Below are 277,444 nucleotides of genomic sequence, written 5' to 3'. Positions count from 1 at the left end.
AAGAGAAACGAGAAGAGAGACTCAGTGTTCTCTCTCTCGCTATTCTCTCTCAACAACCCCCCCTCCCCTTTTCTTCTCGTTCTCCGGTCATCGGTCACCAAATTCGACAAATAAATACTCTAAAAATATCTACTCATCGCAAGGAGTCTGATTCAAGCCTTGGTTTGCGCGATTTGAGAGAAATCTCAACTGAAACGTTTGGCACCGTTGCAACAACTTCTCCGGTGATTTCCCATCGTTTTCGATGACTTGAGGCATCGAGGTAGGTGTTGATCGACTCCTCTCTTTTCCCTCTTTCATTTGATGGCCTCCTCGTCGATTGTAATAGCCGAAATCGGAAAATCCAAAATGGGTATCACCGAACCTTTTCGGTCAATTTCTAGCCAAATAGTTCATACCCACCTTGATTTGAATACATAGTAGTGATCCTCTCATCGAAACGAATAAAATGATATATTGTGTGTTAATTTTGGTGAAGATTTGACTTTTCCGGCCACCGTGCACGGCGGCGGCGGCGGTCCGTCGACCGGCCGGCGAGACTCCGGCGAGACTTCAAGAGGCATAATGCTCTCCTCTTCGTGCGGGTCAAGGAAATAAAATCTAATTTTCAATCGGTATACTCTAAAGCTTAATTTGCAATTTCTGAATAAATCCCGAATTAATTAATTAATTAAGATGATTAAGTATTTAAATAAATTAAATTAGATATTTCATTAATATTAATTATAACTATAAGGCTAGTACTGAAATATAAATTCCTACCTAATAATAAATTTTAGGAATTTTATTTACAAATAAATAGTTATAGAACAATTAATTATAATTGACTGTGTGAATTGAATGAACGGATGAATGATGGTTATGGCGGACGGGATCAGTTAATGTGAATTGCCCGATGGATGGGCTGTGTGTTGGCATGTGGTTTATGTAAAAATTTGGATAATCCAGTTTATAGATGAAATACTGCCGAATTTTCAATAAAACACTTAATGAAGAATTAAATTAGTTATATTCTTAATAAGTAGTAACGACTAAAACTTTAGGTATTATTATTATTATTATTATTATTATTAGGAATATCATTATTATTATTATAACTAGAAATTTTATCTATTGGTTATAAATTAGGATAAATAAATAAATAAATAAATAAGAAAACACTGTATATGTACAGTGTAGTTTGACAAGTCAGTTAAGTGACTAGTAACCAAAACGAATAAATGAATGCGAAAACATTTTTCGAATTAGGATTCTTATTTAGAATTTTCTTATTATTTTAGATGCTTATAAGGTTCCGGAATATGAAGACAAAAGCTGGAAGCGTGCAGTAGTAGAGATAGTCTTATGAAGGACAATAAAGAACTGTGAGTAGTGTTAGATAACTAGTATCATCCGCCTGCATTCATGCATTCACGGCTAAATGTTATCATGCATTATTTCGTTGAATTGCCATATTATGATGCACTAATTGTTGATATTAAAAATTGTTTGATTACTTGTGCTATGAATATACTGTGCCTTGTTTGTGTAGAATTGGGATGAAGTGGACCACTATGGGTTTGTGAGGACGGTCTGTGATAGGGATCCTGAATATGATATGATATTTGACCATCGGCCGGGAAAATGGGAGATCGGTGCCCCCATGTGCACCTGATGATATGGATTATATAGGACCACAGGATGGCCTCTTGTTGTTGCGCACCTGATAATCTAGATTTGATTGTAGCCCGCAGGGTGGCCTCCTGTTGTGAGCACTTGATGATCTAGATTGGATGGAGACCACCGGGTTGCCTCCTGTTGGTATGGAAAAGAAAAGAGAGAATGGAAAAATAATGAGAGGACTGGTCAGTGAGGATTAGACCAGTTGGCCGTATGGGGGATCGGCTCCCTGGTGCACATGTATGAGAGGGCGAGCCATGTGTGAGGACGGCTCGTTGGGGTTTCAGGTGGTGCCACTGACTAATTTCCACGTGATGTGATTATATGAAGGTGATAATACTTGTGATTGTTGTTGTATTGCCATTTGTGTGACAAATTACATGATCATATAACTAAACGAGTGATCAAATTAAAATATTTTAGCATTTGTGTGATTGTGTGGGGTGAGAGGGTTATCTAACCCTATTCATTGAGTTTGACGCTCACCCCTGCCTACTTTTTTTTTTTCCAGGTAATAAAAGAAAGGAAAGCCCTATGGAGTTGAACACTTATTATAGAAGGCTGTTAGTGACAGAAATAACGATGTAAATTTTAAGGCAGAGTTCCGCAATTGTATTCCAGTTGGGTTGTAAATAAATAATAAAAGTCTATATTAAATATATGAACTGTATTTTGGATGCATGCATATAATAAGTTAATGGGCCTGAATCCATAATTATGAATAGAATGTGAGATTTAAATAAGTTAGGCTTACTACGGGCTTTGGGGGCTTTAAGCTCACCCAGGTCCTAGTGCCGGTCCGGTCCATGGAAATGTGTCGTGACAATATATATATATATATATATATATATTTATTTATTTATTATTATTATTATTATTATTATTTATTATTTTTTGCATTTCATTTCATATTTAAACATAAAATTTTTAAATTAGAAAATATCTATTATTATTAATATTTTTTATGGGCTTATGAGATAAAGACTTTGATATTTTTTAATTGATTTTCAATTTTACAATCAAACAACGAAAAATAAGTTATTAAAAAATATTTTTCGAGAAAAATATTCTCCATGAAAATATTTTTCAAGGATAATATTAGCAAGTTATTTTCCTGCAAATTATTTTACAAAAATAAACGGAGCTTAAGTACGATGGAATTTGCATTATGATATTGCAAATTAATTGCACACTTTCTTTTCTTTTTTCATAAAATATATAAATCATTATAATTTTTAATCTTTCCAAAAAAATATTATGATTTTTTTAACAATAATTTTAAATTCAAAACGGAATAATAATTAATTTTAATAAGATATGGTATAATTTTCGTTTTTCTTTCAAGTTTCTTTTTGGTTTACGAAAAATTGTTTATAGTGCCCTATTTATTGATTCAAACACATAGAATCATAAACAAAAGTTCAATTTAGTCCCCTTAAATTTTATGAAAAAAAATTCAATTGAGTCTCCATTCTTCATTTAAAATCAATTAAATTAAATTCATAAACTCAAATTTTTGGATCACTTAAACTTTGATGTGCCTAGATTTGGATGAAACTTCAATTATTAAAGTTGTTTATATCAGACCTATTTTTTTCTCCTCCTCTTGCTTCTTTGCAAAGATAAACTTGTACAATATAGTATAAAAATAAAACAAATTAAAATAAATAAATATTAGAAAATATTTTGCAATTAAATAAACTAAATCTTAATTTTTTTTGCAATTGGTTTCTTCAATTTTCTAAACTTATAGCCTATTTTTCGGTAAAGACAATATGTAGGTAGCCTAGACTTTTCTTGCAAGCAGTGGTTGCACAAAGAAAACTGTGATTCAATTGACTTACTTAAAACTCACCATATGGGTTCGCCAATTAATTAAATTAATAAAAAAATAATTTTTTATTGAATCGTGATATACCTGATATTTTCACTGGAAAAAAGGATGAAGTGAAAATAATATTTCAGAAAATCTTTAATTGATAAGAGGATTCATAAATCGAATCTAAGCAAGTTTAGATCTAATTGAGGATAATTCCTATATACTAAGAAGAATGTTTGCGGGATTGTTAGGGCCTATACCTTAATGGAAGATTACCTTTTTTTTCATTTGGTACGTGGTTGAAGAGCAATTTGGGAGAATGGGAAAATGAAGATTGATAACTATAGTCTATAAGTGGCCTATCGGCTTCATAATGAATATGGGTATACATTTTGCACTTGCAACTGAGCTATGGGATGCCTTTCAAGATCTAAAACCGGCATGAAATATAGGTCTAACGACAGGTTATCCTTCTGATAAATTCGTAAGAAGTATTAGTTATGTACTCGTGTGATACGCGGATTATGTCATTTTTTTTTAATTGCTTAGATGAAAAATTTTTCAAATAATTTTTGTGAAATGTTCATTGAGTCACCTATTATAAATGACAAATCCAAAAACATATCAAACACATAAATTATGAATATACCGGAGCAATAAAATATCTATAATATGAATATTCATATTCAATTTAAGGGAAAAAAATATGATGTCTTGAATCATAGTTAGTGAATAAATCAATATCCATACATAAGTCAAATTTATAAAAAAAAAAAAAAGAAGTGAGAAATACACACAAATTGCTAAGCATCATTCATAATTGTCAACACTCATATTATAATAGTTAAATATTAAAGAAGATTTAAAGATTCTGTAAAACCATCCACAAATAGATAAAGGAAGAGAGAAAAAATCAATTACCATATCATTAGTTTAATTTATAATAAATCCGTTTTAATTCCAATAGTGATTGTATATCAGAAAGAGGTGAAACTATGGTAAAGAGAATTTTTTTTTTTTTTTTTTTTTTTTTTTGACATTGAGAATTAATTTTCTATATTGGTGTAAAAATTATTTTGTACCATTAGATTTTAATTGTTTAATAACAATCGCTAAATCAAATTTTAAAGCAGTATCTATTTAACTACTAAATAAGTTAAATATTTATTTTCTACTTTATCATTTAAAATTATAAAGTATAGCTCGAGACCCTTTTTCTAAATCCTCATATGAAGTCGTAGTACGTTTCTCTATCTCTGAGCAGCATTAACTTTTCTCGATCTCAATATGGATGCAAAATATAAATCCATTGTCCTGTTGTCTTGAGATCTAATTGTTTGAGTAGCTGCTATTGGTGCTAAGTTATAGAAGCTGCTAATTGATCTTGTTCTTATTTTCGAAAAAGAGAAATTATTTTTTTATTAAAAAGATTCAATTTAGTTGGAAAACTAATCCCAAATCTTCCAACATAAGAACTCAACTTCTATGTAGAGAAAAACAGTATGCCAATGAGCTATAACTCTTAATTTCACTTAGGCTCCATTTATTTCCGTAAAATAATTTATAAGAAAATATTTTTCAGAATTTTCGAGCGTTCAGGAAAATAAGTCAACGGAAAATATTTTCCTGGTCAAAGGAAAATTAAATCATTTTTAAGGAAAATGACTTTATATTTTCAAAAGAGTAAAACATTTTCCGGATTTTGACAGATTTATTATAACCTCATAAATCCATATCTTGTTAATTTATTAATCATTGGTAGTCACTACTACCACTCACCGTTCACCAGCACGGGCTACCATCGACCACCACTGTCAACCGCCGGTGACTTTCATAATTTATCTTTTTTTTTACATTATTTTCATATTTAATAATAAAATTTTTAAAATACGAAATTTATATTATTAGTATTTTTACTTTCATGGTCTTATGAGTTAAAAATTTTAATATTTTGAACTAATTTTCAAATTGCAACTAAACAACGGAAAATAAATCATTTGAAAAATATTTTTCAAATATAAATTATTTTATGGAAATAAACGGAGCCTTCGTTTCATAAAAGAGAGAGAGAGAGAGATGGGATCCTAGCTACGAGTGAGTTCCTCCAATGTTAGCTATTCTAAAAGGAACAGTGAATACAAAAACATTTCAACAGATCAACAAGTAAAATGTATGTATAAACATTATATATGTGATCATACATGCATATCAAGGTAAAGGAAGCCAAAATATAAAACATAAGTTTATACCCTTTCTCTATTTTGTATGATCATTCATTAGCGATCCATTCAATATTCTGAACATCAGAATACAATAAACAAGGATTCAAGAACAAGTATTCCATCCTAGATTACATGTACAAATTCAAGAAAATGCACAAGCAAATTCACAATATTGACAATACTGTAAAAACTGTAAAAATTGGCATCAATTTATCCATTTTTTATTCTTTTTATCCAAGCAGGAAAGGCATATTTTGATAAGTGAACAACTGAAAAATCAAGTATAAAAAACTACTATTATTTAAAAAAGAAAAACTGAAACTACAATCTTAAGCAAATCAATACTAATAAATAACATAAAAAATTGTAGAAACTGCAACAAGATATTCAAAGAATAAAAAACAGCTTTGGTTCCATAAAATACAATTTTGCTCAAAAGAAACTACTAAAATTTTAATAATTTGATGATCCATCATTAAAATATAATAATCAAAATTAATAATCATATTAGGAACATATAAGAAGGCTGGCTCTGTTAATTATGATATTATATTCAAAATTAATAAAGATAATCTTGCCCAAAAAATTGGAAAATAAAAAAAAAAAGCGTCAAATGACCATTTTAACGAATATCTATCGTGCATATTATAATATACAAGTAAACCAAATAATTAAAAGGGATAATTAATACAAACAACAATTCAAGTAATTTTGAAACTCAATCCTTAATCAATTGATTCTCGATGCTTTGATATTATTGACGAAAGAACACAAAACACTACGTATATTAATTTGCTTGGGGAGTAAGATATTAACTTCACTTTTTTTAATTAAAATTGCAAAAGCTAGATGGAGTGGTTAAAGTGATGGAACAATAGAAAAAGGGAAAGAAAGGAAAGGAAATGAGTGTGAAACGCTGAAAATGCAAAAATAGATCAAAGAAGATTAAGGGTGGCCAAAATCCGGTTTTCGGAACTAGAACCGTCGGTTTCGAACCGATCAAAATCGAAATTGAAACCGAAATCGATTTAAACTGGTTCGGTTTTGGTTCCATCGGTTATGGAACCGTGAACCCGAGGTTCCAGTTTCATTTGGAACCGGCGGTTCTAATTTCAGTTGAAACTGTCCGAAACCGGTCAGAACCATCCAAAACCGGTCTGAATCATCCAGAACCGGTCAGAAAATCGGTTGGAGAACTGACCGGAACCATCAATTTTGGAACCGTTAAGGAACCGGAACCGGAACCGAAACCAGAACCATTCGATTCTAAACCGGAACCGAAAATTTTCGGTTCAGTTCCGGAACCGTGTCCATGTCTAAAGAAGATAATAATGTTAATTTAAAAAAACTAATCTAACAGTAAAGAAAATTTGTTGTTGTAAGTTATTAAAACACGTGTAAGTTATTTACTTTATCTTTATTGATACAGAAATTATATATTTTGTATAGGAGGAAGCCATAAGCCTTTTTAACAATATTATATTAAAAAAAAAAAAGTCTTTCCAACTACTCAAAGAAAGAAAAAAGAAAATTTTACAAGCCATTCATTTTTTTATTATTATAATTTTGCCTCGGGTTTAAAAAAAAATAATCATAAACATATTCATGTTCATTAATTGTATTAAGTACTCCCTCTTTTTTTTAAGCGGTCGTTTAAAGTTTTTACACACGAATTAAAGAAAACAATAAATATACTAAATTTTAATAAAAATAGAGGTCACAAGACTAAATTGTCCTTTTTGAAGAAATAGCAATTCAAATGTAATTTGAGTAAATTTAAAACAGAGTTTAAGTTTAACATGAACTATTAATATTATTAATGATAGAAGGGTAAATCAAAAAATAAAATATTTAATGGAGCATTTGAATCATAAAACATCACTTGTTTAAAAATAAAAAGGAAATCCTAAAATGACAGATATTAAAAAACATAGGGAATAATATAGTTTTATATAAAAAACAAAAATATGTTCCCTTCAATTGTCAACATATTGTACCTTATAAATGAAAAATGTCATAGTTTTTGGCATATTGAGATGTGCAACTCTTCAAATTGTGTATGTTTATTTTTTCTTTTGGGTTTATATTATAAGTGTTCTTAATCTATTGAATTAAGTCTAATCTTAATGTTTTTTTAATCACAAGAATTGAACGTTTGACCTTTTGTTTCTATTCAGACCAATCTCCATTAGTAGTATTTTTTTTCTATTTTTTTTAATTGACATATATAAAGCATTAGACTAATTCTTGCTTATAGGGGAAAATATATAATCAATTAGTATGAAATTGGGATCTATTGGTTCGTAATTAGCAGCTTGTTAAGTCTTTTCTGATTGTAATAATAATGATAATAATAAACTTCTAATAATAATTCCGACATCATTTTCTATCATTGTCATGAAAGTTTAATGAGGAAGCGTCACCAATCATTAAAAAAATCATGCACATAAAACAATATCATTTTTCCAAACCCAAAATACCCTCCAGTGCCCCCACCCACTCCAAAATATAATTAAACAAAACAAGAAAAAAATGTTCAAAAAAAAAGGATATCCCTTTTTCCAAAAGGAATATTCTGTTTGAGCAATTTTGCAATTATTCCCTATTCTTTTTCAATTTTACAATTTAACTCCCATTTAATTCCTCTATTGTGCAAAAGATATGATTTCATTATTTCTTAGAATAAATAAGGCTTGTGGACATTGGGAACAACAATATCTACAGTGGTTATTTAAAAGCATTCTTTAGCGAAATGAGATAATAGCTATTTTGAAAATAAAATACCTGATCTTTAATTCTTTATATTTATATTTTATTTAAGGTCGCAGATTTTATCATTTCATGCAATGATTATTTTATATTTAAATTCGAACTAAAATAAATAATAATTATTTCTGTGCATATAATTATTTTATTTCCTTCTTTTCTAAAAAATGAGAAATATTAACTATCAAGTACAACTTTTATGCCTAGGGAGCATTAGCGATTTAACTGAGGTCAGTGACATAATTTATATTAATATTATAGTTGGAAGAATCGGATTATAAAATATTATTTTCTTTAACTTTTTAACATTTGATAGAAAATTATTAAATTGACAATTATTTTATAAAAATTAATTAAATGTGGTTTGATTAGCCTTATCATTAATATGAAAAGTAAAAAATCTCGTATTTAAAGATTTAGTGAGTCGATGGAAGAGTCAATCTCTATTGTGCAGTCTGTTATATTATTTGGTCTATTGGACTTTTCAATGAATTAAAAATAAATAAATAAAATAGTTAACCGCTACTATTGACATTTTGACAATTTTTACCGGGCAATGTCTTAAATAAAATATTATAGGATAGACACAATAAGGCATAACTCAGTGGTAAGTACATATACGATCTGACAATAAATCTAGGATTGAATTTTATTTTATCAATACTAAAAAAAAAAGTATATGATAAGAAATGAAAAAAAAAAATTAATGGCATGGAGAAAAGTATAATTGGCAAATCAGCTAGTGTAGAAATTAAAATATGAAATAGATTTTCAACCAAATTATGAAAAAAAAATATCCAACTTAATACTTATCCATAACTAAATGATGTAAGAGAAAAGCTTGGTTGAAACTTTTTCATGAAAGAAATAAAAAGTAGCTAACCATTCAACAATTCAATTTAAGCAGCCTTAGTTTGACTATGAAAGAACGCAATAAGGCCTTGGGAAGAGGGGAGAGACAGAGGGGAGAGACAGAGGTGAGTTTTGGGAATGGGAGTGCAGTGGATAAAGAAAAGAGGTCATATGGCGAAAAGTGAAAATAGTACAAAATTGAAAATTACTTTTAAGTTCCAGTAATTAATAGTAGTAAATATTACTTTTTTTTCCACTTTTTTTTTTTTTTTTCTGATTTTGATATTCAAGGTAGAATTTTTACCATATTTTCGTATTGGGATTAAATTGCCAAAACTAATAAAATAGGGTATAATTGCAAGATTTAGAATAAAATTACTCATAATGAACATAAAAAGAAAAAAAATGTATATATTTGACTATGTACTTTTGAAATTATCTGTATGAGCTCTTAAACTTTACAAGGATCCATCATGATTTCACACTTTTATATTTTAATAATATTAACTAAGTCGCTCGTCAAAATGAAATGCGAGAATGCAATGTCATGATTTAACCCTGTAAAATTAAAGGATCACACGAAAAATTGGCTAAAGTTTTATGGTCAAATTTATATACTATGCCTGTAGACAATACATTTCTTGACTCTTATATAGAGAACTTTTCTCAGGTCGAAATGGATAAACACATAAAAACCTCAATCAAATCGATTTAATTCAATTTTTTGGTTCATTTATCTAGATTAATTGACTCAATTTGATTTATAATCTTAGGTAATTTTTTTTTATGTATATATTTTTGATGGAATATTAAATTTTTTCAAAAGCTAAATTTAACCAATCAAATTAATCAAACCAAACTTATTCAATTTATCCATAGTTTAATTTGATTCGATTTGAGAAAAATGTAACTCAATCTTTCGATTTTATTACTTGAGTGCTTGAGTTCCGTTAAGAAACCAACCGATTGTCCACTTCGATTCCTGAAGAGCCAATTAACGTTGGCAGAACAAGATCAACTTTTGAATACATGGCACCACCAAACTAGCATCTGATCTTATGGTTAACAAAAAGACAAGACAACAAAAATGAAAAATAGGAAAAGCAGCCACCAGCGTGGGTCAGAATAGGGCCCACAAGAAGAATGGGATAACCATGACCCAGAGGAGCAGCTTGTGAGTCACATCTACGGTTGATGGTTAGATTGCCTGTTTCACTATTTTCTTCACAAGCGTTGTCGATTACGAGAATAATCGAAGATAAAATGATATGATGCGAGAAATTCATCAATCTAATTTATCGTTTCCACCGGCAGGTCTTCGAATTGTCGTCCATGCCAATTAGCCTACGGGGAGTAGTTTTCATCACATGTAATTTTTCTTATAATTACATGCTAAAAATATGTTTAATATTACTGCATTATTGAAATTAAGAAAAAAAAATTGTTCTTTTTAAAGTAAAATAATCAATATATTATTTTTTATTATGGAAAAATGAGGTCCAAGTAAAACTCGAAAAATGCACTAATTTTGTAATTTATTGCATTTTATTCTTAATTTTTTTATAAATAAACTCTAAAATAATACTTAAATATTAATTATATCCCATAATTAAAATTGAAAAAAAGAAAACTATGCGATTGCAACAATTTAGAAAGTGCAAGATATTTTTGTACCTAAAATTAACTGCATATGATGCAATTACAATAATATGCATAAATAGTATTTTTACATCCTAAAAATAATTAACCAGCAAAATTCATAACTTATTACTTTTCGCTTGATGAATTCAACAGTATTGTTTTGAATTTTACGTCTTAAGTTAAAACTATCCTTATTCAGCGAAATTAGCTATTTTGATAATTGTTTTAGTAGCGTTAAATTGAATGTTATATGATTTAATTTTTTATAAAATGCTATCTAAATATGTAAAAGCTAGTTTAAATGCTATATTACCGAACATTATAAAAAATAGCTGTAACACCCGCAGCCCAATCCCGAAAGACCCGACGGTGGATGCCACATTCGGTGCCGGAGGCACCTTCCTAACCGACATATAAATCATACAACCATATTATGAATTAGAAGTGACTTAGTATTCACAAGTTTAGCAAGTAATAATATTTTGTTTTGAAAATGATTTGGGAGAGTCCTACAGAAAAACTGCAAGAGTTTTCCCTAAAAATAAAAGTTGCCAAACATATGAATACAAAGCACTCCCAAATTCAAACTCCAAACCCCATCAAACTCCAATAACAACACAATAGCACTTCTATAATTTCATAACTACATAATTCCTCAATAACATTTTAATATTCGTCACTTAAATACATTCATTATATACATATATATAATATTTTATATCCAAACATTAAATAAAATAATACCATATAAGATTCGAAAATTTTTGGGGCGTTACGATAGCGTTTAACGTTTTAATAAAGCTACTTAAAAAGTTGTTGCTGAATATAGCCTAAATGGAATCAATAATCATCGCATCACAATCATTAACTAAAGAGCCAAAATAAGATATAAGGTTTGTTCGGCAAAATTATTAATTGTTTTAACAGTGTTTAGTTGTTAGTTATTTTAGTGGTTTTTTGTGAAACGCTAAAAGTTAAACATTACATGAGTTAACTTTTCACAAAACATTACCTTAACATTTAAAAGTTAGTTTAAACGCTGTGTTACTGAATACTATGAAAAATAACAGTTGAGTTAACTTTTCACAAAATATTACCTTAACATTTAAAAGTTAGTTCAAATGCTATATTACCAAATATTATAAAAGTAGCATTTAGTATTTTGACCAAAACTATATAAAAAACTAAAAAATTATTATCGAATACAACCATATTTGGAATGTTACCATTCACGGTCTACACCAATAATATATAATCAATCTCAACCTCAAAAATGGAAATGGAAGTTAAAACCCATATATATCACGTCATCAAATAAATACATTTAAAATTGAATAAAAAAATCTATATAAAAATAAATAAAGATACATTTTTTAAGATTATGTAATCAGGATTACAAACCTTCTTTGAATAGAAGGAAAAAAAAAAAAGTTTAAAAAGCATAATTATGAAAACTTTTTAGGGTAATAATGAGAAAATAAAAAGGGAGAATTAGAACGTTAGCTGAATGTCTTAGTCATTTGAATGTATTAGATACATATAAAAAAATTTAAAAATCTATAAAAAAAATGAAAAGACATAAAGATTGACTAATTATTAAATAAATCTTACCCAATAAGAAAGTTCAAAGTGGAAATGAATGACCGCAAGTAAATGATACACCCAAATTAGTCAACTAACCGAGCCGCCTATGATGAAAACATAGCTTTGTGACAAAATTTTTTTATAACCTCGGGTTCCTTAGCGTGGCATACCAACCAAGCACCCCATGGCCCCATGATGATACCAAATTAGTGGTCACAACATGTCCCTAAACATAACTTGGAAGGAACATTATTGAATCAATGCAAATCTCCAAGATGTTTAAATTTCATTATCAAGACACATTATGAAATTGAAAATTTCTACCTCTCCTAAAATGGTAAATTGAGGTTATGATAAAATTATAATTATGAGAAGAGCAGCATATATTTGTTAGGTGTTGAGGTTGGAGTCAAGATTTATTTCAATTTATTTGGTTGATTTGATTATTTTTGATACTTCGATTAATTATGTCTGATTTTTCAATGCAATCGGCGAAGTTGATATTTTCAGAATCTATTTGGATAAATTAATTTTGATTTAGCTCATTATTTAAAAAAGATGATAAATTGATTTAATTGAGAGATAAAATTTTGTAAAAAAATCAGAAAGCAAGAGACTATAATTTTCTTCTTACATTATAATAGTTCAACTAAAAAATGCTAGCATTTGAATGTAAAATGGTTAAAAACTTTTAGCTAGACTGCTCAGCACCTAGCCAAAATGTGTTTTTCAAGTTAATTCGAGTTTTGGGTTTGGACCTATTAATGATAAAAAGTTAATACTAACAAATTATTTAACTAGCTTTCTACCTTTATATGCTTTTTATGGATATGATATTTATTCGATATAGAATTTTTAATAAGATTTTTTTGACTATTTTTAGATGGTCAATTATATCAAAATGAATTATCGATTTTGCTATTGTAGCAAAAGAGATAAAGTGGAAGAAGCTGATGATTAAATTGAATTTTGTTGGAGATAGGTGAGATAGTGGCACCGAAGGAAGGAGATAAGACAATACTTTGGTTTTCCTTCTATTCTATTAAGGACAGTTATAAAAAGGAAAAAAAGAAAAAAAAAGCTGAAAATTTCGCTTTCTATTTTTCATTCCCAAACTTGAGAGAATGAATCCTAATTTGGTGTTAATCAAATTAATCTCAATAAAGGCCAAAACGATTATTTCTTGTTGAATGTTCATGTGAATCAACGAGCTAGGCTATTGTTTCTCCATGTGAAATGATGATTTAGCAAGTAAATGGGTCTCATTTCATCTCTTTTCAGTAATTTGGCGAGCCAAATTAGTTTCCTTCGTTCAGATGCTAAAATAAAAAAAGTTGAAAAATTTACAAACTGATAATATAATTCACGGGGAAACAATTTATTTAGGAGAAATAATTCAACTTACTGAATTAATTTTATTCTGGTAAACCTTTTAATGAAATTATTTAGTTTAAATAGCATTCCATGTAATTGAATTATTAGTTTACAAATGACGTGAAAGATAGTTCATTTTAAGAATTTCTCCGTTGAATCAGGCTTTTACATAAAAAGGTTTGAACGGCTCTTCCGAACTCGTGCAAATCTAGAGGTTAGCAACTGGTCGGTTCAGTTTGAAGCGAATCAAGACAAAAAATGCAAACCGAAAATTTTTTTACGACAGGCCAAATTGAAATCGATGTTTGAACCAATTGACTCGAACTGAACTAATTGGTTCCGCCGACTTTAGTTGGTTTTTGTTCAGGATCATATGATCTTTTTCTATCAGATAGGAAGGGCTGTTGCACAGTTTGATTTAAATTAACTGATAAATTTCTATGAAATTTAAATTGAAAAATAAATTTAATTCAAACCGAATAAAATGATAAATCGAATCTCGCTTAAGTAGTTGATGAAATTAAAATAAGTTGGTTTGGTGGTTTTGCACACACCTGCGCCTATCCTAAAGTTGGTTGAATTTAACAAATTAAATAATTTGGTGAGACCAGCCAATCAATTGTCTATTGTCTCGTCTAAAAAGGATTAAACGCCATATTCCAAATTCCCTGCAAGCCAAAGGGCCAAGGCAATAACCAATCAAATTATTAAATAGCTTCAAAAGCTCTCGACTTCTCGTGATAAAATAACGAAAAATTGAAAATTATTATTATTATAATTTTAATAGTAATATTCTGACGAATTTACAAATGTCTTTAGCCCAAGGAAAGCAGGTTCCCCAGGCATTGCCACCTCCACCTTCTCTTCTTCCCTACTCCATTACAGATGTCTGGTCCTTTCACTTCACAAACAAAGCAATAACTGTCAAGAGTTCCTCAGTCTCTCTCTCTCTGTCTTTCTCTTAATCTCTAGGCCTTGCAGAGTTTTGAGAGGAAAGTGAAGAGAAGGAGATAACTGTAGACGATCAGATATGGGGAATTCTCGGCGCCAGTTGAAGGCCATGCTTCGCAAAAATTGGCTTCTCAAAATTCGTCATCCTTTTGTTACTGCTGCGGAGGTCTTTTTTCTATCCATTTATTATTATAATTTAATACAGTTATGGTGTAATTTCAAATCCTTGACCACCAAAGTTTCATTCTCTAGTTTCTTGAATTTTGGTCTCTGTTTCAGCTTTTAATTTCTCACTTGAATATTGATTTTTCATTTCTTTTGTTTAATTGGTTTGTATCTGTAGGCTTTTTGTTGATAATAAGTTTCCTTTCTTAAAGGTTCTGTTATTAGCAATGGATGAATTTGCTTTCCTTTTGCTTGTTGAATTGACTATTGAAGGATGAGCAAGAAAATAATGAAGTTTCTTTGTTTTTTTCAGATTTTGCTTCCTACGATTGTCATGTTACTGTTGATAGCTGTAAGGACACGAGTTGATACACAAATTCACCCTGCTCAACCGTAAGTCACCATTGCTCTTCACCAAGTCGAAGTCAATATTGGCTTATTAAATAGACTGATATTTGTGAAGAAATCCAAATGGTTTCATGATTGCTTCCTTGTAATTAGATGTTTATGACATTGCGGGAGGTAAATGACACTGTGGTTTTATTGGTTTATTCTCCAGGTATATACGGGAAGATATGTTTGTGGAAATAGGGAAAGGAATATCCCCGAATTTTCAACAAGTTCTAGAAGTATTGTTGGCAGAGGGAGAGGTTTTGGCTTTTGCACCAGATACAGAACAAACTAGGATGATGATCAACCTCATGTCGATGAAGTTTCCTTTAATTAAGGTACCTATTGATCATCTTTTTCTGAGATTCAAGTTTTTTATACTTTTTAATCCTGGTTTGTCTATTGTCTACATTGCTTTAACTCCTTTTGATATGAATATGTGTGTTCAATTTTATGCTTGTGATATAACTTTCTATTCTTTGTTCTCTAGTCTAGTTTTAAGCTTATAACTTCTTCTGTTGCCCATCAATTATGAGATTTGTCAAACTTAATGTAGCATGACTTAAATTAGACCCGTTTGATCTAGAAATATCTTGTACATTGATACATTATTCAGATAGGGATCTTATATGGAGAGTATTTCTTGCTCTGTTTAATATATTGATAAAAAACTAAAGTATGAGGTTGTCATTTGCAAAATTTTCGTATTTTAAGGAAAAAAAAGTATGAAAGTTGAATAGGGGATTTAAAACATTCTAAATTTCACACTGATAAATGAAGGTGATTTTGTTGATGAGTTACTTGAAAAGAAGTTGTGCATATGTGGCAATGTAGTTTTTAGCATTGTTTTATTGTGTTTGTAAATCATGTATGATCATTTCATTTTTCCGGGGAATATGCGATTTGATTGAAGATTCACTTAAAGTGATGTTAATATAATATTTGGTAATGGGTGTTACATATTGGTTTTTTCAATTTCCATTTAGGGAAGGAACAAGAAAAGGAAAATTTTATCAATTGTAAGCTTTTATATGGTCGGAGAGTTAGTATCAGATATAAGTAGTAAGGATGAGGAAGAATTAGAGCATTAAGGGGGTCTATTTGTCATGATCGTTACAGCTTTTTTCGAGAAAAACATTTGTCTACAATATTTTAATTAGGAGATTGATAATTATTTTAAGATGATTTTCAGATGTTTTAGTCATAATGACCCCAAAACTGTTAATAAGTTTACAGCTGTTTTAACATCATCTGAAATTATGCATTGTTGTTGTCATCTTTATATTAGTTAGGACAAATCCTAATTCTATACTGAAAAATATTCCTAATTAGCTTAGACTCCTAGACTGAATAGTATTCCTATTTAGCTAAATCCTAAATAAAGAAGGAAAACTTAAATTATTTCTTGATTAATTAACATTCTTTAAATAAAGAAGGAAACTAAAAGAAAACTTCTTAATTAGTCTTGGATGCTCCTGCATCACATAACCTTCGAGTCAAGTGGGTGGTGAAAGAGGGTTGAAACAAATATTTTAAACAACCCTAGTTGCTACTATACTATTGCATTATTGGTCGGCATCCATATACTTAAGGGGAGAAATGTGAAAAAATGAAAATTGTAAAAGTTACGTTTAACACTGTCGTTAACTTTTCATTCTCTTGGGTGGGGCGTGGTTGAGTGGATCATTGTATTTTCAACAGGATGCTTTCTCTCTGTGTCCTAGGCTCTAATACTTTTCTCTTTTACTTGGTGAAATTTCTGGTTGCCAAAATTCTACACTTACTTTGTCAAATGAACAATTAATAGCTAATATTATTATACATTGTTATTATTGTTGCTGTTGTTTTGCTATTATTTATTTATTTATGACCCATGAACGTCTTGGATTTGCTTTCTTCTATCAGCAAGTTTCTAGAGTCTACAAAGATGAACTTGAGTTGGAAACCTATATAAGCTCAGATCTCTATGGTGGCTGCAATAGAGTCAAGTAAGTCACATTTCTTGGTATTGAAAAGGAGAAGTTCTTTTGTTGTGTTCCTGAATGATGATGTTGATCAATTTTCAGCTAATTGAGGAATTTTGAACAGCCAACTGCAAAAAGGAACCTTGATGAAACTTTTAAGAACCTAAAAAGAACCAAGCTGCTTGTTAACTTGCGAACAACTTGACTTTGAGTTGCTAAAAGTTTGTTCATATAGTAAAAGTAAGTTTGGTAATTACTAAACTTACTTCATTACTTAACAAATTGGAAAACCCTTTCCTGATGCTTTTCTCAAATTAATTTTCCATGGTTGAGAAACATATGAGATTGATATATCGCATAATTGCGTCTAGCTTGCTTGTAGAGGATGGGAGACAAATGAACAAAAGAAGGAAAAATTAAAGATGATTCAAAAAAATTGAAGACATGAAACTAAGCACAGAAGCAAATAAATGAGACATGAAAATTCAGGCTACTGCATTTTTTCATTTTCAAAAGCAAACGTTTGTTAGTCGGAAGATAAAAGGCTACAATGCCAATCAAGGTAGGAAGTTTTGTTCTAAACTTACATAATAGGAATATGATTCTACAATGATGAGTTCTAGCAAAATCTTCCTACTCTAGAATTGCTGACATTGGACTGAGAATGTCTTTTTTGGTTTAACCTAGCAGCACGCTACTATGATTTTTGTTGCATGGTTGAGTTGAGTGTCATAATGGGCCACATGGCTGATTGAAGCATGGCCAACTGAAACCACACTCGCTCGCAGCTTTGCTATTGAAGAAGATGGCCTTATGCTGGTCAATTAAGCAGCCATTTTGGCATGCATGATCGAACACATGCCAAAATTGATGCTTTCAGCGAAATGTGATGGTACCTCATAGGACAATATCCATCTGTGGAACATCTTGAACTTAATGACGATTAAGTCATATTAAGCCATGAAGTCTATCAACCTATGAACTCAATGGTTTTATACTTTTTGCTTTAATAGCCACTACATTATTTTAGTGGTTGCTCACTTGCACTTCTCTTTTGATCAAGGTCATACTCCGCTGTGCATGCACCGTCCTTATTCTTGAGGTTGCACAGTTAATATTTAATATAAGTCATAAGTCATTGAACATTTTTAAAATAAATTCTTTGTGCATAATATTGATTATGACATGCATCAACCACAGTAACCAAAGGACCACAAAGCAACAACCACAAATTTTTAACTTGGGTTATTGTGATCCAGGAATGGTTATTTTCGGCTGTACACTCTTCATGGAAAGTCATTAGAACACTCAAATTGTTTGAATTGGAGTATTGAATATTTACTTATATGGTAATCTTCCTATTTCAGGAACCATAAGTTCAAATAAAGACGAATATTTCGTATGATACTTTGGTACTGTTGCATGGATTAGATATATGTTATGGATTGGAAATTGATGAAAATTGTCTAGCCTTACATAATTTGTTAATCTTGTGGATAGTGGCGGACCCAGCCCAAAGAGTTTGGATGCGGCCAATACCTAATTTTGCATTATGAGGGAAGCCAAACTAAAATATTTTATTTTTCCAATTCTTTACAAAACATTTAAAATATTTTTTTATTTTTTTATTTTTTTTGTAACGGCCCCCTGTTGGGCCCTATGTGCTTCTGCCCCTACTTGTGGATAACCTGTGTCCTTTGCAATAAGGAACGCCACCTAAGCTTCTGCTAGCTTCAGTTTAGCTGAAGTTTGATCTAAATGTAAACGAACCAAGCTTGAAATTTGTAACGCTTGAATTGATTTGAAAACAGTTATATCTCCTATTTGAGTTCTGAGGTCAACTGCCTCGGGAATTTGAAAAAAACTTAGTTTCTGTTTTCATATTCAAATGAAGACCATCATCTTCACCCTAGTAATTCTATTCCTGTTATTTCTTGATTCTACTTCTCTTAGCATAACCCAGAATGATTTGTGTTATGTGCAGCTTACAAGGCTGACAATTGATGCTAGATTTTGGGAGCAAAATAACAGAAATAAAGCAGTTGATGTGTGCAGAATAGTTAAGAGTTAAGACAATGTGAACAGCCTAAACTTCCTTTTGGCATCAAACCCAAGTTTCCAAAGGCATTATGCCTAAAATGGAACTGCACCACAAAACTCAAAAGAGCTAAATTGCTATAATTTCATCAACTTGGAAAACTGAATGATAAACATTACTGGAAATGTATCTAGAGACCCAAAATAATCTGAAAGGTTAAACTTGTCCTAATCCTCAAAGGATGTGGACTTCTAAGGTTAAACTAACACTACTATCCTAGGAAAGAAGGACTCCAATTAAGACTTCAATATTTTGACTGGCTTTCCAGCAAAGTAAAAATTACACCCTTGAGACTAAGTATTGAACTAACAGCTAATTTACTTTAACGGACATATAAATATGTCCTTAGAACAACTAGAAAGTATACTATAATATCTCAAATACATCCTATATATTATCTAGACCATAATTATGAGTTTCTTGAGTCTCTGAACTTATTCTTCTTAATTTTCTTGTCCATCTGCGTCTGTAGGTTATATTTATTGGTTCTGCTTCCCCCCCACATGGTTTCCCTTGTGCTGCAAAATTGATGCATGTTTTAAATGTGGTTTATCATATGTGAGCACTTTAGAACGTCGCACTGTTTCTAATAGTTTTTTTCCTGTGCATGTAATATCAGTATGCTGCACAAGGTTTTATAATTTTCTAGAATGATGTAAAACAAGCGCAGGATTTTTTGTAGAGTAATTATGCTGTTGGATGATGTAAGCCTTCATTCGTGTCTCTATCTTACAGAAGTCGCATGTAGCTGCTTACTAGAAATATGAACAACTTTTTTTTTCATTATTGGTATTAGAATCTATTGAATTTCATGAGATCTGGAAACTTTGTTTTTAGGACACAACATTGATAAACTTAATGGATCTTTGTTCTTTTTGTTTAGGAATTGTTCAAATCCAAAAATCAAAGGAGCTGTTGTATTTCATGATCAAGGACCTCAATTATTTGATTATAGCATACGTCTTAATCACACATGGGCATTCTCAGGGTTTCCTGATGTTAAAACCATCATGGACGTAAATGGCCCTTACCTAAATGACTTGGAATTGGGTGTTAGTCCTATACCAACAATGCAATACAGCTTCAGCGGATTTTTCACTGTATGATTTCCTAGTTTTTGCCACATCATTCTGTTTCTTATTTCATATTTTATTTGGCTTATGAAGCAATTTCTGCTTATATATAAGTGTGCATATGCGTTAGATGGTTGTAGTGCTCCTTGAATTCAGTTCCTCAAACTTTCAGGTTTAAATATTTTCAATTAAGACTTGCTAAATTCTTGTGCTCATCAGTTATTTTAAATTATCTGATTTGATCTCTCTATCTGTCTCTCTCTCTCTCTCTCTCTCTCTCTCTCATCTTTTGTGATTGAATTTCTGGTGGAATTTTTTGCATCAGAATCAATGGCGAGACCAAAATTTAGTTGTTGCTACTTTTAAAATGGTAGCCATGTTCTAAAAATACTTTCTTGTTGATGATGTGGCCATTAGTATTTATATTTTTAATTCAATTATCACCCCATTATGCTCAGATGGGAATTAGATTTGAGTTTACTATTGAGTTTAATGCAATATGTAATGCTTTCACTTTCTGCAGCTTCAGCAGGCAATGGATTCATTCATAATATTTTCTGCTCAGCAAACCGAGACTAAAACTGCTAGTGAATTTATAGAGCTTCCATCTTCTAATTCACCTGCTACCCCTTCATTACTCAAGCTGCCATGGAAGCAATTTAGCCCTTCAAAAATTAGAATTGCTCCCTTTCCAACACGTGAATACATTGACGATGAGTTCCAGTCCATCATTAAGAGTGTCATGGGAGTATTGTATGTATTTGTTTTTTCCCTCAAATGTTTCAGTTTTGTCTTACTGTACTTGCTGCTACATTTTTTTTCCTTGTGACAAATTCCTTTGGTTTACTTATCTCTGAGCAGGTACCTGTTGGGATTTCTCTACCCAATCTCTCGCCTTATCAGCTACTCTGTGTTCGAGAAGGTTTGGTAATGACTGATTGTTGGCATAAACCTTAATATGGAATATGTGCACCTTTCTTATATCTGCTTGCAAATTCTTTCCCCTGATCCCTTGTTTGATGTTTTAAATCGTATAATGCATTACCCTGTGCTATTTTTTCAAAGCTCTCATCTCAAGTTCTTGATATTGCAGGAACAAAAGATAAGAGAAGGTCTCTACATGATGGGCTTGAAAGATGGAATATTTCATCTCTCTTGGTTTATTGCATACGCTTTGCAGGTGAATCTTCCATTTTGTCTTTGGATTAAATAACCAATATTCCTTCCTCTCTTGTCTTGCATTTCTCAAAGCGATTTTTGGATGATGATTTAGGGACGGGTAATATTTCTATATGTGCATGATGTCCGCACACATATATATGAGCTTTTGTACTTATATGCGTGCTATGTGCATGTGTGCATGTGCATTTGCATATCTGGTGTCTGAGTTGAAAGGCTCGGTTATGCTTGGATTCCCTTATGAATAACTCTTTGAGGTGCTAATTTTCAAATCCTTGATCCAAACCCAGAAAATATAACCTGCCAAAGTGAATTTTTTTTAAAAAAAAATCCTCTTTTTAAAAATTTGAATGCAACTTTTGAATCAAATATTAACCAGTCCTCAACAAAGTTTGCAGAAAGTTAGCTTTATGCGTTGGTGGTGACAACATGTGTTTTTCATATTGGTTGAGGTAATTATGGCAAATGCTACTAGAGGCAGCGACACTGATGGAGAAATCTGTGGTACGGCTGTGCATCAGTAGTGTTGTTGTAGAGGGTAGAGGTAGATCTTCTGCTGGTGGTGTGGTGGAGGCAGTATTAGTGGTGATGGTTTATATTGTATCCTGGTCCTATTACAATCAAGCTATTATAATCAATTAATCATTTACTTATCAGGAAATATGATTTATTTGCGGTGTTTTAAACCCATTAAGGGATTTGAATGCGTATCAATCAAAATAAATTATTTGAAATAGCACAATAAACTGAATGAGGATAAGGTGACTATCAATCTATCATGTTCCTTTCCAGCTTGGTATGCTGAAGTATATTTTTATATCTGATATCTTGCGTCTAACTGGAGGTGCAGGATGCTGACAAAGAACCTTTCCTAAAGCCAATACACCATATACACCTCCTTCAAAAGGAGGGGTGAATTACTACACCCTACCTGCAGTTTGCCATTATATATTCTGGTCCACAGTGTAAATGCTTAAACAATCAGACCGAAATTGGAAATCATGAAACAGCTGGGACCAAATTGCATATTATAGCAAAATTCAGGGTAAAACCTACTGATTTTTCCCAAAAGAGACTAATCAGCGAATTGTACTACGTTTCAGCGGTTACCCTTGTTTCTTGGCTCGGTTGCCTGGAATTCAGGCCTACTTCTTTGTTTGCCATCAAAAATAGGGGATGGATTGATAGTCCATAATTAACTGTGGTCTTTTCTTTTCTTTTTCCTTTCTCTGTTTTTTGAATCAACTGTTTATAGTTTTCTGGTTGAATCTTCTGCAGTTTGCAATTTCGTCTGGGATTATTACAGCTTGCACTATGAATAACCTCTTCAAATATAGCGATAAGTCAGTGGTGTTTATGTATTTTTTCTCCTTTGGACTCAGTGCAATCACGCTATCATTTTTGATCTCTACATTCTTCACTCGAGCAAAAACAGCTGTTGCAGTTGGAACCCTTTCTTTTCTTGGGGCCTTCTTTCCCTATTATACGGTTAATGACCCAGCTACCCCAATGTAAGTGTTTCTGCTATGAACAATTTATTCTGGTAGTGTTTCTCTGCAACTGATCATATCTGGACTGTAGATGAACTTTATCTTACCATTTTGTTCACATAGGATATTGAAGGTCCTTGCTTCTTTGCTTTCACCTACGGCTTTTGCTTTGGGATCTGTCAACTTTGCTGATTATGAGCGTGCTCATGTTGGGCTTCGGTGGAGTAACATATGGCGAGTATGTGCTTCACTTGGATTTTTGATCTTCTTCTGCTTTCTCTCTCTCTCTCTCTCTCTCTCCTTGCCATTAATGCTTTTGTTTCTTGATAAAAAATCTAGTCCAACATTGTTGTAGGGATCATCTGGGGTGAATTTTTTGGTCTGTCTTTTGATGATGTGGCTTGACTTGCTTTTATACTGTGCTGTTGGTCTGTACCTTGACAAGGTATATCTCTTGAACTATTATACTCTTTTCTTTTGTGGATATTAAAATTCACTCAAGTTTCTGGTAGCTTAAATTGTTAGTGAGTTGCGTTGTTGGCTATACTATGGGAATATATTATTTCCTATTTTATTTGCTAGTTGAACAAAATTATGAGCATCTGCTCGGAGATGTCTTATATCTTCACTTGTGTGGAAAACTATTGCTATTTCCTTGATGCTGTAACTTGGAAAGGATAGTACTCTTACAAAGGCTTCTTCTTCTTCTTTTTTTACAATTTCTTAAGGCCCAAAATGACAGCTTCGCCACTAAACCCTTTTTTTTTTTTTTTTTTTTTTTTTCTGGTTAGACTCCTACATGTATCTTCTATTTAGTACGCTTTACTTTTTATTTAGTAATGCTGAAATGACAGATACTTTAAAGCTAAAATTTTTATCATTTAGAATCACTGACGTTGACAAGTGGACCGCGTCATTCTGATTTAAGCCAATACTGTATCACAGTTTCCATTTTTGTTACGGTTAATATTTCTGTTAATTAAAACCCTTAGGTTCATATTATAAATCATGGGACTAGCCTTCTTGCAATGCAATAGGAGGGTTCTTTGTATTTGATCCTGTTCTGAGCTCACAATATGAAAAGCCTTGTGGCCAAATATCCTTTCATATAGAGGTTAACGTATTCTGTCTGACTTGGAATGGACTATGGCTGCTATTCTCGTAAGTAATTGTTACAAGTGAATCAGCTTTCCTGAATTATGAGGTGTTATCTTAATATGTAGGTGTTATCATAATATGTAGTTATCTCACTTATACAAAAGATGGGAAGAATTTTCATATTCTACTTTTCCAGAAAAAGCACTCAGGATATGCCATATTTAGTCTGCCTTTTCTATGCAGTTTGTACTTTTGCAAAACTTAGTGATCTTTCTTAATATGATCAGGTCCTTCCCAGGGAAAATGGAGTTCGGCACCCTTGGAACTTTATATTCAAGAACTGCTTCTGGAGAAAGAAAGGAATTGTCAGACATCATGTTTCCAATTCGGAAGTTAAACTTAATGATAAGCTTTCTTTGGGAAATGACACTGTTGAACCTGCTATTGAGGCGATAAGCTTGGACATGAAGCAACAAGAACTTGATAACAGGTATTTGTTCTAAAATTTCTAGGTCTATCTTGCACCTTTTAATATTTTTTCTATTTAGTTTTTTTGTTTGATTTGTAGATGCATCCAGATTAGGAACCTGCATAAGGTATACGCTAGTAAAAGGGGGAGTTGTGCCGCTGTTAATTCACTGCAGCTTACCTTGTATGAAAATCAGACTCTTGCTCTTCTGGGTAAGTTCTTCACTTTACTTTATTCGACTTCATTTCTAATTCATGCTTGGTTTTCATCCTGTTATTTCTGACTAGAGTTACATGCCTTACATCAAAGATTTCCCCCCATTTGTTTCTTCTCGTAATCAGTTGCTTTCCTTTTAGTCAATAATGCATTTACTTGCAATCTGTATGTTGAATTTAAAATTTTAGAGGGATTTCTGAATCAGGTGCAGGGTTTCAAAATAATGGATGCAATGTCCTGTACGACTGGTTGGGATAATAGTGGTTTGGTGAACTGAACGTGAAACACTTTTGCTAGTGTTGGTTAACTTGCTTTACTGGTTTTGACTGTTTTGGTTGAGTTAGGTTGTCAATTTTAATTTAATGATCCAAATCTAAATTAAATTTCATTAATAAATTGAAACCACTAGTTAATGGTAACTCTTTTGGCAGAATTTTACTTCTCTTTTCTAGAGTCTTCAAAGATTGGAGTAGGGCAGAATCACAAGTTGGACCAAAATTTAGAAATTTTGTGATCATTAATCCTTTCTTTTTCTTTTAATTTGTTCTATTTTTTTTAATTAACTCTCAGTTACCTTTTATATCCTTAAACGACAAAATTAGAGATTTTGTGATCATTAACCCTTTCTTTTTCTTTTAGTTTGTTCTATTTTGTTTTTAATCAACTCTTAGTTACCTTTTATATTCTTAAACGACAAAGGAGCACATTTGTCTAAGAAACTTTTTTTTTTTGTTTTTTTTTTCATTTACATTATTTTAGAATTAAGTTTTTACATTTAACGATTTGCTTCTTTTCAAACTTTGAAATGTAGGCTTAACTGTCAAATTTTTTCCACTAAAAAAATGTCACTGTCATTAATCAATTATGTCTAGATGATAATAATTTATCTTATCTATTTAATTATATGCTAAACTATAAATTCAGGATATCTTGCCTGCTGTTAAAAGTGCAGGCATGCTGTACAATCCAATAGTGTACCACCATGGTTATTACCAGTATTTATAGCCCTGATGAGGTTTACTTGCATTTGTGAGTCTGTTGATAACCAATTCTTGATTGACAAACTTATGAATTTTAAATGTGTTTTGTCTACCTCGTATTGAGCATTCTCTCTTAATTAATAGATATTGCTCCACAGTAATAATATTAATTTAATAATATTAATAATATTCTTCTCATTCTTGTGCACGATACTTGAACAAACATTTTTCTTTTGTTAGCAGTTTTTACTTTCACCAATTGGTAATTCTTACTTAGAAATATCTGTGTAGCTTAGAGTGTTTAAGCTACTTGGCCATTTCACTAGTTAACATGAATACTGACCTTAAGTAATGTGGATGAAGTTGAGTAATTTGGAAAAGAATATATGAGGAAGCTGTGGCTTTTTCTAAATGCTTATCAGCTTATGCTCTTTTATACACACGCAGGTGCATATGTTAGGTATTGTAGCTTTCCACATGAAAACTTAAAAAAATTCTCTTCATGTCTTTTTTTGAAGGAAAATTATGTTGTTATACTGATGTAATGTTGTTGTGTTCAAGGACATAATGGGGCGGGAAAAAGCACAACTATTTCAATGCTTGTTGGTCTTATTCCTCCCACTTCAGGGGATGCTTTGGTTTTCGGAAAGAATATACTGACGGACATGGTTAGTAATTTCTTATGAAACTAGGTCCTCTTCCTTTTTAGTTTTGACCCGTTTTGCAAATGGTCCAACATCCATGTTATAAATACACTTAAGGCAGTTTCTGTCTTTCAATTGCTTTTTGCTGTTGAAGCTCCTTGATTGTTTGCATGAATTGTTTTATGGTTGTAATCCACTTTCACTTTGTTAAGGGTTCTCATTCAATATGGTTCCTTAATGTGTATTTTGATCTGTTTATTTATCATCATTGTTTACATATAATTGTTTATCATGCATTTTGCCTCTTGGACTTTGTGTACCGTCTTCTACTTATTCAAAAAATATAATTTGCTTGCTGAGGTGTTGAGGTTGTGTCAAATGGATTGTGTTTGGTTGGAAGCTCTCTTTATTTGATATGCCTTTCCCTCATCTGTGTCAGAGGTTTTATGTTTTGGAGCTTAGGATGTAAATATGTGAACTTTTAAGCATTTTTTATATTTTTTTTGACATTTTTTTTATTTTGTGGAATTTTTTTTGTTTCTAATCTCCTCATCAATTTTGTTTCTTTTTAGGATGAGATACGTAATGGACTGGGTGTATGCCCTCAACATGATATTCTTTTTCCAGAACTGACCGTAAGTACAATGCATGCCTATTTTCTAACTTGCATCTAGCCATATAGATTATGTTTATGTTCTTCAAAATGCTGAGCAGCAGTGGCTTAAAAGCTAATGGAGATGATACAAGATGAAATTTGGGATTGTCCACTTCATTGGATTAAGCTAATGCTAATGGTTTTATAACACGTTCTAATTTAGCCTGAAAACCATCCATTTATATTAGTGACTGTCTGAATCTGACATGCTTTTGAGTGAATTGTTATGGTGCTGGAGTTGTAATTACACTGGTTTTAATGTGTGTCCTTGGATTAATTTCAAATTCACTGGTTTTGAAGTTAAATGCTGTGGTATCATAAATTACATTGCAATCTAAAGGTTGAACTCAATGGAAGCAGTGCCAGTTTTTTTTGTAAGCATTTTATGCCCTTGAAGCATTGCAGGTGAAAGCTATGGTTTGTTTTGGTGTCCCCTTCAGTCCTGTGCTGGATTGTTATCATAGCAAGTATAGTATCTTCACGAGTGCTTGGTGCTTTGGCGGAGAGTTTAGTTGAGAATGTCTTTACTTGCTGATGAAAGGAAAAACTTAATTTTTGGGGAGGAGAGAGAAGAGAGGCCAGGAGGCACAGAAAGAGATGGAAAAGTTCTGGATGTCCTTGTTTGGGTGTTTATTGTTACTTGTTATATCAAATCTTCTATGATGGATTTCTGAGAACTTTATTGAATAAACTCTCCCTGAACAATCCATTTGAGTTATTATTCCTTCTAGATGAACCTCTTTGCTGCATTTACATTCTTCATTACAAAAGTTTTATTCCTTGGAATGCTAATAAATCACCAGTTTATGTTTGTTTCATAGCTTAGGGTTTCCTACATATCATATTGGTTTGTTTGTAACATATACATTGAATGTCTCTTTCCTTCTAGTGATGCTGAAAATTGAATTTCTCTGATTTCTGGTGGCATTAACCACCCGGTTAATTACTCTGTCTAGGTGAGAGAGCATTTGGAAATGTTTGCTATGCTGAAGGGTGTGAAGGAAGAAATTTTGGAGACGGTTGTAACTGATATGGTTGATGAAGTGAGTTTCTCTGCGTAATTTGATATTGCATATATTATTACATATGCTTGATTACAAAATGCTTTGGCAAATTTGGCCCAGTTGATGTAACATACAAATTGTTGGGTTTGTATAGTCTGCAAGCTTTTATCACTTAAGAATTCATTTCAAACATTGAGATTGGTAGTGTAACATATTTGGGCTTCTATTAAGTTGTATTATGTAAATGACTTTCTTTTATATGCTTTGGAATTGCTCTGTTAGTAGTAGAAAATATATCAACTTGGTCTGGAAGATTTTGGACTATTCATGGGTTATTACTTCTCTAATTTTCATGGATTTCTTCATCTATTTTCCTCTCTTTTTTTTTTTTTTTTCCCCTCCTTCCCCTTCTTTCCATTTTCTTATCTTAGTTGCACGTGGTGTACTGCGCGGATTTTTTTTTAAATTTTTTTTATGGAGATGGGGTTCTCGTGGTTGTTATATGATGGCAGTTCCTTCTGTTATGCATGTCTTTTTTCGCAAAGTGCATTAATTGGATAAATATGAAGGAGTTCATTTACATTCAGAAATGTGAATAGTGATATAAATCCCAAAGATACTGAATCCATGATTATGAGTATCGTTATTAATCAAGTCAAGTAAATAGTGCAAAAAATAAAGGTGGAGAATACAAATATAAACCCATCATCATCATAAAGAGTGTCTAGAAGGGTCAAGTCTTGTGGTTGAGTTTGAGACTTTTGGTCTCTAAATATTGTGCCCACATTTACCCTTTTACTATGTGGTTGAAGCTAAAATTTCATATAGTATGATTTTTGAAGGATATAGGTTGAAGAAAATTTGAAAGGGATGGTTAAAAGAAGTGGGAGGAGATGAGAGAAATGGTTGTTGATCCTGGCTGAATAAGTTGTTATTGTTATATAATTGCTGTTCCGGTCGTTTCAACTTACAACAACATATAATTTTTGACTATTATGTTTAGCATATAATGAGTAGCAAACTCTCCTGTTGCATGATCATCTCAATTTTATTTCTTGTTCTTTTGTGGTCAATTTACTTTAATCATCATCATCATCATCTTTTTATTCTTCTTCTAATGACGATTCTTTGACAAGTTTGATATGGCTTCCCTTTACTTCCTCTTTGTATTATTTCTTTACTCTGTTGTGTTAAGAGATTGGGATTATGTATTTTTAGGTGGGTTTGGCTGATAAAGTTAACACTGTTGTGAGTGCTCTTTCTGGTGGCATGAAGAGGAAATTGTCTCTTGGAATTGCCCTTATTGGAAACAGCAAGGTGAGACAAAATTTGAGGCATTTTATTTTCAATGAAATTTGTCTTACTTATTTCTATCTATCTATCTATCTATCTATCTATCTATCACAGGTTATAATTCTGGATGAGCCCACTAGTGGAATGGATCCATATTCAATGCGGTTGATATGGCAGCTAATCAAAAAAATAAAGAAGGGAAGAATAATATTACTGACTACCCACTCAATGGATGAAGCTGATGAACTCGGAGATCGGATAGCTATCATGGCTAATGGATCTCTGAAATGCTGTGGAAGGTTAGGTCCTTTAAACCATCATCCTAGTCTGTTATTCACCAAGAGATCTTGCTTTTGGAAGTTACCAGGAAAGGAGTCAAATATCTGGTTTGAATATATACGTTTTCCAAAAAACTAATTTTGGATATGATAGCTTAAATTTTTCATGCAGTTTCATATATTCTCCCAAATAAATGGAGCCATGATCAATCTTTTGGCAAAGAAATATATTAGAAGTTTTCCCATTTGCTTAATTGTTTTGGGATTTTAATAAATTTTTATCATTAGGTTATGGTTTGCGTATATGACATTGAACATTTCATATACAGAATTCTAATTTGAAGGGTGGATTAATATCCTTTGGAAACTGCATTACCCACTGAATAAAGCTACTTTAGCCTATTGTTTGTGACTTCATGTTTCTGCATTGAACTGTGTTTTCAAGTATAAATTCTTTGCTACATTTTTTTTTTCTTTTTAATGTTAAAATTTACGTTGTAGTACTTGATCATCACCCATTGTCTTTTATTTTCAAAGTTTAAATGGGTATTTTAATTAAGCATGTCTGTCTTATTGTCTTGTTAACAAGCATTATATTTATCATGCAAATGATTGAATGAAATACGGAAATTGAGAACTCTAACTCAGTGTAACTTTTTCTTGAAGCAATCAAATGGCTGACATACTTTCTATGCTGGAAGGGGTTAAGACATTTAATTCTTAACTATCAACCATAATCTTTTTTTTTTTTCAAAGTTTAAATCAGAACTTTAATTAAGCATGTCTGTCTTCATGTCTTGTAAACAAGCATTATATTCATCATTCAAATAATTGAATGAAACATGGAATTTGAGATATCTATCTCAGTGTTACATTTGCTTGAAGTAATTCAAATGGCTAACATACTTTCTGTGCCACAAGTGGTTTAGAGAAAATGGAGAAGAATTTTGTTTTTTCATTAAATGTTATGAGGGAATGCTTTTTCCTTATGATGCTTTTAGTAAGTTGGCACATCAAAGAGAGCTCAGATTCCAAATGAACAAGTTCACTTGAAAAAAATACATAAGGAATATTGTTCAGAGGTTCTTAGATAAAGGGGGTGAGCTTTATGAAAGCAGTGATTGGACAGTTTGAGTTCTATCTCACTTTTGCTTTATCATTGGGGATTCAAGTTTAATGGAGGAGATTGTTTACTCTTTTACTGGCTAGATTAGATGTTACTGAAGGCAGGGACCTACATAGAAGAGATTGAAGTAAATGTATCATTATATTGGTGTTTTTGGCCATGAATTGTTCAATTATTTATAGAAGATAGTCCACTGAAGAGTCAAAACTTGTCTTAGATGAGGAATGAGTGACTAAAGCACTCAGCACAAATCTATCTTTTTTAGTAGCTATTTTTTTGACATACTGCAAATGATATAGATGTGGAGTTACTTGGAATTTTCTACTTTCATTGTTTGAATCACATGTTTAAATTTGAACATGCTCATTTATCTAAAAGTACAAAATATTGTTTGTTGTATGGTCAGTCTCCTTACAAAATAATTAGCATGTCATATCATTCATAGTTGAATACTTGTTTTTAACAGCTCCCTATTCTTGAAGCATCAGTACGGGGTTGGTTATACTCTTACTTTAGTGAAGGTTAGTCCTATTTGTGATGATTTAGCCGTACATCTTCTTGTATGTTCTTCTCTTTTTTATATAACTGGGAATGACCTTGTTTTTAACATTATGTTCTTTCAGTCTGCTCCTACTGCTTCTATGGCTGCTGATATTGTTTATCGTCATATTCCATCAGCAATATGTGTGAGTGAGGTATTCATCTAAATCTTTACACTCATCAATTTGGCATCTTTGTTGCATGTGTGATCTATGTATTTTTTGTTGTCAAAGCCAATGCCAAACACATTTATTGCTACTTAGAAAAAGGGTTCCTCATTTGTATTTACTATATTTTTGAAAAATTTTATCTTTATTTGTGTACACAAGAGAATGTCATAATGCATGGTATATTGGATTCCAAACTCAATTAATAATTCTTAACATTTTTTTTTGGATACGTTGTCGCTTTATTGGATATTGACATGATATGAGCTTAATCATAGATTGTCATTTATAATTTACAATTGCACTCTTGATCTTCCTTTTTAACTTTCATATGTGATACCAGGTTGGAACAGAGATTTCTTTTAAGCTTCCTCTGGCATCCTCCTCATCCTTTGAGAGTATGTTCAGAGAGATTGAAAGTTGCATGGGACTATCAGTCTCTAACTCCGGAACAAATAATAATGGGAACAAAAACTATCTTGGAATTGAAAGCTATGGCATCTCAGTCACAACCCTGGAGGAGGTATTTTTGAGAGTTGCAGGATGTGACTATGATGAGATTGATGGTTTCAAGCAAAGGAACAATATTCTCTCACCAAATCCTGTGGTCCCTACTGCTTCTCAAAGTCATACCTCGAAAAGAGTTTTAGATTCCAAACTTATGGGAAATTATAGAAATATTATTGGTGTCGTATCTTCCATAGTGGGGAAAGCCTGTGGTTTAATGTTTGCTACAGTTTTTAGTTTCATTAAGTTCTTAGCCATGCAGTGCTGTTGCTGTGATATTGTTTCAAGGTCAACATTTTGGCAACATATTAAGGCATTATTTATAAAAAGGGCAATATCTGCTCGGAGAGACCAGAAAACCATCGTTTTCCAGCTTCTAATTCCTGTTATCTTCTTGCTTTTTGGTCTCCTTTTTCTTGAGCTTAAGCCACATCCTGATCAGCAGTCCATTACCTTGACAACTTCACATTTTAATCCTCTTTTAAATGGAGGTGGTGGTGGTGGTCCAATCCCTTTTGATCTGTCAAAGCCCATTGCAGTGGAGGTCTGTTAATTATATTTATCTTCTTATGATTTGCTTTTTTGTCATGTTCTTGCCTTTGTAGTAGTTTAATATTATTGGCTATAAACTTACATTTTGAGAGCTTCAGACCCTTAAAACTTACATGCAGGTTGCAAAATATATTGAAGGGGGTTGGGTCCAGACCTTTAAAGAGAGTGCGTATAAATTTCCTGATTCGGAGAGGGCATTAGCTGATGCTATAAAAGCAGCAGGGCCAACATTGGGACCAATTTTACTTTCAATGAGTGAATTTTTAATGTCTAGCTTCAATGAATCCTATCAATCGAGGTATGTTAACATGAATGCTGAACTATTTCATTCTCTCAAGACCTTGCTTTCTTTAAACTTCATGTGGATATTACAGCTTCATTGTTTTTGTGCTTTTCTCAATCAATGTATTAGCAATTCCAGTTCTTCTTTTGCCCCTGCTAATAAGTTATAATTAGGTGGATTCCTTTTTTAGTGTTATATATTTTACTAGAAATAGAGGGAACTAAATAGCATAGAAGGAATCAAAGGAGTAGAAAAAAGCTTGTATTTAGCATATATTTCCTCTCATGAAGCTACACATGGTTTCAAATCATTGAATGGTTGTGTCCCTAAAGCAGTTTATTGCGGACATTTTTTCTAGTACCTTTTATTTTTTATTTTTCTGGGGCATTAAATTTGTAATCGGATGTAGAAATTAAAGGAAAAAATATTATTTTTTTTATTTCTTTCAATTGTGTTATTTTTTCAACCTCTACTCCACTATATATATACAAAAAATTGTTCCAGTATAGGAAGTAATCTAAATAGGAATAAGCCTAAACTAGGAAACACAATCTTTACACTAATTAGGAATAAACTTAAACTAGGAAATACAATATTTACTTTAATCGCAAAGATTTCAACACTCCCCCTCAAGTTGGTGCATAGATATTACTCGTGCCCAACTTGCAAACTAAAGGATGAAACGACTTGCTATGCAAACCCTTTGTGAAAACATCAGCTAGTTGCTCTTTTGAAGCTATGTAGGAGACACTTATAAAACCTTTAACTATCTTCTCTTTTATAAAGTGACGATCAATCTCTATGTGCTTAGTTCGATCATGCTAGACTGGATTATTCATAATACTGATGGCTGCTTTACTATCACAAAATAAGGATATATTTATTGTTTCAACCAACTTTAACTCTTCCATTAATCTGCGCAACCATAGAAGTTCAGATTCTCTGTGCCATAGCTCTATATTCAGCTTCTGCATTGGACATTGCAACAACAGCCTACTTCTTGCTTCTCCATGTGACTAGGTTTCCTCCAATAAAAACACAATAACCTGAGGTTGATCTTCTGTCATCAAGGGAACCAGCCCAATCCGCATCTGTATAGCCTGTTATTGCTAAATGGCCATGTTTAGAAAATAAAAGTCCTCTACCTGAAGCAGATTTTAAATATCTTAGAATCCGATGCACTGCTTCTAAGTGAGACTCTCGAGGGTCATGCATGTACTGACTCACTAAACTTACAACATAGGCAATATCTGGTCTAGTATGGGCAAGGTAAATCAATCTCCCGACCAATCTCTGATGCCTGCCAACATCAACTGAACTTCCCACTCCAGCTTGAAGCTTATGATTAGCTTCAATAGGTGATTCTGCAGGTTTACATTCTATCATACCAGTTTCTTTAAGGAGATCAAGATGTACTTTGTTTGAGAAATAAAAATCCCTTTTTCTGACCTAGGAACTTCTATCCCAAGGAAATATCTTAACTTTCCCAAATCCTTAATCTCAAACTCCCTAGCTAACAAATTTCTCAAGTGAGCCATTTCTTTTTCATTATTTCCAGTCATCACTATATCATCAACATAAATAATAAGCAATGCGATCTTATCTTCATGATGTTTAATGAACAAAATATGATTAGCATCGCTCTGACTATACCCAAAAGAAAGCATAGCTTTACTAAACCTTTCGAACCGTGCTCTCGGTGATTGTTTTAGCCCATATAATGACTTCTTCAGCTGACAAACTTTTCCTCTGGTTTTGTCATCGTCAAATCCAGGAGGAATCCCCATATACACCTCTTCTTTCAAATCACCATGTAGAAAAGCATTTTTAACATCAAATTGATGTAACTCCCAGTCAAGATTGATTGCACGAGACAACAAAATTCTGATTGTGTTCATCTTGGCTATAGGGGCAAATGTTTCCTGATAATCAACTCCATAGGTCTGACTGAATACTCTGGGTACTAATCTAGCCTTGTACCTCTCAATTGAACCATCTGCCCTATGTTTAACTATGAACACCCATTTACATCCAACTGGCTTCTTTCTTGGTGGAGGAGTTACAAGATCCCATGTCTCATTTTTTGCCAAAGCTCTCATCTCCTCAACCATTGCAGCCTTCCATTTTGAGTCCTGTAATGCCTCTTGCCAATCCTGCGGTTTAGAAACAGAAGAAACATACAAAACAAAGGGTCTATAGGAAGGGAACAAAGCATTATAGGAGATAAAATGGGAGATGGAATGTTTACTGCATGTTCTAACTCCTTTTCTAAGAGCAATAGGAATATCAAGGTCATTGTCAGAAGGACTGAAATCAAGACTAGAATGTTTAGTGCATGAACTTTCTGTTGCAATTCATACCTCTGAGCTTAGTTTCTAGTTTGTGAATACGTCTGTGAAGCAGCATCCCATATCTTCTTAGCTGTATTAAGAAGCAAATATCCTCAGGAAATAGTTGGCTGCACGGAATTTATTAACCAAGTCATAATAAGAGAATTCTCGGATTTCCACTTGTTAAAGGTCGGATCTGTCGAAACTGGTTTAGTTGCTCCACCATCAAGGTATCCCTGCAAACCTCTAGCTTCAATGAATAATAAACAAGACCGAGACCAAGCCAAGTATTTAATTCCATCTAACTTCACCGGATTAATATGAAGTGAGGGGTTCCCTGAGTGAAAAACCATATCTACTTTCTTTCCGTCAACCATATCTTAAAAAAAAAAAAAATTTAAACGGCAGCAGTGGTAAAAGAAAAAAGGCAACAGTGGTAAAAGACAGCAGCAATGATGGAAAGGGAAAAAAAAAATTCCAAAAAAGGCAAAACTGGCGTTGAAGAACCAGTAGGTCTGAGTTGCCACACCAAGTTGAGGTCGCCGGAACAAGAATCGTCGACGGAGCTCGCCGGAAACAGCCGCACGCGCTGGCGCATGAAGAACAGTCAGAATCTTTTTGAGGCGCGTGTGCACACGTGCGTGGTTGGACGGCGACGTGGTTCAGACGGAGTGCCGATCGGCGGTTTTTCTTCCTTCTGAGACGGGCGGTGATGACCAACTCCCACTTCTGGTGGTGCTGTGTGTATCTTAGACCACTTTGCAAAGTGAAACCATTGCCGAAAAAATTCACAGCGATAGCTCTGATACCATGTAGAAATTAAAGGAAAACATATGTTTTTATTTCTTTCAATTATGTTATTTTTTAAACCTCTACTCCACTATATATATATATACAAAAAATTGTTCCAATATAGGAAGTAATCTAAATAGGAATAAATCTAAACTAGGAAACACAATCTTTACATTAATTAGGAATAAACCTAAAGTAGGAAACAAATATTTACTTTAATCACAAAAATTTCAACATCGGATATATTCTTTTAAATATAGTGCTTGTTGTCTTTTCAATTGCCTTCAGTACAATCACTCTTTTGATTGGGTCCACTAATGTTATGACTTAGAATATGTCAAAGAATTTGGATATCTAAAGGGAAGATTTAGATGAACTTTTATGAATTTGGATATGTAAACAAGTTAAAGATCTTACTAGATATTGATGTTATTATGAAACACTTGCATTGATGTTGTTATGAAAACGATGGATCATAGCCGCAAGGTAGGGGTGGGTATTTACCGAAAGACTAATGGTTAATGATGGCAATAATGGATTTTTTTGCTCTCTTTCTTTTGTCATTTTTTTTTTTGTTTGGACTTGTAAGAGCACAAAACAATGATAATGAAAAATGGCTCCTCATCCCTTTAATTCTCTAATTAATTTTTTTGGTTAAACAAAGAGAAAGTCAAGAATAAATATAGGGTAAAAAAAAAAAAAATAGAGATGCACTAGGAGGATTGATAATTCTTGATTGTTTTTTCTCTTTTCCCCCCAATTTCACTCAAAATTTCATTTGTACTATTCAACTTAGGTAAGCCTAAATCCCAAACTAGTTGGGAGTCGGCTATATATATTCACGTCTTTCATTCCACTCGGTTAAATGATGCATCTTTAGAAAATTCTAGTGTCATTTTTCTGCTCTTTCCCTTATCATCTTAATCCTATCCTTTGCCTTGCTGCATCTAAACTATCTTTTATGGTGCATTTCCTAAGATGCACGTTTGCGAACCATCTCAAATCTTCATTTTCTCAACTTTTTTTTAATAGGCTCTACTTCCATTTTCATATGAATGCATTCAGCCCTTATTGGTCCATCCTTATGTTCTTGCATATCTATCTAATCATTCTTATTTTGCCTCAATAATCTTGTGAATGTATTGTTTCTTCACTTCCAATGAGTGTTATTTTCCTTATTTTATATGAGAAACTTCATAAATACAAGATGTATGTATATATGCTTGTTCAAATGTTTGTTGCCCTAGATGAAACACTGATATTGATATCACTTGTTAAGGTAGTGCTAATTTCTGCATGTTGTACTTTTTCCCCAAGAGGAGCAGCTGAAACTCCATGTTGGTTGTGTTGAACTTGTTAATGCAAGATATAAGGTTTTGTTCCATTTTAATGTAAATCCTGTGCAGATATGGAGCAATTATAATGGATGATCAGAATGATGATGGAAGTTTGGGATATACAGTTCTACATAATAGCTCTTGCCAGCATGCTGCTCCTACTTATATCAACATAATGAATGCTGCAATCCTTAGGCTTGCAACTGGTGACAAAAATATGACAATTCGAACACGCAACCATCCTTTGCCAATGACAAAAAGCCAACACCTGCAACGACATGTATGTTTGCTCTTTCAAATTTTTGCAAGCATTTTATAAACTTGTTATGGTAGAAGCCATGATTGAGCCATATGGTTAGTTGTTTATTATTGATCTGAGATGCATTGCATTAAAAATGATACCCACATGATTACATAGAGTAAGAGGCCGAAGGGGGAGGACAATTAAATCATCAATGGAACAATTCTTATTGAGGATAATATTGATTTATTGCATATAATTTACATATTACATGGGAATTCATGCTTATATTAGTGTCTTATCAATGTCTCTCTCTGATACTTTCATTTGGTTAATGTGTCTTTGATACCATTTACATGATGTGGATTCATACATCTAAACAAGATTGCTTTCCGACATGCATATTTGACTGTGTGTGTGCTGCTTTACAAGTGTACGGGTGTCCTTATAGTTTGTTAAGCATGGAATTATATTCTAAATATAAGTGTGTCAATCCTGTCTTTTTATTAAATTTAAAATTATGTAGATCTTTTCTTGATCTAGCAGTGCCTCAATGCGTGCTTTTGACATTTTTGAGACAATTCATTTAGACATTCATGAACTTACAACTTGAATTATCATGTGAATTATGTAGGATTTGGATGCCTTCTCTGCTGCTGTTATTATTAATATTGCCTTCTCATTTATTCCTGCTTCATTTGCTGTCGCCATTGTTAAGGTAATATTTTCTGAATGCTACTCAAATTGTTTGCTGTAAGTAGTTTTCTTTATGGATTGATATGTATGGTATAACTCCACTTGATGGACATGTGGTAAAGTCACTATCAAGACAATAATGATAGCACAAGTATTCACATTATTTGTGTCATTTATCTCTGGCAATAAAAATAATGTCAATATGATATTTTTGTCGAGAGATCCTATAATTTGGTTCTTATATTTTTCTACTCTCTGTGCTTATTGGATTTCTTTCTTGATTCCACTGAGCAAATGAGGTTGAATACCCAGACCATTTGCATTTCCCTAGGTCACATTACACTTGTTTTCCTTTACAAAGGTCATTGTGTAATTGTGAAGGTTATTGGCCATAAATAAATCTCGGTGGAACCATGTCTCATTAGTCCTGACACAGTATTTCTTCCTTCTTGTACATTCTTCCAATGTTACCTATTTTTCCTGAATGTAGAGGGTTTTACCTTGGTTGTAGATCTCCTCATCAGGTTCCACCACATATCTGCCATGCACACAGCAGTTGAAAGTTTCTAATTTTCTCCTTTGGGTTGCCTGGCTCCAATTCGCTAACTGATGACGTCTAAAACTTTTTGTCTGACTTGTTAGACTTGGATTTCTTCATACCAATCACATTTTATTTATCTGGCATCAATATTTTCATAAGAGATCTATGACATCATTATTATTTTCATTATATTGATATTACCCATGCTATTCGATCCAGGAACGTGAAGTGAAGGCCAAGCACCAGCAGTTGATTAGTGGGGTATGGTTTGCTCTTTACCATATAGGTCAAATTAGCTTGTAAATTATTTTGCAATAACTTTGAACTTTGGAAAGTATTAACAATCTGCTATTCTCAGGTGTCTGTACTTTCATATTGGGCTTCTACATACATTTGGGACTTCATCAGCTTCTTATTTCCTTCATTTTTTGCAATAGTTCTCTTTTACATCTTCGGTATGTTCATAGTATTTTTCTGGTCTATACATTTCATATGAAATTAGATCTTATGAATTTTGCTTCAGGTAAAATTTTTGCTCCTGTTTTTTGGTTAATATAATGGATGGAACGTTTAAAGCTTGATAGTTGGTGCTTATAATGTTAGACAACAACTAGTAGTTCAAATTTTTTGGGCAACAATTTTTATGTAACATTTGATAATTTATTTTCATTTGAGGGTACTAAAAATCCCGATTCAGGTAATCATTTAATTGGTACTTCGAAGAATCAGGAATTGCCATAAATTCTTCCTCCATCCGAGCATGTGTTGGATGAATAGGCGGCTGATGTAGAGTTTCAGACAGATTTCAAGTGTCTTGAGTGTTTCAGACAAGATCTCTGTGTTTTATGTGGTCTTTTAATTTGAGTAACAAATATTTTCAGGAATACCCTCTCAAATTTAAACCTAGGTTCTGTATTTCCACAAGTTCAATTGCTTTAACCACACTGATGATTCACAAATTGGTTTATATTTTAGAGGTTTGGCATCCCAATGGGCCCTTAGGTCTTTGATTACGGCAAACACACATATGTACTGATTTCCTGATGCAGAACTATTGGGAGAGGACTATTTTTATAAGAGAATGAAAAATGAAGATTGATGGATAAAACAAAGAGCAAATTTTTCTTAGTGATTGATGGGGGAATAAACAAGGGGCTACTTATTTTGTCTACTTGGCATGCATAGAAACTAGGAAAGAAATTTAAGATAGTTGCCTCAATATATTATGTTATGTCTCTACTTTTCTTCTTCTGCTAGAAGACTCCAGTATATCGAACACTTAAAGTTTGATAGAGAAGGCCCTCCTGTGATTAGATATTTTAAACTTACATATTGAACGTTACCAAATAACACCCTTTAAGAAGCCCCTGAAGCATAAATGGCATATAGAGTTTTCTCTCATTTGAATTGGTAGCTGTAACTTGAATCCTAGCTTCCCTCTCGATCAAATAAGACAAAGCATCATAACCTTATAACTTTCAAGTTTCTTTTTCCTAGCAAATTTGAACATAATTTACTGCTGTACGAGATTTCCCTTCGCATTCAAATAACCAACTCCTGTACATTGGTAAATGGTGTTCAAGTTTAATACCATTTCTGCAGGTTCTTCTTCTTAATGATAAAGATCAACCATTCCAAAAAGGAGAAAGTCACATTTGTTCCATTAACTGCATCTAATAGTTCCTGATTTAATGCATGTTAAAATTGTGACTTACTTTTTTTAATATGATGTATACATATATATGCGCTTTAGCCTCATCACAAGTTAATTTGGGGCTGCAGGTCTGGATCAGTTTATTGGAAGAGATTGCTTCTTGCCTACACTTCTCTTGTTTTTGGAGTATGGACTAGCAATTGCATCATCAACATATTGCCTTACATTTTTGTTTTCTGATCACACTATGGCTCAGGTAGCACAATTTTCCGCTGCATTATGTTTCTCTGACTCATCAAATCATTAGAATCTGACCATATTGAATGAAACATTTTCTATATTGCAGAATGTAGTTCTGTTGGTCCACTTTTTTACCGGACTGATTCTTATGGTTTTATCATTCATCATGGGGCTTATACAGACAACAGCAAGTGCAAATAATTTTCTAAAGGTTAATTTTCTTTTTTTTGCTGTCAGATGCTTTTCTATTGAGGAAATACATTACTTTAATTCTCAATGTCATTAATTTGAAACTGATAAAATATTAGATGTGTGCATAAGCATAAAAAAAGGGATTCAAAAAAGAAAAAAGAAAAAAAGAAAGAAGACATGCTCTGGGACATGTAACTATCAAAATCTTTTGCAAGGATTCCATATTTTTTTATCTCCTTGTACGCTTGTTATTTTTCATTACCATAAAGGCCTTTCTCTAGGATAAACTTGTGAGAAGTCTTTTCCTTTATTCTTGACAATCAAATTTTGATTTCCTGATTCATTCTCTTCCAATTTGAAGTTGCTTGAGACATTGTTATCAACTGAAAAAGTTACAATGCATTACAATTTTGCAGTACATCTGAATTTTTTAAACGAGGGGGTTGTTAGAGCTTGAATTTCTAATATCCTCCATTACGAGGATTTTCATGTATGGTCATCAAAATTCATCATGAAGGTCACCATAGTCTGGTTCATATCAGCAAAGTCATTTTACTTTGATCTTCTTTAAATAAGGTCAATACTGTGGAAATTTTTCCTGAGATATAATCAAAGTTTTTGGTATGATGATTAAGAAAGACATTTCTAGAACATGTACAATTATTCCTTAGGAAAATGCTGTGTGCAGTTTCTAAAACCTATCAAACCATACTAGAATTTTCACTTGTTTGTACTGTCAAACGATAGATGAAATCCTATTAAATGAGGTAATACTGACTTCATTGGAGTATATTCTGGTTTGCCTGTTATTGTTCTTTTTCGCACACACTAGATTTATAAGAGCCATCTTTACTGGCTTTTTGTATTATTTTGCAGAATTTCTTCAGAATATCACCTGGGTTTTGCTTTGCTGATGGGCTGGCTTCCCTGGCTCTTCTGCGACAAGGGATGAAAGATAAATCTAGTGATGCAGTTTTTGATTGGAATGTTACTGGTGCCTCAATTTGTTATCTTGGCATTGAGGTTACTGTCTTTCTCCATTGCTTTTTTACTATATTAATTTTTCGTTGATAAGATTCTTTTTCTTTTGGGGTATACTGGAATAGAAGTGAGCTACATAATAGAGGGGTAGTTTTTCCCTTTCCCTTAAAACCCTCCTCTTCATGGAACCTGAGATCTTCTGATGGAAATCTTAATCTTAACCAATGGTGTTCCCTTGGTAACTATTAATAAGATTTTACTGGTGCTTAAGTATACTCTGAAAGAAAATGTTGATTTGTGTTACTTTTGCCGAATTTTTTTATTCAATATCACATAGACAATAGTTACAACTCTATTTATACCTAGGGAGTCTATGTAAATTTCTATTCTACCCTTTACACTTAACATTGGGCTCATAGAATAAAAAAACTATATACAAGACAACAGAAAAGCTCTCTGCTTTGGAAGGTTCTTGGATTTGAATTCAAGCTGTATCTTTTCATGCGGATGACCAACATTGTTAAACCTTGATCACTTACAAAAGTGATCTTTGGTGTAGTTTTTCTTTGAATCTGTCTCATTTTTAGGTGAAATGTACTTGTCCCTTGCATATTAGCATACTCAGACTGTCAATTATATATGTGAGCCATCTGTGATTTGGTTGTTTGTTAAGGATTGAGATATATAACGGGGGAAAAAGAAACAATGAAGTAATAAAGGAAACTCGAAAACGATGTGTTCATTTGAAATAGCAGTGTATATGCAGGACAGAACCATGCATGTGCTCTCTTTCCTTTTTAGGTGCACATAAAATAAAATTAATCAAACTTACACATCTTCTAAGGTGATATCGTGAGTCAGGAGCTTGCTTGAGGGATTTGTGATTTGTGGCTAAAAGCTAGAATTAAACCTTTTATTTTAATAGCCATCATTACAATTTGAACAGGAATTATCTCTAAATTGTTCCAAATTTTTTTATAGATTTATTTGCACAAATTTAAATTCGACAGGTGCTTTGTTTTATTTAGTTGTTATATCCCTACTTCTCTGTGAAAGAAACAACAGTTTTTACTGTGTGTGCATTTCATTATGCATCAAGCTTAATCTGACATTTATGCCTCTAGTATAGTTATGCTATGAATGCACAAATGTTCTGTTTCTTTCTTCACCTGCTGCCTACTCTCTTTCTAGTGGTCTGGGGTGATGGGGAGGGCTGAATTTAATGAAGACAGGAGAAGAGAGAGAGAGAGAGAGGGGGGTGGGGGGGAGGGGAAAAAGGAGGGGGTTATTGTGGTGTCTAGATGTGGGTCGTTACTGATTAGGTCTGTCTTCAATCAATATCTCACTTCTACATGAAGCTGTATTAGTGGAAGCTCTAGACCACAAGTGTGCCATTTCCATACTTTTTTAAAGAGTCAAATCAACCTGAAAGTTTTTGTGGACCGATGAAATTTCAAGAAACAAAGCTATCATATTGCTTTTACTAAGAATTAAATATTATAGAATGTATGTATCCATGACTTAAGCTTTTAAAGATTATTAAGGAACCACTCTACCTAAACACTTTATCTATTAATTTGACACTTCTTGAATAGTTTTTTATCTCTGACAGTTTCTTTTAACAAATTTAAGTTATAATTAATTTCTTACAGTTTCTCTTAATGCATGTTTAATGAAAATGGAATTCACCTGATATAATATTCTTGCTTGTGATAGAGCATTGGTTACTTTCTCCTGACAATTGGGCTGGAACTATTGCCTTTTCACAAATTTACTCCAGTTACAATCAAGCAGTACTGGAGGAGTTTTAGAAATCTCTGGCACGTTTCTTCTTCAGGCTATTCAGAGCCCCTTATTAATTCTCAATCAGAAGCTGTTTCACTTGATTTTGATGAAGATATAGATGTGCAAACAGAAAGAAAGCGGGTACTTTCAGGGTCTGTTGATAATGCCATCCTTTACTTGCGTAATCTTCAGAAGGTATTTTTTCTTCTCTGGCTTTGATGGCATTTATACTAAAGTAATGGTATACTACATCAGCATTCTCTTTTAACATTTGTCGGCCATTTTAGGTGTATCCTGGAGGAAAACATGGCAGAAAAGTTGCTGTGCGTTCGTTGACTTTCTCAGTTCAACCAGGGGAATGTTTTGGCTTTTTAGGAACTAACGGAGCTGGGAAGACAACTACTCTATCAATGTTATCTGGTATGCAATGATGTGTGACCAAGATATAATGATTGCATATATGAAGAATTCAAACTTTCCTAATTTTTGTCTGCCTTTTTAGATTGTAACACTTTGTGAAAGCATTTGTTTATTGGAAGGACCCAATTCTTTTACACTGAAAAAATTGGTGATAGTTGATTATATCACTGAAAATCATACTAGACCTATTTTTTGTTCAAAATTAGGTTGAAGAACTGTGTTTGTCCTTTTTCAATTGTTGCAGGAGAAGAATTTCCAACTGATGGAACTGCTGTTATTTTTGGCAAAGATATACGTTCAGATCCCAAGTCTGTCCGTCAGCATGTATGCTTTAAGCTCTTATATCAAACCATCTGTTTTACTATGAATTACTGAAAATCTAGCTCACTTTTGTGTTGTATCAATCACATGCAGATTGGATATTGCCCTCAGTTTGATGCTCTCTTGGAATTCTTAACTGTCAGAGAGCATCTTGAGCTTTATGCAAGAATAAAAGGAGTTGTAGATTACAGGGTGGATAATGTATGTGTAACATTTTGAAGTTCATAATTACTGTATCTTCTAGTTCGTTGATAAATTCTTTAACTTGCTGCCTGAAATTTTGGCGTTCATACTTCAACATGATGTTAAATCTGCATTGGACTTGATTCATCAAAGTTTGGCCAGCGTATTTTTTTTTGTGCTTTTGATAGTTTTGAGTGAATTGGTAATTGATGTAAACAGCACATTCGGATCAAGTTGCTGATGGCATAAACTCCATCCCCCCCCCCCCCCCCCCCCCCCCCGGGGTCTCCCTATGTCATGTGCTCCACTGCTGCTGCTATTTTTGAGTTTGTTGCATGACTGATCTCCAATGCATCTACTTTCTGAGCAGGTTGTGATGGAAAAGTTGGTGGAATTCGACTTGTTGAAGCATGCCGATAAACCATCATTTACGCTTAGTGGGGGAAACAAGCGAAAATTATCTGTTGCAATTGCAATGATCGGGGATCCTCCAATAGTAATTCTTGATGAGCCATCTACAGGTAAGCATGCTGATCCTTCTCTGAGTACCTCAGTTTCAGGGAAGAAAAAGAGAAGTAAAAGGAAAAAAGAAGGCAACATAATTGGTTCTCCTGTGGACATGCATTTTTTTTTTTTTTTAATTTCAGTATTTCCTTTCAGTTCTACATATATATATCAGAACTGTTCATCATGCTTCTAGTATTTTGTTAAATCTGTAGGTTAAGAATATAACATTGAACTTGCAGGAGAATAGGAAGTTTAATGTAGACATACAATGACATAGGATAAAACAGTGAAAAAGGATTTAGCAGTCTTAGCACATAGCCCTAAACAGGTTAGATTGGAGGAAAAGGATCTATTATAGCCAACCCTAACTACTTTGGGATCAAAGGTTAGTTGAGTTGAGCTCACTGGATTGATTATGTTGAGGCTTCTAGACCTTGTTGTGAACCTCAAGGTTCTTGTTTTCTAAATATAATAGTTACCAATTTAATATAATATTGTAGAATATGCATATAATAAAGTCATGTAAATTGGGAATTTTTTTTGAAGACTCAGAATCTAATATAAGATGGAGGGATGTGCCTTTCAGTCATAGTTTGGATTCTATGCATCTATAGCCAATGGAAAACAGAGCTGAAGCTGGAGTAACAGTTTACTTCAACTAATTATATGGTGTGATCATTGAAGATAGTACTGATTGAACTTTCTTGTAAATTGATTTGCCGTACTGTATCATTTAATACTATTTTTGTCACTTGCATTTTGAAGGATGCTTTGACTATGCTTAATCAACTTTCTATCTCCCATCTCGCTTGCATTAATTCTAGAATTTATCTTCTTATTAATCCACTGTTCATGAAAAAAAATCTTTTATGAAATGGTTTTTGAAATTATTTTTGCTCAAAAAAGCATTATATGTTGTTTGTCATTTTTTTTGCTTTTCATGATCTCAGATAACTGCTTTGCTGATTTTTCAATGATTTCAGGTATGGATCCTATTGCCAAACGGTTCATGTGGGAAGTGATATCCTGCTTGTCTACTAGACAAGGGAAGACAGCAATGATTCTTACCACCCACAGCATGAATGAAGCTCAGGCACTGTGCACCAGAATTGGAATAATGGTACCAATAAACTTGGACATCAGAAGCTTTATGCACATGAATACGACTGCTGACTTTTTTTTTTTTTTTTTTTGTCTTCTTTTCTGATCGTTTTGAAGGTTGGAGGCAGATTAAGATGCATTGGAAGTCCCCAGCATCTGAAAACACGATTTGGGAATCACCTTGAGCTAGAGGTATAAAATGACTTGTTTTCCCTTATTTTATTTAAGATTCAAGATGAGAGATATTAGAGGTTAATCATCACCAGCCACCCTTTTGTAGAGGCATGTTTACCAAAAATTTTGTGCATAATCTTATAACTAAATTTGGTATGTGGCCTCAGGTTAAACCCACTGAGGTTAGCTCCATGGCCTTGGAAAACCTTTGCCAAATTATTCAAGAGAGGCTTCTCAATGTTCCTTCACATCCAAGAAGCTTACTTGATGACCTTGAAATTTGCATCGGGGCTGTTGACTCCATCACATCAGAAAATGCATCAATGGCAGAGATCAGCCTGTCACAAGAAATGATATTATTGATTGGACGTTGGCTTGGCAATGAAGCAAGAGCAATGACACTTTTACCTTCAACACCTGTTTCTGATTGGGTTTTTGGTGAACAGTTAACAGAGCAGTTGGTTCGAGATGGTAACTATACCTACATTTGATATCATGTCTTCTTATTTATCTTCTAGTTCTTTTGTCTTCTCATCATTATTTATGTCTTTGGTATTTACTTTCTAGGTTTTCTGCATTCTTTGAAACTTTTTCATCTTTGTTTATACATTTTTGAGTGTTTGTTGCATAAGGAAACAAATTTTGTTTTTTTGTGGTCCTATTAACATGATAGCAAAATATCTTTTTTCACCCAAGCAGAATGGACTTTCATACTGTAAAATATGATTCAAGAGACGGGGAGTTTTCTCATAAACTTGGTTTCAATGATCAAGTTGTAGCTAATGTCACATTGTTCCTTTTATTCTTTTCCCAATATAGTTTCCAACATCTGAAATCTTTATTTTTACATCTATAACTGTTTAATGAAATCTAGATATGTGTGCTGTCTTTTCCGATCTTCGTATAATATACCAACATCGTAGAAAAATTTGAGTTGCGATCAACTTCAACAAATTTTTTTTTAAAAATTTCTTGTTAATCATATTTAGATATTCTTCTGTTACCCCAAAACAGATAGATTTCTTGTTGGGAATGGCATTGGGGTGAGTTCTTGTCCTTTACCTGTTCACTCCAATTAAATTTTACCCCAAAAATTTCTTGTTTTCCTTTTCTTCATTTACTTATAAAACACGATGCAAAATTAGTGGCCAAAAGAGCGAGTTATGTTTACACTATAAAATTTAATGTAATTTCAGAATCAGTTCAGTCTCATGGTGGGGACACCATATATTCATCCCGCCTTTTCCCTGGTTTATGACATTTCAGGTTTTCCTTGAACCGAAATTTGGACAACCATTCGGTATCGGCGTGCCAGATTTACAGCTGAATTTCCACATCTATGTTTTGTTCCTTTGATAAGAGATGCTTCTCGTGTTTACTTTCAACGCTTATATGTTGTTTTGCACTTGATTTCCTTTTCTTCATTTACGTATGAAACATGATGCAAAATTAGTGGCCAAAAGGGCATGATATATTTACAATATAAAATTTAATGTAATGTCAGAATCAGTTCAATCTCATGGTGGGACACCATATATTCTTCCGGCCTTCTCCCTGGTTCATAACATTTCGGGTTTTCCTTGAACCGAAGTTCTGACAGGCATTCCATATCAGCGGGCCGAGTTTACAGCTCAATTTTCATATCTATCTTTTGTTTCTTTGATAAGAGATGTTTTTTGGGTTTAGTTTCTATGCTTATATGTTATTTTGCATTTGATTCATGATGAAATTTATGCACATTTTTACTTCTTGTTTGCATTTATTTATAGGTGGGATACCATTGCCAATATTTTCTGAGTGGTGGTTAGTTAAAGAAAAGTTTTCGACTATCGATTCATTTGTGCTGTCTTCATTTCCTGGTGCTACAATTCAAGGTTGCAATGGATTGAGTGTTAAATATCAGGTAAAATCAATAATGCACAAAGTTGCACATTACTTTTGTTATATTATTTTGCATGAATTTGTCAGTTGTGTTGTTGGGAGCAGAAAAATCTCGTTGTAGTATTAGTTCATACTCCAACTTTGTATGTTCTAAGTGACAACATCCGCCTTTTTCTTTGTGGATTTTTCTTACCATCTTTCATTTCTTCATTTCCCATGGTAGAGCACTTTGAAATATTGAATGGTAAAATATATATAACCAAATCTTGAAAAAAGTTTTTCTACATAATCACTATGGCAAAATGGTTGATGAGGAGGTTCTAATATAATGGACGAATATATATGCAAGATTAAGGGATTTGGGTTAAAAACTGATGAGTGGAAAGAAACAATGAAGAAATTAATAACCTATGAAGAGTTTAATCCATACCGAAGACAGAAACCTGTATTAAACACGACCATGTTCTTCGAAGTGTACAGGGTTTATTTTCTTAGAAAGCAAAATCAAATCAGAAACCTCATGAGTTCCAAACATATAAAACACAGGATAAAGTTTTTCAAATTTTCTGATGGTATTCAGGTGTTCATTGATTTGATTAGAGCAGATTGGAAACAAAGGATTCATATAGCCGACCCTATCTAGTTTGGGACTAAGGCTTAGTTGTTGTTGTTGTTGTATTCAGGTGTTTATTTACCAAAATCCATATATTTGCATTACTTGCAATATTGGTAATTTGATAGTAGAATTCAGATTTTATGGATCTTAAATAGCTTATTAAAAAAAAATCTAGTTTATTTCACTTGGATGGAACAATGTGTAGTTTTTGTTATGCAAATGTTTGATTGATAGTTTATTTGGGGTATATTGATCAACAACTTTGTGAATGGTACCATTATTTATCATGTACGAATATGTGGGAAAATACAGCAATTTGGTGGTTTTTGATTGTCATTCAAACACTTCAAGTGTTGATCTTTAGGTGTGCCTAAGAAGCTGTTGGCATTTTGGTTATCGAACACTTCAAATGTTGACTTTTAGGTGTGCCTAACAGGCTGTTGGCGTTTGCTGTTCTATAGGCATTGATCTTGCAATATTATATGCTTTCAATTCATGCATATGTGGGCTCAGTTTCACCTATAGTTCCTCAACTATCACTTGTGCACATCTGTTCCTCGATTTTAATTTGTTACTTATCACTCAGCAAACATTATGTTAAGGATTAGTTGTAAATAGAACTCTGTTAGGAGTTAGATTCCTAATAGGTTTATAGTATCTTGTATGTGTGTATACATGTATGTCCCTATTGATGAAATACAAGCAAGAAAATATTTTTCCACAATAAATTCACACATTTATTTGTAAATTGTAATAATAATATTTTTTATCCATATATCCCTTATGACTTGGATTTGCTTGGGCATTTTTGAATTTTGTTTTAAATAAAAATATTGCTACCTAATCATATCTACTGCACTTTTTCCCTCTATCTATTCATAAATGTTTCTCTTGCCACTGCTGAAAAATTCAACTACAATTTATGGAGACAAAATCAATTTGCATCCAAAAGAAAAAAAAAAGAAAGAAAAGGTCAAAGAAAACTTCTCTCTCATGTGCACACAGAGAACTGCAAGAAAGAGGAGTTATTTGGTAGAGTTCATAGATAAACTTAGAAAATACTTTGATAATTTTTGTTAAAAAGTTAAATATAATATGACGCAGCAAGTTTATATCAGAACTTCGATAAATATTTGATTGTAGTCAGGCATGAGGGATATTAGTGTTACTCAAATTAATGTGTACTGAGTTAACGTACATAAATGATGAGATGAAGAACGGCAGGTGAAAATAAACTTGCATTCATATGGGCTATGTCCACTTCTGTATCAACTGTCAAGTCAGTCCAACAACCTGAGTGGTTGCTGATCTATATTTTTTGCAGCTGCCATACAGAGATGGAATCTCACTTGCTGATGTTTTTGGACACCTGGAGCAGAATAGGTGAAAATAAATTAGTGCTTTTCTAATTCTTGTTAATTTCTCTTTTATTTTTTTCCTAACCTGTTCTCATTATCCCTCCATTATCATACTTCAGAAATCAACTGGGTATAGCTGAATACAGTATCAGCCAGGCAACTCTGGAAACCATTTTTAATCATTTTGCTGCAAGTTCTTGAGGTAACTTCTATTTCCTGAACACTAATTCTGTATCCCTCTTTATTTTTTTTAGAGGGTTCTTACGAGACAATTTTCCCTTCCATAATTTTATTTTATTTTCTTTTTCTATGTAAGAAACAGAAAACAAACAACTTTTGGTAATTGTAAATATGAATTAGAATTGTACATAGCATATTGAAAAACTTGTACAAGTTCACCAATGTTGGAATGCTTCAGGGAATTTTTCTTTTTCCCTCACATTCACCAATGTTGGAATGCTTCAGGGAATTTTTCTTTTTCCCTCACACGTAATGAAATTGATATGATCTTTTTTGTTAATGATATATTCAATGGAATATGCAGCTCTTGTTTCGGATTGACAATCTCATTTCATTATATTGCGTGCCTTGCCATGTGATATATTAATAAACGAGAATAATAAGAATATATTAATAATTAAGAGGTATGTTAATGATGCTTGTTATCACACTCGTAAACAAATTAAGGCAGGTACAGAATAGGTTTTCACTGCAATATTGGTTCATCCACTTCTATTGAAGTCTGAACTGCAAGCATAGCCTTACATTTGCCTCATGGAACAAGATTTTTAATGGATTAGTCATTACTTGTGCAGTGCTGAGGGTGGTGGCAGTCAGGGTTGGGACAGATTTTGCGAAATCTGAACCCAGGGTCAAGGTTTGGAATGAGTTTTGCTGAATCCCAACCCGGCTGGTCAAGAAAAGAGTTACTTGTACAGTTTCGAGTAGGGCAGGTTGTGTATTTTTTTTTTATTTTTTTTTTTTTGATAGTTATATTAGTGCTGGAATTACAGCCATAGAGCAGCAATTTATACTGCATTAAAAATATCACTGTAGGATTAGGATACCATGTGTAAAAATTTGCTGAAGCATTGGATACCATAAAAGAATTAAGTCTAGAACTAAGCTTATAAGCCCGTTGGACTTTGGTCATGGTTCATATTCCATCATGATATGTTGATGAAATTGAAAATTTTAAATCGGTTTGGTTCGGTCGGTTTTTGGTTCAGATTGTGAAACATTTCCTTTTCAGCAAGGGTTGCATGGCTCATTTTTTCTTGTTTTGCTGCCTGTATGAAAATATCACCTGTTCGTCTAAATTTTCTGAAGAGTTATATATATTTTTTTAATAAACTATGGAGTCATGTTTTTGCTAGCATGAAAAGGTCTAAATGCCATTATTCATTACAAAAATATTGTTATTATTTCAATTACATATCTCTCTTCTGCATACATTCCAAGTCCATTTTTCACCTTGTCCCTTGATAGTCCTCCAAATACAGATCTTTGAAGAGGTCATGGTAGATTGCTTTTTGGTCATTCCTTTATTTGATTGCCTAAAGTCTGAGATTAGGTAGGAAAAATGGGGGAATAATGTATATGTCGTCCTATTTTTTTTAACGTTGAAGTATTGGTGTTGGTATTTCTCTTTACTATAAATTCCTTCTGCTCTATCTGTCACCGACCCTAATAATTGATGTTGAAACATTCAAGATTTTTTTTTCTATGTTTATTTTTTTAAATGCAACTCACTAATAATAATAATAATATGAAGAATTACAAATATTCGCGTAGATTAGATATAGAATTTTACTATTAGTAGTTAACATAGTTCGCTGATCTTTTAACGAAATAAACCTTTTGAATAAACGAAATTAAAAAAATATAATATTAGATCTTTTCGCTTGTTTGGAGTTGATTTTCATAAAAGATTTAATCTTCGTAGTAATAAACTAGTCCGTTAATTGATTTGATCGATAAAATAATAATTCACATATATGGATTGCTTTTTTAAAATTTTGCAATAAAGGAATAAACCGTATTAGTAGATTTAAAGTTTTCAACCAAACAATAACAAAAATAAACAAAAAAAAACGCAAAATCTATTATAAGAAAAACAGATTTGAGTTTGATTAAACTTTACAAAACTTTTTCATTTAAGATGTCTTTGTCACTTGGCATACTCTCTTTGTTCATCATTTTGTGTTATTCGTGGATAGTATCTGTTGTTTTAAGGAAATTGAGAAATATTAATTAATTTTTCAATTCACGTTTATCTATATTAAATACTTTTAAGACCTATTTTATTACGAATCAGCTGAACTAAACGCTGTAGTCCAAAAATATATTAACAAAAGGAAAAATAAATGATAATTTAATAAATTGGACTAATACATGATATTAAATTGATATGAATTTCATGTGAAATTTTTCTGCGTGCTGGAGTATTAAATTCAACACCGACATTAAAAGATAAGGACTAAAGGTTTTATAGGATAGAAAGAAAATGATAAAATATTAACTTTTTTCTACTTTCTTAGGAAAAAGTTTCTTCTAATCTAGTAGGTAATAGAACTGCTTATGTTACAGTCTAAAAGCGTTTAAACCACAACACATAAAGAAAATAAAAATATAATATTTTTATAGTTTATTATTCAGCTACATCCACTTGCATATTTACTCCACTGTCAATCAATAATATATATCAATAATTTATCAAAAAGAAATAACATATATCAATAAGTCTACAAAAATTTCCATTTCCACCATTATTCCGATTAAATATCTAAAAAAAAATCTCTCCAATAATATTTAATTTCATAGAGTTTATAAAAATACTATCCCAGTAAACTTTATCAGTATGATTAAAAGTTCGGAACCTAAAATTAAAATTATCACTGTTAAAAGAATTTTATTTTAATATAATCCTGGTTAGAACATAAAAATATGTGCGAGAATATAAAAAATTATACCATATTAGAAATAATTTTAAAAATTATCTATTTCACACAAATAAGAAAAAGGTTCTTGCTATATCAAACAAAGATTTTAATACATTTATAGTTTAAAAGAGAATTGAAATAGTAAAAATAAAAAAAGTGATGACTTGAATATGACATGCATCTTCTCCACCAGCTACTCTATTCATTTGGCTTGTATTACTCATAATTGCTGTAAACATTGATTTCATTGCCATGAAAAGAAGAATACATCTTGCAAGTTTGGGAAGTGGTGATAAAAAAATCTTCTTTTTTTTACATGATAAAAAAAAAAAAAAATTTTGGAGTTCTTAAGATCTTTTATTACATAATAAATACAAATTACTATAATTAAAGATATATTTGGCTACTGTACTGAGTCATTTCTATTACTAGATACAAATATTTGATGGCTAAACATATCTATTGGATATTATGCTTAAACTCTTTTTTATAAACTATTTTTATAAAAAAATAATTTTTTTTTTTTAAAAAAATTTATATATTCTTCACAAGATATATATAGTCTTAAACATCTCACATGATTGATGTTATTTTGGGTTTAGAATGTCTACTAAAAGTCCTAAATCATCTACTACAACATTAAATATTTTATTTTTCAAACGAAGAAAACATAAATCCATCCAATACAGACCAACGACTATATATTGATTCTGTCGGGGTGATGAAGAACACTGTTTTGTATTATTGAGTTTGTCATTTCCTTTGCTTAAATTATTTCCACGTGATTGAAGGATACTTCATCTTAGATTCAATTCCCTCACAATGGTATTCTTTTTTTTTTTCTAGGAAATTTTATATTTCTTTAAATTCCTATAAAACGGATTTGAATTATCAAAAATTGGAACACAGAATTTCCCAAAACAAGAAAAGCAAATTTTTTTACGCATTGAAAATTCTTGAAGAGACACTCACCTACTAGCCAACTAGTCTATTAGTAATAGCTAAATAAAAAATCTTTAGCACAAAACAAGTGAGAAATAAACCCTACCTTCGACATTTGTGAAATACATTTCATTTATTTTTGAAAAATAACTTATTTCTAAAAAAAAAACTATTTTATATTATTTGATTATAATGTTAACAATGAATTACAATATTAAACCTTTTAATTTATAAGGTTGATTATAAAACTTCATATTTTAAAATTTTATTATCAACTATAAATACAATATAAAAATAATAAATAATAGTGATTGATAGTGCATGGTCGTGATCAGCATTTATTAATGGTGACTACTAGCGATCGATAGATTAATAATTGTGTATATATATTTTTTATATTATTTATAAGAAATTTTTGTCAATACTTTAAAAATGTTTTTTCTCTCAATTTTTGTTTAAAATAACTTATTTTTTCTTTTAATTAGAGAGAGATTTTCTAAACGTATCAAACACAAAAGAATGCAAAAATATTTATGTGAAAAATACTTTTCAAAAAAATATTAATAATCTAAAAAATATTCGAATTATAGAATTAAATATCTGGTTGAAAATAATTATTCTTAATGTTTTCCTAATTATGGTTTATAAAAGCTTCACAAAAAAGTGATCTAAAAAATATTAATTAAAGAGAAATTAAAAACACAACTTAAACAAAATATCCAAATTCATCTGAATATATGGATCTTCCATTGTCAAATACCTGGAATTTTTCTAAATATTTAAATATATAAAAATTCCTTTCTGATAATTTCTTGACCATGCGTATCAATTAAGTAATAGTTTTTTCTTTCTTTTTTTTTAAAAAAATAAATAAAAAAAAATTGTTCAATCCTCCAATGAGACATTTCAAATCAGATATTTTTCTTTTTTAAAGTGGGAAAAAGAAGATTTGACATTTCAAATAAGATAAAAGAGAGGAATCAATATATAATCATTTTAGTAAACACGTAAGATGAGAGGTAAACATCACATGAAAATGACTCCTAATTGATAAGCAACATTCAATTTCACTTCTCCTGCACACTGGAAACCTTGTCATGAACTCAAATTTCCATAGCAAAAGAATAAATATTTGTATTCCACATTATTAAAATTAATTTCTTCTCGTTTAATCTCTCAATTCACTGAATACCGACTCTTCTTTTATCTTAATAATAACTCAATATACGTCAACCAAATATAGTTTAATTAGTCTTCTCAGTGATATAAAAAGTATAATATTTTGAGTTCGAAACCTTTCGACAGCAACAGTTCTTTCACTGATTTGGTAAATGCTATATAATTTATTTGATTTCTAAATGAATTAAAAAAAAATTGATACCCGGCATTTTATATAATGGATATTAAAAATGAGGTAACATAATTTGATACTTACTATTAAAAATAATAATTAACAGTATTTCGACGATGTTATCAAATGTTAATATATATCACTTTGATAGTGATACTGAATAATTATGATAGTGTTACTAATGATTTTTGGTCACGGAAGTTTTACGTATGTGATGATAATATTAATTATTTAATTATTTTAAGTAGTAGTAATTAAATTTTAATCTTTTAATAATCTGTATACTCAGCTAGCTGTTAAAAATGAGTATTTTTTGTTAGTGATATATATATATTTTTTACATGTAGTTTAAGAACTCTTTCAAATCCCTTAATTTAACATATTGAGAATCGTTTTACACTGCTTAGAAAAATAATTTACCGCTCTGTAAAATTGTAGAACTTTCATCTTGAAGTAGACTCCATAATAAGCACGTAAAGCAGTAATATTCTGAGGTTGAAAATATACTGTGCATGTCAATATTGATCTACGCTATTGGACGGTGGATGATAATTCATTGATTAAGCACTTCTCATAGCCAAAAATGTTAGCCGTATAAATACTAAAATCAATATTTTCTTTACCAACAGCATGTTAGTAGAGCTTCAATTTCAATTTCTCGGAAGTGCACTTGTTAGTAGAGATTTCGACAGCCTGAAGAGGTATATATATACGTATATATGATAATGAGATATCTATTTATATAACCCAAGGGGTTGTGCATAATTTTATTATCCTTTGAAGTACATAAAAATGTACAATGAAACCATTAAAACACTGTATATATATATAGGGAGCTGGCTACTTAAATTCCAAGAAGCTAGGCAATATTGTTTCCTTAATTATTAATTAATTCTACATTAATTAGCACAACTTATTTGCATGATTGAGATAGCAAAATGGTTGCACATTCTCTAATTTCTGCTCTCTTTCTTTTCCTCTCTCTTTCACCTGCAACTTCTAGTCTTACTCCAAATAACTTCGGGGACGCATCTTCTTCTTCCTCTTCTTCTTTCTCGAAACGTGTATATTTAGCCACTAAATCAAGAAGCTCCTTGCACTTCCTTTTCATGTCAGTGAGCTCCGAGCTTAAGACCTTATTTTCTTTCTTGAGACGTTTATTTTCATCGACTAGGACACCATACTCGGATGATGATGAAGTTGACGATGATCGTTGATCTTCATCGGATTCTTGCGGTGTGGTTTGAATTTGTGCATTTGGTTGTTGCTTGTTAGACCATGCTTTGCGTCGACGAATTTGACATAGTAGCTCTTTTTCGCCCTTTCGAAACATGTCATTGCAGAACTCCCACCGGCTAGTTGCAACCTTGCGAAAACCCTAAATAACCACATCATGATATATGTTGGTGTGAAACACGGCATTGCAGACTAATATATATTAGCATTAAAAGAAAAAGAATACGTATACGTAACTCCTTAGAGAAAAATAAACTAATATATATGATTCTATTAACAGTTGAACGAGCCACTGATCTATTTCAGGCTTATGAGCAATTTTATTGAAAGTCCTTCTCAAGTACTGACTCCACGACTTGATCATCATGTCAGGTTTGATCACCAAAGTCGGGTCTAGTGCTTCGATCACTAGATTAAAATTGCATTCGACAATAACTTTTTAAGTAGTCAAAAAACTAAATGTTACTTAAAAAATTATTTGATAACATAGCACTTGAATTAGTTTTAGAGATTAAGGTAGCTTTTTGTGAAAAGTTAACTCATATAATGTATAGCGTTTAAGGTTTTATAAAAAGCGACTAACAACTACCAAAATAACTAATTTTAATCAAGATACACTAAGCGATAACTTGAGCAATAAGTTAATATATACTACTATAGAAGTTATACAAATTGGGAAGTTTCTGACTTGTTATTATGTATATATATTACAAAGTCAATAAACTAGTAATAGCTTAATGAAGACCAAAGAGTAGGTTTAGATAGGACCATTTAACCTATTCCATATTTCAACAACCAAGAATCCATTCTAAATCAGAATTTTCCAACTTAGTCAACTTCACCCAAGCAAAAACCAATATCCACAGTATAGATAATTATTAGTCTAGCTACGTATATTTTTCATTTTTGCAATGTGAATTATCAGTCAATTTCTCTATTTAATCAACAATTTCTACTATTTTTTTTCCTATGCATGGAAATCAGATTTTCAAACTATATGTAACATCAAGCAAATATCAGACAGATACTTGATCATTATTTGTATATTTATTAAAATATATATTTATATATTATTTTCTGCAGAAAATTAAATAAAAAATAACAATTTAAATACGTACATAGGTATTGAGTTGCCGGACAAAGCTTGAGAAGTTGCTATGCTTAAAGAGTGTAGGTAAAAGATCACGAGCAAACTCCGCCGGCTGCCAAACGATAAACCCTGTTCCGTCGTCGTTCCATGATACGACATGGTCGGTGGCCGGATCCTCCACGAGCATGTAGGTTTTCAATAAAAACGGCGGTGGAGTTGATTTTCTTACATACTGATATTCTAAAGCCTTATTATTATTGTTGTGGTTGTTGTTATCATCAACAGGCTCCATATATGAAAATATTAAGAAGAAAATTAAAAGAAAAATAAAGATAATATAAAGAAAAAGAAAAAAAAAGAAGAAGGGAAAGAGATTAATTATAAGGAGAAGAAGAGAAGAGAAGAAGGGCAGTTAAGAACTCCCAACCCCAGCAATAGAAACCCAAGACGACTGCTCCACAGTTCATGAGAAATGCAATGGCTTTTTTTTCTCTTCTTGATTTCTTTAAAGAAGAAAGAAAGAAAGAAAGAAAGAAAGAAATGGTTGAAACGTATTTTCTAAGCCTAAACACTCTTTATATATAGTTCTCAAGAAAATTCTATTATTTTTTATCATATGTAAATATATCTATATATGTAAAGTGCCTGCAGGTCTAAAATAGTTTCTATATAACCCATTCTTTCAACCATACGATCTTGTTCTTTTATAAATCATTAATTTATTTTTATTTTGTAAATTTTGATGGCTAGGGTATTATATCAATTTGACTGGTCAATAAACAACAGTGACTATCTTTTTCTTTGCCAGCCATGTGTGTCTCATGGAATCCTTTTTTCCAAGTTTCTGATCAGATTTTCAGAAATTTTTTTTATTTAATGATTTAGTTGTCAATTTTCTTAGAATATTTTAAGTATATATTTAGTCTAAAATAAAATTTTCACAAATATATATATATATATACACACATAAACGTTCACACGTGACTGTAGTCATGAGTGATAAAGAAATGCTTTAAAATGACAAAGAAATTAAATATTTGGAGTTAGTGGTTGTGATTAATCTCATTTTTTTTAACTGATATTGATTTTTTTAATACATGTGGACATATTTTCATTTATTTAATTTATTTATGAAATTTTATTCACTACACATTTAAATAGCTAATTATTTTTTAAAATTAAAAAATTAAAGTGTATGGATTGACAATATATTGAATTATTATGATTTAATTAATAAGTAGTTGGATAAATAAAAATCGCACCTAAGCTTGAAAACACATAAAAATTATTATAATCTTATACTTGAAATATAGATTAAATAATCAATTGTTTCAAATTATTATAGCTATTTGGATTGACCCTTAAAATTTCAATTGCTGATGTAAAACAATTACTAAAAAAATACTCATCTAGATACTTAAATAATTTAAAATGTTAAAGGATTCAACTCATAAAAAAAAAAAACTGGAAACCTAATTATTAAAAAAAATATAAAATTTAGAGGGTTCCTACAATAATAAAACTATATAGGACTTATTGGAATCAAAATGGGTAATTAACAAATGAATTAATTTCAATAAAAGAAGTAGAGCACATGAAATGACCTAACAACAAACAGTGACATGATCCTGATTCTTGGGTCAAATGGTCTAGAAGCAAAGACACAGACAAGACTAATTAAATGAATATACAAGTTTCTTCTTCTTGACATGAAAAGACGATCGATCACACGAGATTGATTGTTGGATTTAACGGTTGTGATTAGGAGAGAAGAAGGGAAGGTTATAGTAGGAATATTTCATAGTAGCTAATTAATATTCTATTTTGCTACCATTAGATATTAATTTAGTTGATTTAGGTGTAATGATATTTTCCACATTCTTTATTCTTTCTATCTAACGTGACAATTCCTCTAATCCAAAAATTTTCTTTCTTTTGTTTTTTCCTTCTTCCACTAAGAATCATTGATTCTATGCTTTATAGTTTCCTTTTCTTTGTTTTTTTTTTAAAAGAAAAAAATAAAGATAAGTGACTTTTTGACTTTCATTGTATCTTTCATTTCATCTATAAAAATTTTCCACAGAAGCCTCGGTTATGTATTTGACAAAGCACTTGATGCATGCCACGTCCTTTCCTTAGACTGTGATATGGACAATAATTAGCTAATTATGCTAATTACTAAATATTATTTCATTTACTGAACTTACAGTAAAAAGTAATAAAGAAAAGAATGAATAGGTTAAAACCCTATTCATTTATAAAAGAAAATAATAGTCAATTTTTCATTTTATAAAGGAAAGTTTCATTTTTCTTGGAGATGAGTATTTTTAATTTCTTTTCTATTTTCCGCAAATTTTCTATGAAAAACAGGATGATTTTTGTAACTATAAACATAGATCATGTTTGCCAATAGTTTTTTTACGTAATTTTGACTGTTTTGATTTAGTCAAAATTCTATCTTCATCGTTTAGAGTGTTTAGTATAGGATTGTTCGGTAAAATTAGCTGTTATAGTAGTATTTATCCAACAATTCCCATAATCCTTATTTTACTCTAATTCTTTTTTTTCATTTCTCTATGAAATAGAAAATGGAAAAAAAAAAAAAAAAAAGTTTTTCTGAAAAGGTACCATCCAATTCTCTTGAGAGTCTATAAACGTGGAACCAGACGGTGGGGTGATGGGTTTTGGAAGGTTATTCATATAAGATGTAAGAAGAAGAATACAGGGCACTTGGACATGATGTTAGAAGGTTCCTATTTTGGTTGGGGAGCTGAGCTTTCTTGACTTCCTACATCCTTTCTTTCTTTCTTTCTTTCTTTATATATATATAATTTTGTCAATAGAAAAAATATACATAAAATTGAAGTTGTGTGCTATATATTATAATGTATAGTTTTGTCCCTTTCAATCCATCTTCTTCACCAACCACAGCTTTATGTTCCCACTTGCTATACTGCGGCTAGTGGGGAGCATCACAGCACGCTCCACCCACATGCATGGATAACTCAGATTACTATAATTATTGTTATTATAATAGTAAATAAATATTTATTTTTGAGGAAAAAAGAAACACCATACTAGTAGTTAAAAGATTTAAGATTTTTAATCTTAATAGGACAAAAAAGATTTGTAAACAAGAGAAAATTATTCATCGGCACATGCAAATTTAAAGTAAGAGAGTCAAAGAACAAAATTTAGATAAATAAAATTAAAAAACTAATTTTTTATTAATTTATAAAGTAAATTGTTTTTAAAAAAAAATTGAATTCATGGGGCCACTCCTGCCCTCCATAATTTTATGTATAAGTGAAGGATTAATTCATAAATATATTTAGACAAATAAATTAAACTTATCAAAATAATATAGTGAGTTTGAACGAATGAGAATCTAATCTTAAGTAGTAATTTAATGTAATCAAATGTATTTCTAGTTAATTTTTCGGTAATGTTTATTCATGTGTAAATGCTATTTCTATCTTATGATGCGAGTTAATCTTTCACTATAATTATATCCATTAAATATTTTAAACCTATATCTGTATAATTAAACCTAAGTTTGGGTCTGTTCGGTAAAATTAACTGTTTTAGTAGCTGTTAGCTATTTTAATAGAATTTAGCTGTTAGCTGTGTTTAATAACTTTTTATAAAATGTTAAAAGTTAAATGTTACATGGATTAACTTTTTATAAAATGCTATCTTAATTTCTAAAAGCTAGCTCAAACGATATACTACTAAACATTATAAAAAATATTATTGTCAAAACGGTAAAAGCTATTGCGGAACACAAGTTTAGCTGGAGTGTCTTTCACTATCATAATTTCCATAAACATGTTAGGCTATATCTATGTAATTGAACCTAAGTTTAGGTTAGATTTAGTGAGAGTGTCTTTCACTATGATGGTATCCATACTGTCTTTATTTAAGAAAGGTGGACATTAACAAAAAAGACAATATTCTCTAACAATTTGGGTTTTCTGTTTCAATTTGGCATTCTTTTTCTTTGTTGTTCATTCTTTTGAGTATTGACAACCCTTATTGTTGTTAGCTACCTTGTCGTCTCCACTTTATGGCCGCTTAGTGAATATCAGAGTCAAGTTCGAGTCGACTGTAATAAAACTTTATCATTATGCCACCATTAGCTCTGTTGATAGACTGGCTTTATGGAATACGTAGCACCACACATACAAGTCTAAAACCCTTCCCTAACCTATCTAATGTAGGATTTTGTTCCCGTGGCAAAATATTTTGGTATTTTTTTATAACTTAGTTAGCCCATTTAACTTTAACAATTAGAGTCGGTTCGGCAAAATTAACTGTTTTGATAGCTGTTAGCTATTTTAATAGCATTTAGTTATTAGCTGTTTTAGTAACTTTTCGGTTACCAAAAAAAAAAAAAAATAGCGTTTAGCGTTTTGATAAGTTAAAAGTCTTAAAGTTGGACTTAGATTAGTAAGGATATTATAAAATTATATTTATGTTATTTATTATATGTGTTAATCAATTTTCAAAGCTGGATAACCAATCTTTAATTTTTATGTTTTGGTGGTCTTTGATTGTGAAGAACAGAATGAGTTATTACGCGCAAATAATCGTCTCTATAGCAAACCAAAATTTTATTCACACAATTCTGTTGTTCTTATATGTTAGACAATTTCTGGAAGAAAATTTTTGGGTATTTGTTCTCGAATAGATCAAATTCACACACTTCAAACACTTGCTTCGATATTCAGTTCACAATCCAGTAGGGAAGAAGAGAGGAAGAACAAGTTTTACTTCTTCAGTAGAATTGTTTTGGGTTTGTTAATAATGTTTTGATGTAATTGAAATTGATGGATTTTTTAAATTTTTTTTCAGTGTATGATTTATTTAATTTCATTAGTGTAATTTGTGTATTTTATTTTTTGCAGGATCTATTAGTAACAAATAAATATTTGCACATACAATTTTTTTTTTTTTTTTTTTTTTTAAAGAAAACATACAACTTTTGTTATTTGCTCAATATCAAGGTATGAAATAGTTATAAAAACGAATTGGTTAGTGTAAAAATTGAAAAACTATGATTTTGATGTAAAAAGGATTTATAGTATTTACGAAGAAAATTATTTTTTATAAATATGTACATGAAAATTTAAAAATCTATGCATGGATTATGTATCATTAATTATAAATATATACAAGTTGTTGGCATTTTCTCTTAGAATTGTGCAAACACTGAAGCATGGCTAAAAAAAGAGAGATTAGATATGGTTTTCTTTCAATCTTTTCAGGGGAGGTTGCAGATATTCCGCCTCTTCATCTTTATTTTTGCTCTTTTTATCTTTGAAGATTGGATGAACTCCACACTTAACTATCAACTCCTCGCACTCGTAGTAGTCTTCTTCTTCTTCATTATGGTAATTCATCAAGAAATGAAATGAAGCCCGGCTCAAACTGTCTTCGGAATCCCAAGAAATTGAATTAGCCCACATAAACACAGTCTCCGATTGGATTTCTACTTCATCTGGAAAACTGAAAAAACAAAAATCATTACTCCGGCTATGTCCAGACTTGCCTGTAAGAAGGGCTTTACATCTAATATTTATGAAGTCATAAGGAGGAGGAGGTCCATTGGGTGCAACCACAGCACATAAAGAGAGACCAATCAAGTCCGGCTGCCGGCCGTCGAGCATGAAAGACAAAGACGACCCATTACTGTTCTGATACCTCATACCCTCTGCCATTTTACTCCCAGCAATATGTATCCTGGCACCTCTATAGCGAGGCTGTACAAACAAAATCAAATACAGTTATTTAACTGACATGAAAATGAAATCAGAACCATTTTTATAGAGACAGACAAGGACCTGATTGTCATTGAGTAAATGTGTTGCCAATACGTCGTCCACAATTTTACTCTGTGTTTCCTGATTTATTTTCATGCAATTACAGAAGTCTAAAATGGTACGTTTCGGTTCCTGTGCTGATAAAAATGAAGTTGATACCGATTCTAGAGACGTGCAGTTTCTTGCATATAAACATGTCAGAGCCAATGGAAGATCTGGCAAATGTTCAAGTCTCTTGCAATCTCTTAAAAAAAGCCTCTCCAAATGAGAGAGTTGTTTGATGCTTGCAGGTATGGTCTCAAAATTATTTCCACTCACATTTAAGTCGACCAATGACTTCAGGGAGCAGAGACCTTGAGGAAATTCTAGCATGTCACAACCGTTAAGATAAAGTTTCTCGAGATGAGGCAGGTCTGTCAAAGGAGGCAACTTTAAACCTTTACATCCTGAACAATCTAATGATTCCAATTGCGCCCACTGATTCATGGAGGATGGTAATTTTTTTAGCCCACTTGTATTAGCATGCAATACTTTCAAAGATTCTAAATTCCCCAAGTTCTCTGGCAGTTCAGTGAGACTCGTACAATCTGACATATTGAGCAGTATAAGAGATTTCAGTTTGCAGAAAGTGTCGGGGAGAAATGTCAATTTTGAGCGTCGAAGAATAATTATTTCAAGACATTTCAACTCGCCAATTGATGATGGCAATTGTTTTATTGTGCATCCATCTAAACTCAGTTCATTTATGTTCTGAGGAAGGCAGCTTAATAAACTATCGAGAATTTTGCATCCATCTAGAATAAGTCGACGCAACTTGCTTAGATTTTGAATAGATGAAGGAATCTCAACCAAATTTGTACAGCCATTCAACTTCAAAACCTCAAGTTTTTGGGCTCTACATAAGTCTGGAATCTTATTTAGATGCTTAGAGCGGCTAAGATCAATAGATTTCAAATTTCCAAGATTCTGTTATGGAAGGATAAAAAAGGGTTAACAATAAGTGAACATATCTAAATTTCCCATTAGATACTAAAAAGAAGCATGTTAAAACATACCTGAACTCCATTCCAAAGCTCTTTAAGTTGGCTTTCTGGCATGCGAAGTTCCATGAGCTTCTCTGCACAAAAACTTGGTGGCAAAGATTTCAAAGGGTATTTGTCCCAGCAAAGAAATCTTAACTCATTCGGAAGAAATTGGAGTCCTTTAGGAAGATATATCTTCACTTCACTAGTGAATGGATTGTGGAATTCAAGCAACCTAAGATTATACATACTCTCAAAGACTGTTGGACTTAGTTCTATGTCTCTGATTTTCGACTTGTCTAATGATATTCCTTCAACGTTTCCAGTCCCCTAAATACAAAATCCAAGGAAACAATTAATTTTAGCACTGGACACGCATTTTCTGTAAAATTCAAGTATAAAAGGCCCTTACCTTTTCTCTTGTCAATACAAGATAGACGTCCTCTGGAATCCACAATCTACTACGTTCTCCAGGTTGATGAATGCATTCCAAGCAAACAATATTTCTTCCCATTTGCTGCAGCAAATCATGCATTCCCAATTTATTATTATCAGATGAAACAGTTATGAGAGACTTATCTAAGAGACAACGTATTCCAATATCTGCAAAGAATCCACAACCATTTAATATCCTTTGAACGCGAGTTCTATCCTCTCCTTTAAAAAAGCATGCAATATCAAGAAATATGCTTTGTTCACTGCTTTCTAATCCATCATAACTAATTTTCAGAACTTCCTCAATTGTTTTGTCCGGGCTGTTTTCAAGTTTTGCCAATTCCATTTCCCACTCATTCACACTTCTGTAATATAGACTGGAGCCTAAAATTTTAATAGCTAATGGAATGCCTTGGGCATAGCTTATTGCCCTTTCTGACAGCTTCATAAATTCTTCTGGTGGAGCATCTTGTTTGAAAGCATGCAAGCTAAATAACTGAATAGCTTCGTAGTCGTCCAATCTCTCAACTTCATAAATATATTCCTCAGTATCAGCGTTTTTAAGTACTTGTTTATCTCTGCTAGTTACAATAATTCTACTTCCAGAACCATACAAATCACAGTCTCCTACTAAATCCTTTACTACCTCAGAATTATCCACATCATCAAGAACAATAAGAACTTTCTTCTTCATAAGCTTGTTCCTAATGAAATTTGAAAATATATTGGGCATCCGGACTTGGAAACTTCTTATTCCCAGTAACTTGGAAAGAATTTCAGCTTTTATATGAGCTACTGTACGTTTTTCTAGTTGTTCCCTCACATTTGGAACATAGCATTGACAATCAAACTGAGAAGAAATTCGATTAAATAGAACTTCAGCAATGGTCGTCTTACCAATGCCTCCCATTCCCCATATTCCTATAGAGCGCACACATTGTGATTGAATGGCCAATAATGATTCAACTTTCTTGATTTGTGAATTGATTCCAACTAAGACAGAACCATTGAAGAACACTTGATTAAGTTTCTTCAAAATATCATTCACGATTTCCTCAATTAGCTTGGATTCAGGCCTAGAACATACAAATACCAAAATTTAGCAACTTGATCACCCCAAGCCCAAAAAAAAAAAAAAAAAAAAAAAAAAAAAACCTTACTTGGTTATGCTTGAAGCCCATCCTTTGAGATTTGCAATCCCAATCAAAGCACCTCTCCAACTCTCCACTTTGAGCAGAGAGATTCTCAATTCTTGTGTAAGTTTATCAAATGCAACCCCAAAATTTCCCTTCAAGTGTTGAACATGAGTTGGATCTACTCGGTAAAAAACTGGTATTACAATTTGTCCTTTCGTCTCCTTACATTCAACTATCTTTAAGAGGTTATCCAGACAACAAGTAGAAGAAGCATAGTCTTCTGTGAAAATGACTAAAGAAATACTTGCTTCTTCTATTTTCGAAAACACCTCTTCTCCTCCTCCAGCAAGTTCATCATCGATGATGAAAGTCTGGATCAAGTTTCGCTGTAAAGCTTTGCAAATTTCAGTTACAAAGCTCTCGCGATTATCTGCACTTGTAAAATTAAGGAACACATCGCATTTCCTCTGAGTAATGGTGGACGAAGTAGAAGCCATGAAAAAGAAAGAAGAAGCCAAAGGCAATACTAATTAATAATTCGAGGTTGGAGGTATTTTGGTTCTTGAGCTGAGCGTGGACAAATAAAAAATGATAATTTGAGAAAGACAGGACTTAGATGCACGGCTAATAAAGTAAAAGTCAAACACAAACTTAATAGTATTTGATTATGAATGGCCTATCTATTAAAAATATATATTTGGCAGTTAGATTATGATATTTGATTATAATTTAAAGATTTTAATTTGAATGTAATGTAATATATGATTTTAATATATATATATATATATATATATATATATATATATTGCTTTTTTAAAATTATTTTTCAAGGAAATTCTTAAAAAAGAAAAATTGCTTAGGATCTGTGTCCAAACTTATGGACCAAACCAATTAAATTAAAAATTTTCTAAAAAGTGTTCCAACTGTATTATCTTTTCCTAAATATATAGTCAGAAATACTCTCATTTTAATAAAAATCATTAATTTCATTGATTTGGTTTATAAATAAGCCATGACTTGATGCAGGTAAGTTTTTCCATAATTCTTAATTGTATATTTGAATTTTTTAGTGAAAAACTTTTATGTGTAAACGTACATATACTCAAACGTAGCTGTTAAGTAGTATTGTAACATTCTACGTGGCTGGGGCGGATTTTGAATAAATGGTATTAAAGTGTATATATACAAAATTTTTATTATTTTTTATTAATTAATTAAGGAATAAAGGTCAATTTGCCCCTAAACTTTGGACAATATATAATTTAACTAAAAATTAATTTTATAGATAAATTACCCCTTAAACTTGTACTTAAAATACAAACTGCCCAATTTTTATCCTAAAAAATAAATTATTTAATATAAACGAATATGATTAAAAAAGTAATTAAATATTTGATCTAAATCAAATATAATTAAAAATAAATATTTTTCTAACCAAATATTTGAATATAATCAAATCTTTTTTAATTCTATAATTTTTGTCAAATCACATGTTTATTAAATTATTTTTAAATCAAATACTGTAAATTTTTATAATTATTATCATATTCTTAAATAATTTTAATTTTCTAATTTAAAATTTTTAAATAATTTTTTATTAGTTAAAATTATATAAAAAAATTTCTTAAAAAATTTTGGCATTTTGTTTTTCTGGTGCAAGTTCAAGCAGCTAATTGTAAAAAAATTAATTTTTGAGCTGACAATATGTTGTGTTCAAATTTAGGGGACAAATTGAACGTTAATCCATTAATTAACTGTGGTATTTACATTAATTTTAATTTTAAATTATTAAAAATTCTGAAGAACCTAAAAGAAAACTTATAAAAATACTTAATATTATAAAAAAATAATGTACGAATATAAATAATGAATAAAAATGAGTAATAATAATGTTGAAGGGATGTCGTAAAACAAATAATTCACTTCTAAAAATAGAAATAAAACGATAATTTGAGATGGATAAAAAATAAAAAAAATATATAGAACAGACAAAATAATTGATATAGTATAATATGCGGGTCATGTAATTCTCCATTTTCCTATTGTTCTATTTTTCATTATTTAGGAATTATATAACAAAAATTTTTAAATAAAATTTTATTAGAAATTTAATATGTCATTTATCGTTATAATAATAAAGTTTGAAAGGTACTTTGTTCATCTAATTATCCCTCAATTTGCACTTTCATATATATTATGTAAATAATTTAATCTAAAATCTAAATAACTTATTATTTTTAATTGATTTTTTATTTATGAATTAAGATTGATGATATTTGGAGGATAAAAACAAACTACTAAAGGTTTGATTTGGCAATAGAATATAAAGAAAATTTGAAATTTATATTAAGAAAAAATTGATATTTCATTACAATTTAGTGAAACAATTAACAAATTAATTATTTAGTTCAACCACAATAAAGTAGATAAATTATTTAGTGATTTTGAAAACAAATATCCTAACTTGAAAATTCCCTTAACAAAAAAAAAAAAGAAGCTTATGTCAAATTTTCCTACGTGGCAATCATTGAGTGGCCTCCAAAATGTCTGTTGTGGCTCAAAACGTGGTTTATCCTTTCTGCTATGTAGAGATCACCTGCTCTTAGCCTACCAAAACAACTCACGGAATTAACTATAAGAAGCATTGAAAACCGTTGATGAAATCCAACGGCTTATAATTTGCTAATACTGAACTTATTAAAGTGCTCGATAGCTTTACAAGCTCCGCAACCCCCGAGGTTATTGTCTAACTCTTGAGAAGAGAAGCGACAGAAATTGGCCGCGAAATATTCTACTCGCTCGGGTAAGTTATTGTTTTCTACTCGCTTGCACAAGAGTACATTTTCTTACTCTTTTTCCATTTTCATTTTTAGAAGTTTTTATTTATTTATTTATTTATAAATATAAATGTAACAAAAGATTGAGGATAAAGAATTAAATCAATTATTTTTTTTTAATTAGAAGGTATCGTACATTTTTTGTTCAGTATATACTGATTCTTTTAAACTATGCAGCATAAAATTTTTTTACTCTTTAAATATTTACAGATATTAAATTTATTTTCTCACGTTTATTCATATTGCTTACCACACGATCAATAAATTATTTATTGCAAAATATATTAAAAATATAATTTTTTTTATGCAAATCAAAAGAAAATCCCCTTACACCTTTTTTCTTTGTATGATTTATAATATAATATAAACATTTTTTTTATAATCAATCATATTCAAGCTATAGAGTGTAATATTTTTAGTCTTCTAATTTTTCTGAAATTGAAAGTATATTTTCATTTTTATATGGATCGAAGCCACTTATCATCCTCAACGATATACAAAACGATTTTTTAGCAAAGACTCTAAACGAAAAATAAATATATTGATGTTATTAGATTTATTAGGTTTAAGTGATGGTTTATCTAAAAATAAAAAAGAAAATGGTTTATCCTAGAATATGACTTATACTTCCGCGAGTGGGAAAATTTCCGAGAAAGAAGCGCGTGTTCCCCGTACCCTAACAATTAAAACAGAAAAATGTTTTTGTTTTTAACTGCTACACTGTACACTTCTTTAGTTCGCTTCCCTTACTATTATGCTTATATTATATTCATTGTATGGTCTCAAACCATTATGGCTACGCCTCCGAAGATAAGAATCGGAATCGGCGCAGTTCCCGCCATGACCACCGCTGCAACAACCGCCACTCTCTCTCTTCCTTCTCACTCTCTTATCTTCCTTAGAAACGGCACCGTTCGCAATCCCCGACGCTCTATTTTTGTCAACTCGCCATTTCCAACTCGATCAACTTCGCTCCGATTCAAAGCTTCCGCCGCCGCTGACTCGCCACCCACTCCAGGTCTCTCTATCACTTTTTGCTTTAATTCTAGTAATTGACTCAATGGAATTTGATTTAAGGCTTTTAATTTGGTGAGAGCTAGTTCTCTAATGGTTTCATGCTTATATGCTAGACTTTTGGGTGTGGAGTTACATGTTTGATAGATTTTATGGCGTTAATTGATGTATCTTTAAGAAATGCACATGTGTTTGATTTGTTTGGAGTAAGCTAGTTATGTAATGTGGTTATTGTTGTATATGCTATTAGATTGTGCTTTGATATGAGTTTGTTCATTGACTACATTATTGAGGTATCTAGTGTTTTTACATTGTATATGACCTTTTAGAGAATTTAAGATTAGAGGAGTCTATTGGTAAATACTCTATCTTTAGCTATCTATTGCCTTGGAAGGGAAAGGACAAGCGATTATTTAAGTATGCTATGACATATAGTGAAAATTTGAGGTTCTCACTTTGAAGTTTATGGATTTTTTCTGTTCTCGGTATATTTTTGGCTATCGAATACGCGGAATTGAAGGTGTTGGACGCTGATTGAGTATTTGTTCTTGCAGGCAAAGGTGTTGAGAATGTAGTAATTATAGGTTCAGGTCCTGCTGGATATACTGCAGCCATATATGCTGCTCGTGCCAATTTAAAGCCTTTAGTGTTCGAGGGGTATCAAATGGGTGGTGTGCCTGGTGGACAGCTCATGACTACCACTGAAGTGGAGAATTTCCCTGGGTTTCCAGATGGAATAACTGGTCCAGATTTGATGGATAGGTAACAGAAAATGCAATACTTTCTGTTATTCATTTTTTTTTTCATGATTAGTTCTTGTTCTTTTAATGAATGGTTGGTATATATGTTAGCGGAAATCACACAACACACACACGCACACAGATTAGAAAAGAAGAAGAAAAATGAACACAAAATTTTTATGTGGTTTGGCAAGTGTGCCGATGTCCACAACAGTCATCTTTTGTTTTTAAAAATTATCATCAAAAAGAGCATTACAGTCCTTTTTGACTTTTTTTTTTTACAATCAGTTGATTCAGTCCTATTTATAGACACAGGTTCAGAACCTACCAGAGATGGCAATTGTAAAAATGCCCCCAATCATGTTTGAGGGTTTAGTGGCTTGGGTCACGAAGCCCTTCCCTGTGAATGGGTCATAGTGAATAGTAATTTCTTCTCTAACAAATATGAGCCATAATTCAACAGTAAATGCATAAAAGTAGCCGTTATTTCAAGTGAAATTATATGATAGATTCTTGACTTTGTGTATTTGACTAGAATGCGACGACAAGCTGAACGCTGGGGAGCTGAACTCTTCCAAGAAGATGTGGAATTTGTTGACGTTAAAAACAGTCCTTTCACTGTGAAAAGTAGTGAACGTAAGGTGGTACATGATTCTATGGCATGCTTTTATTTATTCAAAATCTTTCCTTTTGCATTGACTCTTTGGAATCAGTTTGGAAAAGACTGCTGCTGGATTTAAAATTGATTCAGCTTGCTATTGGGTCAGAGGCCAACTGATTCCTGGAATAAGAAGATAGTTGACCATTTATCTTTTAAAAGGGTATTTGACCTATAACAAGTTACATATGTAACATTGTGCCCAGGAATGGGTCTAGTATGGGGCACTTGCTCCCACTGCCTCCATGCAATCCTTTTGAACATATTAGTAGACTTTTTTTTTTTTAAAAAAAAAAATATTATTTACATTTGCCCCTACTCAAGTATATTTGTTTGCCCCCCCTCATATTATTTTTTTAACTATGGTAACTAATTTTAGTTTTATTTTGTTATGGACGCAAGCTTCTTTATTATCTTCTTGATACATTGCTCATTTGTTGTTCTAATAGGCTGTGGATCCTTATTAATTGACAAAAAAAAAAAAAAGGAAGAATAGAAGCTAGACTGTCCTTATGATTCGAAATTTTTTGTTATGTTAACATCTCAGGTTAAGTGCCACAGCCTTATTTTTGCCACGGGAGCCACTGCAAAAAGGCTCAAGTTACCCCGTGAAGATGAATTTTGGAGTAGGGGAATTAGTGCCTGTGCAATTTGTGATGGAGCATCGCCACTGTTTAAGGGACAGGTTCTTGCCGTTGTTGGAGGTGGTGATACAGCTACAGAAGAAGCATTGTACTTAACTAAATATGCCCGTCATGTTCATTTACTTGTTCGCAAGGACCAACTTAGGGCATCTAGGGCAATGCAAGATAGGTGAGTTTTCGTGGAACCTTTCTTTTGGTTGTTGAACTTATGGGGGCATCTTTTTCTTACATTTGCCTTTACGATTGGTTGTAATGTACTTGGGCAAGAACCTAGTTACTATCTTCAGCACTTCTAATTTATTAATACAATGCTGAACATGAGATGTAGTACACTTCGCAGGATTTAATTCCATCAACATAATACTACATATCCTCATCCACTATGTTCTGTTCATTTTGGATCTTATAAATTGTAATTGTGTGAACTGTGAAAAGTTTCCTGCTACAATTTTTTCATCTGATAGAAAATGAAATTTCTCTTTAAAAGTAAATGTTTTGAAATTTGTTCTCTAAACGCTTGCAGGCATCCTCTGCCTTAACAGTCTTTTACACTTTTCAGTTCTATTGCATTACATCGATTGTGCAACTGCTGACTATTAGCTTTTGTGGTTTTCATTTTCTTTATCCTTTATCTGATTGGCTATCTTGATACCCTGAACTATATACTAATGAACAATTTGTATGTTGAGTTTTCAACTCCCTGAATGTTTGTTTAACAGGTTGATTATCGCGAATGTTTCAGAGTGTTCAACAATCCAAATGTCACCGTGCACTTCAATACAGAGACTGTGGATGTTGTTAGCAATATTAAAGGGCAGATGTCTGGCATTTTGATCAGAAAAGTTGACTCTGGGGAAGAATCTGTTCTTGAGGCAAAAGGCTTGTTCTATGGCATTGGTCATTCACCTAATAGCCAGTTATTGGAAGGCCAAGTTGAACTTGACAATGCAGGGTATGTATTAGTTAAGGATGGTTCTGCAGAAACTTCTGTTGAAGGTGTGTTTGCAGCTGGGGATGTGCAGGTAATCCTGTGAAAAGTTATTGTTGCTTCTGGTGATTGGCCTGGCTGTGCTTTCAATTGTTTTGTGATATGGAATGGAAAAACTGTGATTGGGAATGAGTAATAATTTTCATGCCCAAAGGTTAAATGGTAAGATTGGAATTAAAGAAGTTCTACTTTCAAACTTTGTGCAAACTGTGACGGGTAAATACTTTCAAACTGTTAACCAATTGGGAATAAACATTGATGTAATTATGGATGTTATGAAACAAAACCAGTTCTTTTCCTTTGAAAATTGTCTGGTGATGCAATTTTGAGATTCATGAACTACCAGTGCAAGTTTGAATGACATGCAATGGAATTGGATTCCCATGATTATATGTTGATTTTCTTATATCAAGAAAGTTGGGCACACTGATTGAGTTCTATTAACCATCTTGGTTACACTTTTCATTGTTCTTGGTGTACGTCCCTCTTTAGGTGCCTAGGTGCTTATAAAAACTTTTAATGGTATTCATGAAATGTAAATTCTCTCTCTTCATTATGAAATTCAAACAGTTATAAATTAAACACATCATCTATATATGTCAACTAAAATGGTTTCTGTGCAGTTGTAAAGATTTGCATAACCTTATGATTAGAAATTATATTTTTCTTAAAAAGTCCTGTAATTATTTTATATTCTCTGATTATGTTACTTATTCATGGATAGGACCATGAATGGAGGCAAGCCGTAACTGCTGCTGGATCTGGATGTGTTGCTGCTTTATCAGTTGAGAGATACCTTGCCAGCAATAATCTACTTGTAGAGTTCCATCAGGTAATTATATTTTTATTCATAAAGGAAAAGGGAAAAGGGCATAAAGAAAGAAAGCATCTCTTTGTACTGAAGTCTAACTTTATCAACTGTGCTTATTTCTCATATAGACCCAGGCTCCCTGTATTACATGATCTTGCTGTTCGCAAGTAGTTATTCCTCATTAAAGTTCCACTCTCTAGAATTTGTCACCCCTGAACGTTGCCTATCTTGTTGCTCTGGAGAGAATAATAGTAGCTGAATGGATAAAGTAACTGCATCTAGTATCTTTTGAAGATTATGAGCATCATCTGAAGGTTCTGTAGGTATTGCATTTAGGATTGAATTGCATCTCAAAAACCAAGAAACAGGATCTCAAGTGAGCTGGTCTTGATCTCAAACTAGAGTCCAAGAATCAGCTCAACTTCACCTTGGAATGTAAAGGACTAGTAGTAGGTGACAGCCAACACATAACTTTGTCAAATCTCATGATGTGGGTCCAAATAGAAAGAGATAGAGTTGGAGGCGTACCTCCACTGACTTTTTGGCCTTTATGTTTTTATTTTAAGTTTGAGAGACATTCTGCAAGAGAAACGACAAGAATAGGAGAAGACAAACATAATTTCTTTTATTTTTTATTAGCTTTAAAGATTTGATTATAAAATGGACTGGTGTGTTATTTTTGAAATCAATAAAAAATATTCTATCATTTTGTTTTATAAATAAATAAACCATTATATTATTTTAACAAAAAATAATTTTTAACAAAATAATTTTAAAGTTTATTTTCTTTAAATATTTAGGCCATCAAAGTTCATTTGTTAATTATTTTTTTATCAATTTGCAGAAGTTTCATTTTGTAATAAAATATTTTTTTTCCATAAGCTATTTGAATAAATTATTTTTTCACTATGCACAATTTGATATACAAGGTTATTGTAATATTTGGTTAAATTCTTAGTTTGATGTTGATTTACATCATTTGGCTAACTTTTGAAAAAGTATTCACAAAAAATGTGGCTGATTTGGTCCGACTCTGAAACTGTTATTGATTCTGTATTTTAGACCCTGGTATATTCATAAAGCAAATATTTGAACTTCTGAATTTAGTTAAAGTAATTGCTCGTTAAAAAGCCTTTGGTTAAATTTTTATTTATGATTTTGGACTAAATACATGAAAATCAAATATGTGTAATGGAAAGCTTTATGAGTTGTCTTGATATGATATTTTCTCATTCATAATTTTGTATTCTGAAATTTCATGTATAGCTTCCAACTAAATTCATTTGTTCTTCATGGTTCTTTATGACAGCCTCCAACTGAAGAGGTCAAGAAGGACCTCACTGACAGAGACGTCAAAGAGGGCTTTGACATTACACTTACAAAGCACAGGGGCCAGGTGTGTATTCACACCTAAGAAATAAGATGCCATTGCTTCTTCTTTGATGAGTATTATAGAGTATATGATTTTTCAATTTTCATGACTTGTGATTATTATTGAGTATCATTGAGCGGATATTGGAAATAAAGGATTCATATAGTCGACCCGAACTAGTTTGGGACTAAGATTTTGTTATTGTTATTGTGAGATGTGACCATTAATGTGATAAAATTCTAATGAAGTCAAGTCCTCATACATGATTCCTTTTTTTTTTCCTAGTGAGATGAATTCCTAATTCGCTCTTAGCTAGTTTATTTATTTTATTTTCTTTTTCTTTTGCAGTATGCTCTACGAAAATTGTACCATGAAAGTCCAAGGCTCATATGTGTGCTATACACGTCACCGACATGTGGACCTTGCAGGACTTTGAAGCCAATTCTTAGCAAGGTATGTTTTTCCCAATATGGCAGGAATGATTCAGATCTCAATCCCAGCATATGTTGGCTTGTTACATATATTTTCAACATGATTCGACTCGAGTTTATAATTTTATGGGGTTCTGCCAATTCTCTATATTTTGTTAAATAGTGCAATTTAAATGTTGAAGTTTTGCTAGAAGTTAAAATACATTCATGTATAACTTCCTAGTAAAATACCACTGGAGTTGTAATGGGAAACAATGTTGAAGTGCAGTTGTTCTTATGCAAAAAAAAACATGATAAAGGCGGGCAATGAATTATCTGAACAAAGTTACCAAAAGTGTGTGAAGGAAATTGGTGGAGGTTCTCATGCATATGACATATAATTCATTCATGTTTCTTGATTAAGTAAAATTTGTTATGTCTGACCTTTTCTCTTAATATTTTTCTTTGGTGTTGAATGGAAAAAATGGCAGGTGATTGATGAATTTGATCAAAATGTACATTTTGTTGAAATTGATATCGAGGAAGATCAAGAAATAGCAGAAGCGGCTGGAATTATGGGAACACCATGCGTGCAGTTCTTCAAGAACAAGGAGATGCTCTGGTTGGCTAGATTTTGTTACTTCTGTATCCCTTATTAACCTGTTCCTGCTCATATAGCTTTCACTTACATTTTCCTTTCCTGATATAAAATTTTACATGACAGGACCGTATCAGGAGTCAAAATGAAGAAAGAGTACAGAGAATTTATTGAAGCAAATAAATGAGGGTAATTCAAAATGCCATCAATTTCGTGATTCAATTTTGTTCCTTTTGCTTTTTTACTTAAATAATGCATTATAATTTTTACAATGATACCTTGTGTTGTATCACTACATTGTACATTATATACATTACATTGAGAGCTCCCAAAGCAAATTAGGGATTTCAATCTCCAGTCTTTGTATTTCCTCCAACTGTACATTAATGGCGGAGCCTCGCCTATGTAATTTTTTGCCACTTATCGTCTCAAGACATGGACTGATACATTTTGAATCCGACTTTTGAAATTACTTGTTTGGTTTAACGTCTCGAGTTTAAATCTTGCGTATGGAAATTTTTTAAACACTTGGAAGAAAGTGTTTTGTCTCTCTTTATGCGCTTGACTGGTACAAATCTGAATTAGTTAAGCCGGTAGATTTCGGATGAAGGATGATTAAAAAAAAAAAAAAAACTTTAATAACAAAAGATTTGGATTTTCGAAAGATTTAATTTGCATAATTCATTTGTTATGAATAAGGGATTAATATCGGAAATTGACATTTTTTTTACCATTCTAATTAATATCTTTTACCTCGTGGCATGGATAAATAATGACAGATGGTAAAAGAAATATATTTTCCAAGTATTAGTTACCATGTAAACACATGCAATACATGTGTACGGTGCTGGCATTATTATAGTATAAATCAGAAAAAAAAAAAAAAAACAAATTGTATGTAAATCAAACGCAGAATTGTTTTATAATTAAGATAATAATTTTACCTCTTGCTTATCTTTATTGGCCTTTAAATATGTACAGATATATTAATTAGGAATCAAATGATGTTAAATTAATTTTACTAAATTCAATATTTGTCGTAGTGCCTTTTTCTTGCTTAATTAGAATAAAATCACCAAATTTTGGTAATTTCTTCATAGTGTGAGGGGTTGGGAATAAATTGATAAAACAAGCAAAGATTAAACCTCAACAGGAATTCATAAATTGAATAGAACAATTGTGTGTTACATGCCTACAAACATATATATATATTTTTTAATTTTAATTATAGCTATCCTTAGCCTACCAGACTAGAATTAAATTCTAATCGCATCCGGTCAACTCATTAAAGAGTAAAGTGCTCCAAGCACGTATAATATTTTAGATGGTAGTACTCACTCACATTTTCCTTTACATAATAACTAAATGATAAACATATATATGTAACAATTATAATATCTTGTACAAAAAAAAAAAAAAAAAAAAACATACAAAAATATTAATTAATTAGGCAATGGTGATGCAAGACCTTCTTGAGAAGACAATGCATGCAAAGGTTGTTGCCTCCTAAAAGAGCCATGTTTGTCCCTTCTAAAAGAATTTGAAGGTGTTTTTATGCAGAGCCTTTGCAATTTCAGTACTGCTCTTTCCTTGTATTTAAGTACTAGAAAGAAGACAACTCTATGACACAACAACAAGAGCAATAGAGCAGCCAAATCCCACCACTTCGTATACTTCAAATTGACACCTAAATCTGCCTTAAGAACTTTCTCACCCTTTACCTTTGGATCTCCAGGCACTAATGGTTCGAACTCGAGTCCAATCATGTCGTTCTTTAATTGACCCTAATCACAAAATTCACTAAATTAATACACCTTCTTTGTAACTAAATGCATGTTTATTATAACATTATTATATTCAATCAAACATAATCTTATATCCTAAGTAAATTAGATTAATTGTCAATCAGATGTGATCTGATTGGTCTTCTCACTTATGTGAGGAGTGAGAAATCTTAAGTTCGAATCCTTTCGATCATAAATATTTTCACTAATTTGGTGAGTCCAAAAGAAGATCTATTCCTATTGTATATCCCGCGGTATTATTTCGGCAAATAAGGCCTCCCAATAAATAAAAAAAGTAAATTAGATTAATTTACCTGCACAGCCCATGAGGTGAAACTAATATAAGACGTTGGATATCGCCAGAAGAAGCTGGGAAGATTAGGTATTGGCCTGTAGAGTCCAGATGCCATTATTAACAACATCTGTATCAAAACAAGAAACATAATATTCCTTAATTAGAACCATCCATTGTTATATATATAGTTAAAAGAAATAGAGTAATTCCATTTTTTTTTTTTTTTTAAACTTACAATTATAGCAGAAGAAACTCCCATGCCCATCAAGAAGTTAGGCAGAAGTAAAGCAACAATCATTGTGACACATTCCATAATAGAAAGGCAACAAAAGAGATTGATACAGAAATGCCAGAGGATGGAAAATCCCATATGAAATTTCATCATGTAATGAATTATTGTTCCACTGGATAAAGCCATGATCGCCAAGAAAGGGAATGATGAAACCAAGTTTGCAAACACAAATTCACCCTCTCCATAGTGACCATTGAATCTTTCGTAGTATACTACCTGAAGGTTTAATTGGTAATCAACACTATTAAAATGGGAGTCAGTTGCAAATCTAAAAATATTTTTTTCTAAGGTTAATATATAATTTTTTGAAAAAAGAGGGATCAAAAACATAAATAAATTGAACGTTATAGAATAATTTAGACAAATCAACATATATATATATATATTAGAAAATTCTAAAAAAAAAAAAAAAGAAGTTCAATTGAACTCTCTTTTTATTAAGTGGATCCGCCAATCGACATGAGACATTACTCTGTCCCCAAAAGACTAGCTAGCCTATTAGGGTGCGCTACCTCACATTCTTCCCCACCTAATCTCGTGACATCTTCGTTGCAAGTGAAGCCCCCTGCCTATCCCAATCTTGGGTCGCTTGGTAGAATATTGTAGCCGGATTCAGGCTAGCTCTAATACCATTTTGTCACGGGGACGTTCTATCTCTAAAAAATTAATCTATTAAGGTGTGTAATCAAGGACTTAATTAGATAGAAATAAGTAGAATTGAGCGTGAAATGTATACATATATAAGAAATAAACTCTATATGAGGCAAAATTGAATATCAGAAACCATAATCCCCTTAGGCCTCAACAAAACTTTGCTTTTATGTGCAGCGCCCACACTTATAATTCCAAGACCCCACCCTTTATAATATGCATTTCAGAAATGAATATTTAAAAAAGATTTACCTTCCATTCTTCAGCAACAGAGGGTAAGCCTCCAACGCACAAGCAAAGCAATAAGCCATAAAAGAAAGCATAGCATTTAACTCTTGCTAAGATTGCTGGTGCTGATAATCCAATATCAAAGAACATAATTCCAGCTCCAAGTGAAACGAGAATGCAAAATAGTATCCTTATCCAGAAATAAGCGACATCTCTTGTCATGTTCACAAAGGAACGTTTTGTCAATATCCACAGCCTTTTCCACCAACTGCTTCTTGTCATCTTTAAATCACTTGCAAGCTCTTCCTATAATTATATATCTTAAAATGTGTTAATTAAGCCAAAGAAATTAAAGGCTATATATGGTATAATTCCAAATAAATTAAATAAACAAATAAGACTTGCATTAACAAGAGTAATCTCTCGAATCCTTTTTCTTGTATTTATTGAATATTCAGACTTCATGTACTTTTCTGTAAGCATTTCTTTGATGTCCTGTGTGCTCAAATTGATTTGAGAATTTGAAGATTGGGAGGGTTCCTGTATTGCATAACAATAATTAAACACAAATTAACAATTTTAAATGCAAAATAATTTGTTTTTTCTATCGAATATAATTTTTAAATGGGAGGATAGTCAAGAATTAATACTATATTTGCCGCGTTATAATGATATACTGTGTTATATTTAGTACATATATATGAGGTATCTTAATAGTCGAAACTCGCCACTTCTCGTTTTATGTTAATTAAATATTTTTAATAATGGTCAACAGCAGCTGAAAGAATAATGGAAAATAGACTCTATATATACATACATGGTCATTTTTTGATCGTAATCGAATCGAAACTATCTTGTCAAAATCTGAATTGATACACCGGAGAAAATGATCGGAAGGGTTTGTTCTTGTCGGACAAGGAAATCCAGCTTCAGCAAAGAACTGTATTACAACAATAATATATCAAAATCAAGATTCATTAATTTCTAACAATTTCTACTTACTATAGAATGAAACATTCTAACCTTAATGGCTGTCTTTGCCTCTCCAAAATAGATAGTTTCTCCACTTGAGAGAAGACACAAGTCGTCAAACAAGTCAAAGATATAACTACTTGGTTGGTGAATAGAACAAACAACTAATCTTCCTTCAAGAGCAATATTTCTCAGAACTTGAATGACAAAAAAAGCAGAAGCACTGTCAAGACCTGAAGTGGGTTCATCAAGAAACATGACATGAGGCTGTGTTAATATTTCAAGACTAATGCTTAATCGCCTTTTTTCGCCCCCGCTAATTCCTCTCAGAAGCCAATTTCCAATCTTATTTTCAGCACATTCTTGTAATCCCATCTTTATTATTGTGTTTTCTACTACTTCATTCATCTCATTTTTACTCATTGTTGTAGGAAGCCTTAAATGAGCTGAGTAAGTTACAGTTTCTCTTACTGTTAGACTTCCCAAGAAAAAATCTTCTTGAGTGACATAAGACTGCAAAATAAAAGAAACAAAATCCAAGACAGTGCTTCAATTTCAAATAAGTACATTAGGGTTTAAACTTATATGTAATCTTGCACTAATGATCACATTCTGGTGACTAGAGGTGTAAATGAGTTGAGCTGAGCTCAAACTTGTTAAACTCAAAGCTTGACTCGATAGAATTTAGCTCAGCTCGAAATTCGACAAACCTGAAAATTTTAGACTCGAGTTCAATTTTAAAAAATCTGAAGTTTGATCCTCGATGCTTAAATAAATTTAAAATAAATATTATATATATGTATATATAAAAGCTTGATAAGGCTCGATGAACTTTCGCGCTGAACATTTTTAGACTCGAGCTCAAATTTGAGCCGAACTCGAACAGCTCATAAGCCGGCTGTCTCATTTACATCCCTACTGGGTGACCCAACTGCAAGAAAAAGTTTGATAACTAGATTGCAAGAAATTGAAATTGTAATTTATTACGTCTATTAAGATTTATGATCATACTTACAATACTTTTGCAGCCTATGCTTCTTTGCTTTCCATTCAACAAAACATTTCCAGACATTATTACATTGGGTGATAGCCTCCCTGCCAACAAAAGAGAAAAAAGTCCAAATCTATTGTAATGTGTATCGTTTATTTATTTTCTTTTAAAAAGAAAAAGAGAAAATGCAAAGAATTAATAACTACTCTTTTTACATTTTAGAATAAGCTATATCATAATATAATTAACATTGAAGGCCATTAGAAGAATATGAATATCTAAATCTATAGATAAAGCAGACTCAGCCAACCAATCATCAGCGCAGAAATCTCACGAAAAAGTATGAAATTATAAAATTTTTTGAACAGAAATAAATTTCTGAACTATAATTGTAATATTTATTATAATTGTTTTTTTTTTCTGAACTATTTATGAAATATTCGAAAATAGAGAAATCTTTATTTATAATTGTAATTTAAATTACATTGTTATGTTATGGGTTTTTTTTTTTTTGTCGAGAGACTTCCTCATCAATGCTATGTGCTATTAATATTTCATTTTATTTGAAGTATAAGTTATTTTTTCAAGTGTGATCTGGTTAGTTTGTCACGTTTCATAAAAGATATGAGGAGAAGAAGGTTATAATTTGGTGAACGATACTTAAAGGAAGGACTATATTATTGCGTAGCTTACATGTTTTCCCGATTCATTGAACCTCCTATATATAAAAAAAATTATATAATTTAAAGAAATTCGTATTCCATAAATAGTGTAGATTTTTTTTTGATAAAATTTAAATAATATAATTTAAATATTTTCTTAATTAATGGCAAAATGCATAAAGAAGTCCCTAAATTTATAGATTTTTTTATCTATTGCGCACTCTAATTTTCATTTGTGGATTTTAAGACCTTAAATTTTGTTATTAGTAACAGAATTTTTTATTTCTAAAAAAACCCTTCAAAACTTGTACATTCCAATATTGACTGTATTAAAATTTAATAGAGGCAAGACTTTGAAATTCACATTATTGTAATTATTTTTATTATAGCTTCCCCAACTCTTTCAACAGAAATTGCCAATTACATTAAATCAATTCATTGATTTGAACTCCCATAACTTACAACCAACTCATAAATAATAAGAATGCGACTAAATTGTTCATTTTTCTTTTCCTTATATATGGGAACTTGGGTCAATGGTGACAATGACACAACATTACTATTTAGGATCTGAAATCCTTATCTATGAATTGAAAGGTTGGAATTTCAAGCACCAGTTTTTATCACTAAACAAAAAAATTAAATATTTTCCAAAGCAATCTAAAAGCTCGAAATCAAAATCATATATTGAATCAAACTAATTAATCCGAATAATCAGAACGAAAAATCCAATTAAATTTAATTTGATTCGCTTTTTCAGTTAAAATAATTATATCCTCACCCATATTTAAGTGGTAAAGTATTTATTTTAAAATGTATGAAATAAAAAAAATTTGAAGCCTAACAATTTGTTGGTACTTAAAAAATTTTTTAATAAATAAAGAAATAAAAAAACATAAATCTTGTCACATTAATGTTTAGTGTGACAAATTTATTACCTATTTTCAGCTTAGCTAATGCGTAGCTACCATTTCAAAAAGAGCTATGCCCTAATCAACTTTTGCAATACAACTAAAGGGTTTTGCTATTATTATGGCCAACATATTGTTCGTCGGATGAATGGAATATGATATATAGAATTTTTGTATACAAAATAATTTTGTAAAATATTTATCTTGTAATTATATTTCGGAAAAGAAATTTTGCTTTATCTAAAATTTAAGACAGTCTAAATTTAATTTTAGATCAAAACATATCCTAGGAGTAAGTGCATTATGACCTAACAATAGATTACGTTCGAATCCTCTTTTCCCAATACTCAAAACAAAAAAAAAAAAAGTCTAAATTGTATTTTATGAAATGAATTGAATTTATAATTTTTAATATTAATATATTAATGAAAAAAAGTCTAACATATTAACATATATTTAATATAATTTTAATTTTAAGAAATTTGTTATTATATAAATTGAATTTATACTTCACCTCTTATTTAAAAGATTTGAATTTCCATTCATACCAATACATGCTGGTATAATTTTTAAGGTCCTTTTTTGAATAATTAACTTTAATATTCAATAATTAATCATTTACTAGTTTATATTTTTTTTCCTTTAACATAAGTCAATAAAATATAATAAGAGAAATAATAAGACATCAAGCAATTGGGAACAGACATATATTCGCATTTTCTGTTAAAAAAATCAATAAAATACAAAATTCAAAATAAATTAATATTTTTATAATATATATTTTTTGCAAAATTGTATCTAATAATTTTATAAAAATACACATAGTCTTAATTAGATAAGAATTAAACCAAAAAAAAAAAAAAAAGCCATATTTGTGTGTGTGTGAGAGAGAGAGAGAGAGAGAATACCAGCCAAAGCATCAAGCAAGGTTGATTTTCCAGAGCCAGAAGGACCCATAATGGCCAGAATCCTATGAGGCAAAGCATACCCACTTACCCTATTCAATAGCTTTCTATTATTTATTTCATTTTTTTTGCTTTGCAACCATATATTCTTAGCCAACATAACACTCACATCTTCCCACACCAAATGCAATGATAGCTTCTCTACGTCCACTTCTTCTTCTTCTCTTGCCTTCCTCTCCATTATTTTGCTTTACTTCTTCTTCTGCTTAGCTTTAATGGGTTTTTGGTTATGGAGATTGTGAATACAAGTTGAAGAAGGAGAGCTTTATATATATATGTTTGAGCATGCATCATCCTGCCAAACAAAAGGGTGCCCACTTTCCTAATTATTAATTGTTTGCCAATAACATGTCATGAAATTTCAAAAAAAAAAAAAAAAAGGGACAATAACATGTGATGAATTATAACTTGGGATATAGAGTAAAGTAAAAATAAAAAAAAAATGCATTTTACATAAATAAAATTGAAAAGCATTAAATGCGGAAATTATTTGAAAAGCATTGAAAACTGGAAAAAAAAAATAATAAAAGAAAAAGGAAATATCCAAAAAGAAAAAGGAAAATGAAAGAAGAAAAAAAATTTGGATAAGACTACAGCACAAAAGTTAAATTTTTTGTATTGATCCAGAATTCTTATCTACCGTTAGATTTAAAATATTTAATTATGAATCATTAGTTTAAAGTTGACTGCATGACCTGCTACCTACAAGATAAATAATAAAAAATATAAGCTTTTATTTTTATTTTATAACAAAATTTTTATTATTAATTATGAAAATAATATTTAAAAATATTTAACTAAACCGGTCATTTATTTTTTTGAAAAATAAACTGGTCATTTATTGTTTATGAATTATTTAATTTTATTCATATATTTTATTTATTATTATTTTTAAAATCCTGTTTTGTTAATTCAAAAGATACCAATTCAAACTATTTAACAACAATGAATATAAAGTATCATTTTAATAAACAATTAACATAAATAATATACTAAGTGAATATTTTTTTTTCCTCTAAAATAAAATATAGAACATAAATTTTCCTGAAAAAAGACTAATCATATAAATACTATTTTTTAAAATTTTAAAATTTTTGTGATGCCCATAATGATTTGTGTACATAGTATAATACTTAATTAAAATATGACTCATAGCATTATTATTATACAAAAATTACTTTATAATATCTGTAATTCTAGTCATTTAAGTTGAAATTTATATGTGGTATTTCAAAAAGAATCAAAAGTTTATTTTGTATATCAAAACTACATTTATAATCTCAAAAATGTATTTAGTTAATGCAAACTGAATATTAACTAAAAAAATGATAGAAAATTTTAATTATATCCTTACTTATATTATAATCACATAATGTGTGAAACACCAATAATAATCTTTTGAGTAATTTAAATCAATATATATTTCAATTTGTATAATTCAAATCTATAAATATTTTAATAAATGATATTAATTAAGATCATTTATAAAATTTTATAAAAAAATATTTATTATGGTTAAATATTTTCAAGAATTTTAATATTCATATTAAGACTTTTTATTCATCTATGTTTTATGTGAAATTATATCATTATTTCATAAATACATAATTACAAAAATTTTTCTAAAAGTTAAAAAAAAAAAAGAATTTGAAAAGAAAAAAGAAAAAGTAAGGTGTACCTACAATAAGTTAGTATGCCACTTATATGAAATACAGATCAATATATTTCTATATTTTTGTATAGAAAATTTAATAATAAACCACTTATACAAAGAATAACAAAACACAATCTTGATTTGAAGTATCTGATCGAGTTGACAAAGTATAATATTTGTGTCACAGACAATCGCTTGCTCTACTTGGTGGATATTCATGGCCATTGTTCGACTCCATAGTCTTTTTACAAGTTTAATCTGATTACCTTCAAATTTCTTATTTCTATTGAAGAAGAGATCTGCACTTCTTTCTGTATAACTATTTAAATAATAAAAAACGCTAGATAAAATCACCATAATGGTGATAACAATAACTCAGAACAATTTAAGACCAAAATTTTAAAATATGGGAAATAATAAATCTCAATATTTGGACGACAATAACTGATATCTAAAAATAAATCTGAAGATTATTTATAAAAAGAAATAAATAAAAAAGAAAAACGGTAATCACCGGTAAATGTTCACCGATGGCCTGACAAGTTTACAAGTTTGTCCTGATGTAATTAATGTGTTGTGGCCTGACAATTCAAATCAGAGTAGCTGTGTTGATTCAACTGGAGACGGACAAGTTGAACATGAAAAAGTACTCTTCATTAATTATTCAACAATTTTACAGTTTTATAAATCAAGATCTAGCCTGTTAGAATTTTATAGATTCATATATGCACACATGTAATTAAGGTTCCGTTTGTTTCTGTAAAATAATTTATAAAAAAATAATTCTCACAATTTTATACTGTTTGGGGCGTTCAAGAAAATAAGTCATTTGAAAAATATTTTTCAGCAAGTTATTTTCTTGCAAGTTATTTTACGGAAACAAACAAAGCATATACACAAAATTAATTAATTCATGCTATTAAAAAAATTTATTTTCTACTAATTAGATATAATCTGGTTAATCTTTTTATTAATGCGAGAAATGAAAGGTCTCGAACTTGAGTTCTTTAATTATAATAATTTTCACCAATTAAATAAGGTAACGAAAAAATTACCTTTTGTTGTATAAACTATCGTATAATTTCAGCTAATTGAATATCTAATAAGTATATGTATTTATTAATTATATGACTTATATAACTTTAAGGATGGGTTTAGCATATCTTATCAACTTTGGTTTTTGTGGGGTGTGAGTTTGAGTACTACTAACAAAGGAAAAAAAAAAATGAAACAACATTAACTTGTGAGAAATATGTGTAATTATTAAAATGATAATAGTTTCCTTTTCCTTTTCTTTTTTATACATGGAAGGTACAATGCATCAAAAGGATATTGTAGGTTACACAACCCTCTTTTTTAAATAACATTCACTAAATTGGTGACAATTTTTTTAGTAAAGAGAACTTAAACTCAGACCTCTTACTCTATACATCTTTTACGAGAGGTAGAACGACCAACTATATCACACCTAATTGACATATAGTTTTCTTTTAATAGATAGAAATTTCGTTTGTAAACTTAGAAGAGAGTAATTCTTATGTTGATTGAGTATATACATATGAATAATATTGTCAAAACGAGCAGTCTAGCCTGAGCCGAGCTAAAAAGCCCGTTAAAAATGAGCTTCTTATTTTCAAGCTCAGCTCGGGCAGCAACGGGCTTGAGGACGGGTCCAGACATGTCCGTTTTGTTTTTTTTTTTTTAAAAAAGAAATCTACATTCAAATTAAGAATTAATTAAACTCAATGAAACAATTAACTAAATTGGGATAACTTGATAGATTAAAAAGTCAGGGTCTACCTTAACTAGTTCAGATGTAATTTTAATATAGAAAATTAGATCGACAATTTGTGAAAATTCTCATAGGTTGGTCGTGAGAATCTCTATCTTGTTCTGTTTTTGTTTTTTAAAATTCTGTCTGCTATAATTCTCACAGTTGTGACTTTACCATAACACGGGTTCTTTGACCTTCTAAAGTGGGCTGTCCATGGACCCGTACGAGCTATCTCTAAAAATGGACCGAGTAAAAAGAGCGTTTTAAAAACGTACCTCAATTCTCTTATTTAGATACGGACAAAATATCGAAAATGGAACCGTCCGTTGAACTAAGTCCGTTTTGATAGTACTATCTATGAATGGGTAATAAAATTTCTCCCAAACAACCATATGAGCAAGTGTGCCTCTTAATAGAAAGATAACTATCAGCTTTATGGATGATTAATAAAATATGACAGAGAAGAGAACTAAATGAAGTTGCAGGGTAATAACATTTCTCCCAAACAATCATATGAGTAGGTATGCCTCTTAATAGAAGGATAACAATCAGCTTTATGGATGATTAATAAAATGTGACAGAGAAGAGAATTAAATGAAGACTTGCAACTTCACACCTGTGTCCTTTTTGCTTTCATGGATATGGCAACCATATGAAACTAACGTATGCATAAAGTTACAGAAAATGGATATCTCAAAATAATTTTTCTCATTGGAGGTGTATTTTCCTTTAAGGTTCAAAATAATACAATCATAAAGTTATAGAAAAAGAAATTAAACCTTTAAATTCAAGTTAGCTTCTTAAATACTATTTTGATGATCGCAGGGTCGAGTCGTGGAATCGACATCTTCTGGGATTGAAAATTGGCAATTTGCATTATTAAATTTTACTAAGTATCCTTCAATAATTATAGTGAAATTGAATTGAAATGCTGGCAAATTGAGGAGTTTCAATTTATTGTAAAAATTGAAAAATAAAAGAATTGCATCGTACAAAAAGACCGTGAATTATGGACAGTTATGGCATATGAGTAGGTATGCCTCTTAATTGAAGGATGTCTATCAGCTCTAGATCGCTATCTAGGTTAATAAATATGACAGAAGAAATAAAAAAAATCCAAAAAATAATAAATATGACAGAAGGCTAAATAATTGCATCAAATAATTTTCTCAAACTGCCATAAAATAAAAATTGCTATTTAAAATAATATTACATCTATTCTATAATATTTATCGCTTTTGAAATCTCATGTCTTTTGAGAAAACCATTAAATTTATTTAAGTTGCAATAAATTATTGAGTACATTGACTATATTACCCCTCAATTTAATATCAATTCTCTAAGAAAATTATTAAATTAAAGTAAAAATTATTGATCATGTAAAAAGGTAAACATGAAAAAATATTTATTATTTCTTGAAACTACAAATTTGACAAGTATTTTGAAATAAACTATTTTTTTCAAATGTGACAAGTATTATGGAATAGAAGTAGTAATAATTTTTTCACTTTTATGTTGTAATAAATTTAAATTCTACCAACATCACAAATTCAAATTTTATTAAAAAATAATTAAAGTTCACTACCAATAAAGTTTAGTTGGAGTAAAAAGCAACCTTAATTTTCATAAAGGCAAAAATATATAAATTTGAACCCGAAAAATATATTTATTGGGAGAATAAAAATCTTTTACGTTTTATATCCTAAAAAGATTACAACTCCTGACAATATGTAAAAAAAAAAAAAAACTATATATAAAAAAAAAAATTGGAAATCATTTGTCAAATCTAATGCCACAAAAAGTTGCTCAAATTAAAAAAAGAAAGTTTGATAGTATAATTATGTTATCAAATAATTTTAAAGTACTAAATAAATATAAAAATTTTAAATTTAAATTTTGAATAATATTATCAAATATTACCATTTAAGAGCCTGTGAGGGTGAAGCACGGTTACGGCATTGACCGGCTGAACCGACACAATTATTTGAAGTATGCACCACTTATGATATTATGTTGAAATTGAGGTTGTCGGAGAAAAAATAAGGTAATGAATGAATGATAAACCGTTCATTGACAATTCTATTAACTAAAAGACAAGGGAACTTCCCATTAATCCATGCAAGAAAAAATTTTTTTCTCAAAAAAATATAAATCGTTTTAAGTATTTTAAAGAGTAATAAATCACATTTTTTTAATATTACTCTTATTTATATTAGATATAATAACTATCTTTAGAAATTATTTTTGATTTTGAAATAAAGGGTAATTTGATTAAATTACCTTTAGTTATATTATAATTTAGAAAAATTAATTGTTATCTTAATCCCATGTAAAAACTTTAAATGGCTTATATTTTGAAATAGAGGAAGTATTTACTAATTTGGAATTTGAAGGAACCATTGAAAGACATCTTCTTTTTGGTTATTATTAAGTGATATCTTATTGTGCATATTTTTTTTCTGGAGATAATAAAGATTATTTTAGTAAATAATTGAATAAAATTCATCATATAGACTCCCTCCATTCCAAAATATATTTAAGATTTTTGCACATGAATTAAGGAAGTAATTAATTCTCCTAAATTATGATAAAATCAAGGATAATTTGGCCTTTTATTTCAAAATTAAGAGTAACTTATAAAGATATATATTGTATTTAATATATAAATAAGGGGTGAAATTGAAAAAAAAAACATTTATTACTTATTAAAATATCCAAATCATCTTATAATTTGACATAAAAAAATCACTTTAAAAGAACTTATATTTTGAGACAGAGTGAAATATCAAAGAATATAAGTAAAATAGATTTAGGCAATATCCTTGTTTTCATGCTAATAATTAATTTTGGTAGCACTTGCTCAATTTTTACCTATTTGTTCCAACAATTATTACAAAATGAACTTTTTGGGCAAAGAAGAAAAGAAAGTAAATTTCATACCATCTTTGATTTTTATATTCTAATTTGGGGATATTGTAGAAGTGCCTTCTTGAGGATGGAGAGGCTTATAAACTTTGCTTGCCAATGAAACTCTCTTTGAAAGCCATTTAGGAGTTCTCCTTGTATGCAGCACCCTTGGAGATATTGCTATTATTGCTCTCTTTTTGTATTTGAGTATGATGTAAAAGAGTATTCTGTGAACTAATAATAAGCAAATTAGGGCAGATAAATCCCACCATTTGGAGTGACCAATAGGAACTCCAAAAATTGTTTGAAGGGCTTTTTCTCCTGTTAGCTTTGGATTTCCTGGCAATAGTGGATCAAACTCAAGCCCAATCATCTCATTCTTGAATTGCCCCTATATGAATATTACAATGCATATCATCAAAACTAGCAATGTATAGTATTAGTACACACAATTAATGTGGTAAATTTTTTATTTTGGTTTTAATCGTGTGTTAGAAATTTATTCGCTTAACTAATTCGGATTTGCATCAGGAAGGCCCTCAAGAGGAGGCAAACCGCTCCTTTCCGAGTGTTTGAAGAGACTCTATATTCAGAGTTCGAACTCGAGACCCCTGGTTAAGGGAAAAGGGATATTTGCCATACCATCTCACTTCTTGGGGTAATGTCGTAAAAATTTATTAGGATTGAATTCTACTGCATTTATATGTTAATTTTTAAAATTCGTGTTCTATCTTGTTCATGTTTTTACAACACTTGTCTCTATCTACATTCTTCTACAACCATTTATTATATAATTCTATAAATTTTTCTATAATTCTGATTATTGCACAATCTCATAATACTAAGTAGATTTTACAGATAGAGGTGAGTATTCGGTCAATTCAGCCAATTTAAATAATATTTTTAACCGAAGTAAATTAATTGAATTTTTTTTTTTTACTTAAAAGAATTTAATTGAACTAATTTTTTAACCGAACTTAATCAAATTGTTTTGGGAAAATTAATTTTTATTATTAACCACACCGAAATTAAAGAAAATGAAAATCTAATTAACCGAATCGAATTTAATTGAAAGTTGTGATTAAAACTTTAACCGAAATAGGAAATCATTGCTTAATCAAAATAAAAACTGAAATATTTTTTATTTTTAAAATTTTATTATCTATTTAATAAAAAATGACGTAGTTTTGAGGGTTGGTTAATTTGATTAATTCGGTCTGCTTAACTATTAACCGATTACCAAAAATTTCCGATTACCAAAAATTTAATTTTCTTTAACCGAACATTCATTCACTGAATTGAATTGGTCGAACCAAATGTTCAACCTTGTTTACAGGCATCACTTGAAAAACTATTGGTACAGCCTAATAATTGAGAATGGCATACCTGAATCGCCCACGTTGCAAAACTGATGTAAGACATTGGATAGCGCCAGAAGATCTTGGGAAGGTCAGGTAATGGCCTGGAGATTTCAGATGCCATCATCATAAACACCTGCATTTGAAAACTTGCAAACTTGCATAAATTATGAAAGTAGACAAAAAAATACAAAATGGTGAGAGTTTTGACTTACAATTACTCCAGTTCCAACTCCTATGCCCAACAAAACGTTTGACGTTATTGACGCAACAATCATCATGCAGCTTTCTATAACAGAAATGCAGCAAAAGAGATTGCAACAGAAAAAGAAATAGTGAGAAAATCCAGGATGAAAGTTCACCATGAAATAGATTATTGTCCCAGAAAGCAGAGATATAACAATCAAATAAGGAAATGATGAGAAGAAGTTGGATAATATGAACAAAGCCTCTCCATAATGCCCACTTAATCTTTCTCGACGAAAAACCTGATTCATAAATCACAATCACAAAATCAATAGAATGCAATTTTTCTAGCTAATTGTAGAAATGTAAGCAATTTCTCTACCTTCATTTCTTCAATAAAAAATGGTAAGCCTCCGTTAGACAAACAAATCATGAAGCCATAGACGAAACACACAACCTTTGCTCTAGCCACGATTGCTCCATTGTCTTTTCCAACATTGAAGTAGAGGGTTCCAATGCTTATTGCTACTAAAACGTATAATGCTATTCTTAACCAATAGTAACCGATGTCTCTATACATGTTGACGAAAGATCTATGAGTCAAAATGCAAAGTTGCTTCCACCTACAGCAATTGTTTCCTTTCTTTGATTCTACAATAAGCGCTTCCTGCAATAATTTTTACAAAGAGTCAAAGATATATAATTAAAATTTTTGCAAAGAGATATTCAAAATAACATCTTTTACTACAGAGTCGAAGTCGGTTGGTGTATTATACACTCATAATAGGGGTAGCACTCCGCTTTTAATAACTTTTACCAATTTGATGAATATTTCTTCGATTATAATGGTAACCAATGGATAATACGTGAAAATGTGAAAGATTCGTGTATTTGAGACTTCACTTTCCGCATCCTTAATATATTTGTGAATCGTATTAAATCCACTTCACTCGCATGGACAAGATCTTACATATATAATGTTAATGACACACACATGCACGAATGGATATGGGAATTGCAAAATGTTAAGCTCATACAATTGCTTCAATTTCTTGAATCTTCTTTCTTGCATGGATTGAAAACTCAGAAGATATATACTTTTCAATAAGTGTTGCCCTAATCGCTGTTGTTTCCATTGTGGCTACCGGACAATTTGATGACTCTTTGTTTCCCTGCATGCGACTTGCAAGAATCAATTGCACAAACAAAAACAAATTAAATAACTCAATGCAAACATTTATAGATCAACTTACACAAAGCTGTTGAGCCCGCAGTAGAGTTTCAGTTACGAGGTCAAAATCCAAACTAATACACCGAAGAAAGTGATCAGAAGGGCTTCTTTTTGAAGGACAAGGGAACCCAGCATCTGCAAAAAACTTCAAAGCCATTTTTGCTTCTCCAAAATAAACAGTTTCTCCACTTGAAAGGAGGAGCAAATCATCAAACATGTCAAAGATATCATTACTAGGTTGGTGAATAGAGCAAATTACTATTTTTCCGTCATTAGCAATGTTTGTTAGAGCTTGAACAACAAAGAAAGCAGAAGCACCATCTAACCCACTAGTAGGCTCATCCAGAAACAAGATATGTGGTTGTGTTAAAATTTCAATGCTAATACTTAGTCTTTTCTTTTCACCTGTGCTTATACCTCTCATATGCCAATTTCCAATTTTTGTATTTGCACAATCTTCAAGACCCATTTCTATTATTGTGTTTTCAACAACATTATCCATCTCTTCTTTGTTCATTTTTGAAGAAAGCTTCACGTGAGCTGAGTATGCTATGGTTTCTCTTACAGTGAGAGTTCCCAAGAAAAAATCTTCCTGAGTGACATATGACTGCAAGAATTAATCAATTTAAATTTTAATTAATAACACCCAAGTAAGCTGTAATAATTTTTTAATTAAATATTTAAATTCCTTTTTCTTCTTTTCTTAATTATACTTACAACATCTCTGCAATCTATGCTTCTCTGCTTTCCATTGATTAGAACTTTTCCTGTCATTTTAACATTTGATGAAAGTCTCCCTGCAGATACAAATTAAAGAGGGGAAAAAAAAAGTTAGGTGTAACAGAAAGATCTTAGCAAAATAAAGAAGAGAAGCAAAGTATAATTCATTTGATTACGTTTCTTTCTTTCTGCATTTTCTTTTCTAAAGCATTTTAAACTGGTTATTATGTTTAAGATAAAATATCCTTAATATAAAAATTTAACTTCACCGAAAAAGAAAATAGAAAAATTAACTTGAAATGATTTTCATATGTTGAGAATAAATTTAATATGAAAAATGGATGAATAATTTTTGTGACAAATGTATAATCAAATATATATTTACGAATGAATTTTCACTAAATAACTTAAATATTTTATTAGAAATACTTTTTTTTTTTCAAAAAATAATGTACTGTTGCATTTTATTTTATATATATTGGTTTATATATATATATGTATTGGTTTATATATATATATATATATGATATTTTGCATCTCTTTCTCTTATCTCAAGAGAATGAGAGGTTTCCTGATTAGGTTATATTAGGTTTTTGTTTAACATTTTCGAGTTGGTCATAGATATATTGGAAAAACCTATTCGCTTGGGGGTAAATTTCTAAAAATATTAAATTTTTCGAATAAAAATATTGATTTGTACATATTTCTATACTTGAGCAGGAGGAGATAACAGTCAAATAAATTCCACATAATCTTGATAAAATTTACTTGAAAATATAATTTAATCTTGAAAATTTAATCAACTATATATCAGTTAAAAGATACATCTTTAAACATATTACAAAACATATTTAAATTTTAAAAATACAGTAATAGAATTTTTTTTTTTCCCCTGCTTATTTTTCTACCTCAAATTTTTATTTCATATAATAATTCCCATGTTAGAATATCAAAAATATCAATAGCTTCTCTCATAAGTATACTACTTTACAGATGTTGAAATGACAAAATCAATTTTGGAACTAGGGATGAGACACGTGGCTGCCTGCAAGAATGATGAGGCTGCAATGAAGTTCTTTTGTAGCCACGTGGGAGTGGGACCCTGACTCACATGTCAAATTGGCAAAACATTGCGATACAAGAAAAAATTTGTCAAATGGGAATATATATTCAAAATATCGATATTATATATATTAACTTAACTTAAGATCAGAAATGAAATTTTTCTCACAAAAAAAAAAAAAAAAAAGATCACAAATGATTTAATTATGAATAATAAATTTTGTTGTGCTTCTTATTCTGTGATAGACATGGCCGGTTTATTGTACCGCCGGTTCTGGTTCACGGAACTGAGGGTTCAAATTTTTTAAAATGTTGAACCTGAATTTGCCCTTAAACTGCCGGTTCCGAGTCCGGTTCCATTAACGGTTTCCAACAATATATATTTTTTTTTAAATCGGTTTTAATGTTACATCTTTCTTTTGTACATATTAATATGAGTTTAAAAAATATTGGTAAATTTTATTTTAAATAAATTTTAGAATGCTTATAATCATATAGGAATAAAATTAATTAATTTTACAAAATAATCAAATAAATTATCACTTTATTTTGTTTAAATGTTATTAATTAAATAAATTATAAGAAAATTTTGAAAAATGCTTGAAAAGAATGTAATTTTAAACTTAGCAAATAATTTAAAAGGATAAAAAAAGTTAAAAATAATATAAGTTTAGACTAAATATTTCTCTCTTTTTTTACCATTTTACTTTTTAGATTTTTAACTTTTAAAGTAAAGTGTATTTAAAAAAAAAGTCTCAAGTAAAGTATATAATGTAGGATAATATTATTGAGACTTTTAGAGATGTATAAAATAGGCTATGTGATTATCATTTTGAAAATAAAAATTAGAAATTTTCGGTTCGAACCGAACCAGAACAGCCGGTTCGGGGCCGTTCTGATTCATATTTTAACATTCACATGAACCTTAACAGGCCTTTGAACCTCCGGTTCATGTTTAAAATTTTGAACCACCAGTTCCGCTTTAAAATTTTGAACCGCCGATTTCGGTCCTGTTTTCAATTCGTCTACAGTACGGTTCGGTTCCAGTTAAAATCAAACCGGTGGCCATGCCTATTCTGCGATAGGAAAACACTTTTTTAAAAAATTTCCTTTAAATATAATGTAAAAAAAATTTTTTAAAAGAAAAAACACCATGTAAAAAATTTTGCTTAATGTCTAAAATATCAAATCTATTAGTGAGAATCCTGAAAATAAAATCCTTGAACGTGTTTAATTATTTTTTACGTGTTTTTTTTCAAAAATTTGAATATAATGAACATATAGAAGATCAGAGAGAGGGGAAAAAAAAAAAAAAAAAGAAAGAAAAGAAAAGAGAAGAAAAATGAGAGAGAAGTATATCTACAAACATATACATACCAGCCAAGGAATCAAGTAGGGTTGATTTTCCGGAGCCGGAAGGACCCATGACGGCCATGATTCGACCTGGTTTAGCAAAACCAGTAAGCTTAGTGAGCAAAAACTTGCTTCTTGATGCATCATTCCCCTTATTGCCTTTTAGTAGCTCTACTGTTAGATTCTCCCATACCAAGTACATGGCTCTGTATGAATATCGATCTTCACTTTCTAGCTTCTACATATATATATATATATATAAGTTTTCTCTGCAGCTTCATGCTCTCGTTTCTTCTCTCTCTATCTAAAATGGCAGCGACTACCAAATAGAAATAGAGGATCAAAGTAACACTAGTATGCAGTGTCTTCTTCAACGTTTAATTATAAAATTGATTGTTTTGGTTTTGTCAATATCTCAATTATTTTTATCAATTAATTATAAAATTGATTGTTTTGGTTTCGTCAATATCTCAATTATTTTTATCAATTAATTCTTTGTTTGGAAAGGAGGATTTTTATGGAGGAAAGAAGGAAAATTATCAAGGAAAAAGAATTTCCTTTGTTTGGAAATGGTGAGGAAAATATCGAATTGAGAGAGATGGCCAATTAAAATTAATTTGAAACTTAAGAGAGATGGCTTAATAATATAACTAAAATAACTTTTTGTATATGGTTTAGTTTGGATTATTCAAATAAAAAAAATGAAATTGAATTGTAAACCATTTTTTTCAAAATTTCTAAACCAAGCTATTTTTCCTTAGTAGCCAAACTGAATTAAACTGTCTAATCTGATTTGGTCGAGCTGAATAATGAATGCCCATGTTTCTCCTGTTTAGCAAAATTACAGATTTGTTCAAAAATTTCAATATTGTTAAATTATTTAATCCTTTCATTTAATTTTTTTATGTTAATATTACTTGATTCGTTCCACTTTGATAGCAAATGTCATTACAAGAATTAAAAAATTATTAGAATATATTAATTTTCTAAAAATATATGGTAAAATTTTAAATGAGCATTTGACGTAGAATAAGATAAAATATTTATTTATGGCTGTTAAACCGGGACTACAAACAGCCTAAGGCTCCTGAAATTTGTTAAAAATTTTCTATTTAGCCATTTTTCAAAACTTTTTTCCATTGAGTCCATAGGCTTCCCTTATTCTAAAAACTTTAACAGAGCGTGATTAATAATAATAATAATAAAAAAAAAAGGGGCTGAAGCTCCAATCATCTTCTCAAACGATGTCATTCTTCTTTAGTACATCCAAAACAAAACCCTAAAATTGCAGAGGAGAAACAAAGCAACAAAGAAATTTCAATACTTTGGATTCAGTGAGGCTGAGTTTTAGATGGCAAGCAATAAGAGAGATAGACAGAGTTATTTGTGACGGATAAAAGACAGGAAATGTGGAGATTCAGAGAAACGATAGTTAGGGCTTAATAGACAAAGATTTTTAAAAAAAGGGTTAAAAAATAAATTTAATAAAGTTCAGGGTCCTCGAGATGTTTTAATCCCAACCCAGTACACGTGCTATTAATTAAAATATCATTAATGACTTGTACGGGAGTAGATAAGAGGCTGGTTATGATAAGCCCAATTTACCCTCCCATCCGAATATCTAATTTATAATAAATTTAGATTTTAATAATACGACCTACTGTTATAATTGATCACAATATTGCTCTATTTTACTTATTAACGTGTATAATAATCATTGGACATAATAGTAGTGTCGGCTACAGAACGGGACATATGATTAATGATTAGGTGTAAGCCCACTTATTACTTATTCGTTTTGGGACTGTCAAGGATTAGCTCCACGTCCCATCGCATGTCCTATCTATGGCAACTGCGTACAACTTTTTTAATTCTTTTTTTTTTTTTAAATTTTTAGATTTAAAACAGAAATATTGCACTTATAAAATTTCACAAAAGTAGTCCAGATTTTTTTATTTTTCTTATTTTTATTGAGATTGTTAAATTAATACTCCGTTTGTTTTCGTAAAATAATTTATAAAAAAAAATAAATTTATTAAAAAATATTTTCATAAAAAATATTTTTCTTCAAAAATATTTTTAAAATGACTTATTTTTCGTTATTTGATTGTAATATTGAAATTAATTAAAAATATTAAAGACTTTATCTCATAAGAGTATAAAAATATTAATAATATTAAAAATTTTATAATTTTAAAATTTTATTGTTAAATATGAAAAGAATGCAAAACAAAAATGTAAATTATGAAAACTGCAAAATATGAATTTATAAAATTTTATCAGTATCCAAAAAATGTTTTACTAAAATGACTTAATTTTCCTTTGATCAAGAAAATTTTTTCTATTAACTTATTTTTCTAAACACCTCAAACAATGAGAAATTATAAAAAACATTTTCCTACAAATTATTTTACAGAAATAAACAGTCTTAACTCTCCTAATTTTTTTTTTGAGTAAAATTAACTATATTAATAGTTGTCAGCTGCTAAACTAAGATAAAAATATTCAATATTTAATTTTAAAATCAGGGAAGACTTCTTTCTTTCTTTTTTTTTTTTTTTTTTTTTTTTTTTTTTTAAGAATAAGTGAAATAAAATCAATCATGTATTAGTTTAAATTATAATTTTCATAAAAATGAACTCTAACCATAATGCTTTTATTTTATATATATAGCCATATTTCTTAATATGAAATAATAAAAAATTAAATCACTTCTTCTATTCAACTTTTTTTTTCTTTTTTTTTTTTTTTGAAAATCAAAATTGAATACAATTCATAACATAGTACGGGTTCATTCCCCTCTGTTATATGTATATCTATCCACATTCATACATATATAAAAAGATACGTGGCTTACTACAATTTTATTGTTGATAAACCAGAACTGAATTATTGTACCTATTTATATCATCTGCATAAACATCTTTAACTCAATTACACATTTAATATTATAAACTACATATATAACAATTTTAATCCATTTTTTTTTATTAAGATTTGAAATATTACTAAATATCCAATTCCTTTTAAAAAACAAAAACAAAAAATCAAAACTTGTTTTTGACAAAAATTACGGATTTTAATCCCCAAGCCAATCAAGAGAGATTCAGAAACCCTTAATCAAAAAATTGCCTAAGGATATTGAGACTGTAGGAGAGAAGAAAACAAGAGATACATACTTGAAATTATTTTGGTGTAATGTAATGTCTGATGATTTAGTAGCACTGAAATGATATAGTTCAAATGCATATGCATATGACCAACTATAGCTAGATTCGAATTAGGGTTCGAACGAGTTTATCGCTGCTCATTCTACCATCATCAGTATTTCAAAATGGTTAGTGGAGAGTTACCAGCTTGAGTTCCCAATTATGCTCATTCTGCCATTCAAGCTTTAGTAACCACATGGCAGGCTCACTAGCACATGAACAAGTCACCTCAAGAAAAGAAGCTCATTTTTTTTTTTTTCAAAGTGAAAACCATTTGGTTATTAGTACAGCCTGTGCTGCAGGGCATGTCAGTTGAGTGCAAAAAAAAAGACATATTAATTAAGGAATTCAAGCAGATTCTACGATACAGAATTGACATCAGGAACATCGTCAAGGATGAAAGGACCAAGTTTACCTGTCCTAAATAGAGTTAGAAACTTCTTGGATACCATCAAACGAGCTTCAGATGCCTTATGAGGTATCCTCAATGCCTTCTGCAGCACTTCAAACTGCTGTTCTATAAGATTCTCCAAATCATTCTCGTCTTCCACATTACCATTGAATTCCTCAAGACTTTTGTACAGGGCAATTTGGACTTCAGTTACAAGATCCTGCACGCGAGCAAGAGCAAAGACCAGATATTTAGAAATGACAAACAAATAAAGGCCTTGATATCCCAGTTACACTATCTAGCAGCATGAGACTATGAGTAAAGCACAAAAGGTATAGATCCTTAAAAATTCATTACAGAATTGAAGGACAAGGATCGGGAGCAATTTTTTTATTTATTTTAACCTGATAGTCTGGAATTTGATAAAAAAAGAGAATAATTCATATTTGCTTCTACTTCAACGATCATCATGGTACTCCCTGTTCATTTTGTGGTACAATAAGTTTTAATGCAGCAGGAGAAAAGAAGGAAATGGCCATCTCTTATTACCAGGTGCATGACTTATGGCGTCAAAACTTTAAAACCAATGTATATATATATATATATATATAAAATTATACTACATGGTAGTAACACAGCATCCACACATTAAATACTAAGACCTCTCAAGTAGAACAGTAGAATTTGTAGGGACTGCACATCAAATTTCAATGATCAGCAAAAAAAAGAGTTATGTTTATTACTTCATTGACCATTTTGTATTACAAAATAAAGAAAGAGGGAATATCTTATCACCTCAACGTACAGCACATCAGACACATTTGGTAGCTTCTTCCTCTTTGGCCGAAGATCTTTCAGTTTGTATTCATGTTTATCACGAGATTCATACCGAATCCCTTCCATTATTCTGTTATTCCAGTGTCTCCAATGAAGTGGAGTGGCTCGAGTATTTAAAACAGCCAACAAGTATTGAGCAATGCGCTCTTCACCTACAATAGAATCTTTGACAGATCCTGCAAAAGCATTCACGTATGTAGTAGCTTTTAGTTAGACAAAAATACAGTTCATGGTGACAATACTCATTAAAAGTAGCATATGGATAGACAGAAGTTTCCTGAACTTAGTGGAGCTCATGGTGACAATACAAATTATTTTACGGTGATGGACGGACAAGAAAAGAAGGGTCATTAATATGACAACCGTTAGCAACTTAGGTGATGGACGGATGAGAAAAGAAGGGTCATTAATATGACAACATGCAAGATGTGCCAGTGATTTGCTACTCACAAAGATAATAGATAATAAAGCATGTTATCAAAGTTTATAAAACCAATGAGATATTATTTTACACATGTTTACATGCTTACATGTGACCAAGAGAAAAAGCACTATACACTCGAACTTCTGCACAACGCACACACATGGATATACTCTCCAAAAGAAAAGAAAATAAATAAAATAACTCAGACCTTGTAATTAACCCGCAATATCTTGAGTAACACCTGGCAGTGGGCCTACTGTAGCTCGCTTCATTTTCTCCTGCACTATGTAGGAAACTCAAACTGTCACTATTCAAAGTCTTCAAGATCATAAAAACTGATAATTTGAGTTGCATGCAAAATTATGGTACATTTTCCAAAGGCAGCTTATCTTACTATCGCTGAATACAGCAACATCTTACCAGGAAAGCGAGAATGTGCAATTTGATGGATAGAATTTATCAAAGCTGATTTCCCAACATTAGGAACACCAACCACCATTACAAGAAGTTGCAGGGTAATAACATTTCTCCCAAACAATCATATGAGTATGTATGCCTCTTAATAGAAGGATAACTATCATCTCTATCGATGATTAATAAACTATGACAGAGAAGAGAACTAAATGAAGACTTGCAACTTCACACCTGTGTCCTTTTTGCTTTCATGGATAGGGCAACCATATCAAACTAACGTATGCATAAAGTTACAGAAAATGGATATCTCAAAATAATTTTTCTCATCGGGGGTGTATTTTCCTTTAAGGTTCAAAATAATACAATCATAAAGTTATAGAAAAAGAAATTAAACCTTTAAATTCAAGTTAGTTTCTTAAATACTAGTTTGATGATCGCAGGATCGAGTCGTGGAATCGACGTCTTCTGTGATTGAAAATTGGCCATTTGTATTATTAAATTTTACTAAGTATCCTTCAATAATTATATTGAAATTGAATTGAAATGCTGGCAAATTGACGAGTTTCAATTTATTGTAAAAATTGAAAAATAAAAGAATTGCATCGTACAAAAGATCGTGAATTATCGAGCAGTTTTTGGCATATGAGTAGGTATGCCTCTTAATTGAAGGATGTCTATCAGCTCTAGATTGCTATCTAGGGCAATAAGTATGACAGAAGAAATAAAAAAAAAAAAAAAACAAAAAAATAATAAATAGGACAGAAGGCTAAATAATTGCATCAAATAATTTTCTCACACTGCCATAAAATAAAAATTGCTATTTAAAATAATATTACATCTATTCTATAATACTTGTCGCTTTTGAAATTTCACGTCTTTTGAGAAAATTATTAAATTTATTTAAATTGCAATAAATTATTGAGTAAATTGACTATATTACCCTCAATTTAATACCAATTCTCTAAGAAAATTATTAAATTAAAGTAAGAATTATTGGTCATATAAAAAGGATAAACATGAAAAAAATATTTATTATTTCTTGAAACTACAAATTTAATAAGTATTTAGAAACAAATTATTTTTTCAAATGCGACAAGTATTATGGAATAAAGGTAATAATAATTTTTTCACTTTTATGTTGTAATAAATTTAAATTCTACCAACATCATAAATTCAAATTTTATTAAAAAATAATTAAAGTTCACTACCAATAAAGTTTAGTTAGAGTAAAAAGCAACCTCAATTTTCATAAAGGTAAAAATATATAAATTCGAACCCGAAAAATATATTTATTGAGAGAATGAAAATCTTTTACGTTTTATATCCTAAAAAGATTACATCTCCTGACAATATGTAATTAATATATATATATATATATATATATATATATATATATATATATATATATATATATATATATAAACTTGGAAATCATTTGTCAAATCTAATGCCACAAAAAGTTGCTCAAATTAAAAAAAGAAAGCTTGATAGTATAATTATGTTATCAAATTATTTAAAGTACTAAATAAATATAAAAATTTTAATTTTAAATTTTGAATAATATTATCAAGTATTACCATTTGAGACCATGTGAGCGTGAAGCACGGTTAAGGCATTGACCGGCTGAACCGACACAATTATTTGAGGTATGCACCGTTTATGACATTATGTTGAAAATGAGGGTTGTCGGAGAAAAATTAAGGTAATGAATGAATAATAATATTTCATCATCACTTCAGCAATCGGACAACGACCATTCATTAACAATTCTATTAACTAAAAGACAAGGGAACTTCCCACGCAAGAAAAAATTTTTTTCTCAGACAATGTAGGTCGTTTTGAGTATTTTAAAGAGTAACAAATCATATTTTTCTAATATTACTCTTATTTACATTAAATATAATAACTATTTTCAGAAGTTATTCTTGATTTTGAAATAAAGGGTAATTTGATTAAATTACCTTTAGTTATATTATAATTTAGGAAAATTAATTCTTATTTTAATCCGATGTAAAAACTTTAAATGACTTATATTTTGAAATAGAGTAAATATTTACTAATTTGGAATTTGAAGGAACTATTGAAAGGCATCTTCTTTTTGGTTATTATTAAGTGATATCTTATTATGCATATTTTTTTCTGGAGATAATAAAGATTATTTTAGTAAATAATTGAATAAAATTCATCATATATACTCCCTCCATTTCAAAATATATTTAAGATTTTTGCACATGAATTAAGGAAATAATTAATTCTCCTAAGTTATAACAAAATCAAGGATAACTTGGCCTTTTATTTCAAAATTAAGAGTAACTTATAAAGATATATATTGTATTTAATATATAAATAAGGGGTGAAATTGAAAAAAAAAACATTTATTACTTATTAAAATATCCAAATCATCTTATAATTTGACATAAAAAAATCACTTTAAAAGAACTTATATTTTGAGACAGAGTGAAATATCAAAGAATATAAGTAAAATAGATTTAGGCAATATCCTTGTTTTCATGCTAATAATTAATTTTGGTAGCACTTGCTCAATTTTTACCTATTTGTTCCAACAATTATTACAAAATTAACTTTTTGGGCAAAGAAGAAAAGAAAGTAAATTTCATACCATCTTTGATTTTTATATTCTAATTTGGGGATGTTGTAGAAGTGCCTTCTTGAGGATGGAGAGGCTTGTAAACTTTGCTTGCCAATGAAACTCTCTTTGAAAGCCATTTAGGAGTTCTCCTTGTATGCAGCACCCTTGGAGATATTGCTATTATTGCTCTCTTTTTGTATTTGAGTATGATGTAAAAGAGTATTCTGTGAACTAATAATAAGCAAATTAGGGCAGATAAATCCCACCATTTGGAGTGACCAATAGGAACTCCAAAAATTGTTTGAAGGGCTTTTTCTCCTGTTAGCTTTGGATTTCCTGGCAATAGTGGATCAAACTCAAGCCCAATCATCTCATTCTTGAATTGCCCCTATATGAATATTACAATGCATATCATCAAAACTAGCAATGTATAGTATTAGTACACACAATTAATGTGGTAAATCTTTTATTTTGGTTTTAATCATGTGTTAGAAATTTATTCGCTTAACTAATTCGGATTTGCATCAGGAAGGCCCTCAAGAGGAGGCAAACCGCTCCTTCCGAGTGTTTGAAGAGACTCTATATTCAGAGTTCGAACTCGAGACCCCTGGTTAAGGGAAAAGGGATATTTGCCATACCATCTCACTTCTTGGGGTAATGTCGTAAAAATTTATTAGGATTGAATTCTACTGCATTTATATGTTAATTTTTAAAATTCGTGTTCTATCTTGTTCATGTTTTTACAACACTTGTCTCTATCTACATTCTTCTACAACCATTTATTATATAATTCTATAAATTTTTCTATAATTCTGATTATTGCACAATCTCATAATACTAAGTAGATTTTACAGATAGAGGTGAGTATTCGGTCAATTCAGCCAATTTAAATAATATTTTTAACCGAAGTAAATTAATTGAAATTTTTTTTTTTACTTAAAAGAATTTAATTGAACTAATTTTTTAACCGAACTTAATCAAATTGTTTTGGCAAAATTAATTTTTATTATTAACCACACCGAAATTAAAGAAAATGAAAATCTAATTAACCGAATCGAATTTAATTGAAAGTTGTGATTAAAACTTTAACCGAAATAGGAAATCATTGCTTAATTAAAATAAAAACTGAAATATTTTTTATTTTTAAAATTTTATTATCTATTTAATAAAAAATGACGTAGTTTTGAGAGTTGGTTAATTTGATTAATTCCGTCTGCTTAACTATTAACCGATTACCAAAAATTTCCGATTACCAAAAATTTAATTTTCTTTAACCGAACATTCATTCACTGAATTGAATTGGTCGAACCAAATGTTCAACCTTGTTTACAGACATCAGTTGAAAAACTATTCGTACAGCCTAATAATTGAGAATGGCATACCTGAATCGCCCACGTTGCAAAACTGATGTAAGACATTGGATAGCGCCAGAAGATCTTGGGAAGGTCAGGTAATGGCCTGGAGATTTCAGATGCCATCATCATAAACACCTGCATTTGAAAACTTGCAAACTTGCATAAATTATGAAAGTAGACAAAAAAATACAAAATGGTGAGAGTTTTGACTTACAATTACTCCAGTTCCAACTCCTATGCCCAACAAAACGTTTGACGTTATTGACGCAACAATCATCATGCAGCTTTCTATAACAGAAATGCAGCAAAAGAGATTGCAACAGAAAAAGAAATAGTGAGAAAATCCAGGATGAAAGTTCACCATGAAATAGATTATTGTCCCAGAAAGCAGAGATATAACAATCAAATAAGGAAATGATGAGAAGAAGTTGGATAATATGAACAAAGCCTCTCCATAATGCCCACTTAATCTTTCTCGACGAAAAACCTGATTCATAAATCACAATCACAAAATCAATAGAATGCAATTTTTCTAGCTAATTGTAGAAATGTAAGCAATTTCTCTACCTTCATTTCTTCAATAAAAAATGGTAAGCCTCCGTTAGACAAACAAATCATGAAGCCATAGACGAAACACACAACCTTTGCTCTAGCCACGATTGCTCCATTGTCTTTTCCAACATTGAAGTAGAGGGTTCCAATGCTTATTGCTACTAAAACGTATAATGCTATTCTTAACCAATAGTAACCGATGTCTCTATACATGTTGACGAAAGATCTATGAGTCAAAATGCAAAGTTGCTTCCACCTACAGCAATTGTTTCCTTTCTTTGATTCTACAATAAGCGCTTCCTGCAATAATTTTTACAAAGAGTCAAAGATATATAATTAAAATTTTTGCAAAGAGATATTCAAAATAACATCTTTTACTATAGAGTCGAAGTCGGTTGGTGTATTATACACTCATAATAGGGGTAGCACTCCGCTTTTAATAACTTTTACCAATTTGATGAATATTTCTTCGATTATAATGGTAACCAATGGATAATACGTGAAAATGTGAAAGATACGTGTATTTAAGACTTCACTTTCCGCATCCTTAATATATTTGTGAATCGTATTAAATCCACTTCACTCGCATAGACAAGATCTTACATATATAATGTTAATGACAAACACATGCACGAATGGATATGGGAATTGCAAAATGTTAAGCTCATACAATTGCTTCAATTTCTTGAATCTTCTTTCTTGCATGGATTGAAAACTCAGAAGATTTATACTTTTCAATAAGTGTTGCTCTAATCGCTGTTGTTTCCATTGTGGCTACTAGACAATTTGATGACTCTTTGTTTCCCTGCATGCGACTTGCAAGAATCAATTGCACAAACAAAAACAAATTAAATAACTCAATGCAAACATTTATAGATCAACTTACACAAAGCTGTTGAGCCCGCAGTAGAGTTTCAGTTACGAGGTCAAAATCCAAACTAATACACCGAAGAAAGTGATCAGAAGGGCTTCTTTTTGAAGGACAAGGGAACCCAGCATCTGCAAAAAACTTCAAAGCCATTTTTGCTTCTCCAAAATAAACAGTTTCTCCACTTGAAAGGAGGAGCAAATCATCAAACATGTCAAAGATATCATTACTAGGTTGGTGAATAGAGCAAATTACTATTTTTCCGTCATTAGCAATGTTTGTTAGAGCTTGAACAACAAAGAAAGCAGAAGCACCATCTAACCCACTAGTAGGCTCATCCAGAAACAAGATATGTGGTTGTGTTAAAATTTCAATGCTAATACTTAGTCTTTTCTTTTCACCTGTGCTTATACCTCTCATATGCCAATTTCCAATTTTTGTATTTGCACAATCTTCAAGACCCATTTCTATTATTGTGTTTTCAACAACACTATCCATCTCTTCTTTGTTCATTTTTGAAGAAAGCTTCACGTGAGCTGAGTATGCTATGGTTTCTCTTACAGTGAGAGTTCCCAAGAAAAAATCTTCCTGAGTGACATATGACTGCAAGAATTAATCAATTTAAATTTTAATTAATAACACCCAAGTAAGCTGTAATAATTTTTTAATTAAATATTTAAATTCCTTTTTCTTCTTTTCTTAATTATACTTACAACATCTCTGCAATCTATGCTTCTCTGCTTTCCATTGATTAGAACTTTTCCTGTCATTTTAACATTTGATGAAAGTCTCCCTGCAGATACAAATTAAAGAGGGGAAAAAAAAAGTTAGGTGTAACAGAAAGATCTTAGCAAAATAAAGAAGAGAAGCAAAGTATAATTCATTTGATTACGTTTCTTTCTTTCCGCATTTTCTTTTCTAAAGCATTTTAAACTGGTTATTATGTTTAAGATAAAATATCCTTAATATAAAAACTTAACTTCACCGAAAAAGAAAATAGAAAAATTAACTTGAAATGATTTTCATATGTTGAGAATAAATTTAATATGAAAAATGGATGAATAATTTTTGTGACAAATGTATAATCAAATATATATTTACGAATGAATTTTCACTAAATAACTTAAATATTTTATTAGAAATACTTTTTTTTTCAAAAAATAATGTACTGTTGCATTTTATTTTATATATATTGGTTTATATATATATATGTATTGGTTTATATATATGTGATATTTTGCATCTCTTTCTCTTATCTCATGAGAATGAGAGGTTTCCTGATTAGGTTATATTAGGTTTTTGTTTAACATTTTCGAGTTAGTCATAGATATATTGGAAAAACCTATTCGCTTGGGGGTAAATTTCTAAAAATATTAAATTTTTCGAATAAAAATATTGATTTGTACATATTTCTATACTTGAGCAAGAGGAGAGGAGATAACAGTCAAATAAATTCCACATAATCTTGATAAAATTTGCTTGAAAATATAATTTAATCTTGAAAATTTAATCAACTATATATCAGTTAAAAGATACATCTTTAAACATATTACAAAACATATTTAAATTTTAAAAATACAGTAATAGAATATAATTTTTTTTTCCCCTGCTTATTTTTCTACCTCAAATTTTTATTTCATATAATAATTCCCATGTTAGAATATCAAAAATATCAATAGCTTCTCTCATAAGTACACTACTGTACAGATGTTGAAATGACAAAATCAAATTTTGGAACTAGGGGTGAGACACGTGGCTGCCTGCAAGAATGATGAGGCTGCAATGAAGTTCTTTTGTAGCCACGTGGGAGTGGGACCCTGACTCACATGTCAAATTGGCAAAACATTGCGATCCAAGAAAAAATTTGTCAAATGGGAATATATATTCAAAATATCGATATTATATATATTAACTTAACTTAAGATCAGAAATGAAATTTTTCTCACAAAAAAAAAAAAAAAAAAAAAAAGATCACAAATGATTTAATTATGAATAGTAAATTTTGTTGTGCTTCTTATTCTGTGATAAACATGGCCAGTTCATTGTACCGTCGGTTCTGGTTCACGGAACTGAGGGTTCAAATTTTTTAAAATGTTGAACCTGAATCTGCCCTTAAACTGCCGGTTCCGTTAACGGTTTCCGACGATATATGTTTTTTTTTTAAATCGGTTTTAATGTTAGATCTTTCTTTCGTACATATTAATATGAATTTAAAAAATATTGGTAAATTTTATTTTAAATAAATTTTAGAATGCTTATACTCATATAGGAATAAAATTAATTAATTTTACAAAATAATCAAATAAATTATCACTTTATTTTGTTTAAATGTTATTAATTAAATAAATTATAAGAAAATTTTGAAAAATGCTTGAAAAGAATGTAATTTTAAACTTAGAAAATAATTTAAAAGGATAAAAAAAAGTTAAAAATAATATAAGTTTAGACTAAATATTTCTCTCTTTTTTTACCATTTTACTTTTTAGATTTTTAACTTTTAAAGTAAAGTATATTTAAAAAAAAATTCTCAAATAAAGTATATAAAATAGGCTATGTGATTATCATTTTGAAAATAAAAATAAGAAATTTTTGGTTCGAACCGAACCGGAACAGCCGGTTAACTGCCGGTTCGGGGCCGGTTCCGATTCATATTTTAACATTCACATGAATCTTAACAGGCCTTTGAACCTCAGTTCATGTTTAAAATTTTGAACCATCGGTTTCGCTTTAAAATTTTGAACCACCGATTTTGATCCTGTCTTCAATTCGTCTACAGTACGGTTCGGTTCCAGTTAAAATCGAACTGGTGGCCATGCCTATTCTGCGATAGGAAATGACTTTTTTAAAAAATTTCCTTTAAATATAATGTAAAAAAAATTTTTTAAAAGAAAAAACACCATGTAAAAAATTTTGCTTAATGTCTAAAATATCAAATCTATTAGTGAGAATCCTGAAAATAAAATCCTTGAACGTGTTTAATTATTTTTTACGTGTTTTTTTTCAAAAATTTGAATATAATGAACATATAGAAGATCAGAGAGAGGGGAAAAAAAAAAAAAAAAAAGAAAGAAAAGAAAAGAGAAGAAAAATGAGAGAGAAGTATATCTACAAACATATACATACCAGCCAAGGAATCAAGTAGGGTTGATTTTCCGGAGCCGGAAGGACCCATGACGGCCATGATTCGACCTGGTTTAGCAAAACCAGTAAGCTTAGTGAGCAAAAACTTGCTTCTTGATGCATCATTCCCCTTATTGCCTTTTAGTAGCTCTACTGTTAGATTCTCCCATACCAAGTACATGGCTCTGTATGAATATCGATCTTCACTTTCTAGCTTCTACATATATATATATATATATAAGTTTTCTCTGCAGCTTCATGCTCTCGTTTCTTCTCTCTCTATCTAAAATGGCAGCGACTACCAAATAGAAATAGAGGATCAAAGTAACACTAGTATGCAGTGTCTTCTTCAACGTTTAATTATAAAATTGATTGTTTTGGTTTTGTCAATATCTCAATTATTTTTATCAATTAATTATAAAATTGATTGTTTTGGTTTCGTCAATATCTCAATTATTTTTATCAATTAATTCTTTGTTTGGAAAGGAGGATTTTTATGGAGGAAAGAAGGAAAATTATCAAGGAAAAAGAATTTCCTTTGTTTGGAAATGGTGAGGAAAATATCGAATTGAGAGAGATGGCCAATTAAAATTAATTTGAAACTTAAGAGAGATGGCTTAATAATATAACTAAAATAACTTTTTGTATATGGTTTAGTTTGGATTATTCAAATAAAAAAAATGAAATTGAATTGTAAACCATTTTTTTCAAAATTTCTAAACCAAGCTATTTTTCCTTAGTAGCCAAACTGAATTAAACTGTCTAATCTGATTTGGTCGAGCTGAATAATGAATGCCCATGTTTCTCCTGTTTAGCAAAATTACAGATTTGTTCAAAAATTTCAATATTGTTAAATTATTTAATCCTTTCATTTAATTTTTTTATGTTAATATTACTTGATTCGTTCCACTTTGATAGCAAATGTCATTACAAGAATTAAAAAATTATTAGAATATATTAATTTTCTAAAAATATATGGTAAAATTTTAAATGAGCATTTGACGTAGAATAAGATAAAATATTTATTTATGGCTGTTAAACCGGGACTACAAACAGCCTAAGGCTCCTGAAATTTGTTAAAAATTTTCTATTTAGCCATTTTTCAAAACTTTTTTCCATTGAGTCCATAGGCTTCCCTTATTCTAAAAACTTTAACAGAGCGTGATTAATAATAATAATAATAAAAAAAAAAGGGGCTGAAGCTCCAATCATCTTCTCAAACGATGTCATTCTTCTTTAGTACATCCAAAACAAAACCCTAAAATTGCAGAGGAGAAACAAAGCAACAAAGAAATTTCAATACTTTGGATTCAGTGAGGCTGAGTTTTAGATGGCAAGCAATAAGAGAGATAGACAGAGTTATTTGTGACGGATAAAAGACAGGAAATGTGGAGATTCAGAGAAACGATAGTTAGGGCTTAATAGACAAAGATTTTTAAAAAAAGGGTTAAAAAATAAATTTAATAAAGTTCAGGGTCCTCGAGATGTTTTAATCCCAACCCAGTACACGTGCTATTAATTAAAATATCATTAATGACTTGTACGGGAGTAGATAAGAGGCTGGTTATGATAAGCCCAATTTACCCTCCCATCCGAATATCTAATTTATAATAAATTTAGATTTTAATAATACGACCTACTGTTATAATTGATCACAATATTGCTCTATTTTACTTATTAACGTGTATAATAATCATTGGACATAATAGTAGTGTCGGCTACAGAACGGGACATATGATTAATGATTAGGTGTAAGCCCACTTATTACTTATTCGTTTTGGGACTGTCAAGGATTAGCTCCACGTCCCATCGCATGTCCTATCTATGGCAACTGCGTACAACTTTTTTAATTCTTTTTTTTTTTTTAAATTTTTAGATTTAAAACAGAAATATTGCACTTATAAAATTTCACAAAAGTAGTCCAGATTTTTTTATTTTTCTTATTTTTATTGAGATTGTTAAATTAATACTCCGTTTGTTTTCGTAAAATAATTTATAAAAAAAAATAAATTTATTAAAAAATATTTTCATAAAAAATATTTTTCTTAAAAAATATTTTTAAAATGACTTATTTTTCGTTATTTGATTGTAATATTGAAATTAATTAAAAATATTAAAGACTTTATCTCATAAGAGTATAAAAATATTAATAATATTAAAAATTTTATAATTTTAAAATTTTATTGTTAAATATGAAAAGAATGCAAAACAAAAATGTAAATTATGAAAACTGCAAAATATGAATTTATAAAATTTTATCAGTATCCAAAAAATGTTTTACTAAAATGACTTAATTTTCCTTTGATCAAGAAAATTTTTTCTATTAACTTATTTTTCTAAACACCTCAAACAATGAGAAATTATAAAAAACATTTTCCTACAAATTATTTTACAGAAATAAACACTCTTAACTCTCCTAATTTTTTTTTTTGAGTAAAATTAACTATATTAATAGTTGTCAGCTGCTAAACTAAGATAAAAATATTCAATATTTAATTTTAAAATCAGGGAAGACTTCTTTCTTTCTTTTTTTTTTTTTTTTTTTTTTTTTTTTTTTAAGAATAAGTGAAATAAAATCAATCATGTATTAGTTTAAATTATAATTTTCATAAAAATGAACTCTAACCATAATGCTTTTATTTTATATATATAGCCATATTTCTTAATATGAAATAATAAAAAATTAAATCACTTCTTCTATTCAACTTTTTTTTTCTTTTTTTTTTTTTTTGAAAATCAAAATTGAATACAATTCATAACATAGTACGGGTTCATTCCCCTCTGTTATATGTATATCTATCCACATTCATACATATATAAAAAGATACGTGGCTTACTACAATTTTATTGTTGATAAACCAGAACTGAATTATTGTACCTATTTATATCATCTGCATAAACATCTTTAACTCAATTACACATTTAATATTATAAACTACATATATAACAATTTTAATCCATTTTTTTTTATTAAGATTTGAAATATTACTAAATATCCAATTCCCTTTAAAAAACAAAAACAAAAAATCAAAACTTGTTTTTGACAAAAATTACGGATTTTAATCCCCAAGCCAATCAAGAGAGATTCAGAAACCCTTAATCAAAAAATTGCCTAAGGATATTGAGACTGTAGGAGAGAAGAAAACAAGAGATACATACTTGAAATTATTTTGGTGTAATGTAATGTCTGATGATTTAGTAGCACTGAAATGATATAGTTCAAATGCATATGCATATGACCAACTATAGCTAGATTCGAATTAGGGTTCGAACGAGTTTATCGCTGCTCATTCTACCATCATCAGTATTTCAAAATGGTTAGTGGAGAGTTACCAGCTTGAGTTCCCAATTATGCTCATTCTGCCATTCAAGCTTTAGTAACCACATGGCAGGCTCACTAGCACATGAACAAGTCACCTCAAGAAAAGAAGCTCATTTTTTTTTTTTTCAAAGTGAAAACCATTTGGTTATTAGTACAGCCTGTGCTGCAGGGCATGTCAGTTGAGTGCAAAAAAAAAGACATATTAATTAAGGAATTCAAGCAGATTCTACGATACAGAATTGACATCAGGAACATCGTCAAGGATGAAAGGACCAAGTTTACCTGTCCTAAATAGAGTTAGAAACTTCTTGGATACCATCAAACGAGCTTCAGATGCCTTATGAGGTATCCTCAATGCCTTCTGCAGCACTTCAAACTGCTGTTCTATAAGATTCTCCAAATCATTCTCGTCTTCCACATTACCATTGAATTCCTCAAGACTTTTGTACAGGGCAATTTGGACTTCAGTTACAAGATCCTGCACGCGAGCAAGAGCAAAGACCAGATATTTAGAAATGACAAACAAATAAAGGCCTTGATATCCCAGTTACACTATCTAGCAGCATGAGACTATGAGTAAAGCACAAAAGGTATAGATCCTTAAAAATTCATTACAGAATTGAAGGACAAGGATCGGGAGCAATTTTTTTATTTATTTTAACCTGATAGTCTGGAATTTGATAAAAAAAGAGAATAATTCATATTTGCTTCTACTTAAACGATCATCATGGTACTCCCTGTTCATTTTGTGGTACAATAAGTTTTAATGCAGCAGGAGAAAAGAAGGAAATGGCCATCTCTTATTACCAGGTGCATGACTTATGGCATCAAAACTTTAAAACCAATATATATATATATATATATATATATAGAATTATACTACATGGTAGTAATACAGCATCCACACATTGTATACTAAGACCTCTCAAGTAGAACAGTAGAATTGGTAGGGACTGCACATCATAATTTCAATGATCAGCAAAAAAAGAGTTATGTTTATTACTTCATTGACCATTTTGTATTACAAAATAAAGAAAGAGGGAATATCTTATGACCTCAACATACAGCACATCAGACACATTTGGTAGCTTCTTCCTCTTCGGCCGAAGATCTTTCAGATTGTATTCATGTTTATCATGAGATTCATACCGAATCCCTTCCATTTTTCTGTTATTCCAGTGTCTCCAATGAAGTGGAGTGCCTCGAGTATTTAAAACAGCCAACAAGTATTGAGCAATGCGCTCTTCACCTACAATAGAATCTTTGACAGATCCTGCAAATGCATTCACGTATGTAGCTTTTAGTTAGACAAAAATACAGTTCATAGTGACAATACTCATTAAAAGTAGCATATGGATAGACAGAAGTTTCCTGAACTTAGTGGAGCTCATGGACTTGTGTACCTAGGCAAATCAATCAAAGGAAAAAGGAAAAGTAAAAGATGTCAGGAATATGAACTAGATGGTTAGTAACCACTTGGATTCTATTAATAAAGCTACCAAAAAAAGTTTCTAAATATGAACAGAGCAATAGATTACTTGAAAATGATTTTCTAACTGTGATATTGTGTTCAGTATCAACTACATTTCAATTTATGTTAACAGACAAAGTAAGCTTACAGGAATCACTTCCCATATAATTTATTTTTTTAAAAGTAGCAAATAGAGCCTAACCAGAGTAGAAATTCCAAAAGTTGTAGAATGCATACTGCTGTCAACATGATTCTCACTCTCATATTAAGAAACAGGATTACTGGGAACTAATATCTGGTAGAATGCACAAGAAATTAGAAAAAGAAGAATTTAAACCTGCAAGAGCTAGCTTTAATCCTGTTTCTATATCTGGGATACTGGGAACTAATACACCCGGAGTGTCCAGAACGTATATACTGGGCTGATGAGCAATCTGCAAATCAACATTAAAACCATAAGAATCCAACATTAATGGACTATCAACAAGAAGGAAGATCATGACCATATTGACTAAAAAATAAAGCTTGAAAGCTTGTCAACAGCAAAAAAAGGGGAAAAGATGGAGAAAAAGAAAATCTAAATATAAAATTTAAATTTAGAAAGAGTGAATATAATTTATAAATATTTAAAACAAGCAACATCAAGCAACATATATGCTAAAAGTTCTGGGGACAAAAATCTGTGAACTTGTCAAAAGTGTTTTTGCCTTTTAGCCGAAGGACATTTGCGGTTAGGTAACCGTCTATCTATCTACTTCTCTCTTTTACGGTGATGGACGGACAAGAAAATAAGGGTCATTAATATGACAACCGTTAGCAACTTAGGTGATGGACGGATGAGAGAAGAAGGGTCATTAATATGACAACATGCAAGATGTGCCAGTGATTTGCTACTTACAAAGATAATAGATAATAAAGCATGTTATCAAAGTTTATAAAACCAATGAGATACTATTTTACACATGTTTACATGCTTACATGTGACCAGGAGAAAAAGCACTATACACCCGAACTTATGCACAACGCACACACATGGATATACTCTCCAAAAGAAAAGAAAATAAATAAAATAACTCAGACCTTGTAACCCGCAATATCTTGAGTAACACCTGGCAGTGGGCCTACTGTAGCTCGCTTCATTTTCTCCTGCACTATGTAGGAAACTCAAACTGTCACTATTCAAAGTCTTCAAGATCATAAAAACTGATAATTTGAGTTGCATGCAAAATTATGGTACATTTTCCAAAGGCAGCTTATCTTACTATCGCTGAATACAGCAACATCTTACCAGGAAAGCGAGAATGTGCAATTTGATGGATAGAATTTATCAAAGCTGATTTCCCAACATTAGGAACACCAACCACCATAACAAGAAGAGTAGGTTCCCTTGAAATCACCTCCTTCAGTTTAAACTCCACAAGTTCAAGAAGCTTTAGGCATGAGAACCATCAAGAAGACAAAGTTGAACAACCATGGAATTACACAAGCAAATTAGATACAGAATTCAATTGAATTTCAAAACATAAACATATACAGTCAATAAAATATATTGGATCAATTACATAGAAGGATAATTGCATGGTTAAAGCATGTGCAAGACTATCTGACGGGAATAACATAAGTTCAGCAAGTGTCAAGTCCATTTCAAATTCTTAGAAATGTAGTAAAAAAATTGAAATACTATTACAATGAAGAAGAAATGTCAGAAAAGGAAACAGAGACAGTAGAACTTCTCCAAAACCAACTCAGTATTCAAGGGATTACACACCCACGAGCACAGCAGTATAAAAAGGTGCAGCTCAGATCATGTCATTAATTTGTTTAATGAGGGATGGAGTGTGCATATGCTACTTCCATTTATATTCAAAATCCCTCGCACGTCCTAAAAGACCAAAACATGGTTGAAGCCGATGCCTACTTCTATTGTGCATGATGCAAAGTAAGCATTTTGGTACTTCATTCTCCAACCATTTAAAACTTGCTGAACTTCTTCCTTTCCTCTACCATTTGAAAATAAGTTAACCACCTCTTATATACACTGTTTTCCATGAGCTACTTTAGTTGATAGGGAGGAAAAAGGGAAATAAAGCTTAAACATCTTGTTCAGGTGAAGGACTTCATGTGTGTAACTAGTTATTGAAACCAGGAAACACTATCCTAGATTTGTTTTTACATAATTGTAAACAATCCTCATCACAAAACAAAATAGGATTATCATCCTGACCAAGACAACCTATAAACAAAACTGCTCAATTCAAGGTTTGGCCTTCAGGTTTCCATCTGAACCATTAGATTTGTTAAGCTTTAATTTTTAGACGCTCCAACCATAAGTGAAGCAAAGAAACAATATCTAAGACTAGTTATGAATAAACAAGTAAAACCTTTGACTTTTGCGATGAAAATGAAATATAACAGTATTTAATTAATTAGAAATAAAAAGAAATTATCGTCGTTTGCTTGAGAAGCATACCATGCTTCACTTAAAACCAGTAATTAAGAATGACCCTTGGTAAACATGAAAGAAATTTTCTTTTCCTCTAACTACTCCTCGGAGACCAAGGAAATACTAAAAAATTATCGATTCTTATTTAAAAAAAAAGGGGGAGAAATTTACAATTTAGATATCTACTAACCTTCTGAACAGAACTCTTGCTGTTGGAATTTATTGGAATGCAATCCATCTTGCACGAATCAAAATAATGAACCCATTTCTATAACAAACAAATATAAAATATATAAGCATCATATCATCAAATAAAAATGGACTATAAACACAGAAAAGAAACCATTTCAAAGAGAAAACAAAAGAGTACTTACATGCATTATATTAGGATTGGCTAAATCTTTCTTGTTGAGAGCAATTACACGTCGTTTGGAAGAAAGCTGAGGCTGTAAATCTTCGTTTGCAGACGATAAAGGAATCTGCTAAAAAACAAAGCGAACGAAAAAAACTCAAAATTCTATTAGAATTGAGAGACACAGAGATGGAAGCAGAAAGGGTACGGACACGAGAGTCGCGGACTTCAATGACGAGGTCAGCGAGCTTGAGGCGATTGCGGATTGCGCGGGTGGCGGCAGCCATGTGACCGGGAAACCAGTTGATGACTCCACCTCCTGCGTTGAAAGCCATCTCTCCTAATCCCTTCTTCACTATTCCCTTTAACCCTCCCATTTATTTTCACGTACTTAATCTCTCTCTCTCTCTCTCGTAATCAATCAGATTACTTTCAGTTTCTGCCTCAAAGGTCTAAAACCCTTTACCGTTTGTTTCCAGGGAAAATGGTTTTCCGGAGAAGGCAACGCAGTGATCAGCAATTCGTTGCTTCTCATTTCTTTAGAAAGGTCTTTTCCTCTGTTATTAGTAAAGGCCCAAACTTTTGACCCATGTACATGTTAATTTTTGATGGTAGGCCCAAAGCTTAAAGCCCAAAGTCTAAAGGCCAAACCCAATTTCAACTTCAAGTCCAAAAGATGTTAGAAGATTGTCGAGAAAGAATGTTCAAAATTGGCCTATGGTTTATTCTCTTTTTCAGACAGGAAAGAAAAAACTCCTCATCAGACAAAGCAAGAGTTAAGGTGTCTGGTTTGCTACTAAATTTTATTTTTTTTGACTCAAAAATATACATTTTAATTTATAATTAATTTAAAAATGAGTAGTTAGTTTAATCGTTTGGTTAATATGGTACTTAAAAGTAAATTAATTTGTCGTGATGACCAAAAAGAGTAAAACCAAACCAAACTCCATGTTTCAAAATTACCGAACCAAAATGGTTTGATTCGATCGCTTTAATCGTTTCAACCCAGAAGTACTTTAGACATGATAATATCATGACCTTTTTTATCGGGAAAATAAAATTATTTTATTAATTAAATCTATGAAAAACTTAATAGTATATCTAAGAAGTTAAACCAATATATCAGGATAATATTATGAATAAAAATACATTTTCACCCACTCGTAAATTGAAACCAAAAGCTCAAGCCTATTGCTGCTGGTGGTGGAAAAGATCAAATCCCCTTGGGACTTTTGCTAGGGAAGTTTGAAGCACGCAACGATGACTATGAATGATAATAACATGTAGTATTGATAGTTAGATCTCATGAGTCTCTTTTCTTATATATATATATATATATATATATATATATAATTGGCAGCAATTTCTCATATCTTTGCATGGAATGGTATGGCAGACAGGATATATAGGGTTGGTTTTATCATCAACATATATATACACAAACGTACAACTCTTTTCTTATTTAACCCGATGACAGTTCAGTGGCAAAAAGCACTTGAATGGTTGATCACGATGACTTTGATCATTGATTCGATCCTCCGTAACACCAGATTCCCCCTGGACCAACTTTTTTACTTCCCAAAATGAGCAGAATTAGTCATATTTAACATAGACAGTAAAAACAAACACGGACTCAATACCTGGGGGAAGTATCTAAAAAAAAAACTCTCTTCTTATTTAAACTATTCTTTGCTTTTTTGCTACTCTACGTATATACTATTTGATGTTACACCCAACTTGCACATATAAATGCACCTGCAATTTTCAACAAGTATTCCATGAAGCCATGAACTATCAGGAATCTTTTTCGTATGAGTTAGGTAATGATGCCCATGAGCCCATCTATGAGTTCTATATTTTATTTTATAGCTCTCAATTTTTGTTAGGTTAAACGCATCATATTGTCTTTAATTTTTATTTTTTAGTTGATCCAATCATATTCAATTTTTTTTTCAGTCTACATTGCTCTTAAAATTTTAATTTTCGATTAATTTTTTGAAAAATAAAAATTAAACTTAAATAAAGGAAAAGAGATTATAAGGTTGAATGTGAATACACCCAAGTTGAAAACTTTAAAAGTTCTAAAACAAAATTTAGATTTATCTATTATTATTAAACATGTTATTTATTATTTATGGTCTGTAGAGAAAAAAAAAATTAACTGTTTTGGTAATTGATAACTGTTAGACTAGTTTTTTATAAAATGCTAAAAGCTAAATACATTATCTTAATTTCTAAAAATCAGTTTCAAACGCTATGTTACCGAATACTATAAAAAATAGCATTTAGCGATTTAAAAAAAAGTCGCCGAACACAACATTAGTCACATTTCATTACATTCCATTTCTTTGTATCTACTGACCAAATTACAAGTTCACTAATCAATTTGGTTAAAAAATTCTTTTTCATCTAATTCTACCAATTGACAAAGTTGAAACGTTAATTTGATACTCAAGAGCCTTTTCGTTATGTAAATAAATATTGTTATTGGAAAATGAGCGACGTATACAATCACAAAACTATCTTATTTCTCTTCAATCATCAGAATTTTTCATTTATTTAGTAAGAGTTATTTATTTAGGTACCTTATATAACTATAATATTATTCCAGTTGATTTGATTTTGGATAAAAAGAATATTTTAACTATTATATTCAGAGTTTAATTTTTAATTATAGATTTCAAAAAATAAATAGAATTGCTGATTTTTATTTTTTAACTCATCTTTCCTAAACCAAATTAAAGTTTCGGATTCAAGTCTTAGGTATAAAAATTATCACACTATTTATTTACATGTATAAGATAGAACGTGTAGTACTCAAACAGAATGTAGTCAGAGCCCCGGTAGACTTTTGGATACTAATAACTATGGTAAAATAAAAAAAAAAAAACCTCAATCACGGCCATTTTTTTTTATCCGACTCAATCACAATCGTTGATATTCAGAAAATAAAATAAAAAACGAATACATACCCAATAAGGGTTTGAAGAGATTCCATCTAAAGGGTTGTTGGGTTCTAAACTTATAATTACTTCAAAACCACCCAATAATAATACATTTCATTAGAAAAAGTTAAAAATAAACCCTCCAAATTAGCTAATTAATCCCTTTTGTTGACAATGACAGATATCTAAAACTTAATTAAATATATAAGCATATGTCCATTTAACTGCTTTTGATATTTTTTTTTAATTTTAATTTTTGTTTTTGAATAAAAAGAACTAGTATATATTTAATTTAATTTTAAATATATAAGCATATTTTAGTTTCATTGGGCAATAATTTTCATATAATGCTTAGACTTCCATACTATTATTTACAGTATTCCACATAATATTACTAGTTACTACTTAGAATATTTAAGGAATGCTGATAAAATAACCGACAGCTATTAATTAAGATAACTACTAGCTACTAAAATAATTAATTTTATCAAACGTGACATTTATTTAAATACTCCAGTCTCAATAATTTTCTCTTCGTTAATCCTTTACCAAAATTAAGAAAGAATAAGAAAGTGGTAAGATGAATTTTAAAAAACTTTAAAAATAATTATTGTATTTAGAAAAGATAAAGATAAAATTTAAAAAAATTTAATTTATATTTCTTATTTTCTCAAAACAACAGAGAAGATTTAGATAAAATAACTTTTAAAAAATATCAACAAAATTGAACGAAGTGAATATAATTTAAATTTAATTTGCTTCATATTAACTAATAAAAATTTCTAATATTCTAAAAATGAACTAACAATAGAGTATAATCGATATAAACTAAAATCTAATAATCGACTATATTTATATACATAGTATTTTTATTTTTATTTTTAAAAATTTTCTCCATTCATAAAATCGGACACTCGATTTCTTGCTTAAAAAACCTGAGTTATTTTCGATTAGACTAACTCCTTGATTTTTTTCATTAAAAGAAAAACTCCTTGGTTTTTATATATAGTTTTTTAACTAGGTGAGAGTCTTTTTTTTTTTTTAATTAAAATATTTAATAAATTTAAAAAAAATGAAAAATTAAGAGGTGGGAAAATATCATGCTAGATTCTATAGTGATATTTTCCACATTTATTGGAGAATTTGAGGGGGAACAAATAAAAGGTGATGAATGAATTAAGGATGCATATTTGAAGACAAAGAGTGGTGGTTCCTTTTTAGTGATTTAGGGTCTAAATGTCCACTTGTAAGCCCCAACCATTTCATCTTTTCTCTAATGCTTGTCAAACTCAAGTTTCCAATCTCTGCGAAGCATGCTCAAACACTTTCTTTTCTTGCTTGCTCTCTCCTTCGTTAGAGTTGCTTGCTTTTTTAGTATAAAGTCTCTCAAAAATACACCATTATGTTTTACAAATACGAATATTTAAACGAACATTTGAACAGAATTGAAATGAATACGAAAAGTTCAATCTTCGCGCATACCGTGCCATTCCAACCGTTAACATTTGGTGTATGTGAATACTCACAAGTCACAAGTGTTTCCCAAACCACATTCAACTGAATTACTGTGAAATCTTATGATCTTAGCTCAGCAAGGCAACGGGCATGCCTATTACTAATTCTTAATAATGTATTACATAAATATATCCACGCGTGCATATATACATCATGCATATATATATATATATATATATATATATATATATATATATATATATATATATATATATATATATATATATATATCAATTTTTTTAATAAAAAAAAATAGTATTATGATCAAATAACATTAGGAGTCAAATTGAATATATTATATTAATCTCTTTCACATATATATTTAACAAGATTAAATTAAATATTTATTTATACAACATTAGTTTAGCTCCAGAAATAAAATTATAATAGAGTTATCATGATTTCATATATCAAAATAACACACAAGCAATAAATCAAACATAGTTTTCTTAAAAGACATGGTATATTTTCTTTCTTTCCTTTCCATTTTTTCATATATAATGAATGTTGAACAAGTGAAATTTTTTTAAAAAAATTTATAAATATTTTACTAATTTTATTTCGAGATTTGTAATTATCTCCTACTAAATTTATTTTACGTATTCAACTAGTAAAATTCTAACGAATCTAAAATCTAAATTGTTTAAAAGAAAAAAATCACAACAATAGAGATGCATATACGCTAAACTTACAAATTAGAAAAAAAAAAGAAAAAGAAAATACAAACATCATAGAAATTACTAATTAATTAGACAAACAACCCATTTTACATTACCTATAAAAAATAAATCTCACAAGTCTTTCTTTTTCTTCTCTATGAATTTATTTTTTAATATTCTCCATCTTTTTTTTTTTTTTCATATTCTTAAAAGAAATATACTAAGTTCAGGTCCTCCATTTCCATCTGGATTCATCATATAAAAAGCCTCCGAGTCACGGCTACCTACAACTCGTTCAAACTTAGCTCTCATATACAACAACTCACCTTCTGACTCGTTCATTTTCCGGCCATCTTCCACCATCGGAATAACTCCGGCTCCGACCGACACGCTTTGCACCGTACTTAGCACGTGTAAATCAAGTTCTGTACACGTCCGCGACATTGCATATCCACACTTCCTTCCATTACAATACATAGTCCACATTGGCTCGTTAAACAACTTTCCTGATCGTCCGCCGGTACTTCCCGCCGGTATCGAAACCGGAACTTTATCACACTCGAGCGCGATCCGAACTAGACCAGAAGACATTTCTTTAACTAACATAGATGTTGACATGGCTAGTTCTAGTAATAAAACCGGTTCAGACTTTGGATCATCTTGAACGGCGAAGCTAACAGGGCCACGGCGGTGACCGAAAAGAGTTCCTGTGACTTTCCGGCCAAGAGAAGGTGTAATAGAGATTTGATAAGGGATAGAAAGCCAATTACAAGTAGGGATAATAAAATTAGGGAAAGAAACAATCTTGAAAATAGAACGGAGAAGAGAAGAGAATCTTGAGTGGATTTTATTATTAAGGCGCTGTGAAGTGACTGGAGAGTCTCGCCGGAGAAGGAGTTTATCTGAGCTGTGGTCTTGTTCAGGTATGGAAGATGGGGTTGATGATGATCTTATGTAAGCGGAAGGGATTATCTTTCTTGTGCTTCTGTTACAGCTACTGGTTCTTTGAAGAGTGAGTTGTTGTTTCATGGTTTTTGGTACCCTATAGAGAAACGGAGCACCTGAAATATGGAAATGGAGATCAAGAAAGAGGTAGAAAGAGAAAGAGAGAGAGAAAGGGATTAACAGTGAGGTTTTTTGTGGTAGTGGAAGAGAGAAATTGAGTTAAAGAGGCCGACAAGGTAGTGATGATGCTGTTTTAGGGTGGCCAATATAAAGGGAGACTGTGGAGGCTTGTGGTGATGATGATGATCATTTCTTGGAGACTAATATTTATTCATATACAAGACCAAATCGGGGGTGGACTTATTTTCCATTTTGTTTTGATTAATTTAATAATACTAAAACTGGAAATTTTTGAATATTGAGTTAAATTATTAATAATTTTTCTTTTATGTAATTGTGAAATATTTTATTTGTTTAGGGAGTTATCATTATATTTGTAGGAATAGTTTTCTCCTATGAACCTTAAAATTATATATTGATTGATTTTCCTCTTTAATGAATTAATATTTTTTATTGCAATGGCCTTTGTCCAAGAATTAGAAGGGAGCTGAAGTGGCCATTAATGAGGCATACAGTCGGCGTTGATAGAGATGCCACGTCAACCATTTACAGAACCAGTACAAATCCTTCAAGATGACGTCATTCCACAAAGTCATCCAACGATGCCGTTTCTTCTTTTATTCTGTTCTTCTCTTCTTCTGCATGCTTACTCGAATTCTCTACATTTCTTGTTCTCATAGCATCTTTTTCTTCCGCAGCACTTCTTTCCTCGATCATGCATCTGTTTTCTCACTCAAAACTTTCTTTTCCCTCCCATCACTCTTTCTTTTCTTCTTTATTGCCAAAAATCAAGCTTCTCTCGGTTTCCCACAATATGTTAGTTGATTTAAAAGATCTCAAAAACTCATATCTTTTTCGTTACTCTCTCCTTATATCCTCTTTTCGAATAAGTTTATGGCGGTTGCAGCGGCGGAGTTTGATGGTTTATGAGATTTAATGGTTTATGGGTTTTTGTGGTGGGTTCCAATGGTGGATGGTGAGTTCTTCTTTTTTGCCTGTTTTTTCTCTCAAAATCTTTACTTTTAATACAAGACAGAGGTTAAGGAGACGCGCCGCTTTACTATCCGCCTTGACCAAGTCGTAGTGGGAGTGCGTTGCCTTCAACGTAGCCAAGAAGGCCTATTCATGGGGATGGAGGAGAAGAAGTTGACGTGGACGTGCTGACTTAGTGCTTATGTGTCAAAGTAGGTCCCATTAACGGTAGGATCATCAAAAATCTAGCCAATGAAGACGGCGGCCACAACTATAATAAAAAGATGGTACAATGCTACAGTTAAAAAAAAAAAAAAAAAAACTAAGAACCAGCTAAAATTGCAAAAATATGCAAAGTACAAGATTTTTTTAGGTTACTTGTGAGTCACACATACTTTCATCCAGCGGTCACGATTTCATCACAAGACAAAGTATCCTCCCATAGTTAGGGTATCGGAACATCTCCATTTGATATGGTTTGATAAGTGGGATTATATGGGGTTGGACATTATTTGGATTAAACCGAATTGAACTATCAGTTTGATTCGGTTTGATTTAACTTTAAAAGTATTTGGTTAAGTTTTAGTCTTATAAAAAAAATTTAAAAAATACTACATTTTTAGTTTAATTTTTATTATATAAAATCGAAAAATGTAAAAAGTTTATAAAAAATGTAAAAATTTGATCCATTCCATTTAATTTGAACGAGACCAATTGAATCTCCACAAACATAGGATTATCTGTCTATTATAATGATGATTTTCTTATTGTTGGTCCTATTGCAATAATTTTATATGACCTCATATTGAACCGTTAGATTAGAATCCCTAAGGGATAAAGAAGCAGTTGAAGCATGATGTGGATATACATGTAATATTAAATTTTTGGTTTTTGGTACCAACCCTAATTGAAGAGGTGTTTAATTGTTTTTTATTATTTTTTTATGAAAAGGACTTTCATTATTAATTAGTTACACCAAAAAAGGTTGTAAACAAGCTGCGTGCCCTTACCGGGTTCTCAATGGACAATTTAACTGTATTTAAAAGGTTAGAGTTGAATTGAAACACGAAAACTAAGTATGTGGCGGGTTGATTTTTGTCTCTTATGAAAAATTCTTCCTATTATTTATTATTTCGCACTAAATTTTTATTTTTTTTATTAAATAAATTACAGATTTATATATATTTGATATATATTTAAGTTATTTATGTTTTTATTATGTTTCATGATTTATCTCCATCTTGCGTGGATTTTGTGGTCTCACTATTTTATATGGAGTATTTGTTTTATTTTTTACATTTATTTTGGTTTATTTGAACAAGTACGCAATTTGTGGAGAATTTTTTAAACACGATGATCTTTGTCTTTTGACGCCTGGTAGTGCGGCACGTTCCTCTATTAGATTTAGTGGTTCAAATTCTTTGTGTTCGTAATAAGCAACTAGTTCATGAATATAATGCCATGTACAAAAGATTAGGGAAGTTTGCCTAACCAGCCAATTTGAAGATTAATTTTTTTCAAGCTCACCTTCCAATTTTCATTAGGATTTCTTATTAAATCAATGAACAATAATTGTTTTAGTTATAAAAGTTTTGTTCTATGTCTGATCTTCAAGAGAGGGTCATGTTCACCTTATATTATTTGTATTGATTTGAAGTTTTTAACGAAATTCTAATATATCAAATTAAAAAAAGAGGTTAGAGTAGAAGCTCAAATGCACTAAATCAATGGTGTGATGTAATATTATAATATATTTATGTATACACATTCAAAATAAGAGAGGGTGACATGCATGATGATAAAGGTCAGAGCAACATTATGTTTGTGTGAGACCACTTTGTCCCCATCCATTTGGAAATACAAATAAACTTAATAAACTATAAGTAGTATTTAAAAAAAAAAAAATTATATAGAACCTTAAAGAAATAGGACCAACGTGTGTTTTCTCAATATTTTAACCAAAATTTAATAAATTAGGTTATAAAAAATCATTTCTTTCCCTCGCATTTTCTAATCAATACAACATGAATGTTATGTCTTTATATAAATTTTATATTATTAAGGTTAGTAATAAAAATTATTATATAAATGCTAGTGATACAAAATATTTATTATTTTCCAATTAAAAATGACTGATTAATTAAATAGTAATACCAATATATTTTTATTATTTTTCTATTAAAATAATATATAATTCGTCGAGAAGCACGGTTTTGATTATCTTTGAGTGATATATAGTTTAGATAAAAAAAATTAATTAGATTGGAATCTCCTCTCTAAATAGTAATTAAAAGACCAATTATATATATTAAACCAGTCATTATTCATCTTATATTAAAAACAAATATTTTGGACGGTTCCAAACTATGCAAAAATGCTGGCAAATCTCATTGGTTTGCCTAACCCATTGGTGACAACTTTCTGCCACGTGTTCAATATTACAACCACTAGCAAACATTTCTTTCACTTTCCAATTGCATGCACAACATGTCATCTTCTTCTTCAATTAATTTTTTTTTTCTTCCATTAATGATTATTGAGCCTTCTTTATTATTATTATTATTATTATTTTAATAATCTCATATCTTACTTATAGTTTATTTGTGAGTATGACTTGGGACTATATATTAGCCCACAAATTGATTAAATTAAATTGTTGACGTACCAAAAATAATTAAATTAAACTGCAATTGTTGACGTATACCAAAAATAATTAAATTAAACTGCTGAGTTCATGTCAATTAGGTAAGGTCGGTTTCATGATATAATAATAGGACCCATCTTTTGATGTGTGCTCTTCTTTCCAATGGCAAAAATCACATTAATTACATATGTTTTTTCCCTTTAAGAAAAATTATTATATTATTTTGTATAAAAAAATCATATTTTTATTTATCGCCCCATGTATCAAATGCGTGCTATATGAATAAGAATAATGACGTTAGGTTCGAAGATAAAGTGTGATAACTTTCTAAAAAAACAAAACAGAATAAAAGCTTTGACATTAGCCATGATATGATGCAAGTAGTCCCACATGCAACAAAAGGATGTGATTGTCCAAATTAGTCTTATGTCTAGGGGTGAGAGCAAAATTACCAACGGATCTGAAAGAAAATCAAACCGATCCATTTCGGTTTGGTTTGGTCAAGTGCCCAAAAGAGATTTTTTTTTTGGTTTAAATCGAATTTGTTGTTTGGTTCAATTTGATTACACAGAAATTCATCGGTTGGATTTAAAATCGAATTAAAAATGGTAAAACTGACAAAAATAGACCGAACTGATTGGTTTAATTCAGATGCAAATTTTAGTCCGATTCAAGTTGTTGTAAAGAAACTTCCATTTGTATTTATGGCTTCGGTTCAATTTAAACCGAATTGACCATTTGCTCAACCCTAATTATATGGGCTTAATATATAAATTTATCTTTACACTTTTTACGGAAAAACTTTGTGGCATCCTCAACTTTCACTTTGGTCCATTGAATACCTTAATTTATAAAATTGCACCTATTAGACACTTTAATTGACTTATTGAACCATTCAATTTATAAAATTAGATCGATTAAACACTTATTAGATAATTAAAAAATGTAAAAATTATTATTGCACTTGACAATAACTAGAAGAAAGCAAATCTAACATGAACTTGATAAAAACATCTATGTCTATAAGCACAAACGAGCAAAATTAACTAGCCAAAAGAAACTAAACCTATTCATTTCCCCCCTCTTTCAGGATGGATGAACTAAACTAGAGAAACAAAAAAAAAAAAAAAAAAAAAAAGTTCTCTTATTTCAATATTAACATCATATCATTCCGAAGCCACTTGACTCCCAGCTGAATCATTCCAAATTGGTTCGATTTTAGCTGCTTTCCTCTTGTGATGAACATCGTACGACAATCTATATATAAAAAGAACACAAAAAAAGGAAATTATTAGAAGTATGACCAACATTAATATATTAAAAATACATCAATCTATACAAGGTTGAAGTCAAAAATTTATATCGGCGAAGTTCTAAACGAACAAGGTAAGGGAAGTAAGTGATTAAGAAAAGAGTTAAAATTTCGGTCGGTTTCGAATTTGATTGTGATTGCTAACATACCCTAAATGCAATGAAGTTTCTGAAAGATCACCATAATCTTCTTCCTCCCCTTGAGGAAAACAATCAGATTTAAAACTGGCAAGGGGAAATCTCCTTTCCAAGGGATTAAATTCCTGAAATTGTGACTTTGCCATTGCTGAGCTTCGTTTTAGCTCCTCAACCTAATTAATTAGGGTTATTATCCATTAATTAAATGCCAAAGAATATCAAAAACTTGCTTCAAATATGCAATTTGAAGCACAAATTCAAACAATATATATGGTAATAACCTGTTTACGCAATGTTTCATTCTCTTGAATGGCCTTCTGCTCCTGAAAGCATCAAAGATTTAATTTTAAAAAAATAGAAAAAAGAAAAAAAAAAAGAATATAAGAATAAGTTCTTGCAAATATGCCTTGTTTGATTACCTGCAATCTTGATTTCTTAAGTTGCTCCAGTATAACCTTTTCCTGCTACAACAGAAGCGTGGGGAACTAATAAGGTAAAGCAATTAGAAAAACTAATTAAGATGACCAGAATTTACCATTATTTTTATTTTTATTTTTTTCTCATATTTAATAATGAATTTAAAAATAAAGTTCTTACATGTTTAATATCACAATTAAATCCTAAATCTCGTAAGGTTTGTTCGATAATATTAACAGTTTAGTAGCTGTTAATTATTGTAGAAGCTGTTAATTGTCTATTAACCGTTAATTATTGACCATTAGCTTTTAATATAACAGTTTAAATTAAAAGTAAAAAAAATGTTAAAAGCTATGTTAAAACTGTTGGTTTACCTTCTTTTCCTTAACCGATATCCTTCCTTCAGTTAATTGATGTTCTAGCTGCTGCAACTCTTTGAAGCTTAACCCATCAAGTTGTTGACCCATCATCTGCCTACAAATCAAAGTTTATATACATATAAATTTAAATAATTAATTATTAATTGCAATCAAAGATTGCATAAATAAATAAATAAACAAATAAAATCCGCTGATATAATTATTACTTACAAACATGTCAAGCGTAGTTTTGAGACTTCATCTTTGAGTGCAGTCACTTCTTCTGATTGTGATTGCTGTTTGACAAATTATTTACACATAAAATCATTCTCATTTTCTTGAAAAGAAAATAATATTCGTAATAATAATAATAATAATAAAAATAAATTTCAACCCTAACAACAGTAATTTCACTGGACCTGTTAATAATCTAACTAGATGTTTAAACGAGCCAAGATAGCTTGCGAACTATTTAAATTCTGTTTAAAAAAAGTTCAAAAAAGCTCAGCTCAAGCTCGCGATCGAATTTAATGATGTTCAGTTCGAAAACTTGTTGATACTCATCGAGTTTTTATATATGCATGTATATAATATTTATTTTAACTCAATCAAGTTAAGTTTGAATTTAAAATTTTTCGAGTCAAGTTCGAAATTAAAATTTTCAGGTTCATCAAATTTCGAGTAGAGATTCGAGCTCGGCTTAGCTCGTTTATACTCTGAATTTAATAATAAAATTAAATTTCTATTGATTAGAAACCAAGATGATAGTTTTTTTTTTCCCCTTTTTTTCTACTTTTTTTTCTCTAAATTTTGCATCAAAAGATCATAGTCGGGTGAACCAATGCGTTTATATGTCATGGTAGCCATTAATAAGAATGTGCTAGAATAATGTACCTCCGTTCCAGGATAATCTGAAGCATGTTCTGGACACATCAAATCCGGGCCTTTGCTATATCTTGACAGAGTTTGTTCCATGCTGATCAATAACACAAACACTGTGAGCAAACTGAATCACAAGCATATGTTACAAACATATATTCAAATAAAACTATTCAATGCCTTATCAGTTTTATTCGAGTTAAATATAAAATTTTATATTTAGAAAGAATTAAAAAAAGAAGTTAGATTTTTTTTTTTTTTAATGTATATGCACAACTGCTTTGGGCCCAAAACCTTAGCCCAAAAACAAAATATATGAAAAAATGGCCCAATTAGTACACATGCTTAGCCCAAAACCATCGAAATTTTGTCACGTCTTATACCATAATAATTTGGGTAAATTTCAATTTGATCCTTAAATTTTACTTAATGTTCAATTTGATCTAAAATTAATGTCAAAGTCAAAGAAAAACTGGAATAGAAAAGAACAATTTTCCACTTAAAAATTTTTTACTTTTGTTTTTAGTTTCTTCTTTTTAAGGTTTTTTATTATTTCAGACTTAGAATATTTATATATTTTATTGTTTTTAACCCAAAATTAGGGTAAATTAGATCTTAAACCCAAAGTTTATATACTAATTTAATTTTAAAAGTTAATTTAAAAAAAAAATTAAATATTCAATACAAGTTATGGCGCTAAATTGAAAGTTTATCTTGACAATTTTATTTTTACTACAATACTCTAAATCGAATTATCTGCTTGAAATTGATAAAATTTCTAATTAACTTCAATTTCTAATCTATTTCCATTCCACAAGCTAACTACCATAATACGACTGTCGTTTCAGTCATAGGTTACTTAGGCTACAAGTTTACGACAATCATCAAGAATTCTATTTTCCACAAACCTAAATTTTTCTAATCAAAGGGTTTTGGAACTGATAAGAACGACAAATAAAGTAATAATTTTTTTTTTCAGAAAAAAAATAAATATCATCAAATTAGTAAAAACTTCCATACCAGGAATTCAAATACTGTATTTAATTTTTCTTTCCAGGATGTACATTAATCTTAACAAAAGAAAAGAAAACCGATGGACTGATTTTAGATTCAAAAATACATATTAAAGAAAAGAAAAGAACGGAAGATGAAGATATGAAAAGATACCTAGAGCTGGAAAATTCATAAAGCTTTCCTGTGCTAGAGAAGACTATAACAGCAACTTCTGCATCGCAGAGTACCGATAATTCTTTAGCTTTCTTAATCAATCCACTCCGACGTTTGGAGAAGGTAACTTGCCTGCTGTTCAAATTTTCTATCTTCTTTATTTCAATTTTGCCTCTGCCCATTTTTTTCCTTTCTTCTGTCATGAAGCCCTACTTTTGGCTGCTTAAAAAATATATAAAAGATATGGAATTCGTATAAAGAGGAAGAAAGAACAACGAAAAATATATATTTATAAAAAAAATAATTATATATATATAACTATGTCTCATGAACTGATAAGGATTCTGTGGGTCTAAAGAAGGAAAGAATGAGCAGAATTAGGATATAGAGGAGGTGGAAAGGTGACAGATGGGTTACTATAAGCAGCAATTTATCCTAATGGGAGAGTTGTAATTACTTGAGGAGTGGGTTTTTGCCTCTTTTGGAATTTTTGTTGATTAGGGAGTCTTTGATGGCTAAATACATTTTTCTAAAATAAGTTTTTCTGTGTTATTTTTAATTTTTATTAATTAGATTTGGGTTTGAATTGGAAAATCCATTGCACTAAAAATAACTAAAATATGATTAATTAAAGTTTATTATCGAATAAAATAAAATCAATATTAGATCCAAACCAAAAGGGATATACTAGATTTAGATGTTTGTTTTTTACATTATAGAAAAACTAAAATTGGCTGCAATATATATATATATATATATATATATATATATATATATATATATATATATATATATATATATATTTGCTGCCATATATGCAAATATTATCACCCTAATTAAGCTAAAATCAAGTTGCTGTCAAAAATTATTAATAGCAATTTTTTTTTGTAAAGGTTTCTATAATTGTTTAACTTATAAAAATATATAAAAAAATACGTGTATTATTCAAATCTCATTAGTTGATCGTCTGCTATTCGATACAAAAAGAAAAAGCAAGATTCTAATTTAATTTTGATTTTTTTTCATTCGAAATAATATCTTTGGCTGTACAACTGGGGGTGATCCTCCCCTTGGCTTGGCTCATCAAATTTGAGAAAATGACTATGGTAAAAAAGACTCGAACTCGAAATCTCTTATTCTTCATACAAGTGAGAAGACTAATCAAACCACTACCTAATTGGCTTCTAATTTCTAAATTCAATATTTCCAAAATTGATGAAATAGATTTATTTATTTAGTATTTTATTTTTGAGAATAAAACAGAGGAAATAATAATTGCTGAAAGAATGAGAGATATAGCAAGTATTAAGGTTGGAAAGGTTCTTACAAATGCATATTGTTTTGTATTTGTATTGGATATATTCATTTATGGGAAGTAAATTCATATATGCACTTTCCAATTTTGTTATTTACTCTATTTGGTATTTTTGATACGTTTCAGGAATTTTACTTTGACGATAATTTTTAAGTTATAATTTTGAATTTGCTACAATTTAGATATTCTTGCTATTTTTGAGTGATTTAATTAGGAACTAAATGTCATATATGGTTTAATTAATTACTTAATTAGGATAAGTGCGCAAAAATTCTAGATGATTTGCCAACAAATATTTAAAGATAGCTTCTTTTTTTTTTTTCCACGTATTTGTCTGTCTACTCTGTATTAGTAAAATTGGACAAGATAATAATATTATAAACTGATCAGATAAATTCAAGTTGGAGCGAGAATTAATGGTTTAAATTCAAAATTGAAATATCTTTTTATTTTTATAATCGTGTTTAAATGATCGCAGTTACTAACCGTTGATAACTAATGAATAGTGATCATTTGTTAAAATTTTAGTAGCGGTTGTTATTGAAATATAAATTGAATGTTTTTGGCAAAATTTCCATAAATTTTACATGTATATATACATATACATAATAAAATATATTATGTACATAAAAATGTAAATTACAAGAAAATTTAATCACAAAAATATTAATTCGAAAAAAAATATTTTAGCAATCATAAATTTTATAAAATTATTATGTACATATACATAATAAAATATATTATTTTTCTTTGACTATAAGATTTATTATTATTTTACGTCAAATATTTTTCTTGTCATTGTTTTATTTCTTAATCTTAGAGATATTATTTTACTTAGGTTATCATTATTTTTATTTTTCATCTTGTTTCAATCATAAAATTTTATTTTTTTATTTTCAATAAATTATTTTATAATATTCATTCATTTTGTTTTATATATTTATAGTAAAATATTAAATAAAAAGAACCTAATGTACTTTTTTTTTTCAATAACTGTAAATTTTATTTTATTACAAAAGAATCAATTAACCACATTTAAAAAAAATAAAAAAAAGGTAACTAGAACGAATACTAACATGCAATGCAAATTGTTAAATACTAGTATTAATAAAATATGATTATAGCTTAGTCTTCTAGTTTGACTTCATATATATTAAGAAAATATTAGTTAATATAATTAAAATATAATTTTTGTGTATTTTTTTTAATATACTTATATATTCTTTTTTCTAATTTGGAAATAGAAAAGTCTACATTTCAATTAATTGTATTTTTTAAATAATATAATTAATATTAATGGTTACATGTTTATTAAAAAAATGTATATTAAGTAACAGTAAAATTAGAAAATTGAAAAGATTGTTCTCCTTTTATTAAATAGCATTATAATTGTCAACAGATGCAAAAGGCAAGCCAAACTAATTTTATGGGAGGAGGGAGTAGAATTCCACTGGCATATCCCTAGGCATTTGGTGCAAAGAGCAAGAATCGTAGATAATCCCATCCGCATATATATCCGTGTAACACACGCTCGAATAAAAACTCTTAGATAGATTGACTACGTGGCAAATTAAACGGTCACGATCACACTTAACCGACCCTACAGATTTGAATTCAAAAAACCCATAGTTAACGTTACGATTCCAAGGACTCAGGTTTGGACCCGAAGCTAAAATCCGAGCCGAAAGTTTAAAAAGAAACAAAAGCCTGCGCTTAATTGATGTGTAATGCGTGATACAGTAGCCAACAAAAGTAGAGGAAATTCTCAGTCTTTATAGTCTTTTAGCGCTACTCTCTTTCTTTCATTCGCTTCCAGGGATTTTTCCCTTTGATTTTTTAGGGTTTCTGGTTACACATTTGGGAAGACAGATACCCAAAGGCAATAAGTACGTTTCTTTTGAATCTTCTTAGCAAATGTATATAGGGGTGTATCTCTGTTTAATTGATGACTGTGGAAGATGTAGGAATTTGCGTTCTTGGTTAATATTTCATGGAAATAAAGAGGACTTCTTTATGGTTTTGTATTTTGATTTTTAATTTTTAGTATTTAATTTTTAGGCATTAATGGAGAATCATCCAAGCACTGAGTTATATGATATATTGGCTTCAAGAAAAGCTGAAGAAGCAGGTGTGTGCATTTTCTTTCATGTTTCTACTTTATTTCTGTTTGGTTCCTAAGGAATAGGTGTCGTGATTTTCTTTTCTTTTATTTTTTTATTTATTTATTTTTCGCTTTTACATATTTCATTTTTTAACTCACTTGTATATGTAGGTCTTGTTTATTGGGTCTTAAACGATGAAAATTAAATCGTTTGATATTTCAATTTTGATGCTTTTACAAAATTGTTGATTTCTAAGAATTTTTGTGTCTTAAATTTTTTGATCCTATATTCACTGATTATTTGCAGCTTGTAGACGATTCCAAGCGGCTGCTTGGCTTGAAAGCATTGTTGGTCCATTAGGCATATCAAGGCATCCATCAGAGAAGGAGTTTGTTTCTTGCTTAAGAAACGGTTTGATTTTGTGCAATGCCATTAACAAAATTAATCCACGGGCAGTGCCTAAGGTAACTAAATATATTTCATATCATAGTTTAACCTCATTTTGTTCTTGATGTTATACGTTGATTTGACCCAAAATTCAAATAATAAACTTCTGATTCGGTTAATGCGAACCAAATTTAATGGGTAATCGAGTACTAAGCAATAAAGTTTCGGTTCATTGGCTAATTGGGTTAATGGGTATTTTACTCAAGTGCTTTAAGTATTCTAATTGTCTACTTTCTTGGAAACTCTTTCAAGGTTGTGGAGAACCATACACCTTTACAATCACTAACCCGTGAATCACAGCTGCCACCAGCATACCAGTATTTTGAGAATGTAAGGAACTTCCTTGTGGCAGTTGAAGAGTTAAAGCTGCCTGCCTTTGAAGCTTCTGATCTTGAGAGGGTAAACAGCTAATTACATTGCTATACATGTTTATATGCTTGAATTATGTAATATTTGATTATTAAGCAATGGCTAGAATATGACTGACTGAGTTGTTGGATTTAATATCCAAAGGATGCATTTGAGGCAGGGTCAGCAGCAAAGGTGGTTGACTGCCTTTTAGCGCTCAAAACATACCATGAGAGCAAGCAAATGAATGGAGGAAATGGCTTTTGTAAGCCTATTAGATCACCTATGTTCATTCATCCTGCCAATGGGAACCATTCTGTTTCAATCTCAGCGGACTCTTGTAGACGCTTGGACATGTCAGCAGTATCTGAGAAAATTACACCTGCAGATGTTGACATTGAGAACCTTTCTGGTATATTTTAATTTGTTTGTATATTATTACATTTATCTACCTTATCTCTCTTCGTATGATTGTTTTGTGTTGTTACTGTATGCCTTATCAATAGAAGTAGTGAAATTGGCTTGGAGAACAATGCAGCTTCAGAAAACAACTGCAATATTAATATATTCTATTACTCAATAATTGTGATAATCTCAGTTATTTAGAATATAATTAGCAGCTAATCTGCATGTTTGAGTATAAGCTATGCAATCCACCAGTCAAATTTATTTGATAATGAATGAAGCAAGTCATTGCTTAGTCCTAAAATAATAATTTGCATGAGATGCTTTAGGGGGATTTTTTTTTTCTGCTTCTCATTTAGAATTGAACCATCTGATAATAAAGAGATTTTAGTGTGTTTGGCATGTCATTTGAGAGATGCAGCTAGTGGTATAAATTCTCCCTCAATTTCAAATGATGACATCGGATTTTGTAGATTTAATTGTCAGGCTACTTTCTGAACATATGGCTGATGCAAAGGAAAACATTAATGCCAACTTTCTCATGTCCTTGAGTTCCAGTATGGTAATGCTCAGCTGTTATCATATGAAGTTTACTTTAATTCAATGGATAAATAGAAAAACAAAGAGCAGGATTTGTAGGAATCTGTTAACTAACCTTTTTCAATGATCTTGTACTACAGGATTGGGAGAAGTTATTGAGCAGAATCATTTCAAGCTGTATGGAGAATAAACTTCAGAACAATTCCCCTGAGGTGTGTTATATTAATCAATGAAAGCTTTATTTTCTCCTTTTTGTTATGTTATGAACTAGTCAAATATATGGGCATATGGTTCTTCTATTTATCTTAAGACAGTGATATAGGTATTCGTTGAACAATTATTCTTTCATACAAATTATTTCACTTCCATGAATTGATTATTAAAACATGTAAATCTTTTTTTCCCCAAAACAGTTAAAATCAATATTTGAAGATTTTCTAAAAGAAACAAGTACCTCACCTGCTCATTTAGTATCAGCAACTCTAGAGGATTCATTTAAACTTGGAGATTCCAAGGTATGTTTCTCCTGATTTCATTCTAACTGTTTTGATGCACATAAGATATTATTAAATGGGAGCTGGTAAGTGTTGTACTGTAGTAAGATATTAAAATTGGAGCTGCCAAGTGTTGTACTGTAGTAAGATATTAAAATTGGGCCTTTTTGTTCTTTATGATTTTGCTTCTGAAATTTTGATATGATAGTCCTACTTTCTAAGCCTTGTTTGGGTAGTAATTGATCAGGAAAATTTGTCCTTTGACAGCAAGCTATAATTTTTCTGCCTCATTTCATATATTAATTGTCTTCTAATTGTGCAAATATATCTTAATTGCCTTTATTTTCAACTTATATTGAAGCAATTAGCATAAATCTTGTCCTTTCATCATATTGTTAATTTGCTGGCTTGCATATTCAACTACAAAATTCTTATGTCTGACCATACAGACCTTAAATTCTACTTTACTAATAAATGGCTTTTATATGTTCAATTCTTAAAAGAATGTTCTGGTCGGTTAATGTGCAATTACTTATCTACTATTGGCTTACCAATTCATGTAAGCATCCTACAGAATCGTGGTTTCACTGTTTAAGAACCCATCAAGCACATTGAGACACGTATTATTTTTTAAGTTACTTCAACAGTAGCTTAAGATGCATTCTGATGTACCCTTCATACATGTTTTGCAGTGTTGTCGAGCTTGCTTAAGAAAGGGTAACTGCAAACACAAGCATTTATTTCAAATACACGAAAAAGAACTTATGGTTAGTGTTTCTTTTATTTCTAGATTGAATAGTTTAAAAGGTTGTATTCTATTGCTTGGTTGACCTTTAAGGAGTTCCATTAAAGTGCATGCTGCAAAGCAATATGTTATATATAGTTGCTTTTGCCAGAAGTTAGAACAGAAAAATGCAACCACAGGCACTGAAATATGATAGTTACTTTCTTTTTCCCATCTTCAGGATCTGAAAGCCCTATTGACAAAGACAAAGAATGAGTTTGAGGATTTGCAATCTCACCTTCAAACAGATTTGAGAGACCTTGGTAAGTTACCCTTGCAAAGTAATTAAGTGAATAATCACAATTTTGATAATGCATATTGCAGAGCATTCACTATTCATGGCAAACTATTAAACCAGATTAGATTAAACTGAATTAAGTAGTTTAGTTCAGTTTAACTCTTGGAAAAGAACAGTTTGATTTGTAAATTTTATAAGAAACAGTTTATATTTTAGTTTTGGTTTTATTGCAAAAATAAATCAAACCAAACTGTGAATTGTGTATTCATTTTATGTATCACATAATAAATAATGATAACATATAGAATGTAAATTTTCTTATTTTAAATACTTAGTATTAAATAATATAAAAATTCATATTAATGAAGAATAGATTGGATGGCTTTCTTTTTTTCTTTATGCTATAAATGGCTATCATGGACATAATTGAATGATTTATTTGAATTAGAACTTGGAGGGAAACATTTTGTTTATCTTGAAAGATAGAAGTACTCAACTCTCATTTAAATAAAACAGTCTAGTTAACATTGAAACATTCAGAAATCATAATTCACAATTTGTTCTTTAAATTCTTTTAAACCACCTCAAACTAAACTGTACTGGCCTAATCATTTTCCTCCACTCCAAAAAGTCAACTCTCCATTCCCTGTTTAATCATCTCTAGTTTTTTCTTCTAGGATATTTACCCAACCACCAATGATTATTATGACATATTGCATATTCCAAAAGATACCAGCAAGGAAGCTCTGGAATTTTTTTCTAAGGCAAATTTTTGTATCTATTTGTAATGAAAATCAGTTCTAGGTTATAATTTCCCTTATATTCCTTGGATATTGCTAATAATCACATTTTCTTGTTACCCTAGAGCCCATAAGAATGAGATAGTGTGGATATCTACTTGTAGACATTCACCATTGTTTGAGTACCTCCTCATTGTTCAGGAGATAGTAACTCCTTTTCTTTTACATGAAAAAGATTTTTGAAATCTTAAAGTGCTTGCATTTTGCCTTGTGGTTAGGATGCCAGGTACAGGAGATGTCTACTGCTGCTCTTGGATATCACAGAGTTTTGAAAGAGAACAGGAACTTATACAACATGGTTCAGGATTTGAAAGGTTAGCTTACTGTTGAAAAATGTACATTATACAACCTTTTATTATCATTATTATTTGATTTTCTTAAATATTGAACCAATAATGTTTAATTTATTAGGCCTGTCCTGATTAAGAGTTTTCTCAGGAAATATTCGAGTTTACTGCAGAATTAGACCAGCCATTGCTGGTGAAAAAAATAATGTGATAGATTTTATTGGAGATGATGGCTCACTAGTGATCGTGGATCCATCAAAGCCCAAAAGAGAAGGAAGGAAAATTTTTCAGTTTAATCGAGTGTTTGGTCCTACTGCTAACCAAGGTAGTATTACCTATTAATCTCATATTTTTATGGCTTATGAGCTTGTGTACTGAAATCTAACAAGTTATATCTGTATTTTCAGTTCAAGTATACAAGGATACTCAACCATTAATTAGGTCCGTGATGGATGGTTATAATGTATGCATTTTTGCTTATGGTCAAACTGGATCAGGGAAGACATTTACCATGGTAGGATCTTTATTTCATTCGGCTTTTCCTTATGGAAGATAGAAAATTAGCTTCTTGATGTTTTCCTGATAGCCATGTAACAGGTTCATATGTCTGATATGACTTTTATGTTTACAGAGTGGTCCTTCAGGTGGGTCAACTAAAGATATGGGGATTAATTTTCTAGCTCTGAATGATCTATTTCAGTTCTCTAGGAAAAGGAAGGATGTCATAAATTATGATATTCAAGTTCAAATGGTGGAAATATATAATGAGCAAGTACGAGACCTTCTAGCAGAAGATTTATCAGCCACTAAATATCCTTTCACATTGTTGTATTCACACTGCGGAAAATATATGTTGACTTTGTCAGATAAATATTTACAAAAGTAAACAAGAAAAAAATATAATTCCCTGTTGCACAGTAGTTGTGCTTCTTAACCATGCACAAGTTAGAGATTCGGAGCTGCACTGGTGACAATGGCTTGAGTCTTCCAGATGCTAAAATGCACTCCGTGCAGTCCACTGATGATGTTCTCAATCTGATGAAACTTGGGGAGGTGAATCGAGTTGTCAGTTCCACTGCAATGAACAATTCAAGTAGTCGATCTCACAGGTCAGTTTTCAGAAGCTTCTTAAACGACCTGTTGCTATTTGTTCCAAAAATTGAGACTTCCTTTTGCTGAACCATGAAAATGACATAGTTATAACAAATAAAAATACGTATTAATTTGTAAATAATAAAGAATTACAAATATTTAAAGCTCATTCGAAGAAGAATGGTGTTTTTCACATAATTGATTGGGTTGTTTAACATGCATTTGCAGTGTCCTAACAATTCATGTGCATGGTAGAGATATATCTGGAAGCACCACTCGTAGTTGCCTGCACTTGGTAGACCTTGCAGGAAGTGAAAGAGTAGACAAGTCAGAAGTCACAGGAGATAGGCTCAAAGAGGCTCAGTATATCAACAAGTCTCTTTCTTGTCTTGGAGATGTTATCACAGCATTGGCACAGAAAAACTCCCATATCCCTTACAGAAACAGCAAACTCACACTTCTCCTGCAAGATTCCTTGGGTTGTAATATGAAACTCCAGCTTCTCTCTGTCATTTTACTGGTTTTGGTATTGATTATCCGATTGCACTAACAATTTTCTTTCTGAAAATTTCACTTCAGGTGGACATGCTAAAACATTGATGTTTGCTCATATAAGTCCAGAAGCAGACTCTTTTGGAGAAACAATCAGTACTTTGAAGTTTGCTCAAAGGGCATCCACAGTGGAACTTGGCGCTGCTCGCGCTAAAAAAGAAAGCAGTGAGATTATACAACTCAAGGAACAGGTAAAATATTATTCTTTGAATGTTTCAATTTTAGTTGTCTGGCTGCTATGCTTATGTTTAGTCTGCTCCAAGCAAGCCAGATTGCAAGATGGTCTTCAAATTTTTTAGGCACTGAGTGCTCCATTTTTATCCTATTTGAAAAAAATACTAAAGTCAGTCTCCTTGTTACTGAGACAAATACCAACATTTAAAAAATTTGTATCTGACATGGCTTTATACAGTTTCAACTTGCTGAGGCTGGCGAGCTTCTTTATCCCAGATGACATAATTTAAGTGTTCAAGTTTTGTTTAAAATATGAAATTAGTTTGCACCGTTGCCTCTTTTTTGGTACTGTTGTCGCATTCATTAAACTAATGCCACAAGTTTAACACTCTGGTGTGTAGGTTGAGAACCTTAAGAAGGCATTGGCAAGCAAGGAAGCAGAAAACATGCAGTTCAATAAAATGAAGGAGCCAAGGTCCCCACGTGAGAAATCAAAAGCAATGACTGAACGAACTCCTCCGCGTATGCGGAGATTGAGCATTGAGAATGGCAGCAACATGAAGTCTCAAACAGTAAATCCCATAGACAGAAAGGGATCAAAAACAACTTCAGTACCAAGTCGTTCCCGAAGATTAAGTTTGGAAGGTCCAAGAAACTATAAGAAGGATAATTTCCAGTCTAAGGTAGCACCAGATGACATAACCAAGCCTCTATATTTTGACACAGTGACACTGCAGAAATATGGTCAATCTCAAGATCCAGAAGCAATGTCAAAGATGTTTGGGCATGCTGCTATTGGCAGTTCAATGCTGGAGGTCTATCGTGCTAATGGTCCTAGAAGTAGTCCTCCAAGTTCTTCCCATCAAAAGCGAACGGTCAAAACTGACAATAGGACACAAATTCCATTTCCTCAGCTTCCAACAACACCTGAACGACAACTACCTTCCAGAAACGAGGTTGAAATTGTGATGCAAAATGAATGTGCTCTTCCTACAGATTCTCAGACAAGTAATTTGATTAGTAGTACAAATGGCAAAGGATCTCAAATAAGGAAATCTTTGCGAACAATTGGAAAACTGATTAATGGCTCGGAGAAGAGGTATGTGTATAAACAGAAATGTAGGAAATTTTTTTTCTTGTGATATGCTGTTGTATCTGAGTTCATCATCTTACAGGAATCAACAGCGTTCAAAGGAAGCAGAGTCACCGGCCATCAATGGCACAGGCAATAACAATGATATAAAGTCACCAATTACAGCTAATGGAAGGGCAGTACGAAGGCAATCACTTACAGGAGTTCAATCTGACGGGTCACGCCGATCTTCTCTTGGAGGGAAACCAATCGACTCTGGCAAGTATAACTAACTGAAGCATCATTCATTCACCTCATTTTCCCTCATTCTGCATTCAGAAAAGGAAATTCTTTTCCTTTTGTTTTCCATTTCTCCAATGCAGATGACTCAAGAAGGAATGCAAGGACACCCCCTCCAGTTCATTCATCAACAAAGACAACAAAAAGATGGCTTTAACTCAAACTAAGTGAAGAACCCTGCGACATTGCTTTGACTTGAAGCATGTGAACACCTCCAGTCTTTTCCATTCGTCCATCAAGGTTAATAGCTATTCACTTAACAAAGCTGACTGAAGAGTATGCCAATGGTGCTTTGGCTCAAAGCACGAGGTGCTAACATTTTTTAGGAAATACTTGTAGTTGCAAGGTGATTTCCTGACAGATTGAACACATGAAATTCATGTACATAAGAGAAATTTCATATGATTAATAATTGATTTACTTGATCCCAAAACCTGATCTTTTATTTGTTTCGAATGATTGATTCATTGTTTTTAATCATAATCTATAATGTGGCAGCTAATTTTCCATTTTTCTTATTTTCTTCATTGGACAGAACAAGAAAAATAAGAAACTGCAAATCCTGAAATGAGATGGATTCATTTAATCCACTATCCATTTCTTAATCGGGTATTAAATTAGAAATATATATCCTCATATTTTTCAGGCACTTGCACATGGTAGGACCATTTAGATTTACCATGAAATAATATGACCCATCAGGGAGCTGATTTACTGCAATGGACAAAAGTATGCTAAATTGCTAATAAGCTTAATTGTGCAATAAAATGGATAGGGGCGAGGCTGTTGAGATTGGGACCCTTTGAGTTATAATGAAAATGGCTAAATTTTCACCAAAAAAAAAAAAAACAGAATAAATTCAAATTATTAAGCAATATTGTGAAACTGCAAGTATTGCAGCCAATTCAATCGAGCAACCAAGATTATTAAAAAGATGAAAGAAAAACAGCTGGCAGTAAGTCGTTTTCATGACTATCTAATGATAAGTCTAAAGTTCAAACCCCAGGTGGATATAAAAGATATTCTTGGAATAAAATTAAATTGGTTAAATTTCATTATAATAATAAAAATGATGGAATTGAAAAAATCTCACCTCCCAGATCATGATGGAAATTCATCAATATCATGGATTGTTGCCTATTTTCATTATAATAAGACATACTATAACTTTATCAAGTTTTGTATATCAGTAATTGGCCACTATCTAGAGACAGAAAAAGAAAGGATTTTCATTATATCTTGAACTCACCTAGCAAAACTTCCCTTCAAAGATCATACTACTATTTACAGGGAGTTTTATGGTATGCTGCTTGGATGTACAAATAGGATATGCATTAATGTAAAATGTTTACAACAAATTTTTCCTAGTTGCCAATATTTTGTGCTTTTAAAAGCACAAACATGAAACCAATCAATAAGAAATGGTAAAGAATATGTGCTGACAATATCTTCAGGTTCAGGCAAGTATAGAATATTAATGTGATTTGTGTTCATGAGGGTGATTTATTTTTCTGATGGAGTATTGATAGGCACGAACTAATCTTTTCTGAAATCTTCCAAGGTTTAATCTCAGATTTTGGCTGTCAAGATAGATTGTCTTGGTGTATTGCCATCCCTTTTTGGATATGCTTTCAGGGTCTTGAAGAACAGGATCATTTTTGTCATACTTGTCATACAATGAGCTTTCCCTAGGCAAAATTTTGTATCCAATATACTTCAAACCAAGCTTCTTAGCAGGCTCTCCATAATAAGTCTCTGCTGCCCATTCTGTTCCAAGAGGAATCACTTGTATAAACACTGAACCTGGCCTCATAAACAAGAAATGGGTCATGGCAGCACCATGAACACCAATCATAACTTCACTTGAATTAAGTGCTCGATAAATCTTGGCGAGCTCTGTAGTCCTGTCAGGCCTCAAAACTTCAACATGAAATCCAATTCCTTCAGCCATTTTTACTAACAAATCTTCATTAGTTATAGCTCTTGATGCATTTCGAGATAAAATAACCAATTTAGGCCTCTTCAATTTAGCTTCTTGCACATCATTTTTTAACTCCAACAAGGTTCCTGATGAAGGGGACAGAGAAAGAACTTTCTGCTTTAGTTTCTCCTCAGCTTCTCGTTTTTCATCTCGAATTAAGCCATTAATTCGAGGCTTATATGCTTTACCTAGTAAATTATGAAAATCAACAATGCTTTTATTCCCTTGCATCAAAGAAGGATCAACAGTAAGTTCATTATGAATTTTAAGACCAACAATGGCTTCAGGGAAACAATGTGTCCTTTTATCTCCACTAAAATCAATCGCAGGATAATCTGAAAGATGCGAAAGAATGTCTCCGTACTTCGTTATCCACCAATCATGATACTCAAGAATAACAAACACTACTTGCTTGTTAAAATGCTGGGATGTAATATACAATGGTAAAATCCCATCATTGAATTCATGATAAACGTTACCAGTATAACCTCCAGTTGAAAAGAACACAGCTGGAACACTATGCTTGACATCACATTGGTGATCAATTGCAAATTTCTCTTGCTTTGAGATAAGGTGTAATTGCTCAATTGTGTCCATAACACTTGTTTCCCATTTTCTTGTGTATGGTTTGATCTTTTCATGTTGGAACTCCTCTTCCTCATCCTCTCTAATCAAAGAAGTAGTGTTTCTTGAAGTATAGAGAAATATTGATGAAGACGCATATTGTGTTCTTACATCCCCTTTCATTATACAGAAATCTGTACGAAAACTGCTTCTATCACAGCATATTGTTCCTGAGCAGAACAATAAAAAAAAGGTAAATAAACAAGAAAAACAAAATTTAGGTAAAAAAAAAATCAGGGAATATGCAAGGAAAAAGATTTTGTAAAAAATTTTGGGAATAAACAATCACATGGCTTCCCCTTTTCCTGAACCCATCACACAAGATTGCCAGAAAAAACACCCTAACATAATGATAACAAAAAAGTAAAAAATTAGTTTCTTTCCCCTTCTTTAAATCTAACTTTTATTAGTTCTGCAAAGTTGGTAAAATAACCAGCTTTAATCTCTGGCAACACTGTTTGATTCAAACTTTATAAAAGTCTTGGTTGAAGAAATGGATTGATTAAAGGCAACAGAAATAGGCAAGAAGAGAAACACAAAGAGAGCACTAACCATTAGAGATTGAAGAACACAAAGAACCACCACTTGCATCCACATCAGCAACAACACCATCAGTTTCTACAACAAATGAATCTGTAAACAACATGAAACACCCATCAAGATATATTCAAAAAGAAAAACACAAAAACAGAACAAAATATGGAAAAACAGATACAGATAAAGATTAAAAAACCAATAAGAAATAGGGACTTACACAAAACAGAGAAAGCGGAGGAAGAGCAAAAAAAGTAAGGTGCCAAAATTAGGCAACACGAGAGAAGAGAAATAAAGAGAAGGGAAAGAAGCTTAGGCCTTTTTCTTTTATAGTAACCAGAGTTTGCACAAACCAAAGCAAGAGCTTCATCTTCTTCACTATTTTGATGTTCTCCTTTCTTTAACTGATGGTAACGATGGTAATGCACCATTTATAAATAAAGCTTTCTCCTTTTTCTTTGTTTTCTTTATATATATTTTTCTCTATAGAGCTTCTGTCCTGTGCTAGCTCTGTTTCTGGTCCTGGGGTTTCGAAGTGGAAACAACGAGAAAGAAAAGGAAAACTTTTTGTGCAGCTAGTTATGAACAAAGCAAAACCCAGTTAAGAAAACAAAAGAGAAATATAAATGCCTATGGCTTAGAAGTATGGGCGATGAAGGACAAGAAACAAAGTGGGTAACTTCGAGTTATTCTTGGAAGTTGTTTTTTTGGTTTCTCTGGTTTTTTGCTTTTGACAGATTCTTTGAAACCCAAACTTAAAAATGATTAAGAAAATGAAAAAGAAAAACCAGGGTGATATGAAGAACGAAAGGAGGAGTGGTGGTGGTGGAGAGAGAAGGAATGTAGCAGCAGAGAAGAGATGGAGGTGGTGGCTAGAAAAAGCAGGAGGCTAAAGCTTGAGCCTTTGACAAGTTTTTGTTAACAGTCAAATTGCGTGTATATAAGGAGAAACCGAAGACCCGAACTGGAAATATATGTTGGTTCTTGGTTGGCTCTCTCTGGTCTATACTTGTGTACAAATTACATCATTTTTAATTGGTGATGATTGTATCTCACGCGTCATTTAAAATGCGTGTGAAAACTGTCTTCTTGGTTGTCTCTCTCTTATTACCAAATCAAACATTCTCCTCTTCCTACTTAAATTAAGATTAATTCAAATCTTAATTCTTAATTATGATTATTGAAAAATCTCTTTCATGAATATTTTAGAAAAAAAAAGGATTAACCTTAAATAAAATTTTGAAGGGATTAATAATTAAAATAAAAAACAGGTTAGTTTCATGAAATCAGAATTTACCTTCTGTTAATAGCTTATTATTTTAGTAAATCAAAAATTAATTTATTCTAATTATGCCACATTTATCAAGTACGTTTAAACCCTACTACAAAGATTATAAAAATTAACCGTGTTTGCACAGCATACAAGGTGGCTGTCTCGTGATTTTTTTATTTTTTATTTTTTTGAAAAAGAAATGATATTTTAATATTTAAACTTGAGGAATTACGCGTTATTTTTTTAAAAAAAAATTATATTATAATATAATATTATGTAATTAAATGTATTTTGTAATGTAATATTACTATATTAGAGTTCACCAAAAGTAACCATAAACTTTTTTCCAAAAAAAGAAAAAAGTAACCATAAAGTGATTTTATTTCTTTTTATGTACTACGAATCAAGCTGAAGTAAATATTTTTCTTAAAATATAATAAATTATTAGTTAGATAATTAAATATTGAAAAAATAATTTTCAAATTTTGAATTTCACTAATAACAATTTCTCCACTTTCATATTTAAAAATATTTAATTTAAACATTATAGAAATTTGTAATTATTTTAAGCTTAACATGATATTTAGAATATTATTACTTAAGTAGTTTTTTTTTTTTTTTTTTTTTTTTTGATAAAAGTAGTTTAAATTTTTGAATTGTATATTTATCCTAATTTTATTCTACGGATATCGAAAATTGTAATGAAGATTAATTCCTTATTATGAATGCAATTATAAGTTTAATATGTTAATCTTACGAGTTGCCAATCTTGAAATTACATATAGAAGATACACCAATTGAATAACCGTAAGCATTAAGTAGGAAAAAATTATTATTTTATTTTTTTATTAATGTCAAAATTACCTAATGTATTTTTATATTTTGAAAAATAGATTAATTTATCTGTAAGTTTTGTTTCTGTATATTATGTTGTTCAGTCAGTCCAATTTCCTTCTTTCTTCTATTAATTTAAGAATAAACTAGTTAATTTTGAAATTAAGTAAGGATAAAAAAATAGTTTTTTTTAATATATATTGTAAATGAGGTTACGTAGATTATTTCATATTAACTTAACGAAAAAAATATGAAAAATAGACCGAAAAACTTTGATGGAAATAAAAATTATAGATATATTAATTTATTTTCCAAAATGTAAGAATAAAGTAGCTATTAAATAGGGATAAAATATTAATTTTACCTTACTTATATTAAGTAAGGAGCTACGATATTAATATATTACTATATTTGATTGAAGCAAAGACCAAGAACAACCAAACAATGCTTCTTTAACAAACTAGGCCACCTATTAATAAGCTGGAATATACTTACTTCCCATAAATACAAATATAAATAATTTAAGGAGATTCTTTTTTTTTTTTTTTCTTTTTTGTTCTTTCACTTGGTAAATTTTCAAAACTAGAATATATTTTGTTTATTAGTTAATCTCTGTATAATTAATTACAATACTTTTATTATTAATAGATCCAATTTTATAGACGATTTTTAATCTCATTCATGATAAGTGGAGTATTTTATTTATTTTAATTGAATGTCATCAAAGAGTCAGTGGCTCAGGATAATATATAAATAATTTAAATTTCTCCTCGACATTATAATTATAATATTGGGTTTTTTTAAAAAAGAAAATGGCTAAGATGTTAAAAAAAAAAAATTAAAGAGAGAGTAAGTTAATTTCCATATATAATAGAAGTTCTTTTCTTTTTTTTTTTTCTACTAGTCAGTCAAAAATAGAGGTATTCTCTGTTCATTAAAAGCTAAAATGGTAACTTTCTAAAAAATAATTTAAATGTTATGTTATTAATAATTTAAAAATAGCGTTTAATCAAAATATTAAAAATTATTTAAAAAGTTATTGCTGAGTACAGATATAGTATTAAGACTAGATCTTGCTGATTCTAATTCTAATTTGGGTTTAGTTTGTAAAATTTCGGTGAATTCAATAATTCTCCCTTTTTTTTTGTTTTTCTTTTACTAGAATTATAGATTTTGGATCAATTTCAGGCACCCATCTGAAAATTGACATGAGACTCGTGAATGCCAAACTAATTTCGGATTGATCTTTTATTTTTCCTGGCAATTCCAGCCGGAGCAGGATTGTGACAGGCTCTAGTCAATTTTATGAAGTTCAAATGTCTGTAAAGTCACTCAAAAAGAGATGGGCATCTGTCCTTCTCTTCAAAAATGGAAGCTAACGGCTAATTGATCTTCATCTTCCAACTTATTTTTCCATTGAATCTCCACCACCAACAACATAAGACCAAGAAACCTGATAATTTTTTTAGGAGTTTACGAAACGTACCAAAAATGAAAACATTTGCGCGTTTGCACGCGGTCAGAGGAGGAGAGAAGTGCTCAGCAGACGATACACGATTTGTTTGATTCCAAGGTTCGACCACATTGACTAAACCTCCATCAAGATTATATATATGTTTGGGTACCGTGACCGTATCTTTGTTTTAGAAAAAAAAAAAAATTTCAATTAATCAATAAATAATTAACTATAATTAAAGTATGTGTTTAAAATAAAATCTAAAGTTGAAATGTTATATTTTTTATATAAAAATTCAGATGCTAATTCATTTATAAATTTATTATGTCAGTAGTATAATTTTAAGACGAATTCTGAAAATATAATCAAGAGGAAAATAAAATAAACATTTCATTTATTAAATGAATAAAAATTCTAAGTTAATTATGTTTTTAAGAGTTCAAGTCATTGAGATTCAGAGTTTATGAACTATAATTAAAAGCTATCCTCAAATATATAGTTTAACCAAGAAAAAAAAATCTATAGTACTTATCTTATTTCTTTTATTCGCCCACCGTGGGGCGAATACCCACGACCACAAGGTTAAGAGCCTTGCGCTCTACCAACTGAGCTAGACGGGCTTGGTTGTACTATGCAGCTGTTATTATCTAATACCTTTGAAAAAAGTAACTCCTATTACATTTGTGAACTTTTATTTATATCCAAATAATCCTATTCATCCACACATGCATAAATTTCTAATAGGGATATAATCTATTTGGAAATGAAAATTTCTTGATTTAATATGTTTGAATTTAGATTTGACAATATTCAATTATTATGTTGTCTAATAAAAATACATAAGCATTGTTGATTAAAATTATTTGGGTTTTTTTGTATAAAAAATAATAGTTCACTAGCGCAAACAAAAATTACAATGTGCAATATGAATATTTCCCAAAAAATTAAAGAGCTAATGTAAGCATTAAGGTTATTATAATTGAAGTCATGATACATGTGTATATATGCCATATTTGGCATTTAAAAAAAAAAAAAAATTTATTGGTTGATGTGGTAAGTGATTTCAATTTCTGTAAGGGTGATAACACAAGTTTAATCTCCAGGAAGCGCACTTTATTGAAAGGGTCAAAAACTTTTACGCTTTATGATCAAAGAGAGATTACACCCCCCAGTTATATATATATATATAAAAGAAATATTTCCCACAAATGATGTCATGTATTATATTAGGGTAATTCTAGTTATAATTATCTATTGGCTTATTATTCAAACCAACTAAAATATGGATTTCCATGGAGAAATGATACCTAAGAAGTTTGAAGATTATTATAGTTGCTTCTTCATGTTGATCAATTGATTGGATTCTGAGGAGTTAGTGGTTTAAGAAAGAGACAACTCAACCTATTATTGGGATCTTCATCACATAAACTTCTTCTTCTTCTTCTTTCTTTTGCATATTTATTTCAAAAACTAAAATCTAAATTTCTATGTTATATATGTTACAATGACATATTTTATCACGATATTAGTAATATAGCGACACATATTAAGTTGGTGAAGACTTTGAATATTGTTGTATAACTCATAATATTATTCTGATTTACGAGCCTCGCATTAAATTAAAAAATATTTAAAAGAGATGGAAATTATAAAAATATAAAATTCTTAATTATTGATTTATGAAACAGATACTAATTTATTATCTTATTTATAATTTGCTATTCTTGTGAAACAATGTTACATCAATCTACAATAAGTCCAGGCAAGGTTTATTGAACTGCAGCTTCAGAATATTCAAATTTCATTAAAACTTCAAAGGTTATGAATAAATTTTGCATTTTTGAAATTTACACATAAATAATTGATACAAATTTAGTGCCTTTTTTTAGTTTTTTCTCTACTGAAAAAATTAGTTTTTCAATTAGCTAAAATTATTATTAGATCATAGTACAAATTTATTATTATTTTAAATCATGCTAATCAAATTTTTTTTTTGTCAGAAATTGTATTAAGTAAATCCAAAAAATAAAGTTCAAGTCCTTATATGACCTAACATTTGATTTTAGAGTTATTTTTGACATTCTAGAAAAGTATATAAGTCAAAATTTAATTATTTTGGCTTAAGGGGAAAATTATCCATTTCCCAAATTTGATTGGGTTGGACCACTACCACCACCTCCACCAATCATAGTTACAATCAAGCTCCCCAAGTTTAATAAGACAAAAAATTTCTAAAACACGTTTGATTTTGATACTTAATAATTTAATTAATTAAATATATTTATTAAAAAGAAAAATATATCATAAGTATAACAAAATTTAGAAAACAAGTTTACTTACAGCATTATAAATAAATTTATTTTATTAATAAAATTATTAATGATTTATTTAAATACAAATTGTACCAATTTTTTTTTTTTAAAATCTATTCATATATTAACATCCATATAGTTATATAGAACATCATAATAAACATTTAGATGTGTGATCCGTTCATAATACCAGGATTAGAACTTTGGATGTTATTTAAGGACTGGACCAACCAGTAGTTGATAAATATGTCATCTTTTTTGATAGGGGAGAAATTTAAAATTTAGGTCTTTTTCCCAAATTGTATATATTTTTATAAGTAAATTGAATATCTAAAAGCTATTTATCATATATGTATGTGGTCTAGGATGTTTTACTTAGAAAAAACAAAAATATCGTTGTAATAAATAACAACAATTATAATTAATAAAAAAATAAATATTTTAAAAAAATAATGCAATGGAATTATAACATGTATTTAGGATGGTTGAATTTGAGTCGCAATCAAATTAAAAAAAAAAATCCCAAAATTTCATTTTAGGATATAATTGTTAAAGTTAAAATTAAAATTCAATTTTACACGGATCTGTTGTATATTTAAATATAAGAATTTTAGTAAAATTGCATATCTCTCCACATAAGCAAATAATAATTATTTTTTAATGTTTTCAACTTTTATACTTAAAATATTGTCTTGATGTGTAATTACTATAATTTTTGAAATAATAGTTTCTATAATTTTTTAAATATTCAATAATTATTTAACTGATGAAATTTTATAAATTAGAATATTCAGTAGAAGTTAGAAGTATTCAATATATTTAATAAAGTATAATTAATGCATTTAATTTAAAATTAAGATACCTTACTTGAGACTTCTAACTTATTTTAAATAAAATTTTTAACTTATAAGCTATGATACCTATTAAAATATGGGTTGTACTAAATTAAAAACCCTATATTATGATTATATAATTTCTCCATTGGCGTTATAAATGGAGACCACACATGGGTATCAAAAAATAAAAATAAAAAAACAGTGGGCCTAGGCCCGTTAAGACTGAAGATAATAAGACTGCACAGTTATTGGGCCATTTTCTGTGGGCTTGGACTATAGATTTTCTGACTAGAAATAGGGAAAGTTACTTGTTTGGTTCAATTCTTTTTTCACTGACTTTTTAGTTTTTAAAAATTAATTAAATTTTTATTCATTCATTTATATAATTAATTTTATAATATTTTTATATATTAGGTATTTTTCCTGTGCGTTACTATAAGGCATTAAAAAATTATATTAATTAATTGATTGGAGATAATTTATTAAAAACATTTTTAAATAAATATATATAAATAATTAAAGATTCAAAATTTTTAAGTTTTATCATTTTCATAATTATTATGAAAATGAATAATATTTAAATTCTATTTTTTTGAGAAAAATGTTTAGCTCTATTCAGTTCAATTAGAAACCCTAAAAACTAATAATTAAATTCAACTAGAAATTTGTAGATTAAAAATTCATATACAAGTCTTAGTCCAAAACTAATTGGAGGTCAACTATATAAATCGTTTATTTTAAATATTCACTCTAAAAATAAAAAATTATATACATAAAAAAAATTAAAATCAAGAGTTGTACGAAATGAGTATAAACAATATGTAATACATATTATAAAAAAAAAAATCATATTATAACATATGATATAATAATGAATAATCCATATATATACAATACTCTATAGCTATTAAATGTATGATTGTCAAATCCCCAACTGAGATTCATAATTATTTAGAAAAAAAAATATAATTGATTTATAATAATAATAATAATAATAATAATAATAATAAATTCAAAGTGTATAAGCAGTAATCAAAGTTGATAGGCTTAAGAACTAAAATATACTTACTATTTATAGCCCCACATTTAAATCATGCCTCTAATAAGCCAATCAAATTTGATCCATACCAAAGGCGCTAACCACCTTACACCCAAACACACCATAATTTTCCAACTAGACATCGCACACATCCCACGTGCCAAAACTAACTATAAATCTTCTACCATACACCCAAATACAAAACACATAAAATCAAAACTGGGGTCAACGTTTACTCAATTGGTTCGTGTTAAATCGAATCAAATCAAAACCAACTTAATATTCAAACCCAACTAAAATTAAATATTTTAACTCTTTTCGACATTTATGTTTATTTTTTGAGTTTAATAAAAATTAAAAAATAAAAAAATAAAAATGATATTCGGTTCGGTTTTTTCAAAACCGTTTATTACTGTTCCAAATTCGAGATTGTTAACGGTCAAACGTAACGGATCACTTCAACGATCAATTACCCTCACCACACCAGATTATTACCTAACTTCAAACCCTGGCTATAAATAACCCCCTTTCCTCTTCCTTTCATTTCCATCTTCTCTTCCCTTTTCTATTTCATCTCTTAACATGAACGCGATCGGAACATAACCCAAAATTGGAACAGAAAAAGAAATTTAACAATAAATAAGACCATAATTTATTTCATTAATTGATTTTTAGTAATGGGTGACGCCTTCTGCTCGGACTGCAAGCGGCAGACGGAGGTAGTGTTCGACCACTCGGCGGGGGACACGGTGTGTTCAGAGTGCGGTTTGGTGCTTGAATCGCACTCGATTGATGAGACATCGGAGTGGAGAACTTTTGCTAATGAATCCGGTGATAATGATCCTGTTCGTGTAGGTGGTCCCACCAATCCTCTTCTGGCGGATGGTGGTCTCTCAACCGTTATAGCTAAGCCTAATGGTGCCTCCGGAGAGTTCCTTTCGTCTTCCTTAGGTCGTTGGCAAAATAGAGGCTCTAATCCGGATCGAGGGTTGATATTGGCGTTTAAAACTATTGCTACCATGTCTGACAGGTGCGGAATTTTTTTTTTTTTTTAATTCTCCGAATTTTGTTTTGATTAAGTAAGGTGGATCTCGACGTATTTTTGTTGTTTTGATTGATTGTCTTGGATCGTTGATGGGTTGAATTTAATGTTGCGGCCTTATGTTAATTAAATAACTGATCTTTGAGCATTTCTATATGCAAAAATGAACCAGTTGAATCCTTTTATTTGGTTTTAGGGGGATTGGATTTGGATCTTGAGTTGAGTAGAGTTTGATTGCGTTGTAACGATATGATGCAATTAATTGATTTTTGTTTTTAAATTGTGTGATTGGCGATATTGAAATTTAGGTTCTTAAATAATGATAGTTAAAGTGAAAAAGTGATGAACTTTTTCATTTTAGGAAAAAAATGGATTCAAGTGTTGGTAGAGTCATGAATTGTTCGCTTGTTGTCTCCAAGTTTTTGCTTTTATGAATTAGTATTATCATATTTGATGTGCAGTATTCAATTTGAAGAAATTAACTATTGTAAGATGATCGCTAATAAGAAGAAATTTTTGTTTCAGGTTGGGCCTTGTTGCAACTATAAAGGTATGCTACTCACTGATTCAGTATTTTTATGTTACTGTTAATGGTGTTAAAAGTATCTTTCATTTTAACATCCAATGAAATGACTGGTATGCTTATAGGATTTCATGTTGTATACAAAGTGTTAGTCGTTGGAGGTGCGCCTTGTTCAATGTTAAATGAGTTCATTTAGGTTTAAACACATGAATAGACTTTACTATATACATGAGAATGGACTCTAACAAAATCTGATATTGTGCTTGGGCTACTTTAACTGCTAGCTTCGTGCTACTTTAACTGCTAGCTTCGTATCAAATTTTACCATCAAGCCTTAATGGTTTGCTTCTTCTTTACCTTCTGAGTTCTAATTGTTAGTTGAATGGAGACTGCTGGTTCCAAATTCCACTGCAGTGAAATTTGATTCCACAATATATGTTCTTTTTATGATTTTTCTGATCCGTACAATGTAATCGAAGATACAAATGAAAAGTACATTGAAAATCCCGATCTTGTGCATGACTTGAAACAAGCCTTATGCATTTGAGTAATTATGATTACGGCTTAGGCTACCTTTAAAACAGAAAAGGGACTTATCATTCTGTTAGAGAGAACATTAGTTTGAAGAGAATAGAGGTGAATATTTGCTTATTGAAACTTTAATTGACTGCTAGTTCTTAAGTGGGCATCTAAAATTTGCCATGAAGAAAACTCTCTCGAATTTAAAAAATGTCACAATCTTTTCCCTTATTTTATATTTGTTACATGTCCCTTTTTTTTTTTTTTTTTTTTTTGCTTTCTTCTTTTTTATGTTTCTTATTTTCAAATTTTCTCCTTTAGGAAACCATGAGAATTCTTATCTGTGCCGCTTGACAAAAATAAACTGATTTATGTTGATTCAATTTCTATGTATGTTGGATTTTACTTTTTAAAGTAGAAGGGTAAATAACATTTTTTTACAGAATAATTTTTGAATTTGTTTTGAACTTTTTTTGTTGCATTTTTGTAGTTTTTAACACTTTGACTTATAAATTCAATCATTCACACTGTTATTTCCACCAAAAAAAAAAAAAAAAAAAAGAAGCTGCTGTATTGATCAATTATAACTAGAAAACTATGTGCCTCCTGTAGATAACAGCTTGTACCAGAGTTTGGAGGGTTCTACCTCCGTAGGGTTAGCTTCAAGTTAAATTAGTAGCCAATCCTAATCCAGTAACCCTAATTTTCTCTCTCTGTGGCTTAGTTGAGTGGAGATCAGAGAACCATAGTTGACTTTAGGCATTGAAAAAAAGATTGGTATGTTAACTAATATCAAATGTAAATTGTGTCATTTTGCCATCTATTTTTAATATTTTAATACTGTTGACAATGTGCACACATTTAACTCGATTACTTAAAACCCTGACTACAACCTTACAAATATCTTTGAAAATTTCGATTTTGATGCCTTTTGACTGCTTGTTTTCTTTTTCATTTATTTTTCTATTTATGTACTCTTGAGAATTGATTTCCAGTAATGATTCTTTTGTTCCTCCTAACAATGGAATTTTCATGTTTTGAAGGATCGGGCTAACGAGATCTACAAAAAGGTGGAAGATCAAAAGTCCAGTAGAGGAAGAAATCAGGATGCCTTATTGGCTGCTTGCCTCTACATTGCTTGTCGACAAGAAGACAAGCCACGAACTGTAAAGGGTACAGCCTAAGATTCTTTTAACATCTGGATGCTTCCTGATTTATCTTTCCCTAAGTGTTTGAGCTTCCTGAACCTGTGGATTTCAACTAGAAATTTGCTCTGTCGCCAATGGAGCCACAAAGAAGGAAATTGGCCGAGCAAAAGAATACATAGTGAAACAACTGGGATTGGAGACAGGTCAGTCAGTGGAGATGGGAACAATACATGCTGGGGATTTTATGGTGGGTTTTCATTTTGCTTTTTCTTTTTATTGAAAATTTAATTGCTCTTTTTTTATTTTTTCATTCCTAGAGAAATGTTTCATATTGCTGGAGAAATGTTTCATATTGTTGCCTTAACTTGATATGTAGAGGCGTTTTTGTTCAAATCTTGGTATGAATAATCAAGCAATGAAAGCTGCCCAAGAAGCTGTGCAAAAATCTGAAGAGTTCGATATAAGGTAATCACAATCGTCTAGTAATTATTCTTTTGTTTATATTAAGGAGAACATGTGGTGCCTCTTTTTTGTCATTTAGTTTATTTTAACGCTTAAAGCATTTATCACTTCGTTGACAGTTATCCATTGACCATTTTTTTTTTTTTTTCGTGTGGATAAGTAGAAGTGATTCATGATAATTGATAGAATCTGCAGTTTAGATGATTTGGAATTAATGGTTGTGACTGAGATGGCACAGATTTTACATTGAAGGCTGTAAATGGGCATCTAGTGGTACTGGGTGATAGTCTTCAAGCGTACAGTGGTTCAAGAAGGATGTTGATAGGATCCATAAGAAATAGAAAATATATTTTAAAGGGAATTTTTTTCTAAAGTTGCATTGTTGGTTTATTAGTTTTGTTTTGTGGCACGCCATCTATTAGTGCACTCATACAACGCTCTAAATTCTCTCTGGCCTAGGAAGCAATGTAGAGATTGTGCATTTGTTTCAAATTTCGCTTTGAAGCAATCATCAATAGGAATAATGTCTAAATTGTTTTCCTTTAATGCAAAAGTCTAATTGATTTCAGAAATCTATTTCCTCAAATTTGACAAACTTCATGCTATTTTGTGAAAGAAATTGAGGAGCCTTTTTTTAAAGTCCATTCTTGGCTAGGAATGGAGAGCCTTTTAAAAAATCACTTTCTATATATTAGGTGATTCCATTGGTTTCTTGTTTGGGGCTTTTGAGGAGGAGTTTGAGTGTTCCTAAAGCTATTATTACTGCGGTAGCATCTTTTATGATCTGTGTTTGTGTTTATTCTTCATGTTGTGTTTTCCTTTTTTATTTAATAAAATTTCTTACTGTAAAAAGTAAAGGATAGATATGCAGTTGAAGCAATGTTTATAAAGCTGATGTCTGAACGCAGTAAATTAATGATTGTTGGGTTCCTTTTGACATTTTATTTTTGCTTCCAATGCTTGCAGGAGAAGTCCTATATCAATCGCAGCAGCAGTCATTTATATCATTTCTCAGCTTTCAGATGATAAGAAGCCTCTCCGAGGTTTGGTGATCTTATGCTTTTAGTTTAAATGAGACCAAAACAGGTTCACATAAAATTTTTGTGCACTATTTACTCTGAATCACACGGTTTATCATTACTATTTTTGCGCATGGACTTATTTTTTACTGACACTTAATTTACAAGACTCAAAATTCATTTAATATTCACCGGCAATAGTCTTTGACAGCTGAATCTAGATATGCGGGTGCTATTGATAATGTTCTTGTGATGCAGAAATTTCACAGGCTACTGGAGTTGCAGAAGGGACAATTAGAAATTCCTACAAGGACCTCTATCCCCATGTTTCGAAGATAATACCAGGCTGGTATGCCAAAGAAGAGGATCTCAAGAATCTTTGCAGCCCTTAAATTATAGAGAAAGACAATAAAGGGAATACCGACACGGACACATTTGAAATGGTTTGGAGCCTTCCATCTTGAATTGTATTGGTAACTGCAGAGACAAAAAGAAGAAAAAAAAAAGGAAAATTTGTGCAAGGCCCTTTATTTTCATTTTCTTTCGGCATTCAATTACACTGCTACCTTTAGTTACGAGGGAGGAAAGCAAAAATATTTTCAGCCATTCAATTCTAACTGGCGCTTAACAACGCAGCAGCTACATTTTCACGTTTGAGTGGATATTGATGTGTATTATGCAAGTTGCCAAATCTCACTTTTTAAACATTTCAATTTACAAACTTTTTTGTTTTATGAAATTTTTTATATCTATCTTATGCAATTTTGCTTTTGTCAGATTAATGTTATCATTGTTGTTAACTGAAGATTGAGATTCTGGTACTGCTGTATAATAAGCTGCACATTTCTTTTTACTTGCTAACCTACATTTGCTTTTGGTTATGGATGGTGATTATTTGTGTGTGTTTTGACCTGTTTTTGCTTTGGTTTGGTTGGGCCTAGAGAGGCCTTAAGGCCCTTACCCTAACAAATATGATAAAATGTAAAATTATCAACAAAATGCAAAATTTTCTAATTCACAAGCTAAATTGGTAATACATGCTCTAGGCAAGTCCAAGCTTAGCTTGACTTTTGAATTAATAATTTCGCCTCTCTATTTTTGAGAAATTAATACGATGTCTCAAACTTTTACTTAAACTCATTAGTTAGTCATTTTATTCAAAAGGTCAGCGTTCACTGTTAGTAAAATACACTTTTTATATGCACATTTTTAGATGAAAAATGTTGGTTTTTTAGATAAAAGTAAATAAAAATATAATTTCAAAATCCCAGTGTATTTTACCTTACATATTTTGTCCACACTAATTTAATTTAATTTAACTTGCTAGCTTTGTCTCCCTAGAATTAGCGAAGCTCGTTTGCACCCTAATGCGAGGCTTAGCCAGAAAATTTCAAGCCCAACGATTTGAGATTTAAGCGAGCGCAACCCAATTTGGAAAGCTATAATATCTACTTAAAAGTAATTTGAAAGCGGTTAAATAATTTAGATTATTTGTATAAATTTGAGTCTCAATTAGAAAATTTGTTTGTCCTATTTATTATAGGGTCCTAAAAGAAAGTAAGATGTACTTTCTAAAAAATATATAAAAAACTAAAAAATGTCCTAAATACATACTGATATTTACAATTTATGGGTTTTTAGGCCCAAATGATCTTTTTGGTACTTTTCTAGTTATATAATGACTTTTTACATCTTTCGCCAATTCAAACCTCTAATTTAGACTTATTTTTTAGACCGACTCAACAATAATACTACCTGTATATGCAAATAGGATGGAAAGGGCCCACTGAAATTAAAAAAAAGACACATAGGACGACACTAAGACTGCCACGTTGGATCTACATGTATAAAACATTATTGGATTTTATCAATTGACAGAGTTCCCCATACTATCTCTCCTCTTCAGGCAACACTCCCTCTGTCTCTTGTTCCTTCAACACTAAAAACTATTGGGATTCTAACTGATCCCGAGTGAGGCCACGGAAAAATACCGATGGTAAAAGTAAAATAAAATTACTATTACCACATATACCTCCAATAATTAAATATTGAATATTGACGATCGAATCCACCAGAAATAATAATCACGGTAAAAATTAAATAATTACCGTGAATGCCAGATGAAAAATAAGAACACCGAAATTTACGTGGTTCACCCTTCAACTGTTATGGGCTACGTCTACGGGACAAAAACTCCGAATAATTCTTCTACTAAAATAGTAGGTACAAAAGAGATTACAAAAATAGTGGCACACAAAATGTTTCCCAAAAACAGCCCAAAATTATAATCCTCACTATTTTCTCTCTTTCCTAATTTTAGGAACCCTTTCCTCAAATTTTCTACACCTAATAGTGTATATTGCTTCTATGTTTTTGTACGCCTTAATGAAGGAAAACCTTCTCCTATAAGAAAAGGGGACGCAATGGATGCGTTAATCACGCGTCCACTTTTCCTTTTTTTCTTTCTTTCTTTCTTTGGCACTGTCCTTTGAATAACAAGAGTAACGTGCTTTGTTTTTTTTTTTTTTTTCTTTATTAGGCAGTCTCTCTTTGACTGTCAAAACAAAAACGTGTTGTTATTATTATTATTTTTTTCTTTTCAAATGTCTGTGGATCCCACATGTTGGAGGGACCCCACAACAAAAATCAGGTCACCAAATCGAAGGAGATGATCTTGGTACAATCGACATAAATTGCTTCCCCACAGGTCGCATCTCTCTCCCCGCCGTGAGTTCAATCAAAGCAACCATGAAAAAGAAAACAAAGATAACCAGAAATTACATACACAGCATGGAACAATCGAGGAAAAAGCATCACAAACCAAAAGGAAATGACTTGTAAAACTGAAGTTAAAATTAGCAAATTTGCGGAGTAAAAATATGAAGGTGAAAATGTAACTTTTCATGAGACAAAAGATGAATACCTGCTACACTGTTGACAAAACCTTTGCATTTACTTCCCAACAAGAGCTTTAGTGGTATTTTTCAAGGCCCAACAAGATACAAGTGAACTCCATTTTCAAGATCAAATGATTTTTAGTGGTATTGCCGACAGCTTCCACCTTCTTCTTGTTCAAGTCAAAGGTGTGGTGGACACATTTTGGTGGTGCCAAACAAAACTTTTGAAAGAAAAGCAAGAAGTATATGATCGCTAAGACGAGACATGTCCTTAGAGGGAGGTACAAGCTATTCGGAAACGTGGATAAATGCATCCTTTCTTAGCATTATTCTCTATTGAGATTGGTTAAATTTCTATCTCGCAAATAATTGTTGAGACGAAATCTTAATAGAAATGGGAAAAAAAATAAAAAAAAGGTCCAATCTCAATATTAAAATTCCTCTGTATGAAACAAGAATATGTCGTGAATTGTAAGATGTGCATGCAATTGTCAATTTGGTTGGGCCCAATGTTGGGAAAAGAAAATGGGGTTTTGTATCAAAGTCAGCAATTTAAGAAACCCATATTGAATAAACACTAATACATCTATTAAAGGGTGAGAAGCTTGATTAGTGACTTGTCCAAATCTAGATAAGTCCATATTGCTCAAGTTTATCTTCAAAACTTTTATCCAATCATTCATAATCACGTTGTTAGAAAATTCAACGAGAAGATCCAACGGTTGAACGTTCACGTGAATAATTTTTATCCAATCAATTATTCAAAATGATGTGGTTAGAAAATTCAATGAGAGGGATCCAATAGTCTAACGATTCATATGAACAACTTTTATATAATCGATTATTCACAATAATGTAGTTAGAAAATTCAATAAGAGGGGTCCAACAATCTAATGGTACATGTAAATAACTTTTATCCAATCAATTATTTACGATGATGACGTAAATAGAAAATTCAATGAGAAGGGTCTAACAGTCTAACGTAACTTTTATCTGATGAATTATTCACAATAAACATGATTTGAGTGGTAAATGTGAACAACTTCAGTGAACATGATTTGAGCGTTTTAAGAGATAATTACAAACATATTCTAATTTCTTTTTAAATTTTAGTGGGTCCATTGTCCCATTGGCCCACTGTTGGTTTCGTCTATCATCATGTCATGAATTGCAAGATATGCATGCAATTGTCGATTTGATCAGAATAGATATTTACGTCAAGCATATAGATTCGTCCTTATCGAGGCACTCCAAAATTTACGAGAATATATTATACTCTCAATTATAAATTTTTTATATGAAATAAATATTTAAATATTTAATTTTTTTTGATAAAATGCATAAATTAATTCCAATTTAAAGTTCTGGTGTTAAAAAATTCAAATAAAAAAAAAATTACTATTTAATCTCTCGATTATATTTAATGTAAAAAATATTGTATTTATTTTTTATTTTATTGTATTGTATAAACAAAAATATTTGTTACTTTTTGCAAAAATTTAGTAATAATTTATTATGTTTAAAAGAATTATAAAGAGAATGATTACATAAAACTTTTAAAAAAATTTAATAATTATTTTATAAAGTTAATAGAGTCAAAGTATAATGTAAAAATAAATTAGCTAGCAGCTCATAATAAAAAATTCAAAAATACAATTGATGAAATCAGAAGGTGATTGAAACTTATATCGATTATTTGAATACAAATCATCTATTAGATTAAACGTATTTGAAGTATATGGGTAATCTCATTTTAGATAAACAATATAAATTAGTAAATGATATATAACAAGTAAGGTGAACCAATCAAAATGTCCTAAGTCATTTTATATTAAAGGAAAACCTAATTCATTATAAGTTCATATTAAATGAATTATTAGTTGAATTTGATTAATTTGATTTAGGGTCCAGATTTTTAAGAGTGTCCTTAAATATACATACTAGTTATGAATTTTATTTTTAGAATTTAATTGAAAAATTTTTTCAATTTAATCCTGATTGTGAAATTGATTTACAGCTCTATCGACTTATATATCTTGCACGTGCAGGAAGCCTATGCGAGATGCACTTCTACCACAGTGTCCGTTGACTTGGAAAAAAATAACCTTTATTTTGTGGATGTTGAGAGTATTAAAAATGTTTACTAATTTTTTTTTTTTTATAAATAACCATTATACTAAATGTTATTTTTGGCTTCTTTATGCTCTTTTTCACATTTATGTATTTATTTATAGATATTATAAATAATAATCAAGACAGATAAATATAAATAAAAATTACTAATTTTTAATTCTTTTTTTTTTTTGAAAGAACTAATTTTTAATTCTTAATAAGTTTTAAGTCGACTATATAAATTATTTATTTTCATTTCGCTTAATACATAGCTAAACCCATATTAATATCAAGAAAATAAGCAAACATATTAGTTGAAAAATAATAAAAATAAATTCAATTATTTTTTTTTATAAACAAATAAGGGGTAAGTAGGCTATTTTGTAATTCAACTACCAATATGAATTACTATGTTAATACACCACATGCTATAGAGATTGGCAGGTGTAAAAGGACGATGGGTCCCAAGTGTATGTGAAGTGGCAGTGGGAATATGAAGATTGGTGGCACGTGTGGAAGACACAACCATCCTGCCCCTTGATGACAATAATGTCAATTGTCAACCAAATGAATTGAAACCTTGACCAATGAAAGCTACATATTGTGGTGTTGTTTTAGCGGCATCATTGAAAGTGCATTAGTCTATCCTTAACAGGGTATCTCAGCGGGATAAAGCACCTGAAGAGATTGAATTGAAGGATTCACGAAAGCCGTGGGTTCAATCTTCTCTCAGCACGAGAAAAAAAAAAAAAAAAAAAAATCATTATTTATTTATAGATTGATTTATTGAACATTTTAATTTATAAAATTATACGAATTAAACATTTTAACTTGCAAACTTAAATCAATTTTAAATGGTTAAAAAATATAAAAATTATTGTTTCAAAAATTATGCTCACCACGTATTAAATAATTTTTTTGCATGTAAAACTCAAAAATTCCTAAAAACTATTGTTATTAGTGTAGAAAGGTGTAAAAATGCTATCAAAATTAGTAATTTTCAGGACACAATATGTTTCTTTCAAATTGAGAGAACTGCAAAATTAAAGTAATAAAGTGAAGGGGTAAATTTATATATTTACCTTAATAATAATATATATATGATGTAAAATTTTCTTAATTTACAAAGAACGACGCTTCTTTTACTTAAAACTTTGAGTCTTTTCTGCTCAAACAAACCATGTTGATACATTCACATATTATTTAATAAAACAAAATTATATATCAATTTATTAGAGTACAAAGAGGGAAACTATATATTGTCATTACATGCATAAATAAATTCATCTAGCTAAAAGAAAAAATTTCGTCTAGGCCTTTGACATTTGCATTTCCTTTCAAATTTCCTATTTTCACATTTCACATGTCACATATTTCTTTTCCTATGCTTCAATTGGACATACATACGCAGAGCGATATTGAAGGAACAAATGATGACTTTTTTTTTTTTTTTTTATAAATGTTTATATTATATATAGAATGGTGCATCACTATATATTTAAAAAGTTAAAATTAGATAAGCGAGTTTGAATCTTCTCTATTACAAGAAATTTTATCAATTTTGCAAATCCAGATGATCACTACGTATATTGTATAACATATCGTGTTATCTTGATTTAAATACAAAACTAAAATTAGACAACATTTTAAGTCAAGGAGAATTTTTTTTCCTTTCCTTTTGTACCAAAATGGTAATTGCAAAGAGAAAATGTATAATTCATTTCAATTTTGACGTATAAAAAAATGTCTATAATATCTGTACTATAAAATTGAAATTTATTATACAACCTAAGATGAAACAAAATATCTTTTTTTTTTTTGGAACAGAAAAGAACAGCGTTATAATTTGTTGTTAAAGAGTACATATACCGATTTATGAGTGGAGTGTTGAAATTCAATTGCATGCATATTATTTACTTATGATATTTCTCAACGCATCTCTGCAATTGAATTGATATCAAATAATAAATTTTTCAGTTTCTTTTTTAATATAATAATATTAAATGCTCTTCAGTTTTTTTTATCAATTTAAGTAACTAATACTACCATTAATATTATTCAAATAATAAATTTTTTCAGTTTCTTTTTTAATATAATAATATTAAATGCTCTTCAGTTTTTTTTTTAATCAATTTAAGTAACTAATACTACCATTAATATTATTCAAATAATAAAATTTTTCAGTTACTTTTTCTAATGACTAATAAAATTAATATTATTTAATAATATTATCAGTAATATTATCAGTAATTTTCAATAATTAATTTCATTAATATGATAAATTTATTGTTTGGATTATTAATTATTGAAAAAAAAAGAAATCAAAAAGTATTTTCATTAGTGCAATAAATTTATTATAGGGTTATTAATTATTAGATTCAATTAGTACATATAAGTGATTAAAATTTATATCTCATAATTTTAGAATGTAATGATAAAAATACAAAAACTAAATTCATAAAATGTTATATAAATTTTAAAAAAATAATGTAATCAAATTGCACATTCTGCGAAACGGATAAATACAAGACTAATTTCTAAAATGAGTCAAGTATCAATATACCATTATAACAAAAAAGAATATATATATATATATATATATAACTATCATTATTTGATTTTTTTTATATCGTACGATTTCCCTTCTATTCCCATTATAAAAAGGGTCCTCTATGCACAAACCGAAACCTATCCTAAACTTAATTTCTAACGATAACATATGGCTAACCACCAACACCAACAAACACATGCCCAAAATACCTTAAAAAAAACACAGGTTGTAGTAGTTATGGTGCCTCTCCCTGCACAAGGCCACCTCAACCAACTACTACAACTCTCCAGGCTAATATCATCCTACAACATTCCGGTCCACTTCGTCGGCACCACCACCCACAACCGCCAGGCCAAGCTCCGCGCTCATGGATGCGACCCACAAGCAGCGGCAGCTGCCACTTCCAGTATCCATTTTCATGACTTTGAAATCCCTACCTTTTCATGTCCTTCTGCAAACCCAAATGCAAAAAACAAATTCCCTTCTCACCTGCTTCCGGCTTTCTACGCCTCTGTATCTAATCTCCGAGAACCGGTGTCTTTTCTTCTCCGCTCGCTTTCTTGCGAAGCAAGAAAGATTATTGTTATTCATGATTCTTTAATGGGGTCAGTAGTTCAAGAAGTTCGGTTCATTTCCAATGCAGAATCTTACACTTTCCACAGTGTATCTGCTTTTACTCTCTGCTTGTTTCTTTCGGAGAAAATGGGGAGAAATATAAAGCTAAATGAAACGATCCCAGAAGAACTTCCTTCCCTTGAAGGTTGTTTTACCAATGAGTTCTTGGATTTCACCGCCTCCCAGTATGATTACCATAAGTTCAATTCAGGTTGTATTTACAACACTAGCAGATTAATAGAAGGTGCTTACATAGACTTAATTGAAAACGAAGTGAAAGAATCAATGCAGAAGAACATCAAGAAGCACTGGGCATTAGGGCCTTTTAATCCGTTAACCATACCGGACAAAGAACGTTTACAAGAACAGCACTTTTGCTTAAAATGGCTAGACAAACACGAAAGAAACTCGGTTATTTATGTGTCGTTTGGTACTACGACGACTCTGAATAATGAACAGATCAAGCAATTAGCCATTGGTTTAAAGCGAAGCAATGAAAAATTCATCTGGGTACTAAGAGATGCTGATAAAGGAGATGTTTTTAATAAAGACAGTGAGAGAAAGGCTGAACTACCAAAAGGGTATGAAGATTCAATACAAGGGATGGGAATAGTTGTAAGAGACTGGGTGCCCCAACTGGAGATTTTAGCCCACCAAGCAATAGGAGGTTTTATGAGTCATTGTGGTTGGAATTCTTGCATGGAGAGTATTACTATGGGAGTGCCAATAGCAGCTTGGCCAATGCATTCAGATCAACCAAGAAATGCAGTTTTAATAACTGATGTTCTGAAGATCGGGGTTATTGTTAGGGATTGGAGTCGTAGAGATGAGATTGTGACCTCGAAAATGGTTGAAACTTGTGTTAAGAGCTTAATGGCTTCAGATGAAGGAGATGGAATGAGAAAAAGAGCTGCAGAATTCGGTGACTCGTTGAAACGGTCGATGGGTGAAGGTGGAGTTTCTCGCATGGAAATAGACTCTTTTATTGCTTATATTTCTAGTTAAATTTTAAGTTTGGTTATATTATCTGTGTTATGTGTTTTCTATTTGGTCGTCTTTTTAAAGCAAGCCTCCAACTCCAATGAGATTGGAATTTGAAGATTATTGCAAGTTTGAATGGTTACTGTAAATGTATTTTTATGTCTATCATCTGTGGGGCGGACTCATATACCGATTTTAGGTAAGTCCAATCCTCTACAATTAACTAGGAAGATATTTTTTTCAATTGACTTTGATTGGGTATTTGATCAGTTTGCATTTAGGGTTTTTAAAATAATTAGGAAAATATGAATGTTTCCTTTTTGTTAGTTTTATGGACAGAAGGCATAGAACCAAAAATTTAGTTGAAAGAAGTGAAAATTCATCTCATCGATCGGTTTTATTTAGATTCCTTTCATTTTATAATAATAGCCATGACTTTGTTCTTCTATCATTTGGTGGCAAAAAGAAGAAGTTTTGTAAGAAAGAAAAACAAAAGAAAAAATGAAACTGAGTATTCAAGTTCTTTTACATCTTAATCAAAACTATATGATTGCGAAGAAGACAGATAGACATGTCCATGCAGGGAGGTACAACAAGCCATTTGGAACCGTGGATGGATAGCATCTTTTTTAAGCATTATTGGTTTCTTTCTATCGAATTGAATGAATTGGGATAAGATACCCAAAAGCCTAGACTTTAGATGGTTCAATTTCTTCTCAAATAATAGCCATCAAATCATAATCGAAGAGGGAAAAACAAAAAGGGTTCTGCACCAAAGCCAACAACTGTAATCCTAACAATAATTCCCATGTTCATACTCTTGTATGAAAAAAAAAAAAAAAAAAAAAACATGTCATGAGTTGCTGCTATCCAAACAATTGTGATCAGTTTGGTTGGAACGAATACTTTGGATAGAAAAAAAATCGAATACAAGACTTCTCACTCTTTATATAAGAAAGGTAATAAAATTAATAAGACTATATTTTATTGGAATATCGGTTTTAAATATAAATATAAATTTTTAAAAAACATATAAATTGGTTCTGTGTTATAATCAAATTAATACATGAAAAATTTTAACTATAGTGTTCTTAAATTACGATTTTATTAACACTTTGATCCTTCTATAAAAAATATAAGGATTAAGGTGTCAATGGAAACTATAAAGGAAGGACTAGAGTAGTAATGAAAATCATAAATTATATATTTTATAATTAATTATGTTATAATTTAGGGACCAATCAATCAATTAATAATTAAAAGAAGCTATTTTGGATGGAAAGTTCAACGTGTTTAGGGACTATAAATAAATTATAGATATCCTAATTAATTTTAAAAATAGAAAGTTTTCCGAGTTAATTTGACTATAATTAAAATATATTAGTGTATTAGTTAGGTTTGTTAGGCGTTGTCCGTTGTGGCGGGAAAGGTATTGGACCATATAAACGTGAGCATGTGCTGGAAGAGCTATTTTCCCTTTGAGAGTGCTTCCATGACCATATAAACCTAAGTAAGCTATGATTTTAGCTCCTATAATATATATAGCTTTAACCTTTTTTTCCTTAGCAAATCTATGTGGATAAGGATTTGGACTAGGACTTCACATTTTGGCTTTTAGCTGGTGCTTCTGTTTACGGGCAATGTTCTGATGTTTACAAATTGAAATCAAAACGTGAATTTCAATTATGTTTTTTCGATTATGTTTTGTTTTGATAGGTTGAATATCCTTAGGGATGAAAATATAAATTTAATTTTTTTTAAAAATGTATTTTTTCGGAAAAATTAAATATTTTTGTGCTATATAATCCGAATATGGATTACACCACCTCGTTCTAAAAAAAAAAAATGTTTGTAACACTTGCTAAAATTAGTTAAAATCTATTATTCAAATTGTTATATCAGCTTAATAAACATTAGAACTTAAACAAGAATAAGTTGAAAAAAAATAAACATAAATTCAGTTATTTTTTCATAAAGAAATAATAGTGAAGTAATGATCGAACTTACCCCTTTTTTTCTTTTTAGGCAAACATCGGAGAGTTTCTTACCAGTAGCTCCTTTTGTTTTCTTTTGTTCTTTTTTCAGTGTCTTTTCATAATTTTCCGATTTTTTTCTTTTTTTTTTTATTATTGTTAGAAAAAAAATTATCTCTAACAAATCTTCTTAGAAAATATATTTTGAAAAACTTATTTTTATGTTGTTTGATTGCAATACTGAATGTTCATTAGAAGATATTAATATATTTAACTTATAGACTCTAAAATATTTAGACACGTAAAAATTTAATTAACATCTCATTTAATTTATTGTTAAATATGAAAAGGAAAACAAATAAGATGATAATCCATGACGGTGATCAGAAAAATATTTCTATTAATTTATTTTCAAAAATATAAATATGTTATTATTATTATTATTAAAATTATCATATTGTGACTAGCTTCAATAGAATCTATATACATAGATACATGTGGGTGTCCAAAAAGATAGATAGAAGATAAAAAAAAATTGCATATAGAAAGCAACATCTAACTATTTTAATTATGTATATCTACCTCCTTCATAACTAGTTATATAATATGTGGCCATAGACATAGTAACTATAACCCTTCAAGAAATGAATACACAGTGGATAAGAGAATTTAGGGCCTGCAGATTTTTCCTCAGACAAACAGTAATTAATACAGATGGGAAAGTTTGTTAGCTGTTTTCCCAACTGACATAACCATCAAACTTTAAGAATTAAAGATTGTGGAGATGGGAAAGTTTGCTGGCTGTCTCTTCAATTCATTTGTCATGTAGCTTCTTTAATTCATCTTTTGGTTCATTCTTTTTGTTTTTAGATAACATTAATTAATTTATGTAAGTTTATGAAACATTTGATAGATTATGACTTATTTAGGATATGTTTGGTTTACATTAATGAAACTGAAGGTCTTTAACTCAGGTGGTAGATAGCTAAACTTAATAAAATTGATGAGCATATATATACATATGAATTCAATAGCGAATATAAATATTTGAACTTACTTTATATATAATAAATTGATTTTGTCTAGCTCAGATTGATTTGTATTGATTCATTCCTAGCTTTGTGTTGGTGTAAAACATGTACACAATGTACATATCTATCATTCCTAGCTTTGTGTTTGTGTAATGCAATGCAATATAATAAAAAATGTAATACAATGAAAAATGTAATGTAATGGAATGTAATCAAGGTTCCATAATTATGTTTAGTAATGTAATTGAGAAAATTTATTGAATGTAATCGCCGTTCCTTTTTATGTTTATTTGTGAATATGTAATGTAATTAGTACACCTCCACCACAATCACTACTCTACCACCATCATCACTACCACAACCATTACTCCATCCCTCCATCATCACCACATCATTATTATACCAAAAAATATTTGAACAAAAAATTATTCGCTATTTATGCTATTAAAGACCATTTAGATTTATAAATTTATTTAAACTAAAAAATTAAAAGAATGTAATCTAAAAAAATGTAATATAACAAAATAAAAGTTAAAGTCATTAGAAATTGATTTTTTCATATATTTTCATTGAATAAATTAAATTACAACATAAAATTATGTGCATTTTGATATTTTTTGTGCCTTTTCGTTTTATTTTTTTCCATTTGTATAATAAAATAAAAGAATAGAATATAATTTTTATTCCGCATTGCATATTAAATAATAAAATATAATTTTTATTAAATGGTGGTCATGGTAGAGTGATTGTGGTGGTGGTGGAGCGGTGGTGGTGGTGTTTGAATGGTTATAGTGGTGGTAGAGTGGTTGAAGTGGTGGTGGTAGTGGTGATCAAGCGGTTGTGGTAGTGTTAGAATTTTGATTGGAGTGACTTGATGTAACTGGTATTACATGTGCTTAATATAATGACCAATACATGTGTTTTTTTTTTTTTTTTTTATGTAATGAATATTACAGCAATTTAAGGAATGGAGATTACATAGGTAATCTCAATTACATTACAATGTCAAAAAAAAAAAAGGTCTAACCAAACAATGTAATTAATGATGTAATATAATTCTCATTCCATTACATGATTAATTACACCATACCAAATATGGCATTACATTTTCTTTGAGATTTTCTATGTTCACTTATCACAATTCTTAAATTTTTTTTCCTATCTTTCAATTGGAAGAAATAACACTTACGCACACAAAGAAATATACATGAAGGAAGAAACAAGGATTTGAATCTCTAAAACATTAGTATCCCTAAGGGTATCTAATAATTAAAACTTTTTATTATGAGGTTTCATATTTGATTCCTATTTGAATTTCGACATATATTAAAAATATTTTTAACATTAAAATTTTAGAACCTAAGGGTGTCTTTGGTACGCTGTAATCAATCATGTAATAGAACGAAAATTACATTACATGACTGATTACATTATTTGATTACACTATTTTTTAACATTGTAAAATAATAAAAATTACATATATAATCTTCATTATTTAAATTGATGTAATATTCATTATATAAAAAAACACATATATTATCAATTATATCAAGTACATGTAATACCTATTATATCAAATCAACCCAATCAAAATTCTCATTCAAGGCTATTTAACATTACTATGTCAGCACCACAACCACCATCACCGTTCTACCACCTCATAATAAAATGATTAAAAATGTTTGAAGGACATTATATATTTTTCACCCCATTTGTACTCTTATTGTGCCTGGCACAAGTTAATTATGCCAAATGTGTTTTCTATTTTAACATATATATATAAAAAAATTCATTGCAAATTTGAAATATCAAATAAAAATCTCTAAAATATCAGTACTATAAATTTGAAATTTATTGCACAACTTAAGATGAAGCAAAATATCTTTGGAAAAAGTACCCATGGTATTTACATCTTTTAGGAACACTCCATTTTTAGACAACAAAATAAGTTTTTGATTGTCTTTGTGAGCATGTAAAATCATTCTCAACATAAATCATAATAATCTTTGCAACTATGAAATATCTTTTTCTTTTCACTGTGAAATCTTCACTTCAATGCATTATTACAGATTTCCATTAGAACTTAATTGGAGCTTTTCCTTTACTCCAGCAAACCACATGTAGTTAATTATTAGCTCACAACTTTCTTTTTGTTTCAATTTTTCTTTGATTGATTGATTGAGATCACTAGTTGTACAAATTTTACTTAAGGATAAGCAATTTTACAAATTAACATTAGTATCCTTTATTATGTTGAAATTGAGATTTAAGTTTATAATTATTCTATAGTTCTAAAACTAGTCAATTATCACTATGGAAAATTTTTATCTACATTCGGTGTATAGATCCACCCATATAATAAATTTTTTTATTCAAATGAGGATATTTCTGATTATTCACCGAAAAAGAGATAAATCGGTAATAAGCTTTTAAAATATTATTCATTTTGTTTACTTCCGGGAATATTCCTTGTGTTCCCCTTATAAAAAGGGTTCTATCTATTCCATATGCCGAACTGAAACTTATCCTAAACGTATTTTCAAACAGAAAACCAAATGGCTAACCACCAAAGCCAAGGCCAACAAGCACATGCCCTATATGGCTTTAAACAAACAAAAGTTATTGTAGTTATGGTGCCTCTCCCTGCACAAGGCCACCTCAACCAACTACTACAACTCTCCAGGCTAATCTTATCCTACGACATTCCGGTCCACTTCGTTGGCACCACCACCCATAACCGCCAAGCCAAGCTCCGCGTTCATGGGTGGGACCCACAAGCAGCGGCAGCTGCCACTTCCAGTATCCATTTTCATGACTTTGAAATCCCTACCTTTTCATGTCCTTCTGCAAACCCAAATGCAAAAAACAAATTCCCTTCTCACCTGCTTCCGGCTTTCTACGCCTCTGTATCTAATCTCCGAGAACCGGTGTCTTTTCTTCTCCGCTCGCTTTCTTGCCAAGCAAGAAAGATTATTGTTATTCATGATTCTTTAATGGGGTCAGTAGTTCAAGAAATTCAGTTCATTTCCAATGCAGAATCTTACACTTTCCACAGTGTATCTGCTTTTACTCTCTGCTTGTTTCTTTCGGAGAAAATGGGGAGAAATATAAAGCTAAACGACGCCGTCCCAAAACAACTTCCTCCTTTTGAAGGTTGTTTCACCAATGAGTTCTTGGATTTCGTCGCGTCTGAATACCAGTACCATAAGTTCAATTCAGGTTGTATTTACAACACAAGCAGATTAATAGAAGGTATTTATATGGACTTAATTGAAAACCAAGAGAAAGAATCAGTGGAGAAGAATATCAAGAAGCATTGGGCATTAGGGCCTTTCAATCCGTTAACCATACCAGACAAGAAAGGATTAAACGAAAAGCACTTCTGCTTAAAATGGCTAGACAAACAAGAAAGAAACTCAGTTATTTTTGTGTCATTTGGTACTACGACGGCTCTGAGTAATGAACAAGTCAAGCAATTAGCTATTGGGCTAAAGAAAAGCAATCAAAAATTCATTTGGGTACTAAGAGATGCTGATAAAGGAGATGTTTTTAACAAAGATAGTGAGAAAAAGGCTGAACTACCAAAAGGGTATGAAGATTCAATACAAGGGATGGGAATAGTGGTAAGAGAATGGGTGCCACAGTTAGAAATTTTAGCCCACCAAGCAATAGGAGGTTTTATGAGTCATTGTGGTTGGAATTCTTGCATGGAGAGTATTACTATGGGAGTTCCCATAGCAGCTTGGCCAATGCATTCAGATCAACCAAGAAATGCAGTTTTAATAACTGATCTTCTCAAGATTGGGATTGTTATCAAGGATTGGTGTCGTAGAGATGAGATAGTGACTGCGAAAATGGTTGAAACTTGTGTTAAGAGATTAATGGCTTCAGATGAAGGAGAAGGAGTGAGAAAAAGAGCTGCAGAATTGGGTGAGTCCTTACACCGTTCAATGGGTAGAGGTGGAGTTTCTCGTTTGGAAATAGACTCTTTCGTTGCTTATATTTCTAGGTAAAATGATGTTCTGTTTTTGAGTCATATGTATGGGAAAAACTTACCAAGAAATATAATCAATAAAAGAGTCTAGTTCAAAACGAGAAACTCCACCTCTACCCATTGAACGTTGCAATGACTCACCTTATTCTGCAGCTCTTTATCTCACTCCATCTCCTTCATCTGAAGCCATTAATCTCTTAACACAAGTTTCAACCATTTTCGCAGTCACAATCTCATCTCTATCCATGTATATTGTTATGGGTTTTTTGTTTGTCTTTTTGAAGCTTCCAACTCCATTGAAATTGGAATGTGAAGATTGTTGAGGTTTCAATTCAAGATTGTAATCATTGGAATTCAATTTGAAGTCCATCATTTGTGAAGCTTATGTGATCTTTTATTGATTAGTAATATAAATTTTTTTTTTTTTTAAATTGACTCCAATTGGAGATTTGCATTTGTAATCACAATTTTAAAATAATTCTAGTATTACTAAGCCAAACTAATTAGAAATTAGAAAGATTATACTTTTGTCTTCTTAATTTGACTCTGATTAAAGTTCAAACTCAAAAAACGCTATCCCTATCTTCTTTTCTTTCCTCCTGCCCAATAGAAAACTAGTAATTAATTACTTAATTAATTAATTGAATTACTTATTGAATTAAATTACTTAACGCATCCGATCAAGAAATTAAGTAAAAAAAAATCCAACTATCAAAGAAAAAAATGAAAAAAAAATATATTTTCAAGATAAATAAGTTGAAAAAATGATGAGGCTACATTTGAAAAACTGAATTAGATCTACCTTAATTTAATTCATGCATAAGTAAGTTTATGAGCAAGTGGGTTTAATATAATTTATTAAATGGAAAGACAAAATTGTCCCTATAATCATAGGGCAACACAATATATCACTTTTTAGATTAATAAATTTGACAGTTGGCATAATGCCATAAAATATAGACTGTGGATCTTATATTAAAGGGTAGAGCCCCATTTCTATAGAACCTTCTGTGCCAATTTGAGTGTAGTTGCATCATCACATGCTTAAGATGGACACATCTTAACTCACCTTTCTAAAAATACACAGACAGACCTATCTCCTTTCTAATAAATTATTAGAGCTTGCCTCTATCTCTACCTCAAGAGCCAAGTGTTGATCTCATAAATACCTTACCAAACAGAGCCTTATGATTCCAAAATATTAGGTGCACAATTGTTATTCTTTAAAAGGATTAGCAACTCGCCATGGAAAAAGCTTGTGAGCAATATTATTACTTGGAGAGTACAATAGCTTTTACACGTCTAATTGTTATTTCTTATAGTCTTATCTCCTCCGACTTTAATACCTAAATTTTCAGATTTAACTCAAATTATGAGAATGCCAAAAAGAAATGAAAAACAAGAACCACATAAACAAATTAAGGAACACCAAAATGATATTTTCAGGCACCTATGAAGAGCTCAAGTCATTGTGGTCGGAATTTATGCACGAAAAGAACTAGTGGTAGCTGCTAAGAGTAGCCCTTAAAATGCTTTGCTAATAATAACAGAATTACTAACAAAGATTAGTCTGCCAAATTAAATTACTGAGAGGAGGTTAATGGAATTTAGAAGATGGAGATGGAATTAAGGAATTGGGTATATTATATTATATATATATGATAATAAAATAAGAAAAAATAAAAATTATATATGATAATAAAAAGTTAACTAAAAATATTAATTTCTGTTTAAATATTTTGTCATATCCAACGGAGCCCGAAGTCACCAAATGGCCCATTAACTGAAGAAATGGAGAATATTGGGCCTGTGGGTCTCCACTGAGGAAACTGGAAAGGCCCATTTTTAGACTTATTACGTAAACGCCCATCTGCAGATGAATTACGCTTCGTCAAGCAGAGCAGAACAAGAACGGAACTCATGATCCTGAAGAGTGAAGATCATTAAGCTAAAGCTCGAAGTTTGGCAGAGAAAAATGTTTAGAGCGACCCAAATATTGTTAAAGTGTCAAAAGGCACTTGGAGATCTAGATTTGCGCAAGGTCTTGCGGTCTGAAATCAAACATGAACTCTCCTCTCCTCACGTTCAGGTCTCTTTTCTCTTCTTTCTTTTCGCCTTCTTTTACCATCTAAGTTTCTGTTATTCATATTAATATATATAAGGAATGGTAAAAGATAAGAAATTTTTCTTGGGATTAGTAATAGAAAATAATCCTTAATAATGGGAGTGTTAAAAATCAAAATGCAGACACTATATATTTTTTCCCTTAATGAATTTTTATTTTATAGGAATTTTTGCTGGGATTAGTAATATAAAGCAATTCTCAATAATGGGCTTGGTGTTAGAAGCTAATTGTAGGCACCATAATTATTTTGCTTTCAACACCAAACTAATTAGAAGAATATTTGCCAAAAAAAATTTCCCTGTAAAACATTTGCAATGATAAAAGGCAAGGAATTTTTATTGTTTGGCGATTTTCAAAGCAGTTCTGATGTTGGATTTAGTGTTATCTATAAATATGTTTGAAGTACTTATTATTTTGTGCATGAATTGACATGGATGAAGGGAAACCGAAATGGGTCTTTGGGAGATTTTGTTATGGATTGGGATTCATCAAATTCTAAAGATATTGTTTTGAGGAGAAAATGTGAATCCGGTGAGGAAGTTGCTGTTACAGTTTTGCTGGATCCATGTTACGCGAGGGAATTTTTGATGAAGGTGTTTGTGAAAAAAGCTGGCTTGAACTCTATATTGCAGTTTGATTGTGAAGTTTATGAGAAAGGTGCAAGTGGGTCTGGTTTTGATATCCATAATGCTTATTATCTCCAAACAACTACTTGCCCTGGACCCTCTGCCTATAGAGGCCCCTTGTTCAGGTATATTTCTGTGCTCATGTTATGAGTGTGAAAACTTAAGTTGCTTACTGTTATACATTCATATTTTGTGTTATAAGAACATTCCTTGCAAAAACTTTTGCTTCATTACCATGGCTGAATTTGAGTGTTTTCCAATGAGCTGAGTTGTCTAACTTGGGAAAAGCAATTCCTCCAATCCACTCGCAGTCTTAATTGAACTTTCCAAGGACATATTCACACAACTGTTTGCATATCTGAATGACAAGAGAGACTCTTAGCTTATTACCAGCTTGAAGGTAAATCCTAGATTGTTATCTTTCTGTGTAGTTTCTATCGGATCTGTTTTTGTCCCAAGGTTTAACCTTAGTCAGTTGTATACTTCTTTCTATGAGGAAAGGTGGACATGCAGCACTCCTCATTCTCTTCCGCTGTTTCTGAGATGAGATTCTCTTAATTAAGATATGTTTTGAGTCTGCTCTGTCCAAGTCTCCCACTCCAATAACACAGATGAAACATATTACCCAGTCATTTATTTTTCTAGTCTTTTTGGGGAACTGAAAAGAGGAAAATACGGAAAAGTTCGATTTCTCTGAACCTGAGATGTAAAGTGACATTCTTTCAGCGTGTGAAAAGGTGAAATTCAATTATGAATTCCTGAGTCTTGATTTTGATATAAGACTGATAAACTGGTTTCATATAGTCTCTTCAGAGTTCATCTTTATGCGGAGTCTTCTTGTGCAAAGTGTCTAATTTGAGGCCATGTTGTGGCTTTTGAGGGTATAGAAATTTTATTACATGTTTAAGAAGTTGAATATCAGAAATTTAAGATTATGCTTTGGTGATATTATAATTTTTCTGTACATCTGAATTAAATTATCTATTCTTGATAAATTCCCTCGGCTATAACATCTAATTGTCATTATACATTTTCTGTAATCATTCTCTTCAAGTTTGTGATTCTATGCATTTTAGTTGCACTTCGATGCCAAAATCAAGAGGAACCTTAGAAATGACTCAGAGGTCCATTTATAAGCCAAAAGCGAATTCTATTAGCTGTTCCATTTCAGCTATGAAAGCTCTCACTCCGGTCCTAGCTGATAGCTCGGAATTCGAACTGCTAGTTATGGACTCTCTTCATGTAATTACATACTTAAGATTCCTTCTTGTAATTATATAGCATAGGTATTTATTGTAATAAACTAACAATCAGACTTTACTTTTTCAACTCTACTAACATAAAGGATATAATTCTTGGGGCATTATCTTTTCTCTTATAATTTTCTTTCTTGATTTCCTTTTTATCTGCAGTGACTTGGACACTCAGTTACAAAATGCTCTCAAGGAATACCTAGTAGCCAAGGGAGTCAGTGAAGAACTTACTAATTTCATCCTACTACATCTACAAGAAAAGGAGAAAAATCAATATGTGAATTGGTTGCAGAAAGTTGAATCCCTAGTAGTGAAAGGTGACTCTACTGATACCAAGTACTAACAGCATTACAATTTACAGCAAGAGGTTTAAGTTCTATATTAACTTTCCCCACAATGCCTAATCCACCTTTGAAGGTTGAAAAGAATTGTAGGTAACTTGAGTTTTCTCTCATACTTGATTTTTTAATTAATGAGCTTATAATTTTCAGATTTTTGGCTGAGTTCGCATTATCAATTAACTATTAGGAGCTGTTTGGTATTATTGCTGTTTCTTGTTTTTGGTTTCCAATTGTCAGAGAAAAACATAACACCAAAAAGAAAAAGAAAAAAAAAAAAAAAAGGAATTGCCACTTGCTTGCTTAAACTAGAAAAACAGATTACCAAAATATGTGAAAACAACAAAAAGTAGTTTCTGCTTATTTTCTTGATCTTTTTCCTTATATACTAGCATTTATTATAAAAACAGAAACCAAAAACATAGAACAGAAATTATGCCAAAAAGAAATGGTGTAATCGGTTATCAAGTTCTTTTTACGTATACACTGAGAAATTGAACAGTAAATTTTTTTTTTTTTTTTAATATATAAAATTTACATGGGTTTGATAAGGAACTACATTAGCAGGCAATATTCGTATTGAATGTTTTGCAATTCACCGAATTTTTTTTTTTCAAGAATAACAATTCCTGGAATTTGAAATTAAAGTTTTTAATTTGATGGGTTTATACAATCTTTTTTTATTTGGTACGAGAATAAATTCATAGATTTAATGGGTATTTTTAAAATTAAAAAAAATACCAAAATCTCAATTTTAATTGGAAGAATTTGATGGGATTGATATAAATGATTTCTCAAAATTTTTATTAGTTTATTACTGTGGCCTATAGGTAGCTATATTTTTGTTGACATATGTATATAATTTAATATTTCTATTTTATTTAAAAAATTTTATTTACGTAATTACAAAGTGTTATTTATTTATATCTATATATCATACTTGTATAAAATGTAATCTTTTAGGTATAGAATATTTTTTTTTTTTTTTTTGAAAACTTTTAGGTATAGAATAATATATGAATGATATATAGTTATTTTAATAAAATTGATTTTTAAAAAAGAAAATGAAAATGTGATTCTTTCATGAATAATTGTTTATTCTGTCATTCATAAAAGATTGTATCAATATTGGAAGTGCTCATATTTCAAATCATTCATCTCTTGAAAAAAATCACATCAATCTGCTCAAGAATATTTGATCAATATATTTATTCGATTTATCTTTATCTGATATTAAAGAGTCGGATCTTGTCCCTCCGGATATTATTTCATATATTGTAATAAAAAAAAAAGAAAAAAAAAAGAAATATGGGAAAATTCCAATTTGAAAGAAGCTGCTTTTCTGTCTGTAAATACTAAATAATATTCAAGCATTTTACAAGTAATCTCCAAAGTAAACTGAAATGCTTAGTGGTCCAAAAGCCAATTTAAGTGGCAAAGCAAAGTATAGAAACCTATATAAAGATACAGAGACATAAAACAGAAAAGGAAAGAATCAAGTTGTTTTATAAATTAGCACATGCTTGTTTAACCATGTTGTCCTTGCTGAACCAAAATTTTTACGGCGTTAGCATTAACCATCGCCTCTGTAGCTTAATTGCAGAATTCTAATATTGTACTATAAACCAAACAACAAAGAGCACTTCATTCACGTTAATTCCCAGTATGCGCAAACCAATGAAAGATCCTTCTGACCTGATTTTGATGAGATTGTGAATGAGGCACTCACTTGGATGACTTTTTCTTTTTCCGTGATTTCGGCTTTTTCTTTTCCATAGATTTCTCTTTTCCGGGATTCTCTTCATTTAACAAATGCTCATAGTCTTCAAGATTTGCAAATGGTGATGCACCAACCTTCAAACTAGACTTCCGTTTTCTTCTCTTGTCGTCAAATCCATCCTCTTCGTCACTACCATCATCTACATCCCCAACATCTACATCTTGAACATCATCATCGCTATCACCATTAGCAATGCCATCAAAATCTTCTCCCGTTGCAATATCTGACAGATCATCCATTTCAACATCACTGGCATTTCCAATCAAGTCATCATCATCTTCATTGGCAACTTGGTCCAAATCATCGTAGTCATAATCACCATCGGCATCAAAAGCAAGATCGGCAGAATCCAACATATTCTCAATCTCTTCATTATCACTCTCATCACCGCCACCTACTTCATCACCACCCCTAACTTCAAAAAGCTCTTCAGCAGCCTCTTCATCTGCTGCTGCCTTCTTTTTCTTCTTCTTTGGCTTCGAGCTATTCATTTTATTCATGTAAAACTTGTGAAAAACTAAATCTTCAGGAGGCACGTCCACTTCAGCCAATGACAGAATTTCTGATCCAATTAAATGATTGTTCATGTCAAGCTGAGGAAACATGAAATGAGTCAGCAATAGTGACATGGTTCGACATTGCGTGTTTGTTATTAGAGAAATCCTCAAACACTAAAGAAAGCAGAAGAAATCTGTAAATTCCACATTTAAAAAAAAAATGGTAAACAAAATGAAAGCAACCAAAGCAACTGCCAGAAAGGTTTATCCCGACCTTTTTTGCTGGTTCTATTTGGGAGCCACCATGCCATGTTGTCTGCTTTGGTTTCTTCTCCATGAACTTGTCTAGAAAAGCAGTAAGCGAGAGATCATTTAATGGATTACCATTGTAAACAATATTGGCCCCAGATATAAGTGTCCTAGCCATGGTAGCAACAGATGGATGAACATGAGAAGCAAGCACCATCAACTCCCACCAGCTTGCACGATCTGCATTGCTGTTGATTCAACATTTTATCAAGTGAGAATCCTGGGAAACAAACTGGCGTTCTTACATTACCAAAGTATCAGGTAACTTCCAACGGTTCTAAAGAAAGATATGACAACATTTTACGTTTTCATTTTTTGCTACCATTCAAATCAATTATTAGCATCTTTCACCAGAAAGAATGCAACCATTTAAGCAAGCAAAATAAATTGTTGAAACAGCCAACATACCAGTAAGAAGGCTCTCTGTGCCGTGGATTGTACCCTCCAGGCAGGGAAGAATCAGTAGAGGATATTTGAGGCTGGTTATCATTATAATCAGATGCTGATTTGGATTCCTGAAATTCTTTTGAACCATTTTGTGAAAACAACACTTCTGCTTCATCTGAATCATCGTCCTCATCATCATCTGAGCTAGGAGCAGGGGAATCATCTTCACCTTCTGAAGAATCATTTTCGGGACTGGCCTTATCTGCATTTTGAACAGATACAAGATTATTTTCAACTTTCACCTCCGTGTGAGGTTCATCATCAGTTTCCTCCACTACATCTTTAAAATGTTCAAGATCTTCATCAACTGACTCATTCTGGATAACCATGTTCCTGCATGATAAGGGAGTTTCTGATTCAATTGTAATGAAATCATAATACACTCAAAGCATAGAGACCAAGCATGCTGCATTTCTCAAAAATAACCAGTATTACCATAAAGGAGGCCTTGCTTTGAGAACTTCAGAAAGGAGAAACAAACATCCACAGGCATATTGAGGCGGCTGCTGAAGTGAAACCTGTACAAGCATATAAATAGTCAATCTTTGTTTTGAGTATAGACCATTGAAAATTGGAATCACTATATTTAAAGAAATAATATGCCTGTGGAATTTAGCAGTTTAGAAGAAGGGGTAATTACTATGTAGTCCCTAGGTTTTGCTCAAATATACTAGTAAGGATCTTAATTTTCAAAATTAAATTATTTAATCCCTATTTACAATTCTGCTACACTATAAGGTCCAAACGTTAGTTTTTCCATTAAGTGACTGAAATGTCAAAAGTAACCCTAATGAAAATCAATGCGTAGTTCCTACGATTTAGTGAGATACACTAGTAAGGACCTTAATTTTCATAATTTTACACTATCTAATTCCTATATAGAAATTATCTTTAATGGTCTTTTTTTGATATTTTACAACCACTTAATAGAAAAACTAACCTTTGGACCTTATAGAAAAATAGAATTATAATGCAGGGATTAAATAATGTAATTTTGAAAACCGAAGTCCTTACTAGTGTATTTGACAAAAATCTAAGACTATATAGTAACTACCGCTAAAAAAATTCTTAATGAAGTCCATAAACAAATAATAAAGTCTCAGTTTATCATTTAGATTATATTTTACAACATATTAAATAAGTTAAAACATGAAATGTGAACAATTATATATTCATCCATTGCGGTGAAGAGGTAATTGGAGGAAGAAATAGTAGACATTTCAGGCATATGGACCAAACATAGTCATGCATCATTACCACTGATTTTCAAAAGAAATATTTACTCAGCTGCCCAAAAAAGAACAGGCTTCCATTTCATATTATTTGCTAAAGAAATGTCCTAGTAGAACAAATGCCTGAATAACTAACCTGCAACAGACGCTTTGCAAAGGCAGAAACTCGCTTCAAATTTATGTCACTTTTCATTGCTCTCAGAAGAAGTGCAATAAACATTTCCACCTGAAACGTAACCATATATGAGGGAAAAGTAATCAAATGACAGATTTTGTTCAGATGAATACAAACTACAAATGACTCTTGTTGTCATAATAGCAGATTGTTGAAGATTCTAAGGAACTGCACATATTATCAAAATTCAATGCATATAAAGGAAGTTGGAGCAAAGGTAACCATCCAGCACAATGCCTGTTGCTCCCCAAGGCACCTTATATCTTTAAAGGGTTCCAGATAACAGAGTATGGTGCAAAATACGTTGGAAAATGAAAATATCCTAGATACCAAATTTTTTGAGACCAAGAGAATCCATATCAAACTCTTCAAGACCCAAAGCATTCACATCTACTAAATAGATGAGCTAATCTTAGAAGAAAAGAAGCCAAAAGAGGACCAAGTTATCAAAACTATCCCAGATTTGTCAAAAACAATGCAGACTATTATTTAAAAGCATCTTTGAACTGTCTTTTTGTCATGAAATAAGCTGCATCATGATATTCAGGGATACAGAGATCTGGAATAATCCACTTTCTAAAACAGAGAAATCAAACTGCCTGCTAGAAAAAAAAGCAGCAGCAGCAAACTCAGTGTTAAAGATTGGCAAAAACATATTGTCTCCAAGCAGAAATTACACTTGCCTTGGAAGAATTCATGGCAGCTGGAAGTAGAAGCTTTGAGTACAAAGCACGGTAAAAGCGGTCACTGACAATCTGATTCCTTGAAGAGATTTTGTCAAGAAGCATCAATGCCTGAACTCCTACATTAAAATTCTTTGAGTGCACCTACACAGTTAAATGTAAATATCAATATCAAACCAACCAAAACAATCGTGATGCCACCATAACCACCACCACTAAAAACTTATTTTTAAAAAATAACAAATAGCAGGATCTTACCAGTCGGAAGAGCATTGGCGTTTGGATCTCAATAATGTCATCAGCCTCAGAGCTTGAAACATAAGGAAATGCTCTATTAATTCCCTGAAATGACCAACAAAAGTAAACAGGATTTGTGAAGCAGGGATTTAAAAGTACACAACAAGCTAAAGATGGTACGGAAGTCGGTAATAGGCATTTCATTTAAAAAGAGAAATGTTTGTACTGACTGTTAACAGAGCTGATAGAAGCCGTGAATCCAATTCAACATGAGGTTCTAATGAATCTTTCACGTTATGCTTCCTGGAAGGATCATGGATATCTATATCCTCTGCTTTCCTACTTTTATCCATCTTTTGACGGCCATCAACCTCAGATATCAAGACCTACAATAGTCATTTCTGTGAATACCTTCTCTTCAATAACATCAACTTGGAAGCATGATGCTAAGATTTTAGCATGTAATCATGTTATTTATTTAATGGTAAATAGTATATTCAAATTAATAAAAACGATTTCAGCAGATTCAGAGATAGAACTTGCATCCATAGAGAAGACATCAAATCGAGCATAACATATGCAAGAAGGTCTTGGTACCTTGAATAATGCAAAATATACATCTATCAATCGTTTTGCCACCTTTGGTCCATCTCCTTTATGAGACAGACGAATTTGGCTCAGAAAGTTAACCTGCATGTGTAGAAGGGAAACTGAATAAGAGCCACAGATTAAACTCGATGCATAGTGGTTTGAGTTCAGCCTGCATACAATCCAATTTATGCAACGCACAAAAATCAGTTCTGAAAAGAGAATAGCTGCAGAACTTGCTTGTACAATTTCAAATATTTATTACATAATTATATTACATGAAGGCTTCCTCTTTTACCCCTAAAGTGAAAAAAGGTGCAAAAATTTAAGGTAATACCACAGGAAAACAGCTTCATCAAAAGTAAACCAACGGCTCACTGAACATATAGCTCATGCTCCTTTCTACTTCCCTCGTTCATCTAAGGAAGAATAATCTAATGAATCTCATCAAGAGGATGATCAGCACTAAATAACTTAACTCCTTAAATGTGTTACATCATCAATGAACTAGTAAGGCATCAACACAATGCCGTTACACTAGCAAATATGCTAAAATAATGACGCAAAAGTAACAATATAACAATGCCAAGATATAAAACAAAAAATTAAGATCAATGAAAGTAACTATAATACACGTGTAGCAATTAGAAAGCATGATCAAGACATACAGCATGGTACTTTGCTCTTAGTCCCAAATGAGGTCGAAAGAGAAAAGAGTCCACTTCATCAATCACCACAACCTGTAAAATAATATGGCTAAGGTAGTCAATTTAATAAAAACTTGAGTGAAAAATAAATCATAGAATTGTAAGTGGCTAGATTAGAAATTATACCTTCATATTTGGGTGGTCAGACAATAGGTTAGACAAGTGAAAGTCAGCATTTGAGGCACCCCTATTTTGAGGATCACCTAGCTGCAAGTAATCAAAATATAAGAAAAACCTTCCTATTACCATCAAGATCAGTAACTCCAAATAAATTGCTTCAAGGAAAATCCAAAGCCAATACTTTCAAAAGTTAAAAGCCAGCAGCAACTTACTTTGTTAACAAGGCCAGAGAGCAACCTACGCTCCTGCTCTGATTTATTATTCAACAGAGCGTACATAATCTGAAATTGCAGTGACCAATAAGTTTGTTTCAATAAAACCTTATAATACTGACTAAAACCATAGGGCATCGTTTGGTTATAAGGGATCAAAGAATTGGAATGGGAATAAACTCCTATTCCTAATAATTTGGGTTTTTGATAGACAAAAGCAATAAGTGATTGGGAAAAAGTATTGAGTATAATTAATGGCCTTTCATTACTATTATGCTGGAATAAAATCATGAGAAAGAAAAAAATGAAAAAGAAATGCTCGAGAATTAAGAAAGGGTCTTTTTAATGCCAAATAGAAAAGGCGGAGAAAAACTCTCATCTGATATTTGATTCCAAGTAACCAAACATGACCTAGATGTAACAACAACAACAACAACAACAATAATAATAGTAAGTTAATAACAACAACAATAAAAATAATAATACAAATAAGCCAATATTTAGTGGGAAAGCACAATACATTCACAAAATGAGCACAGCAATGATAAGGGTTCTATGTCTACGATGGATCTGTGCAGGGTCATACAAGGCATGACTAGATTCATAAGTTTGAAGTGAGACCACCAACAATAACTCGAGGGAACAGTGATTGAGATGGTTTGGCCATGTTTCTCCAAGTTAACAAGAGTACTTGGATGAAGGGCCGCAATTGAAGTCCATAGAAACCATTTTGTCTCTTGACACATAAACTAGTGATTGTGACTTCTATATAAGCACAGACTACATTGAAGAAGAAAGGGAAATGCCAACCTTAAGCGCTCTGTCTTTTAGAATGGGTAGTGCATCTCTTGATGCTTCCTCTAGTGCAAAAACAAACCGTTCATACCTAAAATTAGTAATGTATGTTTATATAAGAACAAAGTAATGATTCAAAAATAGTAAAAAAAAATGTCAAGTATAAATTGATATGTGGAATAACATAAGAAGCATGCAAAAAACCTATCCAATGAACCAACAACTGCATAAATCACTTTCAAACCTCATCATTTCATAATTTGAGGTAAAAACCCTATGCTTACCACATTTATATCCCCAGGATAAAGATAATGCTAATGCTGAAACTCAGACACTAGTGAATAAGTACAGGTATTACTTGTTTTGATAGAAAAGGTTAAAAATATGGCAAGATACAAAAGGGCTTCCGGAAATTAGAATACTTTTATTTTCCAAATTTTACACATAATTAAGCACTTTGAAACAAAGGTGGATTGATAACACCATTTGACGCTTATTAGCTTTAAGTTATTTGATAAAGCTTATCTACATGTCACTTAAAAGCAAGGTTGTCAATTTCATTTTGGTTGATGTACCGGAGTATCTCAAGGCAAGCGCACATGGATTTGTTCATGCATAACAAGTTCTCAATATAATACAATAAAGCTAAAATAATATAACATAACTTCACAAAGACAAATTCCAAATCTTAAAACTTTGAAAAATTAAGAACAAGGGAAGAAATTTGTTGATTAGTTGTTCTCAAATTTGATTAAAAGAAAATGAAAGAATTTGTTGTTACTCGCGAGATAGGAGAATTAGACACTTCAGTTTTGAGTCTATATTATCTTTTCAGTTTTGCAAGGATAAGGTTGGGCTTTATTATTTTTCCTCTTTTACAAAATCGCATTTTTACTTTTTGTTGTTTTACTATCTCCGCGGAATGGTATCTCAACTAAAATGGGCGTTTTGGCCCTATCTTGACTGGAACAGACAAAAAAATGTCAAGATTTTGTCCAAGAAGAAATTGATGTCCTTTCATTTCATTTTTTAGCTGAAATTAGATTTTTCCAGCCATTTTGGCAGAAACAGAACGGAATTGACAACTTGGTTTAAAGGTCGCAATTAAGATAAAATTCACTTTAAATAGTAAGTTCAAAATTTTAACTAAAAATTTGCACCGAATACAACAACTTAATAAGCTTCTAAATAATTTTATATTTTTACAACTTCCTCACTTAAATTATTCAACAGTTAAAAGTCAGGTCTGAAATTTTCAGCACTTAATTTTCAGTTTTACCAAACACCACCTAAGTCTTTTCTTATTCAATCTAATAGCAATAGATTTTGTTTACTCTAATATAGCGCCCCACAGTTTGACCCTAGGATAGCATGTAGTGCAATGGGTGTCCACAACACTCATAATGCAATGAGTAATCTGTTTAGCTGTAATATCAGTGTATATCCAATGCATGGAAGTGATAACATCAATCATGAAACCACATGTCCATGTAGCATAAAAAACAATGGTGTTTACTTTGAAGTGCATTAGAGTACAGCAATCAATTAGAAAGAGTACATATCCAAAAAAATTCTTTTACAAAATAGGCACGTTTCTATCCGAGCTTGTGCAACGGTTTATAAGTGTTAGATGCGACTTTAATGCTATGTTTTGGAAGAGGGAGGAAGTAAAATAAGTGAGGAAGTAAAATTAGAGTGTAAATGGCACTATTCATTTTCCTCCCAAAATGGAGAGAAAAATGAGGCTAAAGTGAGTGTATAGTAAATTTATCTTACACCCTCCTTCATATTTTCACTCAAACCAAACAAAGTATTTTGATAATCCCAAGAAATTTTCACCCCTTATTTTACATCCACCCATATTTTACACCCATCCAAACAAAGCATAAAATTTTAGTTGATACAAGGCAGGTGCAAAGATATACACTCATGGATGCATAGATATTATGCACTTTGTTCTAAAAGTAAAAGAGTATACATACTTTATTAAATTGCCAAGTAATGCAAACTAGCTGCCAAGTTTAGGCCATGAACAGATAAAGTGTAAAAGCCATTAACGATTAATTAATGGAAGAAACAAAGTGGCCTACCTCTGCTTCAAGCAATCCTCCCAATACCAAAAAAGTAGAAGAGAATAGCCATCTTTTGTCTCAGGAAGACTATTAACTGGCCGCTGCAAAAGGGTCTTCAGCTTGCGATCAGGCAGCAAACTGGTTATAGAGTACACACAAAGCAAATTAGTACACTACTGAAGCACACCTGTAAAGATAAAGTAAATTAACTAACAACCAGGCAACCACTAAATCAATATTATGATTCAATATGCAACAGTGAAGCCAAAAAACCAACAAAGAAGAACATCTCTCTTATTATAGTTTGCAGCTAAGTCAGAAAATGAATCAGGATACCAGACTAGAAAGCAAATACTCCTCATACTCAAAGAGCAACCACAAGGTCATGAGTGAAATACAAACAATGCAAACAATAGAAAGTGCTAAAAGTATCAAACATAATTAACAGTGGGTACTAATAGGCAAGGACCACTAACCAAACTCACACTAATATTCACGAGGCTGCTATGTAATAATAACCAGTTAAGATAAAACATACAGCAGATAGAATCAAAGAAATATATGGAAAGCACATTCTAATAAATTAAAACCTTGAAGTAAAAAGTTCTTCTAGCACATCAAATCCTCTGAGAGCATGGCGTTTCCCCACTTTAGATGTTACCATTCCTGCAATAAATATTCATTTCAATCAAGAAATAGATAAAACTATAACATATGTATCTCACAGCAAAAAATGAAGAAATATTTAGAAATTCTGCGCGAAATCCGTAATTCAACAGAATCCTTAATTTGTCACTTAAATTGCCAAGACTCATCAATGAAAACATTCAAGCATAAAACAATTGTCAATATTTGATCCTTAAATCCATAAACTATGTCTTCTACTCAACTATAGTGTATAAAACAATCTAATCAAACAATTTCAAACTAAGATGCACCAAAACCATTAAACTCATTACCTAAAAGTGCATCAAGTGACCTCAAATTGGCAATGGGATTATCCACAACAACCAAAGAAAAGGCATGCACTTTATCAACGGCAGTACCAGACCTCTGACTAAGTGCGGCCATCTTAATTTCCCCACTCTTCCCTCTGCTTTGCTCATAATCTTGTGTATACTGCCACATCAACCTTTCCCCTAACTCTTTCTTTTTTTCCACCAAAACTTTCCATGCCTCCACACCCATTTTCAACTCCAACTTGCTTTTCCCTTCACCCAAAACTTCCTTCTCCAACTCCATAGCATCCTCATACCACACACCCAATGCACCAGCCTTCACTAAAGGTAGCTTTGGAAGGTTCTTGAATTTCTCAAATGCTCTATTACTTCTCTTGTTATTATCATCAAGTGATAAAACCGGAGGTTTTGGTTCTGGTTTTTGGTAAACATTCGATTTTTTCTCAACCTTGTCTTTGTTTTTGAAATTTGTGGCCTTCTTTGAGCTGTTATCGAATTGGTTATTACTATCTTGAGTGTTTTTATCTGACTGAGAGTTTGGTTTTGTGGGTTTTGATTTCTTTAGAGGACCTGATTTTCGAAAATCAGCATCGTTGAAACCAGAGGAAGGGAGAGAAGCAGAAGAAGAGAGACCAAGAGAAGAAGCGAAAGAGGCCACCTCTGTTTTCAAGAGCTCCATGTCTTTGGTGTTGTCATTTGAGGGCTTTGATTTCACCATCGTTGATACTGCATATGAGTAGAGAGGAAGAGAATAACTATATTAAGCTTTTGTCATTTGGGATTTTGTAGGGTTTTAGCTTTTGGGTTCAAGAAAAACGTAGCCTCAATTCGGAAGCAACGACGTGTCATTGTAGCAAATAAGATGTGCCGTTTGTATTGAACCACTGTCGTTTTCTTATCTGCAACTAGGGGCAGAAGAAGAATTTTATATCATTTTTCAATTCGAAAAAAGTACTTCAAAAAAAGTACATAATTTTAGTGTATTTCAGGTTTCTTTTTTTTTTTCTCAAGCTCCAATTCAAATTTGTGTAATATATTTTTTCCAATTACCTTTTTTCAATCTTTCAAATAAGTAATAGCAGGGTAATAACCTTATTATTTAATGCTAATTCTTCGAATTTGTAAATTTAAATAGAGATTAGCATTTTGTGTTCTTGGTCTTTTTTTTGTTATATAAATAATTGCAATTGTTCGTCAGAAGCACATGTCTTACTAAATTTTGTTGAGTATTGAGAGAGAGATTTAATCATTATCAAGTTCGGTTCAAGGCGTAATCACAGTTAAAACTCTTCACCCCTCCTTACAAATATGTTTCATGAAGATTAAATCCGATAGCTCTTCTTATATATCCAGTCTGTGTTGCCAATTGAGCCACATCTTGTAAGTAAAAATAAAATATTTTAATATCAAACAAACAACATCTACAATTTGTTAATGTAAACACTAATTTTATATAAAACTACTGTACCAATCATTAAATTTTAAAATGAAGCAAATTAAATGTATAACAATAGCTATTACTTATTTTCAATATAATTTTTATCTTTTTCTTGAAATGGAACAGTGAATAAGGTAAAAATGAAAAATAACTAAAATATTTAAAGTACAGTGAAAAACTGAAAACTAACTATCAAACTTCCAACAAATCACTTTACATAATTTAAGGCTTGTATATTTTTTTTATCTTATTTCACGTTTATTTATCTTTTTAGTTATTTTTAAAAAATTATATTAGCAAACTGTTATTTGATTAATAATTAATAAACTTTAAAAATATCAGTGAATCAAATTCAATGAATTCATACGTCAATTCCTTCGAAAGTTCTATTACACTCTTAATTAGTTGTATTATTTATGAATTACTTTTTGGAAGTGGCCCATGTTAGACTATGATATATGAATTATTTTATTTGAATTATTAAATTTTTATTCCTTTATTGAAAAGTTTTAATTATTGTACTTTTTCTTTAAAAAAATCCTATTATCAAATTTGACTCGTTGGTTGTCTTTCTGTGACTTAAAAAGAAAAAAAGAGGCTACTTGAACTTTTAAGTACTCAAAGGAACTTTTGTACAGTAATTTTTAAATTCCAATGGCATCCTCCTTTTAGCAAAAATATATAAAGAATATTTTATTTTGTAATAATAAAAAAAAGATCTTTAAAGATAATGGTTGACATCTTTTTTTCTTTTTCAAATTCAGTCATGAGATTTGATTTAATTATAAATTCATCATTCATGTTTTTTTTTAAGAAAAAAATATAAATTGTTCCCTTACTTATAATCAAATTAACAAAAAAAGATCTTTATTTTGAAAAACTAAATATAAAATCCCTAAATTATAATTTTATTAACACTTTAATCATTCTATACTAAAATATACTGTTTAGACTGTCGTATGATCAATCGAAAAAAAATAAAATTTATTTTGTGCAAAAATAAAATTCAAGGTGGAAAATATAAATTGATATTTAAACTATAGTTAAATTAATATATTAGAGATCTTATAAGTTAGAGATATTTTAGTTTATATATTTTCAAGATGGTTGATGTATATTATTTAAAGTAGTTAGAATAATGGATGATAAGACCACATGTCACTTTTTTTTTTTTTTTTTTTTTTTTTAGGGAGATGACATGCTATAATGCTATATTTTAGCAATGTTGTAATTTTAGTAGGCTTTCAACTTAAATTCATCAACCAATACACTCTAAGACCCATCAAGAGTAAAAGATAAGAAATAATTATTAGATGGGGGATAGAATTTTGAATTAGGGTGTAAATAATTTCAAACTACTTTTCAGTTATTTGAGTTCGACTCAAAAATAGTTATAGAAAGTTCGATGAGTCGAGTTCAAATCGATTCATTTCTAACTATAAATAAATTTGTAGTCCCACTGACCTAAAATATAAGTTTTTTTTATAATTATTTTGTCTCATAATACAAATTATTTTAAGTATTTTAAGGAGTAATAAATAATATTTTTTTTATATTATCTTCTTTACTTTAGATATAATAATTATCTTCACAGGTTACTATTGGTGTTGAGATAAAGAATAATTTGGTAAAATTACTTTAATTTTTTATAATTTAAGAGAATTAATTATCTTTTTAATTTTTTTGCAAAAACCTTAAACTATTTATATTTCAGACCATATGAAGTAGTTATGAAAAGAGTACAATAGAAATAAATTATTCATATAGTTGACACAAAATAATTTGAGATATACTTATTTACTATTCACTTGGTACTGAAAAGAAAACACACTTTCTTTTTTCACATAAATTAAAAAATAAAAATTAGTATGGTTAGTAGATAATTTTTACCATAATTTTCTTATTGTACCCATTTATATAACACGTGACTAATTATTATTTTAAAATAATAAAAATTATATTGATAATATAAAATTGAAAATATAAGTTCCAATTAATAAGAGTGACTAATATTGATATTTTTTAAAATTCAATAGAAAAAATTAATAAAAAATAAAATTACTTATGAAAGGACATGTGAATTCAAAGTAAGACTAATTTTGAAAAAATTAATGAATTAATGAAAATTATTAAAATAAGATCAAATTTAATAAATAATTTAATAAATAATTTAAAAATTAACTATAATATAAAAACAAAATAAATGGACTAAATTTTGAGATTTAATAATCTTTTTTGGAAGGAGGGAGAATGTAGTTACTTCGCATCCAACCTTATTATTTGACACGTTTCAAGCTCTGATTGTTTAGACATTTTTACACACATGTTTGGCAAATAAATCCTCCTGAATCCTTCCAATGGTACAGAAACACCAAAATATACAAGAGACAATTCAGCCGCGTCGCAACTCCCTGCAAAAGTAAACATTTAGCTGCACTTATCACCTAGAAAATGAAGAACCTACTGAAGGACTTTGAGGTGGAAAACAAAAATCCGTCGGAAGAAGCGTTGCGGAGATGGAGAAAGGCAGTGGGGGCCATCGTCAAAAATCCTCGCCGCAGGTTTCGTATGGTCGCTGATCTCGCCAAACGATCTGAGGCTGAGAAGAAAAAAAGAAGCATCCAGGTTTTTTTTTTTTTCTCTTTTTCGTATTTTTCTATAATTTTCTTTTTCGACTTATTTTTTTTTTTTTCTAATAACGCAACGAATTTTACTTTCATTTTGGTTTTTCTTTGCTCCGGAAACAAACAATATCGGAAAAAAAAGAGAGTCCTGGTCGTATGGCATTATAGTTAGCTTAACATCATGCGCACGTTAGCACATATTTTTTGTTTTGTGTCTCCTGTACGGTACTGTACGCCGTCGTCTCCACCGGGTTAACAGCTTTTTTCTTTGATTCCGGTCTTGTCACGTCAAATACGTGATTGGTTACGTCATAATTTTTACACTTACGTTAATGCAATTCAATATTAATAATAATTATTAAAAAATAAATATTTAATTACGTTACATATCTTTGATTATATTTACATAAGCCGATAATCGTATTTCATGGCACTCGTAAACACTAACATTCGTAAGCACAAATATAATATTAATTTATAAATCTATTGGTTCTTAATCCATATATTATACATGATATTATTTATGGACCGACTCATAATGGTATCTCAAATCGTTATTTCCTCTGTGGGCATAGGTTCATGTTTTTCTTTTTTTTTTTTTTTTTTTTTTTTTTTTTGGCTGTAGATAAATTAAAGGGAGGATAATCGCCCACCACTACATCATAACTTTTGACTTTTAGCGCCAAATAATGGCAAGCTAGGAAGTTTCCACGAAATTTCCTATTGTCTGTGTACAAGGGGAATAAATTGGAAACTGTTGTGGTGTTTTGCTGAACATAGAACAGTAATGAATGAATTACTTGGGCATTGGGTTTTTGACATAAATGGAATCATTTTCTATTCTTATTCTTATTCTTATATATCACCCCGCTTCTTATTTCTTTATTTGCCCATCTTTTGCATTTGTGTGCATCGCATCTGCTGTGTTAGTGTCTTTTATTGAAATATTCAACAAGACTATTATATGTATTTGGAGACGCGTTGTGCTACGTGGAATTGCATTTGAATTTTCTATTCTTAGTATATGATTGGAATTTGGAAATAAATGTTATTTTTTGTTAAATTACCAAATTAGCACTGGAGAAGAGATTTAAATAATTAATGTCTGAATCATACTTGCCCTTGTTTCTAGGTTAACTTTCCGTTAGTATTTTTTTTTTTTTGTTCGGTTACTTGTTTTATGTTAGTTATACATTGTAGTTTGTAGTTTTAGAGTAATAAAGACCATGATATTAATTTACTGAATAAAAGGATACTGAAAATGATTGTTGGGGAGAAGAGAGATTTAAAGAGTGGAAGGCAATGTGGCAACGTTGCAATGAGAAATTGTTGATTAATTTATGTGACACATGACAAAAGTGTGGTTAGACAGTTTAAGTTATGGTATGGCTATCACATGCCACCCTCATGTGGAGTTTAAAGTTCATTTAATGAACAAAAGATATTTAAATCCGCTTAAAGTTGAAAATCAGGATCAGCTATAGTCATTCTTTATCAACTTCATTTTAATAGCGACACATAACCTATTGGGATGCACTCAAAACCAACTTACTGGAAAATTAAGATAATTTCCTTTTAATATGGTGTCAAGAATTGATGGAATAATTAGTGATTTTTGAGTCATTTGATTGGCTTGCATCAAAATATGATGCAATTGGGCTATGGTGACACTCATGAATTCTAGTATGATTCTCTTTTCTTATTTGGCTATGGTGACACTCATGAATTTTGTGGGTGATCTATTAGATATTTTAAGTTGCTAAATTTGTAAACAATTAAAGCTTTTTAGATCAGTCATCAATTTGCATTAGGATGTGCTTATGAACGTGTGAAGCAAACTATACATTGCCTACGCGGCATTTGTTGGGCGTTCCTTCTCTTTCAAGTAGTCTGTTTTTATTTATTTATTTATTTGAATTTGTAACCAAGAACAATCGAGGAACTAACCTGAGATAAAGACTCCATGGAAAGGACGAATAAAAGACTAAAGCAAACTCGTTAAGTGATCAATATTAAATTCTAGTATGATTTGTTTTATAATTTCCATTTATTAACTCAGCTTTAGCCATTTTGTTTGTCCATTAACAATAAATTTCATTAAATCATGACCTTTCCGGTTGATGAAGGGGCTAATTTTTGAGATTCAAATTGATATTTTTTTTATATAATTTGTTACTTGTTATATATTGAGTTTTAGAGTTTTATTCTTATTAGTAATTCTCTATTTTTTTTTTCCTTTTTCGTTACTGAATCTAGGAGAGTATTTGTAACTACTATCACTTTGATTTTAGTCAAATTTATATCTTTCTTCCAATAAACAACTAGCCTCTTAATGCTTAAATATTTTTTATTTTTTTGATATTTTTTCTTTTATATTCTAAATTTACTTGACTTCAAAAAAAGAACTAGTTAGAGAGAGAAAACACTGAAAAAGAAAAAGTACTATATTGATATAGTTAAGAGGGCGGGCCTGATGATGATTATTATTGGTTTTTATCTTTTTTTTTTTTTTTTTTCACTATTCAGTGTTTGTGTTGATTAAATTATGAGAATTTGCTTGACAAATATTAGTGATATAGTCGGTGCACAATAGGTCACCCTCATGTTCGGGTGCCAGGCGACTAAATGGGTATAATTGGAAAGTGAAGTTATGCTTTTGGGAAAAGAGAAAAAAAATGCCGTGGCATGATACACACATATATATTCTTTTAACAAAGACAAAAAGATTAAAAAAAATCATGTGCACACATTAAAAAAAAAAATCCCTCTGTTCCAGACAGGAAACTTCTGTATTTAACTTAACTTATGATAAACGTTTAATATCTATGCTGATATTGCATATTGTTTGGTTATGAATTTTAGAAAATGAATGAACTTTAGAATGGTTTGAGTTGATATCCTTGGAAAATCAATTAGTGAAAGTAATGCATTTTTTATGCTGCGGACACTACGAGCCTTACAATATAAATTTTATATGGTAGGAATAATTTTTATATTCTGAGAAATTTGAGTTCTGCATATAATCAACATTCAACAATAAATTTTTTTGAAAAAAGGGACAAATTATCGATACTCTATTCTTCCACAAATAAGTATCACATTTGCATTTTTCTCGTCCCTTAAGAAAGCCATTTAATTTATCTAATTTATAATAAATTATTAAGCACATTTACTATGTTACCTTTATTCACAATAAAAAGAGAGAATTTTCTTAATTACAGCAATTAACATTCGTCATTTACAAAGGATAAAAATGGGAAAAGAAAATTTATCATTGCTAAAATCTACAAATGTGACACTTATTTGTGGACATGGCTTTTGCCGAATGTGACACTTATTTAATTTAATTTCTTTTCCCCTTTAAATTTTGAGATTCACTTCAGTTGGAAATTTTCTGAAATTGAACTGTTGGTTCCCTCTGAATTTTCCTTTAAAATCCAAATGGATCCTCTGAATTGTGATCTTTTGCGCATTCACTGTCATCTTCAGTAGGTAATTGGTGGATTAGCATGATATTGAGCTTCACTTTTGTTTTCAAGATATACCAAGAGAAAAAGATGCATATCAGAACAACTTGTATGGAGCATCATGCATCATCAGCATTCTTGTGAGAATATATATATATATATATATATTTTTTTTTTTTTGGTGGGGGGCCTTGAATATCAATGGTGTTGCTTTCTAGAATTACCCTAGTTTTTTCATGATACTTTGTGCAACTTAAAAGGTAGCTAATCATGAGTTAGGAATTGTCTTGTTTGTCATTTACTGTGTTACATAATTTGTCACTCGTGTAGAATGGAAACATTTAAATCTGAGATGACAATGGTCGGAAGCAATATATCTTTTCTGTGTGGAAAGTGAAATGTGCATTACCAAGCAAACTTGTAGCTATCATGTCAAACATTCTATGTTGCACTAACATCACTAATCCTTGGATTGTATTAAATTTCAGTATGATAGTTGATGATGGCACTATGAAGTTCCTAGTGTTACAGCAGCAAGTGAATTTTATGATTAAATCTAATCTCTTTCCTTTTTGGCCTTCCCCTCCTTTCCCCCTCTTTACAAAACCAGGAAACAATAAGAGTTGCTTTATATGTTAACAAAGCAGCTCTGCAGTTCATTGATGGTATGATCCTTAACATTGAGTTTTCAACTAGAAATATGTCTTTAGTTGTTGATTCTTATGCTTTATTTTCTTGCTTTGTTTTATATCATGCAGCTGCCGCTGTAGCTCATGCAGCAGCTGGTTTTCAAGTTGAGCTCAAGCTTTCAGATGAGGTTAGAAAAGCAGGTTTTGGAATTGAACCAGATATACTTGCGTCCATTGCCCGTGACCATGATTTTAAAGCTTTGAAAAGCTATGGAGGAGTGGAGGGAATTGCACAGAGAGTCTCTGTCTCACTGGAAGATGGCATCGATGGAAGCAGTATACCTACCAGGCAACAGATTTATGGGTGCAACCGTTTTACCGAGAAACCTCCTAGAAGTTTTTGGATGTTTGTTTGGGAAGCACTACATGATTTAACATTAATTATCCTTATGATTTGTGCTGTGGTTTCTATAGGTATTGGAATTGCTACTGAGGGATGGCCAAAGGGCATGTATGATGGCTTGGGAATCATACTCAGTATATTATTGGTAGTCACTGTTACTGCTGTTAGTGACTATAAGCAGTCCTTGCAGTTCAGAGACCTGGATAGGGAAAAGAAAAAGATTTCTATCCAGGTAATAAGGGACGGAAAAACAAAGGAAGTCTCCACTTATGACTTGGTTATTGGAGATGTTGTTCGATTATCTACTGGAGATATAGTTCCAGCTGATGGGATTTACATATCGGGATATAGCTTAGTGATTGACGAGTCAAGCTTGTCAGGGGAGAGTGAACCTGTGAATATATATGATAACAAACCTTTTCTTCTTTCAGGAACCAGAGTGCAAGATGGGTCAGGAAAGATGCTAGTGACGGCAGTTGGTATGAAGACTGAATGGGGAAAGTTGATGGAAACTCTGAATTGCGGTGGTGAAGATGAGAACCCATTACAGGTGAAGCTGAACGGCGTTGCTACAATTATTGGAAAGATTGGTTTGGCTTTTGCCGTGCTTACATTTTTGGCGCTGACAGCAAGGTTTTTGGTGGATAAATTGCTTCATGGAGAATTTACACATTGGACCTCAACAGATGCATTCACAATTCTGAACTACTTTGCTATTGCAGTAACCATAATTGTTGTTGCTGTTCCCGAAGGATTGCCATTGGCAGTGACTTTGAGTCTTGCTTTTGCAATGAAGAAACTAATGCAGGACAAGGCACTGGTAAGGCATCTATCTGCCTGTGAGACAATGGGTTCTGTTGGTTGTATTTGTACGGATAAAACAGGGACCTTAACCACTAACCAAATGGTAGTTGACAAAATATGGATATGTGGAAAAGCTAAAGATATTAACAACAGTAACCATGAAGACATTTTGGGATTGGAAGTATCTGAAAGTGTCTTGAGGTTCCTTTTGGAGGTTATATTTCAAAATACGGTTTGTGAAATAAGCAAGGATGATGATGGAAAGAATAAAATTTTGGGGACACCAACAGAAAAAGCACTGTTAGAATTTGGCTTGCTTCTGGGTGGTGATTTTGATGCACAACGCAAAGAGTTTAAGATACTCAAGGTTGAGCCTTTCAGTTCAGTCAGAAAGAAGATGTCTGTGCTTGTTGCTCTTCCTGATGGGGGGTTGCGGGCTTCTTGCAAAGGTGCATCAGAAATAGTATTAAAAATGTGTGACAAGGTTGTTGATGACAGTGGAAAATCAGTTCATTTATCTCCAGAGCAAGTGAGAAATATCTCAAATGTCATAAATGACTTTGCTGCTGAAGCTCTGCGAACCCTCTGCTTAGCTTTCAAAGATCTAGATGACAGTTCTCGCGAAAGCAGCATCCCTGACTCTGGCTATACACTGGTAGCCATTGTTGGAATCAAGGATCCAGTGCGCCCTGGTGTCAAGGATGCAGTTCGAACTTGTTTGGAAGCTGGAGTCACTGTTCGGATGGTGACTGGTGATAATATAAATACAGCTAAAGCTATAGCCAAAGAATGTGGCATACTTACTGAAGATGGCTTGGCCATAGAAGCACAAGAGTTTCGTAGCAAGACTTCTGAGGAGATGAGGGACATCATACCGAGAATCCAGGTGTGTGAACAAATGTGCTGGAAGATTCAATCACTTAATCATGTGTGTAATTAGATGCATAAAAAATTTCTTTGTTCCTCGTCTACAGGTGATGGCTCGGTCTTTACCTTTGGACAAACACACCTTGGTAACTAATTTGAGGAATATGTTTGGAGAGATTGTGGCAGTAACTGGTGATGGGACCAATGATGCACCAGCGCTGCATGAGGCAGACATTGGACTTGCAATGGGCATAGCAGGAACAGAGGTTTTGCATCTCTGCTTAGCTCTAATTTCATACTGATGATCCTGATAATCGCTCATGTGTGATTCTCGTTGTTTTCACCTTCTACTTGTTGCAAGTCATGTTTTTTGGTGCTATATTGACTTGTCAATATCCATCCCAACAAGAAGCACCATTATTTTTTAAAAAAATTTACTTTGTATTATTTATTCTTCTCTTTGTTCTTTTCACATATTGAATTTTTTGACATCCTTCACATGATATATATTGCAATATTGTCGTTTGTCACTTGAATATAATTAATGTTTGCATCCAAGATTTTGAGCCAAGAAAAATCACATAGGTCCTTGTCTCAATTAACTGTAGTATGAAGAATGTTCTTTTATCCCTTTATTTGTATCACTTCTGTTCACTATCATTTCTGCTACATGTTAAAGAAACAAAAACACGAACAATTTTCTGCTGGCATGGTTTATGAATGTGAGGATGTAATCGAAGACTTTCGAACTCAATTGTTTGTGCTCTACTTCCTGTTGGGGGAGATTGTATTTTTAACTAATCATTCAACTTCTTGGAGCAATGATATTATTTTTTTCAATTAAAATAACGTTATCTCTCAAAGTTTGTTTTTGGAATATTATGTGTTTCCCCCATTTTATACTTATTTATGTTGTAATGATCTCATGTCTTCATGCAGATACTGTAGTAGTTCTTTTAAACCTTTTGTAAATCTTTATTTGAGGTTTGAGGTATATGCAACTTCACTGAGGCAGTAGTTCTTGTACTGCTGTTAGCTACATGGAAACCACATTGATAAAACCTGTTTTTTGCTTTCTTTAGCGTAACCTGAATTGCCTTTTATCCACGTGAATTTTGCTATGTATTCTCACATTGCTTACCTTTTCATGGATGCTATGTGCAGGTTGCAAGAGAGAATGCTGATGTCATCATAATGGATGATAAGTTTACAACTATTATAAATGTTTGTAAATGGGGACGTGCAGTCTATGTAAATATTCAAAAGTTTGTGCAGTTTCAGCTAACTGTTAATATTGTAGCTCTTGTAATCGATTTTGTTTCTGCATGCATCTCAGGTGTGCTGGTTTGGAACCTTTTGTCCATGTCGATCATTGCAACAATGCTAAATATTACAGTACTAATTGTCATCTATGTATTTCACATTCTTTCAGGGTCTGCTCCCTTAACTACTGTGCAGTTGCTTTGGGTCAACATGATAATGGACACTCTTGGTGCCTTGGCACTGGCTACAGAGCCTCCTGTTGATGAATTGATGAAACGGCCTCCTGTAGGCAGGGGTGAAAGCTTTATCACAAAGGCCATGTGGAGGAATATAATTGGCCAGAGTATTTATCAACTGATCATACTTGGAATTCTCAATTTTGATGGGAAGCGCCTATTAGGACTCACTGGTTCAGATGCTACTAAAGTTCTCAATACTTTGATATTCAACTCTTTTGTCTTTTGTCAGGTATGGTTTTGATTTTGCCTGTTACTTTTGTAGTGTTTATGTTATATGTGTGTGCGTGTGTGTGTGTGTGTGTGTGTAGAGAGAGAGAGAGAGTTTTCAGATATACAATGATGAACTGACCATATTAGGCTTTGTCAATCTAAAAGCAATCAGAAAAGAAATTAACTGTTAAAAGTTGTGTGACAAACAATCTCCTAATTTCCAATTTGTTGACTGGCGAAGTGTTTGTTTTTATTTTTGTTGCAGATCTTTAATGAAATTAATTGTCGTCAAATAGAGAAGATAAATGTATTCCGAGGCATGTTCAACAGCTTAATATTCATGGGGGTTATGGTTTCGACAGTAACCTTCCAAGTAATCATAGTTGTATTTTTGGGAGCTTTTGCAAGCACTGTGCCATTAAGCTGGCAACTATGGCTTCTCAGCATCTTAATCGGAGCAGTTAGCATGCCTGTTGCAGTTGTCCTTAAGTGCATCCCTGGAGCAGTTAGCATGCCTGTTGCAGTTGTCCTTAAGTGCATCCCTGTCAAAAGGGTTACTTCAAAGCACCATGATGGCTACGATGCTCTTCCAACTGGTTCAGACCTGGCTTGAAAAAGCACTAAACGGTAAGATAACTCTAACCTACAGTTTTATGGGTTCAGGTCATTAAAATAGCCTAATTGCAATGCAAGAGGAGAGCTATTTACATTTGACACCTTATGCACTATGACACAATTTTGTGCTTTATGGATAGGGAAAAACATTCTGATGATGCAATCAATCCGAAAGATCTTATATTTCCAGGCGTATACTTGTGCGATTTGTGCATTTATCAATGAGCTTTTCAGCCTTACAAAATTCCAGGTGCTTTTTGGTTGATTGATAATTTTTTCACTAGAAATCTCATCTCCAAAAATTATTTTTACATTTTTGTACTATAACTCCAAAAAGGAAAAAAAAAAAAAAAAGGTGAAAATGAAAATGAGAATATTAAGATGTGGTTGGAAAAGTTATCCAATAAGGCTTCTTTTTTTCTATAAGGTTTTGTTGATTGGACAATTTTAGAAATTGTTGAAAATGTCTTTTAGTTCAGAAAAGCATTGGAAATATGGTATGCCAGGTGCTTTTCAGTATATATTGTGAAACAGATAGGAGTCTGGAAGCCGCAAGTTTTGCTCCATAAAAAGAAACTTCTAATTTTACAAATATTTATATGGATAACAAATCATGATACAAGGTAACATATCCAGCGGAATAAACCCTGAGACGTTTAGGTTCTCAACCACTAAATCAATTATTATCCAAGGCTTCAAATACCTTAACAGTTTTTGAAAAAAAAAAAAAAAGTGGCATCTGATATTTCGATCTGATTCAGTCCAATTCGTTCCGGTTTCTGATTTCGAAAGCTTTTCCGAAACCGATGTTTAAAACCCTGTTATCTCAAAGTCCTGCCCACATGCTCAAATTTTAGGTTAGGTTTTTAAGTTTAATTTCCTTTTTCACAGTTACGAGAGTTTTTGACTGATTATTGTTTTCATACATGCACATACACCAGAAGATCAGAAATCTTGTAAAGCATAAAACACCATATAGAAAAGAAAAAATCTTGTCGTGCCTCTTTGAACTCTAACATTTACTTTGTCATTTTTAATACATGCACATACACCAGAAGATCAGAAATCTTGTAAAGCATAAAACACCATATAGAAAAGAAAAAATCTTGTCGTGCCTCTTTGAACTCTAACATTTACTTTGTCATTTTTAATTTTACTTTTTGTAATAAGCTCTCGCCTCACCATGTTTAAGATTTTTTTATTTTTATATGCAAAATATTGATCGTGGTAAGTATAATTTTTAAAACGATAATTTTCTCATGTTTTGACTATTCAACCAGTGTTTAATCGATGATAACTTATCAGTAGATTTAAATAAAGTGTATTAGTTGCAATTTTTATAAATTAAAGTATTTAATAGGTTAAAATAAAAAAAAATGTCATAAGATTTTTGGTAAATGGGTGAGCCGCAAAAATGCATTTCAACATAATATAAGCAAATGATTAATAAACATGATTCCAAGGAGCATATTCTCTTTTATGAATCTTCTACTCCTAACAACTGGATAATCTAGTTTACCCTGGAAGATGAATCGAGTCCAAGCAAATCAGAATATATTACAGTATATATTTTCTATATATAAAATATACAACGCCATCATGTAATCGCTCTCTCCCTTTCCCTTTGTATCATAAAATAAGACATGTCTGGTAAAGAAATGGTAGATTCAAAGATCATTTATCTAAACCTTCTCTTTCCTTCTCCATATACTTTTACTAAACCTTCTCTTTCCTTCTCCATATACTTTTACTAAACCTTCTCTTTGCTTCTCCATAAACAACTACCCCAAGAACAGTCACCGTGTAACCTACGACGCCCACAAATGTCACCGGATTCCTGAAGATTAAAATTGAGATAACAACAGCCACTGCACATTTTGCATTGCCCAACACCTGATCACAACATTACATAAGAAAAAGAAAGTTAAGGTTAAGAAGATCATTGTAGACAAAGAAGTGGAGAAAACTCTGAAACAAACACAAGAGAACTGGTTATTAAACACACACGACGAAATCAGGTTCTTTAACTGAACCTTCAAAAACAGTGAAGAGGGTAAATAATGCGAACCTGGAGTGTTAGAGCACTTGTATGCTTAGTGACTAAGAAGTTTGACAAGTTAGCTGAGTAAGCCATTGTAGAATTAAGAAGCAACAATAACCACATGAACTTATGTTGCCTTCCCAGGTTCATGTTGGCTTCTAGTACATTGGGCTCCATTATAAGTGCTGCAGGCAACAATACTAAAATTGCAATTGGCGACATATACAATAGCAAATTCATGGAGTTCAATTGTTCTCTGCAATGCATAAGAATTGAACACATGAGCAACACTTTGTAACATTCTGCAGTTCAAAGAAAAAATGTCTGCCAATGGAAATTAATCAGAAATATTCCATGAATGTAACATTTCAACCAACCTTCAAACTGTGAGTGCCTGTATATATTTTTTTTCAGACAACAAGTACTGAATAAATTCTCGTAAACCAAGAAAAACAGGAATGCACTCGCTACAAATATAAGTTGCAGGATGAATGCACTTACCCATCAGAAGAAAGCAGGAGGCCCTGAAGAACAGACTTGAAAGCTCTTGCAGCTGTAGCACTTATGCATATAGTAAATCCATACAGATGAAAACCTGGCTGACCCTGTCACCAACAAAAAAATTTTACTGTTTCATTCTCTGCTTGCTTTAGGATGTAGCTTATATGCTTTTCAACATTAGTAAATTTTGAATGTGGAAACAAATTTGCAAGACGAAAACAGGATATAACTTAAAACACTCGCTGAAAGTTACATTAAAATCAGTAATTCCTGAAAAGGAAAAAAAAAGTTACTAGCTAAGAAACAGTATTAAAATAATAAAGAGCCACTAATTCAGCTAGTATCAAGAATTACATGATGTGAGCAATATAGAGCCGGGAAAAAAATTCAAATCATACTCTGAAGTAAGAAAAATACCCATATTTTTAATTGTATGCCTGTCAACGAGTGCATGTATAATTTGATAATAGATTTAGGTTCAGATTTCTTTCCGAATACTAAAAAAAATACCCACAATTTTAATCTATATAAAATATATAAAACAAATAAAATAAAATAAAACAAAATCGAGGAGAAGGAAACACACCCCGGTTGCAATGATAACACCAGCAACGACAGGCACGAGAGCAGCATATGTAACCCAAGATTCCCTCTTGAAGGTCAACAAGTAAGCAAAAACCGCAGTAAAAAAAGGTGCAGTAGCACCGATAGCTTGATTAAACGAGACAGGCAAATACCTAAGCGAAATGTTACAACCAACAACAGATCCACAAAAAACAACACTCAAAGTTGCAACCTTTAGGAGCTGAGGACTGGATTTGACAGCCTGAAGAGGCACAATCTTGAAGAAAACAATGGAAAGGTAACTAAGAATCGCACAAGCAGACATGTGGCACATGGTAAGGAAAATTGGGAACTTGAAACCATAGTTAGAGAGCAAGTACTTATTTAGAAGCAAAACTCCAATATTTGAGGAGTACCAAAGGACTACAAGAGAAGTAATCAAAAGGGTTCTTTTCTTTGAGGAAGATGATGATGAATACGATGATAACACTGCTCTTGGATTTGTTGAGGGTGATCTTATCTGAGCTTCATCAATGGAGAAAAATTTTCTTTGTTGCTGGTAGTGGAAACAGGCGATGATTCGGTCTTTACCTTTGGATAAACACACCTTGTTGACTAATTTTGGGAATTTCTTTGGCGAGGCTGTAGCAATAACTAGTGAAGGGACCAATGATCCAACAGCTCCTGCTCTGCATGAGGCAGACATTAGACTTGCTATGGGCATAGCAAGTACAGAGGTTTGTATGTCTCCTTAATTCTAAATTCATACTGATGATCCTAATAATCTTTTCATGTAATCCTCTTCTTTTTCTTCGTCTAGTTGAACACTTGGTGCTATATTGACTTGTCTATATTCATTACCAGCAATAAGCCAAGAACTTTCTGTTTTATTATTCTCTTAGTTCTTTTCACGTATTGAATATTTTTTAATGATATATTCTATACTATTGTCTTTTATCATTTGAATGTACTTAATGTTTAATTTCAAGATTTTGAAACCAAGAAAAGTCAAATTTGTTTCTAGTCTCATTTCTGTAATTTAACTGTAGCAGGAAGGATATTCCTATGGAGTATGAAGGATATTCCTTTCTAGAATCAAGGATAATCCTTCGTCCCTTCCTCTATAAAACTTCAGTTCACTATCATCATTTTTGCAACATGTTAATGAAGAAAAACATGAACAGTTTTCTGCTGGCACAGTTTTATGAATCTGAGGAGGATGTAATCAAAGACTTCTATAACCTCCGCTGTTTGAACATTGTTTTTAAACCATACTTATAGCTTGTTATTGCACTCTATTTCTAGTTAGGGGAAATCTTATTAACTAATTACCCAACTTCTTCTAGTAATTATATATTAGCAATTTTGGTGTTAATCTTTTGAGGATTTCTGTCAAGACTTCTTCTCGCTCAATATGGCTTGGCATCATTCTGGCCTCTCTTTTTAATTTTCTTGATTGTATTATTTATTCTTGAAAAGGGTTTACAAAATTTTGATTTATCTTAGAAGACTATGCGTGGTGGATTCTATCTTTTGTTCTATCACTGCTTTGTTGTTTCGAGACCTTTTCAATTGATTTGGTTTGTTAAGGGTGTGCATCGGGTTCGGTTCCGAACCAATAAAATCGGAAAACCAAACTGTATTTTTAAAATTTGAATCGAAATTGAACTACATACAAGGTTGAAGCAAACCAATTTCAATTCGATTTGTTTGATTTTATTTTTAGACAACATTCCAATTAATCACAGTCGAGTTCTTGGGAACTTTTCTTTCAATCATATCAAGAAAAGTTAACAAACTTAGCTCAATATTCTTAGGTGTTATTGTTTATTACTTTTTGCTTTGATTTCCTTTCCCCAGTTAACATAGTTTTTGGCTCATTATTATTTTCATGCATACTATATGCGTTAGATATTTAGAGATCATGTGAAGCATAAAACTCCATGTAGAGGAATGCAAGAGTGCACTTCGACATAACATATTTTTTCGAGTCATTAGTGCTCAAGAGAAGCAAATGCTAAAGAAATGATTAATAAACATGATTCCAGGGGATATTCTCTTTTATGAATCTTCTACTACTAACAAACTGGAATCTGGATAGTCTAGTCTACCCATAACTGAGCCAGGAAGGTGAATTAAGTACAGCGTACAAAAACATCCTTCCAAGCAAATCAGAATATAATTGAATATACTAGAGTATATGTTTTGTATATATAAAAAATACAACACAATAATGCAATTCCCTCTCTCTCTTTCTGCAAAAATAAGATGATATGTGGCCTGCATAATTTTAGTAACCTATGTGGTAAAAAAAATGGTAAGCTTCAAAAGCTCATTTATCTAAACCTTCTCTTTGCTTCTCCATAAGCAACTACCCCAAGAACAGTCATTGTGTAACCTGCAATACCCACAAATGTTACCGGATTCCTGAAGATGAAAATTGAGATAACAACAGCAACTGCACCTTTTGCGTTGCCTAACACCTGATCACAACATTCCATAGGAAAAAGAATGTTAAGGCTGGAGAAGATTGAAAAAAACTGACAGCCAATAAAGGAATAATCTTCTAATTTTATACTCACTGATATCCCAGATATGTAAACAACAGAAAGTTAATCTCCAAAATTATAACTATGATGTGTTTAACGCTGAGGTGAAACCATTTACATAGCATTTGCAAACTGTTTTGGAGTTTTTATTACTAGGGCGTGTCAATTGTTAAATCTATAATATCATGAAAACAATTTTAGATTGTTCTTAATGAAAATATTGAAGATGTTTCTCAACAACAGTTCAATAACAATGCCAAACAGACCTATAGTTATTGTTAATGGCAGCAGTCAATGGGATTGCAGTTGCACAAGGTATACATGTATAAGCAGTGGCATAATTCACATGAAACTTAGGAAAGACAACTGATACAAACCTGGCACCTTATTCCAGGACATTTGGTTAGTTCAAAATCACTTCAAAGTTGAGAAATCCTGAAATTAATTTAGTTGAAACTCTAGCTATATCTTTGAAACAAACATCCAACATTCATGAATTAACAATTTTGCCTGATTTCAGGTTTGAAGATGACATGTAGAGTTGATCAGGGTTGTGAATATAGCAGATGAACAATCATAATGATAATAATTCTGAGCATGGTTAATGCAGACATGACATTATTACAATTACAGAAATATTTTAATGATAATGTAGTTTGAGCACTTCCAATTTCTTCAATTGAGCAAAACTTCCTGCTTTTGTGCAAATAATTAGGGGAAAAAATAGTGGAGAGTAAATAATGCTAACCTGGAGTGTCAGAGCACTTGTATGCTTAGTGACTAAGAAGTTTGACAAGTTAGCTGAGTAAGCCATTGTGGAATTAAGAAGCAGCAATACCCACATGAACTTATGTTGCCTTCCAAGTGATAAGGTGGCTTCAAGTACATTAGGCTCCATTATAAGTGCCGCAGGCAACAATACCAAAACTGCAATTGGTGACATATACAACAGCAAATTCATCGAGTTCAACTTTTCTCTGCAATGCATAAGAATTGAACACATGAGGCAGCTATCACTGCAATCTCTATTTTGTTTGGATTTTTTAATGATAAGCAACACTCCGTTTAAGTTGAGAAGATACTGGGGAAGAATAGATTAAAACTTTAGTTTAAGAAGCAACTGACATTAAAGCATTCGCCAAATTCTTTCATTTTTATCCACCCCCCCGCCCCGACCCAAAAAGGTAATATTACTTACAGACAAGAAGGGTAATACAAAATATATGCATAGTTATATGGGTAACAAGAACATGGGGAGGATCACTGTTGCATACTTGGTGATTGTTACAGTGTGCAATTCACATTTTATAGAGACGTCTTCACAAATTTTTGTGAAAATAATTTACATAATATCCATAAAAAAACAGAACTTTAAGCATGCAGGAAAGATGTTTCATGGCACTGGTTTCTTACTCCCTACTTTTATCACAAAGAAAAAGAGAAGAACAAATTGTCACAGGACTGCGACCACCATGCATACATATTTACTTCTGAATTTGAATTTCAAATAAGTGAAAAAATAATTATAAAGTTTTATCATTCCTGGCTCTGATGTTCCTTAACACCGAAGGCACAAATAATTGTTACATATCAAAGTAGATCATTCCAGTAGTGAGATGCAAAGTCATGCAAACAGTGGAAGACATAAGAAGAACATTGCCCAGCATGACTATATGAAGACCCTTGACAAGCTTTATGGGACTGAGATCCCAGTGAACCAGCCCATTCCCCTCTCTTCCTTCAATTACCGGAGCACATAATTGTGCATGACTTGGGAAGATTTGGTTCCATCCAAAAATGGTTCATTGAACAAAACATACAGAAAGCTATGAGTGACACCTATATCGTATAACATTATGTATTATAGTGACCTTCATCTTGATTTATTCTAATATTCCATATGCTGATCCAACTCTAGCAAGCAAAATAGACGCATTATATAAGCTAAGGCTACCTATGCAAAATCATATCTCACAATAAGACTTCATACCACGCATGAAACAGCAAAAGGGAAAAAAATTCTTCTGCAATTCAATGAAAAAAATTGTGCCTAAAGAAATTAATCAGAAATATGAAATGAATGTAACATTCCAACCAACCTTCAAAATTGTTAGTGTCCGTAGAAGTATATGTTAAAACAAATGCTCAAACTCCCATACACACCGCAAAGATCAAAAAATGAAAAAGAAACATGAATGCACTCACTATAAATATCAAGTTAAAGGAAGAATGCAGTTACCCCTCAGAAGAAAGTAGGATGCCCTGAAGAACAGACTTGAAGGCCCTTGCAGCTGTAGCACTTATGCACATAATAAATCCATACAAATGAAAACCTGGTTCACCCTGTCACCAACAAAAGATAAAGTTTCAACCTCTGCGTGCATTAGTACATAGCATACATGATTTTCAACATTAGTAAATTTTGAGAATGCATATAAATTTGCAACATTAAAATAAAACAGGAGAAACTTAAAAGAGTCACAGAAAATTAAAGACACTTATTCCTAAAAAAGAGAGAAAAAGTCACTAGCTAATGGATATAAAAATACCAAAGAGTCACTGTTTCAGCTAGTATCAAGAATTACATGATGTGTGCAATATAGAGCAAAGAGTAAACTGAGACAAAATGCGGCAGGGGGCAAAGACTATAAATTATAGATATTTGACGTGCAAAAGAAACGTCATCCTTCCAGAAATATTGCAATGAAATATCTGCAGGCAATGTAGATGGACAAGAGAGGCTAACTAGAGAGGTGTTCACCATAACAACTGAATACCCCATTACATTTCTGAAAAAATAGGTTACATATTAAAAATGAAGCAACAACCATCAAGAATGTACCATGAAGCAACCCCGACAAACTGTTACAAGAACTGATTCTACAACTTTGGAAGCCAATAATGAGTGGAAGGAACTATCATAGATGGATAACAGAATAGGTTAAGCCAACTGACAAGAATGCTTAAATAAAAATTATAAGGGTCCAATTGGTAGCCAGTTGTTTGAAATGATTTAGCATTTGGATTCAAAATTATGTTGATTTTTTGTGATTTTACATTTGAAACACAAATTCAAATACTCAACCGTTTCAAATGACTAGCTACATAAATGGACCCTAAGAGTTATGTTATCTTCTATCTAAGTTATGGCATCATTGGTCTATGTTGCGGCATCTTTTAGTAACTCAATATACTTGCTGCTTGTATTTATGCTGTGGTTACCCATTTGACACTACTTTACAAGCCACCATCACTACATTACCTGCTACAATCATCAGAAAAGAAAAAGAAAGACAAAATTCAGTATATCGAAAACCTTACAGCTAAGCTCCCAACTTAGGATTTACAAATGATTTATCATTCCGATAACATCATTCTGTTAACTGGTCAGTTCATCAATACTTAAGCTCCAAAATGCTTAATTTACATTTAAATACAACCAAATCCCGCAGTCCCTTTAGGCTCCCTATTCTCTTATAGCAATACCAACAATAATGTTCTCCATGTTGGGGAGTTTTATCAAGACCTTTTATGATCGAACAATTATGAATTGTCTCCAGGCATAGGATCTAACACAGTTCAACAATTCTGTCATTTTGATCAACCTTTTAGCTCTACTAAAATGAGGGGAGGACTATTTTACATTATTGATTGCTTTTTTAAAAGCAATATCAGTCACTAGAAGACCTTGCTTATGGTTAGCATGTGATACGTAGATATCACAGCATAGATTCATTACAATGGCAAGCATCAGTTACCACACACAAACAATATCTCAGATCTACACTATCATAATCAAATTGACAATGCATTATATCAACAGAAATCTCAAAACTCAAACAGCAACAAAAAGAAAAAGTTCAGATCAAACTCAAAACAATAAGAAATACTCGTAATTTTGATACATGAGGCAAATAAAAGAAAGAAAACAAAGAAAAAGGAAAGAAAACACACCCCACTAGCAATGATGACACCAGCAACGACAGGCACAAGAGCAGCATATGTAACCCAAGCTTCCCTCTTGAAGGTCATCAAGTAGGCAAAAACCGCAGTAAAAAAGGGTGTTGTAGCACCAACAGCTTGATTAAACGAGACAGGCAAATACCTAAGCGAAATGTTACCACCAACGACAGACCCACAAAAAACAATGCTCAAAGTTGCAATCTTTAGGAGCTGAGGACTGGATTTGACAGCCTGAAGAGGGACAATCTTGAAGAAAACAATGGAAAGGTAACTGAGAATGGCACAAGCAGACATGTGGCACATGGTAAGGAAGATTGGGAACCTGAAGCCATAGTTAGAAAGCAAGTACTTATTCAGAAGCAAAACTCCAATGTTTGAGGAGTACCAAAGGATTATAAGAGAAGTAATGAAAAGGGTTTGTTTCTTTGAGGAAGATGATGCAGATGATGCAGAAGATGATGACATTGTGCTTGGATTTGTGGAGGGTGATCTCATCTGAGCTTCATCAATGGCGAAAAATAATTTTTTTTTTTTTTTACTTTTTTAGAATTTTTTTTTGTTTTCTTCTATGTGCATTGTTGTTTTTTTTTCCGAAGAATTTATACGTGGGTGGGAGAGAAAGGGAAAAGTGTAAATTTATGCGGTGAAAGGTATAATCTTTGAAGTTTGGACGCAAACTAGAATTTGGTGTGGAGTTGTTTTATTGATTGTAATATGCAAGTCCACATCTTATTGCATAATTAAACCTCACTTAAAACTTTTCAGGTTATTACCTTCATATTCTTTAATAAAAAGTTAAAATAATAATAACTTATATATAAATTAATTACATAACTTCTCACTATATCTTGATCCGAATTCTCTAAACTAAAAAACGTTTTCACCGATTTTATGAACTAAGAATGAATTTAAATCCGTATTATTTCTGTTATATAGATCGCAATGTTATCTCAGTTTATAAGCCTTTGATGAATTAAAAATAATGAATCGACATGTTAGAAATGACAAAAATTATACAGTAAATTTATTTTACTTTCGAAAAGAAAATCCTTGTTATATTTAAAAAATCAATTTTATGGAGTCACCTTAGGTCTCCATATTTGATCATATTTATTGTTTACTATGTGGATTGGATAGCTTCCTTAGCTAAAAGTTTTTAGATACTTGGAGGTATTCATATTTTTGTTGATGTACCTCCATACTTAGATAATTTAATTGGATTCTCCATAACATGTGGGATAGTCTATTCTAAATTTTGTGTTTAGAGGGTTTCCCTGTGCCTTTGTAACCCAAAAAACCAAAAAACATCTATTTTATGTATATGTAAGAATTTATTTCATTTTGCAATTAACTTTCAAATGTTCGAATGTTTTCAATTTCACGTAATAAATTACATTTTCATTTTGTTTATTTCAGGGGAAAAAAAACCCAAAATAAGCCTTAATCCGTTGTCTCAACTAGGAAAACGCATACGTGTTTTTCCAATTGGAGTCAAGCTCAAAGTTCTTTTTATCACACCCACCCAGGCCTCAGCCATAACCTTATAAAAAGCCCACAACATCTAGATTTTGTGGCAGGATGGAGGGTCCAAGTGATTTCAAATAATCACTAGATTTGATTCAAGTCCTTTTCTTTTGGCACAATAAAAATAGAATAAAAACTGGATGGAAGTAGAATAGAATCCATGAAAGTGGTGAGGCTGATGATTTAGGGATTGGAAGTGTCAAAAACCTCTGTAACAAAAAGCTTCCCTCTTTTATCTTTTGTTTAAATGCTGATTTTCAAATAACAAATCTTAAGTTACGTTAGATCACAAGATTAGAAAAAACAGAGCATTTCTATGGGTATCACGGTTGCATATCCTTCAACTTTGTGATGACTTCTGCTCTTTCTTCTGAACTACCTGAGGAAACCAACCAAAATACATTTATTGAGATTGAAAATTACAGTTTGTTACAAATGTAAGCTTAAGCTAAATGCTAACCTATACTCGAAGCACAAAACAAGATGTTTACAATATAGAAAGAGGGCTTGAACTTGCATCTCCGCATATACCCTAACTTATAGGCCACACATGTGAGTGTTTAAAAAAAAAAGTTCTTGATGCTTAGTTGATTTGCTAAAGTAGGATTAGCAAGAGAAGAGGTCATGATAATGAACATTGTGGAAAGGCCATTGTACACATCCATGAGATAAAAACCAATATACTCAAAACTGTTAATTCTTCAAGTTTGAGTATGCTGTGCAATATATTCAATATTTGAAATCCACTGCACCAATTATAAGCAATTACTGGATGAAAAACCAAAAAGGAAAGATGAAACTCCTTCGGCATTCAATGATCTTCCAAATCAAAAGAGCATAGGATTAAAACCTGACATTTCCACAAATAAAATGATCTTATCTGAAGACAATATGGTGGAAGAATGCATATTTCTTGTGTGTAGTGTATACAACAATTCTTGCCCAGCTTATTATGCTCTACCTTACTCACTATCTGTGTTCTCTATATAATTTTGTAATGGAAAGAGAATATACTTTAGTTTCAGTAATTAAACTTGATTGCAATAAATAAATTCGTTTAAGCACAAGGATGTAATTAAATTGTTGTCTGAGATAAGAATTCTAGATAAAATTTACCTGACAGATTCTCCGGCTTGGCATCGCACTCATGAAGTGCCCTGACAAGATGTAAAACACGATACTGGAGCTTTGCATTTTCAGCAGCAAGTTTCCTAACCTGGAAGTTGTAAGTGAATGTAATGTAGCATAAGCAAAACGAATAAGCACCAAATATAAATATGCTTACCTTTTCTTGTTCTGAAATTAGCTCTGTATTTGCATCTTCTAGCTTTGACTGAAGTTCACTTATTGTTTTCCAAAGTTCCTCATTTTCAGCATCTAAGTGAGTTTCCAAACTTTGTTAGCAAAGTAATAACCTTTACCTTAAGTAACATGCCTACAGCCTCACACTCACCTTTCTTACTTGCAAGGGCAACTTCAAGTCGTGACAATCGATCCTTTAATATAACCAAATGCTAATTAGACATAGAATACAAAAAAAGCTGAATGAATTTTGCTCATTAGTACTAATTATTTTGATGCCATTTATGTATATAAATGCGCTTCATATACAAAATTAAACATAGAAAATACACAGCAAAATCATTTTTTTTTTTTTCAGGAAAAATTAGAATTTAATGGCAAAGCAACTGCATATAACCCCAACCTAAAAAGAGAGAATACACTAGGAATATAGTCAAACCAAAATGAATAAGCCCACGTATTCATCATGCAATCAACCATAAACAGAAAGATGATAACTGAAATATCAAGCATGTAGAGATTTAGTGTGAAGTTGATAGAACTAGATGATAAAATAATGAGCCAGTGCTTATGACTTGTGGGCAGAATAGGATAATGTAGCATTAAGTCTAACCTAAGGAAAAATAAGAAGACTTTCCAAGGGAATGAAGAGAAAATCAATAAAAGACATGTGAGCACACACATGGGAAGATAACAGAAATTATGGTAAAGCGCAGCAGGACAATTAGATGAGGAGGACAATTTCAAAGACGAGAAAGGGATGCTACCTCTGAGCTTTCTTTCCCTTATACTTTACTCCTAGCAGGTATGCATCCCTCTTAAGCAAAGTTTTTTTAAGATCGAGTTTCATCATTGATGCCATAACTGCTAAGTTAACAAAGAGCAGGTGGTTTGGCTGTGATCATTGACAGATGATGGAGATAAAAGGAAAAAAAAAAAGGTTAATAACTGCATTACAAAGGTGGCTAGTTTTGATCAAAGCAAAGAGCATCAATCCACTTCTGAAGGGATCTTGGTGGGGGCACAAAGATGCGCAGTGGACAATTTAGGCCAAACAGGGATGTTACAGAAATCTGTCCAAGTAACGGAATGGATATGTACATAAAGTATAGACTGTTAAGAAGTTACAAGGAGATCAAATTGAATCCTCATAATAACAGCATGAAAAGGTTTGGGTTGTGAAAGATGCAGAAGAATATCTAATCTAAACCTTTCATAATCGATAGAAAGGTCCAGAATCTAAATGAAATAAAGTGTTTCAAGGATCTTTAGGCCTATAATCCATTCTTACCTATATGGATTAAACCAGGATCAGTTGACAATAGTATATTAAGTATAGTAACTAAATATTAAGAAATTAAATTTTTGCAAGCCTAATGAATCCAAAGCAAAGTTCAGTGGACATTAGTGTTGTTCACATACTAAGAAAAAAAAAAGGAATTAATGCTTACAATCTTAAATTTTCCAATCGTTACAACCAAAAGAAACTGAAATTACCAGCTAATATAATAAAAAGCAGACACATGGGTTTACTAGCAAGAATTTCACAATCTAGAAACCAGAAAACGCATAAACATACTATATGATTAAGAGGTAAGGTCCAAATCTTCTTGGAAACCAATGAAAATTAGAGTAAATAACTTTGGTTAAAGGGGATTGCTTCTATCACTAATCATTCCGATGAAAATATTATCAGTGATAATTCAGTTACACAAAATCCATTTTTTAAAACCAAATAACCTATAATAAATCCCCAAAAACTTAAATTTCACAATAAAAAATTACAAACTGAAGGAGAAGTAAAAAGAGTAGAAAAGCTTTTATTTTTCTTGAATCCCACGATAATTGAACATAAAAAGAGCACAATGGAACCGCCATTTCTTTTAACAGATTGGTTGATTGTTATTTGGGAACGGAATCAAACCTCAGCTTCAGAAGCTCTTTGGTAGAAGGGCTTAAGGAGCTCTCCAATATCGAGTCCACCTTTCTGAGCTTCTGGTGTCGCCATTTATGAATTTCTTCTTTTCTTATGACTTCAGTTTGAATATTAATTTGCCACAAAACAAAGAAGTGAAGAAGAATGACACAAGCCAATGCCTGCGGTATGGGAGAATTTTGAAACCGCCTTCAAATAATACTAGATAATAGTAATATTAGGGTTAATTACAAAAAAAATCAAAACTACATCAACTTATAAAAATAATTTTGTTTAATTATGAAAAAAATTAACCTTTTATCAAATTTTATTGTCATATAAAGCCAAATAAAATAAAACTAAAAAGAAATTACTAAGAAAAGCTTTCCAAATAATTAATAAAACTTTTAAAAAAAATTAACTATTTTAATAAATTGAAAACCTAAAAATTCCATTCAATTTTACCTATTTTCTTGTTAAGAAATATCATCATTTAATAACAATATGAGTGAGATCTTAATCATTAATTAATGGCGTTAGTAATTTTTAGTTAAAAATTATGACGGAAAAAAACAAACTATTAAGTGTAAAAATTCAAAACCACAAGATATTTTTTATACTTTTTTTTTATTAATCTAAATTTTTGTAATATTATTTTAATCTAAATATTTAAGTATCCATCTATCTATAACCTATGATGTATAATTAGTAAATTATAATATTATAATTATTATGATCTATAACATATATAAAAGTAGAAATGAAAAGTAGCATTAATGATTTTAATTTTATTGGTTGAAAAATTGAATTGACCATATTAATTTTCTATTTAAATATGAATTATTAGATAAAATAATAAATTATATTATACGTTATATAAGGTATATATCAAATATAGTAAGAATATAATATTTTTGATTTTATAATTTTAATTTTGTTTCTCAAAAAGTAAAGATAATTTAAGTTTGATTGGTTTTATTAATTTCCTATTTAAATTTAAATTTTATAAGAAAAACTAGAAATTATACTATATGCTAAAAAAGGTATGTTGGAATTGTCTAGTACATGTGTTTTATATATATATATATATATATAAAAACAGCATCCTACTGAATATGCATACATAGATTGGTTTGGAGCCAAATGCAGAGGTAGCCTCACTAGCCAACCAACTTAGAACCAAATCTTATTCATGGAAGGCAAAGATTAAACCAATTTACTATAAGCTTTCATTCTAATAGATAATGTAGTATATAATATAAAACCAATATGTTTGGTTCATCATGTTCATATTACAAATCCCTTTTATATGTTTTACTAATTCCTTCATGAATCAAGGCTGGCCAAGAAGAGAAGGCCTGTAGAATGCATGGCTTTGTGCAATCTCAATGCGTTCCCGGGGATCGTTCAAATTTTCATCTCTCAGTGCTTGCAGAATAGCTTGTGATGAATGTTCCCTGAAAGATCCAAAACAACGGCAAGCGGAAGATTAGATTCATTGGTGGTTAGAACAAATTCCATTAACTTGAATGAACATTTGACTTGAACATCTTAGAACAAAAGAATGTATTATAGCAACTACTTTTACAAATGAACTTGAAAAAATTTTCATTGATGCACTAGAATCATACTGATTTGAAACATAACAAACTTTGATGGCCTTCTATCCAGGAAATTGAGAAAACTTTTGTGTTGCAATAGAGATGTGTTGGTGAAATTAGGAAATTTACCTTGATATAAGTATTTTATACAATGTTTTTAAGATGGGGCAGAGCTCAACAGGTGCAACAGGCTTCTTTTCATCAGGATGCAAGACATTCAAGCTTGGTTGACTTAGAAGCTCATAGAAAGCTTTGACTGCAGAAACACCCTGCAATAAAAGTAGAGGCATAATGGAGGCTTGTAAATGAGAAATGATTACAAGAATTGGCAAGAATTTTTGTGCTTTTTCTATGCCACTTACATAACATCCAAATCATCATCAAGCATTCAATGTTTTACTCAGTAAATTCCTCCTCTTTGGCACAAAATGGAACAGTTGCTAAATAGTTCTTTCTAAACTAATAAAAAGATACGATACTGTTATCCTTTGATTTCTAAACACAGAATACTTGCTCCGCATAAATGAATTCATCATTCAAGATAAATGACAAGATCAACATCAGTACCTGAATCATTCCTTTCCCACTGATGCTATCGCCCATATCCCGGTTTAATTCCCCTTTGGCTAACATTTGACCGTACCATGCATTTCGACCTTTTAACAAGGTTACATAAGTGTCTGCCAGCAAAGGCCCTGCAAGCTTCTCAGGTTCTTCCGCCAATAAATGAGTAATAAATATCATCTCCGACGTACAATGTGCAAAATATACTGACTTGCTGGTAGCACTCTCATTAGTAAGGGCTGCTACCATACCTGAGAAAATCAAACTGGATATGACATGCAGATTCCAAAGTAAAAGCAAGACATTATTATATGCAATTAGCATTCATTTGGGTTCTTCACATAGCCAAATTCAAACCTATTTATCTAAGGTCTTATTTCACCAAATTTGTGAACAAATCATTGACAGCATATGCTGATTAGAACCTGAATAAGAAGTCATCTGATTTATTTTGCTCGATGCCTATTCATACACATGAAAATACTACAAGAACTAACATAGAGAACTTCTATCAATAAAGAAAAATTATCCACATTACATTTCTTGTTCTCAGATGTATGTGAAACCCTTAACCTGAGTTATCAATGGATAAGCAACCATAGAGAAATTCTAGCCATCGTGAAGAAATTGATCAGATTCTTAACAAATGAACCAACTCTTTTTTAAGAAGATTGTATTCATAAGACTATGCTGTCCCTTGAAATTCCATACTATTCTTGAACTTAGGTTAGTCCATGAGCCCTCTTTAACCTTTAGCAATTTTCATTTTTCATGTTATTGTAGAGAGAGAGAGGGGGAACTTTTGGATGGTTTCGTAAAGTTACATTGAACATAATATTCAGCCACAAAATTAGGTACATTGCTGAATAAATGTCATTCTCATTTGGGACTTGGACTGCATTCCTTCCCTTTCTAAAACCAGAAAAGTTAAGTGTCATGAATCACATTGCTCTGCTTCCTAGATAATGAGACCTAACAACTAGATAAAAACCAGCAAATCTCATACCATTAACTACAAAGGTTTTGTTGGTGTTGAAAGTATGCCATACTACAATAATCAATATGAGCAAGAAAATAAAAGAACTTACCAGCTCCAATGGCGTAGACATTCTTCAGGCCACCCATGACTTCATGAGTGACAAGGTCACTGTTGTCCCATACAATGAAATGTGGTTGCCTTAGAAATTTAGCAAGAGGCTTTCTCCACTTTTCAGCTCCGCATATTCGAGCATTAGCATATTCCTTGTTATATATTTCTGAAGCAATATTTGGTCCACCTAGATAAAGTATATTCTCCATATTTATCCCTGCTGCTTGGCACAAAGAGTAAAGCTTAGAAATGATGCAAGAGAGTTTTTTAAAGTGAAAATAATAACTGAATAAATAAAAGGATAAATGTTCGTTATCATGAATATAATAAGATTGAAAAACTTTTCAATTAAAGTAGCACTTAAGAATAATGATTGGCTGTAGTTTCTGGATAATTTGCACTCTAGTGAAAATTTTGACAGAAACAAGTGAAGCCAATATATAAGGTATGAGTTGATAATAGAGTTCCAATAAAAAAAGTTTGTGTCATAAAAAGAATATTTTGTCCTTCTTAGACCTCCTAGTTACATGGAACTTTAGAAGTTGGGGAGAAAGACAAAAGGACTAACTCTTTTGAAGCAATGGTTTGGGGAACTTAGATGAGAAGAACTTACTTGCTCTATTAATCATCTGTGTTGGAGTAATTATATGCGGAACAGGCTCTAATGCAGCCTCTATACCCTTTGCTAAAGAAATGATAATAGGCACGGTGATTCTCTCCTTCCAATAATGACCGATCTCTTCAAACACCTCACATGTTTCTGTTGAGGGCACGCCATTCACTACAATATCAGCATCCCAAACAGCCTCTTGCAGATTAGTGACAACCTTCAAGGGACAAAGGGGTGTATCAATCATGTTCAAGCAAAAGCCATCTTTCAGTATCTCATCTGCAAAAAGAGTCCGGTCACCTAGTCTTGCTTCAACATATTTCAAATAAGCACATCGCCGGATCAACCTTCTCAAAACATCCTCCCTCGAATTAATCACTTCAAAGAGATGTTCTGCTGTGGCTCTATCAACAGCTCTTCCAGGCCGCCTCCATATCCTAATCTGGACCTTCTCTCGAAATTGACCATAACTGTCTTGCAGCAAAGCAGCAAAAACACTTCCCCAAGCACCTGCCCCAACACCAACAATCCTCAGAGGATCACCATCAGCCTTACCAAGAAGGCATCGAAACTCATCAAGCTTCTCTTCCAGGCAATTGCCATGTTGAATAGACCATCCATTCTGATGAACATTCATTGCCTCAATACTACCAACCATCTTTTTTCAGCATAACCAACACCAAAAACAACTAAACAAAAATCACCAATAAGAAATTAAACCCAAATGCTTCAATCCTATAGACTAATTGTACTTTGTAGCGTTATCTCAATTTTAGCTTCTTAGTTACCAACCAGGATTGAACCCAACTCCAATTTTACATGAATTTTTCTAATATGACGAAAGCTTCTTAAATCTTTCCTCAAAACTACAAATTTCCACCTCTTAAAGAATTAAAAGGGTCAAATCTTATTGGTAGATCTTATTACCAACAATAAAACTAATATCTCAATGTCTTTACTGACATTTTCAAACCAACCGACCGAGATACTTCTTTTTGTTCCCTTAAATTCAAGGTAAAAGCAACAGAACAGTACAAAACTAAAATTTTATACAAAACATATATATATATATATATTATCTTCTTAAACAACAGTTCCTAAGCAAATGCCAAATGGGAAACTTGTTATCCAGAATAGTCAAACACTACAGTATCTTTGTTTTCTCCGCCTGAGTTGTTCGTCTACCCATCTATAAACTTCTCAAGACAAAAGAGAAACGAATACGTATAATATATAAAAAAAGGAAAAAGAAACTCAAGTCAAAAACAATAAACCGACCTTTGATGTGTCGTTAACTACAAGGTGTCTCTTCTAGGTCAAGATAAAAAAAGATTTGCACTTTCAACTTCCATTGCTGGAGGGAAACTAATAGAGTGTGAAACTTTAGAACACAGAAAGTGCATGTAAGGTGAGAAAGAGTATAGAAGCAAGAAAATGGTGAGTGAAAATTTCCTTTTACTGGTTTGAGAGAGGCGTTTGCATTGATGGGTACAGTTGAGATGAGCTGGGTATGGAGATTCTGAAAGCATTAAAGATTTGGGATTGGGATGGTGCCTAACTGCAACTTCCCCAACGGCCATTAATGTTGAATGACTTCCGTTTGCCACCCTTGCATTGCATCTTAATTAGCCTCCAATTACGATCAATTGATAGTAAATCACGTACTTTCTTTTTTGTTATTGTCTTCTAAACTTTCTGCACATAATTATAAAAATAAATAACCATAATAAAATATATTATAACGTATAATTATTAATTAAAAATACATTTTTTAATATAATAATTACATTAAAAATGCATTTCTGCACTTTATATTATAGCTCATCAAACAAATTCTAAGTTATATCTCTGACCATTAAAGTCACAACAACAAAATAAAATTTTCTTCTCACCAAAAAAAATTATTTAAAATATAATAAAAATAGTTATGTAATTAGATAAAAGAAAATCTACTTTGGGTGCATATGTACACCATTAAATTAATTGATTTTATCACTTTAAAATTTACTTGTATCACATAAATTTTAAGTTTCATTAAATGTTTTCATCAGTTTGGGATAATCAAAATGCATGAAATGTCATACTCAAAACCATGCCTTGTCCAATAATAGAAATATAGATGTTAGTGGCAGATATCTACAATCCCGTATCTCATCCTTCTTTTTCTTTTTTTTTTTTTTTTTTTTTTTTTTTGGAGCCCATACTTTTCTTTTTCAGAACTTTTGAATGTAATTCCCCTTTAATTTGCGAAGCTCTAGCCTTCAGTTTGTGCGGGAACAAATGCCAGGACAATGAGTTATTTTTACTGATTCCCAGTTAATCTACTTAGCTATTGCGTCTAATTCATTGGATATTTCTGAATTTGGTCTCATTGTAAAACCCTTATTGAAGATAGGTTTGATGTTACTATCAAGTGGATTAAGAGATATAGGAATGTATTTCAAATTTGGGATCATATCTCTCATTTTTTGGTGAGTTTTTATTCCTTAAATTAATACTATTAATGTTTTCTCTTTCAAAAAAATTTAAATTTTCACACATTCAATTTTTAAAAAATGGACTTTAAGTATATATAAATTTTTATCTATCAAATGTAAAGAGATTTAAGTATTCACTTAGACTAATTTAAGAATCCAATTATGACACAGAACGATTACGTCAATGGGAATAACAATCAATTATACACTTTTGATCTGATGAAAGAATTAGAGAAATAAACTCTCAATGAAGTTTATTGAATATAAATAATGATCCAAGAATAATGTCATCCATAATAACAAAATAACCTATTTATAGATTTAGGCTAATCACATAAAAACCCTAAAAAAATAAAACAAGTCGCATTTGGACAAAAACCTTAAAAAGGTCAGCGGCACGGGCATGCTTGGCATGACACAAGCCTGTCGGCACTCAAATCGTAACTGGACTCGTCAGCACGGGCGTGCTTGGACTTCCAGAGGCTAGTACGAGCAGGCTGGCTGTGACACGGGCGTGCTTGCACTTCTTAGGCTTGAGCGTGTCTCGCGTCTTAGACTTCCAGAGACTGGCACGGCCGTACCTCTTCTTCTTGAGTTTACAGCGATCTAAGTCTTTCATATATTTAAGTGTCAATTGCTCTGAATCAAATTATATTTACTCTTTATTAATTATATATATATATATATATATATATATATAGCATTCTACTGAAGGTTTATAAAGTTGAATTATCGACTATATTTGCCAATTTTCAATTGGTACTTTGAATATGTTTTTCGTATATTAAAACTAAGAAAAGAAAAAAAAAAGAAAGAAAGGAAAAATGGGGACAGCTATGCGGCAGAGGTATTTCCAGGCCCCAAGTGTCTTCCAGGCCCATAAAGATACAACACAGCAAAGTCCATCATTCATACTGCCACAGTAAAACCCTTTAACAAAACAATCGCTCCCACCCACTGCCGAGCAAAATAACTGGTGAAGGAATTCCTAACAAAAGATAAAGAGATACAGAGAGACAGAGATAGAGAGATTTGCTGTAGAAGAATATGGATACAAAGCCAGTTGAGATCAGTAGCTCCAAGATGTTTGGAGGATACAATAAGAGATACAAGCATTTCAGTCCAACACTTGGCTGCTCCATGACTTTCCATATCTATTTCCCTCCTTCATCTTCCTCTTCTCACAAATTCCCTGTATTTATTCCACTCCTTATTTAATCTTTTTATAATGATATATACCCATTTTCAATTTTTTATCAAATTTTGAATCCCAGGTTCCAATTTTCAATATTTTGCTCTTTATTTATCTATTTATTATTTGCTAGGATTTTATTTGACTGTTAGTGCATCAGTGTGATGCGTTTCTTTCAAAATTCTTGATTTTGATGGTCTAGGATTTGATTAGTGAAATGAACACAAAAAGAAAGTAATTTTTGTGTTTGTTGTTTGGGCCGTATAGCTGCGGTAGTGACTAATGATCATTTAGCTGAATATCAGCTACCCCTGATTATTTGTACATAATTTAGTACAAGTTAATGGTTATTCTATTCTCATTTGTTTTAAAACGTTGTTAGTCTCTGCATAACTAAATTTGAGCATATCATGTGTAAATTTGCAGTCTTTTAGTACTGCTTAACTAATTTGATCAGTTCACACGTAAATTTATAGTCTTTTAGTATTAAACTAGACTAAACTATAGTTTTCTTATTATTCTTAACATATTGTTTACTTATTTATGGCTATGCTTCTTGTTGCAGTGCAATATATATGTGTAACTATAACTGTCTCATTATCCACTCTTATTGTTTCCGTATTAATTGTTTTTTGCTTTATTCGTGGCTATGATTCTTTGTACAAAACAATATATTATACATACATACATCCAGATCATGTTGCTTTCATTGCCTTGTAGGTCCTTTATTTTCTCTCGGGCCTTACATGTACTGATGAGAACTTTATAACTAAGTCGGGAGCTCAACGTGTTGCCTCAACTGAGGGCGTTGCACTAATTGCCCCTGATACATCTCCAAGTAAGGGCATAAATCTTTTTTAGCGTGCTATTTCTCAGCTATGAATGCTCTCAACAAACAATTTAGTGATTAATAGATCTAGTACTATTTCACTCTGCTTTTCTTTATGCCTTTTAGTACTCACTTGGTGATTCATGTTTCTATTACTTCTTCATTCTGCTTTCTTAACACCACAAGGAACTGCTTTGATAAGCGACGAAACTAACTTAGGCTTATCGAACATTTGTTAAGTTTTGAATTCTTGAAACTTAAACTAGATTGAACATTCAAGCATTTTAATTTTGCATTTTAATATGTCACATGATGGTTTCCTTATTTTAGGTTAATAAAGCATGATGAGTTTATATTGCTCTAGTTAGGTCTTGCTATAGAACTAACGCAAACTGAGAGGAACAAAGACACAAATCTACATACCCGACCTCAAGTTGTTTTTGTTGTTGTAGATATTTGTTATAATTTTCGGGAACCAACTGATTACTATGTGATCCCACACAATTGTACTGATTCATTTGCCATAGAAACAAATTAATGGCTGCTAGCTGTTATGATATAAACATCCGCTGATTCCAATTCTATGTTTTGGAAAGGGAGGAAAAGAAAGAAATGAGAAAGAAAATGATGGAATATTATATGTTCCCTTGTTTGAAGCAAAGTGATTGGGATAGGGCGGGGGAGAAAATTGTGCATGGGGACTGCATTAAGGCTTTCGCTTCAGAGTGGGCCCTTAGTTTCCATTTAAAGCTACCTTACCATTGGTTCTGCTCCTATTTTTGAGGTTCTCTTTTCCTAATCTATTGGTTTTCAATTATCTCCTAGACATCTGATCCAGGACTTTTAGAATCTGGACTGTGTTTCCATGCGTTTGGATAGTTGGAGAATAGCTTTATCATTTGTTATTGGTAAGACACATTGTGTGTGTCTATATGTATATATTAATCTAATTAAGTTAGCAGTATATTATTCCATGATATTTTGTGCTGACAGTTTGTTATTTCTTCTTCTTCAGGAGGCCTGAATGTGGAAGGAGAGGCTGACAGCTGGGATTTTGGTGTAGGTATGAGCTTTGACTGTTAATTTCTAGCATGTGAATATTTGCATATATTGTTTCCATGTTACTAAGAAAATATCCTTATACAGGAAAAATGTATCCCATTTACTCTTTTAAGTATTCCTTGTGTTGGTTTAGTATGAGAATTATAAGAGTTTTTGCTGATCATAAAAGTTATGAAATCTATGATTTTAATGATGAGGAAGAGCCGAAGAGGAGGGTTTAAACCAGTAAGCTAGATGGTTAAGGTTTTTCTAATCACTTTTGCTATCTGTTAGGAGCTGAAAGCCTGAAATGCCTTATCATGCAATTGAACCCAGTGGTTCTGACACATTAAAGCCACAAGTTTAAATCTCATATAGTATTGATGTTGGAGTGGAAAGTTTTCATGCTTTTGTGCAATCCTGATTGGCAAAATGAAGCATATCAAGTGGCCTTTGAGAATCAAATTTATTTTCTCATGTTTATTAGCAAAACAATGGAAGCACAAGTAGGAAGCAATATCTTGACATTGTACAAAATGTAGTAAAATATACATAGTAATTTTATTGGTGTTTAATAGACAGTTCTAGCTTAAATTTTATCACCTTACATTTGTATATACAAGTGAATTTCTTCATTTTCCTTAATTGTATTGCAAACATCTAATTGATATTCACTTGTGCTCATGTAATTGGCTTATTGTTTCGATTTTTGTGATCTTTGAATGGAAATTTTCAAGGTTTAATGTCTGTTAGAGAGAGAGGGATAAGGTTCTCTATATTGCACTAAAATGTTATTCACATATCAAAGCTTAGTTTTTTCTTCCATAGCATGAAAATAAGGAAAAGATATAAATAAAAGATAGGTCCTCAACACATGCGAAGTTCTCAAGAATAAATGTTAAAACTTGTAGAAACATGAGAAGTTTGAATTCTAGGATAGTATTACTTCACTTACTGCAATTTGCAATGGCTATGTGAAATATGCTTTTTTCTTTGTTACTTTTCTTGTCAGAAGTAATATTTTTTATAAAAAAAAAAAATCATTTTGCAGCAACACCCAATTCTATGTCTGCAGTGAGGCACACTAATCCTAGCATACAAACTTTCTGAAAACACTTTACTCAGGACAAGATCTTAGCATAAGCTTTTCACTTCAATGTGCATAGTAACTGTAGTTTCTAAATGTAGTTTGTTTTGGCTTCTTTGCAATCAGGGGCTGGATTTTATCTTAATGCCACTCAAGAGAAGTGGAAAAATTGGCGTATGTATGACTATGTTGTCAAGGAACTGCCAAAACTTCTAAGTGAAAATTTTCCGCAGCTTGATACCCCAAGAGCCTCTATATCTGGCCATTCAATGGGTGGTCATGGTGCTTTAACAATATACCTCAAGAACCTAGATAAGTATAAGGTAACATTGTTATATTTTATGCTATGAGCATTTGATGGTTTGAGTTGTGCAAGCTTTCTAATGTTTGATTTCTTAATTTTTTGAATATGATATGATTTGATCATTGACCCTCCCACCAACGTTCTAGGCAAGATGTTGGTGGGAAAAATCTCCCAGACTATATGAAACTCCTTGCTTTTTTTTTTTTTTCAAACTTAATGAAAGTTAAAGGTTGGGGTGAAGCAGGTGATTTTGATCCTGAGATGAATAAGTTTCATTATCACTTTAACCCTAGATATTTGTTTTTGTTTTTTTATTATTTTTACCCATTTTCCAGTCAGTTTCTGCCTTTGCACCTATTGTCAATCCCATAAACTGTCCATGGGGCCAGAAAGCTTTCACAAATTATCTTGGTGGCAATAAAGCTGATTGGGAGGTAAGTGGCATGAAGCATGCTCATCTTGATTTATTTATTTTTATTATCTTTGAAATGCCTTCACTTTGATTGTGAAAGTGAAATATGCAGGAATATGATGCTACTTCATTGGTTTCAAAGTTCCATGATGTATCTGCTACCATTTTAATTGATCAGGTAAAAGTTCTGTCATTCCATTTTATTATGTGTTATAAGCATAATAGAACTCATTCTGACCTATTTTGCCATTGTGAAATGACTTGGGCTGCATGCAATTGCCTTCTTAGCTTTTTTTATAGACCAGTGGATGTGCCCAAAATCATTAAAATTTGTTGGTATTAAATAGATAGGATTTGGCAGCAAGAATGATGCCAATATTCTTTGAAATTGTGCCTTTTGTAGTGTTTGGATAGAGAGAAATGCATGCATCTTCAAAGAAAAGAGCTGTCCATTAGTTTATTGTTGGACAATGTGGTGTTTTGAGTGTTACGCGGGCATATCCTTCTAGAGCTTTTAGAGGGGTCTTGCTATCGGAGGGCTTGTGCTTTATGTTTCTTCTTGTTAGTTGGTTTCTGAGTTATAAGAGGGTTTCTCATCCTCCGTAGTGTAAACATTTTTCTTTTTTTCTTCTGAAAATTAAGTGAGTATATATTGAAAGAAAAGAAAGATCCTGCATGGCCTGTGGAAACAGGAAAATGATTTGTTTCCTCAACATCCTGTTTTAAGAGAAGATTTCACATTTTTGCTTAGAATTCATGGTAGAAAATTAAGAATTAATCATCATCAAAAGGATTTTATATAGATACCACCGAATTATGCAGATTTCAATTCTTTACTTGCTGTTATATGCGACTTTTTCTGCATTTCAACCTTGTTTGCTTCATTTTTTTTTCCCATGTCATCTTTTATGCATTACTGCTGTATTTTCTCAGGGGGAGGATGATAAATTCTTGCATGATCAGCTGCTGCCACAAAAGTTTGCGGAGGCATGCAGAACTGCTAATGTTCCTCTTCTTTTGCGAATGCAACCTGGTTATGATCACTCTTACAATTTCATTGCCACCTTCATTGATGATCATATCCGCCATCATGCTCAAGCGCTTAACCTGTAATTCTCTATGCTAAACTTTGTGTGGCCCATGGTTGGGCTTACATGGTTTAATGCTGTGATGGTCCTTAAATAAACTTTGTGCTTGCTTCCTTTTACTTAGTGAACAAAAAAAAAAAAAAAAAAAAAAAAAAAGGAAAGAGAGAGAGAGAGAAGAGAGGAAAAAGGATGGTTAGATGTGCTATATATATAAACCAAGAGCATCGCGTTTCCTTATTTCAGACTTATATGTTTATTTGTTGGCTGGTGTTACTTTATACATAGTGCGCAAGCCTGCTCATTTTATTTTATTTTGAGAGAATTATTCTATTTATTTTACTGTTGAAGTCCTTTTACATTTCAAATTTTACGTATTTGCTTTAGATGGAATTTTTACACGCATATCGGGAAATGGATGTTAGGCATTTATATATGAAATGTATTAGGTGTTTTCTTTTTGTTTGCTGTAAAAACTTAACAGCTTCAAATATGGTGTATATCAGATACTTGAAGCATATCGATTTTATTGAATGCGCGCTCTGACTTCTGAAGGAGCTGGTGAGATGGTAAAATGCTATACCAAGCTGGTGAGAACAAACTAAACATCAATTGCAAAATACTAAGCCGAATTTACATTAGCAACATGCATTAAACAAGTCCGGCAGTCAGACGTTCGTATTGTTTTCACTTGTTAAAAATATTTACACCATGTCGTGTCTTGGCATTTATTTGGATGGGAGTATTTTTTTTTGTACACCAATAAACGCTGTTAATATTTATCACAATGGTACCGCAATAAACTCCCAAAAAAAAAAAAAAAAAAAAAAAGTTTAACAATGGTTTTTTTTCTCTTTGAACTCGTTAGATGACCGAAGTTAAAAAAACACTAAATAACAATGAACACCTTCAAAATCATATGAAAGCTGTCATTATATTCGAAGGGGAAAAAACAAAGAAGAAAGGCCATTAAAAATGATAACTCTCTGTAGATTTTCCATGCAAAGCCATCGAACCCAACACCAAATTGCGGGCTAATGCTTACAAGATCTATCATATACATATATTTATATGTGTAGTTATATACTAGCATAAATTACAGAACAGAACAATTGCATATATACATATCCTAATCTTCTAATCATTTAACCCGGAAACCCACCCCCACCTTCACCCCCCAAAAGAATTATGTACATGCTATAAAAAAGAGGCTCCTATTGTGAGACAAGTAGAACTAGTAATCCGCCCATCAAGCAAAGGCTCAAAGTTCCATCATCGGATCTAAGTTTCTTTACGACGTACTGTTGTCATCAAACTTACGTGTTTGTCTGCGTAGAACCAAACTCATTTGTAGGCGGATATTGAATCAGTGCGGGATCAACTGTAAATGCCGGTTCAAGATTCTCATTTACGCTCTTCTTTGGCCTCTTAAGCCTCTTTGGCCTCTGTGATTGTGTATCAGTACTTTGCTGTGGATCATCCAATTCATAGTCAACCAATGGGGACTTTAGTTCATTCATCTTTTGTGAATTTCTTGGTTTTGCTGAAGTCTGCTTCTCGGAAGCAACTTTCCTCTGCGCATAAGATGTTCTTATAAATAAAATTTAAAACAGAACCTAACTTTATTCCAATCCAAATTAAGGACATTATCCTATGAGTTAAGACCTCAGAATCCATTATATGGCAAACAAATTAAAATAACAGAACAACAATGAGAAAGGACCATAGGGTGCACAATAAAAATATCATACAAGAAAGACAATCAGCTATACAACTCATCTTCTCTTGACCCAATGAAATTTAGGAGAACGATATGTCTACATATATATAGCTTCTGTACAGTATCTCCATCATCCCATGTGTTATGGATCCCAAATCGGATAGTAAAGGGTGGTGTCCTAGGTTTGTAATTGCAGACGCTACATACCTTGATAGACTAGTCTTTTGGGAAAAGGGTAATGGCCCTGTGACAAGTGGTATTAGAGCCAAACCAGACCTTTCCAGTGCCCCACTAAGCACTGATAGGGAAGCTACCAAGCCAGCCTATTCTTGATATATTCCAGAAGGCCCAAAATAGGAGGGCATGGAAGAGGAATTTAGAAAAGACAGCATCATACCTTGCAGCCAAAGGATGAGTAAGTTGCAGAAGTTAGTTAGGAATTCCAGCTGTATCTAGGAGTAGGAGTGAGGCTGTGAGGGGTATCTTTTTGGGATCAGTAATTTTGATTGTGTTGGTATCGGAAGCATTCTCCTGGGGGCCGAGTTTCTCCAGTCATCTATTCTTTATTTCTTGTTTACCGGATATTCTGTCCTTCATTTCAATTAATTGGAAGCCCTCAAGGCCTTATTAATTTCAGATCTTAGTTCTTTTATTTTCTCCATTAGAAACCTGTTCTTTGCTCTACCAAGCAACCCAAGGGTTGGGTAGGCAAGGGGCCACCTATGACGAGGGCATCATAGAATTAGGAGGGGGATTCTACTAGCATTCTCCAGTGACAACCACCATGCTTATCACAATTTACTGTACGACTGAAACTATAACTCAAATCTCTCATCATTCAATGCAAAAATCATGTTCAAAGCGCTAAAATAAGTTAATATCTAGATCATGATTGCCATGCCAACTATAAATCCACAAAAGTTTCAAATAATTCTCTAGGCAGCTTTGGTAGAGATTTCCAAGTTATGTTTGAATCATACTCACACAACTGATGCTTCCCGATTTGATTCATTGACTTCTCTAGTCCAATTACTATGTTTTTCTTTTATCATCACAATAGTATTGGGTACAACTGCAGGGAAGGTCATCACAAAATCGCAGTTGACAATGTAACCAGGAAAACAGTAATCATGAGAGATTTTTCTTTTTTAAAATATGGAAATAATATTTGATCAGCCCTCCAGAGAATTTGTCGCAGTTGTAAAACTTGGCTGAACTCCATGCTTTTTAGGACATTAACCCTTTTCATTATGCCTAGTCAAGGACAAATTGGTATAGTTGCATATTACACCTCAAAAATTAAGCCTCTAAAGTATTGGGGAAACATTAACAAATTGGGGAAAAAAATATTGGGATACACAAAGCATTATAAATATGCCAGAAAATCAAAAGTATAAATCGAAGTACCTTTTTGTTACTGGATTTTGCATTCTCTGTATCCTGAGGTTCATTTCCAGTACCCTGAGCCTGAGCCTCATTTTCTATCAAGTCTTCTAAAGTTGCATCCCCTTCCGCATCAAGCCGAATGGCCTTTGTTGGTTTTTTCTTTTGTCTATCTTTGGCCTGACGACATTGAATGATAGAAGACAACAAACACAGATCTTATGAGCAACTAGGCTTCTTACTTTCTAGCTCTCATATTTCCCTCTCTTTCATACTGTTTGTAAACTAGGAATTTGCAGGTGGGGGTGGGGGGGGGGGGGGGGGGGGGGACAAAGGAAAAGCAGTACAAGGAAAAATATAGCTATAGATAGAAAAGAAAAATTAGAATAGAATGAGAAAACCATACCTGTAGCGGTATCTCTCTTAATTTCTGCTCCAACTGAGCATCATCCAGAAGTAGAGACACAACATCCTCAGGGGCCAAGAGATCACCCTGAACATGACCACCAGTCATGACAAGCTGCTGGACAGTATTCTTCTGGCTAGCTCTCTGCAGAATCTTCTCCTCAACAGTTTCTTTACAAATGAGTCGGTAGACAGTAACCTGCACAAAAGAGTGCAACTTCAAAAACTGAATGCAATACCATCTCTGTAAGATCACCCTAAGTTGATAATTCGAAGTATTTTATATGATAACAACAAATTATTTTGCATGTGCATGCACAAGCAGGCATTCTTATCAAAGGCCCCGAAACTACGTCAAGGTGGAGCGTGAACAAACATGGAGATCATAATCAAGAGGAAACTAACATCCTTTGTCTGACCCAAACGGTGAGCTCTATCCATTGCCTGTAAATCTAAGGTTGGATTCCAATCACTTTCATAGAAAATGACAGTATCAGCTGCAGTCAAATTGATGCCCAGTCCTCCAGCTCTGGTGCTTAGCAAGAAGACAAAAATATCATTCCTGCAACCCAAGGGAAAAAGTTAAAAAGAACATCTCAAATCATTTCAAAATAGTGCAGCTAAGAAAAAGAAATTCATTTTACAAATAACCTTCAAACAAACATTATGTATTAAAGAAATCATTACCTATGCTGGAAGTCTCTGACCATATCCCTTCTATCCATAATGGTGGAAGATCCATCAAGTCTAAGATATCTGTACTTCCTATAATTCATGTAGTCCTGCAATTGGAAACTGAGTCATCAACAAAGGAAAATTCCACAGAAAATGAACAAGAATTAAATTCAACATAGCTTTCAGCACAAAATGAACACACTCAACCATCCTCAGATTAAAACACAAATCTCTTTCCTTCCACTTTACCTGTATGTAGTTCTATTTTTCTTGATATGCTCAGAAATCAAATCCGATTTTTACTCATTCACTCATTGCATATATCATGTTAAGATGTTTCCATAGTAATTAGGAAAAGGTACCTCAAGAATATTCAGCATTTTTGTCATTTGTGCAAACAATAGAACTCGGTGGTTTTCAGCTCGCAAGCGTTTCAACAATATATCAAGTGTCTGAAGCTTCCCAGAATCCTATTTAGAAAAAAAAATGGAATCCAACAGTAAATTATATATATATTATGATCATTAAAAGATACAAAAGAAATAAGATATTCATACTGTGAGTAACTTTGCTGGGTCAAAGCTTTGCATGGGGGGACAGGACCCAAATATCTTGTATGTCAACTGAAGAGCAGGTTGTGAAACAGGGAGTTGAGAATCGATCTCTTCAATTAAAGGATGAGGACCATCTGGTTTTCTGGGTCCATTAAACTCAGATGTACGTGCAAATCCAATTAGCAATCTCTTAAGCCAGGGTTGATGCATCTCTTCAATCATTTTGTAAGCAAAATTTCTGTCTGAGCATTGGGCACAAATCTATCAGAAGGAAAAAAATGCAGTGGATCAGTAAGCTGTTATGAATTAATAAGTGCCACTTAATGATAAGCAAGACAACTGATTTAAGAAATCCAAATATACCGGTGGAGCTCTAGCTCGTGGGATGAATGTGTATGTCGAATGAAGAAGCTTGATGTTGGACAGAAGCCTGTCCTGATAAGAACTGACTAAAGCCTCAAATGGAGTATCAGCAGGTCCTGTTGCACATCTCCTTCTCAATAAATATGTCTCAGATCTTGATGGCATCAATAACATCTGAGTAACAGCTCTTACTTTTCCCCTCTCTAGGTAATTATAATGAGAGTCATCATCCATATCTTCCATGAGCAAGTCTAAGATTCCATTCAAAAATTGCCGGTCCCATCTTAAAATAGAAAATAATAGCCTCTCCATAAATGATCCAGTAGCCAAAAATGCAACCTCTGCTGGTGACAAATCCATCAAGTGTGTAAAACCAAATGTCCCACCCCTAACAAATGAGCTATCTGAATTATCATCTTGTGTGAATATAGACTGATAGACATTTCCTGGGGAGAATACATTAAAATACTTCTGAAATGATTCTCTGCAGAGACCATGCCTAACAGCCAAACAATGTGCTTCAGAGCTCATCCCATTCTGCACTATTTTAGGTATCTGGGAAAAAAAATGTTTTTAGAATAAAAAATAAACAATTAAGTGATTAAACAGAAAATATTAGTGAAAGTGCAAATCCTTCAGTTTTACACTCTTAAGTTGTGCAAAATAGAACATTTCAAGTTTAAAGAAAACTCAAGAAAATACCTTGTATATAATAGGATTCTGACCTCCTGGGAAGTATACATCCTCCAACTCCCCAAAGGGAGGGGGAAGAAGAGAATTTGGAATATCTCCAAAATAGAGATATGTGCTTCCCTCATTCCTTTCAAACAACTCTGGATGGTTACAAACCTAATTTTCAGGGGAAAAACGTTTGGTGTTCGATAAGTAAAAATGTGAGACAGTAAGACAATAACTATCGATATGTAGACACATAAATCACGAGGTTTGTATCATAAATAATTATCTGATACTCACATCTAAGAGTATAATGCAAGAAACCTAAATAAGATTGCAACTTACCTTTCTCAGCTGAATGACTATATTCATTAGATTCATAATTTTCTTCTCGTTAAGATGTCCACGATTGCTGTCAAACAACTCAGCAAGAGAGATCTTATTCTTAATAGCTTGATAAAATGCTTGCTGCCGAGAGCTTAACTTGCAGTGTACTGTAACCTCTGTTTTCTTGGTCAGCTCAGAGATCACGTCCTTTTTAACTCTTCTTAGCATAAAAGGTTTTAAAATTGCATGCTACGAAAGTGAAGAAAAGCAACATGAATCAGAACCCAAAAAGAAAAGCACCAGTATAATTTCAAAAGAAGGATGGGACTGAAGAGAATACAATTACAGGCTATTTACAGTGTTTTTTTTTTCTTTTGTTAACAGTAAAATGTAAAGCTATGCAAAGCTACACAAAGTGCATTCAGTCAGCAAACAAAAATCACTCAGCTAATCTTTACATGGGAACACTGACCCCATTCTTATAAATCACCCTCTCCAAGCATGAAGTTAAAAATCAAGGATTTCATCAAGCTACAGATTGTAATCACATTTCTCTTTGATTTTCTCCTATTCCACAAATGTATCCACATTTTATTAGATCGTTGATGGTCAGAATTTAAAGGATGGTTGTATATCCTTGTGGATTTTTGCTGTAAGGAAAAGATGTTATTATGAAAAAAATTGAAAGTTAGTTCATGGTTTGAGATCAGTATTTAGTGAATGTTTTAGAAAGATTAATTTGATATAACAATTTACTTCTTTTCCAATCATGTCCGACATATTTCATGTAAGTGATGATACAAGGAACAAATTTTCTGGTTGAGAAAGGATTTAAGATAGATCCACTAAAAAATTCTCGAGAGAGGAAACTGAAAAGCAATGTCTAAGTACATCATTTCTTTCCCTTCATTTTCTGGATTGCTTCTTTTTTATCTGAATACCTTTTTTTTTTCCTTGTTTAGGGATAAATTGTTTACACCCAATCCTGACCCTAGACGTGATTTAACAATGTATTAATCATGCTGGCAATGCAACTCTAACAGAAGTACACTTACCAATCGGTTGAGCTGGTGCTCATTCAAAGTACCTCCATGCTCTGCATGATTTTCAATTCTGATAATACGAGAGACAAGGTTAATTATAGGTGAGAATGTTTCAAAATGAACATGGACCTTGATGAGAGATACATACCCTTTGGAAAACCACTCATTGAACTGTTCATGGCTGTCAAATAATGTGGGCATGATGAAATGTAGAAGGGCCCACAACTCAGCCATATTATTCTGAATTGGTGTTCCAGTCAAAAGCAAGCGGTTACGACAATTAAAACTAAGCAGTGTCTTCCATCTTATACTGCCAAAAGTAACCAATAGGTTGAGATGAGAATATACAAGATTCATAAATGAATTTGCAAAGCTACAAACATAGCTCCACCTTTCACCCTACTCCATTTGTAGGTACATGTATAAACATTTTTCATAGATACTTCATAATGCAGTGTTGACAAGATTGATAGCCATACACTGAAAGACTATACAATAATATCTGCAAGTCTCAACGCTGACAATTTTAAAAGATGATAAATGTCTACAAGGTTTTTCTTTTCTTGCCAATTTCCTTTTTTCTGCATGCTTTGCACCTAAGCAGTCATTTTCCATGACTCTTTAATACATGATCAATTTTGCGAACCAAGACAGTAAAAATAAAATACTATAGAGTGACAAAATAATAATATTATCATGCTTTAAAACATTTAGTATGAATGCAGAAGGTTGTCAGATGGTTCAAAACAGGCAAAACACATATCTCATTGACCTGTTTTTGAAAGTTATTCAAAACTAGAGGTTCTTTAGCTTCTTGACCATAAGTAGACATTACTAATGGATGCAATATTTTCATCTCAGAATTGATTGCTCGTATGAAAACATACTGATATCTTATACTGAATCTTAGAATCTTCTAAGATGGAAGATGACAGGTGTGGTTGGACTCTCCTTGTAGTACAGGTTATAAAGCTTGCTTTTGGTGGCCATTATTACTTCTAAAAACATCCAGGTGGGTCTAATTGTTCATAATTATTGAATTGCAGAGAGTGTGAATTGGAACTACTATTGACTACATAGAATATATTCATGAAAAAGAACATTTACGCAGGTTTATAAAATTAGAAGTGACAATCAATTGGAAAGAGGTCCATAAACTGTGACTTCAAAGATAGAGTTAAAACCTGCTGGAACTTTTGATAGCCTGGGCTTCATCCAGTACCATGTATTGCCATTTCACACGTCGGAAATACTTCTCATCAGACACTAGCAGTTGATAGCTGGTAATAAGAATGTGAAATCCAGCCTCCCTGGCAAGAAAGGAAATTGTTGACAATTAGTAATCATAATAAAGGATGCATATGCAGTTTTATCAAGAACTAATAACAAATCTCTGATTTGCATATCATATGCAGTGAAGCACCATAAAAGTGTTTGGTCAAGATACAAAACAAAGGGCAAAAATCTACTCACAGGAAAATCTGAAGAATATTAGTCAACAACTGACCTCTAAAGCTTGCAAGCTACTTTCAGAAATGGCACTAACATGGAAACTTTTTTATGCTTTATTTGCCAGTTGACCTATAGAAAATGTCTCTCATTCAACTTATTTATCACCCAAAAGGCACCATAACTTCCCAAAAGCAATTAATCATCCATTGGCTTCAAAATATTCAAAATATTTTAGAAAGGATAATGTTACCCTCCCATATCAGAGCCTACCAGTTTAAAAATCCTCACAATGTAGCCAGATAATGACACAAAGCTCTGCTCCAGTCGAAATTGAAAATTTTGTTTTCTCATATAGTGAGAACAAATAACTATCAAATATAGCACCTGACTGCATTAAGAATACTCCCTTTCTCAAGTTTCAACCACTTCTTATAATATGACGAGGCTACCAAAGAATGGAAATTACCTTCGATAAAGACGCTTAGGATTGATGTTTTTCCTTAATATTGTTCTCTCATGAATGCCACCCCAATATGGAAGGGTTTTCAAGTCAGGACAAAAACGACTTATTTCATCAGCCCAGTTATTCAACACAGAAGCCGGCGCAACTACCAGAAATGGCCCCCATATATTTTTCTCCTGAGCAGTGACTCAATTCAAGTTACTACAACAAAAATATAATTAAGAACATAGACATAAAATACCAACTAAAATAACTACCTCAGCTAAATGAGCCAAGAATGCCATAGCTTGGATAGTTTTTCCAAGCCCCATCTCATCAGCAAGAATACCATTTAAGCCCTGAAAGGGCAAACAAGGAGGTTTTATAAACAAGTTCAAAAAAGAATTTATCGTGTATTCATGCAGAAAGTACAACAACCTGCTCATAACAATTAACCAGCCACTGAAGACCTTTCAATTGATATTCTTTAAGGCTACCTTTAAACAACTCTGGTGTCTGAACAGTTGATGTAACAGGCATGGTGGAGCTGCAAAAAGTAGCAATAGAAGTCAGTTAAACTGAAGTGGGAAAATTCATTTTTTTTTTCAGTAATCTTATTCACAAGAGGAAGCAAATAAAAGGAGGACCCACGGATTATGGAGATCTATGTTACTGGTTCCTTCAACTGAAGCATCAATATCAGCAGCTTGACGCAGCTTTGAGCATTCAGTATCGAAAGCACTCGTTAACTTTTTCTGCTTAGACACTGCATCTTGAGCAGCTTTCAAAGCCTCTTTTCTCAATTCAGCATCCTCAGGGTCTTCCTCATCAGCAGGCCCAGTTCCAGTAGAGCTCAAAAGCATATCTTCATCATCCAATTTTTCATCTTCCACAGGTAAAGCTTCTGAGGGCTGTGAATTTGGCTTATTTTGCATGAAGTGGCTGTAAAGTTCAGTTTGCTGTATGAGAAAATTGAGCCTTTGCTGCTGTCTCTTTGCTTCTCGAAGCTCCTGTTCACGCTTCAAAGCTTCCGCAGCCTCTCTCTCCTCCTTTTTCCTCACTTCTGCCTGCAAGGAAAGGGATCCAGATAAATACAACAGTCACTTCACTGGCATTTCAAAGTTCATAATCCAGATAAATATTGATCACTCTGTTCTGTTAGCATGTGTTTGTACTGCCTCATAGCAAGTCAAGGTAAATAAGACTAATCATTATGTTGGATGGTCACATTTTCTTGGACATGAATTCCAATGGGCAAAAATTTCAGCTAGCACATCACAATAAATATGATAAATTAAGGCCTATCTAATAAATAGAAAATCATGTCTTTCATGTTTATCTTAACACCATAACAGAAGGTCTAGAGAGAGGGAGAGAAGAAGAGAAGAGTTTGTTTCAGCAGAAGGGCCTTTACATTTATGATCCATTATGAATTTTAAATTATAATAAAGCAAATCTCTAACACATGGCACCATTTGATGGATAGTACAGTAGTTAAACTTCAGCAAGAAAACAGAAAGTTACCATCTCCTTATCCACTCGCTTCCAGAACAGCAACATATCTCTAGCTAACTTCCTAGTGCGAATTGCAGCACCTCTCATCAGTTTGAGTGATCTGCTAACCTTGAATTTTACCTGAAACATGACACATCAACCACCATTAGAACATGGAGGACATAATACTACATAAGCTGAAACAAGAAGATTGCATGTCCATAGATTTTCTAAAATAAACACAAAATTTTGAAGGTCAGCAAAATTATGAAGGCCAAACAGCACCACATACCTCTCTTTGACAATTCTCTGCGAACCTCTTTGCATCTATCAGTTGTTTTCTATGGAAAGTAGTGAAAATCCTATGATGCTTAGGTATGTCTCTTTTTACTATATTCACCCAAACCTTACCAATCTTCTCCATTTCCTCCCTCTCAATGACAGCAGGGTCTTTCTTTACCTTTGGCTTCTTGGGTAGACTATGCTCTATGATCTGCATTTGAGGAAAATAATAACTGAATAAAAGGTATTTCATCACCAAATTCACAACGAATTATAAATAAAATAAAATAAAGAAACCTATTGAAAAGTAAGTACTTATTGTTCAAATGGGACACGAACCTCATATGTGTCTCCTTTCTCCAAAACCTTCACATAATAGACCTGTAATACGCCACCCTCTGACAAAATAGAGCGCTGTATATTTCCAGCTGCCCCCTCCGGTATGGAGGAATTCAAAGCAGCATCAGTTATCTTTAGACTGAACTTCTGGGATGAGTTAGACGCAGCTAATGCCTTCAATCTGGCCTGAAGTGATTCATACTGGGGTCGGGGCTCTCCCATCCCTGCTCGGCTTCTGGGTCCAAACCTTTTATCATTGGCCATCATTTCAGCCAATGACCCTAAATCCAGGGTGCCCTTCAAATAAAATTCTTCCACCTTGATGTCTGAGAAGCTTGGCAAGTTCAATGATGCTGCTAATTTATCATAAGAGGGTGGTATCCTATATGTAATACCCTCTCCAATATCTAAATATGCAGGTTCATAGGATATTCTGCAAGGTTGAAAAAGTATCCACCCAAATGAAACTTAAACTAAAAAATTAAAGAGAGAGTTTGAGAGAATACAGTAACCAGGCGCGTATTCAAAATTATCTATTTGAACTGCACCGGCAAAAACTTACTTGGGTGTATAATCTGGTTCAACATAGTCCCCACGCTTTTGAGGTGTAATATCATTAAGCCATTCAGATGTGTTTTCCACATCATACAACACTCCTCGTTGCTCATTCCCCAACTTCCTAGTCTTTGAACTACCCAAACTGCTCTTTGTAACAGGAATTGCCATTCGCTGTGGAGTAGGTGCAGGACTTGATGAAGAATCCTTGAACCTCCTCTTGTACTTCTGAATGTGCTCTCCCAGCATAGATCGATATCGCTCCTCAGTAATGTGCGTTCCGTAGTATCCGTCTCCCTCCTCTCCGTCACTTTTATTAGACAGTTTCTTTCTCTTAGCTAAACTCAAATCCCTCTCCGGTATAGTCCCATTGCCATAATTTGCCATGACACCACCTAAATACAACCAACACAAACAATTTATGCATACATAAGTGAAATTCCCTCCAGCATAATCAGCACCAAAAATCTACATTGCACAAATGCAGTAAATATATAGGCAAAGCGAGTATGAATTGAATAATATAGATCATAGAGGAGTACAAAATCCTATGGGTTCATGTGAAGTCAAGTGTAAATGAAAAAAACTTCAAAATGCAATGAGTACCTTGGCTACCTCTGCTCTCATCCTGACTACTATTCCCATAATAATCAAAATCATCATCCGGTTGTGGAACTTTGAAGTTCACCAAAGACTAAAAAGCAAAACAAGAATAACAAAAACAGAAAACACAATGAAATTCACATACATAAACAGAAAAGAGAAGACCACAATTCCAAAAAAAAAAAAAAAAAAAAAAAAAAAACCGAAATTTGAACAAATTAAACCAATCTACCATGAACAAACTGTGCATTAGCTCGTAAAAACATGAAATTGAACCCAATTGATAACACCAAAACCAGAACACATGAGTACACACCTCAAGATTAAACAGATTGGAATAGGAAAGCGAGTCCCTGGCTTGTCTCCTGTGTTCCATGAAGCAGAGAGCTTGAAGATAAACTTCAGAAGCAAAAGCCTAAGATTTTGAAACGCATGAAGCGAACTCTAAACAGAAAAAGGAGACGACACGAAGAATAATAAATAATAAGAAGAAACCCTAAGCCTAAGGCTTAATGGATATTGACATAGAAAAGACGAGGGAAGGTTAGGGTGCGTAGGATAAGGCGAAGAGAGAGAAAAGGGAAGGACCGAAGGTGACACAGGCGGTGCAGGAAGCATCGGGGCGTACTAACATGCGCCGAGTGGGCGCCATTTTGTTAACGTGCACTTTTTTCTTTTTATGATTTTGTGTCGTTTGTTTGCGTTGTGTGTACTTCCCGTTTCTGATCTTTCGCTGCTGTGCTTCCATTTCACCTTTTCCTACTTGAAACGCTGGTAGGCTTGCAGCTGGGGGGCTGGGCGCTGGGCCGATTGGGCCACAGGCCCAAGTATGTTTTATTTAGAGGCGTAATCGGCTTGGATCTCCGGTTCTGAATCGGTTTAGAAATTATTTTTTTCGGGCTGATTTCAATTCTATCGGCCTAGTGCATGATTACTCGCTGGTTTTTAATTTTTTAACAATTTCTCGCACTAACACACAACAACTAGTGTTGGAAAAAAAAAAATCATTTGAAAGAGTCATTTTTTTGTTAATTTGTTAACTTTATTCTCAACAATCAATCTATTGTTGTTTATCTCAAAAGTGAAATAGCAATTTGATGATCGACGGATTAAAGCGAGTGAATTGCGGACGTATCAAATACTTAATGCGAATCATCATATTAAATGATAAATGCGCTGACCAACTTAAATATCAAATGATTGCAGAAACTAATTATATGATAAACAGTTCAGTAACTCTACAATTTTGAAGAACTAGAATGTTAAGAGTGTGTAAAAATATAAATGTTAAGGACACGTAAATATTATCTGACTTTATAATTTAGTTGATTAAATTAAATTAATTAATTAATTAATTTACATCAAAATCCATTAATTATCTAATTGAACTTTGGTTAGGCTCATGCTAATTAATCCATTTTGATATGTCTAAGCGGTATTGTTTTACTCTATAAATCTATTTTTATCTATGTATCAAGATTAGCCGATTAAAATGTACATATATTGGTAATTTCTACTTATTCTTTTATCTGATATTAAAGAGGATAGTTTTGTCCTACGTATTTTAAATTTTTCCTAAACAAAATCAGTTTGATCAAATTAAAAGAAAGGCTTCTGAACAAATCCAAAACCGTTGAAATTTTGAAATCCCAGCGCCTATTTTTTTTCAAAATATTGGGGCTGGAAAACGAGTAGTACTTTACGCGGAATTTCTTACAAAGAAAAATTCAGTGCATGCCACCCCATGAAAAAAAGTTGACAAAGTTTGAAAGTCAACCTAAAATCGAGTTGCCGCGGTGATAAATACAAGTGGCCACGTGGAAGTCGTGAACGAAGATTGCGAGTGTATGTAATAATGCAAGTACATAAATGCCCTTTGACAGACTAAAACTTATGGTCCTTTTCACATTATATGGAATTCAGGATTCAAAGCCAGGAGGACGGAGTGGGATTTATGAGAGATGATAAGGATAGAATGGGCATTATATATTATACACATATTTATATCGCCCGACAGCGGTAACATGGCTAAGGAATTTGTTTTTGGATAAACCATGTGAAGACGTAACGGAGAACCAAACCACGATATAAAACATGCACGTGTGAGTATAGGCCACGTAAACGCGTACCAAATCACTTTTTGATTTATTATTTTATTTTAAAATATAAATTATTTTATATATTTTAAAAAGTAATAAATGATATATTTTCAATATTACTTTTATTTACACTAAATATAATAAATATTTCACAGGTAATTATTAATTTTAAGATAAATAATATTTTAATCACATTATCCTTAAGTTTATTATAATACAAAAGAATTAATTATTTCTTTAATTCTTATATAAAAATTTTAAACGACTTATATTTTGAAATAAATAGAATATTAAATAATAAAAAATATTATTGTTTGTTAATTACGTAATAATGAGCTGTCTTCGTCCTCATAACAGTAAAATACAAATTTAATCCTTAAAAATTGAATTCTCTGGAAAAATCTTTACATTAACGTCAAAGAAGATTACTCTACACTAATAAAAATAGAGAAATATCTTTTAATTATACAAAAAAATTGTCAAACTTTACTATCGTAGAGTGGAGGAAAAGCCAGAGCAACAGCCTTTTGAATTTAGAAAATTGAGAGATAGTGGAGAAAATAGTTTCATTCTATTAAATGTAGAGATGGAGATTTTTTTTTTTTCTTTTTTGGCAAAACCCATATTTAAGCTTGAATTTATTGAGTTTTATCTTAAACTTGCATTTGTTAATATTAGACCCTTCAATTTTATCTTTATCAAGATTAAGCCTTAATTAAGAGTAATTGGAAATTCAAGTCACAAATAATAAAAACAAATTTAATAATAATGTGACACGTGAAAATCGCAAATCTCATATAGAAATTAAAATAAAGATAAATAAAAATTAGTAAAAAAAATTTCAAATTCTTCCTTCGTAAAATTGAAATGAAACCTAAACTATAATTTACTGTTAGGTCATACATGTAGTCACCACTAAACTATGCATTAGTGATTGTATATAATATTTATCTAAATTAATTTTGTTTTACTAATCAAATTCAAATTTTTTAAATTTTATTTTAGGTACTATAAATCTCCGACATAAAGGGTCTATTCGGTAATACTAGTTATTTTAGTAGCTGTTATTGATTTTATAAGCTATTAGCTATTTATATAGCTGTTTAGAAAAAAAAAATGATTGGTATAAATAGCTGTTTGATTAACTGTTGAATTTAAAATAACAAAATAGAACATTTAAATATAATTATAGAAGTGAACCCATCATAAATAAATAGATAATTTATATATTGTGTTATTATTTTTCTATTAAAAGAATGTCAATCTACAGAGTGTAGTCCAATTATATAAATTGAAATCATTATCAAAAATGATAATACAATTTTCTCACATATTCCCCGATTAATTTGTTATTAAATTATTTTATTTAATTTTTTATATAAAATGATGTAATTTTTTAACTTAATTACAGACTTGTAGTACCATAACAACCATTGAAAAAAAAGAACTATTGTTAATATAAGTTAATTTAGAATAAAATTGTCAAAAAATTTTCAATTAAAAATTAAAAATGCTAAATGTTAGATGGATTAATATTTTAATAAATATTATCTTATCCATTAACAGCTATTTTACATATTACATTATCGAATGATATAATTTACAAAAACAGTATTTTAATGTAATCAAAATTCTAAACACTTCGAGTGTGTTCACTTGTAGAAATTAGAGTAGCTTTCTAAAAAAGTTTTTCAAAAAAATTAGAAAATAGAGTTTTATGTTCGAATCAGTCAATTTTCTATTTGAAAAACTAGAAAACAGGTTTTCAGTTTTTCAAAATTTCACTAAGATTTGGAAAACAACTTTAAGTTGTTTTTCAGAGTATTTCTTTATAATAAAAGAAATATTTTCCAACTGTTTTTTACTTTTTTTAAATGAAATTTTCATAATTAAAATTATAATATTTAAAGATAATTTTTTGTATAAAATATTTTCATTTGAAAAAATAAAAATATTTAAGTAAAATAAGATTTTATATTATTCTTTAATAAATAATTAATTTTATTGTTACAAATATATTATATATTTTATTTTTTAAAAATTATACAAAAATGATAGAAAATGATATTATTGTAAATAATCAATTGTAAAAATCCAAAACCGTTTACATACAAAATTTCTAAATTCATTTTATACTATTTTATTTTTTTTAATTATAAAAGTTATAAATAAAGTCTATAAAATTAAATTAAAATATAATTTTTTGTTATTATCAACGTGAAGGCATTTTTTCATTTTCTACTTTTTATTTTTATTTTTTTAAAAAATTAATTTATTAAGAAATAAAAAATAAAAATAAAAAAAAACTTTTTCTATAAATAAGCAGAGTTTTTTTTACCCAAGAGAGAAAAGGTTGTATAAGATTCAAAATAACGTTTAAGCGAAACCAGATATATTCGTAAAAACTCAGCATCGAATACACTAATTTTGTACTTGTCCACAACTTATAAATCGGAACCATCCACTGCAAAATTAATATCTCACAACCAATAAGAAAATTACCGTTGTTTCATTCAGTTTCTTCCTCATAATGTCTGGCTATCCCCATCAACCACCCAGTTACGGCTACGGCGCGCCACAGCAACCATACGGCGCCTCTCCATCGCCACCGCAACCTTACGGCGCCGCTCCACCTTACGGTGCGCAACCACCAACTCAGCCTTACGGCGGTCCATCAGCTCCTTACGGGGCTCCCTACGCACACCCTCCAGGCGACAAGCCCCCAAAGGACAAGCCTCACTCCTCTGCTCCGGGCAGCTACCCACCGTCGGCTGCTTATGGTAGCCCATTCGCCTCCCTAATGCCCTCGGCTTTCCCTCCAGGCACGGATCCCAACGTCGTCGCGTGCTTTCAACTCGCCGATCAAGACGGTAGCGGATTTATCGACGATAAGGAGTTGCAGAGAGCTCTATCGACTTATAATCAGAGCTTCAGTTTGAGGACCGTTCATCTTCTCATGTACCACTTCACCAACACCAACACAAGAAAGATCGGTAAGATTTCAAATTTTTTCCCCTTTCATTTCCAGTTTCCCTTTCCATTTCATTTTGGAGCGCGCAATTTAGCATAAAATTGTTACTAGTTTCTAATTTGTGCCGAGTGTTGAGGATAGACTAGAGTAACCAGTATGGCGTCGGACCGTCGGTTGCTTAATTACGCTTGAATTGATGTGGCTTTTGGATTCATCCGAGCATAATACACGTGGAAGCGCCTTATAAATCTCTGATTTTTTTTTTTTTTTATAATTTAAACATTAAGTTCTTTAGTTAGGTCACTAACTCTGGGCCCACTTTGTTCGTATTTATTTTTGACGCGGAGTTTGTTTGAAAAGTCTTTGCTATTTAATATTTACTGATTTGTTTATTTAAACTTTGATTTTGGCTGTAAAAGATTTTAAAATTTGAAAATTTAATTCAGGGCCGAAGGAATTCACTCAAGTGTTTTACAGTCTTCAGAACTGGAGGGTAAGTTTTGGTTTTGAATGATTTTTGTTATTATTTGCCAATTTTTGTATGCATTATTTGATTCCATATGGGATTTTTATATGCAGGCCATTTTTGAAAGATTTGATAGGGATAGGAGTGGCAGGATTGATCCTAACGAGCTGAGGGAGGCACTATTGAGTTTAGGATTTGCTGTTTCGCCTGTCGTCTTGGATTTGCTCGTCTCTAAGTTTGATAAAACTGGAGGGAAAGCCAGGGCCATCGAATATGACAATTTCATTGAGTATGTCTCTTTTCATTTGATCAATATTCGGGATTTTTAAACATTGGGAATTATGATTATTATTATTAATACTATTTAATTTTAATGTGCATACCAAGCTAATTTTTTGTTTTTCTTTTTTTTGTTCTCTCTCCCTTGTAAACCCAGGTGCTGTCTTACTGTCAAGGTGAGCTCTTTACTTTAGTATTACTACTTTCTTTTGCATTTATTGGATGCATGGTTAAGTGGCTGTGCCTTTTCATTTATGATTAGCTAAATTGCATGAAGTTATATGCAACTCAACTTGAGATTATTCTGCACGATGAATGCCTCAGTGAACTCTAGCATGGTATAAAAATAACGGGAGTTGTAAATTTTTGATTTTTTTCCATGACATTTTGTGCAAGTGCGGTATTAATATATAAGAAATCCCTTAATATATAATGTCTTCTTCTCTAGCCATTGGCTTGACCACAGATTCAAATCCAGTTTCCATTCTGGTTTCTTGGGAAGAGCACTGGTGTTTGTAGATTGTAATTTAAGAAAGTATTTTAAAATTAAGGCTGCTTGTAATATTGCATTTTCATAAAAAAATTGTTTCTATGCTTTATTTTAACAACAGAATGAGAAAAAAAATTTTGGGTTATCTAGAATTGTCGCGTTTATACAACAATTTCAATGTTTGAATTAAGATTAAGAGTTTATACTCTAAGACTTATCTGATCTTATCAATGCTAGTTCTTACTGTTCATATGTTATGATATGAATATACCACACCAATTAATTATGTATGGATGATGAGATTCCATTGACACAGAGCCAATTTCAATAGACTTATTGGAGGGTGTTCTGCATTTTAATGTTCATGACAATTTCCTTTCAGGGGCTGACTGAGAAATTCAAGGAGAAAGACGCTACATACTCTGGTTCAGCAACTTTCACTTATGAGGCTTTCATGTTAACTGTTTTGCCATTCCTCATAGCGTAGGATGAAAATCGAAAGTTCAACAGTTTGGACTCTGAATTTTATGTATTTCTTCAGTGCTTTTGCAGATAGTTCTCCTCCCTTGTTCATTTCCATTCACTTCTTGTATAAATAAGTATTTGTAGTTTTGTTGTAAACTTCTTAAGAGCTTAAAGAATATTTTAGTATGTTGATATATTTCTGTATTTTATGTTAATGAAAGCCGTGTAATTGGTACAACATTAATATCTAAGTCATCTGTCACCTGAAATGAAAAAATTTGCAACCAAAAAAAAAAAAAAAAAAAAAAAAAGAATTGTGCATTGAAAAAGAAAATTCAAATTCCAATTCGAAGTAATTGCTATATATACATTATTCAAAATATGAGTAAGAGAAATACTAGAAAATAACAAGCTCTCGCTTATAAATTCAATTTCATAGAAATTGAGTTATTTGGTCCTCTCTTTATTTATGTAATTTTTCGTTCTTATAGACTTAGGTTGAAGCACCATTCGCATTTGGTCTGTACATGTAAACTGGTCTTCCATCTAATGGCTGAGACGGTCTAGCATTTGCCTCAAATCCCTAATATGGAACATCAGCAAAAAGCAAAAACTTATTTACTAATAATGCTTTTCTGGTACAAATTTTCGTTTTTTATTTAATGTCTAAGAAGGAAGTTACTAAAAAAGCATGGAATGTTGAATTCATATAAAATAAGATATTTGAAAAAAAAAATTTTTGATATTTTAAAATCATTTCCTAAAAAAAATACTTTTTCTTAAGAAATTAAATTTTGTATAAAAATGTTGTTATAAATATTTTTAGTTTTGAACAACAATCAAAACATGAAAATACTTATGAAAGAGTAATATGGTTGCATACATCATGAACAGCATCCCTCAGTGCTTTCACTTGCTCCCTTGAAACTGTCCTCACCTATCAAAACAAAAATGGTATTTTACTTCAGTAGAGGATTTAAAAAATCCAACATGGAAATTATAAATAAATAAATAAATAAATAAATTATCACCTTCTTGACTATTGTCCAAATAACCCCCTCAGTGCATGGAGGAGTAGTAAGAGAACCATTATATCTATAATACTTTCTGCTCCCAAACCTGATATTTCCTGGGTTCACAATTCCCAAATCTATTTCTTCTTTTTCCACTGTTCTTTTTATGTGTTGGAATAACTGAGAAATGGAATAACGTTAGTCTATAAATTAAAACTACTAAAATCTAAATGAAATTAAGTTCGAGTTTTACTCATGAACTATATGCTCGAGTTTAAAAAACTAAGCTCGAGTTTAGAACGTTTTATTGTAAATGAACTTCATCTCTACTCATTCATAGTTTATAATTTAAAAAAAAAAAAAAAATTGAGGCTTATTTATAATTTGATCCTGGAGATTCAAACTCGTTTACAAGCTTGTTAGCTTGAAAGTGAACTCGTGAGTTTGAGCTTGAAAAGCAGGCTTATTGAGTTCGAACTTGAATGAATCTTTTTTTGAAGCTAAATTTTGAATAATTCACGAGTGCCTTGCCTTGAATCAACTATTGTACATTCTCATGTATTATAATGTACACAATACCTTGGAAAGGAAAGGATCATGGCGGCCGTATTTGTAAACAATTCCAATAACAGCAATCTTTCCTTCAGAGCTCTCGTGAACCAAGTGAATCTCCAATTCATACCTATAAACACAAAATGGAGATTTTAGAACACTTTTATAAGGGAGAAAAAGAATATATTACGAAGAAACCAAACCTTGAACCATTGAAAGTGTGCTCTGAAGGAGAATGCCAATGGCATTGTTGCAATTTGTAATCAGTACCATTGATCTTAATTTTCCCTGCATCTCCTTTCCATATCACCTGCTCAAAATAGTCGTTTAGATACAAGTGGTTTTAAGAATATCGAGAAGTAGCTAATAAATTTTTTCTTATTTTATTTTAATTTTATAAAAAATAATTTAATCAAATTAATAAATATTTTATTATAATTTAAAAGAATTAATCGTTTTTTTTAATAACCATGCATGAGAGAGCAAGTGAATTAAGTTTAATCACCGCAATGTCATGTCCCCTGTTCTTTACACTTGCAGGAGCTGGCTTGTAACATCTATGCAATTTCCCTAATTTACTTGAAGTTTGTACCCTTTTATTTAAAAGGTCAATAGGAGACTGCAATTTTCCATTATTACAAACTTGCCACTCTGGCTCAATATTACCCCAGTGCTTCGGCCCTTTTCCAGTATCTTCATCGTATGTAAATGGGCTCTCATCACCTGTTCATTTAAAAAAAAAAAAAAAATTCATTGAACAATATTTATTTTATTTTAAGTAATGCTTAATCTTTTAAATGACTAAGTCAATTAGATTCCACTAAAGCAAGAAAGTGGAATCTTCTTTGACCAAAGTTAAAAAATAGATTTGGCCAAGTAATTAACTTGGGATAAATTAAATAAAAAATGTTAAATTTCCTTTTTAAAAAGGAAATAAGATTTAGATTCACTTAGTACAACATTAAAAATTAAGCAAAGAATCCAATGCATGGTTTTATTCTATAGTACAATGCAGGTCTGAAGTTTTAAAGGTGATAAAGAGCAAAAAAATATGAGTGGGAGCCTCAAATTCAAATCCGTTATTTTTCACCAATTTAATGAGCCGAGCCAAGAGAGAGCTATCTTTATTGTGTAGCATATAGTGTTATTTCAGTTCATAAAATCCTCCGTGAATTATAAAAAGAGCAAAGAATAGGATAAAAAAGAAATTGTAATACCTATTCCAGACGGGTAAAAACATTGTCACTATTTGCTTATGTAAAGAAACAGACAACCCTCTAGACCAATTTAAAGAGGAGACAATTGTCTGAAAAATACTGAATCTGCTCTTTTCTCTTTTTTCCACATATATGTGCATGCATTTTAAAAATGCAGAAATCAATAATGCAAATTTTACAAAATTTTGTTAAATTCACTATTATCATATTTATACATATTGTTTTGAAGGGTAATACTATTTAAATATAATTAGCATAAAAAGAGAATGCATAAAAGCTGGAGGGACAGGAACTAAACCAATTCGCTGATTTATTAAACAAAATATAAAGATATTTAATTCACTCTTACAAAAATTTATGAATCTTTTTTTTTTAATGGAACTGTTATTTAACAATTATTAAAATAAAAAATCATCTCATCCTGAATAAAAGCTGGAGGGATAGGATCACATTCCAGCCACCTGAGCTAGCAAATAGGCATACTGATTCCTTGATTTCTTAGAGAAAGAAAAAAAAAAAAAAGCAAATACAAAAACAACAGCGAAATACCAAGTGCACAGCTAAAGCTAATCAACTAGCCAATATATCATATATAATATCATATGATTTTCAAACAAAAAAATCATATACAATATCAGATAAAAATTGAAAAAAAAAAGTTTCAAAAATGACATTAGAATTGAAAGTAATTACAAAAACATTTCAAGAGATATTTCAAAACCCAGATTTGATTAATGGTTAACTTCTGCAATTAAATGACTCCCTAATGAGAAAGTATATGCATGTATAATGTGCAGAAGAGGGAGAGAGAGAGAGAGAGAGACAGAGAGCATACCAACTTCAGACTCGAAAGCAATGGAGATAATGGCCAATGAGCAGAGAAGAAGAGAAAGAAGAAAGCGAGAAGCCATTTTTAAACACCTTATTTGATGCTCGAAATGGGTAATTTACAGAGACATTCTCATTCTCGTATTTATAAGGTAAGTGACAATTCCGCTTAGTTGTTGATGGGGTGCGTTGATTGGTATCACGCGCTTTTGTCAAGCGCGTGAAACGGATTTTCCATAACGGTTTTAGAACGGGGGTTTTTATTAATTGTAATAATTATTGGTGAAATTTATTTATTTATTATTAATTAGGTGTATTTCTAAAACAAATGGGTAAAAATATACTACTCCACCAGTTTATTTTTATCTTAAAAGGACAGATGGAAGAGTAAAATGGGTCGGGTATTGTCGGGTATTGTATTTGCTCCAACTCAATTATATAGGTTTTTTTGGGTGAAAAAATAGATAACAAAAATTAATTATTATATAATCTATCTATCTATAATATCTATAATTTATAATTATATCTATAATCTACTAGGTTTATTAATTGATAAAAATATCATTAAAGATATTAATTTAATTAGTTGAAAAATAAAAATAATTTAATTTTGATTGATCATATAAATTTTCTATTTAAAAGTATTATATATTATATAATGTGTATATTAAATACAAGAATATAATAAAGATTTTAATTTTATTGATAAAAAAAGCATTCTTTAATTGAATAAACTAATAGATTAAAATACATTCCTAGACTAATTAAAATACATTTCTTAAAAGAATTATTCCTTGATTAAATTTAATTAAATTGACTTGTAATTAAAATATTTTATTATTATTAGCTTTTTATAATTGATAATTAAAACAGTTTATCGTTAATAACTATTTTTACAACTTAGATGTACGTATAATATCTCATCAAAACTAATCAAATACACTGATTTGGAGAGAATCCATTCATATTCTTCATTAAAAGAAAAATTAAATTATTAAAATAAATACTAATGATTCATACGGTTATTTGGAACTCAAATTAGGAAATACTAGTAATTAATAATAATAGACTTATTTTGATATTGCTATTTATTTGTACAGTTTTAATTTCGTTTGGGAATTTTTTCACAATTGAAAATTTTTAATTACCGTAAACTGTTTAACTATATTTTTATATTTATATCGATGTCTACGTCTATAACTATCGATATAAACATATAAAAATCTAACTAAATTTGTTTATGTGGCATGATATTATGAAACTTATTTGGAGATGTAGATTTTTACTTCTGTTTAAAATTTTTAACATATCGATTTTATTATCTAAATCGAAGAAATCAAATTATAAAATTTTTTATTTTCTTTTTTCAATAATTAATAACTATATAATAATTTTATTTCATTAATAAAAAACTCACTCTTTTCTTTATTTTGCAATAATTAATAATCCAAATAATAAATTTTCTACATTAATAATAGAACACTAATTAGGCTTTGCAATAATTAGTAATCACACTATAAATTGACGTAACATTTTGTTATTTTATAATTTAATTCTCCTCTAATTTTTTTAAAAATCTTAATTATCTTTTGAGTATTTTGTATATAAGTATACTAGCTGCATCTACTAAATTCATTATACAAATTTTTGTTTTCTTTTTCATGTTCAATATATTTTTAGTTAGTGATAAATATTTAATACCTTGAGCAAAAGACACTAATGATTAACCATTAGTAAAGTTTTTTTTTAGGTAATTTTATGATTTGAGTAATTGTTTTAATTTATAAAATAAATATTTATATTTATTGTTTTAGTTTAGCTAAGAAAGTAAATTTATTATTTTTAATTTATTAATGTAGAATTCATTTATCATTTTTTGAATTTACAGAAAATTTTGGATCATTAGTTTTTGTCATTTTTATCCTTTTATCCTTTGGATTAGTAGAAAATTTTGAATTTATAGAAAAATTCTTTTATCCTTTTCACAAACAGCAAAACCCACAACTATCCATCTCTGCAACTAAAGAAGTAGAGTCAATGAAACTCTTTTCTAATCTTCCTTTTTTTTTTTTTTTTCCCCAAATCTTTATCTATATCAATCTATTTTTTTTATTTGAGTTTTCTTTTCCCCCATGGCTAGTGTTAATCAATACTAAGACAAAACTCTGTGTTTAAACGATATTGTTTATTAATCTTCTTTTTTACATATGTGTTATTATTTATGTCGAATCCATCTAGTAATATTATTAAGACGATGTTAGATAATTACAATACAACTTTAAAACATAACTTTGGAAGAGCAATCTATATTAGAAGATGGTTAATCAAAGTGATTTCCCTTAGTTTTTTTTTTTTTCCTTTTAGTTTTTTCGAATTTGTTGCTTTTCTCGGATCATATTATTGTAATTTTTTGGATTTTCTTTTGGGTAATTGTTTTTTGACGTTTTTGTTACTTTTGTTAGATTGGATCCTTTATGAGAAATATATATTTACAAATTCTATGACGATTATTAATAGAAATATTGGGTTTTGCTGACTAATTCTTTGTATTTTATGAATTTCAATTTGCATATGAGAAGAAAATTTGAGATATATGCTGAAAGAAACAACCGCATGAAGCGGAAAAAAAAAATATACATATAGTTGTATATGATTTTGACCGTACGACTTTCACCCATGTTTTCTAACCTAAAATGAATTAAATTGGACTATTTTGTATGAGTTGCTGCTGAAATTGACCCAAAAGGTAAAATACGAGCTTTTTACTTTTTGTATACAATTTAGGGTCTAAATTGATTTTTATTCCTATAAAATATAGATTTGGCCAAGTAATTAACTCTAGTAAATTAAATTAAAAAGTTCAAAAAGAAATATAGATATATTTGTGTTTAGTTCCCTTTTCAAAAGGAATAAAGATTTACTTAGTGAAGCTTTTAGAAATTAAGCAAAGAATCAAATGCATGGTTTTATTCTATAGCACAGTGTAGATCTGAAGTTGTAAAGGAATAAAAAGCAAAAAAAAAAAAAAAAAGATAAAAAAAAAAGAAATTGTGAAGGAATAAAAAGCAAAAAGAAAAAAAAGAAAAAAAAAAAAAAAGAAATTGTGAAATCTTTTCGGATGTATAATTGAAGCATTAAACACTATTTGCTTATATAAAGAACAAGACAATCCTTTAGACCAATTTAAAGAAGTTATTAGGATATTTTTTGGTGTATTAGTTATTAAAATATTTTTAACATATAATATAAGTTTAATTTGAAGTACTTTAGTACTCTTATAATTTGTAAAACTTATGTTTTTATTATTTAATTTGAACTATTTATGAATCAAAACTATTAAATGATACGTGTGTTTTGGTGAAAAAATATTTTTAATAAACAAATATTTTTTTATTGAAACCAATGCTTTCTCACATGTATCTTTTGTTGATTAGTGGTCATATCTCATATTTGCACTAAAATCATCAAATGAATTGTGTTTGAGTAAAAAGGTCATTTGACAATTTAAAATTTTTATTTTGTATTGAAACTACCAGTTAAATTGATGGTTTCAATACAATATAAAAATTATTGTTTATTCATATAATTATTTTTTGCTGACAGTTTGTCAGTACGAGTTACTTCTCCTATTGCATTGAAATCGCCAATTGAATTGGTGGTTTTAGTGCAACACACTCTTTCTATAGCAAGACAAATATTATATTGATAAATAATTTTGATTTGACATTAGATTGAGAAATAGTTTTTTGAAGAATATTATTTTTGTCAAAAATCTAACGGAATGACAAAATAATTGGACAAGGAATGACAAAATAATTGGACAAAATTGATATACAAGGATAAAATAATATATTTTAAAAAATATAGGAACAAAGTAGTTAATTTTGACATAATATGGGGTAATTTCATAATTTTCCCACAAAATATTTATTTCAAATTTGGCATAGCTTAAAATTGGATCCAATTGATTACAATTAAAACGTGAGGGGTCAAAATGACATTTTAATTTTAACTTTTGTATTGGATGTAAATTTTAAGTTTTTTGAAGAGGTGATGGACAGATTGGATATTTATTCCTAATTCGTCTAATCTGAAAACTACATAAATCCCAAAAAAACCCTACTCCTTGCCCTTTCTTTTCTTTTCCAATTCTCGAAGTAAAAGAAACACCACCACCACCTCCACAACCTCCAGCAGCGGCAACCATGGCTAACTATGATCTGACACCAAGAATGGCGCCTCATCTTGACCGGCACTTGGTGTTTCCTCTACTGGAGTTTCTCCAAGAACGGCAGCTATATCCAGAGGACCAGATCTTCAAATCGAAAATTGAGCTCTTGAACAAAACAAACATGGTCGATTACGCCATGGACATCCACAAGAGCCTCTACCATACCGAAGACGTCCCTCAAGGTAACCTAAACTTACTCTTAGGCTTAACTTACTATATTGCATGTATACTTATTTAATGTGTTCGAGAGGGCTTCGTTTAGATATGGTGGAGAGAAGGGCGGAGGTTGTGGCCAGATTGAAGGCCCTCGAGGAAGGTGCGGCGCCGTTAGTAGCGTTTTTGCAGAATGCGAGCGCAGTGCAGGAGTTGAGGGCGGATAAGCAGTACAATCTTCAGATGCTTAATGACCGTTATCAGGTTTGCTATATTGATTTTTTTTTTTTTTTTTTGCTTTGCATAATTTTATGATTTTGTTTTGTGGTTATTTGATAGGTAATGATTTTTTTTTTTTACTTTGTTGTTTTATGTTTTTATTTGTTATTTTAATTATTGTCTTCTATTATTGGTATCGAAAGCCATTGCCAAATTTCAAAAGTTTTCTTTTTTAGGCTCAATATTGTATATGTTATCCCAATGATAAATATCCAGTTTCTTCATCTTGTTCTATACTCGAATGCCTTCTTTATAGTATGAGTCATTATCAGATCCGTTGGCTGCATAGTATTGTTTTCGTTTGAGGGGTGGGCTTGGTTAGAGATTTATTTTTCTTCAACTCATCAAATGATGGTGTGGTTCATTGCCAGATTGGTACAGAGCAGATTGAGGCGCTATATCAGTATGCCAAATTTCAGTTTGAATGTGGAAACTACTCTGGTGCAGCTGACTACCTTTACCAGTACAGGGCCTTGTGCACTAACAGTGAAAGGAGTCTCAGTGCATTGTGGGGGAAGTTGGCTGCTGAGATTCTGATGCAAAACTGGGATATTGCTCTTGAAGAACTGAATCGTTTGAAAGAAATAATTGATTCAAAGGTAGTGTATCTACTTTTGCCCTTCTTATGTGATGTGCTACTTCTATTTCTTTTAAAATAATGATGTTGACTGGCTGCGATTTTTGTTTCAGAGTTTCTCATCACCATTGAATCAAATGCAAAGTCGAATATGGTTGATGCATTGGAGCCTTTTCATCTTTTTCAATCATGACAATGGAAGAACACAGATTATTGACTTGTTCAATCAAGACAAGTATGTATATCTCTTCTTTTCTCTTTATACTAGTATTTGCTGAATTTCTGTCTTAGTTTGTCCAATAAGCCTTTTATCGTCCTTTTGCAAGTGCCTTAGAGTCCCTTTTTTTAGCCTTTTTTGGAATGGTATGGGTTTTGATCTTCTTATTTAGTTGGAAAAATCTTGCATATATGTACTGTTCAATTGCAACTAAATGGTACTGCTTCTGTAGGTTACTTAGTCAATAGATTTGCTGGACGTAGATATTATATATTGTCACTACATAAATAGGTTGCAAATTTTAGGATACGGATGTTAGGTTCTTGCTGTTGGTATGTGGTGCCTAACGTATGATGGACTGACTAATTGGATATCCAGTATTACTGGATTTGTGTGTGCCCTGTACACATAGAGGAACAAATGCAATTATAACATTTCATAATTGTTTATCTTTTCTGCTTATATTAGATGGGTCAGATATGATAACTCAAATATGTATTTGAATGTTTTATGGGGGGTACTTAATGTAACTATATTATGCATTGTCTGCCTTATTTTATGGACAAACTTATTTAAGCTACAGTGAGATGTTAAGCAAGATCTCATGGCACTTCAACTAAATTATGTTTTCTTCTCTTTGAATCTTGTGCAGTCTTACTTTTGTTACTTTTGCCTTTAAATAATGTATGTATATATTTTTTTGCTATTATTCTTTTTCAGGTACCTCAATGCCATTCAAACCAATGCTCCTCATCTTTTGAGGTACCTAGCAACTGCATTCATTGTCAACAAAAGGAGAAGGCCTCAATTCAAAGACTTTATAAAGGTCATACAGCAAGAGCAGCATTCGTACAAAGATCCCATCACAGAGTTTTTAGCATGTGTCTATGTTAATTATGACTTTGATGGGGCACAAAAGAAGATGAGGGAATGTGAAGAAGTAAGCTTCTCATACATCTGATTGCTTTGCTGATACTTTGAGCTCACTGTGTTTACTGATGGTTTACCAGTTATCTTTCGGTATCCCTTGTATTATCTCTCTTTTACAAAGTTCTAAAGGGTGAGGCAAATGAGAGGAGTTAGGGGTGTGATCCAATCGAGTCAGACAGAGTCAAGGCAATATGATGCACTACTTAAACTCAACTAAGAACCTCTACTCAGTTAAACTTTGAGATATTACAATTCAACTTAACTCGATTATCATTGAAACTTCAAGTTCAACTAATCTTGAATTAAAGCTCAAATAAACCCGAGTGATCTCAAAGATGAAATATGTGTATGATGTAGGATATATTTGAAATTATATAAGAAAATCAGATATTTAAACTTGCAAGCTTATATAGTTCAAATTTAAACATTTTGGTAAAAGAGTCTGAGTTGACTTGTTTACTCTAATAAAAATGAGAAGTGGTGATCAGCATTTCTGGGATATTTTGGTTGCATGCTTTTGGTGCAGAGTTGTTTCCATATGGTATTTGTCCCCCTCCTTTCATTCTCTCTTTTTTTATTTTTTTGGCTGGGGATTGGCGAATGGTGGTGGTGGGTTAGACGGGAGTGAAGTTCTGGCTGCTGCAAGTGGGAGATGGTTCTGAGCTTGTCTGAATGAAGAATTATTTCTGTATTGTATGCCTTAGCCTAACTAACTTGCTACTGGTTGTAGGTGATTTTAAATGATCCATTCCTTGGCAAAAGAGTTGAAGATAGCAACTTTTCTACTGTGCCCCTTAGAGATGAGTTTCTGGAAAATGCCCGCCTATTCATCTTTGAAACTTATTGCCGTATACATCAGCGTATTGACATGGGGTAAGTGCGGATTATAGACTTGATTTATTTGACACTGAAGAGCCTCTTTTGGGGGGATGTTTTATTTAATTTCATTGAATTGATGTGCTTTCTTTCATTTTTGCTAATGTATACATTCAAATGTGGTGGTTTTTTCAAACGAAGCTTATTGTTCGTCATGTAACATTGAGAAATGTTCCTGTAAAACATGCTTTTCTCTTTGAAGTAATTATTGAAGTAATCTTCACAAATGCAAACAACTATATTTCAATATCTAATTAGACTGTGAATACAAAGTGTAATTTTTTTTTAAATAAGATATCCAGCGATAGAAATTTGTGACAAAACCTAGCTAATTAATCCCTTTTCTTTTTCACTTTAATTTTTAATTGTTTTACTTGTGTTTGATGAGTTGATGCAATCAGACCTACAATTTTAAACGTGTGACCTTTGCTGTAATTTTGTTTCTTAGTGGATATAGTTGTTTATCTATGCTATTATGTTGACAATAATTTATATCCCATGAAGAGGCTTGAGAAATGAAGTTCTCTACAACCTCATTTGAGAATTGGGGTCAGTCAATGTTTGGATGATTTAGAGCTTAACTAGAGCCTCAACAATGTTTGGAAAATGGAACATTTTGCGCCACACATTAAGTTTTAATGCTTCCTTTTCATTATTCTGCTAATTCAAACTAATTTGCTGTTCATGGCAGAGTCCTTGCCGAGAAATTGAATCTGAATTATGATGAGGCTGAGAGATGGATTGTAAATCTTATTAGAAACTCAAAGCTTGATGCTAAGATCGATTCAGAATCAGGAACTGTCGTCATGGAGCCAAATCATCCCAATGTGTAAGATTACAGATGCATATAGATAAATTGACAGTTCTTATTCTTCTTTTCATCTACTCGGTGTTCATATGCTTGGTCTTCTTGTGCTCAATTTTCATACATCTGCTGTCAATTTTAAAATTTTTTTTTACATCGGTTCCCATTTGTTTATATGCGAAAGCACCGTTTTAAAAATTTTCCCATTCCATTCCAGGTATGAGCAGTTGATAGATCACACCAAGGCACTGTCGGGCCGTACTTACAAGTTAGTCAATCAGCTTCTAGAGCATGCACAGGCTGCTCGATGAAATTCTTAGTGCAGTTCTCGAGATTTATTGTCATTTTTCAGTATCTGGAATTTTGTTTCTCGTTTAAAAGATCAGATTCAAACTATAGAAAATTGTACTGATCATCTTTTCCGGATAAGTTATCTAATTATAGGTTGAGAAATTAAGTTAAGAGTATGAGAAAGACATTTTATATTCAAATTTTTAATATTGCTTTAAGAGTGATTGTGGTGGAAATTGAATTTGTTGTGTAATTACATTTTTTAATAATTTGTTTCAATTAGAGGTGAGCATTGAATAATCGGATCTAACCGAATTTAATTTTCTAAACAGCCGAAATTTTTAACACTTGAAGTACTAATTGCAACAATCTAAATTTAATAATAAATAAAATATGATCAAAATTGAATATTTTAGTTCCAGTAGATGTTTAAATGTTACCAATTAATTTTTTGTAATTCATTATTAATATAAAACATAACTTTAATGACATTATAAGTGTGAAATAATTTACGTTCTCAAAAAAAAAAAAAAAAAAAACTATTAAATGATTTACAATGTGTTATATTAATAGAAATATGTCAAAGATACTACATTAATAAAAATTATATTGTATATAATTAACAAATATTATTTTTTTGGCGTCAGTCAAACTGACAATTTATTCTATTTTAATTTTCTATTTAACCAATAATAATAAAAAAAAAAACCAAAATAGCTAACGAAATGAAATAAAGCAAACAGGCTGTATACAACAGGCAAAACTTCAAAAATAATAATTTAAAAATAATTCTGCATTCCTTATTTCCTTTATCACATAATTCAGTTTTCCATGCACAGCAAACAGGCTGCTGCAAGGCTAGAAGTTTATGACATTGAAACATACAATTCCTTTTCAGTAACAAGTGTATGACATTTCTAAACAATTTCATTTCAGGTATCTTCTTCTATGTTTCTGTGCAAGTTGGAAGTACAGCCAAAAAACCCCAACTTCTCTCCATGATTATGATCGTCTAAGATTTGGCACAAATGCGTATTTCAGACCAGATTTCCCATACAAACTTGTCTTTCATGACCCAGAACGGTTCTCTCACATCTGTTTTTCCTTGACCGACTTCTAAGTTTAAAGAATCTTCCTTGTTAAATTAGCCAAGTTGTAAAGAATATTAGATTTCCAATATCCAGATTTGGTTGGAGCAAAAGAATCTTAGACAAATGGTAGTCTCATGCCATTTTATCCCTCCTGAGGCCTCAATACCAAATAAAGTTAGTTTTCATATAAACCTCTGGATTTTCATGCGCTTCTTACCAACGAGAACGTGAATGACCATATGTCTTCCAATTATCCTGCCAATTTCGACGTTGGTCACTCCTCCCATATGAATAGCTGTGAGCATCTGATGTTCTTCTGAGAGGGTGGCTTCCATTTTGTTCCTTTGATGCCTTTCTAATTTCCTCATCAAGATCATATTGTGACCGCTGTTAATGGAAAACGGATTATCAAAATGATTCAACTTACAAATTGAAAAGTAAAATATAATTAGCAGGAAGTAAAAAAAAGTTATTCACAAAAAAATTACAGAATGAGATTAGAGTGTGCTGCTCCTGTAGTTGAGATTTGAACTCAACCAGTTGGAGGTGATAATCAAAACCTCATTCGAAGAATAAGATAAATTCTTATCATATGGGACTTGGAATAACTTGAAGTTGAACCCTTGGACTGAAGGTAATACTATAAATCAAAAAGATAGCTAGAATAGATAAGGTGTTCAGATAAGTGCTAGAGGAGATGCCCTAGAAGCTATTAGGGGAAAGAGTCCAAGGTCTTCTCAACTCACATTAAGTTTCTCACATAACCAAGGTGGGATATTGAGACTTTAAAAATTCCACCCCACTTTCACAGCCAGTCCTTGGCAACTCTCTCTGTTGACACTGGCCTAGCTACACAGCCCTACCATGAATCCACTAGCAATATTAACTCTTCCCATAAGTAGTTGTGCCCAAGAATCGAGCTGTGCCTACAGAGATAGCTCTGCCACCAACAGTTGATTCAAAATAACTAGCCCATACATGAGGGGAGAAAAGTGTTCCTAACCATATAAAGCTCATTATACCAATGTAGGATCTAGGAATTAAAGCAAGCGTATAGGCTTTCAAAGTCATGAAGACAGCCAAGTGCCAGTCCTTCGTGTTTCTAATACTTGATCGTGAACAGCGATTCAATTGATGTTAACAAAAGATTTCTTGGTTTAGTTCTCCACCTTAATGACAGAAAACAGGATTGATCAAATTTTATTGAGTCTGATGCATAGTAACATCTCGAGTAATTATATAACAAGCTGGCTTGTTACAGCATATCCTGTCATCTCAAAGCCATCTTATGTGTGCATCCAATTAATGTGCTACCATCAATGAAAGATATATCTTCTTCCTCAGATGCAACAAGCAATTTCTTAAAGGTAGTACGATTTAACATCATCCCTTTTAGTTATATATAAGACAATAAGGTACTGAAAAGGAAAAAGGAAGAAGAAAGCTAAAAACACGTAGAGCGCGCCCACATATACATTCTTGGCCCCTAATTCATCTAAATGAGCTTTAAAGACTACGATGCCAGTCGCATGCCCCCTTATCTGCCAGAATTACACCCACAAAAACAAAATATGCAAATGCATGTGCAAAACCACACGCACAATCAACACGTACACACAGAGCTAGATTATATCAACATAAGTAACAGTGGCTGAAGATGAGTAGAATTGGGAAAAGGGCGAGTTGCAGTGGGTGCCTAAAAAATTACCCACCCCTTACCCACGCCAGTTCAGTGCATGGCAGGGGAAATTGCCATTTCTAAGTTAATTAGATCTCAGATCAGCATATGAGGTTTAAAGTAAAAGAGAGAAAATTGGTTAATAGCAACTGCTAACCAAATATAGAGCAAAATGGTGAACTAAAATCTAACAAAGTGGAAATAGCACGGATAACTTACCTTTGTGGCATCTGAAAGAACAGCATAAGCTTCTCCTATCATTTTAAATAACCTGTCAGCATCTTTGTGCACCTCCTGAACAATATCCTTCCAAAGCCGCCCTTCATCTCTGCTCTCAGTTCTTGTCAAGAACTGACCAGCCTACAAAAGAAAGAAGAAAAGAAAAGAAAAGAAAAGAAAATAATGAGCTGAAAATCAAGCATGATAACAATAACTAAGACAAGTCTGCGGAGTTGGAAAGCTTAAAACCTTGTCTGGATGATGCCTGAGTGCTGCTTTGCGGTATGCCTTTTTCATTTCAGCTGTTGTATCAGATTGTTTAACTCCTCTGGCATTATAAAATTAGACACAGTTAAGAGCTTATAATAAAGTTTCAGAAAGCAACAAAAGGAACCAGTCAATGGCAGGCGTGTCTTTATTCTTGTTATGTTCATCCATAGAGTCATCAAAGCACAAAACTTTACACATCTATAAGCACAAAACCATTACATTTGCTATGCGAAACATAAACAGTGTTACAAGAGAATTTTTTTTTTAAAAAAATGTAAAATTTGTGTTCAGCTTTTAAAGCAAAAGCCCTTGCCTAGGATTGTATCATTGACGTAAATATAACATGTTTGCTACATATTTTGATAACAAGATATCCATGAATTTGGAAGCAACTGACACAGCTGAACACCACTTATCAAGTTAGCAGTAGGTCATCACACTAAGGATAACGCCAATAGGAGTCCTAACAGGTAAGGTTAAAATATCAGAAAGAATAATTTTACTTGTGAAACAATGTAATGCAGGTCCATTGCAATTATCAAGCTCTAGAAGCTCCAGTGGAACAAATTACTCACAAAATGAGGTATAAATCCAATGGTATTCCTTTCTTAGCTTCCTCTTCCATCAAGGATAAACGCCGACGAGCTTGCCTTAATTCTTTTGTGCTGCTAGGGGACCTACCAGGTGTGACAGACTGTCTAGCTTTTCCATCAGATGGATTTTCAAGTATAGTTATGAGTCTTTGGAGATCATTAACTGCTTGTCCATAGTCTCTGATCATCTCATGCAACATAGCTCTCCTAGAAACTGCCTGAGAAAGGAATTCACAATCAGTCACAAAAATACCAACAAATAACTTAAAAAATAATCACATAGATCTAAAGAAAACAGCAGAAACCCAAATTAGCATATTATCACCATCAAACGAGACTTTCATTTTCAGCATGCAGATCCCTTCTCACTACTTGTTTTTCACCATAATTTTATTAATGCATAAAGGAGAAAACCAAGCATCACAACTCCTATCAATCAAATGATCATGTTACTTATTAGAGGGGAATAGGAGTTCTAAGTCAATCGCCACCCTCAAGGACCTCATCATTTCATTACAAAATTAAATTTCTTGCCTAGTAGGCTTTATGAGTGTAGTAATATTTCATCGGCATACCAATTTACAAAGCTCATGTGTAAGAAATTTAATAATGTGATTTGTGTGGCTAAAATTCCTTGCAATAAATTGAGATTAATTGCTTGATGTTTGTGGCAAACAGCAAAATTAAAGGGACCCATTCACATCATTAACCAAAGTTAATTTCCTTTTTAACTGATTGAAATTTATGTAAATTTGTTCATAATAATCATGCATTTCAAATTTAAATTCACACCATTAAGCAAAGTAATTTTCTTTTTTTTTTTTTTTTTTTTTTTTAAGTCATTGAAATTTATATAAATTTGTAATAAATGATGCATTTCAAAGTCAAACCTTTGAGTAATTTCCATCAAGGGCTATAGCTAGACTGCAATCCGCAATAGCATCAGCAATTTGACCCAAGGCTTGGTGTGCAGCAGCACGATTGCAAAAACAAATAGCTGCAAAAGGACGTGATTCAACATTGCTTGATACAGCAGCAGTGTAATGCTCTAGTGCTTCTATATACCTTCCAGATCGAACTGCTTCATTCCCTGCATTCTGCAATTGATGATAAATTTAAAGTAAATTTAACATATTCAACAGGAAGAGTGCATATATTTTATAGGTTCAGTGAGATCAAACAATAATATTGTTCATCAGAACAAAAGCTGACACAGAAAAACAAAGAATTTAATAGAACACCAAATGTTAATAATTCATATGCCAGTATTAGGGCTTGGAATTTTGTATTTTTCCACAGAAGATTATGGATATCAAATAATTTTACTTCCACTGCAGGTTTAGCAATTTTAAACTCTACTTATCACTTGTCATTAACAACCAAATTCATGTGATGTCTAAGTTATCTTCCATTTCCACAAAGCCAAATGCAACTTAATGATGATTTCCACAGAGGGAAAGAACAATATCAATCAAGTACATGAGTAAGCTAATTCAATCAACATCTATTATAAACTGCTCATAAGAACATGTCATAATTAAGAAAGCAAATAACTCAAGCAATTCATAATAAGTTATGCAGGATGGGTGCAATTCTTAGGCAGACCAGTACGGACCTCCAATTTTGTCAAAAGCAAAAAAAAAAAAAAAAGGAAGGAAGAAGGAGGAGAAAGAACAGATCTAAGAAACAAAAGGAGGCAAAATGTGAGCACTAATTGGGCTTTGACTAATGAGTTAGAAGTCTATTTAAGGGAGAGAATTGTAGAAGGGCAATCCCATATTGGTTAAATATAAATTGGGTACAAAACATATAATGAGGAAGGTGAACCAATCAAAATAGCTTCGGCCATTTTATGTTAAAGGTAAGTCCAAAGTAATAAATACATTGTTAATTGAATTTCATTAATTGCTACTAAACGTGGTATCAAAACCTGGGACCCAAACCTGTATTGCACGAGGGAAGTTCCGGTGGGTCGTACCCTGATGGACCCGTATTAGACCATCATATGCTTGTCAAGTTGCCTCATTGCAACTTGAGGGGAGAGTGTAGAAGTATGTAGGCAATCCAATACTAGTTAAATATAAATTAAGCAACATATAATGAGAAAGGTGAACCAACCAAAATGGCTTACGTCATTTTGTCTTGAAAAGGTAAGTCCAACTCATTATAAATTCAAATTAATAAATATATTGTTAATTGAATTTGATTAATTGTTCCTAAGACCCAAATTCTTAATAATAAGAAAATATCAGAATTGTTATGGCAATTATAATACACAACTTCTACATGAATCTAAGCTTAATAGTTGAAACAAAAAAGGAGCACATAAAGATATTGAAAAGAAATGGATTTGCTCGTTCAAATCCAACATCTCATTAATTCAGATATCAAGACAAAAGATTAGATAGAAAATAAATCCTCCATCATATCCTCTATAAATCACTTACTGAGAAGGCATAACCACCCAGTGTACTTATATGACGGCTAGATGGTATCTGGTTTCTCACATCTTTTGAAATGTAACTGTGATAGACTCGTCAGAATAAGATAAAACAACTTTGAAACATGCAAGCATGGCACTTAATCCTAGATTAATAAAAAAAATTGAGCAAAAAATATGAAAATGCATGTTGACAAGAATCAAGTGTGGTTCTGTAATTGAACCTTCAAAAGCACCGACTTCATTGATTTCTTTAACACTTAACACAAAAGAGGTTACTTAGTCTAAGTACAAAAGGATGGCTTTTTGTCAGCTTCATACTTAAGCCTTAACTCACCTGTTAACATGTTAACTCATATTCAGCTTTTCTGAACTTACAAGCAAGCTTAATAACCCCACTAATAGACTTGCTTTCACAGCAAGCTACGTAACTGAAAAAAAAATTACAAATTTCCCTCCAAAAACTAATTAACTAAAAAGTAGCTAAGCAAATTCTCAATCATCAACAAAATAATAATCATTGACATACCTTATGATGAGAGAGTGTACAGATGGTGACCGCTAATGAAACTGATGATTCCAATATCTTACTTGCACACCTAAATGATTCAAACTAACATCAGGAACCTAAAATCCATTTCAAGAAAGGAAGCCCAAATGAAGAAGCATATGGAAAATACAGAAATACATCAACAAAAATTATTTATTACTTGTCACTTATGGATCCCATTTGCTCCAACTTCCCAAGTAAATCAAGGGCTGCTTCAAGCTTTCCCAAATAAAAGTAACATTTTGACATTAAGCGCCATCTCCACATCTTTGGAAATGAGTGGCTTTCAGTTTGAGAAACATCTTGATCTATCAATTGGTCATCGGTGCCCGACGAAGCGAAATTGCTTTCAGCAGAGCAAAGAGTCTGCTCACACAGTTGTATCACCTCTTCATACTTCTGCAACTGCAAGATAGATAAAAAAAAGCCCATGTAAACTTACAAGAAAACAAATGAAAGACATCGGTTTATCAGTTGTCAGTCTTCAAATTGATTCAAAAATTTGGAGAGGGACTGAAGAAAAAGAAATGAAGGGGGAGAAGTTCAATGTTAAAATAGTACAAACCATAAGCATAGACTCTGCCTTCATTTCCAGTAGTCTTTCTGAACTTGGGCTGATTGACAGGGCCTCTGCAATTACATCTAAAGCACTAACTGCTGCATCAGATGTCCGCTGATCCAAAAGCTTGGACGAATGATTTGTACACTCAATCACTTTCTACAGGCAAGGAAAAAAACCAATATGTTATGGGATTATTGACTTGCTACTTTCTGATATACACAGACTCAAGCACACACAAAATGAGGAAATGAAAGGAGAAAAGGAAAGCTGAGCTTCAAGAAGACCTAAAATTATTATATTCAAATGAGAACCATACACAAAAAAACATAGTTAGCTACTTCAGAAAACAAAACAATGAAAAACAATTTTTGAGAACACATAATGATTCCTGAAATGCTTGTTGCATAAATTTGTATATCTTACTAATTTGAGAAACAAAATGGTCTATGCCATGCATGACATTTGATATGCACAACACATTAATATAGGTATTCCTGAACACCAAGTAATAAAGAATAATGCATAACTGAAAAAAGGTTTGAATGCTCAGAGGACCAGATTGGTTTTAGAAAAATATATATATATATATAAATCTGCCAACAGGAAACAAGTTCATACCTGGGCTTTTCGTAGGCCATCAGCAGCTTCTATTGCTATTCTTCGATCCAAACACACAGCAGCCCCAGATTCCAAACACTTACTAAAATAGTATTGTGCCTTTTCAACTTCCCCAAGCTCAAGATGACAACTGAAACAATAAAAAACATTAAACTATGATTCATTGTTTCATATAAAGCAAAAAGGCCCGCATATATAATGCAGATATGAAAATAAAAAGATGGTCTCAGCAATGAAATTTACAGCCTTCCAGTATTTTAAACTTCTCTTTATTTTATTTTATTTTTCCACCATTCATTTGTACCATTCAGCTGCTACAGTATTCTGATGCAAAATTTTCCATCAGTACATTATATAACATAATGAAAAAACAAGAACTGTTACCAATCTAATTATCTACACATTAGCCATACCATTTCATGCACATTTAGAAAATTAGAGTCTCAAGACTAGGCTTACCCTTTGCACGTCCTTGGTGCACCAAGGTCAATGTGCATCTTGCCGAGGGGCTTAGAAGTACATCAACCTTAGAATTTTTCCCCGAAAAACATTGTCTCGCCTCCCAAACCAAGAAATGTTACAAAACAATAAAAAGGAGGAAAAACAAATAGAAATCTCGGAAGAATCGCAAGGCGTCGTTGTAATGATAAAAAGGGATGAAAGGAATAGGAAGAAGAGAAGATGCTCAATGAATCACCAATTTTTGGTCCATTTAACTGCTTAACAGAAAATCCTTATTTGCATGGCAACAGATTATTTTAATAAATGAGCAGACACAAAGATTCTGCCACATCCAGAATCATAAGATATAAAATAGCTCAAACAAAGGCCTTACTTGGCAGCTCTAATTCGAACTTTGAGAAATTGAGGATCCAGAATTTCAGCCATTTCACAATCTTTTAAAGCTTCCCTCAACTTTCCAAGAGACTTCCAAGTTGCTGCTCGGTTGCTGTAGCAAACAACAAGTGGTTTGAGGCAGCATCCTGAGGTTTCACTAGAAGGGACAGAATTTATTCCACGTGTATAAAATTCTTTAGCTTTTGAAAAATCTCCATTTTTGTAAGCATGATTTCCCCTGTCACAAATCAAAACCAGCCATATATAAGTAATAAAGGATGCCTGAAAAGAAAAGCCACCTATTAATTTGTAAACCATTTCAATATATCAATAATAACCATCATGAAGACACCATTGAAACAACAACAGTTTTCACGTTGGAAAAGCACCTGAGGCGCCATGTTTCACAAGCTTCCTGAATTGCTGCAGTGGATGTCACATAACCTTTCTCTAGATGTTCATTTGATTCAGCATTGTTCCCCAGTTTTTCTTGTGAAGTATATAAATCTCCCTCGTGATCCTGCACAATAACACAGTTAGGACAAGTTCAACAGGAGCTAGCAAAGGCCATGGGATAACAAAGAGCAGAAGAAGAACGAACCTTCAGAATTGGATTCGCAGCAATAACAAATGGTTCGCATGGAACTTTCCTCCTATTTTTCTTTTTATGCAGACGTTTTGTGGCAGATGAACTATTTCGTGCACAGGATGAAGCAGAAAAGGAAAATTTGCTTCCATCTATATCTTCCAAACCCGAAGCAAAACTAAAAGGTAATTGCTGGCTGCTTTCAGTGTTTAAGCGAGATGAATCTTCAGCAAAAGCAACACCAGGTACACCACTACAGCAGACATGCTCAGTGTTGCAGTCAGAACATGCCATTTCAAAATTAAATGCTTTTGCCGGAGACTCATCAACAAAACATCTTTGAGAATGATAGACAGAAATCTCTGGATTTGTCTCATCACCTTTTCCAAGATTTAATCCTTCTCTATTTTTAAGACTAATAGGCACTGCATTATTGTCTACGTGGATGGAATCATTTAATGTCCTGGAAGTTTCCCTTGAAAATTTCTCAGCTGTGGTAGTCTCCTCATAAGGAGAAAAATCCATTGGTGAATAACATCCAGGAGAGTTTAAAGCCTCATGGGCACTGCTTCCATTTCCCACATGATTTTGCTCTTTTTGTTGCTTATGTTGAGACAGTTGCTTCAATTTCCCTCTCATTGTCTTTGATTTTTTGTCCTTTTTAGATCTACCTTTTACACTGAATTCCAGTTTTCTATTCAATTCAGGAAATAGACTTGCTTTTAAACAAGAAGGATCCCATTTTGGTGTTTCAAAGTCTGTAAACAACACTCCCAATCCATCTGAAGTGTTTGTAGAACTATTGTCATCATTTTCCTTTCCAAACCAAACCATACGAGGAGCTTCAGAAACCCCAAGGTTGCCTCGGGAATCGAAGCCAATAGATGAGAACAAAGATGGTGCAGCAACTTCATTGACTGTATCACCAATCAGTTTATCATGAATTGACTGGCTCTCAGCAGAACTAAAGGTTCCAATGGAAGCAATATCTCCATTGATGCTTTCATTCTTATCAGTTGATTCGAAGTGATCAGTGGCCTTAGCAGTATTAGCAAAACCTTCCGAATTCCATTCATGAGAATTAGTGTCCTTAGAAGAGGCAGAAGCCATGTTATTGCTTCTAGATACAAACTTCTTATTATTCTCAAAACCATTGATATTCAGTCTTTTCATCTCATCGGAGAGATTATTAAATATAAGATTTGAAGCAGAAGCATTAGCTACATTATTACTGTGGAGAAAAGATTCTGGGTTACACTTACAATTGATGCTAGAATTCATATTGCTGTTTTCATCCTTTGGGGTACTGAGACAGCTTTCAAAAGTTTCACTGCTTGACTTTGCTTCATTAGGCAAGTTCTTAGCCATGCATTCTCTTGCACTGGTGCCCTTTTTACCGTTACTACCAAATATGTAGGGAATCTTATCATTATCCTCCTTCCAGCTCCTAGTTCCATTAATTTCTGACACTGCAGTACCTTTCAACTCATTGGCTGTTTCACTCTCTAGATTTATTTTCCAACCTTCATATTCTTTCTTGTCATTTAATTTAAACCAACTGGCACCAAATACAAAACCAGCACCAGAAATCCCCATATTTGCATTGGAATTATTGTAAGTGGCACCAAACATGAACCCATTAAAATCTTGCTTTACCGGACTTCCATTAGACTCTCCCTTCTCAAAATTCAAATTTGAAGCCAAATTGCTCTGATCAGCACTGAACTCAAAACCCACATGACTGTCCTTCCCTTGCCCAATTTCAGTCCCTAAACTCACCTTCCCTGCTTTATGGGAATCTAAGTCTAATCCATTCTCTCTTGATTCTCTATTTTCCATATCCGATGTCGTCTCCACATTATTCTCACTGGCAACAAATACAAAACCTACATTAAGAAGCTTCCCATTTTCTGTGGTTGAAACTGGTTTTCCTTCATTTTCACTTAAGTGTCCCTGCTTAGCTCCAAACATAAAACCTGCATTATCAAGCTTGCCATTTTCTGGTTCTGAAACGGATTCGCCCTCACTTTTATCTTTAGAACCCAATTCTTCCACATTCGCATCAGATGCTCTCTCACGAGAATCCAAATTCACAGAGGTATTCAAATTCGAGTTAGAACTACTACTACTAGCACCAAAAACAAAACCATCACTTGAACAATCAACCCCATTTGACATACATTTCTCTAAAACACCATTTGAACTCCTATTATAATCATTACCACAACGCGAACTCTCACTAACTGATTGAAATGGGTTAAGACCCACGAACTCACCTGGTACCCCTTTCGACCTCCCATGCATCGGCTTTCTCAATTTCGCTAGCCTCGGACGGGTCCGGCCCGACGCCGCCGACCCCGTTCGCAAGCCATTCCTTGAACCGAGGCCATTGAATTCATTTATGTCACCAAAAATAGGGGAATTTGTATTCTCTTGTCGATCATCTGCGCAGATATTCGGAGAAAAAGGAGCAAAACTAGGGTTTTGAAGAGAAGGCGATTTAGAGGTGACCGGAGACCGAAAATCCACTGCCGCCGGCGACATAAAGAAGAAACGGTGCCGGAGATTGGATTAAAATTGGACTGAAGTTTTTCTTTTTCTCTCCTTTGGAATAGTTAGGTTTTATTTAGGTTTTGCGTTGAATATTTTGTTCTGTTAGATGGTTTCTTCAGGATTTTGCTTGGTTTTCACGGAAACAGAAGGAAAGAGAGAGCGGAGTTGAGTGAGCGAGGAGCTTCAAAAAGAGGGCTTTTATACCATATTCCTTCTCGTTTAACTCGATGGAATTTTGAAAGTCGCCCAGAGATTTAGGAATTTAAACCTTTTTAACGTTAATTTTTTGGTGTTTTACTTGGCCTTCTTTTTCCGTCCATAATGCTACTTGTATTTATATTTTTTTATTTCTCAATTGATTGAACGACAGAATCCATAGATACACTCGTGAGCTTTGGTATTTTAATTTAATTAAAAAATTATTATTTTAATTTTTATTTACCTTCACAATTTTTATTTTGATTTATTAGATATTTAAATTTATAAAATTACACATATTAAATATTTTAATTTATAAAATCATTTTATTCAACATTTTAACTCAGGGATGTAAATGAGCCTAGCTGGTTTGCGAGCTATTTGAACTCGGGTTGAAAAAAGTTCAGCTCGAACTGAGTCTGTAGTTCGAGCTTAATGATATTCAGCTCAAAAACTCGTTAAGCCCTATAGAACTTTGTTGAACTTTTATATAAACATATGATACTATTTTATTTTAGATTTACTTGAGTCTCGAACCTCGAGCCTCGAGTTGAACTCAAGTTTCAAGTTGAGTTCGAGTCTAAAATTTTTAGGCTTATTGATTTTCGAGCTGAGCTTTGAGCCTAACAAGGCTTATTTACACCCCCACTTCAACTAGAGGTGTCAAAATGAGTCATGGCTCGAGAGCATGATTCACTTAACATGGAAATTAAATAAGTTAGAGTTGAGTTTAAATAGGTTTGTTTCATGAACATGTGATATGTATATGACACGAGCTTAAACATATCGTGTTATGAATTGGCTCATCTAACTCATTTTATTTAAGGATAAAAATGTAATTTTTTATATAATATTTATATTAAGCGAGTTATACGTGTTGTACGTACCGTGTTTCTAACCCATATATGACATTTAATTAAATTTAGTTTAATTTTTTAAACTCATATATAATATATTTAATTAAATGATTTACACGTGTTTTGTTTATGCTTTTCATTTTAATTTCCGTGTCATGTTTGTATTTAACCTTAATCCTGTCGCGTGTTAGGCGAATTCGTGTCGAGCCTAACATACCAACTCATTTTGACACCCTAATTCCAACTTTGCAAAATAATGCTATCAATTAAAACATATAAAATAATTGCTATTTGTGAAATTATTTTTCTAAAATTAAGCTAAATACGTATCAAATCAATATTTAGAAAATAAGGGCCAAAAATCCTAAAACTATTATTGTGTTTCATAATTAAATTTTAAATCTGAATTATACGTTGATTCTTAAGCAATACTTATTGTGTTTAATTGGTTCAAAACTAATTACTTTTTAGGTTCCATTCGTTTTCATAAAATAACTTGCTGAAAAATATTTTCATGGAAAACATTTTTGTTGAAATATGTTTCCCGAATAACTTATTTTCCGTTGTTTGGTTGTAATATTGAAAATTAGTTAAAAATATTAAAGTCTCTCATAAGACATAAAAAATATTAATAATAATAGAAATTTTATAATTTAAAAATTTTATTGTTCAATATGAAAAGAATGCAAAAAAAAATATAAATTATGAAAGCCGTTGGTGGTGGCCGTTGATGGCTGATGGTGGTAGCCGGTGGTAAATGGTGACTGGTGGTAGTAATTATGATGATTAATAAATTAAAAAATATGAATTTATAATATTTGTCAATGTCCGGAAAATATTTTACACTCTAAAAAATAGAAAGTTGTTTTCCTTAAAAAAATAACTTAATTAATTTTTTTTTATTAGAAAAATATTTTCAGTTGATTTATTTTTCTGAGCGCCCCAAATAACGGAAAATCAATAGTTGCAATGACTTCTTATTAGTGAATTAATTAAATTATACTTAATTAGTACTCCCTCGGATTAAAAAGAAGCAATTGATTCTCCTAGATTATAATAAACTCATGAGTAATTTGACCAGATTATCCTTTATCTCAAAATCAATAGTTGCTTACGAAGTATTTATTATATTTAATGTAAACAAAGACAACATTGAAAAAACATCATTTGTTACTTCTTAAAATACACAAAATAATTTATATTTTGGGACAAAATAATAAATTAAAAATGACTAATATTTTAGGACAGAGGAGGTATTTCAATTGTATAAACAACAGGGATTAAAAGCTAGAAAGATGTAATATTCAAAATTAAATACTTGAGATAAGTACGATCATAATTTATGTTCTCTCTGTTATGCTCATTCTGTGAACTTTCAACTTCTTCGCTTAGAACAAAAAATATATTAATTTACTTTAATTCTATATAATTTTTATTTTAAGTTACCTTAATACCCTTTTACCTTCTCAAATCTCAACTTTTTCTGTTAGTAATTCAATAAATAAGGGACAATAGAAAAAATGTAATAAACTCTTACTTAAATTCTAAAAAACGATATTTAAAGTGGAATGAGAAAAATGCAATACCAAAATAATGTATTTTTATGAAACTATTTACCAAAATAATGTAGTTTTTGTTAAGGAATTCAAAAAGAATTCAAGGAAAATGCAAATGTATAGAGCATAAGTAGACTCATTATAATCAAAAAACGAGATTTGAAAAGAAAAATATTAAAATATTGTCACTCAATCCACTTGTACCTGTCAGTGGATTCAAGGTAAGTGACACACATCGAACCTATTTAAAGTACAATCGGATGCAGTTGCAATGTTTTAACATTTTTTATAGCCAAATGCATAAATTTATTTTTATATTTTAATAGAAAAAAAAAGTTTATGACACCCTCAACTTTGCAATGGATCTATTGTATTTATGAAGTTATGAATTTTGATAACACTATATCAATTTCCTTGCAAAAATGAGTTTAATGAAATGGATAGAAATTTTAGGGTGATGACCTTGTGGCAAATAGAAACAAACGGAAAACTTATAGTTACATGCATCACTAAAGAAGAGTAGAGAAAGTGATAAGTATAAGCACGACTACTAGATTGCTTTCATCGAAACTAGACTAGACCCAAACTGTTGTGGGGTCCCTCCAACATATGGGACCCATACAAGTTTGAAAAGAAATAAAAAGGAAGAAAAAAAAACACGTTTTTGTTTATTTTTCAAAGATTGGCAGCTAACCATTGAAAGATTGGCATGCCATTTGACAAAGGAGTGTCGTGCGTTGGTAATGCACGGCTTTCTCTCTCAACCTTCTCCTATAAATAGGAGAAGGATTCTCCTTAAACAGACGTACAAAAACAAAAAAAAAAAAAAAGATTATAATTTTAGGAAAGGGTTCCTAAAATTGGAAAAGAGAGAAAATAGTGAGGATTGTAATTTTAGGTATTTTTGGGAAACACTTAGAGTGCCACTATTTTTGTAATCTCTTTTGTACCTACTATTTTTACTAGAAGAATTATTTGTAGTTTTTGTCCCGTGGATGTAGCCCATAACAGTTGAAGGGTGAACCACGTAAATCTCGGTGTTCTTATTTTTCATCTGACATTTACGGTAATTATTTAATTTTTTACCGTGATTATTATTTCTGGTGGATTCGATCGTCAATATCCAATACGTAATTATTGGAGGTATATGTGGTAATAGTCAATTTATTTTACTTTTACCACCGGTATTTTTCTGCGGATCCCACTCGGGATAAGTTATAATCCTAACAACTGGTATCAGAGCCTTTGGTTGGTAAATTCTGTCAAAGTTACTATTCACATGAATAATGAATTTCGTGAATAGTGAAATTTTGTCAGATTCAGAATTCAACATGGCTAACGACGGGGCAATGATCAAATTGACGGATTCGAACTATTCAATGTGGAAATCCAGAATGGAGGACTACCTCAATTGCAAAGATCTGTATGATCCAATTGAAGGTGACAGTGCAAAGCCGGAAGAAATGAAAGAAAGACAGTGGGAGAAATTAAAAAAGTAGACATTGGGTACAATACGCCAATAGATAGATGCTAGCCTGTACAACCATGTGAGAAATGAAAAAGATCCCCAAGTTCTCTGGAAGAAATTAGAAAATATGTACGAGGCTACAAATGCTCAAGGAAAAGTCTTCATGATGCGTAAAGTCATGAACTTGAAGCTGTCAGAGGGACGATCAATTACACAACACCTGAACGATTTTGAAGGACTCGTAACTGAGTTAGCAGTTAGCGGTATGTCCTTAGAAGACGAGATGCAAGCATGCCTACTGTTGGGATCTCTACCGGATAGCTGGGATACTCTTGTGGTTTCATTGAGTAACTCAGCTCCAAATGGTGTGGTAACGATGTCTATGGTAAAGAATAGACTACTTAATGAAGAATTACGAAGAAGAGATGTTGCCAGTACCAGTTCTCAAGCCCTTGTCACAGAGAATAGGGGCCGGAGCAAGAGTAGAGGTCCAAGGCATGTAAAGTCAGGTGGTAGATCCAAGTCCAGAGAGATGAGAAAATGTTACCATTGCGGTAAAGAGGGTCATCTCAAAAGAAATTATCGTTTACTCAAACAGGATAATGCAGACCGAAGACAGGAGAATGACATAAATACATCTGCTACAGTCTTAGGAGAAGATGGTGAGGTGACTTTAGTCACTCATGATGCAGATTGTTGTCATGTTGGAGATGCAGATACCGAGTGGATAGTAGACTCCGGTGCTTCATACCACTGTGTTCCAAAAAGGGAATACTTTTCCACTTATAAAGCAGGAGACTTTGGCACTATTAAAATGGGAAATAATAGTGTCTCGCAAGTGGTGGGAATCGGTGATATCTGCATAAAGACAAGTGTCGGGTGCACATTAACACTTAAAAATGTGCGACATATTCCCAACCTTCGGTTGAACCTGTTATCTGTGAGCATACTGGACAAGGAAGGCTATCACCATCATACAGGTGGCGGTAATTGGAAACTCACCAAAGGGTCTTTGGTGGTGGCAAGAGGAAAATTATGTTGCTCGCTGTATAAAACGCACGCAATAATTTGTGCGGGTCAACTGAATACAGTTGAAGATGATGCTTCACCAAATTTGTGGCATAGGCGGCTGGCACACGTTAGTGAGAAAGGGTTGAATATGTTGGCTAAAAAGTCCCTCATCCCATTAGCCAAAGGTAAAATAAACCCTTGTGATTATTGTTTATTTGGGAAGCAACATCGTGTCTCATTTCTTAAAAGCTCTAGAAGGAGAGACAATAAGTTGGAGTTGGTACACTCTGACGTATGTGGTCCCATGGAGGTAGAATCACTTGGAGGAAGTAGGTATTTTCTTACCTTCATTGATGATTTCTCACGGAAGACATGGATATATT

At 31.5% G+C, this 277,444-nt stretch overlaps 27 protein-coding genes and 2 non-coding genes across 48 annotated transcripts; 11 read left to right on the top strand and 18 right to left on the bottom strand.

Moving 5' to 3' along the window:
* The first annotated feature begins 14,736 nt into the window (after positions 1-14,736).
* Positions 14,737-52,172, top strand: ABCA1 (ATP-binding cassette A1). 7 transcript variants are annotated; one of them, XM_089718580.1, is made up of 41 exons: positions 14,737-15,034; positions 15,347-15,426; positions 15,593-15,761; positions 17,329-17,411; positions 20,369-20,585; positions 21,082-21,311; positions 21,420-21,480; positions 21,652-21,738; positions 23,016-23,248; positions 23,351-23,465; positions 23,583-23,672; positions 24,613-24,815; positions 24,894-25,006; positions 26,552-26,658; positions 27,207-27,269; positions 28,246-28,332; positions 29,512-29,610; positions 29,701-29,885; positions 31,457-31,511; positions 31,614-31,685; positions 32,041-32,748; positions 32,876-33,054; positions 37,568-37,778; positions 38,374-38,457; positions 39,196-39,237; positions 39,335-39,431; positions 40,759-40,886; positions 40,977-41,081; positions 41,939-42,085; positions 43,760-44,023; positions 44,116-44,248; positions 44,493-44,572; positions 44,663-44,770; positions 45,123-45,273; positions 46,243-46,379; positions 46,478-46,552; positions 46,702-47,005; positions 48,304-48,437; positions 50,356-50,414; positions 50,509-50,591; positions 51,205-52,172. In XM_089718580.1, exons 1-40 carry the CDS (start codon positions 14,948-14,950, stop codon positions 50,588-50,590), a joined length of 5,664 nt encoding a protein of 1,887 aa, XP_089574706.1. In that variant the 5' UTR covers positions 14,737-14,947; the 3' UTR covers position 50,591; positions 51,205-52,172. The 7 variants fall into 7 exon arrangements, with proteins under 7 accessions (XP_089574706.1, XP_089574705.1, XP_089574707.1 ...); XM_089718579.1 differs by lacking the exon at positions 51,205-52,172 and having other exon boundaries at positions 50,509-50,909; XM_089718581.1 differs by lacking the exons at positions 14,737-15,034; positions 15,347-15,426; positions 17,329-17,411; positions 51,205-52,172 and having other exon boundaries at positions 15,645-15,761; positions 50,509-50,909.
* Positions 52,173-56,361: 4,189 nt separating this feature from the next.
* HSFB3 (heat shock transcription factor B3) lies at positions 56,362-58,473 on the bottom strand. Its single transcript, XM_012230800.4, has 2 exons — positions 57,979-58,473; positions 56,362-57,002 (listed from the first exon to the last, which is right to left on the bottom strand). Exons 1-2 carry the CDS (start codon positions 58,240-58,242, stop codon positions 56,538-56,540), a joined length of 729 nt encoding a protein of 242 aa, XP_012086190.1. The 5' UTR covers positions 58,243-58,473; the 3' UTR covers positions 56,362-56,537.
* Positions 58,474-63,077: 4,604 nt separating this feature from the next.
* Positions 63,078-66,951, bottom strand: LOC105645246 (disease resistance-like protein DSC1). Of its 2 annotated transcripts, XM_089718504.1 has the most exons (6): positions 66,390-66,951; positions 65,207-66,305; positions 64,828-65,124; positions 63,794-64,738; positions 63,498-63,712; positions 63,078-63,380 (listed from the first exon to the last, which is right to left on the bottom strand). In XM_089718504.1, exons 1-6 carry the CDS (start codon positions 66,860-66,862, stop codon positions 63,188-63,190), a joined length of 3,222 nt encoding a protein of 1,073 aa, XP_089574630.1. In that variant the 5' UTR covers positions 66,863-66,951; the 3' UTR covers positions 63,078-63,187. The 2 variants fall into 2 exon arrangements, with proteins under 2 accessions (XP_089574630.1, XP_012086191.1); XM_012230801.4 differs by having other exon boundaries at positions 63,078-63,712; positions 66,390-66,950.
* Positions 66,952-69,952: 3,001 nt separating this feature from the next.
* NTRC (NADPH-dependent thioredoxin reductase C) lies at positions 69,953-76,923 on the top strand. Its single transcript, XM_012230803.4, has 10 exons — positions 69,953-70,220; positions 70,771-70,978; positions 71,492-71,597; positions 72,162-72,427; positions 73,001-73,280; positions 73,971-74,078; positions 75,367-75,453; positions 75,778-75,882; positions 76,331-76,461; positions 76,564-76,923. Exons 1-10 carry the CDS (start codon positions 69,995-69,997, stop codon positions 76,622-76,624), a joined length of 1,578 nt encoding a protein of 525 aa, XP_012086193.1. The 5' UTR covers positions 69,953-69,994; the 3' UTR covers positions 76,625-76,923.
* Positions 76,924-77,576: 653 nt separating this feature from the next.
* LOC105645248 (ABC transporter G family member 15) lies at positions 77,577-84,455 on the bottom strand. The gene is made up of 9 exons (XM_089718445.1): positions 84,132-84,455; positions 81,675-81,754; positions 80,711-81,172; positions 80,505-80,627; positions 80,089-80,227; positions 79,712-79,989; positions 78,752-79,024; positions 78,536-78,643; positions 77,577-78,221 (listed from the first exon to the last, which is right to left on the bottom strand). Exons 1-9 carry the CDS (start codon positions 84,367-84,369, stop codon positions 77,880-77,882), a joined length of 2,043 nt encoding a protein of 680 aa, XP_089574571.1. The 5' UTR covers positions 84,370-84,455; the 3' UTR covers positions 77,577-77,879.
* Positions 84,456-90,399: 5,944 nt separating this feature from the next.
* LOC105645250 (ABC transporter G family member 15) lies at positions 90,400-101,147 on the bottom strand. Its single transcript, XR_016319458.1, has 10 exons — positions 100,829-101,147; positions 100,058-100,253; positions 96,458-96,523; positions 94,016-94,095; positions 93,321-93,905; positions 93,105-93,239; positions 92,450-92,734; positions 92,097-92,369; positions 91,910-92,017; positions 90,400-90,914 (listed from the first exon to the last, which is right to left on the bottom strand). It is a non-coding gene; the product is annotated as an ABC transporter G family member 15 (transcript).
* A 3,024-nt stretch (positions 101,148-104,171) lies between these two features.
* Positions 104,172-110,721, bottom strand: LOC149498048 (ABC transporter G family member 15-like). Its single transcript, XM_089717534.1, has 8 exons — positions 110,197-110,721; positions 107,787-107,866; positions 107,092-107,676; positions 106,876-107,010; positions 106,221-106,505; positions 105,868-106,140; positions 105,681-105,788; positions 104,172-104,686 (listed from the first exon to the last, which is right to left on the bottom strand). The coding sequence occupies exons 1-8, from the start codon at positions 110,372-110,374 to the stop codon at positions 104,348-104,350; spliced, it is 1,983 nt and encodes a 660-aa protein (XP_089573660.1). The 5' UTR covers positions 110,375-110,721; the 3' UTR covers positions 104,172-104,347.
* Positions 110,722-113,329: 2,608 nt separating this feature from the next.
* LOC119369512 (P-loop containing nucleoside triphosphate hydrolases superfamily protein) lies at positions 113,330-118,324 on the bottom strand. 5 transcript variants are annotated; one of them, XM_089717529.1, is made up of 9 exons: positions 117,994-118,324; positions 117,804-117,911; positions 117,620-117,697; positions 116,275-116,416; positions 116,067-116,137; positions 115,324-115,420; positions 114,571-114,788; positions 113,798-113,993; positions 113,330-113,673 (listed from the first exon to the last, which is right to left on the bottom strand). In XM_089717529.1, exons 1-9 carry the CDS (start codon positions 118,156-118,158, stop codon positions 113,612-113,614), a joined length of 1,137 nt encoding a protein of 378 aa, XP_089573655.1. In that variant the 5' UTR covers positions 118,159-118,324; the 3' UTR covers positions 113,330-113,611. The 5 variants fall into 5 exon arrangements, with proteins under 5 accessions (XP_089573655.1, XP_089573656.1, XP_089573659.1 ...); XM_089717530.1 differs by having other exon boundaries at positions 117,804-117,908; XM_089717533.1 differs by having other exon boundaries at positions 113,612-113,678.
* A 4,635-nt stretch (positions 118,325-122,959) lies between these two features.
* Positions 122,960-124,157, bottom strand: MIZ1 (MIZU-KUSSEI-like protein (Protein of unknown function, DUF617)). Its single transcript, XM_012230809.4, has one exon. The coding sequence runs from the start codon at positions 123,927-123,929 to the stop codon at positions 123,099-123,101; it is 831 nt and encodes a 276-aa protein (XP_012086199.1). The 5' UTR covers positions 123,930-124,157; the 3' UTR covers positions 122,960-123,098.
* A 4,357-nt stretch (positions 124,158-128,514) lies between these two features.
* LOC105645253 (MADS-box transcription factor 23) lies at positions 128,515-132,112 on the bottom strand. Of its 2 annotated transcripts, none has more exons than XM_012230811.4 (8): positions 131,853-132,112; positions 130,701-130,782; positions 130,038-130,102; positions 129,822-129,921; positions 129,450-129,494; positions 129,312-129,353; positions 129,043-129,203; positions 128,515-128,838 (listed from the first exon to the last, which is right to left on the bottom strand). In XM_012230811.4, the coding sequence occupies exons 1-8, from the start codon at positions 132,053-132,055 to the stop codon at positions 128,748-128,750; spliced, it is 789 nt and encodes a 262-aa protein (XP_012086201.2). In that variant the 5' UTR covers positions 132,056-132,112; the 3' UTR covers positions 128,515-128,747. The 2 variants fall into 2 exon arrangements, with proteins under 2 accessions (XP_012086201.2, XP_012086200.1); XM_012230810.4 differs by having other exon boundaries at positions 129,450-129,491.
* Positions 132,113-134,902: 2,790 nt separating this feature from the next.
* LOC105645254 (P-loop nucleoside triphosphate hydrolases superfamily protein with CH (Calponin Homology) domain-containing protein) lies at positions 134,903-143,235 on the top strand. Its single transcript, XM_089718366.1, has 20 exons — positions 134,903-135,053; positions 135,226-135,295; positions 135,576-135,733; positions 135,969-136,115; positions 136,230-136,476; positions 136,943-137,031; positions 137,150-137,221; positions 137,423-137,524; positions 138,196-138,270; positions 138,469-138,550; positions 139,544-139,639; positions 139,764-139,937; positions 140,020-140,126; positions 140,244-140,419; positions 140,554-140,721; positions 140,933-141,183; positions 141,284-141,447; positions 141,832-142,529; positions 142,606-142,781; positions 142,886-143,235. The coding sequence occupies exons 2-20, from the start codon at positions 135,232-135,234 to the stop codon at positions 142,957-142,959; spliced, it is 3,120 nt and encodes a 1,039-aa protein (XP_089574492.1). The 5' UTR covers positions 134,903-135,053; positions 135,226-135,231; the 3' UTR covers positions 142,960-143,235.
* A 772-nt stretch (positions 143,236-144,007) lies between these two features.
* Positions 144,008-146,891, bottom strand: JHL06B08.8 (xylan glycosyltransferase MUCI21). The gene is made up of 3 exons (XM_012230813.4): positions 146,162-146,891; positions 145,960-146,040; positions 144,008-145,577 (listed from the first exon to the last, which is right to left on the bottom strand). The coding sequence occupies exons 1-3, from the start codon at positions 146,370-146,372 to the stop codon at positions 144,277-144,279; spliced, it is 1,593 nt and encodes a 530-aa protein (XP_012086203.1). The 5' UTR covers positions 146,373-146,891; the 3' UTR covers positions 144,008-144,276.
* A 3,160-nt stretch (positions 146,892-150,051) lies between these two features.
* Positions 150,052-150,124, bottom strand: TRNAK-CUU (transfer RNA lysine (anticodon CUU)). Its single transcript has one exon. It is a non-coding gene; the product is annotated as a tRNA-Lys (tRNA).
* A 4,107-nt stretch (positions 150,125-154,231) lies between these two features.
* LOC105645256 (transcription initiation factor IIB-2) lies at positions 154,232-159,180 on the top strand. Its single transcript, XM_012230814.4, has 7 exons — positions 154,232-154,721; positions 155,259-155,283; positions 156,819-156,948; positions 157,040-157,170; positions 157,300-157,388; positions 158,352-158,428; positions 158,663-159,180. Exons 1-7 carry the CDS (start codon positions 154,369-154,371, stop codon positions 158,794-158,796), a joined length of 939 nt encoding a protein of 312 aa, XP_012086204.1. The 5' UTR covers positions 154,232-154,368; the 3' UTR covers positions 158,797-159,180.
* Positions 159,181-166,089: 6,909 nt separating this feature from the next.
* LOC105645257 (zeatin O-glucosyltransferase) lies at positions 166,090-167,804 on the top strand. The gene has a single exon (XM_089717433.1). The coding sequence runs from the start codon at positions 166,133-166,135 to the stop codon at positions 167,582-167,584; it is 1,452 nt and encodes a 483-aa protein (XP_089573559.1). The 5' UTR covers positions 166,090-166,132; the 3' UTR covers positions 167,585-167,804.
* A 5,231-nt stretch (positions 167,805-173,035) lies between these two features.
* LOC105645258 (zeatin O-glucosyltransferase) lies at positions 173,036-174,989 on the top strand. Its single transcript, XM_089717477.1, has one exon. The coding sequence runs from the start codon at positions 173,120-173,122 to the stop codon at positions 174,575-174,577; it is 1,458 nt and encodes a 485-aa protein (XP_089573603.1). The 5' UTR covers positions 173,036-173,119; the 3' UTR covers positions 174,578-174,989.
* Positions 174,990-176,431: 1,442 nt separating this feature from the next.
* JHL06B08.3 (Mitochondrial glycoprotein family protein) lies at positions 176,432-179,054 on the top strand. Of its 2 annotated transcripts, XM_020683689.3 has the most exons (4): positions 176,432-176,647; positions 177,124-177,434; positions 178,386-178,551; positions 178,722-178,941. In XM_020683689.3, the coding sequence occupies exons 1-4, from the start codon at positions 176,534-176,536 to the stop codon at positions 178,722-178,724; spliced, it is 594 nt and encodes a 197-aa protein (XP_020539348.1). In that variant the 5' UTR covers positions 176,432-176,533; the 3' UTR covers positions 178,725-178,941. The 2 variants fall into 2 exon arrangements, with proteins under 2 accessions (XP_020539348.1, XP_012086208.1); XM_012230818.4 differs by lacking the exon at positions 178,386-178,551 and having other exon boundaries at positions 176,434-176,647; positions 178,722-179,054.
* Positions 179,055-180,223: 1,169 nt separating this feature from the next.
* Positions 180,224-190,502, bottom strand: EDA25 (CCAAT-binding factor). The gene is made up of 16 exons (XM_012230819.4): positions 189,714-190,502; positions 189,345-189,420; positions 188,773-188,892; positions 186,698-186,773; positions 185,888-185,956; positions 185,682-185,762; positions 185,517-185,588; positions 184,858-184,950; positions 184,491-184,646; positions 184,282-184,365; positions 184,024-184,167; positions 183,302-183,391; positions 182,369-182,451; positions 181,895-182,266; positions 181,452-181,674; positions 180,224-181,273 (listed from the first exon to the last, which is right to left on the bottom strand). Exons 1-16 carry the CDS (start codon positions 190,429-190,431, stop codon positions 180,626-180,628), a joined length of 3,105 nt encoding a protein of 1,034 aa, XP_012086209.1. The 5' UTR covers positions 190,432-190,502; the 3' UTR covers positions 180,224-180,625.
* Positions 190,503-193,437: 2,935 nt separating this feature from the next.
* LOC149498047 (calcium-transporting ATPase 4, plasma membrane-type-like) lies at positions 193,438-202,698 on the top strand. 3 transcript variants are annotated; one of them, XM_089718245.1, is made up of 8 exons: positions 193,438-193,776; positions 197,853-197,907; positions 198,001-199,964; positions 200,053-200,211; positions 201,110-201,281; positions 201,378-201,676; positions 201,923-202,284; positions 202,413-202,698. In XM_089718245.1, exons 1-7 carry the CDS (start codon positions 193,603-193,605, stop codon positions 202,268-202,270), a joined length of 3,171 nt encoding a protein of 1,056 aa, XP_089574371.1. In that variant the 5' UTR covers positions 193,438-193,602; the 3' UTR covers positions 202,271-202,284; positions 202,413-202,698. The 3 variants fall into 3 exon arrangements, with proteins under 3 accessions (XP_089574371.1, XP_089574370.1, XP_089574372.1); XM_089718244.1 differs by having other exon boundaries at positions 201,923-202,698; XM_089718246.1 differs by lacking the exon at positions 193,438-193,776 and having other exon boundaries at positions 195,950-197,907; positions 198,001-198,235; positions 198,346-199,964; positions 201,923-202,698.
* Positions 202,699-203,715: 1,017 nt separating this feature from the next.
* On the bottom strand, positions 203,716-206,317 carry LOC149498046 (UDP-URONIC ACID TRANSPORTER 1-like). The gene is made up of 4 exons (XM_089718247.1): positions 205,401-206,317; positions 204,815-204,918; positions 204,341-204,569; positions 203,716-204,165 (listed from the first exon to the last, which is right to left on the bottom strand). The coding sequence occupies exons 1-4, from the start codon at positions 206,100-206,102 to the stop codon at positions 203,989-203,991; spliced, it is 1,212 nt and encodes a 403-aa protein (XP_089574373.1). The 5' UTR covers positions 206,103-206,317; the 3' UTR covers positions 203,716-203,988.
* Positions 206,318-207,345: 1,028 nt separating this feature from the next.
* LOC149498045 (UDP-URONIC ACID TRANSPORTER 1-like) lies at positions 207,346-212,542 on the bottom strand. Its single transcript, XM_089718248.1, has 4 exons — positions 211,882-212,542; positions 210,167-210,270; positions 208,676-208,904; positions 207,346-207,861 (listed from the first exon to the last, which is right to left on the bottom strand). The coding sequence occupies exons 1-4, from the start codon at positions 212,383-212,385 to the stop codon at positions 207,715-207,717; spliced, it is 984 nt and encodes a 327-aa protein (XP_089574374.1). The 5' UTR covers positions 212,386-212,542; the 3' UTR covers positions 207,346-207,714.
* A 1,024-nt stretch (positions 212,543-213,566) lies between these two features.
* Positions 213,567-216,869, bottom strand: LOC149498044 (threonine-tRNA ligase 2). 3 transcript variants are annotated; one of them, XM_089717999.1, is made up of 5 exons: positions 216,641-216,864; positions 214,868-214,928; positions 214,700-214,791; positions 214,531-214,630; positions 213,567-213,793 (listed from the first exon to the last, which is right to left on the bottom strand). In XM_089717999.1, exons 1-5 carry the CDS (start codon positions 216,722-216,724, stop codon positions 213,738-213,740), a joined length of 393 nt encoding a protein of 130 aa, XP_089574125.1. In that variant the 5' UTR covers positions 216,725-216,864; the 3' UTR covers positions 213,567-213,737. The 3 variants fall into 3 exon arrangements, with proteins under 3 accessions (XP_089574125.1, XP_089574126.1, XP_089574127.1); XM_089718000.1 differs by having other exon boundaries at positions 213,627-213,793; positions 214,868-214,910; positions 216,641-216,856; XM_089718001.1 differs by lacking the exon at positions 213,567-213,793 and adding an exon at positions 213,800-214,264 and having other exon boundaries at positions 216,641-216,869.
* Positions 216,870-217,837: 968 nt separating this feature from the next.
* On the bottom strand, positions 217,838-222,078 carry GPDHC1 (6-phosphogluconate dehydrogenase family protein). 2 transcript variants are annotated; one of them, XM_089717998.1, is made up of 6 exons: positions 221,775-222,078; positions 220,500-221,185; positions 219,885-220,106; positions 218,800-219,047; positions 218,362-218,501; positions 217,838-218,088 (listed from the first exon to the last, which is right to left on the bottom strand). In XM_089717998.1, the coding sequence occupies exons 2-6, from the start codon at positions 221,152-221,154 to the stop codon at positions 217,965-217,967; spliced, it is 1,389 nt and encodes a 462-aa protein (XP_089574124.1). In that variant the 5' UTR covers positions 221,155-221,185; positions 221,775-222,078; the 3' UTR covers positions 217,838-217,964. The 2 variants fall into 2 exon arrangements, with proteins under 2 accessions (XP_089574124.1, XP_089574123.1); XM_089717997.1 differs by having other exon boundaries at positions 220,500-222,078.
* A 1,806-nt stretch (positions 222,079-223,884) lies between these two features.
* SFGH (S-formylglutathione hydrolase) lies at positions 223,885-229,260 on the top strand. Its single transcript, XM_089718041.1, has 7 exons — positions 223,885-224,167; positions 224,886-225,003; positions 226,010-226,057; positions 227,249-227,445; positions 227,762-227,860; positions 227,951-228,016; positions 228,772-229,260. The coding sequence occupies exons 1-7, from the start codon at positions 224,021-224,023 to the stop codon at positions 228,949-228,951; spliced, it is 855 nt and encodes a 284-aa protein (XP_089574167.1). The 5' UTR covers positions 223,885-224,020; the 3' UTR covers positions 228,952-229,260.
* Positions 229,261-229,892: 632 nt separating this feature from the next.
* Positions 229,893-241,952, bottom strand: INO80 (DNA helicase INO80-like protein). 2 transcript variants are annotated; one of them, XM_089718039.1, is made up of 23 exons: positions 241,552-241,952; positions 241,239-241,326; positions 240,640-241,027; positions 240,078-240,510; positions 239,749-239,949; positions 239,487-239,597; positions 238,614-239,029; positions 238,401-238,509; positions 238,241-238,321; positions 237,987-238,159; positions 237,253-237,378; positions 236,217-236,378; positions 236,081-236,138; positions 235,044-235,274; positions 234,726-234,872; positions 234,024-234,578; positions 233,664-233,921; positions 233,469-233,576; positions 233,119-233,213; positions 232,837-232,993; positions 232,433-232,630; positions 232,051-232,206; positions 229,893-230,497 (listed from the first exon to the last, which is right to left on the bottom strand). In XM_089718039.1, exons 1-23 carry the CDS (start codon positions 241,609-241,611, stop codon positions 230,240-230,242), a joined length of 4,569 nt encoding a protein of 1,522 aa, XP_089574165.1. In that variant the 5' UTR covers positions 241,612-241,952; the 3' UTR covers positions 229,893-230,239. The 2 variants fall into 2 exon arrangements, with proteins under 2 accessions (XP_089574165.1, XP_089574166.1); XM_089718040.1 differs by lacking the exon at positions 241,239-241,326 and having other exon boundaries at positions 241,552-241,951.
* Positions 241,953-245,678: 3,726 nt separating this feature from the next.
* LOC105645269 (calcium-binding protein CBP) lies at positions 245,679-248,201 on the top strand. Its single transcript, XM_012230834.4, has 5 exons — positions 245,679-246,327; positions 246,752-246,798; positions 246,885-247,060; positions 247,208-247,226; positions 247,923-248,201. The coding sequence occupies exons 1-5, from the start codon at positions 245,865-245,867 to the stop codon at positions 248,025-248,027; spliced, it is 810 nt and encodes a 269-aa protein (XP_012086224.1). The 5' UTR covers positions 245,679-245,864; the 3' UTR covers positions 248,028-248,201.
* A 125-nt stretch (positions 248,202-248,326) lies between these two features.
* LOC105645270 (alpha carbonic anhydrase 4) lies at positions 248,327-251,748 on the bottom strand. Its single transcript, XM_012230835.4, has 7 exons — positions 251,623-251,748; positions 250,076-250,293; positions 249,774-249,880; positions 249,598-249,700; positions 249,037-249,198; positions 248,889-248,942; positions 248,327-248,588 (listed from the first exon to the last, which is right to left on the bottom strand). Exons 1-7 carry the CDS (start codon positions 251,696-251,698, stop codon positions 248,499-248,501), a joined length of 810 nt encoding a protein of 269 aa, XP_012086225.1. The 5' UTR covers positions 251,699-251,748; the 3' UTR covers positions 248,327-248,498.
* Positions 251,749-255,706: 3,958 nt separating this feature from the next.
* On the top strand, positions 255,707-260,274 carry EIF3E (eukaryotic translation initiation factor 3E). The gene is made up of 8 exons (XM_012230836.4): positions 255,707-256,028; positions 256,109-256,263; positions 256,650-256,877; positions 256,969-257,090; positions 257,793-258,012; positions 258,733-258,875; positions 259,570-259,707; positions 259,901-260,274. Exons 1-8 carry the CDS (start codon positions 255,821-255,823, stop codon positions 259,992-259,994), a joined length of 1,308 nt encoding a protein of 435 aa, XP_012086226.1. The 5' UTR covers positions 255,707-255,820; the 3' UTR covers positions 259,995-260,274.
* A 464-nt stretch (positions 260,275-260,738) lies between these two features.
* On the bottom strand, positions 260,739-272,227 carry TPR15 (Heat shock protein DnaJ with tetratricopeptide repeat-containing protein). The gene is made up of 12 exons (XM_012230837.4): positions 269,434-272,227; positions 269,222-269,352; positions 268,831-269,070; positions 267,996-268,125; positions 267,381-267,533; positions 266,976-267,220; positions 266,795-266,864; positions 264,716-264,922; positions 263,808-264,043; positions 263,212-263,290; positions 262,963-263,103; positions 260,739-261,452 (listed from the first exon to the last, which is right to left on the bottom strand). The coding sequence occupies exons 1-12, from the start codon at positions 271,960-271,962 to the stop codon at positions 261,279-261,281; spliced, it is 4,335 nt and encodes a 1,444-aa protein (XP_012086227.1). The 5' UTR covers positions 271,963-272,227; the 3' UTR covers positions 260,739-261,278.
* Positions 272,228-277,444: the final 5,217 nt, after the last annotated feature.

The sequence above is a fragment of the Jatropha curcas genome, chromosome 2 (genome assembly GCF_041381405.1).
Source record: "Jatropha curcas cultivar XTBG-Jc1 chromosome 2, XTBG_Jcur_1.0, whole genome shotgun sequence".
Classification (NCBI taxonomy): Eukaryota; Viridiplantae; Streptophyta; class Magnoliopsida; order Malpighiales; family Euphorbiaceae; genus Jatropha; species Jatropha curcas.
Note: the sequence above shows the minus strand (reverse complement) of the source record. Positions and strands in the feature narration are given on the sequence as shown.

Coding starts and splice junctions, on each gene's coding strand:
- ABCA1 (XM_089718580.1), top strand. CDS start 14,948: ATGGGGAATTCTCGGCGCCAGTTGAAGGCCATGCTTCGCAAAAATTGG. Junction 39,238..39,334: donor ACCAGCAGTTGATTAGTGGG/GTATGGTTTGCT, acceptor TGCTATTCTCAG/GTGTCTGTACTTTCATATTG. Junction 47,006..48,303: donor AGAGCAGTTGGTTCGAGATG/GTAACTATACCT, acceptor ATTTATTTATAG/GTGGGATACCATTGCCAATA.
- HSFB3 (XM_012230800.4), bottom strand. CDS start 58,242: ATGGAGCCTGTTGATGATAACAACAACCACAACAATAATAATAAGGCT. Junction 57,003..57,978: donor TCCGGCAACTCAATACCTAT/GTACGTATTTAA, acceptor GTGGTTATTTAG/GGTTTTCGCAAGGTTGCAAC.
- LOC105645246 (XM_012230801.4), bottom strand. CDS start 66,862: ATGGCTTCTACTTCGTCCACCATTACTCAGAGGAAATGCGATGTGTTC. Junction 66,306..66,389: donor TGGGCTTCAAGCATAACCAA/GTAAGGTTTTTT, acceptor TGTATGTTCTAG/GCCTGAATCCAAGCTAATTG. Junction 63,713..63,793: donor ATTTACTCAATGACAATCAG/GTCCTTGTCTGT, acceptor TTGTTTGTACAG/CCTCGCTATAGAGGTGCCAG.
- NTRC (XM_012230803.4), top strand. CDS start 69,995: ATGGCTACGCCTCCGAAGATAAGAATCGGAATCGGCGCAGTTCCCGCC. Junction 70,221..70,770: donor TGACTCGCCACCCACTCCAG/GTCTCTCTATCA, acceptor TTGTTCTTGCAG/GCAAAGGTGTTGAGAATGTA. Junction 70,979..71,491: donor GGTCCAGATTTGATGGATAG/GTAACAGAAAAT, acceptor GTATTTGACTAG/AATGCGACGACAAGCTGAAC.
- LOC105645248 (XM_089718445.1), bottom strand. CDS start 84,369: ATGGAGAGGAAGGCAAGAGAAGAAGAAGAAGTGGACGTAGAGAAGCTA. Junction 81,755..84,131: donor CTTGCTTGATGCTTTGGCTG/GTATTCTCTCTC, acceptor TTTTGTTGGCAG/GGAGGCTATCACCCAATGTA. Junction 79,990..80,088: donor GATTACTCTTGTTAATGCAA/GTCTTATTTGTT, acceptor AATTATAGGAAG/AGCTTGCAAGTGATTTAAAG.
- LOC149498048 (XM_089717534.1), bottom strand. CDS start 110,374: ATGTACTTGGTATGGGAGAATCTAACAGTAGAGCTACTAAAAGGCAAT. Junction 107,867..110,196: donor CCTACTTGATTCCTTGGCTG/GTATGTATATGT, acceptor TTGTATCTGCAG/GGAGACTTTCATCAAATGTT. Junction 106,141..106,220: donor TTTTTATTGAAGAAATGAAG/GTAGAGAAATTG, acceptor TTTATGAATCAG/GTTTTTCGTCGAGAAAGATT.
- LOC119369512 (XM_089717529.1), bottom strand. CDS start 118,158: ATGGGAGGGTTAAAGGGAATAGTGAAGAAGGGATTAGGAGAGATGGCT. Junction 117,698..117,803: donor CCAATCCTAATATAATGCAT/GTAAGTACTCTT, acceptor TGTTTGTTATAG/AAATGGGTTCATTATTTTGA. Junction 115,421..116,066: donor AAGATATTGCGGGTTACAAG/GTCTGAGTTATT, acceptor GTTGATTTGCAG/ATTGCTCATCAGCCCAGTAT.
- MIZ1 (XM_012230809.4), bottom strand. CDS start 123,929: ATGAAACAACAACTCACTCTTCAAAGAACCAGTAGCTGTAACAGAAGC.
- LOC105645253 (XM_012230811.4), bottom strand. CDS start 132,055: ATGACAGAAGAAAGGAAAAAAATGGGCAGAGGCAAAATTGAAATAAAG. Junction 129,495..129,821: donor TATCGGTTAAGGAAAAGAAG/GTAAACCAACAG, acceptor CTTCTGTTGTAG/CAGGAAAAGGTTATACTGGA. Junction 129,204..129,311: donor ATGAAACATTGCGTAAACAG/GTTATTACCATA, acceptor CTAATTAATTAG/GTTGAGGAGCTAAAACGAAG.
- LOC105645254 (XM_089718366.1), top strand. CDS start 135,232: ATGGAGAATCATCCAAGCACTGAGTTATATGATATATTGGCTTCAAGA. Junction 136,477..136,942: donor TGACATTGAGAACCTTTCTG/GTATATTTTAAT, acceptor CGGATTTTGTAG/ATTTAATTGTCAGGCTACTT. Junction 137,222..137,422: donor TTCAGAACAATTCCCCTGAG/GTGTGTTATATT, acceptor TCCCCAAAACAG/TTAAAATCAATATTTGAAGA.
- JHL06B08.8 (XM_012230813.4), bottom strand. CDS start 146,372: ATGGTGCATTACCATCGTTACCATCAGTTAAAGAAAGGAGAACATCAA. Junction 146,041..146,161: donor CTCCGCTTTCTCTGTTTTGT/GTAAGTCCCTAT, acceptor TGTTGTTTACAG/ATTCATTTGTTGTAGAAACT. Junction 145,578..145,959: donor GTGTTCTTCAATCTCTAATG/GTTAGTGCTCTC, acceptor TGTTCTGCTCAG/GAACAATATGCTGTGATAGA.
- LOC105645256 (XM_012230814.4), top strand. CDS start 154,369: ATGGGTGACGCCTTCTGCTCGGACTGCAAGCGGCAGACGGAGGTAGTG. Junction 156,949..157,039: donor CAAGCCACGAACTGTAAAGG/GTACAGCCTAAG, acceptor GATTTCAACTAG/AAATTTGCTCTGTCGCCAAT. Junction 158,429..158,662: donor TGATAAGAAGCCTCTCCGAG/GTTTGGTGATCT, acceptor CTTGTGATGCAG/AAATTTCACAGGCTACTGGA.
- LOC105645257 (XM_089717433.1), top strand. CDS start 166,133: ATGGCTAACCACCAACACCAACAAACACATGCCCAAAATACCTTAAAA.
- LOC105645258 (XM_089717477.1), top strand. CDS start 173,120: ATGGCTAACCACCAAAGCCAAGGCCAACAAGCACATGCCCTATATGGC.
- JHL06B08.3 (XM_012230818.4), top strand. CDS start 176,534: ATGTTTAGAGCGACCCAAATATTGTTAAAGTGTCAAAAGGCACTTGGA. Junction 176,648..177,123: donor TCTCCTCTCCTCACGTTCAG/GTCTCTTTTCTC, acceptor ACATGGATGAAG/GGAAACCGAAATGGGTCTTT. Junction 177,435..178,721: donor TATAGAGGCCCCTTGTTCAG/GTATATTTCTGT, acceptor TTTTATCTGCAG/TGACTTGGACACTCAGTTAC.
- EDA25 (XM_012230819.4), bottom strand. CDS start 190,431: ATGGTGAAATCAAAGCCCTCAAATGACAACACCAAAGACATGGAGCTC. Junction 184,951..185,516: donor TAAGAGCAAAGTACCATGCT/GTATGTCTTGAT, acceptor CTACACATGCAG/GTTAACTTTCTGAGCCAAAT. Junction 181,675..181,894: donor CACAGAGAGCCTTCTTACTG/GTATGTTGGCTG, acceptor TTGAATCAACAG/CAATGCAGATCGTGCAAGCT.
- LOC149498047 (XM_089718245.1), top strand. CDS start 193,603: ATGAAGAACCTACTGAAGGACTTTGAGGTGGAAAACAAAAATCCGTCG. Junction 199,965..200,052: donor ACATCATACCGAGAATCCAG/GTGTGTGAACAA, acceptor CCTCGTCTACAG/GTGATGGCTCGGTCTTTACC. Junction 201,677..201,922: donor ACTCTTTTGTCTTTTGTCAG/GTATGGTTTTGA, acceptor TTTTTGTTGCAG/ATCTTTAATGAAATTAATTG.
- LOC149498046 (XM_089718247.1), bottom strand. CDS start 206,102: ATGCCCATAGCAAGTCTAATGTCTGCCTCATGCAGAGCAGGAGCTGTT. Junction 204,919..205,400: donor GTGTTATCATTGCAACCGGG/GTGTGTTTCCTT, acceptor TGTTGGTGACAG/GGTCAGCCAGGTTTTCATCT. Junction 204,570..204,814: donor CTCCTGCTTTCTTCTGATGG/GTAAGTGCATTC, acceptor TATGCATTGCAG/AGAACAATTGAACTCCATGA.
- LOC149498045 (XM_089718248.1), bottom strand. CDS start 212,385: ATGAGATCACCCTCCACAAATCCAAGCACAATGTCATCATCTTCTGCA. Junction 208,905..210,166: donor ATCCTACTTTCTTCTGAGGG/GTAACTGCATTC, acceptor TATGCATTGCAG/AGAAAAGTTGAACTCGATGA. Junction 207,862..208,675: donor CAAGTGCTCTGACACTCCAG/GTTAGCATTATT, acceptor TGTTGTGATCAG/GTGTTAGGCAACGCAAAAGG.
- LOC149498044 (XM_089717999.1), bottom strand. CDS start 216,724: ATGGCGACACCAGAAGCTCAGAAAGGTGGACTCGATATTGGAGAGCTC. Junction 214,631..214,699: donor TAATTTCAGAACAAGAAAAG/GTAAGCATATTT, acceptor TACAACTTCCAG/GTTAGGAAACTTGCTGCTGA. Junction 213,794..214,530: donor CAAGCCGGAGAATCTGTCAG/GTAAATTTTATC, acceptor TGGTTTCCTCAG/GTAGTTCAGAAGAAAGAGCA.
- GPDHC1 (XM_089717997.1), bottom strand. CDS start 221,154: ATGGTTGGTAGTATTGAGGCAATGAATGTTCATCAGAATGGATGGTCT. Junction 220,107..220,499: donor ACAGATGATTAATAGAGCAA/GTAAGTTCTTCT, acceptor TGTGCCAAGCAG/CAGGGATAAATATGGAGAAT. Junction 218,502..218,799: donor GTGGGAAAGGAATGATTCAG/GTACTGATGTTG, acceptor CTTTTATTGCAG/GGTGTTTCTGCAGTCAAAGC.
- SFGH (XM_089718041.1), top strand. CDS start 224,021: ATGGATACAAAGCCAGTTGAGATCAGTAGCTCCAAGATGTTTGGAGGA. Junction 224,168..224,885: donor CCTCTTCTCACAAATTCCCT/GTATTTATTCCA, acceptor ATTGCCTTGTAG/GTCCTTTATTTTCTCTCGGG. Junction 225,004..226,009: donor TGCCCCTGATACATCTCCAA/GTAAGGGCATAA, acceptor CTTCTTCTTCAG/GAGGCCTGAATGTGGAAGGA.
- INO80 (XM_089718039.1), bottom strand. CDS start 241,611: ATGGAACACAGGAGACAAGCCAGGGACTCGCTTTCCTATTCCAATCTG. Junction 234,579..234,725: donor AGAATCCTATTATATACAAG/GTATTTTCTTGA, acceptor TTTTTTTCCCAG/ATACCTAAAATAGTGCAGAA. Junction 233,922..234,023: donor CACGAGCTAGAGCTCCACCG/GTATATTTGGAT, acceptor TCCTTCTGATAG/ATTTGTGCCCAATGCTCAGA.
- LOC105645269 (XM_012230834.4), top strand. CDS start 245,865: ATGTCTGGCTATCCCCATCAACCACCCAGTTACGGCTACGGCGCGCCA. Junction 246,328..246,751: donor CACCAACACAAGAAAGATCG/GTAAGATTTCAA, acceptor AATTTAATTCAG/GGCCGAAGGAATTCACTCAA. Junction 246,799..246,884: donor ACAGTCTTCAGAACTGGAGG/GTAAGTTTTGGT, acceptor TTTTATATGCAG/GCCATTTTTGAAAGATTTGA.
- LOC105645270 (XM_012230835.4), bottom strand. CDS start 251,698: ATGGCTTCTCGCTTTCTTCTTTCTCTTCTTCTCTGCTCATTGGCCATT. Junction 250,294..251,622: donor TGCTTTCGAGTCTGAAGTTG/GTATGCTCTCTG, acceptor TTAAATGAACAG/GTGATGAGAGCCCATTTACA. Junction 248,943..249,036: donor TTTGGACAATAGTCAAGAAG/GTGATAATTTAT, acceptor TTGTTTTGATAG/GTGAGGACAGTTTCAAGGGA.
- EIF3E (XM_012230836.4), top strand. CDS start 255,821: ATGGCTAACTATGATCTGACACCAAGAATGGCGCCTCATCTTGACCGG. Junction 256,878..256,968: donor AAGAAATAATTGATTCAAAG/GTAGTGTATCTA, acceptor TTTTTGTTTCAG/AGTTTCTCATCACCATTGAA. Junction 258,013..258,732: donor AGATGAGGGAATGTGAAGAA/GTAAGCTTCTCA, acceptor TACTGGTTGTAG/GTGATTTTAAATGATCCATT.
- TPR15 (XM_012230837.4), bottom strand. CDS start 271,962: ATGTCGCCGGCGGCAGTGGATTTTCGGTCTCCGGTCACCTCTAAATCG. Junction 269,353..269,433: donor CTGCGAATCCAATTCTGAAG/GTTCGTTCTTCT, acceptor GTTATTGTGCAG/GATCACGAGGGAGATTTATA. Junction 268,126..268,830: donor GTTCGAATTAGAGCTGCCAA/GTAAGGCCTTTG, acceptor TTATTGTTTCAG/TTGTCATCTTGAGCTTGGGG.